This window comes from Lagenorhynchus albirostris, chromosome 3, assembly GCF_949774975.1.
Source record: "Lagenorhynchus albirostris chromosome 3, mLagAlb1.1, whole genome shotgun sequence".
Lineage (NCBI taxonomy): Eukaryota > Metazoa > Chordata > Mammalia > Artiodactyla > Delphinidae > Lagenorhynchus > Lagenorhynchus albirostris.
In genome coordinates, this window is record NC_083097.1 from 34,104,079 (window position 1) to 34,392,436 (window position 288,358).

At 38.5% G+C, this 288,358-nt stretch overlaps 2 protein-coding genes across 2 annotated transcripts; one reads left to right on the forward strand and one right to left on the reverse strand.

The window, feature by feature from the left end:
- Nucleotides 1-16,003: 16,003 nt before the first annotated feature.
- Nucleotides 16,004-207,796, reverse strand: PLCXD3 (phosphatidylinositol specific phospholipase C X domain containing 3). The gene is made up of 3 exons (XM_060146043.1): nucleotides 207,694-207,796; nucleotides 67,548-68,256; nucleotides 16,004-16,157 (listed from the first exon to the last, which is right to left on the reverse strand). The coding sequence occupies exons 1-3, from the start codon at nucleotides 207,794-207,796 to the stop codon at nucleotides 16,004-16,006; spliced, it is 966 nt and encodes a 321-aa protein (XP_060002026.1).
- On the forward strand, nucleotides 151,772-152,214 carry LOC132518030 (uncharacterized protein C1orf53-like). The gene has a single exon (XM_060146042.1). The coding sequence runs from the start codon at nucleotides 151,777-151,779 to the stop codon at nucleotides 152,212-152,214; it is 438 nt and encodes a 145-aa protein (XP_060002025.1). The 5' UTR covers nucleotides 151,772-151,776.
- Nucleotides 207,797-288,358: the final 80,562 nt, after the last annotated feature.

Sequence of the window (288,358 nt, forward strand, 5' to 3'; positions counted from 1 at the left end):
TGATATTGGTCTGTAGTTTTTTTGTGTGTGTGTGACATCTTTGTCTGGTTTTGGTGTCAGGGTGGCTTTGTAGAATGAGTTTGAGAGTTTTCCTCTCTCTGTTTTATTTTGGAAGAGTTTGCGAAGGATAGGTGTTAGCTCTTCTCTAAATATTTGATAGAATTAACCTGTGAAGCCATCTGGTCCTGGGCTTTTGTTGGTTGGAAGATTTTTAATCACAGTTTCAATTTCAGTGCTTGTGATTGGTCTGTTTAAAATTTCTATTTCTTCCTGGTTCAGTCTCGGAAGGTTGTACTTTTCAAAGAATTTGTCCATTTCTTCCATGTTGTCCATTTTTTTGCATAGAGTTTCTTGTAATCTCATGATCATTTGTATTTCTGCAGTATCAGTTGTTACTTCTCCTTTTTCATGTCTAATTCTGTTGATTTGAGTCTTCTCCCTTTTTTCTTGATTGGCCTGTCTATTGGTTTATCACTTTTGTTTATCTTCTTGAAGAGCCTGCTTTTGGTTTTATTGATCTTTGCTATTGTTTCCTTCATTTCTTTTTCATTTATTTCTGATCTGATTTTTATGATTTCTTTCGTTCGGCTAACTTTGGGGTTTTTTTTTTGTTCTTCTTTCTGTAGTTGCTTTAGGTGTAAGGTTAGGTTGTTTATTTGAGATTTTTCTTGTTTCTTGAGGTAGGATTGTATTGCTATAAAATTCCGTCTTAGAACTGCTTTTTCTGCATCCCATAGGTTTTGGGTTATCGTGTTTTCATTGTCATTTGTTTCTAGGTATTTTTTGATTTCCTCTTTGATTTCTTCAGTGATCTGTTGGTTATTTAGTAGTGTATTGTTTAGCCTCCATGTGTTTGTATTTTTTACAGTTTTTTTTTCGTGTAATTGATACCTAGTCTCATAGCGTTGTGGTCAGAAAAGATGCTTGAGAAGAAATTGTATTCTGTTTTTTTTGAATGGAATGTCCTATAAATATCAATTAAGTCCATCTTGTTTAATGTGTCATTTAAAGGTTGTGTTTCCTTAATAATTTTCTGTCTGGATGATTTGTCCATTGGTAAAAGTGGGGTGTTAGGCCCCTAGTATAGTTGTGTTACTGTTGATTTCCGCTTTTATGGCCGTTAGCATTTGCTTTATGTATTGTGGTGCTCCTATGTTGCATGCATAAATATTTACAATTGTTATATCTTCTCCTTGGATTGATCCCTTGATCATTATGTAGTGTCCTTTTTTGTCTCTTGTTATAGTCTTTATTTTAAAGTCTATTTTGTCTGATATGAGAATTCCTACTCCAACTGTCTTTTGATTTCCATTTGCATGGAATATCTTTTTCTATCCCTTCACTTTCAGTCTGTATGTTTCCCTAGATCTGAAGTGGGTCTCTTGTAGAGAGCATATATACAGGTCTTGTTTTGTATCCATTCAACCAATCTATGTATTTGGTTGGAACATTTAATCCATTTACATCTTAGGTAATCATCAATATGTGTGTTCCTATTACCATTTTCTTAATTGTTTTGGGTTTGTTACTTCTCTTGTGTTTCCTGCCTCAGAAGTTCCTTTAGCATTTGTTGTAAAGCTGGTTTGGTGGTGCTGAATTCCCTTAGCTTTTGCTTGTCTGTAAAGGTTTTAATTTCTCCATCATATCTGAATGAGATCCTTGCTGGGTAGAGTAATCTTTGTTGTAGTTTTTTCCCTTTCATCACTTTAAATATATTCTGCCACTCCCTTCTGGCTTGCAGAGTTTCTGCTGAAAGGTCAGCTGTTAACGTTATGGGGATTCCCTTGTATGTTGCTTTTCCCTTGCTGCTTTAATATTTTTTCTTTGTATTTAATTTTTGATAGTTTGATTAATATGTGTCTTGGTGGGTTTCTCCTTGGATTTATCCTGTATGGGACTCTACTTCCTGGGCTTCATTAACTAGTTCCTTTCCCATTTTAGGGAAGGTTTCATCTATAATCTCTTCAAATATTTTCTCAGTCCATTTCTTTTTCTCTTCTTCTTCTGGGACCCCTATAATTCAAATGTGGGTGTACTTAATGTTGTCCCAGAAGTCTCTAAGACTGTCCTCAATTCTTTTCATTCTTTTTTCTTTATATTGCTCTGTAGTAGTTATTTCCACTATTTTGTCTTCCAGGTCACTCATCCGTTCTTCTGCCACAGTTTTTCTGCTATTGATTCCTTCTAGAGAATTTTTAATTTAATTTATTGTGTTGTTCATCATTTTTTGTTTGCTCTTTAGTTCTTCTGGGACCTTGTTAAACACTTCTTGTATTTTCTCCATTCTATTTCCAAGATTTTGGAATATCTCTACTATCATTACTCTGAATTCTTTTTTAGGTAGACTGCCTATTTTTTTCTTCATCTGTTTGGTGTGGTGGATTTTTACCTTGCTCCTTCACCTGCTGCGTTTTCTCTGTGTTGTCATTTTGCTTAACTTACTGTGTTTGGGGTCTCCTTTTAGCAGGCTCCAGTTTTGTAGTTCCTGTTGTTTTTGGTGTCTGCCCCAGTGGCTAAGGTTGGTTCAGTGGCTTGTGTAGGTGTCCTAGTGGAGGGGACTGGTGCCTGTGTTTTAGTGGATGAGGCTGGATCTTTTCAGTGGGGTGTCCAGCACTGGAGCTTGCTGGTTCTTGCATGGAGCTGGGTCTTAGCATTAGCTGGAGATCTCTGGGAGAGCTCTTGCCCATTGATATTACATGGGGCCAGGAGGTTCTGGTGGTCCAGTGTCCTGAACTCGGCTCTCTAACCTCAAAGGCTCAGGCCTGACAGCTGGCTGGAGCCCCAACACCCTGTCAGCCACACGGCTCAGAAGAACTGGGAGAATAAAAAGAAATAAAAAATAAAATAAAGTTATTAAAATAAAAAAAATTAAGAAAATATTATTAAAACAAAAAATAAAGTAATAAAAATAAAAGAAGTGAGCAACCAAACCAATAAACAAATCCATGAATAATAAGTGCTAAAAACTATTCTAAGATACACATAAAAATCAGAAACTAGTCAGTCACATACAGCAAACCCCAAGTCTACTGTTGTTCCCAAAGTCCACCACCTCAGTTTGGGATGATTTGTTGTCTATGCAGGTATTCCACAGATGCAGGGTACATCAAGTTGACTGTGGAGACTTAATCCGCTGCTCTTGAGGCTCTGGGAGAGATTTCCCTTTTTCTTCTTTGTTCGCACTGGTCCCAGGGTTCGCTTTAGATTTGGCCCCACCTCTTCATGTAGGTCACCCTCTGACGTCTTTTCTTCCCCCCGACAGGACAGGGTTAAAGAAGTCACTGATTAGGGGGCTCTGGTTCGCTTAGGCTGGGGGGCGGGAGGGGTATGGATTGCGGGGTGAGCCTGCGGAGGCAGAGGCTGGCATGACGTTGCAACAGCCTGAGGTGTGCTGTGTGTTCTCCCGGGGAAGTTGTCCCTTGATCATGGGACGCTGGCAGTGGCGCGCTGCATAGGCTCCAGGAGGGGAGGTGTGGATAGTGACCTGTGCTTGCACACAGGCTTATTGGAGGCTGCAACAGCAGCCTTAGCGTTTCATGCCCATCTCTGGTGTCCGTGCTGATAGCCACGGCTTGTGCCCATATCTGAAGCTCATTTAGGCCGTGTTCTGAATCCCCTCTCCTTGTGTACCCCCAAAACAATGGTCTCTTGCCTCTTACACAGGTCCAGACTTTTTCCTGGACTCCCTCCTGGCTAGCTGTGGTGCACTAGCCCCCTTCAGGCTGTGTTTACGCAGCCAAGCCCAGTCCTCTCCCTGGGATCCGACCTCCGAAGCCCGAGCATTAGATCCCAGCCCCCGCCTGTCCCGGCGGGTGAGCAGACGAGCCTCTCGGGCTGGTGAGTGCCGGTCGGCACCAATCCTCTGTGCGGGAATCTCTCTGCTTTGCCCTCCGCACCCCTGTGGCTGCGCTCTCCTCCATGGCTCCGAAGCTTCCCCACTCCGCCACCCGAAGTCTCTGCCCGCAAAAGGGCTTCCTATTGTGTGGAAACTTTTCCTCCTTCACAGCTCCCTCCCACTGGTGCAGGTCCCCTCCCTATTCTTTTGCCTCTGTTTATTCTTTTTTCTTTTGCCCTACCCAGGTAAGTGGAGAGTTTCTTGCCTTATGGGAGGTCTGAGGTCTTCTGCCAGCGTTCAGTAGGTGTTCTGTAGGAGTTGTTGCACATGTAGGTGTATTTTTGATGTATTTATGGGGAGGAAGGTGATCTCCATGTCTTACTTCTCCGCCATCTTGAAGGTCCTCCCAAGGATATAGATTTTTAAAGTTTTCAGTTATGACATCTTAATTGCTTCTGGAATGTGAATAATACTTTAAAACACACTAGTTTTAGAACATTGAAAAAATATTAATCGACAAATGACTCTGAGGAAAGTGTACATGGAAGTTTTCTCCATTATTTTGGCAACTTTTCTGTAAGTTTGAAATTATTTACGATAAAAAAGATTTTTAAAAAGATCCCAAAACATAAAAGTTAAAAATATACTTAGTATTAATTGTTACTCTCTCATCTCTGGAATTCAGACTGAAAGCAATAAAGGCCAACATTTTGAATAAAGGAAAGCAGTGCCCCCTACAGGACATGATTTCAGGGTATTGGGAAAGTCTGTAAAGAATATCTGTGTTTGTACTTGGCTAGAGCAACTTCTCACATCTTCTAGTCCAGAACTTCAATTTTCCTTGTAAGCCGCCATTTCCCCATTCTCCATCCATTCTCACAATTGGGAACTTGATGTGAAGCCCAACTCAGACCAATGAGACTCAAAATTTTCTTTCAGTTCAAATTATTGAGAAAAAGAAATTCTCTTTGATCATCTTGCCTTAGTGTGAAAAAACCCAACTTAAATATAGTCAATGCAGAGGCAAGTAAAACTGAGAGATGGAGAAAAATCAAGCCCTAATGATATTTTATGAGAGCACAGATACAGTTATCCCCAAAGCTACTTCTTTTTCAGTTTCAATTAGCCTGAAAAGTTCCCGCTTTTTTTTTTTCTTTTGGCTTAAATTAATTTGGGTTGTATTTCTGTCACTTACGAACTGAGAAATTAAAAAAATAGCTTGGACTAAGAAAGTAAAATCGGCCATTCATTAGGCTGGAATAACAGGCATAGATAAAGTCGGCTCTTCAAAGTTAACAGAAAATACTTCTCTCAAGGACACACTGCAGCTCTAAAGTGTCATAATAACCCCCTTCTTGAGTAATGAAGGCTATTGGAAATTCTATCAGTAAGAATGAAACATCTCATTCACGCATGCAGGATCTAAGTCACTTTGATACAGGAAATCAGCTTCAATTCACAACCTGGGGGCAGAAGTTCACATCCAGGGTTTCTGCACACAGCCTTCCTCAGCTATATTAACTTTGAAGGGCCAAGACATTAGGCCTGTTTTGCAGCCCAGACCCTTTACACAGCCTTACTTTGCTTTGAGCCTATCATAATAGACTTAAATTTCATCTAAAGCCCACCCCTGCACAGAACTCTGTAACAACTCTGTTTTCCTTAGTTATTGAGATAATCCATGTTTCATCTTCCTGGTCTCTCTTACTGCGATGGGTAAATAAACCTGACTTCATAAGACCACAAGTAGTTACTGGTGGCTTTCGGTTGACGAGGCTTGGTTTTCTTCTTTCCTATAATAATTCCTCCACTCAAACTGTTTGTTTTATAGTTAAAGATTTGGTCATTTACCCTCCCCACCCCCCCACCAAGTAAATCTCATGGAAAAGTCAAGACTTAGCAGTTGTTCTAATGTTGGGCTCCATAGCCTGGCTACTCAAAGTGGGATGCCTGCCATAACAGGATCAGCATCATTTAGGAGCTTGTTTGAAAGTCAGAATCTGGGGCTCCATCCTCATTTTCCTGAATCAGAATCTGCATTTTATTAAGATTCTGGTAATTGTAGGCATAATAAAGTTTGAGAAGTGCAGCTCAGGGGAGTCCTAGGAATTTCTGTAGGAATACCCAGGAGAACTCATAGAAGGGGGACACAGAGCCATTGGCCTTTCCCATATGTAATATGCTGTTTTGTGAGTTTAACCTTTCTGTAAATGTGTCTTTAAAGTAAAAAATGTTTGAAAACCACTATTTTAAGCCCTGGTAATATCAATACTTCATTGTGAATAAGTTCATCAGATTGTTTGTGAGGGAATAAGTTTTCTTTGTGGTGGACAGGGGAAGGAGGAATCCCAGTAAGGAGAAGCTAGGTACCCGTACACCAAGTCCCTTACCCAGTTTGCTCATTTGCCCATCTTGTGGAGATGGCTACGGGCAGGAGCTGCTGGTCCTTTTAGGCCACATGCATCTGTGGAATGTAGAATGAAACTAAATAACAGAATTGGGAGGGTGGGTCTATCAGAGGCCTATTGTATAAGAACTAAGGAAATCCCTAAGATAATTTCTTGAGAGAAGGAAAAACCAGGAAGATAAGTTTGACCAGCAAAAAAGCCTTGGTCCTCAGAGGGGAGCAGTGATTTTTCAGAATGACATGGTGGCTGTCACCGGAATTGATATCTGTCCCAAGCCCATAACGGGGAGAGAAAGAGAGGTGGCGGGGGGGGGGAGTTGAATAAGCTCTTTGCCTCTGATCTTGGTTAATTAATTATTTTGGGACACAAGGATATAACATAAAGAGAGAAGTATTTCCTCACTTCTATTCACTTCGCACTAGACCACTCATCCCTTTGGCACCTGAGGACTTTACTTCTGGAGTGATGCTCAGCTGGGGGTAAGCAGTGCCAATTGGGCAGGTTGCTGGTTCTGGTGGAGAAAGGGCAATGACTGGAGACCACAGGGGGCATTGAGATGAGACTGCAGCAGCAGCCAGTAGCCAGAGGTCATGGAGTTTTACTCGGCACAGAAAACATCTTCTGGGGATGCAGGAAAGTGTGGTGAAGGGGACAGTCTTTCCAAAGGGTGTGTGAGCAGAACTCTTGTGTGGAAACAGGAGCCTGTGGAATTTTAGTTAATGTATTCACGCAACCCCACTTGTATCTGCAAAAGGATGAGGGATGGGAAAACTTAACAAGAGATTTGTTGAAGCTCAAAATGGAATCCCCTCTCGTACCCTTTCTCAGCTCCTTTTAAATCGATGCCTCTTAACGCAAGTTCCCCTGGGTGCATAATCTTCACAAAGATTTACAGTTGACTTTACAGCCAAGAGAAGAGGCCTTAGTGTTTGAGAGAACACCACGCAGTGTATTTTCCCCTAAATTCTCCCAATATTGTCAATATTTCTCCAAGGAATGCAAGAAGTGGAGGATACTGCTGGTACTTTTCGGAACACTCATCAACATCCGACTGTGCTCCGCATGTGCACAGCCCTGATCAAGCACTTGTCTACCACTCGATTGGGTCATAACCTGTCACAATTTCATTTCATTGTTTCCAAACTCTTTTAATAACTGCTATGCCCTGGGAATACAAAAACAGCAAAGATGTGCCTCTAACTTTAAAGCTTAAATCAAAGATTCATAACCTTTTAGTCCAATGAGAAAAGAATTATTGGTTCGAAATTAATATTGTCTGCCTTTTCCCCATGCCCAAATAGAAACCAGTCTGTAGGCACATTTTTCTTTTTCCATAATGAAAGAGTACAATTTAATAATAGCTGAGCAGTTGTGTTGATGCAAGAGATTTTTTTCCTTCATTGTTTCTCAGTAAAACCCCAAGGGGTCAAGCTTACATGTTCCTCTGAGGGAAAAAGTGTGAGTAGAGGATAAACGTTCTGCCAAGGAAAGCTTGGAGCTGCCAGCACCGGAGTTCTCCACCGCCCTCCTCTGCTTCTCACTCAGGGTACTACATCCCACTTTCTAGAATTTAATGTGGTTCACTGTTGCCTAAAGCTCCAGTTGCTCCCAGGAATATTTCTATCCACAGGACTGAAAGATGAATATGGTAGAAGATGCCCAGTTACATTTAGGTTCATGTCTTGCCACTTAATTCAGGGCGGTCATTATGACGGACAAATATTAAACCACCCGTTGACATCCAATGTTGAAATGCTCCATCGTACCACAATATTACTTTCCACTAAGAAAGAAATATTTCCTCCAAAGTCAGCTGATATGTGGACTCCTTTGGTCTAGGAGGTATCACCGTCTTTACCCCATGGGAGGGAGACACTTCTTTATGGGGTCTGCTTTACTTTAGGAGATCAGCCTCTGCTGGCGAGAAAAAGAAGTTTCATCTGAAGCTCTGGAAGTGGGGAGCAAAGAAAAGGGATGGAGCCTCTGTTTTGTTTTGTTTTGTGGTACGCGGGGCTCTCACTGCTGTGGCCTTTCCCGTTGCGGAGCACAGGCTCCGGACGCGCAGGCTCAGCGGCCATGGCTCACGGGTCCAGCCGCTCCGCGGCATGTGGAATCCTCCCAGACCGGGGCACGAACCCGCGTCCCCTGCATCGGCAGGCGGACTCTCAACCACTGCGCCACCAGGGAAGCCCGGAGCCTCTGTTTTTGCTGTTTTGGAGCTATGGATAGAATATGGCACCCAAGTTCATACACAGCATCCTATGCATGGTGACAGGGATCGTGGTGGGGGAGGGGGGGATCCACTCTTCATGGTAAGACCAACCTATTTCCCATTATATTTACTGTAGAAATTGTCCCTTTCTTCTCAGGTTTTCAGGAACAACTGTGTTCAAACAGTTTTACTATCTGGGGATATTTCTTTGAAAAGATCATTGGGAACGAATTTATATTTGTTTGTTTAGAGGACAAAATAACGCCACCTGTTATTTCTAATGGTAAACTACCTGAGATGTACTTACCCACTGTCCTAAAGAACATCTTAGAAATGCTTTGTAGTGCTTAGCAGGGGACCTGCTGTATAGTAGGCATTTGGCAAATAATTGCTGAATTACTGAATAAATAAATAATGGCTGTGATAAAACTATAGCAGTGTTATGTTAAGGTCAAAGATATACTTATGTGGAATATTATTTGAAGATATATATGATTTCATAAATGTAGAAATCATTACAGCTTTATAAATAGAAATCCTCTAATGTCATGAACCTACAAGTGTATAAAGCAAGCAGAGCGTTTTGGGGGATTTATGTCCAAATTCAACCTCAAAAATAATCTTGGACCACATTTTTTTGCTGGGTTTTTATAATACTATTACAATGCTTAAGTTTTGTTTTAAGACTGATTTGAACCCAACAAGTAGGGTTTATTTGGTGAAATACAATTTCACTTCTGACATAATGTTTCACGCATTGGACATAGTGGAGGTTCAGCAAAAGTAGATTTCGCATTAAGCTTTTAACTCAAGACGCTGTTTTATAATATTAATATACTATATTAACATAGTATTGCTATACTGATATTGGCCTTTGTGGCAATATCAGAAGCTAAAAGCATCAGACTTCGGAGATACCTAACTTTGATGTAATGGAAGCACTCATGGCATTGCATTTATTGGTGGAGAATACTATATTCTTTCACAGAGGAAATCCTAATATGGTGATTTATATTTTTAAAAAAGAATGATATTTCCTGTTGCTCTGAGTCGTGTCCTATTTAAGAGATCCACTTTGGGGCTATCATGCAGCACTGATGAATATGAAATAAAAATATTAAGACAACTGGTATCAGGACTTTATTAAGCTTTTCACTGGATACAAAGAAACATTTTTAAACATTAAGAACACGATCTTATCAAAAAAAAATTCACATTTGCTAAACAGAACTGTAGGCATGTATTTTCTTTACACCACATTTATTAAAGTATCAATGACCAGATCCTAAAAAGAGAAGGCACAGATCTGTCTCCCTCTGGTGAATTTCTAGTGTCCAATGAAGGAAATGTCACCAGCTCTGCAAATTCCCATCCTATAGACATGAAGCAAATCAACACAAATGTGTGACAGCAGGGGCCATGAGATGGAAATGTTACATTAAGGGATTTGGATTTTCTTATCACTTACACAAATTTCAAGAGAGAAGGTAGCTATCCAAATGTTCTCAAACTCCATCCACATTCGGACTCTGTCAAGGATTCACCATTGGATACAACAGTATTTGAAAACTCTATTTTAGGAATGCCGACATGGTTCTACTCTCTGAAAAGTGTTCTAGAAACTGGCCTTAGATCCCACTGTTCTTACTCTGGGACGTGTTGGGTTTCCTCAGAAAAAGTGCTGGTTGTGATAATCTGCTTTGGCGAGCACCTCTGTCAGGTGCTGGCTTCATTGTCAGGCGCTACATTCTATCTCCCACCTGCTGCCCGAGTAGATACCGACAGAGCTGTGTTCAGACCTCAGACTCCTCCCTTCCTCAGGCAGTCAAGAGAGTTCCTATGTCAAATTTTCTACAGTTCTGTAGGAGACCAGTTCTAATCTGATAAAAATAATCTGTGGGAAGATGTTAATGAGAAAAGTAAGGGATTAGTTTGTTACCTCTCTGAAAGAAAAAATAATAAATTTTAAAAGAGGTCCTGGTATGGGTTGGAAGGTGCTACTATATATACTCCAGGGTCATTTTAAATGTCTGGGTGTGTTACTGGTTGTCCCAATTATTGAGAAATGTTACTTAAGGGATTAAGGGGGGCAGGTGGAGCGAGACTTGGATCTCACAACAGGCCAGTGAATGTGGCATTAATCTTATAAAAGTTCTTATCTGATTATTCCTCCTAGATTTGAGTGGGTCCTTCATAATGCATTTGTAGGACTTGGCATGGGCCAATATTTTCCTTCATGAAGGGTATTAGGACTATGGATTTTCGTAAAGTATTTTAACACAGGAGTGTAGAAAGAGGTAGGATTTTACCCCCTATAGGTAGGTAGCCCTGATGAAAAAAGTAGAAAGTCAGGATGGATAGGGATGCCAGATTAGAAAAAAATACAAACACAACCAGTTAAATGTGAATTTCAGATTAACAATGAGTCATTTTTTTATATAAGTACATCTCATGAAATATTGGGAAAATACTTATACTAAAAATATTCATATGTATCTGAAATTCGAATTTCACTGGGTGTCCTGTATTCTACCTAGCAACCTTAAATATGGGACAAAAATAATTGAAGATGGAGAAAGAGAGGAAAGAAGATTGATTAATATTCCATACCAAGATCCCAGGCCCAAAGATTACAGAGTTTTGCTTTGAACATGGCCACCTGTGCAGATCCTCAAATTAGTACTTAGTTTTTTATTGCTAAACTGCATATAGGCAGATAGCAAAAATTTAAGAGTGTTGCACCCTGTTTTTTTTCAAAGGGTACCACCTAATGTTGATGGGTCCTTACTGACTCTCACAGGGCCAAGGCAGTTCATCTCACTTGAGAAGATCCAATTTTTTAAAAAGTAATGGTTTGGAGAAACAGTTTTTTATGGAAAACTTATCCTTTAAGCAAAATGGGTTCCATATTTGGAAGAACAGCTTTAGGAATGCACTGGTTCTGTTGTTGATGGAAATGAATCTGAATTTAGTTTCTTTGCATGTTATTGATGTTAATAAATTAATTGATGTTTGAAACTTAAAGAGCATTGGGTGTTCCACAGGCTGGACTATTTGCTTGTGGGAACTCAAATGAGTGCTAAAGCACATTTCTCATGTGATTTAAAAAAAAGGCCATTTTTAACAAAAATATAATTTCTTTTAAAATTTTAATCCCAAATTGAAACAATAACAAAAATGTCAATGAATTAAGGCTGGTCATAATGTGCCTTTTTCTTTAGGATAAGTTTGATTTTGTATAAGATACAGTATACTTAATACACACATACCACATACAAGCACATACTTCTGACTCATACAAATACACATTTAGGACTAATACCTACAAAAGAGTATCACAAATGAAATAAAAATTGCACAATTTTCAACTGACTTAATCAACACGTTTTACAAATTCTACAGAACATTTTATCACTGTCATTGGGAAAAATAATTTAGAGCATTATTTAAAACTGTATGTAACACAGGAGCCACCAATAAGTTATGGCAAATACAGCATTTACACCATTGTGTCACTGAAATCTAGTTGAAAAAACTAACGTGCTATAAAATAAAATACTTTTAAAAACCTTGTTTAGCATATCCTGAGGGACACTACGCATTATTTTCTATTAGCAATTCAAAAAGCGAGCACTCTACCTGTGGAGCTCTCATTTGGACAAGCAACCAAAGGTCAGAAGATTGTGTCATTGGATCATTAAAATTGTAGAACTGAAAAAGTCATGAAAACATACATTTCCTGAGACTTCCAAACTTCCAGTCTGGAATCCTAACAGGGGAGATCCTGAATGGGTAACCTTGGCTAAAACATGTTAGAACTCAAAGAACTTAAAACAACATTAAGCGAAGATGCATGTCTGTCTGTGATTTATATTTAAGTCCGTCCTTGATTCTCTAGCTTGAAGTGTAATTGACAGTGTAGTTAGACTATTACTGCTAGGCATTTCTTATTTATGAAGATCTCATTTTTCATTGGTTTTCTAGTGATTTTTCTCCTCTTAAATATTTGAATTATGTTTGTTCCTACTTACGTAGGAGATACTAATTTTAAGAGTTAAAATGACAATAGAATCAGGTTGAGTGATTAGAGTGCAGTTTCAGCTTGAATAGTGTGTGAGATGTGCATGTTGTGTGTGTCTGTGTGTGTGTGTGTATGTGTGTGTGTGTGTGTGAGGACGTGTGTACACACACAGGTGCATACATACCAAATACTTTATGCTCTAATACATTCATTGTTAGGTGGCACTCCATGAAACGTGAGTTTTCCCAGTATGGCTGAAAGTGAATATTGAGGTCATCATATAGAATATCCTAAGGCTTTTAAAAGATGCCTCCTCATTCTCTGCATTCATATGATTGTGTAGTAATAAGGGAGACATAAGAATAATGGCAGGAGTATCTAAATATTCGTCCTTCGAAATTACAGACAGGAAAGCAAACCCCAAAATGATACCCTTTGTATATTTTCCCTCATCTCAGCCACTCACTCCTTTGATTTCCTGCTGTAGATTGGGTAAAAGTTGGATTTTGTTTCTGTTTTCTTTGCCTTGCAGGACTTGTGATGGAAAAGTCTTAAGAAATAAGCAAAACAAAAAATGCACCAAGATGTATCTCCTACCATTTGGGGGTCTATTTGTAGCCCTTGTGCTCTAACTCTCTGGAAACTCAATGCCCAGCTAAGACAAAGGAGCTTAGGCTGATGGTAAGCTCTGATTGCATACCACTAGTCCTCACCCCCTACCTCTTTATTTAAGGCCCACAGCCTGCTCCCTAAGTGTGTCCCAGAGCAGGGCTAATGGGCAGAAGACAGCCAAAGGCATTTTCTCTCCATTCCCCTTGCAAAGGAATCCCTCCTAGTGAACTCTTCCTCTAGTGGAGGATGCATGGTTCACTTCTACCTGTTCCCTCCTTTAGAAATTAAGGCAAGTCCATTTACTCCCAGTGCCTGTTACTTAGATACTGTACATCCACGTGGACACCAAACATTGGCTTGGAAGTATCTTTTGTCAAACAAGGATTCTATGTGCATATCATTAATAGCAATTAAAAGCTTTCTCTAACTCAGAAACTGGAAAATTAATCTAATGCTTCAGCATGTTTGTTTTTTTCCAGCACCCAAATGACAGGTATGACAAAGCTAATTCTAAGCAAACATAAGAAAGCATCTAAGTTCAAGAAAACACAACATATGTACCTCTATATTTTATTCATTTTTCATTTGTATTGAATATGTTGAAAGATCTGTTTTCTCATATATTTATAAGTTAAATCCTTGTGTCATTGCAAGTGTGCTTCGCTAAAGATCCTCCTGAGGGATGAATAATGAATAGTCAGAGAAAACCTCCCCAAAAAACAACTTCACAGGACATAAATTTCAATAAGCTATAGTCCTTTAGAAAGGATTCATATTCAATTGCATATAAAGAGCAGGTGAGAGAGATAGAAAGACAATAAAACTGCAAGGGGGAGGGAAAGCAGAAAGAAAATTATATTTGTAGATAATTAATATCGATTTTTACAAAAATATTTGAACATGATCAGCTACTCTACTTTCAAAAATCTCATCAACTCTTTTTCATACATTGTTAAGGGTTTTGGTCCTAAAATTAAATTACTTAATATTACCTAAGTTTTCACTTGAAAAGAAGAATTTCACTGTGTCTGTACATGACTGTGTGTGTTTGTGTGTATTTGTGTCTGTCTGCCTGCACAAGAGTGGGTATATATTGATATATTTTGTCTGTTGAGACATATACACACAATTGGAATGGAGATCATATCTGTTGTGTGTATATGCATGCTACTTGGTCAACCACACACACCTGCACACTTTTCATAAATGTTCTCTTCAGTATAAACAATTTCTCTTCCTTCCCCACAGCTGCTAATAAGCACTATTTTCTCATAGTGAGTATTTATAATCTTTTAATCAACTCTTGATTATTTATAATTTTGATGTATGTAACCTTGGAATTAAATCCCTTACCTAGGACTCAGAGATTAAACCACATGTCATACATCTAAATTAACTGAAAGCTGAGAGCATGCTTTTATTTCTCTATGGCCCCATTTTACATGGACTGTGTTTTCCCAGGAAACTATTGAGGTGAGATTATTTCTAAACATGAAGATAAAATAATTCAGAATTGTACAAATTCAGCAAATTTTATAGATTTTTATAAATGCCTCACAATATTCCTGTGAGGCATATTGGTAAGGGCTATCATGCTCTTTTAAGATTGTTTAGAGCTGTCAAGCATCACAAAGACACCAAGGCAGAAGCAGTGCTCAAAGTTGCATTACCATTTTTCTTCCTCATACACCTGGACTATCAAATGGTGGATGGCAGAAACTTTCTGTGAAACTTTGGCCTCTGCCTCAAACTTGACCCTGGGGTGGGACACAGAAGTGATTTTCAATAAGTCTGCCCAAATCACATGTATTTAAGAATCTCCTAAAAATGTTTCACCGATCCTTGAGAGTTCACGGTCATAGTTTCAAAAACATTGCTCTAATTCACTCTGCCACCCTTCCATTTTCCTCAACTTCAAGTAAAAAAACTCACATTGAACCTTCTCAGAATATATTCCTCAAAATCTGGGATTTAGAATGACATATTTGGAAATCTCAATTTGTTAGGAAAGCTTGCTCAATCTTTCATTTCTTTCTTTTCTTCTTTTTATTTTTTCAGTCAAGATAATTATTAGAAGAACTTTTGTAAGAGTTCTTTTCAGAGTTTTCTGATTTTAACAACTCTTGTCATAATTTTTCATTTACTGAGCATTTGTAGGACAATATTAGTTAAGAGATTTCTGAATTAAAATGATATCCATCTCTTCCCCCACCCCCATTTTTCACTATGGAGTTGGCACTAATAGTTCTTCCACAAGAGTTTTTACTCTATATTTATAGCTGCCTTAAATAGAAATACTGTGAAACACTATTGTTTTTATATAACACAAAAATTACTGATTATGGCCACCAATATTACTTATGCAGGGAAACAGATTTGATGCATATTGTTTATGACCCAAAGTTAGTGAGATTGCAGACTACAGAATATTATACCAGGTCCCACAAAACAAGTACATTTCAGCACAACAATGTATTGGTAATACACGTTATGTTGGGCATTTAATTATTTTTAAGTCCCATACAACAGCTGATTAAAAAGAGCGAGCTAGAGAGGGAGCAGAAAGGTTCATTTAGAGGATACACAGTGTAGGAGCCCTAGGTTGAAATCAGAAACACAATCAAGTAAACACTCATAAGTTACAAAAACTAATTCTGAGAAACGAAATGTACTAGTCTTTTTTTATTCCTAACACTAGAAGTAGGTTTTGCTCATCAAATGGGAAATGAAATATTTATAGTAATGTAGAGTATGATAATAATCACTGAAGAAATGGTTTCCCCCTTTTCCCACCCACTTTCAGCCCTTATTCCCTCAGAGACTCAGTGGAATAGGAAGATCAGAGTGTTTATAGATAATATGCCTAATACAGTGAGTTTTCTCTATCTTATTCACTGGCACTCCAAATGGTACTATCAAGTGTTGGCTTCCCCTTCATCAAAGACATAGTTGAGCTTTATGACAGTGCTGATGAAATCACCAAGTTCTACGAAATCGGCAGTGACAATATTGATGCCACTCTCTCCTGGCTTCTGCGTGCGGACCCACTGCATCATGGCAGGAAGAGCTCTGAGAAAAGAAGAAAAAAGAGAAGTCACAGAAGGAAAGATATTATTTTTTGAGCTCATGATTCCCAGGACTTCCTTTAGTTTTTTAACTTATTAAAATAAATGCCCCTATTACAGACACAGAATGGAGAAAAAAGCTAAATGGACAATGGCAAATTCTTAACCTCTGAAGTGACTCTGCAGGAGAAATACAGCCATCGCTGGAATCCACGAGGGATTGGTTCCAGGAATCCCCACAGATACCAAAGTCTGTGGATGTTCAAGTGTCTTATATAAAATGAAGTAGTAAAGTCATCCTTTCTCATCTGCGGTTTCTGCATCCGTGAATTCAACCAACCCGGGACCAATTTTATGCATACGGAACCCTAGGATATGGAAGGATGGCTTGGCTATATTCACTACCTTGGTCCACATTGGACTCCATCTTTGGAGATCTCAGATGCCATGAGAATTTATAGAGAAGCTTCTCCACTAAGGAAACAACATTCTTGCACTCATATTCTAGTTTGGTATAGTGTGATTGCAAATCCTGCAAAGCTATGGGGTAGTGAGGTCAGAGATGCATATATGCACTTAGCAAACATTTATTATGAACCCACTATTTTCAGCAAATATGCTGGATATTGTAAATAGATTTAAGGGCAAAACTCCCTGCATTTGACAAGTGCATGGTTTGGTGGTGGGCAGATGCACAAGGAAGAAAATTTTAATACTGTATAGCACAATCAATGCTCATCCTTTAACCACATTTACTGATCACCTCTTCTGTTCCAGACACCCTTGAAGGCACTTGGAAAACTTGAGTGAACAAAGCAGATACAAATATCCACCTGTGTGGAGCTTACAGTCTAATAAGGAAAGACAAACGATGACTAATAATCATAAATTAATTACATCATTTGATAGGAAGGAATAAGTGCTATTAAAACGCAGCAAAAAAGGAGGATTTGGAGTGCATAGACAGAGAGGTGTGGAGCAGATCGCAACTTAAAATAGGTGCTTACGCAGGTCCATTGACAAGAGGACATTTGTGCGAGGGTTTGAAGGAGACAAGGGAGTTGTCATGTAGAAAGCTAGGGAAAGCGTTTCAGTTCCTGCCATGGCCCTGAAATGGTAGCATGCCTAAATGTGGCAAAAGAAAGAAGAAAGTATTAAAAGATGAAGTTAGAGAAATAATAAGGAAAGGGAGGCAGATGCTGTAGAGCACTGTAGGCTATTATAAGGGTTTTGAGGTTTACTCTGAGCGAAATGGGGAGTCTTTGGAGGATCTTGAGCAGAAGAGTGTTATGATCTGACTTAATTATAAAAGATGATTCATTACCATGACAGCATAGTGGAGAGTCACCTAGCCTAGCTTGCAAAGTTGGGAAAAACTTTTCAGAAGAGTGCTCCCTGAATGTTGAGGGATTAGGAAGATTTAGCTGGGTAAAGGTGGGAACAGGGTGATGCAGTGCATTTTCAGACAGAAGAAATAGCATTCCTTCATTCATTGACAGGAATAGGGCGTGCTTAGGAGTAGGGCGTGCAGACAGATCCAGGAGATGTTAGGAAAGATGCAATATCCTATGACAGCATATTGAAGAGAAACCACTATGACCTAAGGGAGCAGGAAGGGAGGTTGACATGAAAAAGGGATAAATGAACTGAGGTCTGAGAGATGGTAGTGCAATAACAATGAAAGAGTGAGGAAATACATGTGGACATTAATTTCCTGGATGAGATGGAGGGAGAGAGAGAAGTGAGTGGGTAGAGACAATGATGAAATTAAGAATCTCAGAGAAGTTACAAAATTTAAGGAAGTCTTAAAAATGTTGGAGAAATAAGAAGGAACCGGATGATAGAGGGCTTTCAGAAATGTAGACCAACTGAAAGCTGTTAACCAGGGAAATAATATGCTTAGACTTTTGATTCAGAGAGAGTGGTCTGCCTTCATTGTGAACAAATGAATGGAAGAAAGCAAGACTGGGATCAGGGCTAACAATTAGGGAGCTGTGGAAGGAAGCCAGACCAGAGATAATGGTAGCTTACATCTCAGTGGCCACAATAGATATATTTGAAAGGAACTGAGGAGATAAAATGACAACATTTGACTGGTGTGGGATTGGATGTAGATGGAGAGGGAGAAAGAAGCCATGATGATGCCTAGATTTCTAGCGGTATTCTGGCAGGTGAGCATCATTCGCTAATCTTGGAAAGACAGCACTGAAGGCTTTCCAGTGGATGTGCTAAGTTCAATTTGAGACATGTTGACTTTGAGGTGACTTTGGGACATATGAGTTGAGATCTTAATTCACAGTTAAGTACAGTTCTGATATTCAGGACATAGAGCTGGTCAAGAGTCATCACATAGAAAGAATAGTTAGAGCTATGAGCGTGGATAAAATGACCTGGGAAGATAGTATAAAGAAGGACGAGAAGAGAGAATTTGAAAATCAACAACATGGGCAGAAAAGTTGATTCAATTAAAAAAAGAGAGAAGTAGGCATAGAAGTAAGATGAAAATTAGGAGCAGGTAGTGTCATGAAAATAAAGGAGAAAAGAAATCCATGCTTCTTTTGGTTTGTGAGGTTGAAGCATAGAATGTAATATGTGTGTCTTTCTCCAGACCTCAGAAAGTGTATCTAGTCAAACTTGACCCATCCAGGCAAAACTGAATCAACTGCCTTGGACTACATTCATCCTGTGGGTAATACCTTAAAAATTCAGATCCACATTTTTCAGCATACAGATAGAGGAGGATACAAGTGCTTCTAAAAGAGCATAACATTGATTTAAAAGGTCCATTACCAAAAATAAATAAATAAATAAATAAATAAAAGGTCCATTGCCTTCAGAAAATAGACTGGCAGGTGGAGAAATTTGGTCTTCACAACAACAGCTTCAGAAGAGAATTCTATCCTGAAATGAAAAATCTGGATCCCTAGAGCACAGACTCAAGTGTATTCAAGTTCGTTAGAAAGACAGATGCCGTGGCAATGTGTGTGCAGCCACTTGGGTTTGAATTCCATTACTTTCTCTTCTGCACTTGCTAGGGCAGATGGTTATATCTCTGTTGTGAATATAGTATCACCTTGGCATTTTAGAAAAAGCAGACACTCTTTGGAAAAAGTATCAGAACGAGTGCATTTCCTGGGAAGAATAGTTCTCTAGCAGATATACTCACTTTGAGACGTGAGAGGTGGGATAGAGAAGCGTGATGCTGATGTATTAAGTTTAACCAAGTAGCTGGCTTACCAGATCCCTAGGGTACTAGGTTTTGGGAGGCTCCTGAGCAACAGAACCCCCATTTTAGAACCATGACCATCACAGAAAGAGATACTCAGATGCCCACTACTGCTCTAAGACTGAAATTCCTGGGCCTGTATTTAGAACAACTAATCGTTATCCCCATGGAGCTATGTTAGGAGAATATGAGTGCCCTTCTCTGTTTCTCTATAAAATAGATTGCTTTGAGAATTGATGAAATATCATCTTGGAATAGCTTTTAGGCCTCAGGTGAAATAGGAGTTTTACATTTAAATGCTGTTTCTCTGAGTCATGGGAATATTTTTCTTTTTCTGTTCACATATAGTTTTGTAAAGTCAGTATGATACCAAAGACAAAACAAGCAATAACACCAAGTTGAATATGAAATACTCAGACAGACTTAAGTAGAATTATGTTAAACAAAAGACTCAGTATACTGGATTAAAACTAGCAAATGCTACTGAAGTTATGATGATTATTTAGAGTGGCATTTCTTAAACTTTTAAAATTATTCCCCCCTTATGGAGCCTTTTAAAATATTTTTCCCTCCTCACCCTCCTTCTCAATAAAATTTTAATACCACAGATAGACTCTAAATATGCTTATAAGTTGTTTGTATATACCTGTGCTTTTTACGTAAAAAGAGTAAATTTTTTATTTGCCCTCCTGAGAATCAATTTTTATATTAGGTAATTAGAGTAAATTGAAAAGCCTACTCTGGTGGTAATAAAATATTGTCTCAGTGTAATAATTTTCATGGTATAAGACAAACTGGTTAACAAAGACCTACTGTATAGCGCAGGGAGCTCTACTCAATATTCTGTAATGACCTATATGGGAAAAGAATCTAAAATTGAGTGGATATATGTACACGTATAACTGAATCACTTTTCTGTACACCTGAAACTAGCACAACATTGTTAATCAACCATACTCCAATATAAATTTTTTTTTAATTTTTAAAAAATTAAAAAGAAAAACTGGTTTAACTTTAATTAAAAAAAATCACTCATTTCAACAAAGATATACTGTATCTGTGGAAGACAGCGTTCTAGGTGTAGCTCCCTAGAGCCATTTTGGGGTTCAGACCTTCCTCACCTCTCTCCAAGAAACGTTGCCACAGCCCTGCCACCAAATTGCTTTTTCGTGCCTTTTCTACACTACAGTCACAACACTCTTTCTCTCAACCAAATGCATTATTCTTCTACATGAACACTGCAAAGTCTTCTGTCACCTACAAGATCCATAGGCTCTTGATCAGTATATATGAGTCCCTCCATCCTCCCTCACGCATCCACCACACACACCTCTCTTCAGCTGCATTTGTTGCTACTTCCTACATGCTCATTTTTCCTCTAGTAATACTGAAATGCTTATGTTTTCTCCCAAACATCATACCCTGTGGTTTCATGCCTCTTTTTTTTTTTTTTCAGGGCTTCTCTCTATATGAAATACCATTCTTTCTTTCAGTACCCTTCTTGGTCTAATTTCTGCTTGCCCTTCAAGACTTGGTCCAGGCAGCATCTCCATCCCTCAAGTCCAAATCTGGGTGAAGAACTCTTTTCTTGATGCTTTATCCCCATAAGCACAGTTCTGTAACTACACACTGCACATGGCGTTCAGATTTTCCACTTCCATGCCTATTTCTATCAGCACCTGCACACTTTTCAAAAAACAAAAATCATATCATAGTCATCAAAATATCCCCTGTACTTGCCACAATCCCTGGGACCCAAAAGGAAAATAGCACATTTATTGAACTCAAATGTTACCTAGAAATCCTGGTCTCAGCGGTCTCAAAGTCTAACAAGAAAAATGGATGTGAACCAACCATGACAATACAATATGGCACAACAGACATGGGCATAGGATCCTGTGGGAGCATGTAGGTAAAATAATTTATTTCACTTGGGAGAAATTATGGAGAAATTTAAGGAGCATGTCACAAAATAGGTGACATATGAGCTTGGTCAAGACTTTTTAGATAAAGAAGAAGAAAGCATTTCAAGAAAAGGGAACAGCACATCCAATAGAATATGGGCTGTATGGTAGATCTCCAGAACTTATCTCTCATAACAGAAACTTTGTACACGTTAATCATCACCTCCCCATTTCTCCCTCTCTCCAGCACCTGTGAACACCATTCTATTCTCTGCTTCTACGAGTTTGACAGTTTTTGATTACACATATAACTGAGATCACATAGTATTTATATTTCTCTGTCTGGCTTATTTCACTTAGCATAATGCCCTCCTAACAAAACTGTACTGTATGCTAAGATTTGCTAAGAGGGTAGATCCTATGTTAAGTGCTCTTACCACACACACGCATAAAAAAATAATAAAGGGGTCAGGAGGAAACTTTGGGAGGTGATGGATATATTTATAGCCTTGATGGTGATGGTTTCATGGGTATATACCTATCTCCAAACTCATCGAGTTGTATACATTAAAAATGTACAGCATTTTATGTCAGACCTCAATGAAGTATTTTTTTAAGAAAAGCATATGGGCATGAAAGAGAGGACATGATTAGGAAAGACAAGGTGACCAGAGAGTAGGCGCCATGGAGGTGTGGGGACACTAGGGGGACTGACTGGAATAGGGGAGGAACAGGAATGTGTTGGGCCAGATGGTTAACGCCTCCTTTGACAACCTGTGAAGTCAGAGCTTCCCTTTATATGCAGTTAGGTTTGCTGTTGATTTCGTCTAAAGAAGAGTTCTTTGATTTTCCTATGCAATGAAGAATCTAATATTAATTCCATACAAAGTCTATCATCTAATGGCACTGAAACTTGTATTCTCTTCACTTATAAATAAAGAACTTAGGAAGTTCCCTTTGGAAGTTCTCAGATTGCTACGAGATCCTAAAAAGCCCTCATTTGCTCATTCATTCATTCATTTTTTCATATTAGTTCCACCTTTATAACCAAAAAGTTGCTAGCAGAAATTTGAAGAGCATTCACTAATATTATGAAGGAAAATATTTCTTAGTGAAATTATGTAGTCTGAAGAGATTACTAAATTCTCTTTGAATTTGTATATTAATATTTTAGTATCTATTTATGGAATAGTCTCCTTTGGTCTCCTATAATCACATAGAAAGATGTGACTAAATAGATACTGCAATGTTGTCTTTTAAATGCCCCTCTTTTTCTTAATCTCTCATTTTCATTAGATGATGGATTTACAGTGTGGATTTAGACTGTTTATTCGCAAGACCTCACTGACTACCAGGAGAATCATTTCAAGATAAAGAAAAATTTAAATAAAATCCTAGCACTAGTGTCAAATCTGGAGCCAGACTGTTTCTGCTCAAGTCTCAGCACTGGCATTAATTTTGAGCAAGTTAGTTAACACTCTAAGCCTCAGTTTTATCATCTATTACATTAGCATATTAATGAGGATTAAAGTGCTTAGATGAGTGCCTGGCTCTCTGTGAGTGGTAATGTATTGAATATCCACTGAGTGACAGCCCAGGCAATGCCCTGCTCCAGAGTCTCAAAGAAGGAAGGCAGCAGGGAATTCTGAGGGCAACACCCAGCCATAATACAGTTGTGATATAAAAATGAGCCTGCGGGATTTCTTTCCAACCTTCACAATTTCCTATCAATGATAGAAAGTGGGTGGGGGGGATGTCCTCGTGTATAAGGGCAAGACTGGCAATGAAGCTTTAGGGAAGTATCCTTGGAAGGGTTTTTTTGGGGGGGCACATAATTGGGGCAAACGTCCAAATATGCTTTTCCCATCATAGATTCTAACTTAAGTTAGCAAAAGACCAGGTCCAGAACCAAAATTTGGTACATGAAACCTAAAAGCCCTTCTCCAGAATATGGAGCTCTCCTGAGGAAAGGCATCTTCAAACAGTTTGCAGGCTTCTTGGAGAAGAAACAGGCAAGTCTACAGGAATCAGAAAACCTTCCTCCAAGGAAGCAACAGAAGAGCAGCGATGTGGGAGCCAGGTCTTCTGATGTTCTAGCTTTGAGAAACAATTTTGAAAAGATTTAAAGGAAAAGATTTAGGAATTGGAAGTGCTGAGTTCAGTAACCCTCAGTGTGTTGACCCTGACTTATTAATTCATGTCAGTCTCCTACTTAGGATGCTTCAATCACCCCTCACTGCTTTTAGCATGAAGATAAAAATTCTTAACTGGTCTATAGGCTCTGAACAGCAGCTACTAGCTGCTCCTCCAGTTTCATCTCTGGTCCCTCTCTCCCTCACTGAATTCTAGCCACATCCACAGTCTTACTCATCTTGACCAACCTAATTTTCCTCAGGGAACATTGTAAGGGCTGTTGTTTGTTCACTTTTTTTTTTTCCCTTCACCAAGAATACCTCATCTTCCCTGCCCCTTCACTTGACCAACTCACTCACTTTTCTTTCAGGTGATAGTTTAAATGTCACTTCTTCAAAACACTAGTCAGAATTGTAATTATATTTACATGTTTGATCAACACCTGCCCCCTATCTAGACAGCAGTGGCTTTGAGGACAAAGACTGTCTGTTTTCTCATTGTTGGAGCCCAAAGGCTCAGCATAGCACTTGGCATAGACTGAGTACTCAATAAATTTGTATTGAATGAATAGATTTTATTTTTAGAAACAAAAGGTTGAGTTTTAGAATAAAAGTGCATGCAGTAACATAATTCATGGAAAGACTGCTCAGTTTTCCTCACCGTGGCTATTGCCAGATTTTAGTTTGTGAATTCACTGCTATTTTGCTAAACAAAAGTCTTTTAAAAATTAACTTGAAGGATTTTAACTTTTCTGTACTTGGCAGGTCTTACTGGCAAATTTCCAAATTGAACAGTCAATTTGCAAAACGCCTTTCCTGCATTATACGTAAAGTGTCCTGAGAGTCTGTGTTAATAACGACAATAGTAGTCATCATCTCTCTAAGAATAAAGTTTATTAGCATTAAACTTAATTAAACAGATTTCTTTATTTACTATCAATTTATTGTTAATTATAATTACCTATCATTTAATTAGAATTAAATTTATTAGGAACCCATGTCAAATTCATATTCAAGTGTGTGTGTATACCTAATACTTTTACAAAAAATGCATTTTATACATGCTACTTCTCTAAATTCTCTAAACTGTTGTATTTTGTGGTTATGAAGGAACAATGTGGATAATAAAACACTTGAATCTTTCAGTGAATTTTATTTGAATATATTTAATTTTCAATGAAATGTTTCTTTTGTTGAACGAAATAGAATCTTTAAATTGAATTAATTTTTACAGAACTCTCTGATGCCCTTGGAAATAAAGATTACAATGAAATGTCAGAGCCTTGTTACTGCCTTTCTTAAACCCAGCCTCTCCTGAGAAATGGAGGCTTCATTGGTCTGCAAAATTTAAAATAACGATCACAGGTCTTTCTTCCCTTGGGCAACTGAGTCACTCAGGACCAACTAATTCAACTCAAGTCTGACATATTTAAAATGTGATTTCCTGTCAATCTAGCCATTTCTGAAGGCTTAGAAATTTCACTTGAAAATGTAAAGGAGAGAAAGATGAAACAAAAAGAAACTCCCAAAAGGTTGGCATTTCATGCACTGAATCATACAGTGATTGATAAAAGGCAGGGCCTTTGCACCTGTAGTTTTAAACCCCAGAAAGGGCTTCAGGATAACTTCAGGTAGACAGATGGATGTATCTCAGAGATTGTAACTTGCATGAAGACAAGGCTTAGCATTTTTTGCTAAACCTGTTTCTGTTTAGAAAGGAGCATATCTGATTTATGCCTGATAAAAATAACTCATTTTTGGAAAAAAAACCTTTTTCCCCTGATATTGCATTCAGAGAAAGAATGAAGTCATGTGAATGATCTGCAAAAAAAATGCCCTAAAATCAACTCTAGAGATTTTAGAGGACTTAGGCTTTCTTGAATAAGAGACTAAAGTCCTCCCAAGTCTTCCTATGACAAGTACTATGTACTTTCAGAACTAAATCCCCACAACTATTTAGGTGTAAAACAGAAAATAATGGAAGTTACAACTAAACATATAGCTGGTTTGAATTTATCCCTCTGTGGCCACGAAAGGAAGAAATCCCTCTCTCCTTAACCTTCCCAGATTCTCTGCTCAAATCAAGTTCAAACTCCATCTGCAGCTTGATAAAGACATCTGTTCAATGCATATTTATAAAGCACCTCTTATGTGCTACATATTATTCTGTGTGCTGAGGATGCCAGGGTGCTCAGAAAGAGACCCAACCCTTGCCCTCTTGGTGTATACCTTCTAGTTGGGGAGAGAGAGATTTATTAAAAACAAACAACAAGCACCATTTATTGAAGAGGCTGTCTTTTCTCCATTGTATATTCTTGCCTCCTTTATCAAAGATAAGGTGACCATAGGTGCATGGGTTTATTTCTGGGCTTTCTATCCTGTTCCATTGATCTATATTTCTGTTTTTGTACCAGTACCATACTGTCTTGATTACCGTAGCTTTGTAGTATAGTCTGAATTCAGGGAGTCTGATTCCTCCAGCTCCGTTTTTCTTTCTCAAGATTGCTTTGGCTATTCAGGGTCTTTTGTGTTTCCATACAAATACCCTGAGAAAACCATAATTCAAAAAGAGTCATGTACCACAATGTTCATTGCAGTACTATTTACAATAGCCAGAACATGGAAGCACCCTAAGTGTCCATTGACAGATGTATGGATAAAGAAGACATGGCACAGTATACAATGGAATATTACTCAGCCATAAAAGAAACAAAATTGAGTTATTTGTAGTGAGGTGGATGGACTTAGAGTCTGTCATACAGAGTGAAGTAAGTCAGAAAGAGAAAAACAAATATCGTATGCTAACACATATAAATGGGATCTAAAAAAAAAAATCGTTCTGAAGAACGTAGGGGCAGGACAGGAATAAAGATGCAGACATAGAGAATGGACTTGAGGACACGGGGAGGGGGAAGGGTAAGCTGGGACAAAGTGAGAGAGTGGGATTGACATATATACACTACCAAATATAAAATAGATAGCTAGTGGGAAGCAGCCACATAGCACAGGGAGATCAGCTCAGTGCTTTGTGACCACCTAGCGAGGTGGGATAGGGAGGGTCGGGGGGAGACGCAAGAGGGAGAGGATATGGGGACATATGTATACATATAGTTGATTCACTTTGTTATAAAGCAGAAACTAACACACCATTGTAAAGCAATTATACTCCAATAAAGATGTTAGAAAAAAAATAAAGACTATGTAAAGTAAAAACAAAAACAAAAAAATGAACAAACAAAAACTGTCAAGTCAACTGGATTGGTGTTGAGAGAAATTTCAGTTCTGTCCTGACTATAGTAATGTCTTTTATTGTGTTTTAAAATCTTGCATAAATTATATTAACCCCGTGAGTCCCAATTTTTCCTATTTGGAAAATTAGGTGTGACAACACTTGGGGTAGACACCTCCGCACAAGGTGATGACCTCTATGTGGGTACTATTCAGATGTAAGGTCGGGGTTGCTCATAACACCTCGGCCACAGCCATGAGGGCTGACATGCTCCGGGGGCCACGAGATAAGGACACAAGAGCCACTGTCACACCAGGAATATCGGGGGACTGACCCTCGCCTTCACCCTAACTATCCTAGCCGCCTTCAGTTTTCAAAGGGACAGATTCCAAGTTCTCAAGAAGACATGGGAACAATCCCACCTCCCTCTCATGCCTGGAAGTTTGTTAGTTTAGTTTAGCTTTGTGTTTGTTTGACAAAAAGTAATGCAGTCACATCAAAGCAAAAGACGCCATCTGTTTCCTTTGATGATGGCAAAAGTAGCCCTTTTTATTGTGGCAAGGAAGAAAACCGTCAAAAATCCATTTTCAATTAAAATAAGATCATATAAACTGCAAGAAGAATGGTGTTTAGAGTTCATAAGATGTGCTGTGTCCTCAGGCCCATCACTCCCTTCAGCCCCTGTTTCAGAATAAGCCATAAACCCTGCCAGGAGACAGAATATGAGCACAGCCAGCCCTCGATGGGGCCTCTGCACTATTCTGTCTGCTGATTTTCTAAGGGAGAGAAGGAAGAAAGAAAGCTTCGTACATTCTAAACAAAGAGACCCTTCAGTGTATTAATAAGATTTAGACTGCCAATGAGGCAGACAGTGGGCTTTCTTTCAAGGGTAGAGTCTCAATATGATGAACACATCTGTGTGGGATCAAGTGTTCTCACCTCACAGTCTCTTCCTCAGTACCAAATAGCGGCTCACTCAGAACAAATGCTCCGGGAATCTGGGGACTCAAAGCTCAGAAGCAATTTACTTTACTCAAAGCATACAGTTTCTATCTGCTGGCACCTGCCTGTCCTTTCTCCTCTTTGGAAAGATTTCCATTTGCAGAGAAAGAGCTGCTGCTCACCTGTGCAGAAAAGAAGTTTTAACATTTCTGGTTTTACCTGGAACAAACATGTCAAGGACTATCTAGGTTTATCCCTTCACTCTCAATTGTTCCTGACTTGGGGATCCTGGATCTCGGGATAGCAGAGGTAATAATGTTGAAAGTCACAAAAGAAATCAGTCACCCATGAACTGTGGTCACACAGCTTAATTGAAATGCTGCTCTTCTTAACAATGGGCAGAATCATTTTATCAGTTCAGGTTTAGTATTGACCATCTGCTGCTTATTTGAAATTCTAGTGGAAATCTGCATGCTTTTAATTTTAACGATGGAGAGATAAATTATTACCTATAAAATATACATGTATTAAGAGAAGATGGTCTCTGTGAGGAAAAATGGTGTAAGAGATTCTTTGTTTAAACTGAATTATAGTTTCTGTACAATATTATATAAGTTACAGGTGTACAATAAAGTGATTCACAGTTTTTAAAGCTTATACTATACTTATAGTTATTATAAAGTATTGGTTACATTCCCTGTGTTGTACTATATATCCTTGTACTTATTTTATACACAGTAGTTTGTACCTCTTACTCCCCTACCCCTATATTTCCCCTCTCCCCTTACCTCTCCCCACTGGTAACCACTAGTTTGTTCTCTATATCTGTGAATCTGCTTCTTTTTTGTTTTATTCACTAGTTTGTCAAATTTTTTAGGTTCCACGTGTAAGTGAAATCACACAGTATTTGTCTTTCTCTGTCTGACTTATCTCACTTAGCACAATACTCTCCAAGTCCATCCATGTTGTTGCAAATGGCAAAAATTTCATTCTTTTTTATGGCTTAGTAGTATTCCATTGTGTATATACCACATCTTCTTTATCCATCCATCTGTAGAGATTCTTGATGGTGAAATCCTGGGAACTATTTGTCCCCATCATGTTCATATATTCTCTCTCACTTTCAATAGATTTTATTGAGTACTAATCATGTAGCAATTGTTGGGGTAGGTACAGGGATGAGTCAGACATGGCCCTTGCCTTAATTATAGGACTAATTCTGGAAATACTTGAATTGTTACAAATAGAAATTGTTTAATTGCTCTGAATAGAGTTGCATGAAAACATTTGACAGTGATGTCCATGAAGCCTCTTTTGGCCTCATGAACTAACTGCTGGCCTCTTTCTTGGCACACATTCCAATTCCAAATGGAAATATTCCATGGAATGTTATATATTTATGAGGCTAAATAAAGACTACTCTCTAAGTACTCATAAGTTAAGTGAGTATTTATTGAGTTTTAATGGACTGCCTACAATTGATACAGGGGCACTAGAAAGAATAAGAGCTTTAGAATTAGACAGAGCCTTATTTGAGTTATTAGTAATGTGTGACTTTGGGGAAGGTTGTTTTTCTCTGTAAAATGGGGATAATAATGATATGTAAATCCTAGGGTTTCTGCAAGACTAAAAACAATGCAAGATGGATAGGTGGTGTAACATAGAGGTTAAGAAAGAGGACTTTGCAGCAGACTGAGTTCAAATCCTGGCAGCACTCTCACTAATACTCATGTAACTTTAGGCAAGTCACTTAAACTTTTCGAGCTTCAGTTTCCTCACTTGTGAAAGAGAATAAAAAGAGTGAATTAATGTGGAGATTAAATGAAATAGCATGCATAAAATTTTAACATAATACTTGAGTGGTGATAACTCAATAAATGATAGCTGTTACTCCATTCTTAGTGTTCATGCTTGAAGTTCCTAGTACATAGTAGACAGTAAATAAATGTTAGCTACCTTCATTTTTCCTACTTTCAGATTACTTGAAGGCAAGTAACTCTATGAAAAAGTTACTCTCTATATTGATGTGTAGTGCCTGCTGTGAAGAGCTGACCAGATTTTCCCTTCCAGATTGAGAGCACTCATCTCAATGAGTGCTAGGAATGTTGTTGGCTGTCAGCTGTCAGCTGAGTTTCTGTCTGAGAATTGCCCTCAGCTAAAGAGTTAGTCACACCACTCAAGGTCACACACCCTCTCTGGGGACAACCTGCATTCAATGACTGATCTTTGGGAAGGAGTGTATACAGGCACTTGCCTCAAGGTGGGACAACTTGGAAGGTTCATCCCAGCTCCAGAGCTTCCTGTAGGCTTGGCTAAGACCTTTGTTGTGACTGCATCACAGCCGACTCCTCCCTCTACTCAATCCTGTTCCTGTCACTCTCCCATAGGCATGGATCCCAAGGGAACTCTGGAATAAAACTGCACACAAATCTCAGAGCCTCAGAGTCTATTTCCTGGGAAACCCAACCTACAAGTGTTCAATTTAGATGGCAAGAAATTCTGTGATCAGTGGCCTTTCACCCAAGTAGGAATCAAGGGTAGCCTTTGGTAACCTTAATGAGATAGAGAAATTAAAACTACATTTCCATTTCTTAAATGCAAACAGGGTAGGTCCTATGGTGGTTTGAGGGTTGTTTTTCAAGAGGGAGAGTGGGAGAAGATCACCTGAGAAAAACTTCCTTTATGCTTAGTGCCGTGCACTATGCAGAATCATGTGGGTACCTCCACTTACTCTGGCAAAGTAGAAAGGCTACCAAGTCTAGACTACTTAGAAATAGTGACCACATAGTTTTACATTGGTCATCTGTTAGGATTTCCCTCTGGACACCATTATGCTATGAATAATGTATCAGAAGCTCAGAACATCTAAACCTACTTCTAAAGGAAACAATTGTCATGGTCACTCTGATGGGAGACTTTTCCAGTCCAAATTGCCCAGCAGAAGCTGGGGGTGGGGGGTGGCGAGGTGGTATTTATTCCATCATCACAACCTTTTCTGTATAGTACTTTGTGCAACTCCATGTCCCTGACATGCTCTTTCAAAGCTAAATGTTGTTATAGCATCCATTTCAGATGTTCAATTGTTTTAAAAAGTCAAATTCAGAGATTTCCCATTCCTTAGAGAAAATGTTAACATGCAGAATGAATACAAACAGAATTTAATTTGATCATAATTTCCCAGGTGCTAATGTGTCTGTGTGTCTCTGGGCCCCTGCAATCATGCATAATTATCAGGGGGTGATTTCTTTGGCCTTTTCCCCTTTAATCGGTGACAACTGCAGGTGCAAAGGGCAGAGGAACATGTCATTTGTTCTGCAAGAGAATAAGATTCATTATGCTGTTAATTCTATAATTTCCTCCTGACAATGGTCTTACAAAGTCAGGGTGTTTTAATAGTACCGAAAGAGTGCAAAATTTTAAGTCGGTTAGTATGAGAAGAGTGCTTTCCGTTGTGTTCTCTGTTGGTTATATTTTTGGGAAATCGTGTTACCTGACACTTCAAAAATATTCCACTTTAGCATTCTTTGACAACATGGAAAATTCCTAGGAACTTAAAAACGTACAATAAATATTACCAAACCATATTGGTGCCATATATGTGTCTTATTTGCTAATGCATCCTCCCTCTTCCTTGTATATTTCCTCCTTGCCCTATTTAGAAAAGCACCAGAGGCTATCAGGTTTGAAAATGTCTCTAAGATGTTTATAATCTGAGACCATATTCTCTAAAAAATGTTACCTAAACAGAGTTCCATGTTACAATGTTTCATGAGCTATTGAAAGATATTCCTAAAACAAATAAATATTCCTTTGAATATTGGTTGAATAAATTTAGGTAATAGTGAAGCCTCTTTGATGTTCACAATACACATAATAGCATATTAAGCATATTGTCATATTAAGGACATTGAGATAAGTCAAGAACTTATTCCCCTGTCTCAAACTGGTGTTTTCCAAACTTATTTGACCCAAGAATAGTCCCCAAACTATTAACACATGGGCATGCACACACAAATACATCTTTTAAATTTCTTCCTGCAAACAACCAACAGACATCTAGTGGACCTAATGTTCTACAGAACACTGTTCTGGAATTATTGTTAGAAAGCATCTTTTGCAGACTCAACTCTATCATATGTTTCAAGGACTGAAAATTCTCACAGCCTCCTGAGTCAGACCCTCCCATCTTAAGACTGCTTCCACTGTTAGAAGTTTCTTAGGTTCCCCCAGAACAAGTTTGCTCCTCTTCAACATGATATTCCTTTAAATATTTGAAAATGATTGGGATTCTCCTACCCCACCATCTGTACCTGCCCTTCTCCATCTTAAACATCCCATTTGGAACATTTTTATTGTCCTTGCCACTCCCTTCTGAACACTCCACTTTGTGTATATTCCCTACAAAAGAGTTACCTTTGGAAAATCATGCAATTTTCTAACTTAGGTATAGAGTATGATAGAGTATCTCCACCCTCATTCTGGGTACTATGCTTCTCTTATTATGGCCAAAGATTCTGACTATTTCTCTATTCATGTTTCCCAGCCATTCCATTGCCATCTTTTCCTTGGAATTCTTTAACAGCCTCTTCTGAAGGAAGGAGGAAGGTATTAAGTGGTATCAATGGAGGGGAAGCAGCTCTCCTTCTAGAAGCGTCAACACTAGCTTGTTACCTTACACATTCTTCTTCCTCTTGAGTTCAGGGAATCTCCTCTCTGTCACCAAAAAAGGTACCAAGCATGCAGGAGGCGAGGTCCCACCAGAAATTTAAGAAGAGCCTTCAAGAGTGATCTGAGGCTGGATAGTTGCTGGAGACTAAGAACCAGCAGCAGATGAGAAATATGGAAGTTTGGTTCCTCTAGGAAGTAGCCCCAGCTGGCAGCAGCAACGGTATTGTCAGGGGATGTTAAACATCCAGGTGAGTCTCCACTGGGTTGTTTTAGAGTAAAGATAGCAATGAATACAGAGAAATCTAATTTTTTTCAAAACTTGGAATCATATATGCATGTGAATAGTTGGCCATGTAAATTATCTGCCTGCCTGATTGAGTCTGCACTTAGCGACTACAGAAGCAGGGTTTGGCAAAGTGACATGATGACAATAATGCTGCCCTTCCTCAGGGCTGGTGCTCACTGTAGTTTTAATTAAGTCATTAATTAACTAGCTATTGATTCTAAGAGTCATTGAGCATATAATGTGCCCTATGAAGGAGAAGCATTATTTGCAACTGTGTCTGGTTATGTTTTAGGGCAGTGTTTGAAAATGTGGTCCTGAAAAGACACTTGCTACCCTTCTTTTTCTTAATTAAAATCTCCCTCACATTCATCTAGAATGCAATAAAAATGACTCTTAGAAAGGTGAAATAAAATGCTCCCTCAGGGCAGACCCTATCCAGTCCTGGATTATCTCAGGGGAGGTTTGCAGGGATAGGTCTTTAAAAGTTGTTACAGGATTTATTCTGGTTGGAATAAGAGAAAAATCACTGGCCATAAAGAAGGTCAGAGGAGCCTTCAGGTGGGCACATGAAGACCTGTTCAACATTCAGAAAAGAGGCTCTGGGGTGTGTGTGTGTGTGTGTGTGTGTGTGTGTGTGTGTGCGTTTTCTGGGATCTCAATTAACTTCCAAAATTCTATAGAGTCACACCTACAATTGCATTAACTGCATGTTTTTATATAGATGCTGCTCTCTTGACATCTGTTAGCAGCACCTCTGTGAGATACTAAGAAGCAGTCTCATTCAGGGAACACGATGGCCAGCAGACACCACAGTCAGCCTTACGTCAGGGTATTTGCCTACAACTGAATTTTGAAATTGACTGCACACAGTGTCCTGAAAACAAATAACATGATCTTATAAAACAATTTAATTAAATAACTAATATACTAAAATATCAAAATTACCCTAGAGGCAACAAAACATATGATATATAATTGATATTATATATCAATTACCTGAAAGTCATAAAATAATGTGAATGCCAAGTGTTCTCAGTTTCTCTGTTCTAGACAAGAAGTACAATGATAAAAGAAATGCCATGTATTCTTTTTCACTCTAGACTGGAAGCTTTTCTTTCAAACAACTCGAGTCCAAATTTGAAAAGGAACCCACAAAGGGAAGTCGGTGGAGAACTAGATGGCAGCCCCTGTGATGGGCACTGCCTCTGACGGCTGTATGGGCCAGTTTCTCAACAGCTTTACGAGGGAGAGGCAAGGACACAGTAGAATCTTCTCCCAAGGTGTAAAGTTCTCTCTGATAGGGAACTGTTTCAGAGGGTCGGTGCTATTTTCAAGAGAAAAAAATTAATGAATACTTTTCAACTAAAAGCTGAAATCAGCAGGAAAGAACCTAAAGAATGTTGCTTCTAATTTTATTAGGAACTCATGTCCCACTGGAAGTCATTAAGTAGAAATCAGTTGAAAATATCTTCAAATGTGTGGCTTTTGAAGCTACTAATAATAGAATATATTTTATAACAGGTTTTATTCCTGGTATTCAGTTCTATTTTAGGGGATGAAAAGGGTCTGATATTTAAAAAACAAATAGAAACCTTTGATAATATCCTACTGAAGTACGACATTTCACATAAATGTAAAAGATGCTGCTCCTAAAATACTTTCCATTTTTGAATGACACTCATTACTATTTCCATAATGGTCCATGATGATGATTTACTTTTCTCAGCTACATTATGTTATTATATCTAGTAGAACTGAGTGGAAAAGAAAATCAGTAAGATTGACTTGAGAATTGTGAATCTTTGATTCTAAACCTGGTTCTACTACTAAGGGCTACCCATGGAAGACAACAGCATCAATTTCACATCTCTAGACTGCTACATCAGTGTCCACATGGACATCATTCTTCCTGACTGTGAAAAAGTCATTCTTGAAACCAAGACTGCAACCCTACTTAAACCATGTGTGCAAGTCACTGACCCTCTCTGTGCAAGATACAGAATGGAAATATATCACTCCAACTCAGGGGTATTGGGAAGCTCAGATAAAATTATGACTGTGAACACCCTTGAAAATTGCAACGTGCCTTACAAGTTTAAGTTGTTCCAATTAAACAAATTATGTGGAATTGTGTAAACTGGAAATCCTCGTGCCCTCATCTGAACTTTTCACTTGTAAAAAGGTTGGATTACCATTGGGTTTTCCATGTTTATTCATCCAACCTGCCTTGGCTATACATCATCCTTTTTACCTTATTAGAGGTCATAAAGAGTGGTGGAAAATAGTCAAGGTCATGGCAGAAAGTGAGTTTCTATCACTCTGTATTTTTACATTTCTTGGAGTCTTCCCCATGTTGCTAATCTCAAATGACTTGAATCTAAAACAAAGTTGGAGTCATCTAGTTCTATGTACCTATAGGTTATAAACTGAAATTCCAGCTTGCTGCTTTGGGACCAAACAACTCAACTGGGTGGCAAAGGAGCACATTTTTAGTCATGTTTTCTTGCTCAAGATAGTCCACAGCTCCTCTCAATTGGAGTTTCTACCATCCACAAGAAGGTTTTCTTCCAATTGTAATAAATGAGGCTTGACTATGGGGCTGAGGTCTCCTGTCTTCTCATCTATCTACTCAAGACAAAATCTAGGTAGCCTGGAAGAGATCTGTCCATTTTGTAAATGAGCACAGCAGCAAGCAGATGTGATTTTGAGGTCACCATCCCTTACAGGGTAACCCATATATCCTCCAGTTGATCAAGCCATGGTAACATCAGCTTGAGCAGAGTATTTCACTGTAGGATCATTCTGGCTAATGATGCCATAGTTTTCTATTTGCTCCTGTTAAACCAAATACTACTGCCCTCCAGGCCCTGTCCTAGGCAATGCAGGCACTGCTCCAGGTGTTGAAGAGTGAGCTCAGAAGAGTATGTGAAGATGAGACCTTAAAGTTTCTAGTTTAAACCAAACACTAGAACATCAACTCAGGAAATGGCCCTAGTTTCACCATCTGTGCAGTAGTTAGATGTTACTAACTCTGTCCACCAAACTCCTTAATGATGGTACAGAAAGTTTGGTAAAAGATTTGGTAAAACTCCAAGAGTTTGAGCCAAAAGGCAGCTTGATGATTTAAGACGAAGGTTCACAAACTATATTTTATTGAACATACAAAATAAAATGTCCAGAATGCTTTGCAAATTTAATGTCAATATTCTATTATCAACTTCAGCATCTCATTCTTGTCTCTGTTTAATATATCAACAGTCACCAGCAACTGTGATAGGAAAAATTTCAAAACAGAAGCAAAACACCCTAGTGCAGCAAAACTGTAAAACAACAGGAAAGAAGGAGCTGATTCAGTCCAAAATTCACATATATAAGATTTTGTAATCTACTTAGTTATTTCAATAAGCTGATATCCTTGCTTCAAATACAGAAAATATGAGCAATGGTGTTCCCCCCTTTTGGCGTTTTCTGCATTTTACCAAAGAAGGATAACATCTGGACAAAGCTAAGAATAGTGGTGAATGACTGGGTGGGTCCTAGAAGTCGTCATGTCCTTAGAACTGAACATTTGACAGCTTCAAAGACCTATACTTATCTGAATGTGAGTATAGAGTGAAAACGGATATTCTTTTCATTAGAAGCACATAAAAGTTTAATGGTAACTCATTACCATCAACACGCTGTGCTATCAAAGCTGCTTCAACTTCACACACGCTGTAGGATCCTTAGAGTTAAACCAGGTGGCTCTATCTTTTTCTGCCCTGGGTCCTTCATATACTGAGCTTCTAAGGGTATGGTACATGGAGACTACTCAATACACCGCAATGATACAGGGAAATTGTTCTTTCCTTCGAACAGAGGGACTATCTTTTATTATGCAATCTGAAGACTATGTTTATTTGAAATCTATTGCTTTGCTTCAAAAATCTTTTATATAAACAGAAAAAAAATCCAAAGCCAAAACAAAATATCTCCAAGTATCCAAATGAATATTTTGAAAATGAATTACCATTAGGCAAAGGAAAATTAACTTTGTTTGTATACAAAGTGCCTTCCTTTTGGCTAAAATAAATGGTCAATTCAGTTCCAAAGTCAAAATATCTAACCCCAGTAGGTGGTTCTATGTTGGACTACCGCAAAAATCACTAAACTCAGTGTGTAGCTACAGCCTGACCATTGGATTGGCATAATTTAAGACCATAACACATGTCTAGACTGAGTATATTTTTATTCACAATGAAAATCCAATATGCTTAAACCTGGAGAAAATAATGACTTCAGCTAATAGTGTATTCTGACATTTTTCTGATCTTAATGAAAATGTTTTTCAAGGTCAAGTCACAGTCATATTAAAGCATTTTTCCCTAAAGCCCAAGCTTATGTATGTTATACACAAGGCAAACATTTTAATTGTGTTATTTACTTGCTTGAGCTGAACTGCATGATTCTTTTGTTTGAAAAATTCTTTTTTACACCTCAGGCATCTATTTCAATTTCAGATGAGTAACAAAAAACTGTATTGCTTTTTTACTATCTTGTATTTGTTCTAAGTTTTAAATGGCATCTGTGGTTCTCCATTTGCCATAGAACATTATCTTGGAGTGAAGAAATAATCTTTCTAAATTGATATTTTGAATTAATGGGTATGTTGAAAAGGAATGATTTCAGATGGACTTCTAAAACATGAATAATAAATTGGTCATAAAGGGCAAGAATTCAGCTGGCATTTAGAATCATCTCCATGAACACAGGATAGAAGAAGGCAAAAGGTAGTCTGTCCAATAGCTTATTGACATATTTGACCGAAAGAATAAGTGCCAAGTCAACCATCCAGAAGTGCAACTTATTTTTAGAAAGGGTAGAATTAAATCTGAAATTAAGATTTCAGATTGCTTCAGCTCTTATTCAAGAAAAAGTAGGACTTTTTATATTTGTCAGTTACTTTTTCCACAGCAAAATGAAAATATAAACTCCAAATGACCAAATCATCAATTGAAGAAATACTTGAATCTAAAATGAAAAATCTATTTCCACTTTGTCACTTAAAATATTTTTGTTTTAAGTTTTATACTCAGCATACCTCTCATTAATTTTCTCTTATGACTTAATTTTAACTCATCAGTTTGCCTAGAAATTATTTTAGATGAAAAATATATAAATGTAACTGATGCCCATGACTCACATCAATTAACAGTAAATCATTAATGTAAAGGAAATTACTATTGATTCCTAAAAATTAAAATTCCTAAGTTCCTGTTGGAAAATTTTCAGCTTAAGATTGCAACCTATGTTAGATACCATTTAGGAAAAGCTTCCTAATTCATTCAGAGTAAAGCATGTGTTAAAAATCATAATTTTAGGGCTTCCCTGGTGGCGCAGTGGTTGAGAGTCTGCCTGCTGATGCAGGGGACACGGGTTCGTGCCCCGGTCCGGGAAGATCCCACATGCCGCGGAGTGGCTGGGCCCGTGAGCCATGGCCGCTGAGCCTGCACGTCCGGAACCTGTGCTACACAGCGGGAGAGGCCACAACAGTGAGAGACCCTCGTACTGCAAAAAAAAAAAACCTCATAATTTTATTTTACTTCACATAATTGAAAATTATATTTGTATTGCATTAAACTAATATATTTATCCATTCATTCATTTACTTACATATGTATTGCCTACCTACTCTGGGCTCCAGGGACTGGGTAATTAATGGTGAAAAAAATAAATTCATTCTCTACTCTCACATAACTCACAATTTAGTGGTGTGTGTGTGTGTGTGTGTGTGTGTGTGTGCAGGCATTAACAATGTAATCATAAAAATAAGGATGTAATTACAAACTGTGGTAAGAGATATGTAAGGAGGCTAAATGGCTCTATAACTGCATATAACAGGGTGACTTTGACCCAGTCAGGGTAGTCAGGATACTGACTTGGATATTTTTTTTTTCAAAGTCCAAATAGTAATTGATGAAGTAAGTCAACATTTGATTTGCCTCAAAATGAAATTGTCTCTGCAGACATGGCTTTTCTTTGAGATTCTCCAAATTATGTCTTGGCTAAATTTAACCAGACAAGACAAAAGAACTTGAGAGCAAAAGTGTAGTTCAGAGAGCATGTAGTCCAACCCTCTTATTGGATAGATGTGGAAATTATGCGTGAGGAAGAGTGAGTAGCTTGCTTTGCATTGTTTCCACTCAGTGGTAGAGATGAAATTAGAACCCCATTATGCTAAAATCCTGTCCAGAGTGAATCCCTTTCATCTGTACCACTCTATGTCTGGTTCATCTAATGTTATCTAATACACTAAGGCAATAACTGGAATAGCAATGTGGTAAGAAAGCCAAGAAAATGAGAATATTCATGAAGGAACAATTGTTTTCTGAACACAACCTATCACTCAGCTCAAGCCACTGCTGAAAGAAAAATATAGCTATGCATACAACCAGATATCTTGTAAGTTTCCAATTACTTATCATGTTTAATCCTTTTCCCTAAATTGTGTGTGTGTGTGTGCATGTATATTTTCAGGTTTAGAGCCACTAACTTTTATAGATTTTTACTCTTTTGCTCAAATCAAAACTGAAATTAATTCATGCTCAATTTTATATTTCATTTTTCCTGTATACTTGACTTTATCCAAATGGATATTTTTAATAGACTCTAGTTTTTAGAGAAGTTTTAAATTTACAGAAAATACACAGAAAGTATGGAGAGTTTCCACATGTACTCTCTATCCTGCTTTCCCACATGGTTTCTCATATTATTAATATATTACATAAGTATGGCACATTTGTTACAATCAATGAACCAATATTGATACATTATTATTAACTGAAGTCCATAGTTTACTTCAGAATTCATTCTTTGTGCTGTCAGTTCTATAGGTTTTAACAAATGAAACATGTCCCGAATCCACCATTACTGTGTCATACAGTTTCACTGCCCTAAAAATCCTCTGTGCTCCACCTATTCAACGTGTCCTCCCTTCCCCTAAACCCTTGGCAACCACTGATCTTTTACTGTCTATATAGTTCTGTGTATGTGTACATAACATAAAATATACAATTTTAACCATTGTTAAGTGTACAGTTCAGTGGGCACTAAGTACATTCACATTGTGCAACCATCAACCACTATCCAACTGTCTCTATAGTTTTTCCTTTCCCAAAATGTATGTTGTTGGAATTGGACAACATGTAGCCTTTTAAACCGGCTTCTTTCACTTATCAAAATCATTGAAGTTTCCTCCATGCCTCTTTGTGGCTCATTTCTTTTCATATTGATATTATTCTGTTGTATGGATGTATCACAGTTTGTTTACCCATTCGCCTATTGTAGGACATCTTGGTTGCTACCAAGTTGTGGCAATTATGAATAAAGCTGCTGTAAACATCCATGTGCAGGTTTTTGTGTAGACATATTTTCAACTCATTTTGATCGATACCTAGGTATGAGATTTCTGGATCATATGGTAAGACTACGTTTAGCTTTTTAAGAGACTGCCGAACGGTCTTTCAAATAGCTGCTCCATTTTGTATTCCCCCCAGGAAAGAATGAGAGTTCCTGTTGCTCCACATTTGGTGGAGCATTTGGTATTGTCAGCATTTTGGATCTCAGCCATTCTAATAGATGTGTAGTGGTATCTCATTGCTTTAATAAATGGACATTTTAGAACTTTCCAAATTACAATATTGAAGAGAGTCCTCAGCACAGTAAAAGAAAATGCTTCACTTATTTAAACGATCTCTGGTCCGTTATTGACAAAGCTGGACACTCTGTAGAGTTGGTCCACTCTGGATATTTACTAGATCAGTTTCTAGGTCTTTAGCAACCTTTCACTCCAAGATGAAATGATTGATCTTTTTTCTGAGCTCTCATAGCACATTGTTCATACTTATATTACTTGCTTATCACACTGCACTGTAACCATCTACTGCAATGCCAGACTTTCTCACTGAACTCTGAGGTTCTAAAGGCAGAAAGCTTGATGTATGTGAGACTGTGGCCCTGTGCTGAGCACAATGTCTATATGTGATGGTCATCATCTTAGAGTTGTTCCTGATTATGACAGACATTAGTAGAGGACGTGTGAGCCCAGCTCACATTCATCCTGGCCTCAGTCTCCCTATCTTCTCTCTAACACTTTTGCCCTAAGTTGCAGTTTTGGCCTTTCCCTGTTCTAAAACTAGATCAAGTAGAGGCACTGTTACTCAAAAAATCAACAAGTAGGGACAAGAAAGAAAAGACTGAGAGAGAAAAAACAAAATAGTCCCTAAGGGATAACTAGTCCATTAACAATGAAAGTTGATGGCTTTATCAGTCTTTCCCTTTGCTTCCCCACCTCTCCAGGTACAATGTCAATATCTACTACTCTAGCTTAACTAGTTAATTAACAAGACAAAGTGTCTTTTGCAAATATAATAACAAAACGTCTTCCAACTCTGAAACAGATTTTTTTTCCAGAAATGTCATAACCATCATATAAAACGATGACTTGCAAATAGAGCAAATTACCAGGGGGTTTTTCTTTGATTTGGTTAGATCCCAAAGCCATTGGGCCAGAGATGATGTTGAATACAGTAGGTGATTGGCAGTCTCTACAATGCAGGCTCACTAACTAGAAAGGCATGGGGAACGAGACCTGCAGTTTCCCCATGAGTAATAGGTAAGGAAAATAGAGACTTTTTTTTTAGTGTTCTTGTGAAAATCTTTACTCAAAATTACACTTGTAAAATGACAAATTGCAAGATTCTTTTGTAATTTTGTATGATACTTTTGTGATTATAAATTATGTAACAAATTATTAATTTGCTGTTTGACCACGTGATGCCCAAGCACTTTTGGACTCTTTTTTCCAAGGATCTGATTGGTTCTTTTTTTTTTTTAACTTTTATTGGAGCATAATTGATTTACAATGTTGTGTTAGTTGCAGGTGTACAGCAAAGTGAATCAGGTATACATATACATATATTCACTCTTTTTTAAGATTCTTTTCCAATATAGGTCATTACAGAGTATTGAGTAGAGTTCCCTGTGCTATACAGTAGGTCCTTACTAGTTATTTATTTTATATATAGTAGTGTGTCTATGTCAATCCCAGTCTCCCACTTTATCCCTCCCTCTCTTTCCCCCTGGTAACCATAAGATTGTTTCTTACATCTGTAACTCTATTTCTGTTTTGTAAATAAGTTCATTTGTACCATTTTTTAGGGTTACAAAAATGGTACAGAAGAGAGACTTTAAACTGCCTGAGAATGAGAACAAGCCTTCACTTTCAGAGAAAACGTAGAAACACTGAGCTTTGAAAAGTCTGCCAAGGGTAGTGAAAAGTGGTAGGGTTTAACAAGGTCAACTAGTAACCACACATCCAAGTACTTGCTCCACTTATCCAGTAACTGGATCTAAAACATATAATTCAAAATCCTTAGATGACTGTAATGTGATTTGCTAATCTTTCCTATGATTTATTGACAATATGCATCAACAGATAGTGACTATCAATGCAAAAGTATAGAGAGAGTCTAGATACTTATATTTTACCAGTTCTGCATCTGCAAGAAGACTCCTAATGTTATCCAATGGTTGTTTAATTGGCCAGTGTTTCCAAAGCAAGCTTTATTTTTTAAAAGGATAGCGGGGCTCATTCGAGGCTGTTAGAACACTAAACATGACTTTAGGAAAAAAGGAGCAATCAGAAGGTCAAAGTGTTATGTCTGGGTGAAAAAATGTTTTGAGAATCAAACAGCTCCTAAGGAGGGCTGTCATTCTCAGGGAAATAACTTTTCCCACATTCAGAAATGTCAAGTCCTCTTGTTAGGAAAAGTGTATGGAATTCTTTAACATTTTGTTGTACTAAATTCCGTCACACAGTGTGATAAAAGGACATTATCCTGGAGAAATCAATATTCTTTTAAGCAGCAGCAACCAGGGCATATCCCACTCCATGGTGGGTGTGGAGTTGGAGGTGAGGGGTTGTCAAAAACATCTCATACTTTTCCCACATGAAATGGTCCAAGGGTTTAAAGCAGTGGTTCTTGTCCTTTGGAGATTTAAATGACACTTTAAAATGCTAGAATTTTTTTGCTGCATACTTGAGGAGAGTAAAAGACAAAAAAGCAATATGCAGGTGAGTAATTATTACCGCACAATCACATGTAACACAGTGCCTATATATCACCTAGGGTTACATAGCACTAGTCCCTTGGTGGTCCTTTAGTACTGTGCTTATTCTTTTTACAGCCCTGACTGTACCCGTGAACTCCCAAAGCAAAGTTGGAACGTCCTCGTAAAACACAGGTTTTATTATTTTTTTTTACTGCTCTGCACCATCTTGTTGCAGAGAACTGTATCCAGCTCTACCCTGTGCTGCCTAAGCTGTGCAGTTGAGCTAATATCTGTTTTCAGATGACTCCATGATGGCCTGAGGTTGATGAAGACCCCACTCACTTCCCATGCCAGAAGTTTCCACTGTCCCTTGTGTCACAAGGTACCATAATCCTCACACATCTCCCATTTGCTCAAGTTTTTAAGTAGTTCTGCATAGAACATTTTTAACTTCAAGGTACCGAGGAGCTTGGAAAGCCAAATCATTCTCCTCTGTGCTGAGTATCTGCTAAGTCTCTTCTTCATGTACTAAACATCGGGAGCAGTTTGCAGTCTGCTTTATTTTCACAACAAAGTCTAAATAAATTCTACACATTGATCAAAATTTGACAGCTCAGCATGCAGTTTTGCAACATGCTGCTTGAGTACCCTTGCTTTAAAATACTCAAGGATGGGCTTCCCTGGTGGCGCAGTGGTTGAGAGTCCACCTGCCTATGCAGCGGACACGGGTTCGTGCCCCGGTCCGGGAAGATCCCACATGCCGCGGAGCGGCTGGGCCCGTGAGCCATGGCCGCTGAGCCTGCGCGTCCGGAGCCTGTGCTACGCAACGGGAGAAGCCACAACAGTGAGAGGCCTGCGTACCACGAAAAAAAATAAAATAAAATACTCAAGGTCATTTCCGCAGTGAGAATCCTAGAAATGACCGAGCTTGAAACACCTTACTACTGGCTTCGTCTCTTCTCCGCTTCCCTCCCTTTAAGAGCCCAGTTCTCTTACTCTTTTAGTTTCTCCTCTCTGTTTATTCATTGAAGATGCATGAGGCATATTTGATTTTAGGCAATTCTACAGCAGACCCCATAAGAGAGGTCCTGGGAGAGGTCTTTTTGCTACAGTTCTCACCCTGACCCCACGTCTGCTGCACACCCCAGCTCTTTTTAAAACTCTCTCCACTTGCTCTTTTCCTCCATTTTTTCCTTTCTCTCCACCTGAAGCTTAAGTAAGGGAATTAATCTTAGGATATTAGGTCCTATCTCCATTATGCAGAGGATACTATGAATTTTCACAGGATTCTTTCTTCTTAGGGTTTAGATACATTCCATTAGAAAAACTATTAAGGCAATGGAGAACTGGGTAACTAAATAGAAAGTTCATCTTTCCTGAATCACACTTAAAGGAATACAATAAGAGCTACCTGAGCATATTGTATCAGAAAAATCAGGTGCAATCCTGTCCAAAGAGGAGGTCAATAAAATTTCTCTGGGTAGCCATTCTAAAATACTCAATATGGAAAAGTCCCAGAAATCCATGAAGTAGGGCAATTATAAACAATAGAATTTTCCCCAGAAAATTACCTCTTAAAGTATGATGAAAAACAAAAAAAAATTGCATAAAATAATAAAAATCTCAATAGTTGAATTCCTTTTTAGATCTTATCTTTTTTAAAATTGTGGAATATGGGACTAGTATCTATTTTTGGCAACTTTATTTATGCCTTTACCACCATCTTGAAATGAAAAGCTCTACAAAGAACTGATTCCTACTCTTACAGTGGGCAAAATTCACCAAACCATACTTTATACTATCGTTTGTGGCAAGGATTGGAAAAACTTTAAATTAGATGATGATATGTTTCATGAACTATCAAAGAAATCCCAAGAAATCAGAGCAGATACTTTTTTTGAAGCAAACTTGCTCTAATCTTCAGATGGCTTGGACTTCTAAGAAAACAACAACAACAACAACAAAATCAGGGTAAATAATCTGACTCACTAGGTCCCTCTGACAAGTGTTTCCATTGGGCCATACATCTTTCCACGTAGCACGCCTTGCAGCTTGCCGTTTCACATCAATGTGACTTCATTAGTACCACGCTAATATCTATTCCTATTGAAGGTTAGTAGGGATGCTGTTTCCTTTTTCCATCATTGTATCCCCAGAACCTGGCAGGAGGTCTGAGCACACAGTAGGCTTCAATGAATACAAGGGAAATGAGGATCTCCCTCCAACTTCCTATTTGGGCTCCTTGCAGAACAGAGGCCGTTCAAACATTATCTCAGTGATGACAGGAGACATAGAGTGGAAAGAAGCCACTGGAACAGGAGTCCAAAGGCCTGAATTTTAGGACCAACTCTGCTAAATTTCTCTTTGATTTGTGGTCATCAGTTTTCATATATTTAAAATGAAGTTGCGATAAGGAGAATGGTTGAGATGTCTTCCTGTTTTCAAATTCCAGGGCTCTTTCTGCTGCCAGTGTAGTAAATTGTTTCTTCATTCATTCAGTGAATAAGCGATGTTAATGATATTACTACTGCCCATTACACTTTAAGGACCAATCAGATCTTGGTCTCAAGATGTTGAGTCTAAATTATTTTTCAATTAATTCATATCACTCAACTTCCATGCATCACTTTACTGCTTTGAAACATGTCAGAAATATGCCTTTTTTTTTTTTGAGGAGACATTTGGGAAAAAAAAGAAAAATGATTGCAGTATTCTGGCATGGTGAATATTAAATTTCATGGTGACTATTAGATTTCAGAACTAAGGCATTTTTACCTAATTTATCTACTGCAACATTAAGTTATGTGGGCTTAATGAGGCCAGAAATGGCCTCTTCCAAAAATGTCCAGATTCTGAGAATTTTAAGCAATGAACTTGACTGATGATAAAACTGGTCACAGTATGGACTGTGGCCACAGATACATTCTCCCTATGCATATATGTATTTAAAATTATAAAATACAGAACCGTGTCTTCTTGTCAGTTAAAAGGCTCGGCACACAAGGGAAACACCCCATTGTCTGACCTCTTTTAAACTTCTTGTTACTTCATCTGGTCCCTCCCACATGAACTTAGGTTCAAGACCCATTAAATACCTGTGTGTCTTGAATATGAACATTCTTGCCTATTTCACACCTCCTACAATTTATATATAGTAGTCCTTCTGCCTCAAAAATTCTTTTTCCTCAGATTCATCTGGGAAACTCTCAGATCAAAAATCACTTTCTCTGTGAAGTTTTCCTGAAAACCTCTGTGTTCATGAAGGCAGAGACAGTGTCTTATTTAACTTTAAATGGACAACATCTAGCAAATTCTGGAAAAGCAGGTGCTTGAGATATGAATGAATGATAATTAACCCAGTATTAAATATCTGCCTATTTTTCTTAATTTTCTAATGTACTTGATTAGAATAAAGGTGTAATCCATTATACAAGCCACCTTTTCTATTCAGAATTCTGTACTAGTAAGTCTGAAATGTTGAAGACCCAGCTGTCTGATTTATTCAAGCAAATAACAAACATACCTCTGAACAATTCTTGACAGCTGAAAAATGCTTTGTTTAGAGAGCTTAAAATGAAACAAATGTTTTTTAACAAGTCATTCTTTTGGAGTTGTGGACTTTTTTTTTTAAGTTTCAGGTAATCTTCTAGGAGAGCTCTACACGAGTGGAATTAACTTGAAAAAAGACCCATAGTGTCGTCACTGGCTACGGAATTCTTCCCAGAGTTGAACCTATCTGAAGGAGAATCCTCTTAATGAACACTTTAAAGAGCAAGATAATATGAAGATTTTCCCATATGATTTAAAGACGGTGCCCATCATGCTAAGAAGTTTTACTAGAGGCACTGAATAATCCTCATGACACAGTGAACTCTTGCTTAACTAAAGTCAGCACACTGGAAACTTCAGTCAAAACCAATATTTTGAGCATTCAGCTTTCAAGAGAAGAAGCCAAACACAAGAAAATGAATTCATATTAGTAGTTTTATACAAGCAGGATTTCCTAGATATGGTTTGAGGTTAGTGCACAACCAGTCCAGATGTATGATTGACATTTTATTCACACATCAAATGTTTTTTGAGCATCTGCTATATGCCAGGCACCATGCTAGGCACTGGGGACACAAATGTGATCAAAAGAGACAAAACTCTATGCCTTTTGGAGTTTCAATTTTATCAAAGGGAGACAGATAGTAAACAAACTATCAGGTAAAATACAAAGTTACGCTGTGCTATGAAACGACTCTTTAAGTAAGCAATTGCTCAGGATTCTTCTACTTCTTTAGTTGGAAACTTAGGCGTAGAGGGACAGGTAGAAGCACTTTTCCTCTGGGCTCCAGCAATACTTCATTTCTCTACTCTGAGTGTTGGTGGCTCTGTATTATCCACTTGTCTCCCATCTCAGCAGACTTTGAACTTCTCCATGGATGAACAATGTTTCTTTTATCTTTATATCTTCAGTGTATAAAATATGGGTCCCTTCTTGAGATCTTCTCCCTTGGCTTCTAGGAAGCCATACTCCTTGAGGTACTTTCTTCCAACCTTTGGCCTCTTCTCAGTTTTTCTGCAACCACTTTTCTTCTGCCCCAAACTAAAATGTTGGTGATTGTCAGAGTTCTGTCTACTTCTTTTGGGATTTTCATTCCCTCTCTCAACAATCTCATGATTCCCATAGTTTAATTCCCATCTGTGTGATGTAACCCCTCCAAATACTTTTGCAGCCCAGACCTCTCTCCAGAACTCTAGACCTTTCTATCCAGGTTGCCTAATGCTCCACAGGATATGGATGTCCTACATACCACTCAAAATCCACATAGCTGAAACAAAGTATCATCTTCCCTCCCTCAGCCTGCTCTACATCCAATGTTTCCGACCTCAGCGAATGGCATCATGAGTGATCCAAGCCAGAAAACTCTGTTTTTATTTTGATTCCACCAAATCCTCCCCTCTCCCTATAACAAGTCAGGTGTTCAACTCCTATAGATTCTACCTCATAACATCTTTAAAATCTCTGTCCACCTCTCCTCTTTCAATCCCTACTGTCATTGCATTAGCTTAGTCCATCATCATATGATATCTAAATTACTATCACAGCCTCATTCAACAACAAACATTTATTGACTATCCGTTATGTACCTAGATCCTGAGGAGCAAAAATAGACAAAGTCCCTGCTTCATTGGGGATTTTGGTCTGGTAATTTCTCTCTGGTCTCCAGGGCTGTAGTATTTTCCCACTCAAATTCATTCCCTCCACTAAATCCAAATCTGATACTATTACTTCCTTGAATAAAACACTTCAATTAGTTCTCAAGAAAATCCTCAAATTTCTTAGCATGAAATAAAAGGAAAGCCCTTCATAATGTGCACTGCTTTTTCCTCTAAACGTATCTCTTGCTTTAATCTCAAATGCTGTATTACAATACACAGAACCCCTCTCTATTTCCCTAATGCACTGTGTGCTTTCTCTTACCTCCAGATACATTGTAGGTTTATATATCTAAAGAAAAAAAACTCCTAGCAGAGTAAAGACAGATATACACCAAGCTTCTGAGACCCCAACTCTGTCCATGCTTACTCCAAGACAGACCTGACTGTACCCCCATCTCTTCCTTCCCCTAACACTGGCCTGATTCCAGGTATCAGTCTACTAAGAGTACAGAAGTAGGCAGTCTCTTAGACTTATGACAGACAGAAAATACCCTTAGAGTGCTAGATATCGCAACTCCTAACCCAACATTTGATTGTGTGATGTAAATGATTCTTCTGTCTTTGGAGATTGTATTTTAAAATACACAGAGTTACAAAGAGCCACACAGCACCTGGAGAAACACCTTTCCAGCCAGAACAGGGATGATGTACTCTAGAACACTCTTCAGCTTGCATAAGGATCTCTCTAGGCAATAACGCACTTATCTAAAATAATAACATCACAATCCACATCTACTGCAACCTCCATGCTCCTGCTTAAGCCTGAAGCTCCAGCTTTTTTTGAACTCTTAACAGAGTCATGCCATGGACTTTCAGTGTTCATTGACACTCTGTCCAAACTCTCCCTGCAATGCCTGGAGAGGATGTCAATGTCAGCTAAGGGAGCTGGAAGACTGCCTAGGGATTTTTCTTGAATCCCTTTGACACATTGAAAGGAAATGTGTATCTTTGCATTGTTTTTATTCACTAAATGATGTCTTCCTCCCCATCTACACTGCCCTACTCACAAGAGTGGGCTGCATATAAGACATGGAGAGTCAGCAGGGGGGAGTGTTGGTCAGGCTTGAGCTTGGATTGGGACAGGTGATGATATCAGGAGAAGAAAATAACTTTTGCTCACTCTACCTCAGGGCTTATTTATTTTCCAACTACTGTATCTTTTTTCTTTGGACATAAAATGGTTTCCTTTGGCTTCAATTTTTAACTTATATGAAATGATTCTTTGCAAAACTGGGTTGTTTATCTTTACTACCCAATCACTTCTTCTCCAAAAAACTGAGCATCTTGATGTCCTTGACAGATTTACTACAATAATGGGCATTATTACCAAAAGATGCTCTTGTGGTAGTGGGGAGAAAACTAGGCATGATTATAGAAGATGTTGATCTAGGCAAAAATTAGTAAATGACTTTGGGTAAGTCTTTTCATGTGTGTGGATCTAAAAGCATAGGCATCAGCAATTACTGAGATACTACTACTATTGACTGACTTTGGGGTCACTCCTTTTAACTGTCCCTTCATTAACATAAGGTTAAGTTTCTTATTATTGGGCATATCAATAATTGCCAAATTATGTGGATCCCTGTTTTTAAGAATGAAAATGGCATCTCACTTTAACCCAGTTTACATGTAACCTAGTTTACAGATTATCATATCTGGACAAAGCTTTCTGCTATTAATGTATTTTGAAACACATGCTATGAAGCTTTATCAAAACCTCTTGGGGACACGCCTCCAGTGATAGAAGGAATCATCCTCCCTTCTCATCTTTCTGCTGATGGGGACAAAATGGGAAAGGCTCAGTAGGCCATGCCATCTGGAGGGTCATATGGTGTTACTGTAAGGTACATGGCAAACAGGGAGAGCTGCATGGGAGTGTGGAAAATTCATACATCCCAGGGCTCCACATGAGCTCCCAGAATTAGCTGCACAATTACCCCAGTCACACCAAGTTGTCACCAAGGGTGACAGAGATCCTAGAATCAACTTAATGAACCATTTTCAGTTTTACTATCACAACACTATGTATGCAGACACGCTTGGCCTCACCCCGAGATGGACATATGCTTACTTGCAACAGAATCTGCTGGGTTGTTTTATGTATTTAAATAATGGCAATGTGATTAATGACAAAAACATGTCTTTCTCAGAACAGTGCTTTGTCAACATTATCCAGCCAGCCCAACCTGTCAACAGATCCCTGAAGAACAAGTATTTAAACTATTCATTCATTGTGGCTAGTCTTTGCTCCTTGGTATAAATTGATATATCAATAGATGTCAGAAAAATACTAGAGACTGAGATTTTAGAAAACAATGTTGTCAATTAAAAAATTGTTATTGTCATAATTTAAGGTAGCATTGGCCAATTATGAATTTGTCAGATATTAATTCATTTCTTAAAACATGAAAACCTTGTTTTTGTTCGGAATACATAACTCAAGTTCTCTTTTATTATCTTCTATGGTATCTGACTTCCAAAACTACTCACAAAATACATAATATATATTTTAAGCCATTTTAGGGGTACAAAACTGAAGAGGTGGTGGTCCATTTCTTCAAAGACACGTGTAGGTTGTAAAGTCCCACTGGTAATTCTGATGCACAAAATCACTGTAACACACTTCAGCTTAGTTCTGAAAATGATTATAGCAAAATAAAAATAATGATAAATATAATAGAAATCTATAATATTAGTATTAGAAACAAAACCCCAAGATATCTGTCACAAGACGGCCACAAAACATCTGACAATTAGTGTATGGAATTGTTATGTGTGCCCACATGTATTGAAAAATCCAAATCATCATGATAAGCTCTACTTCAATGCAGTTCTATTTAAAGTACACTTAATTAGTCTTATAACGAAATCTCTTCCTAGGAAATCAGGTTCTCAAAGAGGAGTATTTACTCTTTTAATTTAGCAGAGCATCATTGAGTGTCCTTACAAAACTCTTATTGTTAATAATAATAATGAAAGTCAACATTTATTGATCACTCACGGTGTGCCAGGCACTGAGGTAAACACCTTGGGTGATTGTCTCCTGTATGCTTCACAATAACCCTATGAGACTGGTGTATTTTTTTTCCATTTTATGGAGAAGGAACTGGGCTCAGAGAGTTTAAGGAACTTGCCAAAGGTCACACAATGGCCAAGTGGCAGAGTCAGGACAAGCCCAGCACTGTGTCCAGAGTGAATGCTCTGAGCTACTTCATCTCTACTGGAAACATGAATGAGATTCCCTAATGGAATGAACATGAGACTCTGCCTCACTCATTCCCAGGAGGGAGAACAAATAAAGGAATGAAGAAATGAATGGACAGATGTTTGCTCTTTGTTGGCAGCCACATCTCAAGGCTGTCAGTTAATTTCTTGCCTTATAATTCTCTACAATTTTACATACCACAATATGACCCAAACGTAATATGGTTAAAATGGATATTTCACTTAATTGACTATTTTAATCTTGAACTAATTATCATGATTTTAATATAAATAAGTCTCTCACAGACAGAAGTTAAAAGCTAGAGATAGAGGTGGCTGCTCTTTGGGCAAGTCACCAAACAGAACAGCGCACTTATTTTCATGTTAGCATGTCTGGTAGTACACCGACTGAAGGGATAACCTGCAGATTGGATTGCCTTTTCCCCTCTCCCTGAAGCATTGGGATTTTAAAATATTCTGGATAAGAACTAATGACACTCCTTGGAAGTCATTTTCACATGTTGGGGAAAGCTACTCTCCCGACAGGACTTTCAAGTTGTTGGTCATTTAAAATCCCTGAATTTGGAAGTAGATATAAACATTTTCTTCTCTTTTATTTTGCAGTTGTTAGTAAATATGTGATACTTTCACACTATCACTATGGGTTACTTGTGAAAAGAATCATATAATTTCAGAACTTAATCACAGACAACTCCAAAGGTGGAGGGATATATGGGGGTAAAGAAAAGAAACACAGACCCTGAAATCAGACAGACATAGGTTTGACTCCCAGCTCTGCCACAGACACTGTATGAGGTTAGGTGAGTTGGTTTACTTTGCTGAGCCTCATTTTTTCCTCCACATATAAAATAGAAGTGAAAATATCTGCATCATTCATTTGTTAGGAGGTCTAAAATGAGAACATATATTATGTGTCTATAGTAGTCACTTAGAATATATTGTTTCTCATTCCAAGCCGTTCATTTTACAGTTGAGAATGGAGAATTCTGTTGAGGTCAGAAACTGATGGCCTGAAAGTCATACAAACTTGAACCTAGGTTGATGGATGTAACTCACTTTGTTTTCCAATAATACATTAATTTAACAAAGAATTTGTGAATTATTTTAAATATAGACATTTTATTGTTTATATACTTCACTTCCCACTGCTTGCCATTTTCCTTGGATACAGCAACTTGTGGTCCACCAAAGCTACATATAGCTCATTATAACCCTGCCTAGTCCAGGAAGAAGAAAGTCAGGATAATTCACTTGGTTTATGGTCATTCTTTAATAATGAACTATCAGTAACAGGTCACATCTCTCAACAGTTGCTCATGAACATCTAATGGGGCATTTCGTCCTGTTTTGGTAATGATTCAAATGGAACTAATGGTTAATATTTAGATACGATATGATTAGATTTCCCTTACAAAACACTGTAATACATATGCACTTGGGAATTGTCACTGTTGCCATAGGCTCAGAATATTGATGCTAGAAGAGAGGACAAAGGTTAGCAATGCCTTCTCTGTACAGGATCAGGAAACTGAAGGCAAGTAAAATTAACTGACTTCCTCCAGTTTACTCAGTTAGTTAGGAAGAGGCAGTCTGGGTTGAGAAACCAGGTAAACACCTGCTTCTGATTTATCTTAGCACTTACTACATACACTGTTGGAATAAACTGTTCATGAATATGTCTCCCTACTAGAAAGTAACCTCCTTGAGAACCAGGGTGTGCGTCACAGTCAATCTGAAGTGCAGGAACTTAGCACAGACTCAGTAAAAGTTTTGTAAATATCTATCATTTTATCTAAGTAATACAAATAATAATAAATATATTTAAGGAAAGACTTTTTTTTTCCAAAAATCAAGAACATTTTCTCTTAATCTTATTCTATGAAGTATGACTCCAACGTAGTGAGATTTTCTTTTTATAACAAACACCCCCAAACTTACAAGCTGAAAGTGAGCTGTCATTCAGAATTGTTACCTGTGGAGATGATTGTTCACTCAACCCGTCAATGGTAGGAGACTCAAAATCTTTTTATGACCCTTCTATTGAACTTGCCTTCAGAATATGTTCACAAGGCACATAAGAAAAATCAACCTCATTGTTGTTCCAGTTGGATTTGTCTCCAAACAGTATTCCTCATCAGCTTTGCTCACCCACCTTATTTACTTGGCTCTGAATGAGTCAGCCTGTTTCAAAAACCAATTCACCTTGAAAGGATCAAGATTTACCCCTCGCTAAAATTATTCTTAAATTTCTTCAGTATCACTTGGATGGATGAATAAATTCCCAGGGTGACTAATCTGAAGGCAGCAGACACTGAAAACGGATACGTTTTGGCATAAATCCATTTACACAAAAAGCAAGCTATATAACTAAATATTTTATGTTTCCTTAATCCCTGGGAAGTTGGTACCATCTATCTAACAAGTAAAGAAACTGAGCTTCAGAAGTGATTATCACAAGACCTTTCGTGTTGGTGGCTGCCCTAGGCCAGTGGTTTTCAACCAGGGGGAGGGGGGGATTATTTTTTTCTCACATACACCCCTGAAGCGTGAATATTTGGCAATGTCTGGAGACATTTTCGACTGCCATGACTAGGGGGAGGGGAGGAAGTGCTACTGGCATCTGGCAGATGAGGCCAGTGATATGCTGAGCACCCTACAGTGCACAGAACAGCCCCCACCACAAAGAATTATCCTCTCCAAAATGTCAGTTCTGCTGAGGCTGAGAAAAACCCTGCTCTAGGCTGAGAATTCTGACTCCCAGGCTCTTTGGTGGCCTTCACTAGTATCACTGTTAATATCCCCATGTCCCCCTGTTTCCATAAGTGAAAGGATGCACATGAATTCTTCTTTGGTGATGAAAGAGTAAATTTGTTCCATGCTATTTTGCCACTTGAACATTTCCCTCGGCCTTAGGCTCCTTTACCAAAGAGTACTAAATTGTCACAGAGGTTGCTGGAGATGTATTTGGCATCTTAAAACTCTAATTGGCAGGAAAATTAAAGCAACTTAAAATGTGTGTGCTCTTTAGAGAGATGTGCTATTCCCACCCTATATTATTAGCTCTCAGAGGCAGCTGGAGCGAGAACAGCTGGGACTTCCTGCTCTGCTGTTTTGTCAAGTTGCTATAAAATTGTCCCCCTCACTGAAAAACTGAGAAGAGAGGAAAAAAACAGGGCAGAGGCCAACCACACGTGTCAAAAGGTTGCTTCTCAACTGTCTTTCAGGTGTCCCAAAGGTGGTTCCCCTGTTGTCAATTCAATAAGTGAAGGAATGTACTTGGCTTGGTATGTAACTTTGAAAATAAAGCATGCATTTTGGCCTATACATTGTATAGGACAGAATGTCAAGCCTAAAAGCATTCTTTTCCACCTCAGGTTTGTAAATTAAAACATATAACATGTAGTTACCAAATTTTCTCAGAGAATTTGCTGAATTTTGTGGTCAAAAGTAATTACATCATGCTTTTGCTTTCCCCCTCTCTCTCATAAACAATTGTCACTGACACCAGTGAGGACACAAAGTGTTGAATGTCTGTGGCTGGGTCTTTCAAACTCCATGAAACTCTCACTTGTTGGCCTAATCTGAACCTTATTGTCTGGAAATAGTCCCCAAACCAAGCATAATTTTCTACCTTAGAAAGGACGCTTTTTACTATTTTCAATGGTCAATGATTGGACAACCACAAAGGTAGATCACATTTAAGTAGAGAAAATAGATGTGCTCTTGATATTTGAGCAAAATATTACAATCGTTTGAGGAAAGGTAAATGGCAGGAAAGGTCAGGGTATTATTGTCCTGAGATATTAGAGAAGTCACTTTTGTCATCTTTCCTTTCTTTGAGCCCCTCCGGCATATGAAAGCTACAGGTCGAAATGTTAGTATGCAGCTGCACTCTGTCTTATACCATTCTGGAATTGTGTCTCATGTAAATCTCACACGCCAAGGAGATTGCCCTGCAAACCAAGGGCAAAGATCATGAGGCAAAATTTTATGACTCTACACCATGCCTCTCTTGTCTGCATGCCCAGCGCACTGCAGGGTCTTATTATGTTGTTGTCGAAGAACTGGCTGACTCAATAAATGGATGGATTCTTATGCTGGGACCCTGGGAAAAAATGCTTTGGTTCATTTTGAAAAAGAGAAATTAAAATTCTTTAATGACATAGAATAAATAACATCCTAGTCACCAACTGGTGATATTACTTTCTTTCCCCTCTCCACCTCACCATATCTAAGTTCTGTCTGAATTTTTAGCAAGGATTAGAGAAGAAAAAGCCCCCCAAATATCACAGAGATAAGTAATGCACTGTTGGGGAAGAAAAAAGTTTTCCCGAGTACAACCACCAAAGAAACCCCTCAAGAAAAACACTAAAGAAGAAATGAGGTCTAGAGCAAGCTTAAAGAATGTAAATGCTCGTTCCAGGACAATTATGAAACTAGGTGAGAAAGTTCTATGTTAGGTATTCGAGCATTTTTTCCTCTACCCTCAATTGGAAGATAAGGAAACACTGGATGTAAAACTCTTCCTTCCTAGACGTTGTACATATATACAATGGAATACTACTCAGCCATAAAAAAAACGAAATAATGCCATTCACAGCAACATGGATAGAACTAGAGATTATCATACTAAGTGAAGTAAGTCAGAAAGAAAAAGACAAATGCCATAAGATATCACTTATATGTGGAATCCAAAATATGACACAAATGAACATATCTATAAAACAGAAACAGACTCACAGACAGAGAGAACAGACTTGTGGTTGCCAAGGGGGAAGGGGCTGGAGGACGTGTGGACAGGGAGTTTGGGATTAGCAGGTGCAAACTATTATATGTAGGATGGATAAACAACAAGGTCCTACTGAATAGCACAGGGAACTTTATTCAATATCCTCTGATAAACCATAATGGAAAAGAATATTTAAAAAAGAATGTATATATACGTATAACTGAATCACTTTGCTGTACAGCAGAAATTAACACAATGTTGTAAATCAACTATACTTCAATAAAAAAAAAACCCTTCCTGCATGAGCAGGAGTAAAGCAATGTACTCTCACAGGTGTTGAGAGAAGACTAGATTTCTACTTATTTTAATTACTTCTCTCACCCTTTTCAACACACACACACACACACACACTTAAAGCCTAAAGCTGCCTACCTCGTGCTAGTTGGAGCAGAAAATGGTGGCTCACTGAAACAGCCTTTGTATGCGCAGCCCATGGCATGGAAACATCAAAATGTCCCTGCCCATGATTCACTGCTTTAAGGAGCCTTTCTTTATGATACAAGTCATTGGCCATATCTGGTTTGGAGGCTGCCTGGACACATGGGAGAAGTGCAAACACACAGTGGCAATGAGTTGTGTGTGCCTGAAAGGTGTGAAATTCTCCTATGTCTCGTAGAAGCATGTAGGTATGCACATGGCAGCCTGCTCTGCTTGTGAATGGCAGTAAGATTCAAGTTCATTGCATAACCCCCTTAACTGCTAACCAATAAATTGAAAACTGAGGTGGGAATAAAACTAATTTTCCTGGCTATTTTCTAGCAACAGATCCATCATGACTTTCCTGAATCCACATATGGTCTCTGTTAACAGATTGAACTTAGACTGAACCTTGCACTCAACCAAGTTTCCCTACAATCTATTCATGACAAGCTACTTATTACAAGTATTTTTTTTTGAGAAACAGGCAATGTAAATTAACCCTTTCAAAATGAATCTAATAAAATCTGAAAGATGTATTTTCATGAATAACTTTTTATAACATTATGGTGTTATTTATTTTCATGACTGGGTCATTTTTGAACCTGAGCTAAATCGTATAGGCTTTTCTGTTTAGTATTCTAGATAAGCAGCAGCTACATGGTGAATTCACTCAGTTTTACATTGGCCAAATCTCACATATATTTCCAAAGGGCAGTCTGTGCTTTTAGCATTCACTAATGAAATCACACGTTACAATCTCACTGCCACATACCGCTCCTTCAAGACAGGATGTCACAGCTCCAGAAACAACTTGTAAGCTTCTTCTCTTTTAATAGCTGAGGCCACAGGGAAATAAGTGATCAGGGGGTAGGAGGAAGGAATATTTTAAAGGCAAAAGTCAAACTATACTTGTGATTTCTGAAAAAAAATGTCAATTATGACAAACAAGTCTCTAGCTATTCTTGTTGAATTACTTTTAGTACTTTGAAATAAGTTAATTAGCAATAGGCTACAATCCCAGACATACAGAGCAAGAGCTAGAAGATTTGTACTCCATATAATAAAGCCAAATATTAGTGTCTTCAGTTGATACATGCAGAATTTTCTTCTGAAGTCCTCCAAGGCCAGATATTCTGAGAAATTTTCATATACGCAGCATTTTTTTATTGTTGTTCTTACATTGAAAAGATTATGAAAGAAAACATGTTATCAACTGAACGTGATACATTAGAAGCTGAAATGTCATTGCATAGAGTGGTGTTAGAAAGTTATTTGAGATTTATGCAACAATTTTGTTAGGTGGGGCACACTTTTTTTTTTTTTTTTTTTTGGTACGTGGGCCTCTCACTGTTGTGGCCTCTCCCGTTGCGGAGCACAGGCTCCGGAAGCGCATGCTCAGTGGCCATGGCTCACGAGCCCAGCCACTCCGCGGCATGTGGGATCTTCCCAGACCAGGGCATGAACCCGTGTCCCCTGCATCAGCAGGCGGTCTCTCAACCACTGCGCCACCAAGGAAGCCCAGGTGGGGCACACTTTTTACAGAGAAATGTTGGCTTATATTACTTCACTTAAATAAGCACTTATACTTATTGGAATCACCCTTGATAATTAATAGATCAGTCACCCAAAGCTGTGTCTTGCAAGTACACCCAGCACAAACAAGTTTTCAGGGACACTCATTCAAACAAGGCCAAGAAAAATACGTCTCCTGCTGCCAAAAAGGGCAAGAAAAAGAATTGGTTGAAAATATGATATCTGGCCATCTCACTTCCTGCTCCTTTCTGCCTGGAATGAGTTGTAAAACCTTGGGGAAGGAAGTTGGAATGTTTACCAATATTAAAGAATCAGCAATTCCCTTTACACAATGCTTTGTTTACACATCCCCCCTCCCCCCCCCGCCCCGTCTCAACTCCTTTGGTCTCCACCACCCAGGATTCTTGATACTTGTCAGTCAATTCCAACCTTGCCCAATGAGATGGGCAGAAACTTAAGACCACAGAGAAAGTTGATTGTCTATATGACTCAATCTGAAGAGTTTGCATTTTAGTAGATAAGTCCTGGGCTAGGTTTTCACCAACTCTTTGATTTGCCTCATTGTCAACATGATCTGGGCTTCTGCATAGATACAGCCTCAATTGTTTTAATGAGAAAAAGAACAACAAAGAAAAAGAACATGTAAAGCCTAATTCACATCAGAAATTTTCAAACCAAATGGAAATAAGTGCACTGAAAAGGGGTGAATGAAAAGAAACTTGAAAGCAAGTCCTGACATCTGGAAGCTGGCCGGACTCTCACAACTAGGCCAAGTTCTCCTCCTGTTGGGCATAATCTCCCAGAATACCACCTCAGACAAGATTACTTGAGATCATGAGAAAGTGAGATAAAAAAGGATACTTTGTAATTTTGTCTGAGCACAGAAACCGTATCACCTACAAAATACAAAACACTGACCTCTCTAGACTAAAATGAACAACTTTGATTTCTTTGCCAATTAGTTTATCATCGCTCTAGTCCTATAGATAAGACATATTGAGATACCCAATTATAGACTTGCCCTGACAGCATCCAATCTAAAGAGGACCTCTGCTTCCTTTAAACCTTCCCCCAAGTCACCAACCTAAACCTTGATTCTATAAGAAGTCCTTTCTACCCTCTCTCACTGGGATATCTCATGGTTCCCATTGTGTGTGTCCTCCCAAAGGCCTCCTCTCACAGCCTCAGAACGTGGTCTGGGCTGTCCACAACTAGTCCATTTTACTTCTTGAATCAGAAAACTCTTACTTGTTCATCTACTTGACAGTTTATGGCACAGTTCTTTTCAACCCAAACAAACCCCCCATTCCCTAAGTTGTTGGCTGAAGTCCCCACACTATTGTGCCATGACCTGGTTGACTAAATAACCCTGCTGCCTAGACACTTCATCTTTATTCCCTCTACCCCCATCGCCAGCTACATACTAGGTCAGTTCCTCTTCAGATATTAAGCTCCAGCAATTCCATATAAGAAAATTGAGATCCAGAGAGATTTACTAAAGTGAGTAAACCTTTATCCTAAACCATACTTCCATGATTTTTAGAAAAGTATATGTATCCTCTCTCTCTCTCTCTCTCTCTCTCTCTCTCTCTCACACACACACACACACACACACACACACACACACGCACACTCACCAGGCACTGAATGGGTATCTGACCTCTCAATAGCTTGGCAATTCTCTCCAGTCTTTGACTCTCTTGCTACAGATAATGAAAGGCTCCTATCCACATTTGCCTGTACTTTAGTCTTACAACATTAGCAGAATGAAGGAGAGCAAGAGCTTTTATGCGCATGCCTGCTTCAAACATTCTTAGGTCAAAAGTTGTTAAGAGAGAGTTACAAGACAACCCTCCCTCCTTCCATACCCCAGCATGACCCAGGCTAAAATCACTCTTCTGTCACACAGCCTCAGGGTTGCAAGCTATTACAGAATCTTTTTTTTTTTTTTTACTGCTTAAAATCAGGTCTGGGAGGCCATTGGGTTGCAAAGAGCTGTGATGTTAATTGGTGCTGAAATGTTTATTGGTTTTGGTGGAAGACACTGAGTCTGGAAGTTACTAAGGCTTCTTCCATGGGGTGTGCTTTAGAGCCCAGGGGAACAAAGAATCCCTCCCAGGAGCATTTCCCTGTGCTTCTGAAGCACAGTAATCCAAGGATCGAGCTATGTGACATGGGAGAGAAGATACATGGGAGAGAATAGCAGAGGACCATTATTTGGAAATCGATAATGGGCAGCTCTACCTTAGTGATAGGACAAGCAAATTTGAACTTAAATCTGGCAGGTCCTGTGGGTAGAGGAGTCATGGTTTAGATTTAAGGAAGAACTATCTGAACCTGGGGTGGGGAGGGGACTGATAAATCTTGGGGTTGACTCTCTTTCCAGATTTTTTAAAACCAACTTTATCTGTTGGTGGGGGCGATTCAGGCACAGCTTGTTGGCAGACAAGAGCAGTGCTGCTCAAAGTGAGCCTCACCTGGGGTATGTTAGAAGTGAAACTCTTTGAGCATCGATTCATGAATCATAACCTCTGAGGGTGACATAAGCACTGCCCAGTTCGCCAAGCCCTGGGCTAGGGAAAAGAATGCTTTCTGGAGTTTCCTTCTGATTTACAAGCGACACTCCTTGTTCTAGCGGCTCAAAAGACCTAGACTCTTTTTTTTTAATTGAAGTATAGTTGACTTACAATATTGTGTTAGCTTCAGGTGTACAGGAAAGGGATTCAGTTATATATATACATTTTTTTCAGGTTATTTTCCATTATAGGTTATTATAAGATATTGAATATAGTTCCCTGTGCTATACAGTAAATCCTTGTTGCTTATCTGTTTTATATATAGTAGTTTGTATGTATTAATCCCATACTCCCAATTTATCCCTCCTTCCCTCCATTTCTCTTTTGGTAACCATAAGTTTGTTTTCCGTGAGTCTGTTTTGTATATAGATTCATTTGTATTACTTTTTAGATTCCACATATAAGTAATGTCATACAATATTTGTCTTTCTCTGTTGGACTTTCTTCAGTTAGTATGTTAATCTCTAGGTCCATCCATGTTACTGCAAATGGCAGTATCAATATTTCATTCTTTTTTATGGTTGAGTAATATTCCAGTGTGTGTGTGTGTGTGTGTGTGTGTGTGTGTGTGTGTGTATCATATCTTCTTGAACCATTCGTCTGTTGATGAGCACTTGGGTGTTTCCATGTCTTGGCTATTGTAAATAGTGCTACTATGAACAAGTATGTATGTTTTCCAATTAGAGTTTTCGTGAAAGATCTAGATTCCGATTTGATAGCAGCACTGGCTCACACCACCACCTGAACAAATTATTTAGCCTTATTGTCCTTTGATTTTCTAAATTGCAAATTGGGAATAACATCTGTTGAACAAATGAAGCCTCTAATAGATATATGTTGAAAAAAAGAATCTTACAATGAAAGCATCTTGTAAACAATGATTATTCTAATGCTGGTTTTCCATAATGTCCTTGATATTCTTTCTCCTTAGGCATATGTAGCCCAAAGAAGCAGCTTTCCCTTTTACTAAATAGAATGATAGCAGACCAGCTAATGCGCTGACCTATTTGGGGGTGTAGTCTAGGGGGCGGAGCCAGAAAGCTGTCCATCATGAAGATTGATGTCACCTGTAGCTGTCTTTGAACGATTCTGAGTCTCACTCCCTCAGTGTGGTGTTTCTTGGCTCCTCAAAGCTGCTAGGATGACTGGTGCTGCAGGGGAACAACTTCCCAGAGCCCAGCCCCCCATCAGCTGGGTCAGTGCACTGACAGGGTAAATCGGCAGCACAAGTGTTGTTTGGGGAGTTGCTGTGAGCTAGGATGTGTCCCCACTGAAAGGAAAAAATAGTCTATTGTGCTTGTGAAGCACAAAGAGATAGGACCCAGGGAAGTCTGCCCTGAACAAAATCTGTGGTCCATCCCCAGGCCCAACTTCTGACCACTCTAGTCAAGGTTACAGGGCACCATGTTATGTTGTGCACAGTGCAGTCTGACAGCTGGTTCGCCCTTCCACGTTGTTCCCTGCAGCCTGATGTTCCCTGGCTCCACTGATCTTCCTGTCCATTTTCGGTCCTCATCTCTCCCTGACGTATGGAGGGCAGAATCTGCCTGCAAGCCGGGAGACCTGATTATGATTCCACCTTTGCTGCCAGTTAGCTCTGTGACCTTGGGTAACATTTTAGCAGTCCTCTGGCCTCAGTTTCCTTACTAAATGGAAAACAGTGACATGGGAAACAGGAACAAGGCAAGGAGGACTGAGTCAGGTCACCTCTAAGTTCCCTTCCTTTTTATTATCCAACAGCAGTGCTTCCTTAGGGGACCCCTGCCAGCGTTCTATCTTGAGGCAAAGCCATACACTTCAGATCTGCTCTTTCAGATCTGCTCTTTCATAGCCTTTCCCACCCCACCTCCAGTATACTTTATCTTCCCAATGCCTAGACCTGACTTTGCCCTCCAAGATGATAAATAATGCATTACATGCACCCACTGCTAAGAAAGGTGAATTTCACCTAATTTGCAGGAGTAAGCATGGGACTCGGAGTCAGACCCAAATAACAATCCTGCCTTTGCTAAACTAATCTGGGACTTTTGAGCAAGGTACTAGACATTTCTCAGGCTCTATTTTCCATCTCTAATGGATGTAATGCCTACTTTGCAAGGCTGTAGGGAGGATTAAATGGATACAATTCATGTAAAGCACTTAGCACAGTGCCTGGCACAGAAAGTGGGCTCAACAAATGTAGTTGCCTCCCTTTCCCCAGTTGGATAAAATTGGTGCTTATTAAAAACCAACCACATCCTTCTTCCTTACCCTCAAGGCAATGACTGTGATCATAAGAATAAATGGGCAGGGCAGTTAGCATAGTATTAAAAAGAGAGCACTTAATAAATCATCATTACTATTACCATTATCATCATCATCATGATATAAATTGTTGACTTGTATAAACATTTTCTAAATTAATTCGGCATCAATTTACTTACAGAGATGCACTCTGCTCCTTAAATATTCTGACAGGTGGTCTAGCTGAATTTTTTTTAAGTAAAAAACACTATAATTTAATAAACTTCCACAAATTAGGAAAGGACTTGACTCAAGTTACACACCTTCTTTTTAAGAACGTGTGAATTCCGTGGGGGTGAGGTGCAAAAGCTGGTGTTTGAAAAATAAATTAAAAATAGGTCTTTAAGAAACTAAAATCTGTGTCTTTTGGCATTGCTAAAATGTAGAGAACGCATCTGCAGTATTTAGAACCGGTGGCCAGATTGAAAGTTACGGTACCTAAATCCAGGCTGGATTTAGTTCCCTGAAAGCCACCCACATCTTCAAACACTGTTTTCTAAATTCGTGTGCTTAGAGTTTTGTTAACCCAAATATAGACATAATGAAAAATTATAGTGAAACTAGTCAAATCCAGGATTGTAGGATTTTAGAACTGGAAAGGATCTTGGAGATAATTGAATTCAAACTCCAAATTTTGCAAATGAACATATACTAAAGGTCCAGAGAAGTCTTAACATTGCCTAGTGACTTCTCCTTTGGTGGCAAAGGACTTTCTCAGTGAGCAGCTTTGGCACAACAGCAAAAGGAAAGTGACAGTAAATGTCTTTTTTGTGGGCTTTATCACTTGGTGAGAAGAGAAAAATATATTTTGGGGGAGTCAAGTGTTTTTTCACTACCTGTATCAGGAGTAATAAGTTACCTTTGCAAGGCATTATCCAAGGATTGACAATGACCTTTCCCTATAGGCCTCACCCAGAAAGCTGAAATATGTCCAAACCAAACCAAAGCAAACCTCTGGATTTCGCATTAACACCATACACAGAATACAGTTTTGTAATTGGTTTAAAAAGGGGCTTTCTAGTACTGAGACAAACTCCATTGAGAATGTTTATAGCACAAGTATCATGGCCAGGTTCAGATATATTTGCAAGTCATTTGCATAATCCTGGAGAGAAAATAGTTGACTCTACCTATAGGGTCTTCATTTCTACTTTTTAAATTCTTTTCCCACTCTCTCTTTTCACTGGTAAAACTCTACTTTTCCAGATATATAAGCCAGAGGCAAGTGAAACATTCTGAATTAGAGCAGCTGGCTGAGGACATTTTGTCAAAATTAATGCCATGGGCTGTTAATAAGTATTATCTTAAAAAAAAAATCAAGTGCTTGGAAAACATTGTATTAGTTATAATTAAATAGGATTCTTCACTTAAATACTTGTTAGTGCCTTTTATATGTTAATGTGCATTGTGAATCTTTTGGGAGAGTTGTGTAGATATATATTATCATTTTCAACACTCTCCTAACTTATCTGATCGTTATTCTACAAATCCTACTTTGGTAATGCTGTACTAAAGCATAAGTAACCAAAAAGCAGTTCAACGTATAACTTGCAAAGTCCTATTGCATGAAATTGCATGAGAGAAAAATGAAAGTCATTTATTCCTTGAGTAGATTTTCCTTCTTGACTTCCCAAAGGCTATTCCCTACACAGGTATGGAGTCAGGATATGGTTCTTGGCCAAATGCAAAGTAGGCAAATTGTACAGAAAAGTGTTTTCCTAAGCATAGAACTATACAACAGAAGGTAAAGCTGGAAGGGAAGACTCCTTTCATGCCCAATATGTAAATGTTCGAAGTAAAGCTTTTTAAATTAAAGGTGTAGCAAGAATGAACAGAATTAGAGTCAGCCATTCCCCAGGCCCCTCCTGTCCCCTTCCCACCTCTACTGGGGATTCCTCAAAATCTGGAGGATCTATGGGGTAGGTTTGAAAACAACACATTCTTATGTGTATATAACTCCCTCATTTTTAAGTATGTAAGGTAAGTTGTTATTTATGAGAACAATTAATTTTTATAGAAAGTGGTTCTATTAAAGAAAAAGTCTTCTTGTTCTGATGAATACGTTGATGGGACTAACTGAATGTAAGCTTAGGGCCAGGGAGAGAGGTGAATAGTTTGGTGCAATAATCTAGAGGAGAGTGTAGCGTCTCCACCGCAACATGGGGTTGGGGGAAGAAAACAGATGAGAAAATGACAGGAAGGGGGTGGAGGAGAGGAGTCAGTCAGAGGACTAGAGTCTAGGGTGAAAAGTGGTACAGATGTCTCAGAAGATATTCCAGGTCAGGAGATTCGTAATTCCAGATGAGTCTAAAATTCAACTTTAAGGCATCTACATTATTATGATTATAAAACCTCCCTTTTATGCTCAGATCTTCAGTAAAGTCCAAATAAACCACTATATAGAAATTGAGCAAGAAGCAAGTTTCATGTCTCAGGTTATAGAGGGTGGGACATGGATAGGCCACATGGAACAATCAACCCATAAAATTACGTAATCCAGAAGCAACAAGGGCTCGTTCCATAAGAATGTAAGAAATCTAGACCTCAGCAGAAATCTTAGGGAAGGCTTTACACTTGCATAGAGCGTACAGTGAGGATCCCCAGTAAGGGCTGGGGATCTTACTTCAGTTGAAAGAACAGGGAGATCCCAGCAAATACCTGAATAACAGAAGGAAGTTATACTTTTGCATGGAGGAATACTTCCTCTCCAAGGACCTGTGGCTTTCATTGCCAAAAAATGCAGTATCCCCCAAACGAGCTAACCTATATTCCTAATGATCAACTGGATCTGCTTGGATGCCTTTCTAGCACTTTAAATTTAGCATAATCCTGATTGTGTCTCCCCGCTGTCCTCCCCAAGTTCCTGTATCTTTGTTTCTTGCTTCTTTGAATGCATCCATCACCCACTCTACTTCTCAAGAAGAAACTTTATTCTCCCCTCTTTTCTTTCATTCACACCACATAGCTAAATAGTCATCCAACTTTTGCTGTCGCATACTGTCCCCTTCTACATTTTCTCACTTCTTCAGTTTAGCTTGCATATCCTTGCTAAAATGGTTCCAAGCACCTCTTAACTGCTTACTTTCTCCACTCCATCTACCCTCCATGCTTCACCAATTATCTACCCAAAATGCACATCTGGTCAAGTCACTCCACCACTAAATATCATTTTCTAGCTCCCCATTGCTCATAGGATGATGTTCCCTGTAGCCTGGCTTTTAGTCATCCTCAGTGCCAGTTCCTAAGCTCCGACCAGTGCCGGCTACAACCCCAGAGCCCTCCTCCACCTCACCTGTGATGGCAACATTTTTTTCTCTTTTATATGCTATGATTTATTATATTTAATATGGTAAAATTTAGATTCATTATAATTTAATCTCTCATCACTTTAAGTTGTACAATTCATTAACTATATCCTCTAGACTGTGCAAGAAGGCTTTTAGCCTTCTTGCAAATGCGTTCCTGCCCCACTACAAATTTCATCTGCCATTCTCCACCATATAGCATTTTCATCTCTAAAGGCCACCCACAGCATTTTCACCTCTGAATCTTTTCTTCTCCTTTTCTTGTCTTTCCCTACAAGACCTTGTGCAAAACATTCATTCTCTGCCTCTTTACCATAATTCAAAATATCAGTTAAAGTTAAAAATAAAAGGTGTGATAGGAATTGTGTTTGTTCTTCAATGTTTGCCTTGTTTAATACTTTAACTCAAAAGAATAAATAATATGTACAATGCTACATGTTGTATCAGGGGAATGAGTTACAAAGATCTTTGGTGATTGCTAATTACACCTCACAGGTGACCACTACCCTACATGTATGTCTGGGCTTGACCAATGGAATGCCTACTCTCTGGAGACTGATTCTTGCTAACGATTGATTCTTGCTAAAAATGTAGTGTAAAGGCATAGAATACAGCTTGAGAAAAATGGTGCTTGAGTCTTTGTTTCATTATTCATTGTCCAAGTGGCTTTAGGCAAAACATTTCACTTCTCTGAACTTTAATTTTTATCTGTTATACAGTATCTACTTCCCAGGATTGTTATGCAGATCAAATGGAATCAAGTATGTGAAAATACTCTGAAAAAAGTAGAGAAAGGGCTTTGTAATCTATAAAATGCTATGCAAATGTGAAAAGGAGTGCTATGAAAAGATAACTGGACATGGGGTCAAAATGCATGTTGCAGGGATTCCCTGGCAGTCCAGTGGTTAGGACTCCATCTGTGCTTCCACTGCAGGGGGCCCAGGTTCGACCCCTGGTTGGGGAACTAAGATCCTGCAAGCTGCATGGTGTGGTAAAAACAAAACAAAAACAAACACAAACAAACAAAAACCATGGTGCTGTGGGTTGACCTGTGTCCTACAAAATGACATATTCAAGTCCTAATCCCCAGTACCTGTAAGTGTGACCTTATTTAGAAATAGGGCATTTGCAGATGTAATTAAATTAAGATGAGATCACTAGGGTGGGCCCTAATCCAATATGACTAGTGTCATTATAAGAAGAGAAGACAGAGAAGCAGGGAAGAATGCCATGTAAAGGTGGGTGCAGAGACTGGAGTGATGCATCTGTAAGCTAAGAACCACAATGGATGCCAACCATCGCCAGAAGTTAATGCAGAGGCATGGAAAAGATTCTCCCTCAAAGCTCTCAGAAGGAGCCAGTCCTGCTGACACCTTGATTTCAGACTTCTAGCCTCTGGAACTGAAGGATGGTAAATTTCTTTTGTTTTTAAGCTACCCAGCAGCCTGTGATACTTTGTTGTGGCAGCCCTAGGAAACTAACTCACATGGGTGTGAATTAACTCCGTCACTAATTAACTATTTGAATTTGGGTTTAATTATTTAAAAATTTCCCCTGATAACTTAAGGACACTTACCTTTCTGTGATTGTTTCTCTGAGACCACTGGCCACCCCTTTGACCACGGTGCTAGCTTTGGGGGTCAGCACCACCTGAGATATAAAAAATGATCCCTTCTTCCTTCTCTCAGTGATGGATGCCTGAAGAAACTGGATCAGTTTTTCCGGGTCTGTGGTGTTGGCCCAAGGTGCTGGCATCATCTGCCCAGGCCAGAGAAAGGGTACTTCCAGAGCCACTGGACTGTGGTAGAAGACCAGCACTTGGTAGTCCTTCTCCCACAGGTACTTTAGACTCACTTCCTGGGCAAAAATCGCTGGGCACATTTTATTTCCATAGATGTCTTTCAGCATTTGGACGAGTTTTTCATGGTGATACTTCTGCATCCCATAAAAGTGGTTGAAGTCCAAGAATACTACCTCCTTATGGTGATCTGTGAGGAATGCATTGATCTCCTCAAGGCCTTCATTGACTTTGGCACTGAACAAACCATGAGCAAAGTAGAGTTCATTGTCGGGGTCTCTAGGCTTGGTGGAAATTCGAAGATCAAAATAACGGATCCCAGCTCCTAGCTGACCAGTAAAGTTCATGGTTTGAGTGGCTAGCCATTTCCGCATCAGCTTTTTCGCCACAGTTCCAAACACAGAGACAAAATTCTGGACAGTTTCTGGCTGTTCAGGCCCCACTGGAGAGGCTTCATCAATGTAGAAGCTGAAGGAATCATGAGATCCTAGAAGAATAACAAGGCACAATGTGGTTACATTTCAGTCCTTTGTCCTTCCCAACTTCTTTCCCTCTTGCCATGTCCATATCTCTCCCTCAAATGAGCCAAAGGAAATACTAAGGAATATTTACCTAGTACATTCGAATGTCTTAGAAGGGTCTTTTTTTATAACCTAGTATAGTACATGGAGGACTTCAACTGACCAAATGGTTTGTAAAATGATAAGAAAAAAATCCCAACCAATCAATTTTTTAAAATTCAAAAGATCATCTTCTACTTCTGTAAACCAAGAATTTAATATATTCATTAGGGTTGGTTTTCCATATAGGTGGCGTAAGTGACCATTCATAAAGTAGAATTTATAGGAACTCACCAGTTCTCAAATACTTTGTCTACAATCTTGCCCTTTCCCTCTATTTTGGGTTGATTGTAAGCCTAGAGGGCTTGTTTCAATGAATAAAGAAGACCTTTTCACAGGTAGATGATCAGTGTTACTTCCTGCACTTTGGAAAGCACAAGAGATCACGGGAATAAAGGAGGGGAGAAATAAGGCAAGAGGACGGTACAATTTCTGATATTTTAACATCATTCTTGACCTGCATTTGGGCAATTGTGAATGTAGATGAAGTCAGGTACTTTTTACATATTGAATAAACAATTATTTTTTTCTTGCAAATTAACACAACTGATGGTATTTAAAAAGTAACTAGTAGACTATTTTCTTCACAGATATTTCCTCTCTACAGTGAATGCTCTCTTTGGAGTTGCTTCCAAATTTAGAAGAATTTCTTCCTAGGGAGAACCTATTTAATTATTTATTTTTGGCAGTTACAAATATCAAACCTCCAGAAATGTAGCAATGAACATGTGTATGATTTGCCTGTAAGTACAGAGTGCCATTTAAAATATCATTGGACACAATAAAGGAAAATTATTTCATTTTAATTTTAGAGACACAGATGTAGAGAACAAATGTATGGACACCAAGGGGGGAAAGTGGTGGGGTGTGGTGGTGGTGGGATGAATTGGGAGATTGGGATTGACATATATACACTAATATGTATAAAATGGATAACTAATAAGAACCTCTGCATAAAAAAATAAATTAAATTACATTAAAAATTAAAAAAATTCAGAAACATTACAGAGAATCTTCACTTAAAATTCTTTTAAATAATTTTTAAAGGTAAATGTAAGATTACCAGATCAAAATAAAGTTCTTTTGACTTTGGAAAAAAAAAAAAGCCTCCTTTACTTCTTGGTAAAATTAAATTAATATATTCTGAATTTTTCACACATTAGAAAAGGCAGATGTCATTATTCCCCATCTGTTACTCAGGCTTCCTTACACCTTGTTGCTCACTCCTGATTTACATCCATTGAAGTACAGCTTTTTCTAGATTTTTCACTCTTCCAACCCAAGATGTGTACTTGTGCACGTGCATGCACACACACACACACACACACACACACACATACACACCTGTAAGTTTATTATCACCTCAGGGCCTTTAACTGTTAAGCTATTTGAAGCAAAATTTTTTAGTGATGCAATATTTATCTTTGTCTATATTCCATATCTATGTCAATCTATATCTCTATGCCTATAGAGATATATCTATTTATCTATGTCTAGCCGTAAACAGACTACAGTAATTACAAGAGTATGGATATTAGACACCATGGTGGGTTGTTAGAAAAAATAGTTTGAAACATACTTTGACACCTTGTAAATCATAACCTTTCAAGACTTGGAACAGATAATTCCTCAGAATTATTGGAATTTTTCAAACAATGAAAGGTAACCCCAAAATATAGAAATACCACATTTACTTTCATCTGGAACTATCTGATCTATTTATCTTTAGTAGATGGTATGGGAAGAAAATGTCAGCACTTTCTGGATAAGGAAAACTGTCAGTTTGGATCTGGCAGTGGCAAATTTTAATAGGGATTTAAATTGCTGCATGCTGATTTATTAGTTGCTGTTCAGTGAATGGCTAATATAAATGAAGAAACTAAACTGTACTATGGTTTAATATACAGCAAGATTATGTTTAAAGAAAGAAATAAAGAAGTGAGCTTAAGAAGAGTTATAATGGGCTTCCCTGGTGGCGCAGGGGTTGAGAGTCCGCCTGCCGATGCAGGGGACACGGGTTTGTGCCCCGGTCCAGGAGGATCCCACATGCCACGGAGCGGCTGGGCCCGTGAGCCATGGCCGCTGAGCCTGCGCGTCTGGAACCTGTGCTCCGCAACGGGAGAGGCCACAACAGTGAGAGGCCCGCGTACCAAAAAAAAAAAAAAAAGTGAGTTATAATGAAATGATCTAGGATTGGATTAAAATAAGTATAAATAAGTAAATAAACCCTTAAAATAAGGGTTAATTTATAAAATTTTAAATTAATTTACAGGCATGTGAAGAAAAGGTGGATGAAAGTAATTAGTTACTTCTGTAATCTAATAGAAGACATAATTGGAAGCACACAGAAAGGGAATTAAATATGACTAGACTTCTTTCAGAAATGAGTTGCTCCTTGTTTTTGACACGTTACTAGAAATATTAATTTGTTATTAAGGCCAAAATAAGGTAATATTAAAAATAAAAATTAAAAACAGATAACAGGCAGAAGGAGAAACCACTGATACCCCCACCAGTATTTGTTCTAAGCTTGATGAGCAGAATTATTCACCAGATGCAAATATTATTTGAAGAGAATTAAATTATCAATCAACATAAAACACTATCTATGCATTTTGGGAGAAAATACATAATCTAACATTGGCCAAGAAAGAATATTTTCAAGACTTTTAATTTCATTTGGAATAGTAGTTCCTCCCAAATTTCAAAATTTCCTCTAAACCATGAAGCTTTCTATTTGTTTGAACTTAAAACAAAAATACAGCACTACTACTTTATGACTTTCAATAACAGAGAAAGCCTCTGGCCCAGCCCTGTGTCTTTAAAATCAGGGAGCCTGCCCATGAGCAAAACAGTGCTAAACACTATTTCTTTGTTCTAAATCCACAACCTGTGTGCCTTATCTGGTCTAATATTTTGCTTCTACACTGGTTCAGTGTTCCTGTCTTCTTGTCCTCTTATTCTTATTTTATCTACCGCCCAAACTTGTACCTTGGACATGATACTTAAAGTTGCTCCTTTGATTCTGAACTTAGCTTTTCAATTTTGGCTTTGATTTGTCCTCTCTACTTAGACAAGAGCTGGCCACTCCCATTATGAACCCAGGCCAGTCAAGTTCCTTTGCTCTGGCTCTGAATAAGTGAATGGAATGGAAGAGGTTATTTTCTTTCATTTCTTAGAAACAGCCACTTTTATTAGTTTCTCCTCAGTCGGCTACATCATTCCCTCATTCAGACCGTAGGCATACTTCTAAGACAGACCTTAACATTCCCTGCCATCCTGACATTTACATCTCTCTGTTGAGTGTAGGCCCAATCTAGTGACTTTTTTCTAATAAATTAAATAACACAAACATGATGGGATACCACTTCTGAGATTATGCTGCAAAAGACTGTGACTTCCATCATGCTACTCTTTCTCTTGCTGGTTTTGATGAAACAAACTGCTGTGCTGCAGAGGTCCATGTAACAAAGACCTGGGAATGGCCTCCAGCCAGCAGCAAGTTAGGAACAGAGCCCCTCAGTCTAACAGCCCTCGAAGATCCGAATCCTTCAATAGCCACTGAGTAACCTTGGAAGTACATCCTGCCCCAGTGGGATCTTGACTGCAGCCTTGTGAGAGATCTTGAAGCAGAGGATTCAGTTAATATTTGCCTAGACTCCTGACCCACAGAAACTGTGTGTTGTTTTAAGTGACTAAGTTTGGGGATAATTTGTTACATAGCAATAGTTAACTAATGAAAGCTATAACAACCCTTTGGGGTTAATGAGGGCATTTGAGGTCTACAAACCCAAGCACCTAATATAAGAACTTGAAATGTTAATGAAGAGAGATTAAATTTAAAATGTTCATACGCACCTCTTTATGCTTGTAAACTATGTATCAGCTAAAAGAACGAGTGAAAGAAATCAAGTTGGTTTAAGAAGTTTTCTTGAATGGAGGAGTTACTCCATTCTGCATTCTGGTATGGCTGATCTTAGATGTCATATAGTCTAATCAGCTAAAATGCAGCATCCATTTTATTAACTCAACAGTGTAAGGGATCTGTGTGATCATCTCATTTTTATGGTCTCTTGTAGTACTGAACTTAACATCTCATCCTATAATTTGCTGTGGTAGGAAGACCTCTAGGATGGCCCCCCCAAACTTCCATCCCCTGTTATAGATGTCCTGTATAATCCCCTCCACTTGAACATGGTAAATAAGAGGGATATCATTCTCATGATTATGTTCCAGTATATGGAAGAGTTTTTTTTTTCAGATGTAATTAAGGTCCCTAATCAGTTGGCTTTGTGTTAACTAAAGAGAGATTATCCTGAGTGGACCTAACCTAAGCAGGTAAGCCCATCAAACAGAGACAACAAGCAGCAGCAGATGTTCTGTTGTCCTTAAGAAACAAAATGCAATGTGGTAGAGAGGACCGTGTGGCAGTTGAAGTGATTAATAGCCTGCCAAAATGATATGAAAATTACTTTGAGCTGAATATATCTGAACAATCAGCAGCCGCATACAGAAACATTATCTAAATTTAAATAGAACCTCTGAAAATATAGTTACCATTGACTTCCCTCCCAGGGAGTTACTTGATTGGGGAAAAACAAAAACAAAAACAAAAACAAAAACAAAAAACGACACTCAGCACCAGAAGTGTGAATTCAGCTGCTTGTTAGAATTAAAAAAAAAAAAAATAGAACCTTCCATACTCTCCCATTGAAGCTCTATCTACCCCTCTTTTGTTAAGTTTAGTATATAAGCCTTTTCTTTCTGGTTATTCCAGTAAGTTACTAGTCTCTGAGTGCTTCTGCATGTACACTGTGCATGCATAAATAAACATTGTCTTTTCTCCTGTTAATCTATCTATTGTTGATTAATTTGTAGACCACCAATCACTGGACCCAAGTTGGAAGAGGAAAAGATTTCCTTCTTATGAAGTGAAGAGTTGGCAGCTTCTAGGAGCTGAGGGCCACAGTGCTACAACTCAAAGAACTACATTCTGCCAACAATCAGCAAGCTTTCAAAAGGATCCTTAGCCGCAAATGAAATTACAGCCTTGGCCAATACTTTGATTTCAGACTGATGCAGCCTGCTCTTCATATTAAATTAGGCAATACAGTACTTTGAAAACAGCATTGAATGTGTTGGAAGACTAGGCTCGAATTCGAGCTCAGTTACTAACTCAAAGTTTAACACTGGAGGGTCATCGGATTGTTAACTCTTCTGGTTTCGGATTTTCCAATTTGTTCAATTAAGATACTCTCCACACCTACTTCATATGATTCTTACAAGGAAGAAATGAACTCATGTTCATGAAGGTTCCATAAAAGAACTATAAAACTTAAATTACAATTATTTTCATTTGGTGATATACCTAGTCACAAAACATCTATTCACTTGTGGCTAAGAAAAACATTACCTAGACAAACACACATTGGGACATCTGTGCAAGCAGGAACGGAAATGATTTAAGTTGCAGGATTTAGATTTTTGTAAATAGTTTTTGAAAATCAGATTCTTATCCATCACTTGTGTAAGATTTAGCAAATGTAGGACAATCAACATTACCACATTTCTTGTTGCTTTGAACAGCAGCTAAATATTTACATTCTGCCATGTTAAGAAAATTGATCTGTTATGTATATTAAGCACTACCTCTCTTCCATTCAATATCTTTCCAGCATTATTTATAAAAGCTCTTTGAGATGGAGTTCTGGTTGGTCTCTCAGTTTGGTCACAGTTCCATTTCAAATTCTGCAAAATTATGGGTTTAATAAACATCAAAGAAAATGCATCAAGTTCATTTCATCTGTGAACCTTCAGAACAAGAAGGCCCAGGAGGCTAAGGTTTGACATGCTCATGAGTGTGCAATTCTGATATCTATATCCTGATCTTAGAATTCAGGCTCTGACTCCATCAATATAAGAACTGCTCCTCTCCTGGTCTCTGCAGGGCACTAAGCTTGCTTGCAAAAGTTTATGCATGGCACTCTGTATTTCCCTTTCCTTGCCTGTTTTATTCCTATTTTATTTAGCACAGTGCCAAGGTTTTTAAGATTCCTGCTTTCTGGGAACAGGTTTCCTGTGTATTTGATATCTTGGTACCTTTTGTGATTATAAGGCCAACACCACAGGAGTAGGGAAGCATACGTACCTGCAATCTGTGAACCAAAAGAAGACTGCTGGATGAAGGGGTGAAAGAGTATATTTAGCTTTTGACGCCCTTTTCTAGGGTAGAAGATAAGCAGGTGGTAGTATCTCCACTTTCCATGGGAAGAGACAGAGTTCTGGAGTGAAGTTTACCCACTGGTCTTCCCTTCATGAAAGTCTCAGTCCTAGTCTTCTGCAACTTACATGTATTCCCTTCTCTGTGGCAAAGCCTTTGTTCACTCATGGTGGTCTTCCTTTCCCCTGAATTCACAGTTCGTCTAGTCTGCAGCTTCTTCTCATCAACCAGTACCAGTTATTAGATGTTGTAACTAATGCTCATTATGTTCATTGAATTTTTATTCAGTCTTTATATCTTGCTCTCCACCTGCAATCCCCCAACATACATATTGATTTTAATCTAGATTGTAAGCTTCCCCAAAAGAAAAAACTATGCCTTATAATCTCCTGTGCCCACTACTGTATCCAGCTTTATAAATATAAAAACATTTGGTTCAAGTCAATGGGTCAAAATTGTTCACATGGGATATGCTATAAAAGCAAAATCACTACTTCTACTAATAACCATTTTTACAGATTAGGCCATTATTGACCCCCTTTTTCTTTACTGTTTCCTTTTAGATTTCTCAGAAAATTAGTCTACACAGCCTGGCTCTCTCTCCCTAACTTTGGTTCCATCTTTAACTGCTGTAATCACACTATCATGATTGTAACTCATATAAAACCTCTGTGAAATATCCTCAGTGACTACTAAAGAAACTCACCAGCCTTCTGTGATCTCATTCCTAAATCCTAGCACAGAGCTTAGCAGGCATTTAAGTTAACATTGTTGAGTAAAGGAATGAGTGAATCCTGCTCAGCCTTGCTGGAACATTTGATACTTCCTTCTTGAAATATTTTCCTCCTTTGGCTTTTTAGCCATGACTCCTTCCTAGTTTTTCTACTTTCTTGTAACTGTCCTTTCTCAGTCTCCTTTTGCCGCCTCTTGCTGCTCTTCCAATTCCTAAATGAGAGTGTTATCCAAAGTTCTATTCAAGACTTCAACTTGCTCCATGCTTCTTCCTAGGGTGATCTCATTCATTTCTTTGGCCTCATGCCTTATAATAGATGCATAATAAATTGATCCCATCTAATCTGACCTCCATTACAGATTCCCTGTCTGCCTATCAGGCAACTAAATTTCATTGCTCCATGGGAAACTTAAACTTAAAATGTTTTAGACGAAGCATAGTATCTTCCCCTTCAAACCTGCTCCTTTATATGTGTCCCTATGATACTTATCTCATATTCCTTCCATCTCATCCTTGGATTCATCTTGAATTCTTACCTGCCCCTCAAACCTCACATTCAGTCAGCCTTAAAGTCCCGTTGTACTGACCTCCAAATCCTCTCTCAGATATGGCCTCTTCTTTTCCATTCCATTGCCAATGGCCTGGTTTCCGGTTGGGACCACTGACACAGCTTTTAGGTAATGTTCCCTTTATCCTAGCTACTACCATTTAACCTTCCTCTTCAGGCATTATCCTGCCTCAGCCTCTAGAATGGACTTAATCTTAGAAAAAAAGCTATAGAATTGATTTCAGACAATAGAGTGGCACGTCTTATCAAATTCCTCTTGCTCTCTGTCTCACTTTCATTAACAGGAATCTGGCCTTGGTAACTTATCCAGTATTCAAGTCTTCTAAGGAAATTATTTTCTCTTATGACTCCATCCCACCCTTAGGATACTGAAATTTCACCACTAAATGTTAGGCTGGTAAGTAGAACTTAGTTATGTGTTGAGTCTCTCTGCCTGTTGGTGTTCCTTCAATATTGTCAACTCCAGAGTACTAATTAGTCAGCTCCATTCCCTGTTACCTTGTACTAAAATCCCTAAACACAACTCTGTGTGGACTCTGGCCTTGAGAGGGTACAAACCTGATTGATGGCATATAGGACTCTGACCTCAGCACATGATCACCTCTGCAGGTAGATCTGTACTGCCCCATTCCCGGTAGTACTTAATAAACAAAACCTCCTGTTGGTTTCTGACTGTAATAGAGTAGGGAACATACACAGATTATGAAAAAATATTAATTCTCAAATCACTTTTACTTGATTTGGAAGTCAGTCAATTCTCTCCAATTGTAACTATACAATGCTCAACCTGACAGAAAAAAATGTCAAAATCAATTATTTGGTAATTATTTGACAACCTACAATTAATCTCATTAATTTTTTCCCCCGTTGATTAAAGTGATCGGTTATTTGGATTTTTCAGAGACAAAGGCCAAACCTTGAGGAATAAGGATCACTCCTTATTCCTGTCATGTAATCTTGCTTCAGTCCTCTAGCACACGATCAGGGCTTTGTGGACAATACAAGCGATTTTGTGTCATCAGAGATAATGCACAATATGTAATACAAACTAAGACACTTCTAAAACTGAACAGATAATTAAAAACGACATGCTTGTAATTTAATATTTGTACTTCACTTGACATAAATGTATAGGAAATACAATTTTTAATATTAAATTAAACCCGACACATCTTGTAGAACACTGAGATTAATCCTTTTGTAAAGGAAAAATCAAAATGACCATGCTGTGTTTTCTCCTTGGATAAATCTGTATCTTTCATATTGTGTAAAGCCACACTCAGCACGTCTCAGAGACAGTAAGCTGAAGTAAAGGAGGTTGGTTTCTTTACTTTTAAGTCTTTTGATCCAGGATCCCAGATGCTAAATTTGAGAAGCCTTATTACATTAATGCCTCCCAGTAGAGAAGCTCAATATTCATCACAATTTCTTTAAACTTGCTGGGTCGTTTCTTTAAACCAGTAGAGGAGCTGACAGTGAATAGTTTAGAGCAGCAGCGTTTCAGTCAAGGGGCAGAAAAGAAAGCCTGCTCCAACTGCCACCCTTGGTGAAACTTATTAAACTTCTTTTTCATATAGATGTCCTTTTAAGGACTATCAATAGGGTTGTCTGAAAAATAATTAAAAGACACCCCAAGAAATAAAGAATCCCTAAATTACCGCTAACTTCCCATAAACCAGCTCAGCTATACATCCTCCCTCTCCATTGCAGCATCTGCCTGGACCATTCTCAGCCGAGAGTCAAATGGGATCATTTCCTGAGGTTTTGCTGTGTACAGGAGCTTCTAAGCCAGGGATAACAGTATCCCAAACTTCTAAATCTGCCAGCATAGCATTGGTGAGGGCAGCTTCCTAAATGGGAAGGTCCTGAGACCAGGAAGAATCTATATATGAAATATAAAGATTTAAGAGGAAAATCAATAGAGCAGCAATACTGTTAGGTAATCAGAAAGACCAATAGACCCATCTGTTTCCCTAGAGAAGTGGTATTTAACCAGGGTTGATTTTGATCCAGGAATATTTGACAACACCTGGAGATGTTTTGTCTTGTTATAAGTGAAGGGGGCAGTGCTACTGGCATTGAGTGGGTAGAGGGCCAGAGATGCAGGTGACCAGCCTGCAATGCACTGGACAGCTTCCACAACAAAGAATGAACCAGCCCAAAATGTCTGTCCAGTAGTCCCCCTCATCTGCAGGGGATATGTTCCAAGACACCCAGTGGATGCCTGAAACCATGAATAGTACCAAATCCTATATATACTATGTTTTTTCCTATATGGACATACATATGATAAAGTTTAACTTATAAATTAGGCACAGTAAGAAACTATCTGAATTGCCAGCATCACTACTCTTGCACTTTCGGGCCATTATTAAGTAAAATAAGTGTTACTTGGAACACAAGCACTGAGATACCATGGCAGTCTATGTGATAACCAAGATGGCTAAGTGACCAATGGGCGGGATACCCCGCTCAAAGGGATGATTCACTGCCAACGTGGGACAGAGTGGTCAGCATGAGGTTTCAACACACTACTTAAACAGTGAGCAACTTAAAACTTATGAATTGTTCATTTCTGGAATTTTCCATGTAATATTTTTGGGCCAGAGATGACCCGGATAACTGAAACCTCAAAAAGCAGAACATCGAATAAGGGGGGACGACTGTACTAACAAGGTTGAGAAAGCTTGCTCTAGTTGAAACTGTACAGGCAGATAAAGTAATTTCCAGAAGTATAAACCAAACATGGAATTGTCTCCCTCCATCCACACACACATTTTCCCACTGTAAAACTCATCTCTCACATGCTTCTCATGGTGTCATTTTACTTTGAAGATATTCTGAATACTTACAGCAACTAAAACTATCACATATGAAACACTGCATTTTTTTTTTTTTCGGTATGTGGGCCTCTCACAGTTGTGGCCTCTCCCATTGTGGAGCACAGACTCCGGACGCGCAGGCTCAGAGGCCATGGCTCACGGGCCCAGCCGCTCCGTGGGATCCTCCCGGACCAGGGAACGAACCCGTGTCCCCTGCATTGACAGGTGGACTCTCAACCACTGCGCCACCAGGGAAGCCCTGCTTTTTTTTTTTTAACATCTTTATTGGAGTATAAGTACAATCTTGTGTTAGTTTCTGCTGTATGATAGAGTGAATCAGCTATATGCATACGTATATCCCTATATGCCCTCCTGTTTGTGTCTCCCTATCACCCCTCTAGGTGGTCACAAAGCACGGAGCTGATCTCCCTGTGCTATGCAGCTGCTTCCCACTAGCTACCTATTTTACATTTGGTAGTGTACATGCCACTCTCTCACTTCTTCCCAGCTTGCCCTTCCCCCTCCCCATGTCCTCAAGTTCACTCTCTACATTTGGTCTTTATTCCTGTCCTGTCACAAGGTTCTTCAGAACCATTTTTTTTTTTAGATTCCATATATATGTGTCAGCATACGGTATATGTTTTTCTCTTTCTGACTCACTTTACTCTGTATGACAGACTCTAGGTCCATCCACCTCACTACAAATAACTCATTTTCATTTGTTTTTATGGCTGAGTAATATTCCATTGTATATATGTGCCACAACTCCTTTATCCATTCATCTGTCGATGTACACTTAGGTTGCTTCCATGTCCTGGCTATTATAAATAGAGCTGCAATGAACATTGTGGTATATGACACTTTTTGAATTATGGTTTTCTCAGGGTATATGCCCAGTAGTGGGATTGCCGGGTTGTACGGAAGTTCTATTTTTAGTTTTTTAAGGAACTTCCATACTGTTCTCCATAGTGGCTGTATCAATTTACATTCCCACCAACAGTGCAAGAGGGTTCCATCCTCTCCAGCATTTATTGTTTGTGGATTCTTTGATGATGGCCATTCTGACTGGTGTGAGGTGATACCTCATTGGAGTTTTGATTTGCATTTCTCTAATGATTAGTGATGTTGAGCATCCTTTCATGTTTTTGTTGGCAATCTGTATATCTTCTTTAGAGAAATGTCTCCTTAGGTCTTCTACCCATTTTGGGATTGGCTTGTCTGTTTTTTTTGATATTGGGCTGCATGAGCTGCTTGTATATTTTGGACATTAACCCTTTGTCGGTTGCTTCGTTGGCAAATATTTTCTCCCATTCTGATGGTTGTCTTTTCATCTTGTTTATGGTTTCCGTTGCTATGCAAAAGCTTTTAAGTTTCATTAAGTCCCATTTGTTTATTTTTGTTTTTATTTCCATTTCTCTAGGAGGTGGCTCAAAAAGAATCTTGCAGTGATTTAATTCAAAGAGTGTTCTGCCCATGTTTTCCTCTAAGAGTTTTATAGTGTCTGTCCTCACATTTAGGTATCTAATCCATTTTAAGTTTATTTTTGTGTATGGTATTAGGGAGGGCTCTAATTTCATTCTTTAACATGTAGCTATCCAGTTTTCCCAGCACCACTTATTGAAGAGGCTGTCTATTATCCATTGTATATTCTTGCCTCCTTTATCAAAGATAAGGTGACCATATGTGCGTGGGTTTATCTCTGGGCTTTCTATCCTGTTACATTGATCTATATTTCTGTTTTTGTGCCAGTACCATACTGTCTTGATTACTGTAGCTTTGTAGTATAGTCTGAAGTCAGAGAGCCTGATTCCTCCACCTCCATTTTTCTTCTCAACATTGCTTTGGCTATTTGGGGTCTTTTGTGTTTCCATACAAATTGTTAAGTTTTTTGTTCTAGTTCTGTGGAAAATGCCATTGGTAGTTTGACAGGGATTGCATTGAACCTGTAGATTGCTTTGGGTAGTAGAGTCATTTTCACAATGTTGATTCTTCCAATCCAAGATAATGGTAGATCTCTCCATCTATTTGTATCATCTTTAATTTCTTTCATCAATGTCTTATAGTTTTCTGCATACAGGTCTTTTATCTCCTTAGGTAGGTTTATTCTTAGGTATTTTATTCTTTTTGTTGCAATGGTAATTGGGAGTGTTTCCTTAATTTCTCTCTCAGATTTTTCATCATTAGTGTACAGGATGCAAGACATTGCTGTGCATTAATTTTGTATCCTGCTACTTTACCAAATTCATTGATTAGCTCTAGTAGATTTCTGGTAGCATATTTAGGATTCTCTATGTATAGTATCATGTCAGCTGCAAACAGTGACAGCTTTACTTCTTCTTTTCCGATTTGGATTACTTTTCTTTCTTTTTCTTCTCTGATTGCTGTGGCTAAAACTTCCAAACTATGTTGAATAATAGTGGTGAGAGTGGGCAACCTGTCTTGTTCCTGATCTTAGCGGAAATGGTTTCAGTTTTTCACCATTGATGATGATGTTGACTGTGGGTTTGTCATATATGGCCTTTATTTTGTTGATGTAGGTTCCCTCAATGCCTACTTTCTGGAGGGTTTTTATCATAAATGGGTGTTGAATTTTGTCAAAAGCTTTTCTGCATCAATGGAAATGATCATATGGTTTTTCTCCTTCAATTTGTTAATATGGTGTATCACACTGTTTGATTTGCATACATCAAAGAATCCTTGCATTCCTGGGATAAACCCCACTTGATCATGGTGTATGATCCTTTTAATGTGCTGTTGGTTTCTGTTTGATAGTATTTTGTTGAGGATTTTTGCATCTAGGTTCATCAGTGATATTGGCCTATAGTTTTCTTTCTTTGTGACATCTTTGTCTGGTTTTGGTATCAGGGTGATGGTGGCCTCCTAGAATGAATTTGGGAGTGTTCCTCTCTCTGCTATATTTTGGAAGAGTTTGAGAAGGATAGGTGTTAGTTTTTCTCTAAATGTTTGATAGAATTCACCTGTGAAGCCATCTTCTGGGCTTTTGTTTGTTGGAAGATTTTTAATCAGTCTCAATTTCAGTGCTTGTGATTGGTCTGTCCATATTTTTTTTCTTCCTGATTCAGTCTCGGAAGGTTGTGCATTTCTAAGAATTTGTCCATTTCTTCCAGGTTGTCCATTTTATTGGCATAGTGTTGCTTGTAGTAATCTCTCATGATCCTTTGTATTTCTGCAGTATCTGTTGTTACTTCTCCTTTTTCATTTCTAATTCTGTTGATTACAGTCTTTTCCCTTTTTTTCTTGATGAGTCTGGCTAATGGTTTATCAATTTTTTTTATCTTCTTGAAGAACCTGTTTTTGGTTTTATTGATCTTTGGTATTGTTTCCTTCATATCTTTTTCATTTATTTCCAATCTGATTTTCATGATTTCCTTCCTTCTGGTAACTTTGGGTTTTTTATGTTCTTCTTTCTGTAATTGCTTTAGCTGTAAGGTTAGGTTGTTTATTTGAAATGTTTATTGTTTCTTGAGGTAGGATTGTATTGCTATAAACTTCCCTCTTAGAACTGTTTTTGCTCTATCCCATAGGGTTTGGGTCGTTGTGTTTTCATTGTCATTTGTTTCCAGGTATTTTTTAATTTCTTTTTTGATTCTTCAGTGATCTCTTGGTTATTTAGTAGTGTATTGTTTAGCCTCCATGTGTTTGTATATTTTACATTTTTTTCCCTGTAATTGATATATAGTAATTGATATCTAGTCTTATAGTGTTGTGGTCAGAAAAGATACTTGATATGATTTCAAGTTTCTTAAGTTTACCAAGGCTTGATTTGTGACCCAAGATAAGATCTATCCTGGAGAATGTTCCATGAGCACTAGAGAAGAAAGTGTATTCTGTTGTTGTTAGATGGAATGTCCTATAAATATCAATTAAGTCCATCTTGTTTAATGTGTCATTTAAAGCTTGTGTTTCCTTATTTATTTTCATTTTGGATGATCTGTCCATTGGTGAAAGTGGGGTGTTAAAGTCCCCTATTCTTATTGTGTTACTCTCAGTTTCTCCCTTTATGGCTGTTAGCATTTGCCTTATGTATTGAGGTGCATAAATATTACATTTGTTATATCCTCTTCTTGGATCGATCCCTTGATCATTATGGAGTGTCCTTTGTCTCTTGTAATAATCTTTATTTTAAAGTCTATTTTGTCTGATATGAGAATTGCTACTCCAGCTCTCTTTTGATTTCCATTTGCATGGAATATCTTTTTCCATCCCCTCACTTTCAGTCTGTATGTGTCCCTAGGTCTGAAGTGGGTCTCTTGTAGACAGCATATATATGGGTCTTGTTTTGTATCCATTCAGTCAGTCTATGTCTTTTGGTTGAAACATTTAATGCATTTACATTTAAGGTAATTATCGATATGTATGTTCCTATTCCCATTTTCTTAATTTTTTTGGGTTTGTAATTGTAGGTCTTTTCCTTCTCTTGTGTTTCCTGCCTAGAGAAATTCCTTTAGCATTTGTTGTAAAGCTGCTGTGGTGGTGCTGCATTCTCTTAGATTTTGCTTGTCTATAAAGTTTTTATTTACTCTGTCGAATCTGACTGCAATCCTTGCTGGGTAGAGTAATGTTGGTTGTAGGTTTTTCCCTTTCATCACTTTAAATACCTCCTGCCACTTCCTTCTGGCTTGCAGTGTTTCTGCTGAAAGGTCAGCTGTTAACCTTATGGGGATTCCCTTGTATGTTGCTTTTCCCTTGCTGCTTTAATATTTTTTCATTGTATTTAATTTTTGATAGTTTGATTAATATGTGTCTTGGCTGGTTTCTGCTTGGATTTACCCTCTATGGGACTCTCTGTGCTTCCTGGACTTGATTGACTATTGATTGACTTGTTATTGGCTTGATTGACTCTGTTTGTGGTCTCCTTTTTGCAGGCTCCAGTTTCATAGTTCCTGTTGGTTTTGGTGTCTGCCCTCTGTGGGTAAAGCTGGTTCAGTGGCTTGTGTAGCCTTCCTGGTGGAGAGGACTGGTGCCTGTGTTCTAGTGTATGAGGTTGGATTTTGTCTTTCTGGTGGGCAGGACCATGTCTGGTGGTGTGTTTGGGAGCGTCTATGAACTTATTAAGATTTTAGGCAGCCTCTCTGCTAATGGGTGGGGTTGCTATTTGTTTGGTGTGGGTTTCCGCCCTGGACCTTGCTTGTCGTTGAGTGGAGTTGGGTCTTAACGTTGAGATGGAGATCTCTCGGAGAGCTCTTGCTGAGTGATATTACGTGGGGCCAGGAGGTCTGTGGTGGTCCAGTGTCCTGAATTTGGCTCTCCCACCTCAGAGGCTCAGGCCTGACACCTGGCTGGAGTTCCAAGACCCTGTCAGCCACACAGCTCAGAAGAGAAGGGAGAAAAGAAAGAAAGAAAAAAATAATAAAATAAAATAAAATGTTATTAAAATAAAAAATGTTTAAAAATTATTAAAATAAAAAAAATTAAGTAATAAAAAATAAGGAAGAAGCAGCCAAACCAGTAAATAAATCCACCAATGATAACAAGTGCTAAAAGCTATACTAATATACACATAAAAATCAGTAACTAGTCTGTTGCATACAGCAAACCCCAAGTCTACAGTTGCTCCCAAAGTCCACTGCCTCAATTTTGGGATGATTCTTTGTCTATTCAGGTATTCCACAGATGAAGGATACATCAAGTTGACTGTGGAGATTTAATCTGCTGCTCCTGAAGCTGCACAGAGAAATTTCCCTTTCTCTTCGTTTGCACAGCTCCTGGGGTTCAGCTTTGGATTTGGTCCCGTCTCTGCACGTAGGTCACCCTCTGGCATCTGTTCTTCACCCAGACAGGAGGGGATTAAAGGAACGGCTGATTAGGAGTTTCTGGCTCACTCAGGCCAGGGGGAGGGAGGGGTACGGATGCGGGCTGAGCCTGCGGTTGCAGAGGCTGGCATGACGTTGCAACTGCCTGTGGCGCCGTGCATTCTCCCAGGGAAGTTGTCCCTGGATCCCGGGACCCTGGCAGTGGCGGGCTGCACAGGCTCCTGGGAGGGGAGGTGTGGATAATGACCTGTGCTTGCACACAGGATTCTTGGTGGCTGCAGGAGCAGCCTTAGCATTTCATGCCCGTCTCTGGGGTCTGTGCTGATAGCCGCAGCTTGCGCCTGTCTCTGGAGCTTGTTTAGGTGGTGCTCTGCCTTCTGTGGGCAGACTGGGAAGGAATCCCCTCTGCTTGTGCACCCCGAAACAATGGTCTCTTGTCTCTTTGGCAGCTCCAGACTTTTCCCGGACTCCCTCCCGGCTAGCTTGGTGCACTAGCCCCCTTCAGGCTGTGTTCACGCCACCAACCCCAGTCCTCTCCCTGCGCTCCGACCTCTGAAGCCGGAGCCTCAGCTCTCAGCCCCCGCCCGCCCTGGCAGGTGAGCAGACAAGCCTCTCGGGCTGGTGAGTGCTGGTCGGCACTGATCCTCTGTGCGGGAATCTCTCCACTTTGCCCTCCGCACCCCTGTTGCTGTGCTGTCCTCCGCAGCTCCAAAGCTTCCCCCCTCCACCACCTGCAGTCTCCGCCTGTGAAGGGACTTCCTAGTGTGTGGAAACCTTTCCTCCTTCATGGCTCCCTCCCACTGGTGTGGGTCCCGTCCCTATTCTTTTTTCTCTGTTTTTTCTTTTGAGTTACCCAGGTATGTGGGGAGTTTCTTGACTTTTTGGAAGTCTGAAGTCTTCTGCCAGCGTTCAGCAGGTGTTCTGTAGGAGTTGTTCCACTTGTAGATGTATTTTTGATTTATCTGTGGGGAGGAAGGCGATCTCTGTGTCTTACTTCTCTGCCATCTTGAAGGTCCAGCCAAAGCATTGTTTTTGAGTTTGTTTGAAACCCAACAGAATATGTGGCTTAGGCACTTATTTCTACCAATCTCTTGATTTTTACCTCAAAATTTCTTTCAATTGTTCTGACAATTCTCAAGATAATCAGTAAATTTTTCAGGCTAAAATTAAACCATGCAGATAAGTACCTTTTATTCATTGATCTCCATCTCCACTCCAGGAACTTCTGTGTGGCACGAGTTTTGCAGGGACTAGATTTGTCTAGTTCTTATTTAACTTATTTAATAAATAAAGTGCCTGTTGTGTGCAAGACACTGTGATAAGAGTTCTGTGTGTGGCTGAGAAGAGGTGGGCAGTTGGGAGATTAAAATAACAGCACTTATCAAGTAAAGGAAGGGAAGGTGGTTCCTTCTATTAAGCATCCCTTATGCCTCATGTCCTGCTCTGGACTATCGAGCATTTGGTAGACATTTATTGAGTATCTATTACATGCCATGCGTTGGGTCAGGGATATGGAAATCAAAGAGTACACAGTTGATCCTTGAACAATGCACATGGTCTAGGGGTGCCCACCCTCTGTGCAGCCAAAAATCTGCATATAATTTATAGGTGGCTCCCTGTATACTTGGTTCCTCTATACTCGCGGTTCTGCATCTGCCTACTCAATCAACCATCAATCACGCTATGCTGTAGTATTTACTATTGAAAAAATTTACATATAAGTGGACCCAAGTAGTTCAAACCCATGTTGTTCATCCTTGTGGAATTCATATCATAGTGGGGTGAATTAGGCAAGAAAAAAATCACCATTATTATAAAGTATGATAAATGCTGTAATAAACTATATGTGATACTCTTTGATAAAATAGTTGTTCAGTCCTGAGCTGAACATGATCTTCTAGAGATCCTTGATGACCAAAGATAAAGTGTGAGAATAATACCCAAGCATATGCAATCACTAAGGCTATACTTTTTCAATGTTAATGTGCATATGGATCACTTGAGGACCTTGTTAAAATCTGGGATGGGGCATGAGATTCTGCATTTCCAGTAAGCTCCCAGGTATTATCAATGTTGTTGTTTGAAGGACCACACTTTGAATAGCAAGGAATTAAGGTAATATTGGCATCTCTTGCTCATAAACTACATACCCATTACACCATCTTCTCTCTTCAGTTTCCTATGCTTCTCCACTCCCAGTTCCCCTTTTCACACACACACACACACACATGAATACATGCATACACATTGATTCACATATTTCTGCTTGTGTGATTTCCAAGTTTGGAGAGATGTCATAAACACTGTGTTGTGGGTTATGAAAGAAATGTGGCAAAGATCAGGGAGAAAACGGCATATTTTGTTGACAATGTTGGCCTTGGCTACTTTAGCAGAGCCTAGAGAAGAACTCCAAAGGGATCTTTGTTCCTAAACAATGTGGGAAAGAACCAGAAGAAAACCACACTTTCTCTGGTATTCTGCTCTGCTTCAACGCCCAAAGGTCCTGGACAGCCCAAGAAGGACAAGACAGTCTGTACCTAAGAGAGAGATATACTTTACCTAAGAGGAAACAAGAAAATCTGTTTTGCACAGCACTGTCTGGTTCTTCCTCCATTCACTGCCCCCAAAGATGCTCCATGAAGTCGAAAGAAATCAGACTCCCAGGAGCCTTTAGTAACATGTAGCTCAGGGTCCTAAGGCCCCTCAAGATGGGACTCCCTTTGCTTGCTGCACCCCAGCTACACCAGCCTTCTTTCTGCTAACCAAATACCTAAGCTCATTCAAAGTTAGCCCTTGTGTGCATCCTTCTGCTCTGCCCCTAGTTGTTTGCATGGCTGACACCCTTTTCATTCAAGTCTTAGCTTAAATGTCATCTTCTTAAGTTGACCTTCCTGTATCTAAAGTATCTAACTCAACCCACCCTCCCTGTTAGTCTTCAGTGCATGATCAAGTTTGATTTTCTTCATAGTATTATATTTATCACCAACTTCAAGCTTCATACTATTTAATTGCTTATTTGCTTATTGTCTGCCTCCCACCCACTAGAATCTAAATTCCATGAGAGTAAGTATCTAATCTGTCTTGCTCACTATTGTATCTCTAGCAAAAGGCACAGCAATTGACACATAAAAGACACTCAAATATTTGTTGTATGAAATAATATCTTTCCATCTCTGTAAACCTCAATATCTTAATCTATAAATGGACAGATGATGCGATCTACATATAAAAGTATAAAGTAAAATAAATGATAAGCACTAGACATGGATCACATAAAATACTCCACAAATATTAGCTTTTATCATCACTATTAATTATTATTTCTGCATTATTAACTCTGAGCACTAAGTGCCTGGCACATAGTAGGTTCTCACCAAATACTGGCTCAGCAAACGAATGAGAACTGCACCAAAAAGTTATAAATACTATGGCTGCCAAAAATTCTTAGTACTACTCAATGGAAATATTGTCACAGCATCCAGGAGTGCCTAAGATAGATAAATGTGTTTTAAAGTCCTCTCCCTTATTGATTCCCTGGACCATGAGTTCCCTTTCCTGTACCAGATGCAGCAATGCCAAGAGCCACCATCTCTGGAAGGCTCTGTTCCTTACTGACATGCCATTCCAGATTCTTACCACAAGTATAGGTTCTCCTGAAATCCAGAGCCAGAACCCACCTGTAGGGGGCTCAACTGTAGGGTAACTTACTCCATGACCATCTCTTCTCCCCGTAGTTTTATTCTTGGGACAGGTACCTAAATCTAACTGTGCACGGCAGGCATTGAAAGAGACGCAAAGAATATTCAGTCATATTCAGGGAGTATGCATCATAAGGGAAAGGAAAAAAGTTGGGAAGGCAGATGTGGTTGTCACACAGTCAGCCCTGTCTTCCCACTCCTCTTTAGGAACTGATTGTTTAAGACGCTGATGTCTTTTTAATGCCACTTCCTTCCCTGGATTCTACCTCTTTCCCTGGATTCTCCACTAAAACCTCCCTGTAGTGTCAGACTCCAGAATTTGGGGCAGCTTTGAATATTTGTAAGCACAGGAGCAGCTCTGGTTACCTGGACAGACAGAAGAAATGTACTGGGGAAAGGGAGGGGCCAGAGTAGATAAAACCAAATCCCCATCACTAAAAGCAACTATTCTGAATGAAGAATATCTACTGTGTTTTTCCCTCTAAGAAATCAAATATGAAACATGGCAAATAAACAGTCCAATTATTATATTCTCTTAGATTTGAGAGCCAGAAGGTCTCTGAAGCCTATTTAGCTTTGTTCTTGCACGTCTGACACTATTGGTTTTCCTTTTATGAATAACGAAAATCTGAAATAACACATTACCCTTAATCATGTTTGTGCCACAGAAATAACATCTCCTTGAAATACAAGCCTTTGATTCTATGATGCCCTCACAAAACACCACTTGCCAACAGCTGGATCTTTTTTTCTTTTATCAAAGAAGTGTTTGAGGCATGGGGATTATTTATTCCTCCTGTCTTCCTTCCAATCTCCCTTCCTCTTCATCCAGACTTGAGATCTGAGATCTGTATGTGTAGAGAAAAGCATACCTCATCTTACTTTCCAAACTCATGGCAAAACTAAAATAATAAGCAATGTCTGTAGATCTGGTGCACACATACACACTGGTTTATAAAAACTAGAACATAGGTACCATTATTAGACCTAAGAAGATTCTGAATAGCATCACCTTAATGTTACATGATATTTTGTTCCATAAATCCAAGAACACACATACGTATTACATGCTATATAAACATTCCCAAACCACTTAACTCAAAGTACATATTTGTTATAAAGCATTATTTCTTGCAATAGTATTGGTTATATAGAGTATTGATCAGGGATATACAGTATTGTCTTACTTTCAAATGAAAAACCCATGACTCTACATTGTATCTAAAATGGGTAATGGATGTTGCTGTTTGTGAAATGAAAATATTGCAATGACACTCAAAATGTATTAACTGAAAACTAACTTAGTATTTCACAAACACCTAGTATGTACCCTGTACCAGGCTAGCAGTCAATAGAAAAATAGACAACCATTCTCTGCCATCAAGATCTTTCTTAATCTCTCATGGTAAAAAAATAAGACAACAATGGAAACTTGGGAAAAATGACACCAACAGTCTCATCTAGGGCCTGGTGATCCACCAGCTTCACCCTCCTGCCTCTTCCACATCCCAACACACATATGTTGATTTTATTGGCTGCAAAGCAAATGTGGTAACATTAAGGGATAGATTAAAGAAGATATGCAATTTTCCTACCTTTAAGAGAGCTTCCCTAGAGAAAACTATCCATTTACCCATATATCATTTTAGTCTGTGTTCATATGCATTCATATTTTACATAGTTTGATTGGTGTGTACCAAGCACATTGGATTGTATCATCAATGTTTTTCGATAGTATTACATAGTCTTCAAATATTGTTTAAATGATTGCATCATATTGCACATGCTAATACATACTTTAACAATTCCTCTATTAGTATGCATTTTTGAGTTTCCTCTCATATAGATTATATAAAGAAAAGTTCTTCCTTTCTTTTTTTTTACAAAAAATTGTCAGAAATTCAGTAGGCACATTTTGGGGATGATTTAACAATCTTTCTTCCTCTATCACTTCTTCCTGAATCCTCTCAGAGTTGTGTAACTACCTTAAGAGAAGTAAAGGACACTAAAAGCTGGCTGTGGAAGTCATGGCAGTTATGAGTGGGGAAAATTACAGTGACAATGAACTCCTTTTCCAATCACTTCTGATAATGACCCTCTTCTAATCCCATACTTTTCTCAGTCAGCTCCCCACAAGACACAGGCATTTCTTGTTTCAGTTTTGATGCCTCACACCTCACACCTCTATTTCCTCATGTATATTCTTTTTTGCCAGCCCTTAAACTGTCTAGCCACTGAATACCGTACCTCAAAGACTTCCCCATGCCCAAAAGCCTAGATATTATCTGGACCTGGAGGCACACTATTTAGAGCACACACAGAAACAAATACATCCCAAACAGCTGTTTTACTTCTTAAGGAAATTCTTTTATTTGAAAAATCTTTTTTATTGAGCCAGACTATTTGTATTGTCTTCTGATAGGAACTGTTCGGATTGGATTTAAACTGTGGTCAAGTATGTACTCCATGTTCTTATTCACTTTTGGTGAATGAAAGTTAGAATGATCTCCCGTGGTAACCAGTCATTTTCTAGTGATCCCAGGTTGATATAAAAACAAAACAAAACAAAACAAAAAGTAACAACAATAAACCCTGTTTTTTACTGTATTACACTTGTTAGAGTTTAAATTTACTTAGGGAGTTAACACTCAATCACACAAGATTGCAAATAATTAAAAAAACAACTCCCTAATTAGAAGTTACTTATTTTATACAAGCCAAGCAAATACTTTGTAAGTGAATAAGCCCAAGATTAGATCATGAAAGTCACAAACTCTGTGCAAACATAAGGAAGGGATTGCTGTGAGCTGGCTCTATTTCTGTGTCAGAACAGGCAGAACAAGAGGAACTATTATGGCAACTTTGTTTTGCATTGGACTTGGAAGAGTTAATTCAAATCAGCAAATATATTTTGAACACCTGCAATGTAAAAGGAAACATGCTAAACACCATGAGGGATATGGACAAGTTCTAGCTCCAATAAACTCAAATGAATGTCTTTAAAAGAATGGTCCTGGGCTTCCCTGGTGGCGCAGTGGTTGAGAGTCTGCCTGCTGATGCAGGGGACGCGGGTTTGTGCCCCGGTCCGGGAAGATCCCACACGCCGCGGAGCAGCTGGGCCCGTGAGCCATGGCCGCTGAGCCTGCGCATCCGGAGCCTGTGCTCCGCAACGGGAGAGGCCACAACAGTTAGAGGCCTGCATACCGCAAAAAAAAAAAAAAAAAAAAAATGGTCCTTACCTTTAAGGAATTTTAAATTAAAAATTCTATAGAATACTGCCAAGAAGGCTATTATTTTACTTTCCACTATTCATTTCTCACTGCCAATGTACTTGAATTGCAGCATATTTGAATTTGCTGAATTAGCTTCTTGGTCATCAAAATTTTTCTCAATACATTTGAGGTTACTAGTCCTATGGAGTGACTTGCCCCAAATCACACAGTGTATCTGTCAGAGTATCAACAGAAAACATATGGAAAAATCCAATTAGGATAATTCAAGGAGAGTTTATTTACAAAGGGAACATGTGGACGGGGTAATGTATAGTCTCAAGGCTAGTAACAGCTGAAGAACTGTTGCCACTTCTAGGCTGCAAAGAATAAGGATAAGGAGTGTTACCAGAAACTGGTAGAAGAGGGCTGTAATGAAGGCTGCCTTGAGAGGGACAAGGAACTTCAGTGAAGGGACTCACCTGTCTCAAAGCAAGCTCAGAGAGGGATGCAGAGCAATAAATGCCCCAACATCACTTTCCTATAGCCACTTGAGGTACCTCCACTGGTTAAACTGAATTGTAAACCTGAGAACACAGAAACCCATTAATTAATTCCATAGTAGTGAGCCTTCTGAAACCAAGGGCAAGGTGAAGAACAGTGGAGAGATCTGGAGGGGAAAAGAAACAGTATCTGGGCATATAGCTTTGGTTGTAGTAGAGTTCTCCTAACTCTAAGTCCACTGTCAACTAGAACATAATTCTCATATTACTCAAGATGCTTAATGAATTGAGTTGAGTTACTGAATTGAACGATAACTTCCCAACAGGAAGGAAGCACTGGGCATGTAATGTTGAGTCAGGGCCCAATGAGGGTGGGTCTCAGACCATCTCCTACTTTTAGAATTGGAATCAGATCAAAGAGCTGTACTTGGGAGCAGATGGGAAGCCAGTGTAGTGCCCAGGGCCAAGTGAGTAGAATGTTCCAAACGACCAGATCCATTCAGTATCCTCTTTTGCTAAACAGTGACACAACCCAGCATATGACAGGCCAGACACTGTGTGAAGTGTGGGACCATTGCCAAAGACAGATCTGGTTTGGCTTAAAAGAGACATGGTAGTTTTCAGAATTTGAGAGTTAACTCTGTGAAGTGTCTTTCCATGTGAGAAGAGATCTGGCAGGATGAAAAAGTTGAAGAACCATTGATCCTTTGCACACACCTAAGACCCCTGCTCTAGTCAGAGGTGGAAGTGAACTCCAGAAGACAGGAGTAGATGCACATCTCTTTGTGGGTTTAAAGGCAGCTCTCTTAGAAAAAAGAACCCTCCTACACTGTTGGTGGGAATGTAAATTGGTGCAGCCACTGTGGAAAACAGTATGGAGGTTCTTCAGAGAAACTAAAAATAGAATTATCATATGACCCAGCAATTCCACTCCTAGGAATATATCCAGACAAAACTATAATTCAAAAAGATGCATGCACTTCTATGTTCATAGCAGCACTATTCACAATGGCCAAGACATGGAAAGAACCTAAATGACCATTGACAGGTAAATGGTTAAAGAAGATGTGGTACATATATACAATGGAATACTACTCAACCATAAAAAAGAATGAAATAATGTCATTTGCAGTAACATGGATGCAATTAGAGATTATCATACTAAGTTAAGTAAGTCAGAAAGAGAAAAACAAATACCATATGATATCACTTATATGTGGAATCTAAACTATGACACAAATGAACCCATCTATGAAACAGAAACAGAGTCAGGGACATAGAGAATAGACTGCTGGTTGCCAAGGGGGAAGGATGTGGAAGAGGGCTGGATTTGGAGTTTGGAATTAGTAGATGCAAACTGGTATATATAGAATAGATAAAGGACAAGGTCTTACTGTACAGTACAGGGAACTATATTCAACATCCTGTGATAAACCATAATGAAAAAGAATATATCAAAGTGACTGAGTCACTGTACAGCAGTAATTAACACAACATTGTAATTCAACTATACTTCAATTTAAAAAAAAATAATAAAAGCAGCTCTCCTAAACCTCCACTACAGCAGAATCCCAGAAATAACAATTAATCTTATATGAATAAAAGACACTTCCCAGGACCAGTCATCAGACTGGGAGCACTGACATGTGTGGGCATGACAAGAACAATGGTGGTGCCATTTTAGGATGATATACTAGATATCTTACTAGACCTCTCTCTTTCCTTCTTGAATCTGTATTTAATAATAATGGTGTCCGTTATTCCTTTGTACACATATCTCATTGGGGTATTATGATAATCAAGGGAAAGATTGAAATAGCACTTTGTAAATTATAGAACTTTATACATATCACAATTGTTATTATTACCCATTGTGGGCTGTCTAAGCATCCCGGGAAGGAATACCTATTTCTACTCCTTATGATGGCTATTATCCTGAAAGATGGTTCCATTGCTGATACCTGCATTACAAAGAGAGTTTTCCCATTGTAGCTGGGTGGATAAGGTGCTGAAATCTGCCTTCTCAGGGGCCCCAGCTGAATTCCTGGGTCAGCTTCCTCCTTCCCACCCCAGGAACTAGTAGCTAGAAGCAGATGATAACTCTTAGCTCAATACCAAGAGAGGGGCTCAGGGTGCTGTTTGATGAGACCATGAAAAAGTATTCCCTTGCTTCTTGTTCTAACTAGCAAGGCAAAAAGACAGCTGGTGACTGAAGACTCAACAGAGGAGGGGCAATCAGGCCTCTGAGAAAGCCTTGGAGAAATCCCAAGGGAAGAAAAAAATATCCTGGAATGGAATAACACATTCATATTAACTACTCCCTGATTAGTAGTTAATTGTTGCAAATGAGTTTACCAATCTTTTCCCTGACTATTAGGAAAGTGTGACCACCACAAAGCTGTCAAGCTATGGCACAGATCTGTATTGTACAAAGCTTTGATGACTGGACTTCTGTGAGGAAGTCACAGATATTTGGGCAAGGTGACTCTGGTTACTAGGGGAGGGTGGCCAAGGAAATTTGCCTACAGTGGAGGCTGATCTGGTGCACCTCAGACTGGCTGAACAGACTGGGCAGGTTTTCGGAGATTAGGATATATGGGATAGAGAAAAGAAAATAGCCTTATATGTTGTTTCATCTCACTACTTACTAACAGTTTGGAATTACCTATGTATTGTTTTTCAGAATTCAAATGAGTATAGGCACATAGCAGCATAGTGTTCTAGAAGCCAATGCATAAGCATGGTATCTATTTCTAAAACATCATTTTTTCCTGATATTTGAAGAAGGAATAGATTATTTTCATCAAACACATACACACATACATACACATGAAGGAGAAGAGGACTTTCTTCTTTGTGGCAAGCTACTCTGAACAACGCACAGCCCCACACACCCCTGTCTGGGGGCTGCTGTTCATATACAGCCATTAGAAGTATTTGGATGGAAAATTCCAAGGAATTCTACTGACGTAAAGCCCTACATGGTAGCAGAGGGACAGGCAGTAGAAAAAGCCCTTAAAGTCTTTTATAAACCTAGAAGTTGAAGACAAAAAATGAGTTATATTAAATTTTTGGTAAACAATATTTAACATGTGCCTGGTGATATCCTAGGCAATATAGTGAAGTCCTCCAGGTTATGACTTAAACTAGATCAGGGGCTCCTAAAGTGGACGTAATATCTTCTTGTTCCCTCTCTTCTTCCTGCCACACCCCCTCTGCACATCTTCCACCCCAGTTTCCAGCTGAAAACACATTCACTCATAAACTATCTGAATCATTTGTTATTCCAACAGTGACACTGAATCACTCATCATTTTTTGGAAGACTATGACCCTCAAATATTTTTTCATTTCTTATGATTCACAATGAAATGATGAACCATTACACCCCAAAAGGTTACATTGTTCACCATAAAGTCACCTTGTGAGTGGAAAGCAGTAGAGTCAGAGAGGGGCCAAGACTGAGCTGCAGGCAACAGAGTTCTGGGCTCTGCCATCTTGGAGGAGTGACTGAGGCCACAGCCCTTGACTTGATGGAAGTGGGTCTTGCTTTACATCAATATTAGTTCCCTCTTCTCCTTCTTTGTAATTAGAAACATGAAAGTTGGAAGTTTGGAAGGATAGGCATTGGGGAGTAAGCATTTTGAAAGAAAATGCCCTCTAATGGGGTTTCCAGTGAGAAGGAAATTGGAAAATGCAACTAGTAGCAAGAGTCCCTCCCTTCCCAGTTCAATATTGTGGCTCAAGATTTTACAGCCACAAGTCTCCCCCAAATCAGATAATACTCCCTACCCTCAGGTTTCATGATAATAAAGATAACATCACAAAAAAAAGAGGGCCTATGTCCTATACAATGCATTCATTATCTAGAATAATTTCCCAGAATATTAGAATCAGAGCTAGAGGAAGATTTACTAGATTTCTTAGGATACGATATTTTCTTTCCAATAGACAACATATATGGCAAGTCAGACAAATTTCCATGATGCCAAGACATAGTTGGAGTTTCGGGAAAATAGTAGGTAGCATTTTGCTCTACGTTCACCATGAAGTAACTCTTCTTCTTAGCTACTTGGCTACAGGTTAGATGAGGTAATCTCATTGTGCTTCAGTTTCCTTAGCTGTGAAATGGGGAAAATACCAGACTAACCTCACTCAATGGGCTGTTATGAGAATTAAGTGAGGTAATGCATATAAAGCACTTAGCACAGTACTTAAATGGCAAAGAATTAACTGTTATAATTATGATTACTGTCAGAAAATTATTTCTCTGAGCTTCCTTCACAAGCTCCTTTAGTAGCCAGATAATTCCATGTTAGAGGTACATGGTACTTCCTTTTTTCTCTTTATCTAAATTGCTAACTCCCTTTATTTTTATTTTAATTCCTCTGTGTCAGATGTGTTATTGCCATAATACACTCGAATATTTTCAAAAAGTATGTGGGGTATAAATTATAAATAAAAAATTAAGACCATGCCAGACAAAGATACCACAAAAAAAAGAAAATTATAGGCTAATATCACTGACGAACATAGACGCAAAAATCCTCAACAAATTACTAGCAAACCAAATCCAACAACACTTTAAAAGGATCATACACCACGGTCAAGTGGAATTTATGCTAGGGATGTAAGGATTTTTCAATATCTACAAATCAATGTGATACACCACATTACAAAACTGAAGAATAAAAATCATATGATCATCTCAATAGATGCAGAAAAAGCTTTTGATAAAATCCAACATCATTTATGGTAAAAAAAAAACAACAGAGCAGAGGTTGAGGCTCTCCGGAGAGTCAGGACCTCGATACCCTCCAGACTAACCAAGGAGTTTCGTGAGAGATCTAGAGATTTGAGACCTCTTAAGCTCACCAAAGAATTTCCTAGTTGCTAAATATCCAGATTTCCACACACATCAATTTAAGAAATGTTTTATTGCTTGAAAAGAGAATTTATTGCTTGAAAGAGTCAAGGCTGGAGGACTTCCGGGAAGATGGCGGAAGAGTAAGACGCGGAGATCACCTTCCTCTCCACAGATACACCAGAAGTACATCTACGCGTGGAACAACTCCTACGGAGCACCTACTGAACGCTGGCAGAAGACCTCAGACCTCCCAAAAGGCAAGGAACCCCCCACGTACCTGGTTAGGGCAAAAGAAAAAACTAAACAGAACAAAAGGATAGGGACGGGTCCTGCACCAGCGGGAGAGAGCTGTGAAGGAGGAAAAGTGTCCACACACTAGGAAGCCCCTTCGCGGGTGGAGACTTCGGGAGGCGGAGTGGGGGAGCTTGGGAGCCGCGGAGGAGAACACAGCAACAGGGGTGCGGAGGGCAAAGCGGACAGATTCCAGCGCAGAGGATCGGGCCGACCGGCACTCACCAGCCGAGAGGCTTGTCTGCTCGCCCGCCGGGGCGGGCGGGACTGGGAGCTGAGGCTCTGGCTTTTGTCGGAGCGCCGGGAGAGGACTGAGGTTGGCGGCGTGAACACAGCCTGCAGGGCGTTGGTGCGCCACGCGGCTGGCCGGGAGAGAGTCCGGGGAGGGGTCTGGACCTGCCGAAGAGGCAAGAGACTTTTACGTCCCTCTTTGTTTCCTGGTGCACGAGGAGAGGGGATTAAGAGCGCTGCTTGAGAGGGCTCCAGGGATGGGCGCGAGCCGCGGCTAAGATTGCAGAGCCCAGAGACGGACATGGGACGCTGAGGCCGCTGCTGCCGCCGTCAGGAGGCCTGTGTGCGAGCACAGGTCACTAGCCACACGCCCTTCCGGGGAGCCTGTGCAGCCCGCCACTGCCAGGGTCCCGGGATCCAGGGACGGCTCCCCCGGGAGAGCGCACGGCGCCCTCAGGCTGCAGCGTCACGCCGGCCTCTGCCGCTGCAGGCCCGCCCCGCACTCCGTGACCCTCCCTACCCCCCGGCCTGGGTGAGCCAGAGCCTCCGAATCAGCGGCTCCTTTAACCCCGTCCTGTCTGAGCAAAGAACAGACGCCCTCCGGCGACCTACACGCACAGGTGGGGCCAAATCCAAAGCTGAGCCCCTGGGAACTGTCAGAACAAAGAAGAGAAAGGGAAATCTCTCCCAGCAGCCTCAGAAGCAGCGGATTAAAGCTCCACAATCAACTTGATATACCCTGCATCTGTGGAATACCTGAATAGACAACGAATCATCCCAAATTAAGGAGCCCTGTGGATGAAAGGCTCTTGGTGCTGCAGCCAGGAGTCAGTGCTGTGCCTCTGAGGTGGGAGAGCCAACTTCAGGACACTGGTCCACAAGAGGCCTCCCAGCTGCACATACTATCAAACAGCAAAAATCTCCGAGAGATCTCCATCTCAACGCCAGCACCCAGCTTCACTCAACGACCAGCAAGCTACAGTGCTAGGCATCCTATGCCAAACAACTAGCAAGACAGGAACACAACCCCACCCATTAGCAGAGAGGCTGCCCAAAATCATAATACGTCTACAGACACCCCAAAACACACCACCAGACGTGGACCTGCCCACCAGAAAGACAAGATCCAGCCTCATCCACCAGAACACAGGCACTAGTACCCTCCACCAGGAAGCCTACACAACCCACTGAACCAACCTTAGCCACTGGGGACAGACACAAAAAACAACAGGAACTACGAACCTTCAGCCTGCAAAAAAGGAGACCCCAAACACAGTAAGATAAGCAAAATGAAAAGACAGAAAAACACACAGCAGATGAAGGAGCAAGATAAAAACCCACCAGACCTAACAAAGGAAGAGGAAATAGGCAGTCTACCTGAAAAAGAATTCAGAATAATGATAGTAAGGTTGATCCGAAATCTTGGAGATAGAATGGACAATAGAATGGACAAATTGCAAGAATCAGTTAACAAGGACCTAGAAGAACTAAAGATGAAAGAAGCAACGATGAACAACACAATAAATGAAATTAAAAATACTCTAGATGGGATCAATAGCAGAATAACTGAGGCAGAAGAACGGATAAGTGACCTGGAAGATAAAATAGTGGCAATAACTACTGCAGAGCAGAAAAAAGAAAAAAGAATGAAAAGAACTGAGGACAGTCTCAGAGACCTCTGGGACAACATTAAACGCACCAACATTCGAATTATAGGGGTTCCAGAAGAAGAAGAGAAAAAGAAAGGGACTGAGAAAATATTTGAAGAGATTATAGTTGAAAACTTCCCTAATATGGGAAAAGAAATAGTTAATCAAGTCCAGGAAGCACAGAGAGTCCCATACAGGATAAATCCAAGGAGAAATACGCCAAGACACATATTAATCAAACTGTCAAAAATTAAATACAAAGAAAACATATTAAAAGCAGCAAGGGAAAAACAACAAATAACACACAAGGGAATCCCCATAAGGTTAACAGCTGATCTTTCAGCAGAAACTCTGCAAGCCAGAAGGGAGTGGCAGGACATATTGAAAGTGTTGAAGGAGAAAAACCTGCAACCAAGATTACTTTACCCAGCAAGGATCTCATTCAGATTTGATGGAGAAATTAAAACCTTTACAGACAAGCAAAAGCTGAGAGATTTCAGCACCACCAAACCAGCTCTACAACAACTGCTAAAGGAACTTCTCTAGGCAAGAAACACAAAAGAAGAAAAGGACCTACAATAATGAACCCAAAACAATTAAGAAAATGGGAATAGGAACACACATATCGATAATTACCTTAAATGTAAATGGACTAAATGCTCCCACCAAAAGACACAGATTGGCTGAATGGATACAAAAACAAGACCCATATATTTGCTGTCTACAAGAGACCCACTTCAGACCTAGAGACACATACAGACTGAAAGTAAGGGGATGGAAAAAGGTATTTCATGCAAATGGAAACCAAAAGAAAGCTGGAGTAGCAATTCTCATATCAGACAAAATAGACTTTAAAACAAAGACTATTAGAAGAGACAAAGAAGGACACTACATAATGATCAAGGGATCGATCCAAGAGGAAGATATAACAATTGTAAATATTTATGCACCCAACTTAGGTGCACCTCAATACATAAGGCAAATACTGACAACCATAAAAGGGGAAATCGACAGTAACACATTCATAGTAGGGGACTTTAACACCCCACTTTCACCAATGGACAGATCATCCAAAATGAAAATAAATAAGGAAACACAAGCTTTAAATAATACATTAAATGAGATGGAGTTAATTGATATTTATAGGACATTCCATCCAAAAACAACAGAATACACATTTTTCTCAAGTGCTCATGGAACATTCTCCAGGATAGATCATATCTTGGGTCACAAATCAAGCCTTGGTAAATTTAAGAAAATTGAAATTGTATTAAGTATCTTTTCTGACCACAACGCCATGAGACTAGATATCAATTACAGGAAAAGATCTGTAAAAAATACAAACACATGGAGGCTAAACAATACACTACTTAATAATGAAGTGACCACTGAAGAAATCAAAGAGGAAATCAAAAAATACCTAGAAACAAACGACAATGGAAACACAACGACCCAAAACCTGTGGGATGCAGCAAAAGCAGTTCTAAGGGGGAAGTTTATAGCAATACAAGCCCACCTTAAGAAGCAGGAAACATCTCGAATAAACAACCTAACCTTGCACCTCAAGCAATTAGAGAAAGAAGAACAAAAAAACCCCAAAGCTAGCAGAAGGAAAGAAATCATAAAAATCAGATCAGAAATAAATGAAAAAGAAATGAAGGAAACAATAGCAAAGATCAATAAAACTAAAAGCTGGTTCTTTGAGAAGATAAACAAAATAGATAAACCACTAGCCAGACTCATCAAGAAAAAAAGGGAGAAGACTCAAATCAATAGAATTAGAAATGAAAAAGGAGAGGTAACAACTGACACTGCAGAAATAAAAGAGATCATGAGAGATTACTACAAGCAATTCTATGCCAATAAAATGGACAATCTGGAAGAAGTGGACAAATTCTTGGAAATGCACAACCTGCCAAGACTGAATCAGGAAGAAATAGAAAATATGAACAGACCAATCACAAGCACTGAAATTGAAACTGTGATTAAAAATCTTCCAACAAAGAAAAACCCAGGACCAGATGGCTTCACAGGCGAATTCTATCAAACATTTAGAGAAGAGCTAACACCTATCCTTCTCAAACTCTTCCAAAATATAGCAGAGGGAGGAACACTCCCAAACTCCTTCTACGAGGCCACCATCACCTTGATACCAAAACCAGACAAGGATGTCACAAAGAAAGAAAACTACAGGCCAATATCACTGATGAACATAGATGCAAAAATCCTCAACAAAATACTAGCAAACAGAATCCAACAGCACATTAAAAGGATCATACACCATGATCAAGTGGGGTTTATTCCAGGAATGCAAGGATTCTTCAATATACGCAAATCTATCAATGTGATAAACCATATTAACAAACTGAAGGAGAAAAACCATATGATCATCTCAATAGATGCAGAGAAAGCTTTTGACAAAATTCAACACCCATTTATGATAAAAACCCTGCAGAAAGTAGGCATAGAGGGAACTTTCCTCAACATAATAAAGGCCATATATGACAAGCCCACAGCAAACATCATCCTCAATGGTGAAAAACTGAAAGCATTTCCACTAAGATCAGGAAAAAGACAAGGTTGCCCACTCTCACCACTATTATTCAACATAGTTTTGGAAGTTTTAGCCACAGCAATCAGAGAAGAAAAGGAAATAAAAGGAATCCAAATCGGAAAAGAAGAAGTAAAGCTGTCACTGTTTGCAGATGACATGATCCTATACATAGAGAACCCTAAAGATGCCACCAGGTAACTACTAGAGCTAATCAATGAATTTGGTAAAGTGGCAGGATACAAAATTAATGCACAGAAATCTCTGGCATTCCTATATACTAATGATGAAAAATCTGAAAGTGAAATCAAGAAAACACTCCCATTTACCATTGCAACAAAAAGAATAAAATATCTAGGAATAAACCTACCTAAGGAGACAAAAGATCTGTATGCAGAAAATTATAAGACACTGATGAAAGAAATTAAAGATGATACAAATAGATGGAGAGATATATCATGTTCTTGGATTGGAAGAATCAACATTGTGAAAATGACTCTACTACCGAAAGCAATCTATAGATTCAATGCAATCCCTATCAAACTACCACTGGCATTTTTCACAGAACTAGAACAAAAAATTTTGCAATTTGTATGGAAACACAAAAGACCCCGAATAGCCAAAGCAATTTTGAGAACGAAAGAAGGAACTGGAGGAATCAGGCTCCCAGACTTCAGACTATACTACAAAGCTACAGTTATCAAGACGGTATGGTACTGGCACAAAAACAGAAAGATAGATCAATGGAACAGGATAGAAAGCCCAGAGATAAACCCACGCACATATGGTCACCTTATCTTTGACAAAGGAGACAGAAATGTACAGTGGAGAAAGGACAGCCTATTCAATAAGTGGTGCTGGGAAAACTGGACAGCTACATGTAAAGGTATGAAATTAGATCACTCCCTAACACCATACACAAAAATAAGCTCAAAATGGATTAAAGACCTAAATGTAAGGCCAGAAACTATCAAACTCTTAGAGGAAAACATAGGCAGAACACTCTATGACATAAATCACAGCAAGGTCCTTTTTGACCCACCTCCTAGAGAAATGGAAATAAAAACAAGAGTAAACAAATGGGACCTAACGAAACTTAAAAGCTTTTGCGCAGCAAAGGAAACCATAAAGAAGACCAAAAGACAACCCTCAGAATGGGAGAAAATATTTGCAAATGAAGCAACTGACAAAGGATTGATCTCCAAAATTTATAAGCAGCTCATGCAGCTTAATAACAAAAAAAAAACAAACAACCCAATCCAAAAATGGGCAGAAGACCTAAATAGACATTTCTCCAAAGAAGATATACAGAGTGCCAACAAACACATGAAAGAATGCTCAACATCACTAATCATGAGAGAAATGCAAATCAAAACTACAATGAGATATCATCTCACACCAGTCAGAATGGCCATCATCAAAAAATCTAGAAACAATAAATGCTGGAGAGGGTGTGGAGAAAAGGGAACCCTCTTACACTGTTGGTGGGAATGTAAATTGATACAGCCACTGTGGAGAACAGTATGGAGGTTCCTTAAAAAGCTACAAATAGAACTACCATATGACCCAGCAATCCCACTACTGGGCATATACCCTGAGAAAACCATAATTCAAAAAGAGTCATGTACCAAAATGTTCATTGCAGCTCTATTTACAATAGCCCGGAGATGGAAACAACCTAAGTGTCCATCATCGGATGAATGGATAAAGAAGATGTGGCACATATATACAATGGAATATTACTCAGCCATAAAAAGAGACGAAATTGAGCTATTTGTAATGAGGTGGATAGACCTAGAGTCTGTCATACAGAGTGAAGTAAGTCAGAAAGAGAAAGACAAATACCGTATGCTAACACATATATATGGAATTTAAAAAAAAATGTCATGAAAAACCTAGGGGTGAAACAGGAATAAAGACACAGACTTACTAGAGAATGGACTTGAGGTTATGGGGAGGGGGAAGGGTAAACGGTGACAAAGCGATAAAGAGGCATGGACATATGTACACTACCAAACGTAAGGTAAATAGCTAGTGGGAAGCAGCCGCATAGCACAGGGAGATCAGCTCGGTGCTTTGTGACCGCCTGGAGGGGTGGGATAGGGAGGGTGGGAGGGAGGGAGACGCAAGCGGGAAGAGATATGGGAATATATGTATGTATATAACTGATTCATTTTGTTGTGAAGCTGAAGCTAACATACCATTGTAAAGCAATTATACTCCAATAAAGATGTTAAATAAAAAAAAAAAAACAAAAACAAAAAAACAACAAAACACAACTCTCCAGAAAGTGGGCATAGGGGGAACCCACCTCGACATAATAAAGTCTATATATGACAAACCCACAGCTAACATCATACTCAATGGTGAAAAGCTGAAAGTATTACTTCAGGAACAAGACACGGATATCCACTCTCGCCAGGTTTTTTTTTTTTTTTTTTTTTTTTTTTTTTTTTTTTTGCGGTATGCGGGCCTCTCACTGTTGTGGCCTCTCCCGTTGCAGAGCACAGGCTCTGGATGTGCAGGCTCAGTGGCCATGGATCACGGGCCTAGCCGCTCCATGGCATGTGGGAAATTCCCAGACCGGGGCATGAACTTGTGTCCCCTGCATCGGCAGACAGACTCTCAACGAGTGAGTCACCAGGGAAGCCCCACTCTTGCCAGTTTTATTCAACATAGTTTTGGAAGTCCTAGCCACAGCAATGAGAGAAGAAAAAAAAATAAAAGGAATCCAAATTGGAAAAGAAGAAGTAAACTGTCACTGTTTGCAGATGACATGATACTATATGTAGAAAATCCTAAAGATGCTACCAGAAAACTACTAGAGCTCAGCAATGGATTCAGTAAAGTTGCAGGATACAAACTTAATACACAGAAGTTTGTGGAATTTCTTTGCACTAACAATGAAATATCAGAAAGAGAAATTAAGGAAATAATCCCATTTACCATCACATCAAAAAGAATAAAATACTTAGGAGTAATTCTGTCTAAGGAGGCAAAAGACTTATACTCTGGAAACTATAAGACCCTGATGAAAGAAATTGAAGATGCCACAAACAAATGGAAAGATATACCATGTTCTTGGATTGGAAGAATCAATATTGTCAGAATGACTATACTACCCAAGGCAATCTACAGATTCAATGCAATCCCCATCAAATTACCAATGGCATTTTTCACAGAACAAGAACAAAAAAATTTTAAATGTTTATGGAAACACAAAAGACCCTGAATAGCCAAAGCAATCTTGAGAAACAAAAGCGGAGCTGGAGGAATCAGGTTCCTGACTGCAGACTATACTTCACAGCTACAGTAACCAAAACAGTATGGTATTGGCACAAAGACAGAAATATAGATCAATAGAACAGGATAGAAAGCCCAGAAATAAACCCACACACCTATAGTTAATTAATCTATGACAAACTAGGCAAGAATATACAATGGAGAAAAGACAGTCTCTTCAATAAGTGGTGCTGGAAAACTGGACAGCTACATGTAAAAGATTGAAATAAGAACATTCTCTAACACCATACACAAAAATAAACTCAAAATGGATTAAAACCTTTTCAGATTGACCTCTTTCATTAATATGCATCTTAACTTCTTTCATGTCTCTTTATGGCTTGATAGCTCATTTCTTTCTAGTACTGAATAATATTCCACTGTCTGGATACATCACAGTATATTTATCTATTAACCTGAAAGTAACATTTTGGTTGCCTCCAAGTTTGGGAAATTATAAATGAAGCTGCTATAAATATCCATGTGCAGTTTTTTTTGTATGGACATAAGTTTTAAATTCCTCTGGGTAAATACCAAGGAGCACAATTACTGGGTCACATGGTAAGAGTATATTTAGTTTTATAAGAAACTGCCAAACTCTTTTCCAAAGTGGATGTGCCATTTTGCATTCCCACTACCAATGAATGAGAGTTCCTGTTGCTCCACATCCTCACCAACATTCAGGATTTTGGCCATCCTAATAGATATCTCATTGTTGTTTTAATTGCATTTCCCTAGTGACATATGATGTGGAGCATCTTTTCATATGCTTATTTGTTATGTGTATATCTTCTTTGGTAAGGTATCTGTTAGGGTCTTTGATGTACTTTCTAATAAAGTTGTTTCTTAATTATCTTTTGTTTCTATCTGTTGTTTCAATGGATCTGGATTTGTTCTTGCCATCTTATTTGTGCCTTCTATTTGCTAAACTTTTTCTTTCTGTCTTATTTTATTGTTTTCTGTCTTCTTTTGTATTAATCAAATTTGCTTTATTTCCCTCTTTTTCCTCTACTGGTTTGGAAGTTATGCATTTGATTTCTATTTTATTCTTCATCCTTAAAATTTTAACAAACATACTTACTCTACAGCCTAGCATTGATGTTTCTATCCTTCTCTTGAAAAACATAATATTAGAAAACTGAGTATTCCTTCCCACGTTATGTGTCATTATTGTGAAAAATCTTATTTCTACCTTGATTTTAATCCTCTGCCCAAATTAATAATCATTGTTATTATTGTTTTGCATTTAATGTTCATTTAGATTTACTTCTGGCATCCTTGTCCTTAAAGTTTCTTTCTTTTTAAGGTAGTTCACTGATGAGGGTCTTTGAGTAATCAGGTGTGGGTGGGAGGGAGCGAGTGAGCTGCAGGGGTACAATGAGCTGGGCAGCTTGGTGCTGCAGCCACTTTTAGGTGGGCACCTCTGCAACTCCAGCTGCAAGGAGAAGGCAGGATGCCAGAGCCAGGTGTCCCGGTGCTCTAGGGCCCCTCACAGTCAGAAGTCCCCAAACTGGTTCTCGTCTTGACAGCAGGCTACCTGTAGATTTTGGTGGGATGTGTTTTGTGAGAGAACTGAGAGAACTCTCAGTTTTTGCTTTTCTGAGAATGTCTTTAATTTTGTTCTCATTTAAATAATTTATCTTAAAAGAGAATTCTAGAATGACTATTTTGGTACCAGTATTTTGAAGGTATTACTTCACTCTTTTCTGATCACTAATGATATTATTGAGAATTCTCCTTATAGATTTTATTCTTTGTAACATATTAATCTTTCCTGTCTTGTTGCTATTAAGAACTTTGTCTTTGTTCTTTTGCAACTATACTACATATGCTTGCATGTAGATTTCTTTTTTTGTTTGTTTTCCTATTCAGGAGGCATGGGTTTTTTTAAATATGGGGATTCATGTTGCTAATCAAATCTGGAAAATTTTTAGCCCTGATTTCTTTGAATATTGCCAATTCTCTACTCTCTTTACTTCTTTCAGAAATTCTATTAGTTTTACTTTTTACTCTTTAAACAGCTTTAGTGAGATACACTTAATACCATACAATTCACCCAGTTTAAAGTGTATGATTCAATGGTGTTTAGTATATCCCCCAAATTGTGCAGCCATCACAATATTAAAGCAATTGCATACCTCATAAACGAAACACCATAGCCGTTAGCTGTCATCCGCCATTTTCTCCCACAATTCTTATTCCCCTATCTTCAGCTCTAAGCATCTACTGATCTCTTTTCTGTCTCTACGGATTTTCCTCTTCTGGATATTTCATATAAATGCAGTCTTGCAATATGTTGTCTTTTGTAACTGGCTTATTTCAGCTAGCATAATGTTTTCAAGGTTTATCCTTGTTGTAGCTTGTATCAGTACTTCATTACTGTTAGATAATATTTTATTACATGGATAGATATACCAATTTTGTTTACTCACTCACCAGTTGATGAACATTTGGGCTATTTCCACATTTTGGCTGTTATGAATAATGCTGCTGTGAAAAATCACATACAAATTCTTGTGTGGACATATGTTTCATTTCTTTTGAATATACCTAGGAGTGAAATTTTGGTTTATATGGAACTTTATGTTTAGCTTTTTGAGGAACTACCAAACTATTTTCCAAGGCAGCTGCACCTTTCTCCTTACCAACCCTTGTTGTTTTCCATCTTTGGATTTTCTTGTTCTATCCTCCATGACTCTTACCCTATCATTCATATTTCCATTTATTTCCTGTGGTGTTGCAATCTTGTTAATTTTCTCAGCTCTGTTTTCTAGTTCATCAAATTTCTTCAGCTGTTCATAATCTGCTATTACCCAATATCCTGTGCTTTAAATTAAGTGAAGAATCTTATATACACAGAAGTTTTGTTATATTTTTCGTATTTCTTTTATTCTTATAAATGACACCTTCCACTTTCCTTTTGGCTTCCAAATCTTATTTTAATAATCCAAATAATTATTCCAAATCTTATCTTTAATAATTTTAGCTATACTTACATGAATTTCTCTTTCAGATGATTTGTCTATTATCTCAAGTTTTCTGGATGTCAGTCCTCCAGCCAGCCTTACAAATTAATTATTTGCTGTCTCATGTTTATGGTAGATAATTTACAGGTGTGTTTAGGAACTTTTTTGGGAGGTCATTTTAAGCAAGTATTGTTTTTCCTAAGGGGATCTTGACTCTCTTTCTTCGAGGAGTCTTGCTTGTTGAAGTGTTGCTCTCAAACAGTTTGGCGTTTTCTTCCTCCATTCACCCCACGAGTATAATTCACATGGGAACAACTTTTATGCCAATTTCCTCAGCCTAGGGTTTGAAGTAGCCCTTAGGTAGGATAAATTTGGGCTCCAATCCCATTAAGGGAATATGGGAAACATTTTCTGATCCACTCAAAACCAGAAAAGAAACAAACATCTTGCACTTTTCCCAAATCAAGTAGTGAGTCCACTTAGTCGGGTTTCCTTGGGGTAGTAGTCCTTCGATATTTTCATCTCTCATCAGAAGCCTCAGTATCTATTTTCCCCTTCTATGGGATCTCTTTGGATCTTATATTTAGTCTTCTATCTCTGGGAAGATGTTCAAACTAAAGATTTATCCCTCCCCCCCACATCTTTTACCCCAATCTGTCATGGCTTAAATGGAAGATAGTTCCTCTAGCCTTTATCTCCCTCTCCATCTCTGGCTCACAGGAATTTCTATATCTTTCTTCTAAGCTTAGACATATATTTAAAAAATTATATTTCAACCAGCATTCCTAGATGTTTGTTATGGACTGAATTTTGTCCCCCACAGAATCCATGTGTTGAAGCTTGAACCCCCTAAACTCTAACCTTAGAATGTGACTGTTTGGACATAGAGCCTTTAAAGAGGTGATTAAGTTAAAATGAGGCTATTAGGGCCATTAATTCAATCTGATTGGTGTCCTTATAAGAAGAGGAAATTTGGATTAACAAAAAGAGACACCAGGGGTGTGAACACACAGAGAAAAGGTCAAGTGAGGACACAGCGAGAAGGTGGCCATCTGTAAGCCAAGGAGAGAGACCTCTGAAGGAACCAAATTTGATGAAACCTCGATCTTACACTCCCAGCCTTCAGAACTGGGAGAAAATAAATTTCTGTTCTTTAAGCTCTCAGTCTGATTTAGTTTGTTATGGCAGCTAACAAACTAATATAGTGTCTTAGCACAAGAGTCTTCATCCTTGTCTACTCTGATATTTTTTTCAGAAATAGTTTAATTTTTAAAATTATTACCACCACCTTCCCTACTTCCACCTCATAAAAGTTAGTGCACTTTTCTACACAAGGAAAATGCTTTATAGAGGTTTCTTATATTATTTAAAAACAAACAGTTGATGAGGAAAGGTAGTTTTTAAAAATTGGTGTCACAGTAAGATAAATAAGATGGGGTAAAACAAATGCTGGTTTTATTGATACAATATTTCAAAGACTCCCTGAGTTCAGGCTATTTCCAGAAACTTGGAATAGACAGACTATGGACAGACTTGGGAGAGCTGGAAGACAGTGTTTCTCCTCTGGGGAAGTACAGAATTATTCCAGCTTCCTAGAAAGTCTCTCTATATCCATATTACTCAGGCTACCCAAGCAGCCCAAACTTTGGGATTTCATTCAAAAGGAAAATGACTCATTCTATCTATCATGCTAGGCATACTGTCAAACACCAAAACACATATGCAATATTACCTAATGAAAACTTTCACCACTCAAAGAAGCCATTGGAATCATGATCAGTTTTCTACTAGGGCTTGCTTAGGAAAGACCAAGTGATCCTTGAGTGAAGTTAGGAATGGATAAGACTGAAAACTAAATAAATGAAACAGGACAAAGAAGACACCACTACTGTGGGTGGGGGGAATGGACACATTGAATATCTGGAGATAATCCACTGCAGGGGTTTGCGGGGAAGCATGGAGGGATGGAGGGAGGAAAGGAGGAAGGGAGAAAGAGAGAGAACACTAATGATGTTATCTCTTGTTACCTTAGCAACTACCTGGTCAAACTGAATTGCAAGGATTGATTAAACAAGAGTATATACCAGATGATTTAAGGAAAATTCTGTGGATTTGTGTCTTATAGGACTGGGATTTCTAATATCACTGAATTTGGACTCCCAATCATCTTGAACATGAATATGTTCATATGATTTCAAATAATAAAAAAGTCACAGTCAAGTTTATTGGGAATGGATGCTGTGAATATGTGGGTGCTTTGGGAAATAAATGCCCATGAAAAAAAGAAACAAGGAAATATGATAAGGAAGGAAGATGAGAAAAAAAGAGAAAAAGGAATGAGAAGGAAGTCAGATCTGAGACTTTTCTGTAAGAGTTAACATCTATTCACATCCAAATTGATCCAAAATTCATTTGAGGAGTCAGATAAGTTAAAGTTGTAACTTATGTTTAATGTTCTTATTTAGCACCAATTAATTACAAGTGTCATAAAGGTAGAAAAATATGCAGTGTCTCATCCACCTTGATGCCAATATCAGAGGAAAGCAAATGTCAAAGATGGGGCCCAATGCCAAGTTGGTAAGTCATCTCCCAGTGTTCTAAATCAAGAGAGAAGACTCTAGAGCAAGACTGTCAGAGTTTGAATCCTAGTTTGCCACTGTGCAGCCTTGAGCAAGTTACTTAACTTCTCTGTGCCTTAGTTGCCTCACTTATATCATATGACTAATAACAGTATTTACCTCATGAGGTTGTTATAAATTAAATCAATTAATCTTTGTAAAGCACCTTTAACAGTTCCTGGAATATAATGAATGCTATAGAAATGTTTGTCAATAAAGTAAATACACACATTTAATTAATTTGTTTTCCATGAGAGAGCAATGAACCCAAAAAAGGTTTGCTGAATTGAAATGAATAGTTGCTTAGAACTCTGATAGTTTTAGATTACAGAACCAAAATAGTGAACTCATAAAGAATTGGCCTGTCTATAGTTTTCCAAAGTTAAATATGGAAAAAGCATGAATTCAGTTTGTTGAAAATGCTGTATCTTGAAGCAGCAAAAATTTCTACATCTTCCGTCAGTAATGGGGCTTCATGAGGCAAGAAAATATAGGAAAGACATAAAATGCTCCACAAGCATGGTTGGGTTTTCACTTGCCTTCTCTTCTCAGCCTTTACCTGTCCAAAATTAACTCAGCAAGCCTGCAAGAGAATTCTCTGACCTGGATGGTGTGTGCCGTATGCTGAGGGACAGTACTCACTTATCTGTTCAGTGACCTTCGCTGGTTTCTCTCCAGGACACCTTCAAGGGGGCCAGAGTGGTCCCTGGGGCTAACATAATTTGAAGATATTAATTACCCAAAGTCTTTGTGAGGGAGAATGAAATACTTAAATTATAAAATCATCCTTTAAAATATACTATCAAGTGTAAAGAAAATAGAAATATTTCCATGAAAGAGAGGGGAAAATTTTGGCACATCAGATATCTGTCCCCTCAGCCTATCACAATGCTTCCATCTTCTGCTTATCCAAGCTGGCTCTAAGAACAACTATTTTCCCCCAGCTTTGGCTGACCAATTGGTTGTCCTCTAATGGATATTTGACCAAATTGCCTTCACTTGGAAATATGTCAGAAAGGAATTCTCTACTGAGGAGCTAATTGTACCACGGGCAAGAGTCACGGAACAGATGCACGAAACATCAGAATTAGAGGAGATTCATGCCAATACCCTGGACTGGAAATCATCTATTTCCATGTAGGGATTTAATCTCTCATTGATAATGTCCTGAATTCCAAGCACGAGATTTGGGATTACTACCTAAAATTTTATTTAATTAAAGAAGAGTCATAGATAGAACTCCTGGTCTATTCTCTGGTCTGAATAGGAATGAGAAAAATACTTATTTAAGTATATTCTTCTCAGTATATGAGAGACTGTGCTAAGAGTTTGTAAAGGTAAAAAGCACACCAAGTATATAAAATATACTTCTTTTATATGATCTTTCTTTTTTAAACCACTCTATTGAGGTATGATTGACATACAAAAAGCTATACATATTTAACGTCTACATGTTGATGAGTTTAGAGATTAGTATACATCTGTGAAACCATCACCACAATCTATGTCATAAATGTATCCATAAAATTCTTGATATTTAGACTTATAAATTTTTGCACATTACTTGGTGGTGACATTTGTATTAGGTTATAGATTTATTCATGTAATATAATCACTATAGTAATAAATGTATCCAAATTTTCTTGCCAAGGTAGATAATTTCGTAGAGATGTTCTAGAAATTATACAACATGAATTGGGAGGGAAATACTCACTAGATTTTACATTAAAGGGCTGGTTGCCTGTCTGTGTATTTCACTTTTCTGTTCTTCACTTAAAAATAAAACTAGCAGAATAAAATCCAATCATCCTTTTTGTTTGTTTTCTGACTAAATGGGAGTATTTTACATTAATGCCCACAGAGGGAGGTCTCATTGACCTGGCTGTCTTGCTGACCCATTATTAACAGATCTCCAGTAGAAACAAGATTTTTGAAGGTAAGAAGCAGATAATTTCAGATTTCAGATGACACTTTGCTTTTAGAAATTTAGGAGGGGAATAGTAATGTGATTACCTCCAATTTCAAGTCACTCTCTTACAAATGGTCCATGATGGGTGCCAGGCCCATGAGGCTTGTTTTATGCCAAGAGCCCAGGGCAGCCACATGGGACCTCAAACAAGATGAGCAAGAGAGAAGCCAGAAAGATGGAGCAAGTAAGATGAAGCAGAGGTGAGAGATCCCTCTGTCTGCAACATGAGAGGGACTTCCAACTACCCAGTGTCCACCCAAAAAAGACACAGCTTTCCCTGGTTTCCTGCCCTCAGATGCTGTGAAATTGTTTAAATTGACTTTAGAATCCAGAGAGGATATGAATACCTGTTGAATATAATCCAGACTGAATATTACAAGGCCCCCTTCCCTTACTTTGTAATTTAAAATAAAAACAATTTTAACAATTGAATGCAGAAAGTGCAATTCTCATACTGGTAATAAAAGTAGAGGAGTTTCTTTCTAAGTGTTCCAATTGTGAAATTTGGGTAAGTTTATCAAAGCTGAAAAACTCTAATTTCTTTTGGCTACCACTGCTTTTCTCGTGGCCAGTATCAGTTAATTCAAAAGGTGAAGGAAAGTAAGAAGGGAAGAGAAGGAAAGGGGAAGGAATGAAGGAAAGAAGAGGGAGAAGTTGTACTGAAATAAGGTCATTAATTCCTTATTATAATAATTAATTCCTTATTTATCTTATAAGGTCTTAAAATTTTCAGGGGTAAATGGCATGCCATTTTTTCAATGTCTACTCCCCCAGTAATTACTTTAAAACTGTCCTTTCCAAAGCACACCTTGCCAGAGAAAAGCAAGTGAGAGAACCAAGTTCCAAGAGGAAAGAGATGCTGTCAGTGGTGTCTGAGCACCCAGTGCAATCTGCCACAGTCAGTGCATGAAGGGCATTGGTTGAGCAAATAAATGGGAGCAAGAAGATGCTGCTTATTTTCATATAATAACTCAATTCACCGATGAAAAGAAAAACATGTAATCAATCAGTTGTTGTGTCTTAAATAAATAGCCGTGCTCCAGTGGCTCTCTCGACATTTTTGTTGAAGTGACCTGCTTATAGGTTGAATTGACTGCTGTATCTTTTCCCGTAAAGGGACCAAAAGGGCTGTCTACTCTGTCCACATCTCACTCTGTAGTTTTCTTTTGGGCCAGAACCATTTTCTTATGTCACAAGGAACTTGACCTTATTTTCAAGGTCCTGGAGCAGCAAGCTAGTGCTGACGTTGAGGTCAGAATATTGCACTCCTGAAGCTCTGTGCAATCATCCTTGCAGAGCGCAGCCTGCTCTATTCAATCAGCCTGAGAGCAGTGCTCTCACTATTTTATGAAAGAGGAACTCGGAGGTAACCTGCACAACACCAGCCTGCTCTCTGCCTTTGTGGCCGCTCTCCTCTGCTGGAGTCAGATTGGGATGAGAATTTGGACTCTGCTACTTACCAACCAAGTAACCTTGGGTAAATCTTTGCTTCTCTGAGCCTCAGAATCCACACCCTAAGTGAAAATAATCAAACCAATCTCATTGCCCTGTTTGAAGATTATATGATAGTAAATCCCTAATGCTCATAACCTGGAATATGCCCAGTTTTTGTTAAGTGATACTTATCTCTTTCCCTTTTGCCCCCTTTCCCACCTATTATGTACCTAAAAGATGCTAAAGAGAAAGTCAGAAAAATGGCCCGAGGTTGGCTCCCCCAAACCTCCCTATTGTAAAAAATCCCAGTCAATCATTGCCAAAACACCTTTCCTCAGTCTCAAGATCGAGGTGGCTAGATTAATTGCTCAGTGACCTCTGAGAGCAGTTTTATAGATTTTTCCATGTTTGCTCGGGCACAGAAGAAACAAGACCTGAGCTCTTGGTGCCAAAGTGGTTTTTCTATTACTGACACGAAAAGATGACAGTAAAAATTAGCAAATAAAATGCTCATCCTAGGAATGATTAAAGTGGTGTGAACACAGCCCTGCATTCTAATCAGCACCGTCACAGTAGGCAGAGAAAATTGTTGCAATATTAAGTTAAAACTTCATGAATCAATTCTTAATGCACAGAAACAAAAATATAAAATGACTCCTCTCCATTGAGGTGATATGATTTTTCCCTCTCCTTTAATCTCCTTCCATCAAAAGCCTGGAGGTGGAAAGGGGAAATGAATGGATCACTTGAGTAACTGCGATGTGATATGATCTGATTGGAGCCAATGGGATGCAGCGTTTCAGCACGGGTGATGTACGCATGCATGGCAAACACATTCAGCAGCAGCGCCTGAGCCATTCATTCCTCTCCTACTGCACAGGAAAACAGCAGGAGATGCTCTCACAGCCACTGCAGAAAAATCCCAGGGCTGCTTGCCCAAAACAGTGAACCCTATGGTTCTTCCACATGACTTTGCTTACCTCCATTTGCCCTGGTGGCTGCTACCCACATTGCTATAGTACAAAGCACCCCCGGTTTGATTTCTGTGTGTGATTTTGGCCAAGTCACTTGACCTTTCATTCATTTATTAATTCATCCGATGAATATTTATTGAGTACCTTCTGTGTGCCAGACACTGTATAGGGGCTGGGGATACAATGGTAAGCAAACCTCATTGGGTTATGAAGAGATGGGTATGGATAATGTATGATTATCCAGTGGTACATTATCCATATGCAACTGGGACAATGACTAATAACAGAAGGACGTGACCTAGTTAAGGAGGTCAGGGAGCAGTCTTGTAAAAGCAGAATAGGAACACAACCGGTAGGATGATTTCAAAGACATCAAGAGTCTGAGTTATCCAGGATGAATCTTGGAATGGGCCTTGAAAGATGGATAGAATTTTGGTGGATGGAAGTAATATGGTGAAAATAGAAGAGGTAGCATCGTGTTCAAAAGTAGGAAAGTGATTATCAAGGACCTGGGTGAAAATGAGGCTGGTAAGAGTGTGGGCAAGAGGGGCTGTCCCTAGAGAGCCCTTAGGGTTGTGCCTATAGCTGGTGTTACAGGTATTTTGGAGGACTTGGAGAAAGTAGGTAGGATTAGAATTGGTAAACCGGGGAAAAAGGGGTCTAATGTTTTGTTTTTCTAAATGAAAACAGCTTCACAGCTTTTTCCTCTTATTTTAACTGTAGTACACACACCTTGCAAAACATTTTCAGCAGTATAAAAAGTACTGTATATGAAGACAACAGAATTTATATATAATGCCTCTATTCAAAGAATTGTCTATTAGTATTTTGGCATATAGGATTTTAGATATTTTTCTTTACATACAGACATGCATCCACACGCACAAGGGCACATATGGTTTTAAATGATGCTGTACTGAGAATATTACTTTGTAAGCTGCCTTTATCACTTTTTGATATTCCCTGGGCATTTCTCCAATTCAACGAGTGTACGACTTTTTCATCATTTTTATAAAAATGGTAGATGCCACTATACGGCTGCACCACAACCTATATAATTAGCCCCATGGTGATGGATATTATTTTCCAAGTTTGGACTATTGTAAGTCACCTTCTGATAAACATCCTTCGAGAAGCCAGATTATGCAAAAAAATGCCAGCCTTCCTTTGAAACCCAAGATTACCGTCTAGCTTTATCATCTGACAGAGAGGAATGTTGTGGAAAGTGCACTGAGCTAGATGGTAAAGATGTTGAAAACCTAACATCTCAGCTCTTGCCTAAGAAATCTTAGAACAGTCACCTGGCCTCTCTGAATCTGAATTTCCTCATATGTAAACGAGAGAGGGGGGTTGGTTGGGGTGGGGGTGAGGGGTTGGGGGAGATGAGGGCATGAGATCATAAAACACTTCCCAAAACTCTAATTCTGAGCAAAATTAATAGCTGTTCTTTGGTAAACATAATGGTTCTGCTGCAGAATACATTTCAAAACACTGGATAATGTGTTGTTTCAGAGAATGGGACCTGTTATATTACTAAATTGGTCTCAAATCCTGGCTTTGTCTCTTACCAGCTGTATACCATTTGTAAGTTATTTAATGTCTCTAAGCCTTGGTTGACTCAGCTCCAACCAGAGGCTTGGTTAAATAGTTAAATTACACCCACAAGTACAGAGTTTTCTACTTAACATCTTCAATAAATGTTAACTATTACTCTTGCTGAATTATTTGAAAAGTTATTGGCATCTCCTTGTAATAGCATCAGCAAGCATTCTACTAAGAAATCCCAAAAGTAGAAGGTTGTGACCGTCCAATACTACCTAGCATAACACGCAGCCATGAAATCTTTCAATTCAATACTACAGCCCCTTACTAGGCACTTACTTAGCAGGTGCACAATAAGAGGGTACGGGTACAAAGGGCCAAATCAGAGCTTGCAGAAAACAGACAGCTACTTCACATTTCTGTGGGCTGTGTTGGACAAAAGATAGAAACCTACCTGAGAATAGATTTTTTAAAACCAAACTTAGTGTATTAAAATCCAAAATAATTTATTTATAGAATTCAACTAAAGTTCTGCTATTTGATTTCATTGATTCTGTACTTTGGGGTATTTAGTATAGTCAAGGAAAAAGTATGAGCTTCAAGTGTCACCTTAATTCTTCCTGGAAGCTCTTTTACTTAAGCAGCATATGGACAAGTCTTGTCATAGAATCTCATGAGGTTAGAAAGGGGAGTGGTGTAAAAATCTGACCTTCTATTTTGTCCTTAGAAACCTTCTGTATTTTTTCCCTTTTATCTTTCATTTAATAGACTCACCCTAGTGGGAATGTAAAGATACAATTAAATTAGAAGACATCACCCCTGTCTTTGTGGAGCTTATAATCTAAACGCGGTGAAAACTTACATAAAATTAATGGAAATATGAAATATTGAGACATTGGGCCCACTGGAAAGAATTATGAGCCAGTCTGATAGAGGTTCTGGCCACAATAAACCTTCTTTCTATTAAGTGGTGATAAACACTTAGCGAATAAACAACCACTGTAAATAAGTAAATGCATAAAGTAAGGATATTCCAGAAACTACTTATTAAAGAAGACCATAATGACAGCCTTGTGATAGTAACTGGTGGCAATGGGAAGTGTTTGGGGAAAGCCTGCTTTCAGAGGTGACGTTTGAGGAGAAAGTGGGCTGATGAAAAGGAAGCAGAAATGTGAACATCTCAGGGTGCTCCTTCCAGACCCAGGACACAGCACATTCACACACTTGACAGTAGCAACGAGCTTGGTGAGGTCAATAAATAGAAAGAAGCCACTGTGGCTGAACCCAACTGATGCAAGAATGGAAGGGGTGGTGTCAACAAGAGTCATTGGCCAGATAATGTCATGTCTGGTAGATACTGGCAAAAACTTGGGACTTATTCAAGTGTTAGGGGCAGCCACTGGGGAGATTGGATCAGAAGAGTAGTATGATATAATTTACTTTTTAGAAAGACCTCTTTGGCATTGGTGGAGACTAGATTATGAGGTACAGAGCGTGATAGAAGGGAGACTAACTATTGTCCATTAATGAGTGATAAATGTTGCTAGCTGGTCATCCAAATCCAATTTTTCCTTCTTCCTGGACACAAGGCTATTCCCCAGTTTCTCTTGTAGCCATGTGTAAGGCTTATCACTGGAATGTGAGGAAAATAATGTGTGAAATTTCATTCTCATTTGTTTGGAAAGAAACCCCTAACCCTGGGCCTCTTATTTCAGCGACTTAATCATTTTACCTTAATTAATGCACAAGGCAATAAGAGCAGCATGCTAACACATGTGAAAGTCTCTCCATTAGAAACGTCCAAGGTTTCAATCTGGGCAGTGTCCTTCGGAACTTATTTAGTATTGAGACTATGGTTAGAAAAGCAACTTTACAAATTATTTTTATCAACTAAAATCAGAGCATAAAAAAAATCTAAGTGATCAGTCAAATGTTTTTCTCCTTGAAAAAGAGCCAAGGAAAGCAAAGCTTTATATATGTTTATTTCTTTAACCATAAAATTACATTTATCAAGGTAAATTTCAAGGCTTTTTGTTTGTTTTGATGCAGGAGAGCCCCCATTTTTAACAATCTAAGCAAAGGATAACAGCATCATTGGTGATTTACAATGGTGCTCAAGGATGTGTCCTGATATACTATTTTCATAAAAAGGAGACCAGGCTGTTCTCCAGGTGTCCTGAACCTCCCAGGAGCCACCCAGAGCACATTTTAATTTCTTGCATGGATAATGAATGGAAAATTTGTCCATGAAAAATTAAAGGTAGTGAGAAGAAACTAATAGATTATTTCCATTCTTTATGTGGCAAAACTTACTAGCTGCTTATCTAACATGTCATCTTCCCTTCCAACTTACTACTAGAACCTTGATTTTTAGGTGGGTACATTGATGTGCTAAATAAAGGACTACATTTCCCAGCCACCCTTGCAGCTAGGAGTAGTTGTATGAAAAGTTCCATCCAATGAAATGTAAGCTAATGTATTATTTGAGAACTCCAGGAATTCTCCTTAAAAGAAGGTTTCCCATTGAGGAGTGCACTTCCTCTTCTCTGCTGACTGTAATGCAGATATAGTATCTGACTGAGATGACCTTAAGGGTGGATGCTGAGAACTAAGGATGTCAGAGCACAAAGATAAGCGCCTTCATCTTTATGATGAAGATATCATAAAACTACCATTTCAACCCTGGACTAACATCTTCCAAACTTCCTTCAGGTGAGAGGAAAAAAAAATCATCTTATTTAAGCTACTATTATTTGTATTCTGTTATATACAATGAAGCTCACTTTTTTTTTTAACATTTTTTTAACATCTTTATTGGAGTATAATTGCTTTACAATGGTGTGTTAGTTTCTGCTTTAGAACAAACTGAATCAGTTATACATACTCATATGTTCCCATATCTCTTCCCTCTTGCATCTCCCTCCCTCCCACCCTCCCTATCCCACCCCTCTAGGTGGTCACAAAGCACCGAGCTGATCTCCCTGTGCTATGCGGCTGCTTCCCACTAGCTATCTATTTTACGCTTGGTAGTGTATATATGTCTATGCCACTCTCTCACTTTGTCTCAGCTTACCCTTCCCCCTCCCCATGTCCTCAAGTCCATTCTCTAGTAGGTCTGCATCTTTATTCCCATCTTGCCCCTAAGTTCTTCTGACCATTTTTTTTCTTTCTTTTCTTTTTTTTTTTTTAGATTCCACATATATGTGATAGCATACAGTATTTGTTTTTCTCTTTCTGACTTACTTCACTCTGTATGACAGACTCTAGGTCCATCCACCTCACTACAAATAACTCAATTCATTTCTTTTTATGGCTGAGTAATATTCCATTGTATATATGTGCCACATCTTCTTTATCCATTCATCTGTCAATGGACACTTAGTTTGTTTCCATGTCCTGGCTATTGTAAATAGTATTGCAATGAACATTTTGGTACATGACTCTTTTTGAATTATGGTTTTCTCAGGGTATATGCCCAGTAGTGGGATTGCTGGGTCGTATGGTAGTTCTATTTTTAGTTTTTTAAGGAACCTCCATGCTGTTCTCCATAGTGGCTGTATCAATTTACATTCCCACCAACAGTGCAAGAGAGTTTCCTTTTCTCCATACCCTCTCCAGCATTTACTGTTTGTAGATTTTTTGATGATGGCCATTCTGACCAGTGTGAGGTGATACCACACTGTAGAAACTCATTTCTAAATTGACAGTATCTCATATATTTAAACCTAATATCTAAAACCGTCAATATCTCAAGTTTCCATTGACTTGTATATTGGTCCCTTATCAAGTACTAGATTCTCCAGAGACACAAAAGAACCATAAAACATTGTCTCTCTTTAAACATTTCCTTACGCTAGTTGGGCAGGCAGAATAAAAAGTGAAAACAATAGCAACTGTGCTAAATTGGATAGAAGTGACTGTGAACTTTAAAAAGTGGAAAGAAGTCTACAGCATGTGTAGAAGGGGGAGGATTCATAGACAGGTGGGATGTGGGCTTGGTTTATATGATGGCCATTTATAGAGTAGTAGAGGATAGTGATTAAGTCTATGGTTTCAGGACCAGACCATCTGGGTTCAGATCCTCTTTCCACTGCTGTTAACTCTGTGTCCTTGAGCATATTATATAATCTCTCATGCCTCAGTTTTATAATCCATAAAGTATAGGAAATAATATCTACTTTATAGAGTTATTGCAACGAGTCTATTTGTTGATATATATGTAAGTACACAGAGGAGTGTGTGGCATATAATAAGTGCTCTCTAGAATTTAACTGTTATGATTATGATTCCGATTCAGACTCTTTCTGGTAACACACTCTCTTCACTTTGGGAACTCTTGCTCATACTTCATTATAATCATGGCACTCCTCTCCCCCACCATCTCACAGGTGAATAAAAGGGCCCAAATTAGGCCAAAGAGTAACTCACCCACAGGCCACTTTGATTATTCCAGGAAGTTGACATGTGCCCTAATATAAGGCAGGCAGAATGTTCCCTAGAATCTTTAGAACCGAAGCTGAGGAAGAGGGATTCTCCCCTTTTAGGGAGACTGGAAAGAGATGGACCTACAAACTATGGGTCCAAACTCACAGAAGAAACTGGTTTAAGAAGAAATCACTAGTCCTGAGTGAGCAGAGCCCTACACTTTGAAGGGCCTTCCTTGAATATGTTAAAGCCCCCTCTGGTGTCTGGGACAAGCTGGGTTTGGCAGTGACATCTGTGTGGCCTCTGAGCCTAGATGAGGACCTCTGTGTCCCTAGTCCCTGTTTCTTCCCTTTGGCGTGCTCTCAGGCCCACTATTCCTGCACATAGAGTTGACCAGATGCTCTGAGGCACTCTGGGGTTTTTGCCTATATGGTCATCGTAAGACCCCATGCCCAAACCCTGATTTTATATTCCTTCTGCCCAGTGTGGTATTTCTTTCACAGGATATTGGCTGAGGAGATTGGGGGATTGGACTGTCAGAACAGGATGCCTAGGGGTGACCCTGAAAGCCAGTGTATAGGGAGATGCAGAAAAAAAAAACGGAGACAGTTCTGATGGTATTCCAGGTCCAGAGAATCAGAGCTGTCTGATTACTGCAGCCCTTCCTTTAATTTTGTGAACTACCCAAATATCATGCCACTAATTTCTGTCCATTTGTCTACTCATTCATTCATTTATTTATTTAATTTTTGCTTAAAATAGTTCAAGCTGGGATTTGGGTACCTGAAAAGATGACAGACCCCAAAAATACAGTCTTAAAGAGAAGTACAGTGAAAGGGGAGTGGATACCTGGCAAAAAGGAACAGCACTAGCCAAGACACAGAAGAGAACTGGATTAGAAAACTCACTTATGCCATGTCAGTGTCATTACTCACTAAATGTGCTGCAACTCTAGCAGAGACAAGGCATCCCTTCTGCCACCATTTGCAAGATCATTACTTCTCACAGGGAAGAGTACAAATGCATCCGAACCCATAAGTATTGCTCTGATTTTCACCCTTCTCCTCAATCTCATGAGAAGTCAGTTTCTCTTTTTATGGTCAATAGAAGTTCCTCACCTGCGATAGCTCCTCTAAGCATCCTCATGGAGAAACCTCTCTCCAGGGAGGAGTTCAAGGTGGACCCAAGAGATTTCTCCAGAGCCTCTCATTTGTCCACATGCACCACCACTTCTTTAGGTAGATTTACATATTCTGGACCTCATCATGCACTTTTAAGGTAGTTTCTTGATTCTTTTGTTTCCCTGGGTGTCTTTCATATCACCTGCAGGAGAAGTCCAGGCCAAGTCTTAGGGATAATCTCAATTTGTCAAATGAACATGAAGGGATCATCTCACCTCCTTATATTTCAAGTTCCCTGCCTGTAGATGAAAATAATAACATGATCCATGCTATAAATGCAAATATCTAGAGTGTCTCCACACATAGGTCACAGATGCTTGCTTTGATCACCTCTAAACACTCAGAAAAAAAGTTTAAATCTATATGAGGGCTAATTTTTGTGGAAGTCTTTGTGTCTGGATTTAAATCATTCTTTTTAAAAGTATTACTATGTTTGGAAAGCAAAATTTAGATTTTGAGTAACAGACAATTTTAGATTCTCCCCTAAGTCGACTCAAGTGTTGCTGTCCATTAAAGAACAGTATGTAGATCAGCAAAGGATTCCAGAGTCTTATTATATGATTATATTTAAATTTTAATCATCCCATGGAAAGAAATCATTCCATCCTATGGAAAGAAAATAATTACTATTAAAAAGAGCAAACTTTTCATATTCCAGGATAATAATGAATTTCTTTTCTAAATCCATATGTAATAATGAATAAAAAACTCAAGACAGGTGTTAACTGACAGGTGAGTGCACAAAGTAGGCATGCTGTATGACTTAGCTGACAATATTCTACACTCTTCCAAGTTCACTGGAAAGTTTCCAGTGCCAAAGAGCTTCTTTAATATGTTCTGGTATGTTGGTGCATCCCAACCCTTTACATGTCATGGCACACCTTAAAATAATGCTAAATATATATGAGGACTAGGCTACTGCCATCTTGCCCAAATCACCTTGTTTCTAAACCACCGTTTTCTTATTTATGAGTGGAAGAAAAATAAAAGTCACCACTGTGAGGATTAAATGAGATCACGAATGTGTTAAACCACACATAATATATCATGGAGGTATTTTATGGTTTGCCTGAGCAGAGTCACACTGAGCAGTGACACTTTTCCAACATCCAAAAATAATTAAACTAAGCAAGCTCAAATAAAGTGTGTTGCAGTGGCAAAACAATGCCAAAGGAGAGTGCCACTCACTACACAGGAGAAATTTCACAGTCTGCTTTCCCCACCTCATGAGCTGCTCCTAATCCACCTTCCCTTACACAAACACCTCAAATCAAATCTGATTGGACGACACTTGTCTTCCTTGTCCTTCCTCTCACCTTCTCTGTCTGTATCTTCTAATGTGACTCAGTCAACTTGTCATGGTTTGTTTTAGTCCTTCCCTTCACCCTTCACTCCAACCCACACAAGTCATAAAAAATGAAGACAGCAAATTCAGAATTCTCCTTATTGTGAGGAGGAAGAGAAGGAGTAGATCCAGGGATCCCCACACATTAATATTTGCCCAGTAGAGAGATGATACATAAGTAAGTAGATAGATAAAATCAGTCATTACAGGACCTAGGATTTAGTAAACATTCAGTATATTGTCATTACGATGATGATGATGATGATGATGAGAGGCACAGCCTAGAGCATGGAAGAAATGGGCCAATTGTTGGCAAGAATGCCGAGAAGGGTAGCAGTCTAAGGGAAGAAATCTGAACTGAGTCTCCCCTTTAGGAAACTTGGGATGCGTTGTTAAAACAAAATGATTACTATTTTTGAGAAGCATTTCAGGGCAAGCTGGGTGAAGTACAGACAGACCAGACTTAGCTATAAGTATAAGGACAACCTGTGAGTTGCTAAAAAATAAGAAATTCATCTGAGAATCCATGTATACCATTCCTCAGCTATTGGGTTTTTTTTTAACCCTGTTCTGTCTTGATACAGAGTTATTTTTTGGTAAGAAGCTGGAGTCTGCTTTTTTTCTAGTTAAATTATTGTGGTCACTCTTTTTTTATATACTGCAGGTTCTTATTAGTCATAAATTTTATACACATCAGTGTATACATGTCAATCCCAATCTCCCAATTCATCTCACCATCACCACCCCCCGCCACTTACCCCCTTGGTGTCCATACGTTTGTTCTCTATCTGTGTCTCTATTTCTGCCTTGTAAACCAGTTCATCTGTACGATTTTTCTAGGTTCCACATATATGCGTTAATATATGTTTTCTCGTTCTGACTTACTTCACTCTGTATGACAGTCTCTAGATCCATCCATGTCTCTACAAATGACCCAATTTCAGTCATTTTTTTTGGCTGAGTAATTTTCCATTGTATATATGTACCACATCTTCTCTATCCATTCATCTGTCGATGGACATTTAGGTTGCTTCCATGACCTGGCTATTGTAAATACTGCTGCAATGAACATTGGGGTGCATGTGTCTTCTTGAATTATGGTTATCACTGGGTCATATGGTAATTCTGCTTTTAGATTTTTAAGGAACCTCCATGCTGTTCTCCATAGTGGCTTTATCAATTTGTATTCCCACCAACAGTGCAAGAGGGTTCCCTTTGCTCCACACCCTCTCCAGCATTTGTTGTTTGTAGATTTTCTAATGATGCCCATTCTAACTGGTATGGGGTGATACCTCATTGTAGTTATAATTTGCATTTCTCTAATAATTAGCGATGTTGAGCAGCTTTTCATGTGCTTCTTGGCCATCTGTATGTCTTCTTTGGAGAAATGTCTATTTAGGTCTTCTTCCCATTTTTTGATTGGGTTGTTTGTTTTTTAAATATTGAGCTGCATGAGCTGTTTATATATTTTGGAGATTAATCCTTTGTCCGTTGATTCATTTGCAAATATTTTCTCCCATTCTGAGGGTTGTCTTTTTGTTTTGTTTGTAGTTTACTTTGCTGTGCAAAAACTTTTAACTTTCATTAGGTCCCATTTGTATATTTTTGTTTTTATTTCCATTACTCTAGGAGGTGGATCAAAAAAGATCTTGCTGTGATTTATGTCAAAGAGTGTTCTTCCTATGTTTTCCTCAAAGAGTTTTATTGTGTCCGGTCTTACATTTAGGTCTTTAATCCATTTTGAGTTTATTTCTGTGTATGGTGTTAGGGAGTGTTCTAATTTCATTCTTTTACATGTAGCTGTCCAGTTTTCCCAGCACCACTTATTGAAGAGGCTGTCTTTTCTCCATTGTATATCCTCACCTCCTTGTCATAGATTAGTTGACCAGAGGTGTGTGGGTTTATCTCTGGTTTTTCTATCCTGTTCCATTGATCTATGTTTCTGTTTTTGTGCCAGTACCATATTGTCTTGATACTGTAGCTTTGTAGTATAGTCTGAAGTCACGGATGCTGATTCCTCCAGGTCCGTTTTCTTCCCTCAAGTTTGCTTTGGCTATTCAGGGTCTTTTATGTCTCCATACAAATTTTAAGATTTTTTTTCTAGTTCTGTAAAAAATGCCATTGGTAATTTGATGGGGATTGCATTGAATCTGTAGATTGCTTTGGGTAGTATAGTCATTTTCACAATATTGATTCTTCCAATCCAAGAATACGCTATATCTCTCCATCTGTTTGTATCATCTTTAATTTCTTTCATCAGTGACTTATAGTTTTCTGAATACAGGTTTTTTGTCTCCCTAGGTAGATTTATTCCTAGGTATTTTATTCTTTTTGTTGCAATGGTAAATGGGAATGTTTCTTTAATTTCTCTTTCTGATTTTTCATTAGTGCATAGGAATGCCAGAGATTTCTGTGCATTAATTTTGTATCCTGAAACTTTACCAAATTCATTGATTAGCTCTAGTAGTTACCTGGTGGCATCTTTAGGATTCTCTATGTATAGTATCATGTCATCTGCAAACAGTAACAGTTTTACTTCTTCTTTTCCAATTTGTATTCCTTTTATTTCTTTTTCTTTTCTGATTGCTGAGCCTAGGGCTTCCAAAACTATGTTGAATAATAGTGACAACAGTGGACATCCTTGTCTTCTTCCTGATCTTAGAGGAAATGCTTTCAGTTTTTCACCATTGAGAATGATGTTTGCTGTGGGTTTGTCATAAATGGCCTTTATTATGTTGAGGTAGGTTCCCTTTATGCCCACTTTCTGGAGAGTTTTTATCATAAATTGGTGTTGAATTTTGTCAAAAGTTTTTCTGCATCTATTGAGATGATCATATGGTTTTTCTTCTTTAATTTGTTAATGTGGTGTATCACTTTGATTGATTTGCATATATTGAAAAATCTTTGCATCCCTGGGATAAATCCCACTTGATCATGGTGTATGATCCTTTTAATGTGTTGTTGGATTCTGTTTGCTAGTATTTTGTTGAGGGTTTTTGCATCTATATTCATCAGTGATATTGGTCTGTAATATTCTTTTCTTGTAGTATCTTTTTCTGGTTTTGGTATCAGGGTGATGGTGGCCTCATAGAAGGAGTTTGGGAGTGTTCCTTCCTCTGCAATTTTTTGGAAGAATTTGAGAAGGATGGGTGTTAGCTCGTCTCTAAATGTTTGATAGAATTCACCTGTGAAGCCATCCGGTCCTGGTCTTTGGTTTGTTGGAAGATTTTTAATCACAGTCTCAATTTCAGTGTTTGTGACTGGTCCGTTCATATTTTCTGTTTCTTCCAGTTCAAGTCTTGGAAGGTTATACCTTTCTAAGAATTTGTCCATTTCTTCCAGGTTGTCCACTTTATTAGCATAGAGTTGCTTGTGGTAGTCTCTTAGGATGTTTTGTATTTCTGCGGTGTCTGTTGAAACTTCTCCTTTTCATTTCTAATTTTATTGACTGAGTCCTCTCCCTCTTTTTCTTGATGAGCCTGGCTAATTGTTTCTCAATTTTGTTTATCTTCTCAAAGAACCAGCTTTTAGTTTTATTGATCTTTGCTATTTTTTCTTTGTTTCTATTTCATTTATTTCTGCTCTGATCTTTATGATTTCTTTCCTTCTACTAACTTTGGGTTTTGTTTGTTCTTCTTTCTCTAGTTCCTTTAGGTGTAAGGCTAGATTGTTTATTTGAGATTTTTCTTGTTTCTTGAGGTAGGCTTGTATTGCTGTAAAGTTCTGTCTTAGAACTGCTTTTGCTGCATCCCATAGGTTTTGGATTGTCGTGTTTTCATTGTAATTTGTTTCTAGGTATTTTTCGATTTCCTCTTTGATTTCTTCAGTGATCTCTTTGTTATTTAGTAATGTATTGTTTAGCCTCCATGTATTTGTGTTTTTTACTTATTTTTCCCTGTAATTGGTTTTTAATCTCATAGCATTGTGCTCAGAAAAGATGCCTGATATGATTTCAATTTTCTTAAATTTACTGAGGCTTGATTTGTGACCCACAAAGTGATCTATCCTGGAAAATGTTCTGTGTGCACTTGAGAAGAAAGTGTAATCTGCTGTTTTTGGATGGAATGTCCTATAAATATCAGTTAAATCTAGCTGGTCTACTGTGTCATTTAAAGCTTGTCTTTCCTTATTAATTTTCTGTTTGGATGATCTGTCCATTGGTGTCAGTGAGCTGTTAAAATCCCCCACTACCACTGTGTTACTGTCGATTTCCTCTTTTATATCTGTTAGCTGTTTCCTTATGTATTGAGGTGCTCCTATGTTGGGTGCATATATATTCATAATTGTTATATATTCTTCTTGGATTGGTCCCTTGATCATTATGTAGTGTCCTTCCTTGTCTCTTGTAACATTCTTTATTTTAAAGTCTATTTTATCTGATATGAGTATTGCTACTCCAGATTTCAGCATATATATGGGTCTTGTTTTTGTATCCATTTAGCCAGCCTGTGTCTTTTTGTTGGAGCATTTAATCCATTCACGTTTAAGGTAATTATTGATATGTATGTACCTATTACCATTTTCTTAATTGTTATGGGTTTGTTTTTGTAGGTCCTTTTCTTCTCTTGTGTTTCCCACTTAGAGAAGTTCCTTTAGCATTTGTTCTCAAGCTGGTTTTGCGGTGCTGAGTTCTGTTAGCTTTTGTTTGTCTGTAAAGCTTTTGATTTCTCTGTCGAATCTGAATGAGATCCTTGCTGGCTGGAGTAATCTTGATTGTAGGTTTTTCCCTTTCATCACTTTAAATATCTCATGTCACTCCCTTCTGGCATGTAGAGTTTCTGCTGAGAAATCAGCTGTTAACCTTATGGAAGTTCCCTTCTATGTTATTTGTCATTTTTCCCTTTTTGCTTTCAATAATTTTTCTTTGTCTTTAAGTTTTGCCAATTTGATTACTATGTGTCTTAGCGTGTTTCTCCTTGGGTTTATCCTGCCTGGGACTCTCTGCGCTTCCTGGACTTGGGTGGCTATTTCCTTTCCCATGTTAGGGAAGTTTTTGATCTAATCTCTTCAAAATTTTCTCGGGTCCTATCTCTCTCTCTTCTCCTCTGGGACCTCTATAATGTGAATGTTGTTGCATTTAATGTTGTCCCAGATGTCCCCTAGGCTGTCTTCATTTCTTTTCATTCTTTTATCTTTATTTTGTTCTGTGGCAGTGAATTCCACCATTCTGTCTTCCAGCTCACTTATCCGTTCTTCTGACTCAGTTATTCTGATATTGATTCCTTCTAGTGTGTTTTTCATTTCAGTTATTGTATTGTTCATCTCTGTCTGTTCTTTAATTCTTCTAGGTCTTTGTTAAACATTTCTTGCATCTTCTCCATCTTTGCCTCCATTCCTTTTTTTTTTTTTTTTTTTTTTACGGTACACAGGCCTCTCACTGTTGTGGCCTCTCCCGTTGTGGAGCACAGGCCCCAGACATGCAGGCTCAGCGGCCATGGCTCATGGGCCTAGCTGCTCTGCGGCATGTGGGATCTTCCCAGACCGGGGCACGAACCCGTGTCCCCTGCATTGGCAGGTGGACTCTCAACCACTGCACCACCAGGGAAGCCCTGTCTCCATTCTTTTTCCGAGTTCCTGGATCACCTTCACTATCATTATTCTGAATTCTTTTTCTGGAAGGTTTCCTATCTTCACTTCATTTAGCTGTTTTTCTGGGGTTTTATCTTGTTCCTTCATCTGGTACATAGCCCTCTGCCTTCTCATCTTGTCTATCTTTCTGTGAATGTGATTTGTGTTCCACAGGCTGCAGGATTGTAGTTCTTTCTTCTGCTGTCTGCCCTCTGGTGGATGAGGCTATCTAAGAGGCTTGTGCCTGTGGTCATTCTTTTAGATGAGAAGATTAATGAAGTACAAATCAGTCTGTAGATATATTTTCTTCTCAGGTTTTGTTACTCATCTCTAGGCCAGTATCTTTAATTAAGTTTTGCCCTATAATCAGTGGCTTTAATTTGAAGTGAACAGTGATGATGACCGAATTTCTCACATAACAGTTATTTGGTGATTTGGTATTTTAATGTTATATCCTCAAGTCTACCCATGGGTATCATCCTCAGGTTAGAGTTTCTTCCTACAAATCCCCAAGATTCCTCAAGGTTTTTTAGGAATATCAATATTGTACCCATTCTCTCTGAGGATAGCAAAGTTAGAGTCAAAGAGAAGAAATCCTAAGGATAGCACTTCAGGTGTCAGGAGTAACAGATAGAGTCACAATTTTGGTTGGGTTAGAGGAGCTCATTCAATGCTTCTCAGAGAGCATCAGCCAATATCTTCCACCTGAGCAGTAGTGTCAACTTTGCCAAGAATAGCCTGTTTGTCTATAATTGAACTAATTTCCTGCTGCTGAAGTGTAAACCCAATTCTTGTTCTGTCCTAATTACTTAAACAAATAACTCAGGTCCTATAATATCAGTTAAGCTGCAATACATGCTGATAGGTTAACAATACATGAATTAATAAAAGAGGACACATTTTAAGCAGTGATTTCATAGCTGCAGATAATGATATTAATAAAAATGAATAATCAAATGTCCAGTTCCATTTTAAGTAGGTATCATAGGCTGAAGACCACTAAGTATGCATCAAAGCAAACAGACAGAAGCAAATTACTCATAGCAAAGGTGTGCCAAAGTTATTTTATTAACACCTGGTAGACGTTTTGATTATGGTAGCATATATAAGGGTTTGCTATTAATATGGATATTAATTTTGGCATTAATTAATGAATAAAATTAGTAGAGTACTTTGGGATATTATATTTTTAAAAAAAGGGAGAGAGGGAAGTAAAAATTGGTTCATATTCTTGAAGTGAATAGAAGAGAAAGAGCTTGTTCAATAAGCTTTTGTCACATAGACAGCTTGTAACAACGTGTAAATATGTAATATGCTCTCCCTGGATGTAGCTCCAGAAATAATTCTCCACTGAGGAGACTCCCATGTCCCTGAAGAGAAACCTGTTTCTTTAATGTGCTGAGCATAGTGGACAAGGGGGAAGGTCAATTTCGATTTGTGACTTTGAGGCTCCTGCCAACTGAATTCATAACAAGCCTGGTTTATTGCATCGTGGGGAGTAATTCCTGGTGACAGACTATTTTCAAGTACCAATTCATTTATATCCAGCGTTCAGGGTCTCTCATTAAGGAAGGGCATATCGTGGCTCCCAACCTAGGAATTATGCTGATTGGGACATCCTTATTATGCCACCTTTTACCCAGTGAGTCAAAGGAAAACTAATATCACACCTCAAATGCATGGCAGAATTTCAACAAGCAAGTCATTCAGATGGGAAGAATTATTAAAGTCTTCAAGTCTCTTTCTATGGGAATATGGCAATGATGTCATGAATTCTCACTAGGAAATGAGGCTTCAGTTCAATGAGGTAAGACTTCCTTGAATCCCTCTCTGAAACTGATTAGCAGAGTCTTCTCTGGGGAAAAGATCAATGAAATAATTTCTCCAAAAAGTTAAATGCAAGACAAAGTATATTTTGGGGGAGAGGGAGGAAGGTGAACTATTTTTCAGAACAGTCAGAGAATAGTGTATGGCAGGGAGGACAGTACTATTGTTTGGTTTCTTCCTACCAGTGAATTAGCACCTACAAGCTATTTTAAGGTCTCCTTGGCTTTAGAGGCTGGATTAGCCAATCACATTCATACCAAAGCAATTAACCAGTAATGGAAAGTATGGCTTCTATCCAGCTGGCTGTTCATTCTAAAATTTATTGGACTGTGATCTGACTCAACTAGTCAATTCTGAAAAAGAACTTCACATGGGTGTTTCATACTGGCAAATGGAGCCTGTGTAAAAATCCCCATGGGATGAATAAATGCTAGTTTCAACTGAACAAGCTTTTTAATTTGAAAGCCAGTCTTCCAAATAAATGCTAAATTAACTGTAAAATTACTTTATTCTGAACCTAGCTGGAGCTACATGTAGGGGTGCTCTAATAATTGCTCAATAGTTGAAAAAGCTATTAATGTTCATAAATAACTTCCACCTACATGCCACCCATGCCAAAAGCTCTTATACAATGGTTGTATGTGTGGGGTGGAGGTCAGAAAACCTCATGAAGTTTGGTTTGGAAAATGGGCTGGAGAATGATTCTATTAACCTTTAGTGCTTGTAAAACTCTTACCCAGTTCCTGGTTCATGACTAATTATGAATCAATTTGATTGTGTTAATAGACCTGTTGCCCTTTTCTTCTCATTGCTAAGCATTAGTAAGTTACCAGAAAGGAAGACTGGGAAAGAGGTGGTTGTTAGCCAGGGTTAAAGATTCAGTGGTAATTGAAGTGAATGGAGAAAAAGAATTTGAGAGAAAAAGGACAAGCCCAAAGTATTTGAAAAGCTAAAGCATCGTGTTAATTTCTCTTTCTTTGGGAGGTTTAGGTTTTCATGTCATATTATTTCCAGGATCCTAAATCCTGCTGCATTAAAAGAGAGAGGAAAGGAGGGAACAAAGAGGACAAGGAGGAAAGAGAGAGACAGAGCCAAGTACACTTGCAGACCCTGTTTGATAACAACATATCAGAATGAAGCTGTAACTCCATGGATCATGTGACTTGAGTAGCCTCTTCATCTAACACATGGGTGAGCATCAGGGAATGTTGTATTTAATTGCCAAGAATAGAGAAGGAGAAAAGTCTAAATGGCCCAACGAACATAGCGCAGGAGGAGGTCATAACATCTGTCTTTCTCTGCAAATGGACCTGACAATACGTCAGCATAAAGCTACTTAGGTAAGACTGACAAATAAAACTAGCATAAACCTTCAAAACTGGGTGGCAAACAGTTATCTAATTAAGGCAAAGCCCATTAACTTGCTATCATCATCTGGCTGAACACTGTGCTGTGAATAAATTAAACATGGATTCAGAAACATTCTGGCTGTTGCTGGTTGACATGCAATATAATAGCACGGACACAACCGATCATTCACATACAGAAATGATGGTGCAGAAAGGAGGAGGAAAGAGAAAAACTGGCCTCAGACACTCAGACACTGGTACAGCTGTAACCGAAAGCCTCATAAACAGTTCTTAAAATGCCATAAAGAGTTGGAACATCAACTCTATAGATCATATTTCTCTGGATCTCCAGGACCAAAACAGACATAAAAGTCTTCATGAAATCAATGCATCTGACAAGGTGCTCTTGGCTGGCACCTGGAGCCCATTTCTCCCATCACTCCTGGAGCCTGCAGAGCTGGTCCAAGCCAGGAACACTTTTGACTTCTATGAGCCAAGAAGGATGAAAAGACCACCTGCCCTTGAATAGAGGAGGTCTGGGGCCAAGCTTGGGGCACATTTACCAACTGGGCTGGAGTCTTCTTACTTCCCACATCCCAAACTGGCCACTAGTCAGTACAGTAATCCTTTGAAAAATGCCTTGAGAATTGGTATCAATTAGGTTTTCCAAAAGTAACTGAGAAAATGGTTAGAATCAGAGAGCAAGATAAAATCTGTAACGTCTCACATTGTAAAACTATTCAGGGCTGGTATATGGGTTCTGTGTGTGGCCTGCCTTAAATCTTTCTAGAGAAGTTAGTGAATAACTAAATACATAATTTGTCTAAAACCAAACTCATTCTCCCTTAATTTTCCTAACCTTTCAATCATCCAAGTTCTGAGTCATCCTCTTCTCCTTTTCTTTGTCTTCTTTTCACCAGGTAACAAAACCCAGTGTATACCTTTAAATAGAGCAGAATCTCAGTATGTGTTTAATGAAACAGATGAATGAAAGAATGAATGAATGCTAGTACTTTGTTCAAAAACAGAAAAAGAAAAATTATATTTACCTTCCAAACTCCTTAGCCTGACATTCAGATTCTTTTTAACCTCATATTTTTAACTTTAATGCTTCCCTAAAAGAATCTTCCATTTCAGCCAGATCCAGAATGCCACACATACACACTTTATCCTCTCTGTTCCTGTAAAACTCCTCTAGCACATCAGGGATCCTATTTCATGAGATTTTTCAGGACACTTTCCATACACATGTCTTCCTCTCTGAACGCCTCCAATATGTATCGTCTCAATTTTCATGTTATATTTTGACATCGACTCCTTGGCATCCTGCATATTATTTTATCTATTATCTTTTAACTTTTTATGTTTTCCCCTATTCTCCTCAAATGTGCTAATATTCTTATAAATAGAAAAAGATATTACATTTACTGATATCCTCATAGCAATTTGCATTAATGCCTTACATATCAGAGCTCAGAAAAATTTTTTTAAATGAGTGACTAAACAAGATTGTTCTGAGATTATAAAGCAGAAATCTTAGAGCATAGGCCCTGGTCTAATTTCAAGATAACTTTCTAAACTACATGCAGATTTTTCTATTATTATCAGTGACACCATAGATTTTCACGTTCAAAGAATAAAATATATTATTTCTGTTTGTGGCTTAGTTTGGCTTGTCCAAAAGCAGATGCTGAGCCTAAGATTTTAATGCAAGTAGTTTATTTGAGAGGTGATCCCTGAAGCACCAGTAGGATATTGGGCAAGTGACACAGGGAAGGGAAAGAAGCCTATGCAAGGCTTAATGAGCAGAATATCATTGTGAGACTTGGGGCTCTATCCCACTGAGAACATCTGGGATATAATATTGAATATGTCTCAGAGTTGTTTCACCAGAGGTTTAGGAGGCTGGGATATTTATTTACCAACTTCTTTTTGTTACTGGTTAAGCCTCTGCCTGCACTTCACCCCTCAATCAACCTTTTATTAAAAAGCCTTGCATTTAGAAGCCATTGGTAAGCACAGGAATGGGGAGTGCCAAGGACACCAACGGTGTCTGCTATACCATATATCTCAAAGCATAATTATAAGCCTAACCAGAGTAATGGTATTGACACCAAATACTTTTATAATTTTAATCCTAAAAGAGATGTCATTGGCATTCTTTGGAGAACTACACAAGAGAGCAACAATGTAGTAAGTATGTCTACATACGGAAATGGTACCCTGAAAACAAACTGAAAGAAAAGAAAATGATTCTGCTCTATGGCACCCCATCCTTTCTTCCAACTTCAAATCTGCCCTTGGTCTTAGCTTGATTGCCCCAGGATCAAGATGTTTTGGAGCCTGGTGAAAACAGGGACAAAGGATAGCCTGGAAAGACTCCGTATAAAAAAACTGATGCAAGGAGAGCAGAAAACCTGCTGATTTTCTTTGCAAGTTGCAATTGATAGGAAATTAACATTTATAGCATCTTAGGCACAAAAGCTTCAAGCCAGCTGGTAGTTATGTTATCTCTAGACAAGCTTCTACACTCCATTTTTCAAAGGTCTCTAAGATAGAAGAATGTGGAATTTTAATTAGCAAGTTTCAATTGACAGAGAATTAAAATTTAACCTATTCATCAATAATTTAAAGATGAAGTTCCTTTGGGCAGTGCTTAGGAAAGGTGGCTGTCAGGAGAGGGGCTGGTAGTTTACACATACCTCACCGACAACACTGTCGAAGCAGGATGCAAGTTTCTTGCAAAGAAAGAAACTTCGGGTCTCTCCAGCAGTAAAGAGAGAGGCTAATTTACCGTTTTCCCATTTAACTCTCGTCTTCCTAAGAATGCTTTACTTGCTAAGATTTTCTATAGAAGTTCCTTATCAGTGACACATTTTCTATATGCAGGTCTCTTGAAACTTTGGGCTGCCTCTAACGCCTACACACAGATCCTCCTCTATGAGAAAAGTAGAGGGGGGTGGCCACAATTGATTCCCTCCTCTTTGTTCATGGGATTCACCAGATGGAGAAGGACAGAGAGAAGAGGGGCAGTAGGAAGAGAGGAAAGGAGATAGGTTGCAGCACAGACTGTGGGGAGGATGCAAGCAGAAAAATGGAGGAAGAGGAATAAGGTCAACTAGCAAAGCTGGAGCTGGAGTCTCCTGCTGCCTCTATGCCAAATTAATGAGACCCTGCAGTCAACTCTGTGTCCTCATCTCTGGTCTAGAGGAGGCCTCCACATCAGGAGAAGATTCTCTGTGTGCACACTTCTGATGAGATAAATGGAATCTGGAAAAACACCATTCTTTTGGTACATTTTGAACAAAGAGTCTTCCTCTGGGGGGACTTCATAAGATACTGAAGGCTCAAGGATTCCAAACACTTTAAGGTATCCTGAGACATCTCAGTTAAAAGCAGAAATGTAAATCTAAATTTGTTTTATTATTTTTTGGCTCCTGAGATACCCATGTAGAATATTTTGAAAGCTAGTGAATTGCTTGATAGAAGAAAGGTATGTATAGAATATTTGCCCTATGATGATCTTTGGAGAATGTTATAAAGATCTCTGCTTGAGGGGGAAAATGGTGGGATTGTATTTACAACTCAATTTGATAGATCTCCATGTACGTATTATTGCAAATGTGAGCACAAAACCATCACTGATGCCAGCAAGATCAGAGTCTAGCAGAAAAGATGAGTATAGACCGCTGAGATAATAAAGGTGGCATGCCCCAAATACTTATGCAGGGAGGAAAAAGCACTGCTTTGCCAAAGACATTTGAGAGAAACACCTCAGAAGAGGAATAGAGTGAGTATTTTGTCAGGTAGACCTGGGCTCTGCTTACTTTCCACAGGGTGTCAACCCCAAATCCTTGTTTTCAACAAAGGACCAGATGAACTCACCTAACAAAAGACATTGGAGAGAGTCTGTGCCCTAGGAACTGGCTCTCCATGGGAATTCTTCCTTTATTCACATTTGTCACTTTATTCTAGAGCCTTCAGATAGCAAATTTCTTTAAACAATGTAATCAACTGATTCACTGAACAGTGAGATAAAATATCATCTTGTTGGTTTGGAGGCTTCCCAACACCTGCCTGACACTTGGACACTTGGAGTATAATATTTACCCAGTTTTCCAATGAAGACAATTTTGTGGCTATGCTGAGCAACAGTGATATCTTGATTGCCACACTGTCAGCCAAATCTTGCTTACCTCTCACGGAGATTATGTTCCTTATTGAAATATAACCAATACACCAGGTACTGGCGCCTGAAGGAGGATTTTGATGGGAAGATCAAACTGAGCTGCCAAGTTTACCTCCCAAGTTTGTCCTTCCCTTGGTGTTCTCTTCTTTCTAATTTTGCAGCTGTTGTCTCCTGCTAAATCGTTTGTCTGAGTTTGGACACGAACACCTTCCTTTGGTTCTCTTTAGCACTATACCACCAAGATTTCAAAAGTGCAGAATTTTACTAAATACTAAGGAAGAGAAAATGGGAAATGATGTAAGAAAAAAGTCTATCTACATAAAATGTAGCTGATTAGATTTTCACCATATTTAGAAGGCATGCTTGCAATGTTCTAAACTTTATAAATGGAGGCTATAAGGTTTTCATCCAGGGCAGCACCTAAAATAAGTAGGCAATGATCTCCCAGACCAGGTGAAACCAAGTCCAAGAGTCCTGTGTAACTGCTGATAAGGAGACATGCCATAGATTACAGAGCAAACAGAACAAACGACAACAAAAATAGTGTCAAATATGACCTCCAAATGAAAACTCTCAAGAGCAGACATACAAGGCAGTGATACACACTCAAGCTGCGCCCCACACAGAGCATCTCTGTGTGGTCTACTTCAAGGTCAGTGTGGGCAGAGACATATTTATTTAAACAATGGTTAATGATTTTCTTGAACAATGCTGGCAAGCCCAGCTAGTAACAGAAATTTAAAAGCATTTGCAGTTAAAGGAACACACTTCTCAGGCTCCCATAGCTAACTCCAGTCTCAAAAACGCTGGGCCATTCCATTCTTTTTTGCCAGAGAGTCTATCAATATTCTTATGCCAAAGAACCGATACAAGTGTCACAGATTCTTGGCTGGATACTTTGCTACTATGCTCACTATTTTCTATTTTCTTTTCTCTGCCACATGGGAACTAGTCTACTAGATATCCTTATTCTTTCATAAGCATGTCCCCTCATCCAGCCACTCACCTGGGGTGTGTCCATTTGGTTTTGCTTCTGTTGTATGACATAAGCATAGACAATTCAAATTCTGGCTCAATGACTCATTAGAACTATGTATCTTGGGCAGATTTTTTTTTAACATCTTTATTGGAGTATAATTGCTTTACAATTGTATGTTAGTTTCAGCTTCACAACAAAATGAATCAGTTATGTATATACATATATTCCCATATCTCTTCCAGCTTGCGTCTCCCTCCCTCCCACCCTCCCTATCCCACCCCTCCGGGCAGATTTTTTAACTTTCTTAATATCTTTGCCTCGTGTGTAAAATGGGGCTAATAAGTATCTTACACTGCAGTGTTGAGAAATAAATGAGTTACTTATGTTTAACAGAGAATCCATCATAGCACCCAGCATGTGGTAGGTGCTAAATATATTTCTTCAATGGAACACAGATGCTTTTCTGCACAGAATTGTATAACCCCAGGTTCTAAGGACAGGAAACTATGTTCACGTGTAGGAAATTTTTGTCTCAGTCACTTTTCCTCAGAGAGGCACATCCACTGAATTGCCCAGAGTCATTCAGCTGGTCTCTGGTTTCTAGAGGCTAGCATCACATTTCCTGACTCACTCTATGTGCTGATGTTGGCAATGGGAAAATTCAGTTATAACACGCAGGGCTTGATTTGATTATGTGGCCTTTTAGATTTTATCCAAAACAATGATCAATGACTTTTAGGCTTCTATGTTCCATATTCCAAATAACTAACTCTGCACAAGTTATTTCCATTGACAAGAGAAAAATATCTTTATTGGAATGGGTTTAGACTTTCCAGGCATCTGCTCAATCACATACAAGAACACCTCATAATACCAGCACTCCTTTGAAAACTAGAAACAGATCACAAGGTATACTGGGTTAGGTAATGTACTCTCCCAAATTCATGTTTACTCTGAACCTCAGAATGTGACCTTATTTGAAAATAGGGTGTTTGCAGATGTAAATCATTAAATTAAGGTGACATCACACTGGATTAGAGTGAACTTAAATCCATGACTGGTGTCCTTATATGAAGACACAGAGACACACACAAAGGGAAGAAGTTTATGCGATGATGGACTCAGAGATTCGAGTGATATGTCTACAAGTCAAGGAACACCAAGGATCTTCAACAACCACCAGAATATAGGAGAAAGATATGGAAAAGATTCTCCCTCAGAACCTCCAGAAGGAACCAAACCTACCCACACCTTGGTTTCAGGTTTCTAGCCTCCATAACTGGGAAAGAACAAATTTCTGTTGTTTTAAGCCACTCAGTTTGTGGTAATTTTTTACAGCAGCCCTAGGAATCTAATACATGAAGTCTTTCACCTTTCTTCATTTTTCCATTGACTTGACTCTCTCTTTCCCAATATCCACAGCCTAAACCATCAATTTCTCAGTTTGAATATGACTGAAAACTGCAAGGGACATCAAATAAGGATGCCCAGTTGGGCTCTTCCAGAAGGACAATGAGATCAGATGTCAGGCAGGAGTAAAGGGACAAGCCTTAACCACAAACGCAATGACTGAACAGCACTGGAGAAGCTGAAAACAGAAGAGAAAAGAAATAGAACTCTGATGGAAAGAGGAAATGGGAAGGAGAAAAGTTAGATGTAGAGCCATGTGGATTGAAGTACAGGAACACAGACTCCAGAAAATCAAACAAAGTACAAAAGGACATAATCCTGCCATATGAGAGTTCATGCATTCTAAAAAGATACAATGCCTATCTTAAACTATCTGCTAATATTTTTAGAATATTTGTTTTTAGCAGATTCTCAAAAACCTTTTGAATCATTATCAATCCTGTAATAAGCTCACAAGGGGAATTTCAGGAACTATATTGTCTCTACCACATTTTCAAGTATGGCAATGCAGGTCCTGAGAGAAAGAGAAACACATACGGTTACTGTTCCATATCATCATTTTAAAAATAATACATGTGAAAATTTGTTGCAAACTATAAAAACATTTAAAATATAAGATATTACTACTGCTACTGCCCAGTCCTTTATTCCTAGGTAACTAGGCATCATGGTACATGGAGTCTAGAGTCAGGGAAATAGAGATTCAAATCCTACTGTACACTTATTAAGTTATGTAGAGTGGCATAAATGGAATTGGTAAGTACTGAGGGAGAGTGGTTCAATTTTATATGGGATGGTCAGGGAAAGTCTCATAAGGAAAGTAATATTTGAGCAGAGATCTGAAGGAACTATGGGATTTATCCCTGTAGCTAGATAACAGCCAGTTGTTTATTATTCTCAATAATTCTAGAATTCTCCTGGCATCCTAGGTTCTGTCTAGTTTTGTGGAAGCTGTCTGAATTCTGTGTATGATCTTTGTACATAGCTACATAGCAAACAAAAACATAGCTATCCATTAAAACCCATTGTTCCAAAACATTCTATGTGCTTCTAAGTATGAAATACAGTATGCAATTGCTGATTGTTTTCTAAAAGAGATAAGTTCAGGATGGAAAGACCCTCATAAGGAAAATTGAAAAATAAAATGGCCATTCATGTTGCAAAAAGAAGTTCTCAAACTCTGCAGTTAACCACTTTATTAAGGAAGATCACTTTTTTGTTGTCTTCTTACACTTTTTAGACTGGATGGTGTATTATGAGAGCACATCAGCACTAATGAGAAAATGCACATACCCAGCACATACAAATCAATAGGACACAAGAACTTTCTGCAAAAATACATTTGGGGAATGCTTTTGCCATTTCAGAAGCATGAAAGTAAGTCAAGCCAATATAAATACTTGAAATATATAATTCAATTTCATTGGATTACCAACTTAAGGGCCTACTGACACTTGTATATCCTGGTAACCACCCTTGTCTGCCCCATCAGACAGCCATTAGAAAGTGAATGGCATGAAACTCTGTCTGAGAACACTAGGCTTTTTTTTAAATGATAAGGAAATTAAATGTAACTATAACAATAGCCTACTAATAATAGAGGGAGATATTTATATATTTAAGTGACTATGGTGGATGTAGTCAGCTATCTATGTGAAGCTCATGCTCCTGGGAGTTGGCAAGTCACTCAGAGAAACAGACATGAGGGTTTAGTCTTGGTCAAGGGAGTGCCCAGTCTCCTCTCAGATGACTGGAAACCAGGAGGGTGCCTTCTCTGGTACAGCCTATTCCTGGGGAACTTGTATTTGTTCCTGGGTATAGTACAGGCAGGACACTGATGCCCAAGCTGACTGTGTTCAAGTAACCTTTGATCCCAGAAAAGTATGACTATATTCAAAATGGTGCCCTTTCAAGTAAGTCACATAAATTCCTTTTGCTTATTTTTGTTTCAGAACACTCTCATGGGACAAGGTCTCTTAGAGGCACATGAAAGCTCATAATATAACAGGTTACACCTTGGGACAGGGCAATGGAGGGAAAGGAAATGCAAGAAGACTGGGTCACCCCCATCCTCTGTGGACCATTGTGTTTCAGCTCCCTCTCCCCGCCTGCCATGATGTTCTGTAGTTCTAAGAAAGAAAACAGTTCAAAAACCACAGAAATATAAGGCTCCTTGTATATGGATGCTAAGAAAAACTGTGTATCTATATGAGTGGAAAGAACCTACAGAAGCAGCAAATTTAACTTAGGAAAGAATCAACCATCATTATATACAATGTGTTTGAGACACAACAATGATTTTAAAAGGGAGAGAACAAATGTGAATTGTCACTGGAATGATGTTTAACCAGCATGCATAAATTGTTTTTCCTCCTGCCTCTCCCCATTCTACATAACAGCCATGGTGGTAAAGATAAGCTTTGTCAGAGGTGACAGGGTAGAGGGTGGTCAGTGTCATATTTTAGAAAACAGATTCAGATACGACCCAAGTAAATGAAGCTTTAGGGATTTAGTCTTTAAAGAACTGAATATAGAAGGATAAAAAACATAGTGAACAGCCTGAGAATCTCCAGTGGAAATTACAGGTTAGAAACTGAAACTAAAGTTGAAAATAAAACCGAAGTAATGAAAATGTAATTCTGGGTAGTAAGAGAGAAGAAGCAATGTGACCAGGATGAATAAGAAATATAAACAGTTATTTACCTGGAAGAGTAAAAGTTTTTCAGTGACAAGGAAAGTTGGAGCAAATATTATGAGGTCTAATAATTTTCACTTAGTAAATATTAACTGAATGCCAATCCTGTGCCAGGCACTGAGCTAATTTCTGGAAATAAGTGGTGGACAAAACAGTGGATTTAAAGCAAATAGTCAGGGCCGAGGGTCAGGTCATTTCAGAGTAATGCTGAACTCCCCCCAAAATCGGAATGCTTTTCTTTGTACTGTGAGGCCAGAAAAAGCTAAAGTTGGAAGAATGGGCTCAAGCGAAAAACCAAGGTTCCGAGGAAGAACATCCAAAGGCATCTACATAAATTACATTTATTTCAGGAGCTACACAAACATTTCACAGGGAAAGTACCCTATCAGACCCTGTAAGATAATTTACACAGAAACATTGGGTGGTATTATGCACACATATGCAACATACACCACATTTTAGCTGTTCACAAAAAAAAGGTATATTTATATTTTTTCAGTGTCTGTCCTACAACTTATTTCCTTATGAAAAGCATCTTTTGCTTAGACGTTTCCATAGAGTATTGCTTGATTTTTTTCTTTCTTTTATATTATTTTTTCCTAAGAAAAATATTTCCCTTAAATGCCAAGTACTTTTTCAAATGGTTAAATAGAAGAACAGTAAAGTTATTGATTAAATGTTCTCTTCTCTTTCTGAGTCTCTTCACTTAGGTTCAAGACTATAAAGAAAATATGGCTTAAGAAGACAAATGACAAAAATACATTTGCAGCCACTTTCATGTTTGAACAGGTTAGGAGGATTTTGTGTCTTGATTCTTCCAAATGTAAATGGCATTCAGACTAGACAAAAGGAAGAAAAAAATAGTCTCCAGGATTTCAGAAATGCTGTAAAAAATCACCCACATCAATGTGGCAGAGTAGCTTGCTTAAAAGCCCTTCAATTAGATTCCATTGCTATAAATGGAGGTGAGAAATCAATCACCACAACCTGGGACCAGAAATAATGTCACAATGAATAAATACTATAAGTCTAGCTTGATATCAATAATTTTGAAAGAATGGTAAATTCATTTAAATGAATGGAGCATGTCCAATTAGCATTACAACTCAAGCCCTTTTAGCACACCAATGTCAAGTTAATATTCCTAAAATACCACATTTGTAAGGTCAATAACAAAATCTCATAGCCCTGTCTTCAAGACTGCCAACTGGTTAGATGGCCTTGTCTCTTACTGCTTCCTAACACATTCCACTGCATTCAATCAGATACTCCCAGGGCTTCCCTGGTGGTGCAGTGGTTGAGAATCAGCCTGCCGATGCAAGGGACACGGGTTCGTGCCCCGGTCCGGGAAGATCCCACATGTCGCGGAGTGGCTGGGCCCGTGAGCCATGGCCGCTGAGCCTGCGCGTCTGAAGCCTGTGTCTCAGGCTGAGCCTGTGCGTCCGGAGCCTGTGCTCCGCAACGGGAGAGGCCACAACAGTGAGAGGCCCACGTACCGCAACAATCCCAGGTCAAGGTCATGTGTAAGAAAGAGCTTAATTGTGCAATTGTGCAAAAAGAAAAGGAACTACAATTTTGAAGACTTAATTAGCTTATATTTTCCAACAAGATATGTCTATATAAAATATAATGGTCCCCAGTCTCCTCTAAACGGTGCTTTTATCTTCCCATTTGTGTTGTAAATTTTTCAGAGATAAAATTTTCATTTTTAGCACTTCAATGCCTACCACAGTGATGACCACATTGTTAGTTCTCAATACTGTTGGCTGAATTTTAATATACTACACATTTACTCCTGCTGAACTGTACTTAAAACATTGAAAATGTGGACAAATGTGTCACATGTGTCTTTCATCTTCTGTTAGTATATATGCTATAGACTGATTGTTTGTGTCCCCACAATATTTGTATGTTGAAAACTAATCCCCAATGTGATTGGAGGTGGAGTTTTAGGGGGTGATTAGATCATGACGACAGAGCCCTCATGAGTGGAATTAGTGCTCTTATAAAGAGGCCCCAGAGAGTTCCACCGTGAGGACACAGTGAAAAAACAACCATCATGTAAGAACCAGGAAGCGGCTTCTCACCAGACATCAGATCAACACCTTGATCTTGGACTTCTCAGCCTCCAGAACTGTGAAAAATAAATTTCTATTGTTCTAAGCCACCCAGCCTACAATATTTTGTTATAGTGCCCCTAATGGACTAAGACACATAGATCATTAGACTTACTTTTTTTTTAACTTAAAGAAACTTTGGAGTGATGGCTATGAAATCCCAGCATGGAAATTCCAGGGTTTATTCCAACTCATCAACATTTAGAACAAAATGCCTCCTGGCACATTGAAAAAAACCAAGCAGTTTATGTATGCTTCTACTTTAATGCCATTGTACTCTGGGTAACCAAGAAATTGAATGTGTTTCCACACAAATAATTCTACCTAGTGAGTCCTCATTACTCTGCAACAATTGAAAGATTCACTGCTATATTTATGACAGACTTATAAGATAAAATTTTATAATGTATTTATAAAATTTTATGTATTTATAAAGTTTCATTTGAAATCTTTGTTAATTAGATTTTATGTATTATCATTAGCAAGTGGCTTACAGTGCTGGCATCCAAAATAAAGCAAATTTTCCTTTCCACCAACTTGCCTCTTTATTGGCTTTTGAGCGGCGAGCAGCCAGACCTCACTTTCAGTTACAGCAGGACCATGCTTGTCATATTCAAGGAGTGGCAAGCAGGCCAGGGTGGTCTAGTGGAGTGAGCAAGGGGGAGAACAATACAGAATGGAAGAATAGGAGATGAGGTCAAAGGGGTGTGGGATGGGAGGACGCAACCCTTCCCGGACCAGGGCTCAAACCCGTGTCCCCTGCATTGGCAGGCGGATTCTCAACCACTGCGTCACCAGGGAAGCCCTGTGTAAAATTATTGAAACTATTCTTTGATTGTTTAGGAATTGTCAAGTTTTTTCCTTGTTGCTATTGTCACTGCCTAAATATTTTGTCTTTGATCAAAGGGATTATAACAAGTTCTGGGTTCCATTTTCAGTATATGATTAATTTTTTAATATTTTATCAGCAAATGCACTTAAAATATTCTCAGTGGTATCAAATCTGTGTCCCCTAACAATTGGTTTGTTATTTTCTGAAAGGACCAAAAGTTGTCTGAACCACACCTACATTATCCATTTGAAATGGAAAGTCAAATTGTATAATACAGTTTGGTATTATATTCGTTTATTGGTAAATAAACTAAGCAAAATATTCCTTCCAGATATTGGAACAGACTTTGCTATATAATCCATAAATTGACTCAACAGACAAAACCAGAAAGGATACCTTAGTGTGTTATGCATTGAGAATGAAGAGATTAGGATTCTGTTAGAGAAGCCTGGAGGAACTGTGTAACACACGACTGAAATAATTTCCTTTTTTTTCTGTATCCTACAAAAGATCAGGAAATTATCACTCCTACCTCAAAAACCTGTAAAAGAGGAGGAGGAATAATGTGATTTTTTAAAAGTAATAACTCTCCATTAAATCACTGCAATCTGTTTCACATACATTTGAGGATTAATTTTCTCTCCTCCATAAAATGTGCAGCAAAACCATGGAAGTTTCTTTCTAAGACACTGGGTTACAGGAGCATTTTTCATCACTGCCTCACTTGTTAAACTACACTGATATTTCTACTTTCATGCTTATTTTTATAGTATTTCAGGGGTGTCTGATCATCTTTCAAATGATTAAGTGATAAGACAATCGAGAGAGAGAGAAAGGGACATTGACACCAGTCACAGCGGTTGCTTGAATGTGGGAGAACGAAGCAGCTTCTGCTCCCAAATCATAGCGACCAATTCAGTGTCATGGTCAGAACCCAACTGGCTTCACACCAACACCCAATTAGGTTCACACCAACACATCAGCATCCCACTCCCATCACAGGGACAACTCTTTAGAAGTTGAGTCGTGATAATTTAGTCTCCCATATTTCTGTTTTCCATTAACAGAATCAATTTTAATTTAGGTATCAAATCCACTGAAGAAGTAGGTACCTCATATTTGATAACTTTGTTCCATCCACAGCCCTGAGAAACTCCCAGGAGCCTAAGAGAGCCTCAGGGTCACATATGGTGACTCCAGGCAGTAGGTGTCACACCCTGCAGGAGACACATCCAGTTACAAGAATCACCATATTCAGGAAAGCCCGAAGACTTGATGTCCACATCAGGTATGTAGAGTTTCCACTAGCAAGATCCAGTTTAGAAATCCAGGGTCATTTTATCATAAGCAATTCTGCTTAAAAACATGGTTGACATTTTACCCTGCTCAGGTTTGCGGGGGAAAAAAGCAGTCAAGTTAACCAAAGGGCAGATCTGACATGGCAAAGGAAATGGGGTATGAGCAGAAGTGCGGTTTTGAACATATTTGCAACACCTGTGAGACAATCTAATGGCATATTGGCAGTTGGATAGTCCTGGAACGCAGATGAAAGATCTTGACTGGAAATATAAATTTGGGAGTTATTTGTATATAGGTAGTGTCTCGTCTAGAGTGAGCATATAGAGTGAAAGGAGAAGAGGGTACAAGACAAAGCCTAAATCTAATATTTAGAAATCAGAGTAGAGGAGGGCCGAGGAAGAATTGCTCAAGAGGTAGGAGAAAAATCCACGACAGTATCATGTAGCAGAAGCCTGCAGAATAAACTGTCTTCTTAAAGAAAGGTGATGTGCTCAACTTTGTGAAATAATGCTGAGATGCTGATTTTAAAATTTATGGTGAACTAGAATGAGCATTTTTAGCAGAACAGTGAGGGCAGCAGCCAACTGATTAGAGTAGGAAAAAGAATGGAAAGTGAGAAACTGGAAACAACATGCATAGAACTCTGAGCAAACTTGGCTTTGAGGAAGGTTTATATATTGTGTATCTTATAACCAATTGTATAAAACAGTTGTGGTCTCATCTAAACACCAGTCCCACCTAAAAAAGAACTTGTCATATTGTACTTGCTTCTGCTGCTATGAGAGTCACATTTCTGATATTTGTCTTAGTGTTACCTTTCTATCTCTAATACGTGTTTGCAACTTTTTAGGAATCTTTCCAGGGCTTGCTTTCTGGATGTCAAGGCTCCATGTTTTCCCCAGAATTTAAATAACCATAACACAAGGCTTATATTCCTGACCATGGCAGGTGTCCCTGTACTGCTGTAGCACTATTAGCTGTAAGCTTCTCTGAATTGTGCATTGGCATTAACCACTATTAGGCTTGGTTTTCCTTGGGGTTCCTTCTTTTCCACCCATCATAGCATTCACTTTCAGAGCTACCTTCCTCTTTGGATACTTGTCCTGTCAAAGAGAATTAAGCTTTCTAAATCCTTGGAAATGCAACAAAATCAGCGACAACACTTTTTAATGTAAAATTTTTATTAGCAATTTTGCTACAGGCCTTGTTCTAGACACATACTAAAAATAGCTGTGAGATGACGAAATAAAATGTTTGGGTAAAAATTATATTTACTTCCAGTCTCCACTTTCAAAAGTTTCTCTTTAGCTTCCACTGGTCATCATTTTTCTAGCTCAGTACCCAGAAGGTGTTCCCAGTCTTAGATTTATGTCTTATGTTTGGGAGAATTCTCAACCATAATCTTTTTAAACTCTATTCCTCTTCCATTCTCTGTATTTCCTCCTTTCTGAATTTGTAGTACATGTATGTTGGACTTTCTGAATCTTCTATGTCTCCTAGTTCTTTTTTCACATTTTTCTTTTCTATATCTTTGGGCTATGTTCTTCTAGTTCATTAGTCTCCCCTCAACTATTTCCAGTCTTCTACTCAATGCATGTAATTGTGTTTCTCTTTATTTCAATAACTACTAAGTTCTAAGAATTCTAACTGTAATTTTCAATACATCTGCTTTTTTGTTTCATTATCTCTTATTCTTGTTTTATTATCCCCTGTAATTTTCTGGTGTTCCCATTCAATTCTTTATGTTTTAAAAGATATTAAAAGTATTTATTTTATTTTTTTTTCAGATTCTTCAATGTTTCCTAAGTTGGGGGATGTAAATAGATTCCTAAGCCTGCTAAACTTATTGCATGTTTTTCATCATATTGACATTCTCAGGACCCAGGGAGGTCATCTTTTATGCAAATCCAAAGTAGTTTCATGGAGGTCCCAGCATTGGTGGTGTAGTGCTCAGCATTCAGGCCCTGTTAGGGAAACTCAGACGATGTAATGTTCCTAAACTTCAGTTCCTACTTATGTCCATGGGTTTCTCTCTTTTTTCAAAAAAGTATTTCTACTTGTGGTCTCCAGAGACTTCCCTTTCCCAGAGTTTGAAATATTTATGTGTTTTCTAAATTTTTATAAGTCTTTATCCAGTATTTTTTTTATGAGTTTGGACCAGATAGGAGAGGATTTGACATGTGCTCAATTCTCAGTTCACCCTTTGAATCAGAAACCTTGTGCTTGGTCTTTGCCTCAGCTTTGCTTTCAACCCAATAATCAACCAGGGAAATAAAAAAGAAAATTGAGGTTGAGTAGGGAAGTGACTCACAGTCTCTTTAGAGATATTCAACCACTGCATATTCTAAAATGATGCTCTAAGCAGGCGTGGGGACAAGGGAGCATTTGTCTGTGGTCTGAAAACTGGACTGGCCATTACAAACTTCTATTCTTAGCTCTGCTCTTGACGTTTGGAATAGTTTGGGGTAAAAGCTGCTGTCTCAGCTCCCTTATTGATGTTTCTTACTAACCTCAAAAGAACATTCCCCTCAATTCAATTTGAAAATATATCTCTGCTATGAAATTGGCTAAGAGTTATTAAGCCCCAAATTTTCCTATCCCACAAAAACAAGATCTTGAATTAAAAAAAAACAAACTACCCAATTAAGTTTTTCCTTCCTTTTCTCCCCTTATCCTTCTATAGACACAAAAGGAAACCCATTATTTTCATGTTTCTCCTTCGATCTCATTAACTGACACTTAAAACAAGTATTGCTCTCTTTCATGCCCTCTTTTTCTAATCTTCTCAAGTGTTGTAGTCTCCAAATAGAATGAAAATTTTAAAAAGAATATGATCTTAAAATACTATGTATAGAATTTAAGGGTCAGAAAATTGTTTTTAAAAATTTCACAGAAAAGTGTTTTCAAATGTGTAAGAAAGTTGAGCACTGGACAGAAAAAGCACATCTAAAAAATGCTTATAAAGTTCATAATTAAATCTAGCAATGTGGGAAAAAAATTACACGTACTAGAAAAAAATTATTATAGTTTCATTTTTATAAAACTGCAATAATAATTTTTTTTAAAAAACTTACTATCGATTAAATAACAAGTGAGAAGAAATTAGGGTATATTTTCATCTGTGCCATATTAATATATCATTTTGGTAGGAAAATGTTCTTTCTGTATCATATGTTGTTTTCATTACTTTTCTTGGTGATGTGAGTCATAAATTCACTTACCATATTCTTTTACTCAATTGAAAGGTCTTAGGTGCCAACAGTTTATCCAGAGTTTCTATTTTTTAAAATGCCTTGCTTCTCTTGGGTGAGATGAAGAATGAGAATGGTAGGACAAAAAGTGATAATGGGCTGATAAGAGCTAGTTTGGAAAGATCTCAACAATGGCCTCTTTGGTGTGATCAAGACAGGCAGCTCTGTCCAATGATATCACTAGCCAAGGCACTTAAAGATACATGATGAGGAATGAATTTAGATTAAATATGTGTGTTTATCTCTATTCCCAATCCAAACTAAAAAAAAAAAAGATATGTAAAAATTATAAGAATAATGAGAATATGAAAGGAAACGGAGATATCAACAAATATCTGGAAAATGAAAAGTAGATGAATTAATTATAAATAATTTAGAAGAGCAGAGGGAGCTGAAACCCAAGGGCCTGAAGAGAGTATACTGATAGAAAGAAAGATGACAGAGGGGGAAGATGGCAAAAGAGTAAGACGCAGAGATCACCTTCCTCCCCACAGATACACCAGAAATACATCTACACGTGGAACAACTCTTACAGAACACCTACTGAACGCTGGCAGAAGACCTCAGACCTCCCAAAAGGCAAGAAACTCTCCACGTACCTGGGTAGGGCAAAAGAAAAAAGAAAAAACAGAGACAAAAGAATAGGGACGGGACCTGCACCAGTGGGAGGGAGCTGTGAAGGAGGAAAGGTTTCCACACACTAGGAAGCCCCTTCGCGGGCTGAGACTGCGGGTGGCGGAGGGGGAAAGCTTCGGAGCCGCGGAGGAGAGCGCAGCCACAGGGGTGCGGAGGGCAAAGCAGGGAGATTTCCTCACAGAGGATCCGTGCCTGAGGGGCTTGTCTGCTCACCTGCCAGGGCGGGCGGGGCTGGGAACTGAGGCTCGGGCTTCGGTCGGAGCGCAGGGAGAGGACTGGGGTTGGCGGCGTGAACACAGCCTGCAGGGGGTTAGTGCACCATGGCTAGCCGGGAGGGAGTCTGGGGAAAGGTCTGGACCTGCCAAAGAGGCAAGAGACTTTTTCTTCCCTCTTTGTTTCCTGGTGCGTGAGGAGAGGGGATTAAGAGCGCTGCTTAAAGGAGCTCCAGAGATGGGTGTGAGCCGTGGCTAACAGCACGGACCCCAGAGACGGGCATGAGATGCTAAGGCTGCTGCTGCCGCCACCAAGAAGCCTGTGTGAGAGCACAGGTCACTATCCACACCTCCTTTCCGGGGAGACTGTGCAGCCTGCCACTGCCAGGGTCTCGTGGTCCAGGGACAACTTCCCAGTAAGAACGCATGGCACCACTCAGGCTGGTGCAACGTTACAGCGGCCTCTGCCACTGCAGGCTCGCCCGGCACTTCGCATCCCTCCCTCCCCCCCAGGCCTGAGTGAGCCAGAGTCCCAGAGTCAGCTGCTCCTTTAACCCCGTCCTGTCTAAGCGGAAAAACAGACGCCCTCAGGCGACCTAAACGCAGAGGCAGGGCCAAATCCAAAGCTGAGCCCCTTGAGCTGTGCGAACAAAGAAGAGAAAGGGAAATCTCTCCCAGAAGCCTCAGAAGCAGTGGATTAAAGCTCCGCAGTCAACTTGATGTACCCTGCATCTGTGGAATACCTGAATAGACAACGAATCATCCCAAATTAAGGAGGTGGACTTTGAGAGCAAAATTTGTGATTTTTTTCCCCTTTTCCTCTTTTTGTGAGTGTGTATGTGTATGCTTCTGTGTGAGATTTGTCTGTATAGCTTGCTTTCACCATTTGTCCTAGGGTTCTATCAGTCCGTGTTTTTTTTTTCTTTAAAAAAATGTTTTTTTCTTAATAATTATTTTAATAACTTTATTTTTTCTTTATTTTATTTCATTTTATCCTCTTTCTTTCTTTCTTTCTCCCTTTCTTTCTAATTTTTCTCCCTTTTATTCTGAGCTGTGTGGATGAAAGGTTCTTGGTGCTACAGCCAGGAGTCAGTGCTGTGCCTCTGAGGTGGGAGAGCCAACTTCAGGACATTGGTCCACAAGAGACCTCCCAGCTCCACATAATATCAAAATGGCGAAAGTCTCCCAGAGATCTCCATCTCAACACCAGCACTGAACTTCACTCAACGATCAGCAAGCTATAGTGCTGGACACCCTATGCCAAACAACTAGCAAGACAGGAACACAGCCACACCCATTAGCAGAGAGGCTGCCTAAAATCATAATAAGGCCACAGACAACACAAAACACACCACCAGATGTGGACCTGCCCACCAGAAAGACAAGATCCAGCCTCATCCACAAGAACACAGGCACTAGTCCCCCCCACCAGGAAGCCTACACAACCCACTGAACAAACTTAAGCCACTGGGGACAGACACCAAAAACAATGGGAACTACGAACCTGCACCTGCAAAACGGAAACCCCAAACACAGTAAGATAAGCAAAATGAGAAGACGAAAACACACAGCAGATGAAAGAGCAAGACAAAAACCCACCAGACTTAACAAATGAAGAGGAAATAGGCAGTCTACCTGAAAAAGAATTCAGAATAATGATAGTAAGGATGATCCAAAATCTTGGAAATAGAATATAGAAAATACAAGAAACATTTAACAAGGACCTAGAAGAACTAAAGATGAAACAAGCAATGATGAACAACACAATAAATGAAATTAAAAATACTCTAGATGAGATCAATAGCAGAGTAACTGAGGCAGAAGAACGGATAAGTGAACTGGGAGATAAAATAGTGGAAATAACTACTGCAGAGCAGAATAAAGAAAAAATAATGAAAAGAACTGAGGGCAGTCTGAGAGACCTCTGGGACAACATTAAACACACCAACATTCGAATTATAGGGGTTCCAGAAGAAGAAGAGAAAAAGAAAGGAACTGAGAAAATATTTGAAGAGATTATAGTTGAAAACTTCCTTAATATGGGAAAGGAAATAGTTAATCAAGTCCAGGAAGCACAGAGAGTCCCATACAGGATAAATCCTAGGAGAAACATGCCAAGACACATATTAATCAAACTGTCAAAACTGGCCCCGCCTCCCACAGGCGGCAACCATGGCGGCCTGGCAGGTGTCGGGGTCCGCGGGCGCTATGCTCGGGAGGCAGCCGTCCCCTGCCCCACCGCCAGAACTGCCCCGGGTCAGAGAAGTGTTCCGACAGCGCCTCAGCTTCACCTTCTGCTCCTCTTCGCAGGGAGACTGCGGCGGCTCTGGGCCCGACTCACAGGGCGGACCAGAGGGAGCAGCAAGGCATCCGGCGAGCAAAGAGTTAACAGTGGCAGAGCGGAGGGTCTCGGAGCTTCACGCAGCCGCCTCCGCGGCTGGCCGGCTGAACTTCGTGGACCCAGCTACCGGCTACATGGTGCTCACCTGGCTGGCCCACTTGCAGAGAGGCAGATGCTGCGGGTCTACCTGCAGACACTGTCCATATGGTCAAGTCAATGTTAAAGATCCATCCAAAAAGAAGCAACTCAATTCACATTTTTATGTTTGAGAAGAATTTCACTTCTGTTCTCCATCTAATTGAGACTTATTAAAAAAATAAATAAAACCTTAATCCAAAAAAAAAAAAACCCTCAAAACGCAAATACAAAGAAACCATATTAAAAGCAGCAAGGAAAAACAACAAATAACACACAAGGGAATCTGCATAAGGTTAACAGCTGATCTTTCAGCAGAAACTCTGCAAGCCAGAAGGGACTGGCAGGACATATTTAAAGTGATGAAGGAGAAAAACCTACAACCAAGATTACTCTACCCAGAAAGGATCTCATTCAGATTTTTTTTTTTTTTTCCGTACGCCGGCCTCTCACTGCTGTGGCCTCTCCTGCTGCAGGGCATAGGCTCCGGATGCACAGGCTCAGTGGCCATGGCTCACGGGCCCAGCTGCGCCACGGCATGTGGGATCTTCCCGGACCAGGGCACGAACCCGTATCCCCTGCATCGGCAGGCGGACTCTCAACCACTGCGCCACCAGGGAAGCCCTCATTCAGATTTCATGGAGAAATTAAAATCTTTACAGACAAGCAAAAGCTGAGAGAGTTCAGCACCACCAAACCAGCTTTACAACAAATGCTAAAGGACCTTCTCTAGTCAAGAAACACAAGAGGAGGAAAAGACCTACAATAACAAACCCAAAACAATTAAGAAAATGGGAATAGGAACATACATATTGATAAATACCTTAAATGTAAATGGATTAAATGCTCTCACCAAAAGACACAGACTGGCTGAATGGATACAAAAACAAGACCCATATATATGCTGTCTACAAGAGACGAACTTCAGACCTAGAGACACATACAGACTGAAAGTAAGGGGACGGAAAATGATATTCCATGCAAATGGAAACCAAAAGAAAGCTGGAGTAGCAATTCTTATATCAGACAAAATAGACTTTAAAATAAAGACTATTAGAAGAGACAAAGAAGAACACTACATAATGATCAAGGGATCAATCCAAGAAGAAGATAAAACAATTGTAAATATTTTTGCACCCAACATAGGAGCACTTCAAAACATAAGGCAAATACTAACAGCCATAAAAGGGAAAATCGACAGTAACACATTCATAGTAGGGGACTTTAACATCCCACTTTCACCAATGGACAGATCATCCAAAATGAAACTAAATAAGGACACACAAGCTTTAAATGATACATTAAACAAGATGGACTTAATTGATATTTATAGGACATTCCACCCCAAAACAACAGAATACACACTTTTCTCAAGTGCACATGGAACATTCTCTAGGATAGATCATATCTTGGGTCACAAATGAAGCCTTGGTAAGTTTAAGAAAATTGAAATTGTATCAAGTATCTTTTCCAACCACAACGCTATGAGACTAGATATCAATTACAGGAGAATATCTTTAAAAAATACAAACACATGGAAGCTAAACAATACACTACTTAATAACCAAGTGATGGCTGAAGAAATCAAAGAGGAAATCAAAAATTACCTAGAAACAAATGACAATGGAGACACGATGACCCAAAACCTATGGGATGCAGCAAAAGCAGTTCTAAGAGGGAAGTTTATAACAATACAATCCTACCTTAAGAGAAAGGAAACATCTCGAATAAACAACCAAACCTTGCACCTAAAGGAATTAGAGAAACAAGAACAAAAAAACCCCAAAGTCAGCAGAACGAAAGAAATCATAAAGATCAGATCAGAAATAAATGAAAAAGAAATGAAGGAAATGATAGCAAAGATCAATAAAACTAAAATCTGGTTCTTTGAGAAGATAAACAAAATTGATAAAATATTAGCCAGACTCATCACGAAGTATAGGGAGAAGACTCAAATCAATATAATTAGAAATGAAAAAGGAGAAGTAACAACTGACAATGCAGAAATACAAAAGATCATGAGAGATTACTACAAGTAACTCTATGCCAATAAAATGGACAACCTGGAAGAAATGGACAAATTCTTAGAAATGCATAACCTTCCGAGACTGAACCAGGAAGAAATAGAAAATGTGAACAGACCAATCACAAGCACTGAAATTGAAACTGTGATTAAAATTCTTCCAACAAACAAAAGCCCAGGACCAGATGGCTTCACAGGCGAATTCTATCAAACATTTAGAGAAGAGCTAACACCTATCCTTCTCAAATTCTTCGAAAATATAGCAGAGAGAGGAACACTCCCAAACTTATTCTATGAGGCCACCATCACCCTGATACCAAAACCAGACAAGGATGCCACAAAGAAAGAAAGCTACAGGCCAACATCACTGATGAACATAGATGCAAAACTCCTCAACAAAATGCTAGCAAACAGAATCCAACAGCACATTAAAAGGATCATACACCATGATCAAGTGGGGTTTTTCCAGGAATGCAAGGATTCTTCAATATATGCAATCAAACAACGTGATACATCATATTAACAAACTGAAGGACAGAAACCACATGATCATCTCAATAGATGCAGAGAAAGCTTTTGACAAAATTCAACACCCATTTATGATTAAAACTGTGCAGAAAGTAGGCACAGAGGGAACTTTCTTCAACATAATAAAGGCCATATATGACAAGCCCACAGCAAACATCATCCTCAATGGTGAAAAACTGAAAGCATTTCCACTAAGATCAGGAAAAAGACAAGGTTGCCCACTCTCACCACTATTATTCAACATAGTTTTGGAAGTTTTAGCCACAGCAATCAGAGAAGAAAAGGAAATAAAAGGAATCCAAATCAGAAAAGAAGAAGTAAAGATGTCACTGTTTGCAGATGATATGATACTATACACAGAGAATCCTAAAGATGCTACCAGAAAACTACTAGAGCTAATCAATGAATTTGGTAAAGTAGCAGGACACAAAATTAATGCACAGAAATCTCTGGCATTCCTATACACTAATGATGAAAAATCTGAAAGTGAAATGAAGAAAACACTCCCATTTACCATTGCAACAAAAAGAATAAAATATCTAGGAATAAACCTACCTAAGGAGACAAAAGACCTGTATGCAGAAAATTATAAGACACTGATGAAAGAAATTAAAGATGATACAAATAGATGGAGAGATATACCATGTTCTTGGATTGGAAGAATCAACATTGTGAAAATGACTCTATTACCCAAAGCAATCTACAGAGTCAATGCAATCCCTATCAAATTACCACTGGCATTTTTCACAGAACTAGAACAAAAAATTTCACAATTTGTATGGAAACACAAAAGATCCCATATAGCCAAATCAATCTTGAGAATGAAAAACGGAGCTGGAGGAATCAGTCTCCCTGACTTCAGACTATACTACAAAGCTACAGTAATCAAGACAGTATGGTACTGGCACAGAAACAGAAAGATAAATCAATGGAACAGGATATAAAGCCCAGAGATAATCCCATGCACATATGGTCACCTTATCTTTGTAAAGGAGGCAGGAATGTACAGTGGAGGAAGGACAGCTTCTTCCATAAATGGTCCTGGGAAAACTGGACAGGTACATGTAAAAGTATGAGATTAGATCACTCCCTAACACCATACACAAAAATAAGATCAAAATGGATTAAAGACCTAAATGTAAGGCCAGAAACTATCAAACTGTTAGAGGAAAACATAGGCAGAACACTCTGTGACATAAATCACAGCAAGATCCTTTTTGACACACTTCCCAGAGAAATAGAAATAAAAACAAAAATAAATAAATGGGACCTAATGAAACTTCAAAGCTTTTGCACAGCAAAGGAAACCATAAACAAGACCAAAAGACAACTCTCAGAATGGGAGAAAATATTTGCAAATGAAGCAACTGACAAAAGATTAATCTCCCAAATTTATAAGCAGCTCATGAAGCTCAATAACAAAAAAACAAACAACCCAATCCAAAAATGGGCAGAAGACCGACATAGACATTTCTCCAGAGAAGATATACAGATTGCCAACAAACACATGAAAGAATGCTCAACATCAATAATCATTAGAGAAATGCAAATCAAAACTACAATGAGATATCATCTCACACCAGTCAGAATGGTCATCATTAAAAAATCTAGAAACAATAAATGCTGGAGAGGGTGTGGAGAAAAGGGAACACTCTTGCACTGCTGGTGGGAATGTGAATTGGTACAGCCACTATGGAGAACAGTATGGAGGTTCCTTTAAAAACTACAAATAGAACTACCATATGACCCAGCAATCCCACTACTGGGCATATACCCTGAGAAAACCATAATTCAAAAAGAGTCATGTACCAAAATGTTCATTGCAGCTCTATTTACCATAGCCAGGAGATGGAAACAACCTAAGTGTCCATCATTGGATGAATGGATAAAGAAGATGTGGCACATATATACAATGGAATATTACTCAGCCATAAAAAGAAACGAAATCGAGTTATTTATAGTGAGGTGGATGGACCTAGAGTCTGTCATACAGAGTGAAGTAAGTCAGAAAGAGAAAGACAAATACCGTATGCTAACACATATATATGAAATCTAAGAAAAGAAAAATGTCATGAAGTACCTAGGGGTAAGATGGGAATAAAGCCACAGACCTACTAGAGAATGGACTTGAGGATATGGGGAGGGGGAAGGGTAAGCTGTGACAAAGTGAGAGAGTGGCAGGGACATATATACACTACGTAAAATAGATAGCTAGTGGGAAGCAGCCGCACAGCACAGGGAGATCAGCTTGGTGCTTTGTGACCACCTGGATGGGTGGGATAGGGAGGGTGGGAGGGAGGGAGACGCAAGAGGGAGGAGATATGGGAACGTATGTATTAGTATAACTGATTCACTTTTTTATAAAGCAGAAACTAACACACCATTGTAAAGCAATTATACTCCAGTAAAGATGTAAAAAACAAACAAACAAAAAAAGAAAGACAGTCATTCCACAGAACCCTGAAAAAGCATAAGGTTCAGAAGCACAAGTATCATGGAAGATGCAATGAGGAGACAAGCTGGAAATGAAGGTAACATTAGTCAAAACTCTATGAATCAGAGTAGTTAGGTCTCTTCCTTCCTCCGATACAGCTGGGCAAGGTTTCCACCCCACAGTGGAGGAAGAACAAAGACTGCTCAGGAGGAATGGATCTAGGAGGGGCATGCGTATGGTGGAAACTGAAGGTGGGAAAATGTCACTCAACAGTGGGAATCCCAGCTCCCTTACTAGTCTAGTTCCCCTAATGTTAGAAGCCTAAACAGACAAAAGACTAGAATATTCTTTTCTGGATAACCTGCAGAGCTTCTGAGAAAAAAAACAAATTCTTCCACAAAATGAGCAGGGAAGATGTCTACCTCGGTGAACAGACGTGCTACCATCTGATCACCTTGGAGTGAATCCTAAGAGTTGATAAATGAACTTCATCCCTAAGCCTCCAACATATATCATCATCATTATCATCATCGAACTTATAATAAATCTCTTTGCTCTTTCATTTGTAAATATGAGTGGACATCTAAGATCACCAGATATTTGAATGAAGCCTCCAGCATGAAAGAGAGGGACTCAAAACAAATGAGAAAAGGAATCTCTAAGGACACAGACTAATAAGACTTTATATTGTAAAGAAACAGATAAACAAACAAACAAAAAAACAGGAAGGAAACTAGTAAAAAAGCAAAAAGGAAAATTTTGGAGTCCTAAAAACATAAAGTTTATAGATTGAAAGGGCCACCAATTACCCAACAAAATGAATGAATAAAAGGAAATCATCATCAGAGCTCAAAACTCTAGAGATAAAGAGGAGTTCCTAAGAGGTTACAGAGGTTATTTACAAACAGGTCATACACAGGAAGTCAAATGACATTTTATTTCTTAAAAGTAACATTGATGCTAAAAGATAATGCTTCCAAAATTCTGAGTTAAAACAAAATTCCATACCTAGCTAATACATCAATCAATCATGAACATAATATAACGACATTTTCTGACATGCAAGGATTCAAAGCTTTATCCTTTAAATAACTCTTTAATATGTAATGAAGACATATCTTGAGAAAAAGAGGCAGTATATTAAAATGATTAAGGCACAGATCCTGGAATCAGAATCCTGGGTTTGAATATTAACTCTTCCACTTTCTAGCTGTGTGCCATTAAGAAAACTAACTGCTACTTACCTCAATTTCCTCATCTGTAAAATGGAGATAATAATAATACCTAACTCATGAGCATTCAGTGAGTCCTTGCATGTAAACAGTGCCTGGCAAAAAATAAATGCTACATAGTAACATTATTATCTTTATAATATCATGGAAGATATGGACTTAGTACACAGAATATAGGAAGTTTATCTATCTATATATCTATCATCTATATATATAATATATATTTATATATATATTATATATATTTTTATATATATATATTTTTTACACAGGTTCAGAAATGGTAAGTCCAGATAACAGCTGCACATCAAATCTACAGAGTAATCCATACTAGGGCATGAGGTTGGAAGGCTCAGGAATGAGGTGTCCAGGTAAAACTGGACCTGATGCACTGTTTGGAACTGTGAGCATTTAGAAAAAATATTATAAGCAAGTGACAAATCTTTGTATTTGGAACACAATAGCCATAAGCATAAAGAAAACAAAAACTTTAAAAAATGCAACCTTTAACTTTAGTAAAACAAAAAAAACTTTATGAAATATAATCATATCATTACTTGGCTTAGTAGTAAAAAATAGTTACCTAGTCATAGGAATGTAAATAGCAGCTAATCGATTTAACCAAAAATGGTAATATAATTATAATGAGAGAAAAAGGGGTGGAGATGGGAGTCAGTAGGAGTCAGTGAGTAAGTAGTCCTCAAGTATACTATACCAAAAAAGTCAAAAGATGGTGACTAAAACTGACAAATCAGTAAGTATCAATATAAGGTTATTATTTAGAGGTAAGAAGGTAAATATCATAAAGTGTAGCTTAAAAGAAGTTGAGTGGTTTTTCTCTACAAAAAGGGACAGGGTGGGGACAGGAGACTTCCACTTTTCAGTATAAGCTTCTGTACTATATAATTTTTAGCTATTACTTTACAAAAATCATAAAATGATAAAGTAAAAATTGAAAACAATAAATGAAGAGAATAATGGCATATAAAAATGCATACATTCATTCAAACATTATTGAACCCCTACCACAGGCCAGACATTTTAGATCCCGAGTGTGTTAAAATGCATAAAATGATCCTAGGCTTAAGAAGCTCACACACTAGCAAGGAGATTCAACAGAAGATCCTTAACAGGAGACCATTTGATAAATGTGATGATAGGAAATGAATAAAGTATTCCAGAGAATAGGTGACAAGTCCATTTGCTCTTCCCAGGCAGGTGAATTTTTTAAAACAATGTTTTGAATAGATAATACACACACCTTAAAAAAGTTGAAATATCTAAAATGACATAAATGGTAAAATTTAAATCTCCCTCTCATCCCTGGTCTCCAACAAATTTTCACCTCCCAAGGGCAATCAATTGGTAACAATCAATTGGTAACAATTGATTGTTACCAATTACTGTGTATTTTTCCAAAGATAACTATGCATTCTGAGCATATATATAAATATATATTCATACATAAGCATTAAAAATATTCTTGAACACAAATGGCTGCACATAATATAGATTTCGTCATGGTAGTTTTCATTTAAAATACTGTGAAGATCATTCCACATTGGACATAGAGAGCTGTCTTAGTATTTTTTTAATGCTTGCAGAGTATTTCATTGTAACATAAACTATTTAAACAGACCCCTCCTGATAGATATTTAAGTCATTTCCAATGTTTTACTACTGCAAACAATGCTGAAACATCTTAGTATCAATACATATATCACTTTGCAAATGTACAAGCATATCAGTAGGATACGTTCCTAGAAGTGGACTTCCTAGGTAAAAGCAAGTCTCAAAGCGAGTTCATACTGAGAGTGACAGTTAACCTAATGTCAGATTTTAATTGGATAACTTAAGTGAACACCTGCAACAAACCTACATGGACTTCAATAAAATGAGTTTGATCTTGAATCTAGTTGAATCAATAAGGTAGGAACATTTCGTAAAGCACATCTTTGAAGATAAATGAAACCCATCTCTATTTCACTAACCAAGGTTTTGATATTGAGATTGACCTTCAACTTGCCCACGGGATTTAATCTCTCAGTTATAACCCAGGTTAAATACCAATATGATTATGTGTCAGACCTAAACATGGTCTTTCCTATTACTACATATAGAAATATTTGTCAGCAAAACCAAAATGAGGTAGGGCACTTCCCTTTCACATTGCTTTACTTCTTGTTGCCCTCTCTATATAGCTGTGTTTGAATGATTATCCCATCTCCTTCACTATTCATGTGACAACCAAGACTCCAAGCCCCCGGGCTAATCTCAAAACAATGTCACAAAATTAAAACCTGGATCTACTTCTCACTTAAAATGTAAGTTGCTACATATAATGAGCTCACAACTGAAAGTTTCAAATCAAATGATATACTTGAGCAGGCCCCTGCATAAAGGATGCCTTATCTGGTTACAAAAGATTTACTGTTGAAGCAGTTTGTTTCTTACTTTTTCAAACTCAATGCTTCTGCCATTCTGTACAGTTTAGGAACAGGCAGTTAATTCTGTAAGCACAACTGACTGCATCCAAGCTGCCCTGACTGGTTTCTGAACCATTTGGTAAGTAGAGTGCGGTCTAAGAATTGAATAAAGCATTTATTCTCTTCATTGTCTAATTAAATACCATTTTTCTTATGACCTAAGATTTCCTTGCCTACAAAACTGAGTAAGAGATTTAAGATCATGAAGAAGCATATAAACTATGTTAAATTGTACATGATAAAATGGAAATGGCTATATTGAGTTTTCACCCAAGTGGATTTCTTTAAAGTCCTCAAATAATTAAAGCAGATTCTTAAAAAGAAAATAATTAAACAATCTAGACCATAATTGCTATATAGTAAAATAACATGAATCTCATTCCAAGATAGGCAGGCCGTGTCATTCTCTTTCTGAGAGATGACATTGCAATGGCCTAAAGCTCTGCCTTTTAAGAAGCAGTGAAGGTTTGGAGGTTATAGTTTTGTCAGAAAAGCACCGCATTATTAGAGAGTTGATGATCTTTAGCTTGGTACCAATTTCTCAATACTCAGGAGGTTCATTAGCTGACCAAAGAAGGAAAAACTGTTCATTGCAGATACTAATGTATTCATAAGTTACATCTCTATTATTAAGAGATAATTGGTTTATTAAGTGTAAAGAACAGAATAATTTTTTTGTTTTCCTTTAAGAACACATGTGTTTAGAAAAAAACTCATGATTGATCCAAATATCAGCATCAAGATTGTGGATAATCCAAAAAAATAAATGAAACTATAAGCCTCTTCTATCTCCTTAACGATTTGTATGATATTTTATGCCAAAAATTTATTTTTAAATGTTTTACTTTCTAAAGGATTTTCTATTGTCTAAAAAAATCTGCACATGAAGGAAAATATTCCGGATGGCTGGAGAAAATCTGCCTGGTATTAAAAATTAGCATCTAAAGTAGCCATAAAGTGGAAAATGCATTGGCGGGTAATTGAAGATTAACAATATTGCAACAGAATAAAAGAGGAACTTTGACATCTTGGGTCTTTAATGAATCAATTTAGAGACACTGGGGTTTCTACAGCACAAAACAAAGTAATGACTTACTCCCTCATACAAAGCACAATAAATGTGTGATAGTAAATTTATCATCCTTTCTTGGTGCCAGTTGTGAGCAATACAATGACAGAACTGGTAGTAGATCCATTCCATATTCAGCTTTCCTTAGTAGGGAGAAAGGCACATAAGGAAAGAGTCCACAGAAGTAGACTTGTCAACTACTACTGTACAATAATTTGGATGTCACCTTCAGTGGAAACTTGGAGCAAAAGGTCCCTTCTTCTTTGTTAATTTCAAACAAATCTGCAAAGTTTTATAAGTACATGAGTATGAGTATCCTCCACTATCATGGGAATTCTGTACATCAGGATGACATTGTCTCTTGTGTGTGGACCTCTCTAAGTATCTCTTTGGCCAATAAGGCATAACACTCAAGAGATTTCTGGGAAGATCATATTCTTAATTGCTACAGCTTGACAGATGGAATTAATGACATTTTCCCATGTGGTTATATGGGTGTGTAATGATTCATAACACACAAATATATCCACAAAAGATCATGCCATTTCTGCAACCCTCTGAAACTTTCTCTTTATCCCTCTTTGCCTCCTGGTTAATCTGCTGAGAGTAAAATATACTGTTTTGTGGGCTCATTCTCTGCCAAGAATTATGTAAGCCTAATACATTATCTCATTTTAATCCTCCCCACTTTGGGAGAGCATGCAGAAAAGAGTTAACCAGGCATCTTGAGTTTTATTCTTTGAAAGGCCTACCCACAAATTTCACACTTGTCTGGTATCTAGGAACTTGGATTTCAGGAGGGTTCCCACCATTTCCAGAATTGATAAGAGTAGCTCCCTGTGCCTAAATTGTTTGTATAAACAATACGGTTTATGTTGAACACCTGCTTTCCTTCTGGGTGTCTAGAGCTTGATACATGCCAGGCAGAGGACACTTACATGATCAGCCTCTAATGAAAACCCTAGGTACTGAGTCTCTTATATACTGCCCCGATTGGCAACATCTCACACGTGTTGTCATGACTTACTGAGAGAATTAAGCGTGTCCTGTGTGACTCCAGTAGGAGAGGACTATTGGAAGCTTGTGCCTGGTTTTCCTAGACTTTGCTCTATGTGTCTTTTCCTGTTATGATTTTTAGTTTGTATCCTTTCACTGTAGTAAATCGTAGCTGTGAGTATCACCATATCCTGTGTCCTGTGATTCTTCCTAGTGAGGCATTGAACCTGGGGTTAGTCTCAGGGAACCTGACACAGAGAATAAGTATTATTATTATCCACATTATACAGAGGAGAAAACTAAAGTACAGAAAGATTAAGGAAATCTCAAAGTTCTCATCAAGGCTTTTAGTAAAGGTCAAAAATTATTCTGCAGGACGTAACAATGCATAATACCTCAATCTTCCACTGATTCTGACATGGATACAAAATATAGTTTCTATAGATTTTCCTATTTAACCAGTATTCAGTGACAATGTTCTTTTCATTTCCTGCTACAAAAATTTAATTAATTCATTAAACATATGCATATGTATACAAATGTACTACTAGACACTAGACCAGGAATCAGCAAACTACAAACCACAAGACAAATTTATCCTGCCACCTGTTTTTGTGCATCCTGCATCCTAAGAATGGTTTTGTATTTTTAAATAGTTTAAAAAGACAAAATAATAATATTTTATGATATTAAAATTTTGAGAAATTCAAATTTGGGTGTCCATATATGATGTTTTAATACAACACATCCATGCCCATTTGATTACATATTTTTTGTGGCTGCTTTTGTGCTACATGGCAGAGTTGAGTAGTTGCATCGGAGATCATATGGCCCTCAAAGCCCTTTACAGAAGAAGTTTGAGATCCCTCCTCTAGACCCATCATGTTCAAGGCTTCCCTCTCCTAGCCAAACTTATGCCGCTTGTACTGTTCTCATCTCCCACATATCACTTTTCTATACCTGTCATCCTGAGAAAACTCCCTTTTCTAAAAGCCAGAGCCCATGTTTTATATTTCTGGTCCCGTGAACTTGGAGAAAAATCACTTTTTTTCTCTGGGATTCAATTTCCTCATCTGGAAAATGGGAATAATGTTATTATCCTTACAGTAAAATTATGAAAATTAAATGAAATAGTATAGATTAAAAAATCATTTAGTTCAAAGTAAGAACTCAAGAAATGGTACTTGTTACTGGTATTAGTTGGAGTTTCTATAATAGGCAATAATCCTTTTATCTCTTAGTACAGTACAGTGCTTATTATAGCTGATTAATAAAAAATCAACAACATACTTCATTAGCATGACATTATAGAAAGTAACAAGGATATACTGGGTAGTAGAGAGAATTTGGGCCAGTTATCTACTCTGAGTTTCGGCATCCTTGTTGCTAAATACACCCGTGACATTACCCGATTCTTTCTGAAGCACACTTCAAAGAATCAGGTACATCTTTTCTCAGATCTTTGGCCTGAAATAGTACTCAGGATCAAGATGTCTCTTCCATGATCCCTAAGATCCAGCCTCCTTGTACCACAGCAACTTCCAAATTCTGGATTTCTCAGCATTGCCGCTTGCTCAAAAAAAACTCATGTAGGTATTAGAAGTCATTTTGAAGAGGCTGTCCTATATCTCAGTGCAGTTTCCTAATTATCCACTACAGACTATCCCTTGCTTTTATCAGATTGTAACTGACCTAATTTATAAAGACTCCAGTGAAAAGAGTCTCATTAAAAGCCTTCATCTCTTTAGCAGTCTCTCTTTTCTCCCCCAAATGATCTAGGACAAAATGGCCCAATACAACCAGCTGGGAAAATTACAAAGTCACTTGAGAACCTTCTGAAGGGAGCTTGCAAGGAGTGGGGTCTCTAAGGACTGGTGACAGACATGCACTGGCTAGAAGTGGGGTTGGCTGTAGTTGCAGGATTAACAGCACTTTAAGAAATGTCTGGCAAAATATAGCACTGGGTCACTACTACTCCACTTTCCCTTACAGAAAAGTTTTAAGAATCCCTGGCCACTGCACTTTGGATTGATGATAGCTGTGATTCAAAGACATTTTATTTTGACCCTTGTGCTTCATGCAAAACAGGTACAATAAAACAATTCTCAATAACAGCATCATTCAATCAATATTTATCAAGTCTGCTATGTGCAAAACATTGCAACCATGGAGGCTGAATCAGTTAGGTATTCCCATAATAATACTGCGTAACAAATGACTTCAAAATCTCAGTGGCACACAACAATAAGCCTTTACTTCTTCACAAATTTCAAGTGGCTGAGAAGGCTTGACTTCAGACAGCAATGGCTTGTGTTGTTCTACTCCACATATCTCTTGGCTTCCTCTTGGGGCTGGCAGGCTACCCAGAGAAAGCTACTACCACAACAATGGCAGAAATGAAAGAGGGAGACCTCTTTAAGACTCAGAACTGTAACTTCTGCCCCTATTCTCGGCAAGTCATATGGCCAATTCTGAAATCAAGAGGTAGAGAAATATCCTCTGCTCATAATGAGGCTATGCCAAGTAGATACAGGAGGGATGAAAGTATTTCAACATTTCAAGCTGCTACAGAGTCATAAGATAAAACAGTCTCCAGGATCCTGGGAAGCATCTAGTCCAACCCTGAAATTTCAAAGACAAGAACTCTGAACATAAGAAAAGTTCAATTACAGCTAGCCCAAGGAAACAATTTTTTTGTACCATGGTGAATCATACATACCACGATCTGCCCTCTAAAGGAATAAGAGCTTAGAAAGATTGATTGAAATCACCCATCATAAACAATACTTGGCTCTTAGGCCTTGTTGGCAGGTTGGGTAGCTGAGACAAACCCAGAAGGCAACTGGGGGAAGTTTAAATAGAAAACAAGGAAAGAAAGCTGAGACAGAGGCAGTATCCTGGTGTCCAACTGGATAGCAGGATGGATCATAGGAACTATGATTCAAGGCATAACTTAAGTCCTTTGGAGGATTATGGGGAAAGATAAAAGCTCAAGTCCTATAGACACTTGAGCAGAGAGTATTTGAGGGGAGAGAACTTCCTCCCTCACTTCTGATGTTTCTGGCCTATCTCCACATACTTCTGCAGTTCTCCCCATGAAGGGTGCAGGAAGAACTATCACATTTAGCTTGCCCGTCTCTCAGTAGACACCCTGCCCTACCAGAGAATGTGTTATGTTTCCCTCTCTGCCAGGTGGTGGCAGTTAGAGTCCCTGAGGTTAAGCCAGTTTAATTCTGGGATTTTGTATTAAGAAGCTCATTTGTACCTCATATAAAAAGTTGGAGTAAGACCACCAATTGGATTGAGAAGCTAATCCAAAGCCACTCTTACATTAAAAATTTAGTACACAAGAAAATGAAGCTAAATTAATACTAAGTAACTAAGCCATTGCTCAGAGTCAGCCTTTTATGAAGTGCCTGGAGCTGGGGACCCTATAAAGGGAAAACTGAGAGGTCCCAGTTCTGAAGATCAAGGAATGCAGTGATATGGGATTCCCCAGACTTATTGCTACTCCAGTATGAAGTCTTACTTGGCAGTTCTTCTCACCACGTGATATTTTACATTCACCTTATCATTGTTCACTAGGCATAGGTGAAAAGATGGCTCCAGCTGAAACTCTCATTCTCCTAGAGCTCTTATTCACTGCTCTATCTCATCTCCAAATATGTTGCTTTGTGTCAAACAACTAATGATTCCTTGATTGTGCCATATTACTTGACAATGTGATGCTTTTTGCATGTATTAACCCTTCTGCCTGGAATTGCCTTGAACTTCCTTTCCTGATAAGAAAACTAATCCTTTGAGACTCAATTTCAGCATTACCTCTATGGTAAATCTTCCCTGTCTACTCCCCTCACTACTTGTACATTCCACAGAAGGTAAGCATATCTCTACTTTGGTTTTGTTCATACTGTATTATTATTGTTTTAAATATTTGTGCTTTCTCCAGGAAACTATGAACTACTTAAGGATAGAGACTATCTTATTTTTTGTGGGCACAGAACCTAGCAGTGTCTAGTAAATTCTATAAGGTAAATAGTCATTGAATGAGTATAAGGAGGGAGGACATACTGATTTCTTATGACTAATCCTCAAAAACAGTAGCTTCTCCATTTCAGGAGAAGGAAGTCTTTTCCATTTTGGTTTTGCTTTCTTTGAAGTTTCTAATGAAGATAATTTTTCCTATATTAGTTTGCAGAGGTCTATTTTTCTCTCTGTCATCCAGTATGAAAAGCAAGTGGAAATGGGAGATAAAGCCAAATGGGTCAAAATCCAAGTAGACTTTGGATAGAAACATGGACCCAGAGCACAAGTGGGAGTGTAGGAAAATAACCAGGAGCCAAGATAAATGTCCTCACCTGAATTGGAATATGAGGGACCTAGTAGTGGCTGGGTGGTTTGGCTGGCCTAGAAAAGGCAAGGATTCAGGGAAGATAATTTGCTGAAATGCTGCAGTAGTTAGAAATGGTAATCCCTCAAAAGTCTGAGGGTAATGTTATATCATAATTCTAGTTATTACTTTAAAATGTATATCTCAGAAATAACTAAATTTCCTTGTCAATTGCATTATTATGAACTTCCATCAAATCTTTAACCGTGGTCATTTTTAAGTCTTTTGTCATTTACAGACAGTTCTGGGTGTACTCTGATGTTTTGCAAAAATGTTCCTATAAGAGGGTTTCATCTTCAAGGAATTCATGGAAAAGACTCTGACAAGTACAGGTTTCTGGTAACTGACTATACTGCTGAACTGAATGAATGAGCATTTTCAGAACTCTAATGGAAAACTGATGAATTCATAAAAGTCCTAACAAAAGATCAAGATGAAAACAAAATTAATTACATGGGACTGAGTGAACTGATGAGGATGATTATAATTTTTGTGACTTTCTGTTTGAATTTTTTAAAAAAAGTAAAAAAACTTCATTCCAATATGCATCAGGTGCAGACAAATACTGGTTGATTCCACTTATACAAGGTACCTAGAATAGTCAAATTTATAGAGTCAAAAAGTACAGTGGTAGATGTCAAGGGGCGGGGAGGCGGTGGGGTAGGGAAGAGGAATGGGGAGTTAGTGTTTAAAAGGGACAGAGTTTCAGTTTGGGAAGGTGAAAAATTCAGGTGATGGATGATGGTGAGAGTTGCACAACAATGTGAATGTACCTAGTGCCACTGAACTGTACAGTTAAATATGGTTAAATAGTATGTTTTATGTTATGTGACTTTTACCACAATTAAAAAATTAAAAAAAAAAGAAGTGGCCAAAGCAGGCAGCTTTTATACTTTTTAGACAAAGAAACAATAAATTTGAGAGGAACTGACAAGACAAAGAAATTGAGGTTTTGGTGCTTAATTAGGTGATTTATTAGTAAAGAATTTAAGCAAAGTTTGGGCTGGGTAATAAATTAGTGAAGAATCAACAAGGTTTGCTTGTAACAAGGATGTCTTTCTACCTCCTAGTACAGGGAGGGCAGCTTTCACATGGGAGAAATATATGCCACTGAGGCATATTTTGGGGGCACCTGCCCTGGGCCCTAACAGTAAAGTCTATCAACTACTTAGCACAGCGTCTAGTACATAATAGGGGCTCAATACATGTTAGTTTTTATTACTAAAAAAAAAAAAAAACAAAAACAAAAGACCACACCATTGAGAAATTATCTTAGGATGACTTGCATATATCATGGCTAAAGACAATATTTAATAATCGTGACAAACTGATTATTATTATATCCCCTTTCCATGTGGCCATGTCATTTATTGGTAGTTATTTATTTTGAGTGAGATCACTGGCTATTATTAAGGCCATTTGTACCACCAGTCAATGATGTTTTGTTCTGGTTTTTGGCAGGTGCACAAAGCCTTATATTTGCATTTTATACTCAACATCTGGACTAAGTATTTCCTCATGCTAATCCAGACTTGTGCTTAGGGACTGACACAGATAGATAATAAGCATCCATAACTAATAATAATTCATGAATTTCCAAAAAATAGTTCTGCTCTGAATATCAACCAATGTTTGGTCCATTACCAGAACATAATCACACACAGTTAATATCTAGATTAAGAAATCTGAGTTCAAATAACTATAATATTTTACTTATCTAGAAGTCACTACTCCTATGAACTTAATTATCTAAAATACCATCAATAACACTTTCAATTATATACCCTTAAAGTACATAAAATAAAAGAACATTTCAGTGATAAAATAAATATAAAATTTATATACTAAAGCTGATGAACTTTATTTAATTAAATGTCCCTCAGAGTCTATCTACTTCTATTCTAAACACAACTGTAATCAAATTAGCTAAATCCCTCTTCAGCTAAGAGAAAATAAACAGCAAAGTAGAAAGAGGTATAACTAGGTAGGGAAAGTTTCTTGAAAATAGGCATAATGAAAAGGCAGCAAGAGAGATCAAACTACAAGAATAAGATTCCTCAAAAAATTAAACATAGAACTAACCATATAAATTAGCAATTCCACTTCTGTGAATAGACTCAAAAGAAGTAAAAGCAGGGACATGAACAGATATTTGTGGAACAATATTCATAGCAAATTATTTACAATAGCCAAAGGTGGAAGCAACACAGGTATCCATCAACAAATGAATGGATAAAAAAATGTGATATATACATCCAAAGCAATACGATTCAGCCTTTAAAAGGAAAGAAATTCTGACATGTACTACAACACGGATGAACCTTAAAAACGTCATGCTAACTGAAATAAGCTATTCAAAAGAGGAAAAATATTATATGAGTCCACCTATATGAAATACCTAGAGTGGTCAAATTCATAGAGACAGTAAGATGAATGGTGGTTTCCAGGGAATGGGAGGAGGGAGGAAGGGAGAGTTAGTGTTTAATGGGTTTCACTAGAGGAAGATAGAAAAGTTCTGGAGATGAATGGTGGTGATAGTTTTCAAAACAATGTGAATATACTTAATGCAACAGACTATATACTTAAAAATGGTTAAAATGGTAAATTTTATGTTGTGTGTATTTTACCACATTAAAAACAACTAACAATAAAACACAAGAACTTAGAAACATAGATATCTGGTCCAGCAAGTATACGTACAAACAGCTGTGAACATATCAATGCTTTTCCAAATATCTCTTCATGATATATAGTTTAATAATTCATGATACTAATAATTATAATCCTGTATAATAAAATGGTTAAATTATATTGGTCCTTAGTACTCTGAAAAAGGAGAGAGAGAGAGAGAGAGAGGGAGGGAGCGAGAGAGAAAATATGGTCCTTAAAAAATTATGCAAAATACTTGAAATTAATCATGGTATTATCCTTATTTTTTATTTTTTGTAACATCTTTATTGGAGTATAATTGCTTTACAATTGTGTGTTAGTTTCTGCTTTATAACAAAGTGAATCATCTATACATATACACATATCTCCTCCCTCTTGCATCTCCCTCCCCCCCTCTGTATCCCACCCCTCTAGGTGGTCACAAAGCACAGACGTGATCTCCCTGTGCTATATGGCTGCTTCCCACGAGCTCTCTATTTTACATTTGGTGGTATATATAAGTCTGTGCCACTCTCTCACTTCGTCCCACCTTACCCTTCCCCCTTCCCGTGTCCTTAAGTCCATACTCTACGTCGTGCCTTTATTCCTGTTCTGCCCCTAGGTTCTTCATAACCATTTTTTGTTTTTTATAGATTCCATATGTATGTGTTAGCATACAGTATTTGTTTTCCTCTTTCTGACTTACTTCACTCTGTATGACAAACTCTAGGTCCATCCACCTCACTACAAATAACTCAATTTTGTTTCTTTTGTTTGTTTGTTTGTTTTTTGTTTTTTTTTTAACATCTTTATTGGAGTATAATTGCTTTACAATGGTATGTTAGTTTCAGCTTCACAACAAAATGAATCAGTTATATATATACATATATTCCCATATCTCTTCCCGCTTGCGTCTCCCTCCCTCCCACCCTGCCTATCCCACCCCTCCAGGCGGTCACAAAGCACCGAGCTGATCTCCCTGTGCTATGCGGCTGCTTCCCACTAGCTAACTACCTTACTTTTGGTAGTGTATATATGTCCATGCCTCTTTATCGCTTTGTCACCGTTTACCCTTCCCCCTCCCCATAGCCTCAAGTCCATTCTCTAGTAAGTCTGTGTCTTTATTCCTGTTTCACCCCTAGGTTTTTCATGACATTTTTTTTTTAATTCCATATATATGTGTTAGCATACGGTATTTGTCTCTCTCTTTCTGACTTACTTCACTCTGTATGACAGACTCTAGGTCTATCCACCTCATTACAAATAGCTCAATTTCGTCTCTTTTTATGGCTGAGTAATATTCCATTGTATATATGTGCCACATCTTCTTTATCCATTCATCCGATGATGGACACTTAGGTTGTTTCCATCTCCGGGCTATTGTAAATAGAGCTGCAATGAACATTTTGGTACATGACTCTTTTTGAATTATGGTTTTCTCAGGGTATATGCCCAGTAGTGGGATTGCTGGGTCATATGGTAGTTCTATTTGTAGCTTTTTAAGGAACCTCCATACTGTTCTCCACAGTGGCTGTATCAATTTACATTCCCACCAACAGTGTAAGAGGGTTCCCTTTTCTCCACACCCTCTCCAGCATTTATTGTTTCTAGATTTTTTGATGATGGCCATTCTGACTGGTGTGAGATGATATCTCATTGTAGTTTTGATTTGCATTTCTCTAATGATTAGTGATGTTGAGCATTCTTTCATGTGTTTGTTGGCACTCTGTATATCTTCTTTGGAGAAATGTCTATTTAGGTCTTCTGCCCATTTTTGGATTGGGTTGTTTGTTTTTTTTTTGTTATTAAGCTGCATGAGCTGCTTATAAATTTTGGAGATTAATCCTTTGTCAGTTGCTTCATTTGCAAATATTTTCTCCCATTCTGAGGGTTGTCTTTTGGTCTTCTTTATGGTTTCCTTTGCTGTGCAAAAGCTTTTAAGTTTCATTAGGTCCCATTTGTTTACTTTTGTTTTTATTTCCATTTCTCTAGGAGGTGGGTCAAAAAGGACCTTGCTGTGATTTATGTCATAGAGTGTTCTGCCTATGTTTTCCTCTAAGAGTTTGATAGTTTCTGGCCTTACATTTAGGTCTTTAACTAATGATTAATGATGTTGAGCATTCTTTCATGTGTTTGTTGGCAATCTGTATACCTTCTTTGGAGAAATGTCTATTTAGGTTTTCTGCTCATTTTTGGATTGGGTTGTCTGTTTTTTTTATACTGAGCTACATGAGCTGCTTGTGTATTTTGGAGATTAATCCTTTGTCAGTTGCTTCATTTGCAAATATTTTCTCCCATTCTGAGAGTTGTCTTTTGCTCTTGTTTATGGTTTCCTTTGCTGTAAAAAAGCTTTGAAGTTTCATTAGGTCCCATTTGTTTATTTTTGTTTTTGTTTCCATTTCGGTAGGAGATGGGTCAAAAAGGATCTTGCTGTAATTTATGTCATAAAGTATTCTCCCTATAATTTCCTCTAAGAGTTTTATAGTTTCTGGCCTTGCATTTAGGCCTTTAATCGACTTAGAGTTTATTTTTGTGTATGCTGTTAGGGAGTGTTCTAATTTCATTCTTTTACATGCAGCTGTGCAGTTTTCCCAGAACCAATTATTGAAGAGGCAGTCTTTTCTCCATTGTATATTCTTGCCTCATTTATCAAAAATAAGGTGACCATATGTGCGTGGGTTTATCTCTGGGCTTTCTATACTGTTAAATTGATTTATATTTCTGTTTTTGTGCCAGTACCATACTGTCTTGATTACTATAGCTTTGTAGTATAGTCTGAAGTCAGGGAGCTTGATTCTTGCAGCTCTGTTTTACTTTCTCAAGATTGCTTTGGCTATTCAGAGTCTTTTGTGTTTCCATACAAATTGTGAAATTTTTTGTTCTAGTTGTGTGAAAAATTCCAATGGTAGTTTGATAGGGATTGCATTGAACCTGTAGATTGCTTTGGGTAGTATAGCCATTTTCACAATGTTGATTCTTCCAATCTAAGAACATGGTATATCTCTCCATCTGTTTGTATCGTCTTTAATTTCTTTCATTGATGTCTTATAGTTTTCTGCATACAGGCCTTTTGTCTCCTTAGGTAGGTTGATTCCTAGGTATTTTATTCTTTTCCTTACAATGGTAATTGGGAGTGTTTCTTTAATTTGTCCTTCAGATTTTTCATCATTAGTGTATAGGAATGCCAGAGATTTCTGTGCATTATTTTTTTATCGTGCTACTTTACCAAATTCATTGATTAGCTGTAGTAGTTTTCTGGTAGCATCTCTAGGTTTCTCTATGTATAGTATCATGTCATCAGCAAACAGTGACAGCTTTACTTCTTCTTTTCTGATTTGGATTCCCTTTGTTTCTTTTTGTTCTCTGATTGCTGTGGCTAAAACTTCCAAAACTATGTTGAATAAGAGTGGTGAGAGTGGGCAACTTGTCTTGTTCCTGATCTTACTGGAAATGCTTTCAATTTTTCACCATTGAGGACGATGTTGGCTGTGGGTTTGTCATATCTGGCCTTTATTTTGTTGAGGTAAGTTACCTCTATGCATACTTTCTGCAGGGTTTTTGTCACAAATCCGTGTAGAATTTTGTCAAAAGCTTTCTCTGCATCTATTGAGATGACCATATGGTTTTTATCCTTCAATTTGTTAATATGGTGTATCACATTGATTAACTTGCATATATTGAAGAATCCTTGCATTCCTGGAATAAACCCCACTTGATCATGGTGTATGATCCTTTTAATGTGCTGTTGGATTCTGTTTGCTAGCATTTTGTTGAGGATTTTTGCACCTATGTTCATCAGTGTCATTGGCCTGTAGTTTCCTTTCTTTGTGACATCTTTGCTTTTGGTATCAGGGTGATGATGGTCTCGTAGAATGAGTTTGGGAGTGTTCCTCCCTCTGCTATATTTTGCAAGAGTTTGAAAAGGATACATGTTAGCTCTGCTCTAAATGTCTGATAGAATTCGCCTGTGAAGGCATCTTGTTCTGAGCTTTTGTTTCTTGGAAGATTTTTACTCACAGTTTCAATTTCAGTGCTTGTGATTGGTCTGTTTATGTTTTCTGTTTCCTCCTGGTTCTGTCTTGGAAGGTTGTGCTTTTCTAAGAATTTGACTATTTCTTTCAGGTTGTCCATTTTATTGGAATAGAGTTGCTTGTAGTAATCTCTCATGATCCTTTGTATTTCTGTAGTGTCAGTTGTTACTTCTCCTTTTTTATTTCTAATTTTATTGATTTGAGTTTTCTCCCTTTTTTTCTTGATGAGTCTGGCTAATGGTTTATCAATTTTGTTTATCTTCTCAAAGAACCAGCATTTAGTTTAATTGATCTTTGCTATCATTTCCTTCATTTCTTTTTCATTTATTTCTGATCTGATCTTTATGATTTCTTTCCTTCTGCCAACTGTTTTTTGTTCTTCTCTCTCTAATTGCTTTAGGTGTAAGGTTAGGTTGTTTATTTGATATGTTTCTTGTTTCTTGAGGTAGGATTGCATTGCTCTAAACTTCCCTCTTAGAACTGCTTTTGCTGCACCCTATGGGGTTTGGGCCATCGTGTTCTCATTGTCATTTGTTTCTTGGTATTTTTTGATTTCCTCTTTTATTTCATCAGTCATCTCTTGGTTATTAAGTAGTGTATTGTTTAGCCTCCATGTGTTTGTATTTTTTATAGATATTTTCCCTGTAATTGATATCTAGTCTCATAGCGTTGTGGTTGGAAAAGCTACTTGATACGGTATCAATTTTCTTAAGTTTACCAAGGCTTGATTTGTGACCCAAGATAAGATCTATCCTGGAGAATGTTTCATGAGCACTTGAGAAGAAAGTGTATTCCATTGTTTTTGGATGGAATGTGCTATAAATATCAATTAAATCCATCTTTTTTAATGTGTCATTTAAAGCTTGTGTTTCCTTATTTATTTTCATTTTGGATGATCTGTCCATCGGTGAAAGTGGGGTGTTAAAGTCCCCTACTCTGATTGTGTTACTGTTGATTTCCAATTTTATGGCTGTTAGCATTTGCCTTATGTACTGAGGTGCTTCTAGGTTGGCTGCATATATATTTACAATTGTTTTATCTTCTTCTGGGATTGATCTCTTGATCATTATGTAGTGTCCTTCATTGTCTCTTGTAATAGTCTTTATTTTAAAGTCTCTTTTGTCTGATATGAGAATTGCTAGTCCAGCTTTCTTTTGGTTTCCATTTGCATGGAATATCTTTTTCCATTCCCTCAATTTCAGTCTGTATGTGTCCCTAGGTCTGAAGTATGTCTCTTGTAGGCAGCATATATATGGGTCTTGTTTTTGTATCCATTCAGCCAGTCTATGTCTTTTGCTGGGAGCATTTAATCCATTTACATTTAAGGTAATTATCGATATGCATGTTCCTATTACCATTTTCTTAATTGCTTTGGGTTTGTTATTGTAGGTCTTTTCCTTCTCTTGTGTTTCCTGCCTAGAAAAGTTCCTTTCACATTTGTTGTAAAGCTGGTCTGGTGATGCTGAAATCTCTTAGCTTTTGCTTGTCTGTAAAGTTTTTAATTTCTCCATCGAATCTGAGTGAGATCCTTGCTGGGTAGAGTAATCTTGCTTGTAGGTTTTTCCCTTTCATCACTTTAAATATGTCCTGCCACTCCCTTCTGGCTTGCAGAGTTTCTGCTGAAACATCAGTTGTTAACCTTATGGGGATACCCTTGTATGTTATTTGTTGTTTTTCCCTTGCTTTTTAAAAATATTTTTTCTTTGTATTAAATTTTTGATAGTTTGATTAATACATGTCTTGGTGTGTTTCTCCTTGGATTTATCCTGTATGGGACTCTCTGTACTTCCTGGACTTGATTAACTATTTCCTTTCCCATATTAGGGAAGTTTTCAACTATAATCTCTTCAAATATTTTCTCAGTCCCTTTGTTTTTCTCTTCTTGTTCTGGGACCCCTATAATTAGAATATTGGTGCATTTAGTTTTGTCCCAAAGGTCTCTGAGACTGTCCTAAATTCTTTTCATTATTTTTTCTTTATTCTGCTCTGTGGTAGTTATTTCCACTATTTTATCTTCCAGGTCACTTATCCGTTCTTCTGCCTCAGTTATTCTGCCATTGATTCCTTCTAGAAAATTTTAAATTTCATTTATTGTGTTATTCATCATTGTTTGTTTGCTCTTTAGTTCTTTTAGGTCCTTGCTACACATTTCTTGTATTTTCTCCATTCTATTTCCAAGATTTTGGATATCTTTACTATCATTACTCTGAATTCTTTTTCAGGTAGACTGCCTCTTTCCTCTTCATTTGTTTGGGCTTGTGGGTTTTTACCTTGCTCCTTCATCTGTTGTGTCTTTCTCTGTCTTCTCCTTTTGCTTAACTGACCGTGTTTGGGGTCTCCTTTTCACAGGCTGCGCAGTCCATAGTTCCCGCTGTTTTTGGTGTGTGCCCACAGTGGCGAAGGTTGGTTCAGTGGTTTGTGTAGGCTTCCTCATGGAGCAGACTGGTGCCTGTGTTCTGGGGTATGAGCCTGCATCTTGTCTTTCTGGTGGGAAGGACCACATCCAGTGGTGTGTTTTGGGGTGTCTGTGACCTTCTTATGATTTTAGGCAGCCTCTCTGCTAATGCATGGGGAGGCGTTCCTCTCTTGCTAGTTTTTTAGCATAGTGTGTCCAGCACTATAGCTTGCTGGTCATTGAGTGGAGCTGGGTCTTAGAGTTGAGATGGAGATATCTCAGAGAGCTTTCACCATTTGATAATACGTGGATCCGGGAGGTCTCTGGGGGACCAACGTCCTAAACTTGGCTCTCCTACCTCAGAAGAACAGGCCTGACACCTGGCCGGAGCACCAAGACCCTGTCAGCCACACGGCTTTTCCTCCTGGCGTATCCTGGGTCATCAGGACCCCAGCTCCTGTCAGCATGGACACAGCCCCGTGTTGTCCTGAAGCCCAAACCCCAGTGAGTCCAAAGAAAACTCCGCTCCTGTCAGCAGAGACAGTGACCCTGGCATCCCAGCCCAAGCTCTGGCAGTGCCTGAGACAGAACTTCTTCAGTGGCGTGCAGAGCCAAGCATGGTATTATCTTGAAAAGGGCAAATTCTATAACTTAAAAAAGTGACCCTATGAATGCATTACATATAAATGCTAGCTAATATTTACCAAAATATCTAACAAACTCCCTAGAATTATAGAAAGCAATTGTTAAAGTTGTTTCCACATGCTACTTCTTTTTAGTGAAGAAAAAAAAATCTAGTAAAATGTATTTGTTTCATTTAATTTCCTATTAAAATATTGTCAAAGTTTAGGAAAGTGCATGTGTTATGACTGTCAGCAAATGTCACAGTGCAATCAAATCATTTTAGAGAGACTGGAGCCAAAGCTTTGTCATATTCTATTCTGAACTTTGGTAGAAAAGAGGTTTTCAGCAGGAATAAAAATGGTTTTTGCCAAGACATTAGCCAAGAAAAATCCCTTGAAAACAATATTCTGGGAATGGCTCTAAATTCTCAATAGAAAAGCAATCAAAATCAAAATGCCATCTCCTAGGGTCAAAGACCAATGTGTCAACCATTGGGAGACTCTCAGTAGTGTCCTTCTGAATATAACATTGGGATTCAAAGTTCCATTAGGCCTTTGTGAGGCTAATGTAGCTGCTCTCATCATTTTTTTCATTTATAACATTTGCTTTTTTCTCATCGTAGAAGATGGTATGATGGCATTTTGCAGGGGGTAGTGTGTGAAGGGAAAACACAACTTGGGGTTTAAGGCATAAAGCAAACTTTTAATCTCACTCTTGCTGAATTTAATTCCATTAGCTTTGGTGTTTTACTAGTTTAAGTATTTAAGAAAATATCTGAGTACATTTTTAAAGTGACAGCATAATGGAAAAGTAGGTTAAAACATTAAAATACATAAATACTGATTGTTTTTGAAAGGGCTTAAATAAATATGCACTTAAAACAACACAGAAAAAGATCATTTATAATTGTCAATGAAGAGAATCCTGGAAAAATGGTGAAGACTGCTACTCAAGACCTAGGAGCTTTATTCTGGATATAAGACCTAATTTAAAAAAAAATAAACAACTTAGACTTTGAAACCTGACAGCTCTCTGTCTTCATCACCTGATACCTCTTTGAGTACAAGTATTCAATCTCTCTGTTTGCACATCTGTGAAACGGGAATAGTATTGACTGCACAGGGTTATTACAAGGGTTAGAGTTAATATGTGTAAGTGATTGTCAGAAGGCAGGCCCTTGATAAATGGCAGTTATTACTATGATCTTTTCCTATGATATTGCTGCAATAGTACTTTTAGCTGGATCTCCTGAAACTGTACTTCTGCCTGTGGGAGAGCTTTCCAGCCTACTGAAAATGAATCAGTTTATACTTTTGGAATCACATATAAGAAGAAAAACCAACAACTGTCTTTAACCTCTAAAACAACTTCCTTCAGACTCTTGGGATGCAGGGTGCCCCTAAAACTCAGCAAATGCTCTCCAACTAGAACAACAGCTTCCAAAAGGGCCAGGCAAAAGGAGAGATAGTACTTTATTACTACCCTGGTCAGTGCCTGAAATTGAGGATGCAGGCAAATAGTGTAATATGATGATTGCAAGCAAATGTGGCTGGAAGGAGGCTATAAAAGAAACTGAGATTGTGCATGTGGGACAAGGTTAAAGAAAGAGAGAACAGCTTCTAGGATGAGCGCCTCAGTCACAGCCTGCCCTTCTCCTGAGTTTTGGCATCAAGAGAAAGGAATGAGCTCACAAAAACATCCCTGTGAAAGATGGAAAGGTCAAGCCTTCATCTAGATATTGGAACTATCTAAAATAAAGCCTGAAATTTTCACTATTTAATTGGCTATGCAGGGCCAAGCCATGTGAACAATAATCTAAGAGTACTCATGGGAGCATGTGACGGGTCCCAACCATTGTGCTCATTTTCTTCATTTTAAAGTGAAAACAAAAAGTGAAGTCCTCCAGAAGAAATTGTTAGGACCTGGAGCTTAGATATTCTAACAAAAATCAACGTGATTCCTCTGGTTTAGGTGAATTCTTCCAAAGAGTCTTTTTCTCTGTAGTTGTTTATGGTCTCCTTGCTACTACTAAAATGGAATTACCTAATCTAGCTTGTCTACCTCCATTTCCAGCCCCTAGAACAGCCTGGAACATGTTTAGTATGTAATTTCTGAATGAATGAATACTGATCTTGTCCAAGTTATAATATGGTGTCACCAACTTCACCCAAGAAGAGAAATTGTCCTTGGGAGGTAACTCTGGGTGATGTGAATCCTAAATGTTCACAAACCCAGGAATATGTTTCCAATACAAGGAATTTGAAAGCATCCCTATATTATTTCATTAACCCTTACCAGCACGGTACTTAAGAGGACAAACTACATTAGTCTGATAGCACACTAAAGAAACAGAGACCTAAGAAGGTAATGTAATTTGGCCATCTACAATCAGTGAAATAATGAATGAAATAAGAAGAGGGAAAAGCAAGATTATTAGCCTCATAGCCAGAAGCAATGCTGAAGAAGATGCCTTTTCTTGGTGTTAGAGCCTCAAAGAATTACAAACACTGCAGAAAACTGTATAGCAAGCCTCCAGGAGCTTATTTCAAAACCCATAAAACTTGATCTGACTGGGCAAATTTTTTCTTCCCACTTGTGGTTAAAAAAAAAAACTATAGTTCCCTCCGCCGTCACGGAACTGCCCCGGAGCCCGAGGGGAGGTCGGACTCACTGAGGCTCCCGGCTCTGGAGGGGCCACGGCAGCCGAAGCCGTGACAGTCATGGGGACGGCGGGCCGGTTGTTTCCACAAGCAACTTAAAGACAAAATGGAAAAACAAGGAGGTTTGTGCCTGAGATCATATTGATGTAAAACCAGGGATGGCCACCTTGTACCTGGTGTTAAGATTCTGGGAGGACGAGGGGAAGATGGCGGAAGAGTAAGACGCGGAGATCATCTTCCTCCCCACAGATACACCAGAAATACATCTACACGTGGAACAGCTCCTACAGAACACCCACTGAACGCTGGCAGAAGACCTCAGACCTCCCAAAAGGCAAGAAACTCCCCACGTACCTGGTTAGGGCAAAAGAAAAAGAATAAACAGAGACAAAAGGATAGGGATGGGACCTGCACCAGTGGGAGGGAGCTGTGAAGGAGGAAAGGTTTCCACACACTAGAAGCCCCTTCGCCGGCGGAGACTGCGGGTGGTGGAGGGGGGAGCTTCGATACGCGGAGGAGAACACAGCAACAGGGATGCGGAGAGCAAAGCGGTGAGATTCCCGCACAGAGGATCAGTGCCAACTGGCACTCACCAGCCTGAGAGGCTTGTCTGCTCACCCGCCGAGGTGGGCGGGGCTGGGAGCTGAGGCTCGGGCTTCGGTCGGAGCGGAGCACAGGGAGAGGACTGGGGTTGGTGGCGTGAACACAGCCTGCAGGGCATTAGTTCACCATGGCTAGCCGGGAGGGAGTCCGGGGAAAGGTCAGGAACTGCCGAAGAGGCAAGAGACTTTTTCTTCCCTCTTTGTTTCCTGGTGCGCGAGGAGAGGGGATTAAGAGCGCTGCTTAAAGACGGGCACGAGCCGCGGCTATCAGCGCGGACCCCCAGAGACGGGCATGAGTTGCTAAGGCTGCTGCTGCCGCCACCAAGAAGCCTGTGTGCGAGCACAGATCACTATCCACACCCCACTTCCGGGGAGCCTGTGCAGCCCGCCACTTCCAGCGTCCCGAGATCCAGGGACAACTTCCCTGGGAGAACGCACGGCGCGCCTCAGGCTGCTGCAACGTCATGTTGGCCTCTGCTGCCGCAGGCCCGCCCCGCACAGCGTGCCCCGGCCTCCCACCGGCCTGAGTGAGCCAGAGCCCGCGAATCAGCGGCTCCTTTAACCCCGTCCTCCCTGAGCGAAGAACAGACGCCCTCCGGCGACCTACACGCAGAGACGGGTCCAAATCCAAAGCTGAGCCCCGGGAGGTGAGAGAACAAAGAAGAGAAAGGGAAATCTCTCCCAGCAGCCTCAGAAGCAGCGGATTAAAGCTCCACAATCCACTTGATGTACCCTGCATCTGTGGAATACATGAATAGACAATGAATCATCCCAAATTGAGGAGGTGGACTTGGAAAGCAAGATTTATGATTTTTTCCCCCTTTTCCTCTTTTTGTGAGTGTGTATGTCTATGCTTCTGTGTGAGATTTTGTCTGTATAGCTTTGCTTCCACCATTTGTCCTAGGGTTCTATCTGTCCGTTTTTTTGTTTGTTTGTTTTTTTTTAAATTTTTTTCTTAATAATTATTTTTTATTGTAATAAGTTTATTTTACTTCTTTCTTTCTTTCTTTCTTTGTTTCTTTCTTTCTTTCTTTCTTTCTTTCTTTCTTTCTTTCTTTCTTTCTTTCTTTCCTTCCTTCCTTCCTCCCTTCCTTCCTTCCCTCCTTTAGACAACTAATCATCCCAAGTTGAGGAGGGGGACTTTGAGAGCAAGATTTATGATTTTTTTCCCCTTTTCCTCTTTTTGAGAGTGTGTGTGTTGCTTCTGTGTGAGATTTTGTCTGTATAGCTTTGCTTCCGCCATTTGTCCTAAGGTTCTATCTGGCCATTTAAAAAAATTTTTTTATTCTTAATAATTATTTTTATTTTAATAACTATTTTATTTTATCTTATTTTATTTTACTTTATCTTCTTTCTTTCTTTCTTTCTTTCCTTCCTTCCTTCCCTCCTTCCTTCTTTCCTCCCTCCCTCGCCCCTTTCTTTCTTTCTTTAGTTCTTTCTTTCTACTTCTACTAATTCTTTCTTTCTACTTTTTCTCCCTTTTATTCTGAGCCGTGTGGATGAAAGGCTCTTGGTGCTACAGCCAGGAGTCAGTGCTGTGCCTCTGAGATGGGAGAGCCAACTTCAGGACATTGGTCCACAAGAGACCTCCCAGCTCCACATAATATCAATCGGCGAAAACCTCCCAGAGATCTCCATCTCAACACAAGCACTCAGCTTCACTCAATGACCAGCAAGCAACAGTGCTGGACACCCTATGCCAAACAACTAGCAAGACAGGAACACAACCACACCCATTAGCAGAGAGGCTGCCTAAAATCATAATAAGGCCACAGACAACACAAAACACACCACCAGACGTGGACCTGCCCACCAGAAAGACAAGATCCAGCCTCATCCACCAGAACACAGGCACTAGTCCCCCCCACCAGGAAGCCTACAAAACCCACTGAACCAACTTTAGCCACTGGGGACAGACACCAAAAACAATGAGAACTACGAACCTGCAGCCTGCAAAAAGGAGACCCCAAACACAGTAAGATAAGCAAAATGAGAAGACAGAAAAACATACAACAGTTGAAGGAGCAAGATAAAAACCCACCAGACCTAACAAATGAAGAAGAAATAGGCAGTCTACCTGAAAAAGAATTCAGAATAATGATAGTAAAGATGATCCAAAATCTTGGAAATAGAATAGACAAAATGCAAGAAACATTTAACAAGGACCTAGAAGAACTAAAAATGAAACAAGCAATGATGAACAACACAATAAATGAAATTAAAAATACTCTAGATGGGATGAACAGCAGAATAACTGAGGCAGAAGAACGGATAAGTGACCTGGAAGATAAAATAGTGGCAATAACTACTGCAGAACAGAATAAAGAAAAAAGAATGAAAAGAACTGAGGACAGTCTCAGAGACCTCTGGGACAACATTAAATGCACCAACATTCGAATTATAAGGGCTCCAGAAGAAGAAGAGAAAAAGAAAGGGACTGAGAAAATATTTGAAGAGATTATAGTTGAAAACATCCCTAATATGGGACAAGAAATAGTTAATCAAGTCCAGGAAGCACAGAGAGTCCCATACAGGATAAATCCAAGGAGAAATATGCCAAGACACATATTAATCAAACTGTCAAAAATTAAATACAAAGAAAACATATTAAAAGCAGCAAGGGAAAAACAACAAATAACACACAAAGGAATCCCCATAAGGTTAACAGCTGATCTTTCAGCAGAAACACTGCAAGCCAAAAGGGACTCGCAGGACATATTTAAAGTGATGAAGGAGAAAAACCTACAACCAAGATTACTCTGCCAGCAAGGATCGCATTCAGATTTGATGGGGAAATTAAAACCTTTACAGACAAGCAAAAGCTGAGAGAGTTCAGCACCACCAAACCAGCCTTACAACAAATGCTAATGGAACTTCTCTAGGCAAGAAACACAAGAGAAGGAAAAGACCTACAATAACAAACCCAAAACAATTAAGAAAATGGGAATAGGAGCATACATATCGACAATTACCTTAAATGTAAATGGACTAAATGCTCCCACCAAAAGACACAGATTGGCTGAATGGATAGAAAACAAAACCCATATATATGCTGTCTACAGGAGACCCACTTCAGACCCAGAGACACACACAGACTGAAAGTAAGGGGATAGAAAAAGATATTCCATGCAAATGGAAACCAAAAGAAAGCTGGAGTAGCAATTCTCATATCTGACAAAAATAGACTTTAAAATAAAGACTATTAGAAGAGACAAAGAAGGACACTACATAATGATCAAGGGATCGATCCAAGAAGAAGATAAAACAATTGTAAATATTTATGCACCCAACATAGGAGCACCTCAATACATAAGGCAAATACTGACAACCATAAAAGGGGAAATCGACAGTAACACATTCATAGTAGGGGACTTTAACACCCCACTTTCACCGATGGACAGATCATCCAAAATGAAAATCAATAAGGAAACACAAGCTTTAAATGATACATTAAACAAGATAGATTTAATTGATATTTATAGGACATTCCATCCAAAAACAACAGAATACACATTTTTCTCAAGTGCTCATGGAACATTCTCCAGGATAGATCATATCTTGTGTCACATATCAAGCCTTGGTAAATTTAAGAAAATTGAAATTGTATCAAGTATTTTTCCGACTACAATGCTAGGAGACTAGATATCAATTACAGGAAAAGATGTGTAAAAAATACAAACACATGGAGGCTAAACAATACACTACTTAATAACAAAGTGATCACTGAAGAAATCAAAGAGGAAATCAAAAAATACCTAGAAACAAATGACAATGGAGACACGACGACCCAATACCTATCAGATACAGCAAAAGCAGTTCTAAGAGGGAAGTTTATAGCGATACAATCCTACCTTAAGAAACAGGAAACATCATGAATAAACAACCTAACATTGCACCTAAAGCAATTAAAGAAAGAAGAACAAAAAAACCCCAAAGTTAGCCGAAGGAAAGAAATCATAAAAATCAGATCAGAAATAAGTGAAAAAGAAATGAAGGAAACGATAGCAAAGATCAATAAAACTAAAAGGTGGTTCTTTGAGAAGATAAACAAAATTGATAAACCATTAGCCAGACTCATCAAGAAAAAAAAGGAGAAGACTCAAATGAATAGAATTAGAAATGAAAAAGGAGAAGTAACAGCTGACACTGCAGAAATACAAAAGGTCATGAGAGATTACTACAAGCAACTCTATGCCAATACAATGGATAACTTGGAAGAAATGGACAAATTCTTAGTAATCTACAACCTGCCAAGACTGAATCACGAAGAAATAGAAAATATGAACAGACCAATCACAAGCACTGAAATTGAAACTGTGATTAAAAATCTTCCATCAAACAAAAGCCCAGGACCAGATGGCTTCACAGGTGAATTCTATCAAACATTTAGAGAAAAGCTAACACCTATCCTTCTCAAACTCTTCCAAAATATAGCAGAGTGAGGAACACTCCCAAACTCATTCTACAAGGCCACCATCACACTGATACCAAAACCAGACAAAGATGTCACAAAGAAAGAAAACTACAGGCCAATATCAGTGACGAACATAGATGCAAAAATCCTCAAGAAAATAGTAGCAAACAGAATCCAACAGCACATTAAAAGGATCATACACCATGATCAACTGGGGTTTATTCCAAGACTGCAAGGATTCTTCAGTATATGCAAATCAATCAACGTGATACACCATATTAAAAAATTGAAGGAGAAAAATCATATGATCATCTCAATGGATGCAGAGAAAGCTTTCAACAAAATTCAACACCCACTTATGATAAAAACCCTGCAGAAAGCACGCATAGAGGGAACTTTCCTCAACATAATAAAGGCCATGTATGACAAATCCATAGCCAACATCATCTTCAATGGTGAAAAACTGAAAACATTTCCACTAAGATCAGGAATAAGACAAGGTTGCCCACTGTCACCACTATTATTCAACATAGTTTTGGAAGTTTTAGCAACAGCAATGAGAGAAGAAAAGGAAATAAAAGGAATCCATATCGGAAAAGAAGAAGGAAAGCTGTCACTCTTTGCAGATGACATGATACTATACGTAGAGGATCCTAAAGATGCTACCAGAAAACTACTAGAGCTAATCAATGAATTTGGTAAAGTTGCAGGATACAAAATTAATGCACAGAAATCTCTGGCATTCCTATACACTAATGATGAAAAATCTGAAAGTGAAATGAAGAATACACTCCCATTTACCATTGCAACAAAAAGAATAAAATATCTAGGAATAAACCTACCTAAGGAGACAAAAGACCTGTATGCAGAAAATAAGAAGATACTGCTGAAAGAAATTAAAGATGATACAAATAGATGGAGAGATATACCATGTTCTTGGATTGGAAGAATCAACATTGTGAAAAAGACTCTACTACCCAAAGCAAACTACAGATTCAATGCAATCCCTATCAAACTACCACTGGCAATTTTCACAGAACTAGCACAAAAAAATTCACAATTTGTATGGAAACACAAAAGACCCCATATAGCCAAAGAAATCTTGAGAAAGAGAAACGGAGCTGGAGGTATCAGGCTCCCTGACTTCAGACTATACTACAAATCTACAGTAAACAAGACGGTATGGTACTGGCACAAAAACAGAAATATATATCAATCGAACAGGATAGAAAGCCCAGAGATAAACCCATGCACATATAGTCACCTTATCTTTGACAAAGGAGGCAGGAATGTACAGTGGAGAAAGGACAGCCTCTTCGATAGATGTTGCTGGGAAAACTGGACAGGTACATGTAAAAGTATGAGATTACATAACTCCCTAACACCATACACAAAAATAAGATCAAAATGGATTAAAGACCTAAATGTAAGGCCAGAAACTATCAAACTCTTAGAGGAAAACACTCTATGACATAAATCACAGCAAGATCCTTTTTGACCCACTTCCTAGAGAAATGGAAATAAAAATAAACAAATGGGACCTAATGAAACTTAAAAGCTTTTGCACAGCAAAGGAAACCATAAACAAGAGCAAAAGACAACTCTCAGAATGGGAGAAAATATTTGCAAATGAAGCAACCGACAAAGGATTAATCTCCAAAGTTTATAAGCAGCTCATGCAGCTCAATAACAGAAAAACAAACAACCCAATCCAAAAATGGGCAGAAGAGCTAAATAGACATTTCTCCAAAGAAGATATACAGACTGCCAAAAAACACATGAAAGTATGCTCAACATCAATAATCATTAGAGAAATGCAAATCAAAACTACAATGAGATATCATCATCTCACACCAGTCAGAATGGCCATCATCAAAAAATCTAGAAACAATAAACGCTGGAGAGGGTGTGGTGAAAAGGGAACACTCTTGCATTGCTGGTGGGAATGTGAATTGGTACAGCCACTATGGAGAACAATATGGAGGTTCCTTTAAAAACTACAAATAGACCTACCATATGACCTAGCAATCCCACTACTGGGCATATACCCTGAGAAAACCATAATTCAAGAAGAGTCATGTACCAAAATGTTCATTGCAGCTCTATTTACCATAGCCAGGAGATGGAAGCAACCTAAGTGTCCATCATCGGATGAATGGATAAAGAAGATGTAGCACATATACACAATGGAATATTACTCAGCCATAAAAAGAAACGAAATTGAGCTATTTGTAATGAGGTGGATAGACCTAGAGTCTGTCATACAGAGTGAAGTAAGTCAGAAAGAGCAAGGCAAATACCGTATGCTAACACATATATATGGAATTTAAGAAAAAAAAATGTCATGAAGAACCTGGGGGTAAGACAGGAATAAAGATACACACCTAATAGAGAATGGACTTGAGGATATGGGGAGCGGGAAGTGTAAGATGTGACAAAGCGAGAGAGAGGCATGGACATATATACACTACGAAACGTAAGGTAGATAGCTAGTGGGAAGCAGCCGCATAGCACAGGGATATCAGCTCGGTGCTTTGTGACTGCCTGGAGGGTTGGGATAGGGAGGGTGGGAGGGAGGGAGATGTAAGAGGGAAGAGATTTGGGAACATATGTATATGTATAACTGATTCACTTTGTTATAAAGCAGAAACTAACACACATTTGTAAAGCAATTATACTCCAATAAAGATGTAAAAAAAAAAACTATAACATAAAACTTACCATCTTAACCACTTTTAAGTGTACATTTCAATAGTGTTAAGCATATTCACATTGTTGTACAAGAGATCTCCAGTAAAACCGAGGCGATCTTCAGCAAAACTGAAATTCTAATCACACTAAACAATTCTCCAGTTCCCCCTCCTCTCCACCACCTCCTGGTAACCATCATTCTACTCTTTGATATTTATTGTTGCCAAATTCTATAGTGTACCCCCATTAAATTGTTGAAATGATCCTTGGATGAACTGCACATTAACATAATGAGATGTCTGGAGAGTAAGCTGGCTTTAAGGAGAAAAACATTTTGAACTCATAGTTGTTGTTTTCTCTTTCAAGAACTTTGCTTGAAGTCAGGTCCTTAGGGTCATTCTGGCATCTTGACTTCAGGAAAGGCCCAGGGAATCCCAATTTGTGTGTGGGTAATGGAATGATTGCAGCTGGGAAGTTGCATATCTTCTATCACAGGTGGTCAGTTTCAATAATTACATTGACAGAGAAAAATAAATTCTGCCTACTGATACACCAAAATATTATTCTTAATCTAATAGCCCTGGAAATAATATTCAGGACTTAAATTAAAATGGGCTTTGTTCCTGGGGTACTCAATTTTCTGTTCATATCCTTCCTGCTAGAAGAGATTGCTAAATTCTTCCAGGCAATTAAACAATAAGTAAAACTATAAAAACGAAGGGAAAAGAACAAAACCATGCTACAGATGGAGGACAGGTTAAGGCAGAAAGAGTGATCAGTGAGTTGATTTATACAACAATCATATGAAGATGGGTCCTATTTCTACCCCCATTTTAATATAAGAAACTGATGTTATGAGACAATAAGTAATATATCCAAAATCACAGTGTCTTAGAAGCAGAAAAGACCTTAGAGGTCATCTGGATCAAATTCTGTGTAAATGCAGATGTTTTGAAGATAACCATTCAGCTCTCTTTACACATTTCTACTAGAGAGGGTAAAAATCACATTGATAAAACGTTCTTCCTTGTTTTCAGCTTGCCAAAATCTTCATCCTTTTAAATTCTTTTTTTTTTATTGCTTTAATTTAGAACTTCATAGACTTCTCCTTCATGTGTCTGAAGAGAGGTGGCTATATTCCCATGAAAGTTGGCTTCCAGAAACTTCAGAGTCAATGATTCGGTAAAGCCCTCCCCACAATCCACAATCCCTTGTTCCCCCTACACCCTGCAGCTTTCCAAAATCTCCGTGAAAGTTTGAAGCCCAGAACAGAGCACCATGTTGCAGATGGCTCTGCCCAGCACAGGGTCAGCCAGGCTATTATACCTGTTGCTCTGCTAACTATATCTGGTGCTGCAGCCCACGTGTGCATACACATTATTGCTGCCATGTCACCCTACTGACTTACAGCCAGCTCCCAGTTGGCTATGTGCCCTAGATCCTTTTCTCACAAACCACAGTTAAATCAAGTTTCTGTCGACCTGATTTTACATATTTTATATTTTGATTTATTTGTTTGACTATTGTTAAAGCTTGTCAAAATAGCTCCAATTAATCTTCAAGTTTATAAATCATTTTAAAATTTAGCCTCTGTTACCTAATGTATCAACATGTAACAATCAGGAGTTTTCTCATAAATCACAGTGAAAGAGACCTCCGGCAGGCACAAGGTATTCTGGGACTGGGTGGGACTGGGAAGAATCATACAGAACTTTTCTCATCCTAGGATATGGGTACAGCCTGGGGCTGAAGAACTTAAAGAGAAAAGTTTAACCATCTAAGGTGGTGTCCAAAGCTCAGACTTGGACAAGTAAACTTCATGTGAGCAAGTTCAACCTGGCTGAAGTTTCCCTGTGTTTCTGGGAAATCTGCTTGTAGGTTTCTTATTATCTCTGTCCATGTATTGGACTCTGTTCTCTGTGCTGGACCAGAACTATTGCTGGACCCTGTCCTCTCTGGATATGGATATTCTTCTAATCACTTGCAACTGGGTCTACCTGGCCAATATCTTTATCACCAATGGGAAGCTCCGTTCCCCTCTCTGAGCTACTTATGTGTGCCCCTCCTACAACAGTTCATTGTTCTCTATGCAGCTGCATTAGAAGCTGAGTACTAGATGCAGTAAGGAAACTGGTGAAATGGCCCTCTTTACATTCCCTTGTTTATGGTGGGACGGGTTCTGGAGCCTATGGCAGGGCTGAGCCTGCAAAGGGAAAAGAGAAAAGTCAACAGGCTTTGACTGAGGGGAGACAAGGGAAAAGGAGCTACAAAAGCAAAGAGCCAGGTAGGTCCCACAAGGGACCCTGTTAGCAAAGTAAATGAGCTTAATTAGACATGATGGAATGAGAAAAACAGTTACATTTATTGACCATTTATTCTGTGACAGGTATGCTAGATACTTTATTTTATTGAATCCTCACCATAAAGGATGTGAGTTTGGTACTGTCATTATCTCCATTTGGGAGCTGAGGAAATTGTAACTCAGAGGGTTTTTAGTGACTCCCCTGAGTCAGCTGGTAAATAGCAGAGTCATGGTTTGAACCAAGTTTGTCCACAACATTAACTGCCAAGCAGTTTTACAGATGTAACACCACAGACCTAGTAGAGTTAAGTGATTTGCCCAACACTTGGCTGCAGATCCAGGACCGCCATCAGGGACCCATGTCAACCAACTGATTCACTTTTCACAGTACAAAGTGATCCTTTACCATCACTTCCTTTTTTAATCACTTACAAATCATTCAGGTATTACCATATGAAGTCACTGGGATTTATTTTTCCTCTTTTGGACATTGTGACATTTGCATACCTTTATACCTCAGTTTTCACAATCTCTAGAAATGATTTCTTGATTCTATAGTATTTTATCATTTTTCCCCCTTAGTACCCAGAGATATACATTGCCTTGGCACAAAAGCTTGAACCCATTTGAAAACATTTTTTCTTACAATCCTCTCACTTTTCTTCTGAAGATTATTCATCCTGATTGAAAATCACAAGTGAAACATGAGTAGGTAATATCATGTACACCAGGCCTTCTTAGACACTTTACACGCATCCTCATTTAATCCTTACAACAACCTAAGAAGTATTATACCTATGAAGTACTCATAACAGTCTATGAAGTATTATTATTATCCCCACATTTTAGTTGAGAAAACTGAAGCACAGAGCTAATAAATGGCAAAGCCACGCTACAAACCCCAGGTGTTTGAAACCAGAGCCGGCATTTTAAAACTATATCTCCTCTGCCTGAATTACATAGTCCTTATTTCTTTTTATCATTTGTTCATTTCACACCATCTGCCCTAAACAATGTTCTAACCTTTCCTTATACTACTTCTAGTTCCAAGTATAGCAAAGAGAGATCTTGGTATTGTCTTCATTGTTTTAATCTCAACACTTTCTTGACTTCATCCATGTTAACACATTTCTGCAATTTAGTGCCAGCTCTTACATCTTTTGTATGTGACATTTTAAATCCATTATATTGGTTTTGTAGATGGATCCTCTTTTTTGCCTTGTGGCTATCATGTATACTTTTGTTGTATTTTAATAGAATTCCTCATATTCCTTTACAGAGGCTAATAAAAGCATTATTCAAAATAATTGTGGAGTTGAATATTATTACTATATTTTGGTTCAATAAGTCACTATACAGATCATACTTGAATTACCAACTTATAGATAACTGAAATACAAAACTTTAAAATCAAAGCAGTATTAAAGATAGCAAAGTTTTTTTTCCTTGAAAGCATAGGCCAATCTAATATTTCTTCAAAGTCTTTATTATAACAATTATTAAGTATATAAACATATAAATTATAAGAAATTGGTTGAACACTCAGTGCCATAATGGCTAAAAACTGCTGTATAAAACAAATTTCTATTTCATTTTGTTCAATTATCATGTCTCATTCAAAAAACATTGAGCCCATTTAATAAATAGTCTATTTAATATATAGTCTTTATTAAAGTTCTTTATTAAAGTTCTATAAAGTCTTTATAATATATAGACTATTTAATAAATAGTCTTTATTAAAGTTCACTGAGATCATCCCTTTACTGAAATTAACCCATTTTTGATCCAGACTTGTTAAAAATTTTGAATAATGGAGCTGACTTGAATAATTTCTTTAGGTTGGCTTGTTCTCAGATCAACAGAACAGAATCTTTTGTGCAAGATCAGAGTCCCTCTATACTGGCTTTTTCATTTGTCAACATATATATACCACACAACTATAGGCCAGGCATACTTTGGGCACTAGAAAAGATTCAAATAAGGTCTTGCCTTCAAGGTGCTTATATTCTACCCAGTTGACAGACAATAAGATATAAATAAATTAATTATTGTTACCCAAGCACTATGAAGAAGATAAGCCAATCAATTGTTAGAAAAAATGATGAGGGTGGAGGTGAACTGCATTGGCTAACACAGTCAGGGAATATCTCCTGAGCAGAAGGCATCATACTTGAGGCCATAAGGAGAAGAAGGCAGGCTGTTGATAATCTGAAGGAAGATTCCAAGCAAAGCTCTAAGACAGGGAGGAATCTGGAGGGTATGAGGGCCAGAAAGAATAGCTGGGATTAGTGAGTAAGCAAAGGGTAGAAAGAGTCGAGGTCAGAGAGATAGGGACCAGTAATTTTAGTATAAATGCAGAGGGTTTTAAACAAGTTAATGATGTACCTGATTTATACTTTTAAAAGATACTCTGTGTAGAAAGGCAAAAAGAGGTCAGGGAACCTGGTTAGGAGGCCTTTGGAGTAATTCATGTGGGAGATGACAGTAACTAGATGACTAGTAACTAATAATGATTAGTGATTTTGTGCATCTTTTAATGTACCTGTTGGTCATTTGTATGTCTTCTTTGGAAAATGTCTATTCAGGTCCTCTGCCAGTTTTTATCAGATTATTTGTTTTTTGCTATTGAGTTGTAGGAATTCCTTACATATTTTGAAAATTAACCCATTATTAAATATATGGTTTCCAAATATTTCCTACCATTCTTTAGGATGCCTCTTCATTTTGTTGATTGTTTCTTCTGCCGTGCAGAAGCTTTGTAGTTTGTTGTAGTCCTACCTATTCATTCTCAGTTTTGCTGCTTGTGTTTTTTTGTGTCATATCCAAAAAATCATTGCCAAGACCAAAGTCAAGGAGTTTTTCCCTATATTTTCTTTGAGAAGTTTTATAGTTTCAGTCCTTATGTTTAAGTTTTTAATCCATTTTGTGATAATTTTTGTGTATGGTATAAGAAAGGGGTCCAATTTCATTCTCTTGCCAGTTTTCCCAACACCATTTATTGAAAAGATTATCTTTTTCCCATTGAGTATTATTGACTCCCTTGTCAAATAATAGTTGACCACATATTCATGGGTTTATTTCTGGACTCTTGATTCTATTCCATTGGTCAACATGTCTGTTTTTATGCCAGTAGAAAACTGTTTTGATTACTATAGCTTTGTAGTATAGTTTGAAATCAGGAAGTGTGATGCTTCAGCTTTGTCCTTCTTTCTCAAGATTGCTCTGGATATTCAAGTCTTTTGTAGTTCCATATGACTTTTAGGATTTTTTTTTCTATTTCTGTGAAAAATGCCATTGGAATTTTTATAGGGATTGCATTGAATTTATAGATGGCTTTGGGTAGTATGGGCATTTTAACAATATTAATTATTCTGATCCCACAACATGGAATATCTTTCATTAATTTTTGTCTTCTTCAATTTCTTTCATCAACATCTCATAATTTTCAGTGTACAGATATTTCACCTCCTTGGTTAAGTTTACAGGTTTCCCTCACTCTCTGAAAGTAGAGTGTTCCTATGAAACCTTTTGTAAACAGAAATGGCATAAATCAAAGAAGCAATTAGGACAGATGTTGTTAATTGATGTATAAAACAAATCAAGATAATGCAAAGATGCTCGCAGACACGGTTCAATGTATGATGGCTTGATGCTGAGACACTGAGCATAGCTCCCAGGGATGGAGCTTAGAAGTGCCATTCTGGCAGCTCAGGGTGAGTGCTGCCTTTGTAATGACTCACTGCAAAACAAATTTGAACACTTTTTGCCTTTTGCTTTTTTTCGTAAAAGTGAAAATATTCTTCAGATTTTTTTTTGGTTAGAAAAATAAGTACTAATGTAGGTCTTTCATAAAAGCAAAATGGCATAAAGTGAACTTTCAAAAAGTGAAGGGTACCTATAGTCCTAAGTATTTTATTGTTTTAATTTACTATTGTAAATTGGATTGTTTTCCTTTTTTCTCTTTCAGATATTTTGTTTTTAGTGTATAGAAAGGCAACTAATTTTTGTATATTGATTTTGTACCTAGCAACTTTACTGAATTTGTTTATTAGTTCTAGCAGGTTTTTTGGTGGAGCCTTTAGGGTTTTCTATATATAAGATCACGTCTTCTGTAAACTGAGAAAATTTACTTCTTCCTTTCTTATTTGGATGACTTTTATTTCTTTCCTTATCGAATTGTTATGGCTAGGTCTTCCAGTACTAGATTGAATAGGAGCCGTGAGAGTGGGCACCCTTGTCTTGTTCCTGTTTTTAGAGGAAACTCTTTTCAGCTTTTTACATATGAGTATGATGTTAGCTGTGAATGTGTCCTATATGGCCTTTATTACATTGAGATATATTCCCTCTACACCTAATTTGTTGAAAGATTTAATTATGGAATGGCATTGAATTTTGTCAAATGTTTTCTCTGCATCTATTGAGAAATCATGTGATTTTTATTTTTTACTATATTAATGTTATGTATAACATTTATTAATTTGTGTATGTTGAACAATCTTTGCATCATAAGGATAAAACCCACTTGATCATTGTTCATGATCTTTTTAATGTGTTGTTGAAATAGGATACTCACTTTAGATTTAAGGACACACATAGACTGAAAATGAAAGGATAGAAAAATATATTCCATGCAAATGGAAACTAAAAGCGAGTCGGAGCAGTTATATTTATATCAGACACAATAGACTTTAAGTCAAAAAACTGTCCAAGAGTCAAAAACTGTCACAAAACTGTCACATAAAAATGGAGATATATAAATTATAAATAAATATAGACACCCAACATCAGAGTATATAAATATATAAAGCATACATTGACAAAACTGAAGGGATAAATAGACAGTAACTCTATAATAATAGGAGATTTCAATACTCCACCTTTCATAATGGATAGAATGTTCAAACAAGATCAAGGAAACAGAGAACTTGAACACAACATTATAGACCAAATTACATAGAACATTCCATCCAACAGCAGCAGAATACACATTCTTATCCAGCACACACAGAACATTATCCTGGATAAATCACATGTTAGGTCACAAAACAAAAGGATTAAATAAATTTAAAAGATTGAAATCATACCAAGTGTCTTCTCTTTATCTTTTTTCTTTTTTTCTTTTTTTTTTTTTTTTTGTGTTACGTGGGCCTCTCACTCTTGTGGCCTCTCCCGTTGTGGAGAACAGGCTCCGAACATGCAGGCTCAGCGGCCATCGCTCACAGGCCCAGCCGCTCTGCAGCATATGGGATCTTCCCGGACCGGGGCACGAACCCGTGTCCCCTGCATCGGCAGGTGGACTCTCAACCACTGCGCCACCAGGGAAGCCCCAAGTGTCTTTTCTGACCACAATAAAATTGAACTAGAAATCAATAGAAGAATAAAGCTGAAAATTTCTTTAATATATGGATATTAAACAATATACTCTTTAATAACAAATAGGTCAAGTAAGACATCAAAATGGAAATTAGATAATATCTTGAGACAAAGGAAATGAAAACATGCCATACCAAAACTTATGAGATGCATCAAATGCATTAGTAAGAACAAAGTGTATAGCAATAAACACCTTCATTAAAAAAAGAAGAAAGATCTCTTTTAAGGCAAAAAATTTCAAACAAGTACAGTATGTCTTTTCTGATTTAAAACATTAAAAAAAATCTTAAATGAACAACCTGATTCTATACCTCAAGAAGTTAGAAAATAAAAGAACAAATTAAGCCCAATGTTAATAGAAGAAAGGAAATAATAAAGATTCGAGAGGAAATACATAAAACTGAGAATAGAAAAATAGCTTTAACAAATCATCAAAACTAAGAGTTGGTATTTTGAAAAGATAGACACAGCTGACAAACCTATAGTAAGACTAAGAAAAAAAGAGAAGACTCAAATAAATGAAATCAGAAATGAAAAAGAGACATTACAACTGAGGCCACATAAACAAAAAGGATTAATAGAGACTACTATGAACAATTTTATGCCAATGAACTGTATAGCATGGAATATATGGATAAATTTCTTGAAACATACACTCTACCAAGACTGAATCATGAAGAAATAGAAAATCTGAACAGACCCATAACTAATAAGGCGATTGAATCGGTAATTAAAAATCTCTAAGCAAAGCAAAGCCCAGGACCAGGCAGCTTTAGTGCTAAATTCTAACAAATATTTAAAGGGTTAATGACAATCTTTCTTAAACTCTTCTAAAATGTTAAAGAGGAGGGAACACTTCCAAACTCATTTTTGAGGCCAGCATTACGCTGATACTAAAGCTAGCCAAAGACACTACAAGAAAACTATAGTCCAATATCCCTGATGAATATAAAGGCAAAATTCCTCAACAAAATACTAGCAAACCAAATTCAATAGCACATTAAAAGAATCATACACTATGACGAAGTGGGATTTAATCCAAGAGTGCAAGGAACATTCAACATATGAAAATCAATCAATGTGATACATCATTAACAGAATAAAGGGTAAAAATCACATGATCATCTTTACAGATGCAGAAAAAGCATTTGACAAAATTCAACACCCTTTTATGATAAAAATACTCAACAAACTGGGACCAGAAGGATATTTACCTTAACATAAAAAATGAAATGCCCACAGCTAACATCATAGTTAAAGCTGAAAATGATTCTGCTAAGATCAGGACAAAGCAAGTATACCCACTGTTACCACTTCTATTCAGCATAGTACTGGAAATCTAGCCAGAGCAATTAAGCAAGAAAAAGATATGAAGGACATCCAAATAGGAAAGAAAAAACTAATATTATCTCCGTTTATAGATGACATGATTCTATATGTAGAAAACCCTAAAGATTACACACATACACACAACAACAACAACAACAAAATCAACAAAAACCTGTTAGAATAAATGCTTTTAGTAAAGTTGCAGGATCAAAATCAACATACAAAAATCAGTTTTATTTCTATATACTAAAAATCAACAATCCAAAAGGGAATTTAAGAAAACAATCTTATATATAAGAGCATCAAAAGGAAAAAAATATTTAAGAATAAACTTGACCAAGGGGGACTTCCTTGGTGGTCCAATGGTTAAGATTCCACACTTCCACAGCAGGGGACACGGATTTGATCCCTGGTTGGGAAACTAAGATCCCACATGCCGCATGGCATGGTCAAAAACAAACAAACAAACAAACAAAACTTAACCAAGGATGTAAAAGACTTGTACTCAGAAAACTGAAAAACATTTGTGAAAAATTAAAGAAGACTCAAATAAAAGGGAACACATCCCCTGTTTGTGGATGGAAGACTTAGTGTTGTTAAAACACCCAAACTACCTAAAGTAATCAGATTCAAAGCAATCCCTGTCAAAATCTCAATGGCATTTTTTTTACAGAAATAGAAAAAACAATGCTAAAATTCATATGGAACCACAAAGGACTCCAAATAAACAAAACAATCTTAAGACAGAAGAACAAAGCTGGAGGCATAAACCTTTGTGTTTCAAAACATATTACAAAGCTAAAGCAATCAAAGCAGTATGGTACTAGCACAAAGACAAACGTATAGACCAACAGAACAAAATGTAGAACACAGAAATAAACCCACACATATACAGTCACCTGATCTTCGACAAGGGTGTCAAGAATACACAACGATGAATGTTTAGTCTCTTCAACAAATGTGTTGGGAAAATGGATATCTACATGCAGAAGGATGAAACTGGACCATACATCATACACAAATAAGCTCAGAATGAACTAAAGATCTAAATGTAAGACCTAAAATTGTAAAAGTTCTAGAAGAAAACATGAGGGGAAAGCTTCTGGACATTGACCTTGGCAATGATTTCTTGGTTACGACATGAAAAGCACAGACAACAAAAGAAAAAATAGACAAGTGGAGCTATATGAAACTAAAGAACTTCTGGATAGCAAAGGAAGCAATCAACAGAGTGAAAATGCAACCTATGAAATGGGAGAAAACATTTACAAATCATATATCTGTAAGGAATTAATTTCCAAAATATATCAACTCCTACAACCAAATACCAAATAACCTAACTAAAAAATGTCAAAAGACTTAAATAGGCATTTCTCCTAAAAAGACATACAAATGGCCAACAGGTACATGAATGGAAGTTCAGCATCACTAATCATCAGGGAAATTAAAATCAAAACCACAATGAGATATCAACCCACACCTGTTAGGATAGTAATTATCAAAAAAAAAAAAACCAGAAATAACAAATGTTGGTGAAGATATGGAGAAATTGGAACCCTTGTTCACTGTTGGTAGGAATGTAAAATGATGCAGCTGCTACAGAAAACAATACGGCATTTCCTCAAAAAGTTAAAAATATAACTACTATATGACCCAGCAATCCCACTTCTAGGTATTTAATCAAAATAATTGAAAAAGGCTATTAAAGAGATATTAGCCCTCCCATGTTCATTGCACCATTATTCCCAATAGTCAAGATACAGAAACAACCTAAATGTCCACTGACAGATGAATATATAAACGAAATTGGTATATACATGCAATGGAATATTACTCAGCTGTGAAGAAGGAAGGAAATCCTGACATATGCTACAACATGAATGAACCTTGAGTACGTTATGCTAAGTGAAATAATCCAGTCACAAAAGAACAAATACTACATTATTCTACTTACATGAAGTAGGTATCTACTTCATCAAAGTAGAAAGTAGAATGGTGGTTGCAGGGCCTAGTGGGAAGGGAAAATGATGAGTTGCTATTTAATGGGTATAAAGTTTTAGTCATGCAAGATGAAAAAGTTATAGGGATCTTCTATACACCTTTGTGCTTATAATTAAGAATACTGAACACTTAAAAAACAATTAACAGGGTAAATCTTATGTCATGTGTTTTTTAACCACACACACACACACACACAAAGTGTCTTAAGAAACCAAAGGAAGATCATGTTTCAAGAAGAGGAGTGTGGTCAGTCACATCAAACGATGCTGAAAAGTCAAATACGATGATAGAGAATTATCCATTAACTTTAGCAAAAAAAAAAAATCATTGGCAACCTAGATAAGAACAATTTTAGTGCAGTGGTGGGGAAATAATGAGATTAGTATGCCATAGGCAGAGGAAAGGAAATAACCTGAAGACAGAGGGGATATTTTTACAAATATCAGAGAAATAGTGCAGTGGATAGAGACACAGGTGTGGAGTCAAGGGGGATTTTTATTTCTTTAAGAGAGGTAATATTTATAGTAATATATGTTTGTGTAGCGACTGAAATGATCTGGTAGTGGCAGGAAAGAGAGGGGATAAATTTGAGATCAAACGTAGGAGATTTGAGTGAATGAGATCCAGACCATGAGTAGAGAAGCTAGACTTATGTAGGATCAGGTCATGACTTCTTCTTACCTAAAGAAAATACAGAATATGCAGAAATAGATGCAGGGGGGTGATGGGTTAATTGTGGGAAACTGAGAAAGTTCTTATCTGTTTGCATCTATTTTTTTCCTGTAAAATAAGAGGTGAGGTCATAAGTTTAGAGTGAGGTGGGAGGGATATATTGATTTGAGAAGCAAGAAGAGTATGAAGTTATTATCTCAGAGAATAGGAAAATGAATTTACTAGGGATATGCAGTCAGATTACTAGGGATATGCAGTCAGATTACTAAGGATGTGCAGTAAGATTCATGGTCAAAAATGTCTAGTTAGTGGAGCCATCCAGGCTGTGTACTCTTTCTTCAAAAATATCTAGCCACTGAAGTTTTCTGGGATTGGAAAATGTAGAAAAATGAGTTTAACTGAGTTGGAGTTTCTTCCAAGTAAGCAGAACAAGAAAGAGTAAGATGAGAATTAAGGACATTTTCAAGAGTGAAACTCTAATGCTAGACCCAAGGAATTTGAACTGATGCAAAGAGAAATGAGGAATGAGAAATGAGGGGTGACAGTTCTGCAGCCTTCCTTTCTAGCAACTTTCAAGGTGATACCTTTATATTCCTTGACCATTTTTTTTTTCCTGAGAAAAGCCCAGAGCAGGTCATGGCAGGAGTGTGTTTAGGGCTAATTCTGTGCTGAGACAGCCCTGTTCCTCCTTCTTCTCATCTTCCTCCTCCTCCACATGGCAACAGAGGAGTATAGTCAGAGTTGTGTATTGAAATAGGTTCCCATTTGCCCATGAAGACCCCTTCAAGTACATCTTCCTCTTCACCAGCCAACAAGACAGAGGGGACCTCCAGGGAAGCCTACAAGGCAACTAAGATTGTCATTCATTCATCAGAGTCCACTTACCTTCATGAAGAAAAATTCTCCAAGTGAATCAAGGAACACAACCATCATTTATAATGTTGACCAAGGATAAACATGGCTGCTTCATAAAAATTAATTCACAAGAAGAATTCTTCTATGTGAAACGTAATATTAGCTGACATTTAAGATAGAGTGGTGTAAGAGTTGTCCACTCCCAGGATCTATAATGAAATATAGGAACATAACAAGAGCACATCTAACAAATCAATGGACCATCCATTTCAGTACCTGATCTCCGGAGGTTACTAATCCTGGCAGCTTCTCAAGCATGTTTAACCGTCTCCTTCTGACCCATCTTCCTCTCTTAATAGAGCATAATAAAAGCATATGGTGCTGTAGAAAGCTTCTGGTTGCCGAATTTCATTTGAACCATGGTAATTTTCTCTCTCACTTTCCCCTGCCTTCTAGAATATATGATTTTTATAATTTTCTGGTCCCCAATCTTCTGAGACTGATTCTAACCCTACACAGAGAAAGAGAACTAAGAGAATCTATAAGCTTCTTGAGGATAACAAACTCCATGATTGTACCTAGAAGTTCCTTGAGTGCCCATGGGTAATGGTTATGGATAAACCTCATTGGTGGTAATAGGTAAAATTTCCAGATTAACAGAGCTGACCCCTTTAACCAACGATAGTTAAAATGTGTGCATATGTGTGTATGAGATTTAACCTTCTCTTGAAGGCTCAAAACACATCAATTGCTCTATTAATGTGCTTTAAAGCAATGAAGGTGTTAATAACTACCTTAGGTCTATCAGATTATTTGGCTCTATTTACATTGTCCCAGGCTGTTCACTGGGAACAGTATGGACCCCAGTTTCTGTTCCTACTCTGGACCTGTCTGGAGGAATGATTAATTAGGTAGCACCAGAGGTCTACTTATAGGAAATATCAAGAAGCTTCTTGGAAAAGAAGTTATCTTAAGAGAAAGTTGATACACCTATGGGCATGCACACATGCACATGCACATGCACATGTGCATGCAGAGAGTGAATGAACATTGAGAATGATGCAGAGTACAGAATAAAACCTATTGTCCTCTGCCCGGCCCTCATAAACTCATACCTGAGTCCTAGGGCAAGGTGGCAACACCAAAAGAATCAACATAAATTCAAAGAGCTCTTTTGTTGGCATCCATACAAAAAGCAAAAGGATTGAAAGGATCTGGCAGTGTTGGCACTCATGGCTTCAGCAGTGACAGCATAAGCAGTAGAATTGGCATCAGCACCTTCCACAATGGGGGAAACCCAGTTCTGAGAGCCTTTGACCATAGTGGAATCCGAGGTCCTTGTTACTCATTAACATCCTCAGTGTTGGGCCTCTGCAGACTTAGCACAAGCCCTGGTGGGTCTGCCAGCAGCAGTGGTGTTTTGGGTATAAAACTATGGAAGTACAGTTCCTCTACATGTCAAAGCAGCAAACATGACAACTCCCCATAGGTTTCCCCAAAACAGGAAAGAAGGAAAATTGCTGATACTACGTGTGTTAGCCCACAAAATCGGTTTATAAAACATATTTAAGAATTTTTCCAGAGATTTCTAGAACTATTTGGGGTTTTTTAATTATTTTATTTATATATTTATTTATGGCCGCGTTGCGTCTTCATTGCTGCTCACTGGCTTTCTCTAGTTGCGGTGAGCGGGTCTACTCTTTATTGCGGTGCGTGGGTTTCTCATTGCAGTGGCTTTTCTTGCTGTGGAGCACAGGCTCTAGGCACAAGGGCTTCAGTCGTTGTGGTGTGCGGGCTTATTAGTTGTTCTAAAGAGCAGGCTCAGTATTTGTGGCCCACGGGCTTAGTTGCTCCGCGGCATGTGGGATCTTCCCGGACCAGGGTTCAAACCCGTATCCCCTGCATTGGCAGGCTGATTCTTAACCACTGCGCCATCAGGGAAGCCCTCTAGAACTATTTGGAAGTCCATGAAGGAGGTACTTGAGAGCGGTCAAAACTGACAATGAACATGACTCCGATTTTACTTTGGGGCTGATAGAGTTTAGGGAACATTACATTTTGTGTCCCTGTATCATCATTTATTAGTCTTTCCTCATAAATATTTCCTATTTTTATTGCTGATGTATGTCACTCAACAGTTTTACTCCTCTTCTTTGTAACTTATTCTTTCTATTTTCATTAGGTAGGGTTGGAATTAAATAGGATACAAGAAACTAAGTAATGATATGAGAAATCTTCATATGAGTAAAGTGTGTGAGCCTTAACATATAAACGTATCTATTTTAACAACTTGAAGGTTCTTTTTAAAATTTTAACTCTTTTAGCGCACTGATTATGCTAAAATAACTAAAATTCAAACAAGTGAGTTATAACCACATTTATGCATGTTTCTATTCCATATAAACCATGATTTAAATAAATGAGGTATGGTTTGCAAATACGAAGATTGATCTTCTTTCCATCAAAACTCAAGTTACTGTTGACCTTTGTGTTTGAGATTTTTCTGATGCTGATTATTACTACAGTTTGCATTTATGATGCCACTATTACTTCAGAGCAATATTGAAAAGTTTTAGTTTATAGATAAGGTGAACAAATCTGTGACCTATAAATATAACAAAAGTCGCTGGTCCTGTAACACGTACAAAAAAGTGGGATTAAATGGACAAGAACCAATATGGAGTGTCTCCTAAATTGTCATTAGTGACCAGTAGCATTACCAGATGGTCTGATTTTAAGTGCTATTGACGGCTGGTATCAATGAGCATCAGGACTTTAAGGAAATGAGGGGGAAGATTTTACATTTATCACAGTGACCTAATTTGCACACTTAGGTAGCAATTAAATCACTTTTATTGTGATTTTATTGAACTGTAATGTCAGTTATCAGAAATGTTCCCAACCTGGGCCATTAGCCTTGAGTCAGATATGGGAGCTCTGGCTCTAAGCCTGATTGTAAATTTTAACACTCACAGATAGACTGCATGGTCCATTAGAAAGAACTTATTCAAAGATGTATATTTAAATTTGGTTCTGCCACTTACATAAAGGTTCCTCTTAGAGATACCCTAAGCAGTGTTTCTCAAACTAAATGGGTATATAAATCACCTGGGGACCTTGTTAAAATGCAGATTGTGATTAAATCGGCCTGAGGGCTGGGGTCCAAGACGCTGCATTTCTATCAAGCACCCATGTATGCTGATGCCGCTGGTCCCTGGATCAACGTTGAGTAGCAAGGCCTTAGGAGACTATTGATAGAACATGTGAAAAGCATGTGTGTTCATGAGAAAACACTTTGTAAATTGTAAAATGACGGAAGTATCATTTCATATTGATTAGTAATAGTTGGTGATTCAGTTCAATTCATCAAGAGCGAGCCCCAGTACGATAAATTATGTTCCAGATATTCAATTTTTTTCTTTTTAGCAAAACCAAAACCAAAACTGGGAATTGGAAAGGCAACACAAGAAAGATAGTCATTCTAAACAATTTTGTTGTTTTTTGATTGCTTTGAAAAATTAACTTCCATATCACTATCAGAACTAAAATGATGAAAAAAAATGCCCTGTGTTTTAAAAGAAACTTGTACAATTAGACCCAGTCCCAGATTTGCTCTGTAGATTGTCTCATCCCAATCAAAATAGAAATAGTAAATTATAAGGAAAAGGAAGATAGTTGGCTCCAGGAACAACAAGAAGAGATCACTGTGAGGGAAGAAATTTAAAACTAATAAAAGCCAACACAAGAACACAGAAACTGGAGCTATATAAACATCTAGTTTCCCTAAGTAAGACGGTTCTTTTTCATTGGTGTTAGCATTTTCTGGAAGAGTGTACAAAATCTACAAGAACAGTGATCGATTTCTAAAGCATTTCTGTGTTCCTTATCTAAAGTACAATTAACAATTCCTGTTCAAGTTTTGATTTGAAAACTGGCAAGGGAGAGACCAAAGAAAGGCATATCACTTCCAGATTGATAGGTGGCAAGTTTAATAAGCAGGGAACTTACCTAAGAAGCTTGTTTTAAGGCAGCTGCAAGATGACTGGATCTCTGCACCTACCCGCCAGAATCTTAAAAGTTTATATAGAGGCCTTAAAGAGGTTCAGCCACTTACACTGTCCAGATGGTCTCAGTAACACATTGCTCTCTCAAGGCTGCATCCTTGAAAATGGTTCCCACTGTGTGAACAGTGGGCAGAAAGTACATTCCAAAGACAGGGGATGGGGGAAGCAAACTCTGCCCGGGTCCAGCTCGAAGGCCAACTGGTGGTCAACTCAGTAATCAACTCTGACACCAAGGAAACATACACTCTTTCTGAGATTCTAGTCCCACAACATTTTAGCCAATCTTTCATTATTACATGGTCAATTTACTGTATTATGTGAAGAAGACTTTCATCACATATCAGAAAATGCATAACGGACCCCTCTTATGGAGTAAAAACCCTTCCTGATCTTTTAGATTTTGGACAGAATGACTCCCTGTCATAGATCCAGATCACCAACAAATTACAAGCAATAGCTTGCTTGCTCCCATGACGGATCTTTTTACAATGGTTCTGGCAGCACTACGATTATAGAGTTAGAACTCGGCTTCAAAGATGCCAGAAATTCATCAGACCTCACCTGAATTTGATACTTTGTCTCCCTGCTTCCATCCCTGTTTATCCTCTCTCAACTGTTTGTGGTGACAGGACACATTATTCATAAACCAAAATGCCAGGATATTGTTAAGCAAACATGTATGAATGAAAACTTAGCTTGGTGTCATCAGAGATAGGAAGAAAAGACAAATGAGACCGAAATCCGAGTAACTGTCAGTGTGTTACGACACTACCATTCCTTTGAAAAATAAAGTGAAAGTAAAACTACTAATACCGATTACTAATTTAATTCCTTAGGCCAGTCAATACCGAATCATGAGGCCATTTCAATGCAAAACAGCCGCTGAGAAATTTGGTTATGAAAGCAATCAAGATGCAGACACTTGAGAAACATTTAAAGATGCCAGAACTGCACACCTGGTGGGGAATATCACACACCTGCAGATTGTTCTTTGCACTAGCTCTGGGTGATCCAGATCAGCTGCCCCAGGTGGATGGCTTCATAATTAGACAGCTCTTCACTCTCCAGTTGCTCCACCTAGGAAAACCTGAAGCTTTGAGTATGACCGAGCAGCCGTTCCCTTCTACAGAAAAACACTTGTGTGGTACATCAGGAGTGGTTTTAAATGGTGGAGATAATTACTTAATTCAAGCTGTAGCAACTGGCCAAGTAAACAAGCAGCAGCCAGGAAGCTATTAGCATGATTTTAAGGCAATTATTCCATTAGTGTTTAATAGTGTCCAATTAGTCTTCCCTGACTATCGAAGTTTGAACGTCTTTTTTCCTCCAAAAATTCTCACAAGTTGAGTAATGTGGAAAGGTATCAAGCCCATTTTTAAACCTGGATTTATATGTGTGGATCTGCCAAATGTACATTACAGAATCATGGAGAAATTCAGGCGTGTAGATTGGTGAAATAGGGGTTTATTTTTTCTCAGAAGTATTGAGGGTGAGAATGGAAGGCTTTGCAGGGGATCCACTTTGAGTATACAACTACGAGGGAAAGTAGTGGAAATTCCCACTGCATCCAATGCCATCATCAGTATGTCTCTGCTGTAGGACTATCAGAATATCAAAGCCTCTGACCTCAGGTTTTCACTTTGCCCTGTGGAAAGAAAATTCATCCTGTTCCTGCTAATGCCTATTCCCTTGTCCTCTCACCCTGATTAGTACTTGTTGTTGCTGAATCATCCAGATACAAACCCCAAAGCATTTCCCTCCAAAATTCCTAGGAGATTTTTTCCTAAGGACCATTTTAAGGGTTATATCACTGAACTGATTGTAGGTCATTTCCCTTCACTGAGGTGCAATTTTCACATCTGTGAAATGGAGTTAATACTTATCAGCATCGACTGCTTCACAAGGTTTGGGGAAGGATTATGTGATCTGGGCTACATGCTAGGGCTTTGAAAAGTGAAGTATTATAAAAAAGTAAGTTAGATTCAGACATGGTATCATACCATCCCTCAGAACTTGCAATGTGAACTTGCGCTTTTAACCTCCCTGTGTCTCTGGAGAGTCACCTATCAGGAGGCTGGCAACAGGGTCCTTGCCCTTCTTACCTTTTATGTGAACACAAATTCTCAGGTGAGACCATGTAAAAGTAACCTTCTAAAAACCAAAAAATAAAAAGGAAGGAAGAAAAGAGGATAGGAATGCCTGTGGAAGTGAGAGTGGAATTTTGCCAACAAAGTTCTGTGCTTTCTATGGTCTCCTTCAAAAGAGCGATCCCAGGCTCACCCAGGGAGCAGGGTAAGTGCAGAGTGGAGAAGCTGTCTTGTTCTTTTCCTTGGAGACACCTGGGCTCTTGGGAAGCTACCTCTTGAAGAAGGACAAAAGTAGAAGAAACCTTCCCTTCCAGGGTTGGCTCTCAGAGTGTAGCCTGTGCCTGTCATAACTGCCAAACATCCACTTGATGAACGACCATTGATTTGAGTTACTGATCAATTCCAGGGCTACTGGTTAGAGACTCTTGGGATTTTAAAGAAAACCCATCTTTTCCTCTTTTTTTTTTTTTTTTAAAGTATGATTTCCCCCAGTGGCTGAGAGGGGGCGCCGGATAGGGCAGATCTAGAGAAGGCAGATCAGAAGGTTGAACTTGATAACACGGCACAGCTTGGGGCAGGGTATTTTGCCCTCTAAGCTGAGTCCTGGAAGGGTCAGGCATCTGCACCCTCAGCCCAAGCGAAAAGTCAACGAAGTATGGCTGTGTCCCCAGCTGTCACCGTGGTACACCGTCCTGAAACGACCCTCCCTCCTGCACATCTGAACTAGGGTCTGCTGCGCTCCCGTCCCAAAAACCTGCCTCGTCCTCTGGTCCCAGTCGTGCGCGCTATGCTGAAGCCTCTGGATGCCTCCAGTCTCTTCCTCGCTTTGCCCACGCTTCCGTCCTGCTAGCCTGTCCGGACACCACCGCAATTATCTTTTCCCTAAGATTTGCCTATTAATCCCACCCCTCCACCGCAGCTCACGCAGGTTCCCCTGCCCAGCTTCTGTCCCGAACAACAAATGCACGGTCCACGAGGGTTTGCTTTCCTGACCCGCGCGCTGTAGGCTGCTAACAGCCCTTGGACCAAAATCCAGACGGCGGCCACCCGGCCAGGCCCTCTAGGTCCACGCAGATCAAGAAACTGCTGCCTCCTCTCCTCTCCCCCTTCAGCTCCCGGTCAAGGGCAGCGATCACGCCGCCGCCGCGGGTCCCTGAACTTTCATCACTCTTCGGGAAGCGCTTTGTGTCTTTAAAGGAGACTAGGGACGAATATTAATGACTCGGGTAAGGTTCTAACAGAGAAATCCACCAGATCCGCTTGATTCCGTGACAGGGATGGAGTGGGAGGTCCACGGGCCGGAGCCGAGCCCTTAGGACAGCAGCTCGCTCTCGCCGGTCACTATCACCCCACAGCCCCAGAAATCGCCCCCAGCCCCAAGTCTTCGGGGAAAACGTGGCAGGGGGCCACGAGGGGCCGTCCTGGAGCCAAGCCTTTCCCCTGCCCCAGCCTTCTCACACAACCTGCTTCAAAAACCCATGGGAAATCAGTCACCTTGACTCCCCGCGCCGCGGTCCCCAGACGTTTGGAAAACGCCAGGAGCCCGGAGGCTCCCAGGCACGCACTCTCCTGGCCGAGACCCACCCCTGGAGACTAGTTTCCCTCCCGCGGGCATCGTGGCAAGTTACCACTTCGTGGCAGATAAAGCAGGGCGGGGCAGGTGGAGCGGACGCCGAGCGCCCCGTCGGCAGCCTCAGCGCGCCTACCTGGGATGGCTAAATTGGTGAGGGGGATGCTGTGGATGCTCTCGGGCAGAGTGGCCATCCAGTCGGCGAATTTCAGCTCGTTCTTCCCTTGAGACGAGGCCATCGTGCGGTCGCTGTGCCGCGCGCTGGTCCTCACGCTCCTCGGGCAGGCTGGCAGGCTGCTGCCGCTAATCGAATGTTTGCTCCAGCCCCGCTAGAGTTTACACTCCGCTGCGCGCCACACCCACAGGATGGCGCAGACACATGCTAATTTTAATAATTATTCAAAACACCCCATGCTCCCTTAGTGCCTCCGCCAGACTCCGCTGGAGCTTTTGTTCCTGACGTCCGCGCTCAGCTTTCTCCTCTCTCCCCGCCCTCCCCGACTCCCTCCTCCTGTCTTATCCCTCCTATGCGTCTCTGTCTTTTCTCGCCATTTCTGCAGCGTTCCTTGGCCTCTTACTATTTTTTTTTTCCTTTTTCTTTTTTTAACTTGGGTCACACAGCTGCTTTGCCCATGACCTTGCTCGGTCCTCTGATGAGACTTCCTAGCCCTGCTTGTATAAAAGACAATCTTGTGGCTGACCCTAAAATCCTAGTAGACTTTGGGATGCTATCACCTCCTGGGGAGCTGACTCTCATACTGGCTTTCAGGACTTTCCATTCTTACAGAAGAGCTTTTCTTTTTGTAAGCTACAACAGGTTATTTTCTTTCCTCAGTCGGGGCCCAGAGCCCTGCTTATAACAAAATGGTGGTCTTTCTTCACCACTTTGCTAATTTTTGGAGTAGTTGACAAGTGTGCTGTCAGCAAAGAACAGTAAGTTCCAGGTGGTTCCTACTTAATCCCTGGCACCCTGTTCTAGACATTTCAAGGTAAAGAAGCACATCAACCCCTTCATTTCCCTGATTATGAGAAATGTATGCTATATCTATGGAGAAAGCTGTTTATGTCCTCTCTGTGTCATTTTCGTGGCACTCAGGACAAGGCTGAAGCCTGATGCTAGAAGAAAATCACCACATTTCCCAGTGACATGTTGTAATTATTGCCAGTAGCATTTGGTGGAATTTATTTGGCAGCATTCAAAATGATCTATGTGATTGTCTGAATTTTCATTCCTTGGCAGACTAGAGAGGTGTGCCTCTCTCAAGAGAAATCACTTGTCGAGCCTCCAAAGAACTGTCTTGGTCCACCTGCTCTCAGATGAGAAAGAGGAGAAAAATCAAATCTCACAAATGTGATGAGTCCAGGGATGGCCTGAATAGGAATGATAAGCAACGGACTGAAAATGCGCGGGGTCTTTGCAGCCCAGTGAATGTAGATGCAATAAAGGTGCCTCTGTTCTTTGCGTCAGTGATGTAAAATCCTTTTCCTAAAGTAAATGCTGTTAAGTTGGGAAAATGAAAACCAAGGTAGGAGAGAGAGCTGTAAAATGTGGGGATATTTTTTTTCAATTCAGTAAACCATATAGCATTTTTTAAAAACAACCTCAGCTAAAGCCTGCTTATTGTACAAGGATGCAGAACTCAAAGAATATTCACTCCAAATAGGGAGCACTGTGGGAAAGGTGGAGAGAGGAGAGAGAATACCTTATCCATGTGATCAAATTTTCTGTTCTCCCATAGAATCAATTCATAATTGCAAAAGAACATGGTAGGGTTATCTTTAAGAATGAGAAAGGATGTACTGGGATTTTTTCCCCAAGGTAAATCTTAATATTTCTGTTAGCACAGTAGAACTCACATATCCTTTTTTTTTTTTTTTTTTTTTTTTTTTTTTTGTAGTACGCGGGCCTCTAACTGCCGTGGCCTCTCCCATTGCGGAGCACAGGCTCCGGACGCACAGGCTCAGCGGCCATGGCTCACGGGCCCAGCCGCTCCGCGGCATGCGGGATCCTCCCGGACCGGGGCACGAACCCGTATCCACTACATCGGCAGGCGCACTCCGGACCACCGCGCCACCAGGGAAGCCCCACATATCCTTTTGATTAGGGTGAGAATTCAGCTCACTATAGGATTGCTGGTCAAGAGACCTACAAACACCACCCTCTGGCTAATGCTGGTGCTCTGTGGGCATCATTGCAGGGCAATGAGGAGAGCTCAGATCTGGGAATTGGCTGCTCTGTCTCTGAGTCATTTAGGCAAGTCTTCTAGTCTCTGTCAGCCCTGGTTGTCTCCATCATAAAATGGTGAGAGTAACTCAGAGATTTGTGGTGAAGCTTCCAGAAAAGAGTGTAATGAAAGAGCTTTGTTATCAGCAAAGCATCAGACAAAATGTGAGACCTATGTTTATTAAGATAAAAATGTCTATTTCCCTCTCTTTGTCACTTCTATCTTTATAAAATATTCATTTTCAAGAGAATGAAATAATTATTGAATCTTGGGATTTTGTTTTTTAGTAAGATGCACTTTAAAAACATGCCCTATTCAATTGTGTTGAACCTATGTGTCCCTGAAAGTTTACAAAGCATTTTTAAAAAATGAAACCACCTTAAATGTTGAGGAAATATGCCTCTCTAAAGAATAGTACCCTTTATCTTTTGGTAAAGCAAACAAACAATCCCTCCCCTGTTTTATCTGCTTTGAACTTCAGATTTTTACTGTATTGGTTTTTCATGAAACTTTACATTTCTCTGCATGCGAGCCACTAAAAAGGACGGTGCTGAAAGTGGATAGTTTATGAATTTCTTTCCCAGAATTATAATCAATATTTTAAGGCAATTTATGACCCAGTTTCCCCGTCTTTCTATTATAGCTTGGTCACTATTTACTAAATGATATTAGAAAAATCATATAATTTCTATGGGCTTTAGTTTGCCCACTGTATTAGTCAGGGTTTCCCAGAGACAGTAATATGGATATAAATATAGACATATAGAGAGATTTATTTTAAGGAATTGGCTCATATAATCATGAGAGCAGGCAAATCTGAAAGGCAGACCAGCAGGCTGGGAACCCAGGTAGGATTTCTGTGTTGCAGCCTTGAAACAAAATTCTTCTTTGGGAAACCTCAGCCTCTGCTCTTAAGACCTTCAACTGATTGGATGAGACCCACCCACATTATAGAAAGTAATATCTGCTTTATTCAAAGTCACATAATTACATATGCTAATCACATCCACAAATACCCTCACAGCAACATCTAGACTAGTGTTTGACAAAACTACTGGGTATCATAGCCTAGCCAAGTTGACACATAAAATTAACCATCACACTATTATTCTATCTTTCTGTTTCCTTTATGATTATTTCTTAACATATAGCTGCTGGCAATAGCAGGAGGAGGAATGAAAATATTTAGTTGTTTTACTCTATTCAGAGAATTCAAGGTATGGATCAACATTTTTATCATTACAACAGAGATGAAAAAATACTAATGATTTTTAATTGTGCTGTTGAGAAAAACTTAAAAAAACTTATCCTTAAAAAATTTTTAAGCATAAATGGAAAGAGGAGAATGACTTACTGCAGTGGTTTCCTGCTCCTATTAAAACTTACTCATGTAATCCTCAGCTGTCGATCAAAACGACACTATACACAGTTTATAAACATGCTACTTATTTGGAACATTTCCTTACTTCATATCCTCCTCCACTCAGAAATACATGGCTCTTTACTACATGTTTTCTTTCATTAGTTCATAATATTTCTCAATTGTTGGAGATATATACTTTTATTTTTTATATATTTTTTATTTTTTATATTAAATTGATGTTGAATTACGTTCCAAAAAACAAGAATTCTTACAGCTCAGAAAACTTTAGAACACATTTCAGCTGAATAATATTTTTAAAGAGGAGCTCTGTTTAAAACAACTCGGCCAAATCATTAAAAAACATGGTGTTCATAAATATGTATTTATAGAGTCAAACTTAAAGAAAACACATACAAAAGGGGAATAAAGAATCTTTGTAAAAACTAACTACTAATAATCAATGCTTTCTGATCATTCTCTGCAACCTCTACCCAGATATTCCATCATAAGATGGAATTATTGTATTTTAAGCATATAAAAATGCTTTTTACACTTAAATTCGAAGTAGAAAAAAGTGACAGCTTCCACTTGCCTCCACCATTTTAACCCTGCAGAGATTTTGGTTGTACCCCTCTCTCTTCCTCTACATCTACATCTTATATACAAGTCCAAAATAAGCTAATTAATACTCACTAAATACAATCTAGTGGTCGGAATCATAAGCTATGGAATCTGAAGGACTGGATTCAAATTCAGGTTTCCCCAGTTAACTACTATGTGTTTTTTGATTTCCTTAACTGAAGCATGAAGAATGATTATTCCCTCCTGAGGGGTAGGAAAACGGAAGGTGCTATGAAGCTTAAGTCAAGTGAGAATTTAAAGTTTATTGAACAGAATGGAAGCTTTATAAACTATAAACTATAGTTCATCCTTATGCTTCTTGCAACCACCACGCCTTTGCTCATGCTATTAACTCCACATGGAATACACTTTCATGCTTTCACCTGTAAAAACACTTTCCATTCTAATTCATCTTTGCAACTTCTGTCATTATTCATAAGCAGAAGTAATTTTTCCTTTTTCTGAACACTCATTACAGTTTGTTTATAGCTGTCTTGTAGTGTGTTTCTAATTCCCTAGTTAGCCTTAAAGCATTATGTGGACAGTGATGGTGATATTTGATACCCAGTCATGCCTCTCACAGTGCCTAAGACATAATAAGGACTCATTATAATCATTCATTTACTTATTTCATAAGTATTTATTGAGTGTCTATTATGTGCTCTGTCCTAGAGAGGGAAGATAGAGCACAAGTCCCTGAACTCACTGAGTTTATGTTTCAGGCAGAACGTGGCAAATGATAGCTTAATGTCTGAATAAATAAATGACTTGGCTGTATCTCTTACCTCAATGTCAAAAGCCCTCCTTTAGCATGCTTGATTTTTAGTACTTCACTATGTAGCAAACAACTTATAACTTAATTTTGAAAATATATTTTGAAAGAAAAATTGTTTCAGAATTGTTTTGCCTGTCTATACTGGCTTTTCTAATTCTTTCCATCCTATTGCTATCTTGGTAAAGTCAGTGATCACACTTGGAAATAACATGGTGTACTCTTCCAGATTTCCAGAGGTCATCACTAGCAAACTATTTGATTTCTCAGAGCATGGGGATTCCTGTGGGTGGAGGTTAGCCAGGGAAGGAAGAAGGAGAATGTTTTAGGTTTACTTGTAGAATCAGAAAAATCCTGGAACTATTCTACTTCTCATTGCTAAAAAAATTATGACCAGGGCTTCCCTGGTGGCGCAGTGGTTGAGAGTCCACCTGCCAATGCAGGGGACACGGGTTCATGTCCCGGTCTGGGAGGATCCCACGTGCCGCTGAGAGGCTGGGCCCGTGGGCCATGGCCGCTGGGGCTGCGCATCCGGAGCCTATGCTCTGCAGCGGGAGAGGCCACAACAGTTAGAGGCCCCCGTACAGCAAAAAAAAAAAAAAAAAAAAACTATGACCATAATTATACCAGTGCTCATAGGAGCATTATTCACAATGGCAAAAAGGTGGAAACAACCCAAATATCCATTGACAGAAAAATGGATAAATATAATGTGGTATAATCATACAATGGAATATTATTCAGCCTTAAAAAGGAAGGAAATTCCGATACCTGCTACAACATGGATAAACTCTGAAAACATTGTGCTAAATGAAATAAGCCAGACATAAAAGGACAAATATTCTATGATTCCACTTATGTAAAGTACCTAAAATAATCAAATTCATAAGGACAGAAAATAGAACAGTATTATGAAGGGTTGGGAGAGTGAAGAATGACATTTTAATTGATGCAGAGTTTCAGTTTAGGATCATAAAAATTCTGGAGATGGATAGATAGTGGTAGTAGTTGTACAATAATGTAAACATTATTCAGTGTCACTGAACTGTACACTTAAAAATAAGATGGTAAATTTTATGTTATGTGTATTTTGTCACAATTTTAAAAACTAATGACTCGATTGGACAGAAGAATCATACTTGTTTTATCAATTATAAGGCTCCCATTGTAACCCTTTAGTACTAGCTTATCCTCCAGCCAGTGATTGCCAGGAACACACCTGAAATTATACAAATTGGATTTATCACTTTTTGTAGCAAGAGAGAATACAAATCATGGGAACCCTGGGCCATATCAGTAAGAAGATGTTAGCAAGAAATTATTATAGGATTTTCCCTTATGTTTTGTGATTTGGGGAGGGTTTAAGGAAGTGGGGCTTTGCTCTGATTTGGATGCTGTTAGGAAGTGGTGTAGGGGGTAATTCAATGAGTATCTTCATAAATCTTATCTAGAAGGAGGAGAGACTATACTAATGCTAGAGCTATAAGAAGTAAAGAAGCAGGAGTCACTCACTAGAGTGGGGTATATAAGATCATTTTTGTGGCATGGACAATACTGATGTTTTGTCCATTTCCAGCCATGATTACAGAGGGCTCATGTTCTTTTTTGTTGTTGTTGCTCAACGTCTTGGGGTGGACTTGTATAATGTTGATGTTCCATGAATGTGTTTATGGTCAACAGATGAACACCAAGGCCTGGCTGATAATACCAGAAATCCTAGATGTCAGGGGCTATTTTTCACTTTCCCACCAATAAGTAGAAGGACACAGCCCAACCTAAGTTTTCTGGAGCTCCAAGAGTCCTAGCCTTGTAGACCTTTGCAAATGATAAATGTCATTGGCAACTTTGATTATGCACTCCCCATCAATAAGATTTTCACTTACATTTTATGGCATGAACAGATTGATGCAATAAAGCAAATGATACACCTGCATGTGCCACCTCATGAGTGTTCATGCACAGTTATGCCCTGAAAAACCATTTGTGTCCTCCTGCCATTCTCGAATAGTTCCCAATGTACACAGAAACAATGATAATCCTTGTTGCAGAATAACTCACTCAATTTGCATTTCTTTTCAGTCTCTTCTTGCAAACCCCAAAGGCAATCATCTGTAACTAGGGCTGTCTGACAGGCAAAGATAATGCTGTGGTACACCACTAACACCTTAGAGAAAGAGATTCTGAGAAGAAAAGTCAAATAATGAGCTCTCAGTCTAGCTCTAGCCCTAGAACTGCAGATCAGCTGTGGAAGATAGTGTCAGAAATCTGGACACAGTGTGTGAGGCAGGACAAGTATCTGACTGTTCAGGGAGCTTTGAGCAATGCTCAGCACAGAAAAACAAAGAATTAGATACAATGACTATTTGTGCTTATTCATCTTTCTGACTACCATTCTAGCATCATTTAAGACTACACCTTTGTCCAAATCCTGCATTTGTCTTAGTCAATGAATAATAAACTTAGGGGATCCTGCATCTAAGCCGTAAACTATGTTCGCTCAGAGTAGCTGTCCATAACTTTAGTGCTGAACATGAACAGATTCATCATTTGCTCTGAGTGTATGTTTATGATGGCTAGCTCTTGTAAACCTGTGACTATACTGTTCTGGTGGTAAATAACAAACATTTTTTGGTAGTTTACAGCCACAGCTATCTTCTCACTTGGTTTCTTTTAAAACATTTCATCATAAAAAATTTCACACACTTGCAAAATTGGACAGAACAATTAATAAACCTTCACATACTCATTCCTCAGACTCAATAATTATCTGCTAATGGGGAACTTTTATGTTTTACACACTGCTCCTTCAAATTGAATGATTTTAAGTAAATTCCATATGTGATAATATTTAATCCATAATATTTTGATATGTTATTATCTAATATAGTCAATCAACCACTCAATTCGGATTTTAAAAGTCACCAATTAATGAACGAATTAACTGAGATTTTTCTCAACTCACTGATTAGTAGCCTAGATACAATATAAATTGGATGCTTTAAATTGTGTTATTTAACTCAAGTTGTATGTAGGGATGTTTATACAACTTGTAGGGAAATTGTAAAAAGTAAAATTAAAACTTTACAAACATAGACTACCTTAAGTTAAAGGTAACCACACCCTCTGGTTGTATAATTACTATGTGAATATACTGTTGAAGAGAGAATTAATTTCCTTGAAACTATATGTGCTGTAATCACTGCATTTATTCTTTATAGTCTAAAGACTTTATCTTTTTTAATGATTGAAGTTTGTGTATTTTTTTATCAAAATGTTACTCTTTTATTTTGAAAAAGCTAAAGAAAATGCATACATCTCTAATAAAAAAGTCAAGCCTAAGACCTAGGCCTCATTTTGTCCACTACACACAAAGTAACCCAAATGACTACTAAATTATTTTATTATGTACCACATTTATATAAGACATATTTTTTTACCTTCCCATAGAGGCAATACAATAATATAATTTCATTTAATTATTACATATAGTTTGAAAATACCATTTGACAAAAATACTAAGAACACTTTCAGATGTCCCTGCAAATACATATAAAGACTTTTACAGCTACTATGAGAAATAACATAATTCTAAGATATAAGAATTCATTCTATTTAATAATTATCTAATATTTGCACTGAGTGCTAAATAGCTATGCATGGAGTCAGAGTATCTTTGAAAGCTTGTATAGAGAGCTTGTAAATAAACTTGCCTTTACAAGCACTGGAGAAAGTGTTACAAAATTTACGCTACATAAAATAAGGACAAATTATCATTAATACAAAATGGCTAAGGAGCAGCTTTCCTGGCCCAGCAAAGACAATTGTGGACTTGGAAGAGATGAATGCCAAAATCTATAATAAGTCACATAACAACTGATAAAAATTTCTGGAAGGAGACTGCAAATGCCTAAATGCCTTATTTCCCAGGCTGAGTGATTCTAATTTGTAAAACACATGGAAGAGAATAAGAGCTAAGGAAATATAATCCAAGAGGACACCCACACGTAAATATCACTGGGGAATGAGAAATTATAGTGCTACCTTCCTAAAATAGAAAAATTAGTAAGCATGCAATCTCCAAATTAATGGACTTGGCAGAAAACCTATGTGGTCAGGACACTGAAAAATGGTCCAGTTCTCAAAGTAAATAATATTGGTTTGCAGACACAAAGAGTCACAAGACTAATTTTGATTTTGTGTGGAAATTCAAAAATGCAATATTAAAAGTTATGGCTCCATTGTATATTCTTTTTTTTTTTTAAGATGTTGGGGGTAGGAGTTTAGTAATTTATTTATTTATTTTTGCTCTGTTGGGTCTTCATTTCTGTGCAAGGGCTTTCTCTAGTTGTGGCAAGTGGGGGCCACTCTTCATCGTGGTGCGCGGGCCTCTCACTATCGCGGCCTCTCTTGTTGCGGAGCACAGGCTCCAGACGTGCAGGCTCAGTAGTTGTGGCTCACGGGCCTAGTTGCTCTGCGGCATGTGGGATCCTCCCAGACCAGGGCTCAAACCCGTGTCCCCTGCATTAGCAGGTAGATTCTCAACCACTGCGCCACCAGGGAAGTCCTCCATTGTATACTCTTGCCTCCTTTGTCAAAGATTAATTGACCGGTGCTGTGTGGGTTCTCTATTCTGTTCCACCGATAAATTTAAAACCTCTCTCCTTTGAGCCAGAATCAAACCAGCGACCCAAGGATGGCCACAGACAGGCATCTACAGTCCTTCGCTTTACCAGCTGAGCTACCAGAGGGAACACACATTTGATTGAATATATAATGAATATACTATAGAGAAAAGACAGTCTCTTCAGCAAGTTGTACTGGGAAAACAGGACAGCCATACGTAAATCAATGAAGTTAGAACACTCCCTCACACCATATACAAAAAATAAACTCAAAATGGCTTAAAGACTTAAATATAAGACATGGCACCATAAAACTCCTAGAAGAGAATATAGGTGAAACATTCTCTGAAATCATAGCAATGTTTTCTTAGGTCAGTCTCCGAAGACAATTGAAATAAAAACAAAAATAAACAAATGGGACCTAATCAAGCTTATAAGCTTTTGCACAGCAAAGGAAATCATAAATGAAACGAACAGACAACCTAGGGACTGGAAGAAAATATTTGCAAACAATGTGACCGACAAGGAATTAATTTTCAAAATATAAAAACAGCTATAGGGCTTCCCTGGTGGTGCAGTGGTTGAGAGTCCGTCTGCCGATGCAGGGGACGTGGGTTCGTGCCCCGGTCCGGGAAGATCCCACATGCCGCGGAGCGGCTGGGCCCGTGAGCCATGGCCGCTGAGCCTGCGCGTCCGTAGCCTGTGCTCTGCAATGGGAGAGGCCACAACAGTGAGAGGCCCGCATACCGCAAAAAAAAAAAAAAAAAAAAAAAACAGCTATACAACTCAATAACAAAACAACTAACTAACTAAATAAATAAATAACCCAATAAAAAATGTGCAGAAGACCTAAATAGACATTTCTACAAAGAAGACATACAGATGGCCAGAAGGCACATGAAAATATGCTCAACATCGTTAATTATTAGAGAAATATAAATAAAGACTACAATGAGGTATCACCTCACACCAGTCAGAATGGCCATCATCAAAAAGTCTACAAATAATAAATGTTGAAGAGGGTGTAGAGAAAAGGGAACCCTCCTGTACTGTTGGTGGGAATGTAAATTGGCACAGCTACCATGGAAAACAGTATGGATGTTTCTTAAAAAACTAAAAACAGAGTTACCACACTCCTGGGCATATATCTGGAAAAAACTCTAATTCAAAAAGCTACATGCACCTCAGTGTTCATAGCAGCACTATTTACAATAGCCAAGACATGGAAGCAACCTAAATGTCCATCAACAGATGAATGGATAAAGAAGATGTTGTATTCATATACAATGGAATATCACTCATTCATAAAAAAGAAAGAATGCCATTTGCAGCGACGTGGGTGGACCTAGAGATTATCATACAAGTGAAGTAAGTCAGACAGAGAAACACAAATATCATATGATATCACTTATATGTGGAATCTAAAAAATGATACAAATGAACTTATTTACAAAACAGAAACAGACTCATAGACATAGAAGACAAATGTATGGTTACCTAAGAGGAAAGAAAAATGGGGGAAGGATAAATTAGGAGTTTGGGATTATCAGATGTAAACTACTATATATAAAATAAACAACAAGGTTTTACTGTATAGCACAGGGAAGTATATTCAGTATCTTGTAATAAACTATAATAGAAAAAAGTATGAAAAAGAGTATATATACAACTGAATCACTTTGCTGTATACCAGAAACTAACACAACATTGTAAATCAACTATACTTCAATAAAAATAAATAAATAAAGTTATGGCTAAGTAATGTGGCCACCTGCAGGCTGTTAAGGAAGAATGTCCCAGTATGTGCTGGCTAATAACAGGGAAGTAAGTTACTTTCTATTTAAAATTATTTATAGCACGGAAATTATTACCCAGCATAATCTTATACTCTTTGTAGTTATAAAACTTAAATTCTTCATACATGACAATTGTTTGTATAATTTTCCATAAGATATTATTCATTATTCCTCATTATTAAATTTGATTAGTGAGATTAAAAAGAATACATCCATTACGATTATTCATGCCTTTCTTATTTTGTTTCACCAATATTTTAAAAAGCTGAGATGTGGCTCCTGGCTTATGCCTAAGAAACCCAGGATTTGGAAAATTCAGCATTTGAAAAGAATGGATTTGAATTGACTGAAGTTTATTACAATGGCTATAAAGGAGATTAGGAGGCCTTCACCTAGTTAAAAATGATTTTAAAATAAACTATACAAAATAGCTGTTGGAAACGATAGTAAGGTAATATGAAATAAACACATTTTCACCTGTAATGTATTTAGTGGTTTGATTTGATGGTAGGACATTTGCTGAAGTTAATAGTTATAGGAGTAATTGAAATATAAACAATTTAAAAATTATGCAGACATGTGAGGCAAATATTGGCAGGTCAGCTAATTGGTCACATGGAAAAATGGTTTCAGACTAACAAAGGATAATGTTAAGTATCCGTCACTGATAAGTATTAACCATTTGAAGATTAGGCTATAGACAAGTCTGTATAATCTATTCTGCAAGCAATGAACAAAGAAGGAGAAGAAAAGCAGAACCCATCATGGGCTGAAAGTAGGGAAAGCTAAGAAGAGAAACAAAAACAAAAGTTAGATGAAATTTGGAAATTATCCAGTTAATACAATTACTGTAGAAAATTTGACTGATTAATTTGGATGAAGATACCAAAATTGGCACATCTAGACTCTTGTTTATTTGACAATACTCATTAGCTTGTTCCTCTTCACTTCACTTTCTATTGCATAGTTGTGCCTAAAGCTACCCGCTAATACAACACCAGATGAATACGAGGTGATTCATTCAATTATTCAGATGTTTTGTCTATATTAGTAAGGTTTGATTTTTTTTCTTTTTTCATTTAACTATTTTTGCAGTGTATATCATTTCAATAGAAATTACACCCAAGTGGTAAATTTTTGTTTAATCCCCAGGGACATAAGCCAGGCCAAAAGATAATGAAAAATAACATTTAAAAAATAATTTAAAAATTTTTTAAAATAGTGTTGGAAAATACATCTTCATCTGACAATAATTAAAAGAGAAATTCGGGCTTCCCTGGTGGTGCAGTAGTTGAGAGTCCGCCTGCTGATGCAGGGGACACGGGTTCATGCCCCGGTACGGGAGGATCCCACATGCTGCGGAGCGGCTGGGCCCATGAGCCATGGCCACTGAGCCTGCGCGTCCGTAGCCTGTGTTCCGCAACGAGGCCCGCGTACCAAAAAAAAAAAAAAAAAGAGAGAGAGAAATTAATAAGCCACATTTCTCTCAGTGACTCAGACTCCCTACCATCTATTCCCTGAAAATCACTCCCAAAGAAGAGAGCAGGCACAGTAATAATATTAGGTACAGTTGCTGAGTCGTAAGTACATACTGTAGGCACTGGGGTAAGCAACACATTATGTATATGATTCTATTAGATCCTCACATGAGGATTAAGATGTATTAACCCATTAATGCCCAAGGACCCCTCTTTAGGTTTGAACTTTCAGTTGAGTCATCAGAGAAATGCAAAGGTTCCAATGAACAAATATATATCCATTCAAATTGATTTGTCATTTGGCTCACTGCAGCCATATTCTATGTCTTTCTTCTGCTGATGTACTAAGTATCCTCAGATCTTCTCTCCACAACCATAGCCTTTTTATATCCCTTAATATATGTTATTCCAATAAGTCCACTTTTCCCATGCTCACTGTCCTGTGACATTACGGTGAAGGACTTATTGGAGTCTGGGCCCAGCACAAAGGTTGCCAGTTAGACCTTTGTCCATAAATTTGAATGTGAATCTGGTTTATAAACTTAAAATTAATTTCTAATGGGTTTTGCTCTTCCGTCATTTGAGTCCTCCTTTTAATCCAGATATCTTTAAGTTTGATATTATTCCTCCAGAATTTAAACTCCAAGGACAATTCTTGTTCTTACTTCTATATTTTCAAGTTAAAATTACTATTTTTTCATAGAATTTCTCTTTTCTAACTAGCATATATTTGAATCTCTTATATTGCACGATAATTCAGACTGTTAAAATAATTTCTATGGTGGGTCAATGTATTGGACAATGGCATAACTAATTTTATCATAAGAGCCCATTAAGTTCTCAGTAAACAAGCCTTTCTCAGGGTAAGGAGAGCTCTCTGTTAACCCTGAGGCTCTGTGCTTTAAGAAGGAGGGTACAGCAGAAGGATGGGCAATGACTCACTCAGCAGCCAGTGGGAAAGAATCTATACATCTGAACCTCTATTACAGTCCCTGGGCTTCTTACTACTAGCACTAGACATCAGATTGGAATGCAAGAATATTATCCACCTTCTACACCACATACACACACACACACACACACACACACACACACACACACACACACACACATCACTTCAGTTTTTCCTTCCGGGAAATATTTTTCCCTTTAAACTCCATTGTTCATGTAACCCATCTTTAGATATATGGTAACTTTCAGTGTGACTTGCTCTAGGTTGCAAACTCCTTCTACCCCACCCCCAAGGTGTTGTTTTTTTATTGCATGTACACTTGATTGTTTTGACTTCTGGTAGACTGATATCATATCACCTCCTCCCAGTGTCTTGATGACCTTAAAGAGCTCTACAGGCCATTGAGGGTAAGCAGGGGTGTGGGGAAGAAGGGGGTTGTGGTCAGGATCTGGACATTTGTAAAATAATTATATTAAGTCCATTAAGAGAAGTGCACTCCTAAACAAACATCATTCCTATCTGATGAAAAACCTCTTCAAAGACTGGGTGTGGAGGTTTAGAAGGGGCTCTGGGTTGCTAATTAATGTCAGAATATAAAAAGCAGACTTAAACAGGATTAAGATCACATTTCCATGATTGAAACATTACTATTTTAGGTCGAGTGCATTTACACTCTGGCAAGAGTGTAATCGAGAGGATATTCAAACATGTAACAAATGAGGTCACAAATTGTGAGTGTGGTTTTACTACAGCACACACATCTAGAAATTCAGATGGATTGCTTCTCTGGGCGGCTTATTTGAAGACTGTAAGGTTTTATGACATAAATCTTCCCCTCTCTCTCTCATACACGTGTGCACGCGCACACATGTGCCTATGAAATTTTATTAAGATCTTCACTGAGATGGGCTATTAAACTACTGGTATTAAAAATTACATAGTTGAGAGTCCGCCTGCCGATGCAGGGGACGCGGGTTCATGCCCCGGTCTGGGAAGATCCCACATGCCGTGGAGCGGCTGGGCCCGTGAGCCGTGGCCGCTGAGCCTGTGCATCCGGTCCCTGTGCTCCGCAACAGGAGAGGCCACAGTGGTGAGAGGCCCGTGTACTGAAAAAAAAAAAAATTACATAAATATTGAATTAAATCTGGCAAAACTAAACCATTTTTTGCATATTTTTAACTTTAAGATGGATTAAGATTTTCCAGTAATCCAGTATCTTATTCCTTTAAATGATTTTTCTGTTTCAAAAAAAAAAAATCAAAACCAGTGTGAATGTCTTTTGGGTTTTGGTTGCTTCACATTAAGAAGAAAAATTTAACCTTATAATCCTGTGAAATGATTTTGTTGGGAAAATAGATTTTTCTTTCCATACCATAATGTTTCCTACAAAACAGCCAGCATCAGACAGGCTTGATATCATTTGTCTTCCCTCACAGCTATTCCTATTCATTTCTTCAAAGGCTATTATCACTCTTTAATTTCACACCCATTTGTTAGGAGATTTGAAAAACTGATCACAGTGCAAATATGTCAGGGAACCAAAAGTGTACTGGGTATTCCAACCAAGAGATTTTAATGTAGGGAAATGGTTAAACAGATGTTGGAGAACTAAAAAGTCTAAAAATGAACACTGTAGTAATTATTGCAAGAAGTACTGTCGTCTCTAGGGTTGGAGAAACAAAGAAAATAATTTGAGGTTATCAGGGAGCCCAGATGCTTGGAGCAGTGGCTCTGATGAGTTGAGATTTGAATCTATGAAGAGGTCCATTGCCCAGCTTCTGTGGGTAGTCTGAGGGTAATGAGACTGATTCTGAAAGTGTGGCCATTCTGGGAATGTGGAAAAAGGCTGTGATCCTCACCATCTGCTGCTCCCTGTAAGGACCATTGCTGGAGCAATGCCAGTAAGAGCATCAAGCTATACAGAAAGAATTCAGTCCCTTCTTCTTCTTGCCTTCCGATATCTTTTAATGCCCCCTATTGGCATAACCTAACAGAGAACCAGCTACTAAAGCAGAAATATCGTGTGTAAAGTCCATTAGCTCAAATCGGCGAAATAGCAAAGTGGGTTTGTCACCAAGGAAAAAGCTTAGCACCTGGCATATCGGGTAGACAGACTAATGGCTCCCGCGAGGTTATCCACATCCTAATCCCTGAAACCTGTGTGTGTACTACCTTATATGGCAAAAGGGACTTTGCAGATGTAAATATGTTAAGGACCTTGAGATGAGGAGATTACTTTGATTTATCTGAGTGGGCTCAATGGAATTATGAGGGTCCTTACAAGAGGGAGGCAGGAGTACAGGAGCATCAGAGTCAGGGAAGGAGATAGGAAGACAGAAGCAGAGGACAGAGAGAGCTACTTAAATATGATGTACAGTAATAGATATAGTGTTGGATTTTTTTTAAGTTTTTTTTTTCTGATGTGGACCATTTTTAAGGTCTTTATTGCATTTGTTACAATATTACTTCTGTTTTATGTTTTGGTTTTTTGGCCGCAAGGCATATGGGATCCTACCTCCCCAACCAGGGATCGAACCCGCACCTCCTGCATTGGAAGGCGAAGTCTTAACCACTGGACCACCAAGGAAGTCCCTAGTGTTGGATTTTAAGTATACACTTATGAGTAGTGAATAAAGTTTTCATTCTTTTAAAAGCATATTTGCTCTACTAACAATTTCTCTAATATTTTGTAATCAATCAGAGTTTTAACCCAAGACAATTTAGAAAATAATACTTTCCATTCTCCTCTTCAAAGACAGGCAGTATGAAGCTTAGAGAAAATTGTACAGACACTGTGCATCAAGTGCTCAGTAAATATTGTCAACTAAATAATACCACTTTTTACATTGCCATTACTTCCTCTAAGAAGGTTGAGTTTAATGGATTTTTTTTTTTTCAGGAGAGTTCTGCTCACTAAACTCAGTAACATTGTTCCCTGCTGCTGGGAGAACAGAAACATATCCATCATAATCCTTCAGTTCTGTCGCTTGTGTGGACTGATCCTTGAACCAACTCTAGAGTCAGTTCTTAAAGAGAAAGGAGTAAACAGTCATGTGATGGCTTTTAACTTTGAAAAAATGTGCCTGCATAGGAAGTAGGAGAAATGCAAGAGAAGTAAAAAAAAAAAAAAAAAGTTACATTGAATTAATTCTAATTGAGGAGTTGACTGGTTTGTCAGCAGTCTATGTCTTTTACAGGAGATGTTATTTCATGTTGTTGGCACTATGTTACTTTCAGCCAAGATGGCAAAAAGAAAACAGGATACTCTAGATTCCTCCACCCAAAGAAAACAAAAGGAAGGAATATTGCTCTATATTCCTTTTCTCTCTTTTCGTCCTGTTCCCCTACCACTGAAGTCCCAAGTAAAGCTCCCAATGAATATTGGGTCAATTTTCACAATCTGACATGGACCATCTGGAGTCTGAGAGAGATTGGGCTTTACTGCACTCACGTAGGTGGTCTCCTTTAATATTTTAAATTAGTTTTATAATTATCAATATAAATATTACATTCACAAAGCAACAACAGGGGACTCTACCCTGTGGAGTTAATTAAATACCTATAAATTAGCTCAGCTCATCAGCTAAGTCTGCATAACCTCATACTTAAGTGTGTGCTTTAATTGCAAATGGAATTGAATTCCTTTGAGTTTTACTTTCACTATAAATTTCTATCTCCTTTTTCTTCTGATATCCAATGGATAACTATAATTTTCATTTCATCATTGTTATCATGTAACTCTATCTTGGATCTAATGGAAATATTTATGTAATCTATGGTTCCAAGGAGGAAAAAATGACATTAAATCTAACTTTCAGAAAAATTTACTGTATTTTTAATGGACAAGGGACGGTGCCTCTTGGCTACTTTATTAGCACTTTATTAAGTATTGTGCAGTATGCTTTTCTTTGAATTCTCAGCGTGTCACTGCAGATTCAGGAAACAAGAGCGGACCCCACAGCATCATCCCTTTAAAGGGGAATTTTTATTGACTAACGTTCAATCAAGACGAGTGTTCCCAGCATGTTAAAATATAATGATGCTTGCTCTACACACAGTTGGAGGATGCCAGAAGCAGCAGGTTCTTACTTGCCCGATTAATTAATTAATTAATCCCTTCTTCTTCTGTGGGGTTTCAGTCCAGGATAGCTTGCTTATTGATAAAATTCACATCCCTTACTTTATGGCCAAGTTGCAGCTAGAATCATAGAATTGTGGAATTAAGCATTTCTACAAGTACAGCACAGTTCTGTAAATTCTGTTCTCTAATAGATTTCTCCTGTAAAATCAGAGCAGTATTCATACAGGGGAGAAAAATCTCACACTGGGCTAAGTCAAAAATTATTGATGAAGGGTTTGTGTTGTTGTCAAAGAAAAGAAGAGAAATATATTATTTCTTTACAGCCAGGGAGCTGGAGTCCACCTCCAGCAGGTTCCACTTTCCTGACAAAGGGTCTTTCTTAGTTCTCTCTATATAGGTTAGGGTATTCCTTAGCTTTATAGCTCCAGACCTCAACCGTGTGTACCCTGGGATAATGGTAAGAGTTACAGAGTCTGAGAGACATAGCTCCACACCACTTAGGGAAATTATTTACATATTTAGCATATGCACACAGAGCTTAACTTCTGTTACTGGATTTCATGGTTTGTCAACACATTTTAGGTAATTGTAGGTAATTGTAGGTTTGTCAACACATTTTAGGTAATTTTAGGTAATTGTAGAAAGTCATAAAACATACATGATATAGGACTTTAGGGGGTGATAGCATTATTCTATATCTTGATCGGGTGGTTGTTATAAATTGCATGCGTTAGCCAAAATTTGCAGAACTGAACACTAAAAAAAGGAGGAATTTTGCTAAATATAAAATTATACCTCACTAAAACAATGGAGAAAAGTAACGTGGATAGTGTAGGAAATAGTGACAGTTCATGAATTGTATTTTTAGTCATTTCACATGCTGAATGAACTTACAGAGAGCTTAATTTTTCTAATTAGCCTTCTTCTTAGAGTTAAGTCCTATATGTTACACTTTGTAAAAGAAATTAGGGACACTTAGGTGTTTGAGATGGCAGCTCTGCATTTGTCTCCCTGCTCTAATGATTTAATAAAAGTTTGTCTGACACTCTCTAAACCTAAAGCAAAATGTGAAGCTTTGTTCATCTTTTTTTTACAAGCTCCCTACTTTCATCACAGGTGTCTATTTGTTTGGGAAAATATAACAAGATCTCCGTGTGGTCCATGCCCCTTGCATGACCTACTTCAGAGAATGGTGTGTTGAACATCTCCTGCATAAATGTCAAGAATTGAAAAGTTTTGTGCTAATATGAGAAAAAAAAAAGGGAAAAGAACACTTGCTAGATCAACCTCTCAAGTTTGAGAGCTCAAGAGCAAAAGACCTCACTTGTGAAAGTCCAGCCTTACCAATCACAGAAATTGCAGTAGAGCAACTAAAATATATGCATTCTAATTTCATCTCCTCCACTCACTTGGTGACCTTGAGTGGATCCCCAGTGGATATGGTACCTACTTTATAGAAATTTATGAGGATCAAATGAGACAATCTGTACAGAAGCATGTTGAAATTTTAATGTCTTACATAAATAAAGATAATATTAGTAAGTATGAATGTATGCTGGGCAAAAGAGCTACCTATTACAATGCTATATTACTCTTTCCAGTACCTCATCTCTAAAAATCATTTTTTACTTACTTTTGAAAACAATCTATGAGATTTCAGTTGGTCAACATATGACCACAAATACTAACTGTGCCTCCCTTTACAGCTTGTGATCAATAAAAGGCTGAGATGGTCACTATCAAACAGAGCTCTTACTTTAGTCATTATACTTTATGAAACCAAAGACTAGAAGTTTTTGGTTCAGCTCAGCATCTGGGCCAGCATCTACACAGAGCAAGCTTAGGGCAACAGAAAACAATGACATAGACAGAGCTCTTTGTTAATCTCAACTATTTTACACAGAAAAGTTTGAGAATGTGATAAGAATTCCAAACATCAGGATTGAAATAGTCTTTCAGTTATTGAACACATTTTTCCATCAGAATGGATTACAAGTCGTTTTCCAATGTCCTAAAATAGATTACCTAGTGGTAGTCTACTGACAGTGCCTAAAAGCCCATCATGAGAAACAAGGATGGAACTACTTTTTTTGTGGATAATGGACAAAAGGCAAAGGATGGTGGCTGTACTCCAGGGGTCTGCTGGTGAGAAAAAGAAGGTCTAAATGCCAACAATTCTCTTCTGGTTGCCACAGGCTACTGGACTGCAGACAGTTCAGCTGGCTGCCTGAGGCTGCTTAGAGCCCTGCTCTCTTTGAGGTGTTAATGCCTGTTTGGTACCAGTTGACCCATCCACAGGAGCCAAAGGGCCGGTATCTCTGAAGCCTGATGCTCAGAGAATTAGCTGACCTCTAGTGAACCTAAATTTTGCACAGACCTCAGTATACACTGCCTGCTGTTTCACTGCAGGGAGCTGTAACCTGGTGGTCTGCTCCAGAGATGTGAGAATTTGGGACCTGTGTTCTTCTAGGGGTTGCCTTATCTCTTATTATTTTATCCTATTTGATTATGTTCTTTTAACTGATGCCTTTTACTTTCACCAAAATCTAATTTTTAATTTTGCTTACTTTTGAATTTGTACTATAACATACATAGAGTGCATCCATCTTAACAATACAGCCGGATGTGTTTTTACGTATGTATCCACCTGGGTAACCACTACTGAATCAAGGCATAGAACAGTACCAGCATTGGAGGAATTTCTCTCATGGTCTCCCAATAATGGCACTCCCCCAAGATAAACACTATTCTGACCTCTGTCACAAATACATTGGTTTTACCTGTTTTGAACCAAATGTAAATAAAATCAAAACTATGTACTTTTTTTGTCTGGTTTCTTAGAGCATAATTATTTTGATTTTCAGCCCTGTTATTCAACAGTAGTTGATTGCTTTTTATTGTCTGTATTAATTCCATTGTATGAATGCACAATGGTTTTCTATCCATTCTCCTGACATTTTGTGGTTTCTTGTTTTTAGCTATTATGAATAGTAATTCTGTTAACATTCTTGTAGAGGTTTTGGTGAACATATGTATACATTTCTATTTCTTATGTAACTAAGAGAAAAATTCCTGAATTATAAGAATGTAGATTTCATAGAAACTGTAAGTTTTCCAAAATGTTTACCCTCCCACCAGCAGTATTTGACAATAAGACTTCATACTGTAAATCCTTTAACGTTTTGCCATTTTAGTGGATGTAAAGTGGTATTTTATTGTGGTTTGAATTCACATTTTTCTGGTGAATAATAATATAGATTAGATTTTGATATGCTTATTGGTTATTTGGATATACTATTTCATGAAATGCCTGAAATTTTAAAAAATTTGTATAGTTTGTTTGTGTCATATTAATTTACATGAACTCTCAATATATTCAGGATACCAGTCCTTTGTCAGATATATAAATTACAAATATCTTCTTCCAGTACGTGACTTGTCATTTTATTCTTATAACGACTGATATCTTTCAATGAATCTGCTGTTGTGATTTTATTAAAGTCCAGAGTAGGAGGGTTTGAGGGATTTTTATTGAAGTATAGTTGCTGTACAATACTATATAAGTTACAGGTGTACAATATAATGATTCACAATTTTGAAAGGTTATAGTCCATTTATAGTTATTATAAAACATTGGCTATATTCCCCATGTTGTACAATATATCCTTGTAGTTTTTTTTTTTTTTTTTTTTTTTTTTTTTTGCGATACGCAAAAAAAAGAGGCTCTCACTGCTGTGGCCTCTCCCATTGTGGAGCACGCTCCGGACGTGCAGGCTCAGCGGCCATGCCTCACAAGCCCAGTCGCTCCACGGCATGTGGGATCCTCCTGGACCGGGGCACGAACCCGTGTCCCCTACATTGGCAGGTGGACTCTCAACCACTGCTCCACCAGGGAAGCCCCTTGTAGCTTATTTTATACCTAATAGTTTGTACCCTTTACTCTCCTACCCCCATATTGCCCCTCCCTGCTCCCCTCTCCCCACTGGTAGCCACTAGCTTGTTCTCTATCTCTGTGAGTCTGCTTCTTTTTTGTAATATTCATTAGTTTGTTGTATTTTTTAGATTCCACATATAAGTGATATCATACAGTATTTGTCTTTCTCTGTCTGACCTATTTCACTTAGCATAATGCCCTCCAAGTCCATCCATGTTGCAGCAAATGGCAAAATTTCATTCTTGCTTATGACTAAGTAGTATTCCATTGTGTGTGTGCATGTGTGTGTGTGTGTATATATATATATACATATATATATATACACGCACACATACATCTTCCTTTTTAAATTTTAATAATACATTTTATTTAATGTACATATAAAACATGGTATTTCAACATAAAAAATTATTAACAGTATATTTTATGTTCCTTTTTCTCATTTGAAGTCTTCAAAATCTGGTGTGTATCTTACACTTTCAGCATCTCTCAGTTAATTCTGGCCACAGTTCAAGTGATCAATAGCCACATGTGGCTAGTACCACATCTTCTTTATCCATTCATCTCTTGATGGACACTTAGGTTGCTTCTATATGTTGGCAATTGTAAATAATGTTGCTATGAACATTGGGGTGCAGGTATCTTTTCGAATTAGTGTTTTTGGTTTTTTCAGATATATACTCAAGAGTGGAACTGCTGGGTCATGTGGCAATTCTATTTTTGTTTTTTTGAAAAAACTCCATACTGTTTTCCATAGTCACTGCACCAATTTATGTTCCCACCAGCAGTGTACAAGGGTTCCCTTTTCTCCACATCCTTGCCAACATTTGTTGTGTTCTTTTTGATGATAGCCATTCTAACAGGTGTGAGGTGAGATCTGATTGTAGTTTTGATTTGCATTTCCCTGATGATTAGTGATATTGAGCCTCTTTTCATGTACCTGTTGGTCATCTGCCCTTCTTCTTAGGAAAAATGTCTATTCAGTTCCTCTGCCCATTTTTAAATCAGGTTGTTTGTTTTGGGGTACAATTTGGTTTGATTTTGGTTTGGGGTTTTTGGTGAGTGTTTTATGTATCTTGTTTAAGAAGTCTATGCCTACCCTAAGGTCAAAAACATATCTTCTATTTTCTTCATGAAGCTTCATTTTTCTATCTTTCACATATAGACCTATACTCCATCTTAAGTTACTTTTATTGTATGCTGTAATATAGGAGGCAAGGTTCATTTTCCATATGGATATTTAAAACTATAGCACCATTTAACGCAAAGACAACCCTTCTCCCACTGACCTGCAGTGGCACCTTTGTGATAAATCGAGAGACTGTATACATGTAAGTCTATTTCTGGACTCTTAATTCTGTCCAATTAGTCTATTGGTCTCTCCTTGCATAATCCCATACTGTCTTAATTACTGGAGCTTTATAGTAAGTCTTGAAATCTGAGAGTGTCAGCCCTCCAGCTTTGTTCATCTTCAATATTATCTAAGTTTTTTAAGGTCCTTTCATTTCCATATAAATTTTAGAATCAGCTTGTCAATTTCTACACAAAAACGTGCTAGAATTTTGATTGGGGTCACATTGAATTTATAGATCAATTTAGGACAAATGATACCTTAAAATTACTAACTCTTCCAGTCCACAAAATTGATGTGTCTCTTTATTTCCTTGTCTTCTTTAATTTTTTTTAGCAACACTTTGTAGTTTTAATTATAGATGTCTTATACATCTTTCATTAAATTTAACCCATAAATACAGTTTTAAGGTGCAATTTTAAAGGGCATTGTTTTTCTAAATTTTTTTCTTTTCTTTTTCAGCTGATGTATAGAAAAAAGTACTTTTTCTCTACTGATTTCCCATCCAGCAAATTTGCTAAATTACTCACTAATTCTATAGTTCATAACTTCTTTTGGAATTCTCAAGTGGCTAATTATGTCATTTGTATATACAGGCAATTTTATTTCTTTTATTCTTAAATATGTTTATAATTTTCACTCCTTTCTTCCCTATTGACTGAACCTTCAAAACTACATTGAGTAGACATGGTAGCAATGGACATTCCCAGACTTAGGGGGAAAGAGTTCAATATTACACCACTAAATATGTCAGCTCTAGATTTTTGTAGATGCCTTTTATCACATTAAGTTCTCTATTTTCCCAATTTATTCATATTTTTAAAAATCATGAATGGTGCTGAATTTTGTCCAAGACCATTTTTGTATCCATTGAGATATGATTTTCTCTGTTTTACAGTTATTTTTGAAATTGTATCGACTAATTGATTTTTTTTTTTTTTCGGTACGCGGGCCTCTCACCGTTGCGGCCCCTCCCGCTGCGGAGCACAGGCTCCGGACACGCAGGCTCAGCGGCCATGGCTCACAGGCCCAGCCGCTCCGCGGCATGTGGGATCCTCCCGAACCGGGGCACGAACCCGCGTCTCCTGCATCGGCAGGCGGACTCCCAACCACTGCGCAACCAGGGAAGCCCCGACTAATTGATTTTTAAAGATTAAAACGTCATTGTATTCATTAAATAAACCTTACTTGGTCATGACGTATTATGCTATTTCTGTATTGTTGTATTCTATTTATTAATATTATGTTTCGGAATTGTGAGCCTATGTTCATAGAAGATAAAGGAATATAATTTTTACCTATAATGTCCTTATCATGTTTCAGTGTCAGGGTTATACTGACCTCACGACGTGAATTGGAAGTGTTCCCTTTCTTTATTCTCTGAAAGACTGTGTGTAAACACAGCATTATTTCCTCCTTAAATTTTGGAGAGATTAGCCAGTGAAGCCATTTTGGCTTGAAGTTTTCTTCATAGGATTTTCATCATGGATGCAATTTCTTTGGCAGATATAGACCTATTCAGACCTTCTATTTTGTGTCAGCTTTGATAAGTTGTGCTTTTAAAGAATTTTTCTATTTCATCTAAATTGTCAGCTTCTTCACATAAATTTATTTACAATATTCATATTATCATTTTACTGTCTGTAGGGAAAACCTTTAGGGCTTATTAGGGATGTGGATTTCCTCATCTTGGAAGCAGATATCAGAGTTGAGTCCCCTAAGACCAGAGCTACCATGTACAGCAAGTGCAACATCTTAGACTGGAAGAATGGGGAGAAAGAGAAGGAGGAAAGAAGAGAGGAAAAGATAAAGGGAAAGAAAACTAACAAAAAACATAGCACAAAACCATAGAAACAAGTTTATGGGGGGGCTATACCTAAGGCTATAAATATGTTTATAATTTTCACTCCTTTTTTCCCTATTGACTGAACCTCCAAAACTACATTGAGTAGACATGTAGCAATGGACATTCCCAGACTTAGGGGGAAAGAGTTCAATATTACACCACTAAATATGTCAGCTCTAGATTTTTGTAGATGCCTTTTATCACATTAAGTTCTCTATTTTTGCAATTTATTCATATTTTTAAAAATCATGAATGATGCTGAATTTTTAGGCTAAATATACCTGAGGCTATATTTAAATGAAACAAACTTTGACTTAGCAGGCATAACTTACCTAATACATACACATTTTTTAATTTTATTGCCAGCTTTACAAACGTTTTCACACTATACTGATATATATATATATTTATTTTTTAACATCTTTATTGGAGTATAATTGCTTTACAATGGTGTGTTAGTTTCTGCTTTATAACAAACTGAATCAGTTATACATATACATATGTTCCCATATCTCTTCCCTCTTGCATCTCCCTCCCTCCCACCTTCTCTATCCCACCCATCTAGGTGGTCACAAAGCAAAAACTGATCTCCCTGTGCTATGCAACTGCTTCCCACTAGCTATCTATTTTACGTTCGGTAGTGTATATATGCCAATGCCACTCTCTCACTTTGTCACAGCTTACCCTTCCCCCTCCCCGTATCCTCAAGTCCATTCTCTAGTAGGTCTGTGTCTTTATTCAGGTCTTCCCCTAGGTTCTTCTGAACACCTTCTCTTCTTTATTTTTTTAGATTCCATATATATGTGTTAGCATACAGTATTTGTTTTTCTCATGCTTACTTCATTCTGTATGACAGACTCTAGGTCCATCCACCTCACTACAAATAACTCAATCTCGTTTCTTTTTATGGCTGAGTAAAATTCCATTGTATATATGGGCCACATCTTCTTTACCCATTTATCTGTTGATGGACACATAGCTTGAATCCATGTCTTGGCTATTGTAAATAGAGCTGCAATGAACATTTTGGTACATGAATCTATTTGAATTATGGTTTTCTCAGGGTATATGCCCAGTAGTGGGATTGCTGGGTCATATGGTAGTTCTATTTGTAGTTTTCTAAGGAACGTCCATACTGTTCTCCATAGTGGCTGTATCAATTTACATTCCCAACAACAGTGCAGGAGGGTTCCGTTTTCGCCACACCCTTTCCAGCATTTATTGTTTGTAGATTTTTAGATGATGACCATTCTGACTGCTGTGAGATGATACCTCATTGTAGTTTTGATTTGCATTTCTCTAATGATTAATGATGTTGAGCATTCTTTCATGTGTTTGTCTGCAATCTGTATATCTTCTTTGGAGAAATGTCTACTTAGGTCGTCTGCCCATTTTTGGATTCGGTTGTTTGTTTTGTAATATTGAGAGCATAAGCTGCTTGTAAATATTGGATATTAATCCTTTGTCAGTTGCTTCATTTGCAAATATTTTCTCCCATTCTGAGGGTTGTCTTTTCGTCTTGTTGATGGTTTCCTTTGCTGCACAAAAGCTTTTAAGTTTCATTAGGTGCCATTTGTTTATTTTTGGTTTTATTTCCTTTCCTCTAGGAGGTGGGTCAAAAAGGATCTTGCTGTGATTTATGTCATAGAGTGTTCTGCCTATGTTTTCCTCTAACAGTTTGATGGTGTCTGGCCTTACATTTAGGTCTTTAATCCATTTTGAGCTTATTTTTGTGTATGGTGTCAGGGAGTGTTCTAATTTCATTCTTTTACATATAGCTGACCAGTTATCTCAGTACCACTCATTGAAGAGGCTGTCATTTCTCCATTGTACATTCTTGCCTCCTTTATCAAAGATAAGGTGACCATATGTGCATGGGTTTATCTCTGGGCTTTCTATCCTGTTCCATTGATCTATATTTCTGTTTTTGTGCCAGTACCATACTGTCTTGACTACTGTAGCTTTGTAGTATAGTCTGAAGTCTGGGAGTCTGATTCCTCCAGCTCCATTTTTCTTTCTCAAGATAGCTTTGGGTATTCAGGGTCTTCTGTGTTTCCATACAAAGTGTGAAATTTTTTGTCCTAGTTCTCTGAAAAATGCCAGTGGTAGTTTGATAGGGATTGCATTAAATCTGTAGGTTGCTTTGGGTAGTAGAGTCATTTTCACAATGTTGATTCTTGCAATTCAAAAAAAAAGTATACCTCTCCATCTATTTGTATCATTTTTAATTTCTTTCATCAGTGTCTTATAATTTTCTGCATACAGTTCTTTTGTCTCCTTCAGTGGGTTTATTCCTAGATATTTTATTCTTTTTGTTGCAATGGTAACTGGGAGTGTTTTCTTGACTTCACTTCCAGATTTTTCATCATTAGTGTATAGGAATGCAGAGATTTCTGTGCATTAATTTTGTATCCTGCAACTTTACCAAATTCATTGATTAGCTCTAGTAGTTTTCTGGTAGCATCTTTAGGATTCTCTATGTATAGGATCATGTCATCTGCAAACAGTGACAGCTTTACTTCTTCTTTTCAGATTTGGATTCCTTTTATTTCCTTTTCTTCTCTGATTGCTGTGGCTAAAACTTCCAAAACTATGTTGCATCAGAGTGGTGAGAGTGGGCAACCTTGTCTTGTTCCTGATCTTAGTGGAAATGCTTTCAGTTTTTCACCATTGAGGACTATGTTGGCTGTGGGTTTGTCATATATGGCTTTTATTATGTTGAGGAAAGTTCCCTCTATGCCTACTTTCTGCAGGGATTTTATCATAAATGGGTGTTGAATTTTGTTGAAAGCTTTCTCTGCATCTATTGAGATGACCATATGGTTTTTCTCCTTCAATTTGTTTATATGGTGTATCACATTGATTGATTTACGTATATTGAAGAATCCTTGCATTCCTGGAATAAACCCCACTTGATCATAGTGGATGATCCTTTTAATGTGCTGTTGGATTCTGTTTGCTAGTATTTTGTTGAGGATTTTTGCACCTATGTTCATCAGTGATATTGGCCTGTAGTTTTGTTTCTTTGTGACATACTTGTCTGGTTTTGGTATCAGGGTGATGGTGGCCTCGTAGAATGAGTTTGGGAGTGTTCCTCCCTCTGCTATATTTTGGAAGAGTTTAAGAAGGATAAGTGTTAACTCTTCTCTAAATGTTTGATAGAATTCGTCTGTGAAGCCATCTGGTCCTGGGCTTTTGTTTCTTGGAAGATTTTTAATCACAGTCTCAATTTCAGTGCTTCTGATTGGTCTGTTTATACTTTCTATTTCTTCCTGGTTCAGTCTTGGAAGGTTGTGCATTTCTAAGAATTTGTCCATTTCTTTCAGGTTGTCCATTTTATTGGCATAGAGTTGCTTGTAGCAATCGCTCATGATCCTTTGTATTTCTGCAGTGTCAGTTGTTACTCTCCATTTTTATTTCTAATTCTATTGATTTGAGTCCTCTCCCTTTTTTTTCCTGATAGGTCTGCCTATGGTTTATCAATTTTGTTTATCTTCTCAAAGAACGAGCATTTTTTAAATTGATCTTTGCTATCATTTCCTTCATTTCTTTTTCATTTATTTCTGATCTGATCTTTATGATTTCTTTCCTTCTGCTAACTTTGGAGTTTTTTTGTTCTTCTTTCTCTAATTGCTTTAGGTGTAAGGTTAGGTTGTTTATTTGAGATATTTCTAGTTTCTTAAGGTAGTATTGTATTGCTATAAACTTCCCTCTTAGAACTGCTTTTGATGCATCCCATAGGTTTTGGATCGTCGTGTTTTCATTGTCATTTGTTTCTAGGTATTTTTTGATTTCCTATTCTGTGATCTCTTGGTTATTAAGTAGTGTGTTGTATAACCTCCATGTGTTTGTATTTCTTACAGATTTTCTCCTGTAACTGATATCTATTCTCATAGCATTGTGGTCAGAAAAGATTTTTGATACAATTTCAATTTCCTTAAACTTACCAAGGCTTGTTTTGTGACCCAAGATATGATCTATCCTGGAGAATGTTCCATGAGCACTGGAGAAAAAAATGTGTTCTGCTGTTTTTGGATGGAATGTCCTATAAATATCAAGTCCATCTTGTTTAATGTATCATTTAAAGCTTGTGTTTCCTTATTGATTTTCATTTTGGATGATCTGTCCATTGGTGAAAGTGGGATGTTAAAGTCCCCTACTATGATTGTGTCCCTGTCGATTTCCCCTTTTATGGCTGTTAGTATTTGCCTTATTTATTGAGGTGCTCCTATGTTGGGTGCATAAATATTTATTATTTTTATAGTTTCTTCTTGGAATGATCCCTTGATCCTTATGTAGTGTCCTTCCTTGTCTCCTGTAATAGTCTTTGTTTTAAAGTCTGTTTGTCTGAAATGAGAGTTGCTACTCCAGCTTTCTTTTGATTTCCATTTGCATGGAATATTTTTTTCCATCCCCTCACTTTTACTCTGTATGTGTCCCTAGGTCTGAAGTAGGTCTCTTGCAGACAACATATATATGGGTCTTGTTTTTGTTTTCATTCAGCCAGTCTATGTCTTTTGGTTGGAGCATTTAATCCATTTACATTTAAGGTAATTATTGATATGTATGTTCCTATTCCCATTTTCTTAATTGTTTGGTGTTTGTTATTGTAGGTCTTTTCTTTCTCTTGTGTTTCCTGCCTAGGGAAGTTCCTTTAGCATTTGTTGTAAAGCTGGATTGGTGTTGTTGAATTCTCTTAGCTTTTGCTTGTCTATAAAGGTTTTAATTTCTCCATCAAATCTGAATGAGATCCTTGCTGGATAGCGTAATCTTGGTTGTAGATTTTTCTCCTTCATCACTTTAAATATGTCGTGCCACTCCCTTCGCGCTTGCAGAGTTTCTGCTGAAAGATCAGCTGTTAGCCTTATGGGGATTCCCTGATGTGTTATTTGTTGTTTTTCTCTTGCTGCTTTTAATATCTGTTTTTTTGTATTTAATTTTTGATAGTTTGATTAACATGTGTCTTGGCATGTTTCTCCTTGGATTTAGCCTGTATGGGACTCTCTGTGCTTCCTGGACTTGATTAAATATTTCCTGTCCCATATTAGGGAAGTTTTCAACTCTAATATCTTCAAATATTTTCTCTGTCCCTTTCTTTTTCTCATCTTCTTCTGGGACCCCTGTAATTCGAATATTGGTGCATTTAATGTTGTCCCAGAGGTCTCTGAGAGTGTCCTCAATTCTTTCCATTCTTTTTTCTTTATTCTGCTCTGCAGTAGTTATTTCCACTATTTTATCTTCCAGGTCACTTATCCGTTTTTCTGCCTCAGTTATTCTGCTATTGATCCCTCCTAGAGAATTTTTAAGTTCATTTAATGTGCTGTTCATCACTGTTTGTTTTCTCTTTAGTTCTTCTAGGTCCTTGTTACACGTTTCTTGTATTTTCTCCATTCTATTTCCAAGATTTTGGATCATCTTTACTATTATTATTCTGAATTCTTTTTCAGGTAGATTGCCTATTTCTTCTTCATTTGTTATGCTTGGTGGGTTACTGCCTTGCTCCTTCATCTGCTGTGTTTCTCTGTCTTCTCATTTTGCTTAACTTAGTGTGTTTGGGATCTCTTTTTCACAGGCTGCAGGTTCATAGTTTCTGTTGATGTTGGTGTCTGCCCCTAGTGGCTAAGGTTGGTTCAGTGGGTTGTGTAGGCTTACTGGTGGAGGGAACTAGTGTCTGTGTTCTGGTGGATGAGGCCATATCTTGACTTTCTGGTGGGCACGTCCACGTCTGGTGGTGTGTTTTGGGGTGTCTGTGGCCTTATTATGATTTTAGGCAGCCTCTCTGCTAATGAGTGGGGTTGTGTTCCTGTCTTGCTAGTTGTTTGGCATAGGGTGTGCTGCACTGTAGCTTGCTGGTTGTTGAGTGGAGCTTGGTTTTGGCGTTGAGATGGAGATCTCTGGGAGATTTTTGCCATTTAATATTACGTGGAGCTGGGAGGTCTCTTGTGGACCAGTGTGCTGAACTTAGCTCTCCCACCTCAGTGGCACAGCCCTGATGCCTGGCTTGAGCACCAAGAGCCTTTTCTCCACACGGCTCAGAATAAAAGGGAGGAAAAAAGAAATAAAAAAGAAGAAGATAAAATGAAATACAATAAAATAAAGTAAAGTAAAATAAAGTTATTAAAATATAAAATAAAAAATAAATATTAAGAAAAAAATTTTAAGTGAGAAAAGAAAAAAAAAAAGGACAGACAGAACCCTAGGACAAATGGTAAAAGCAAAGTTATACAGACAAAACCACACAGAGGAGCATACACTTACAAACTCTCAAAAAGAGAAAAAGGGAAAAATAAATGTATATATCGTTGCTCCCAAAGTCCACCTCCTCAATTTGTGATGATTCGTTGTCTATTCAGGCATTCCACAGATGCAGGGTACATCAAGTCGACTGTGGAGATTTAATCCGCTACTCCTGAGGCTGCTGGGAGACATTTCCCTTTCTCTTCTTTGTTTGCACAGCTCCCGGGGTTCATCTTTGGATTTGGACCCGCCTCTGTGTGTAGGTTGCCTGAGGACGTCTGTTCTTCGCTCAGAGAGGACGGGGTTAAAGGAGCCGCTGATTCGGGGGCTCTGGCTCACTCAGGCCGGGGGAAGGGAGGGGCATGGAGTGCGGGGCGGGCCTGTGGCAGCAGAGGCTGGCATGACATTGCACCAGCCCGAGGCCACCATGAGTTCTCCCTGGGAAGTTGTCCCTGGACCACGGGACCCTGGCAGTGGCAGGCTGCACAGGCTCCTGGGAGAGGAGGTGTGGATAGTGACCTGTGCTTGCACACAGGCTTCTTGGTGGCGGCAGCAGCAGCCTTAGCGTCTCATGCCCGTCTCTGGGGTCCGCGCTAATAACCGCGGCTCGCGCCCGTCTCTGGAGCTCCTTTAAGCAGTGCTCTTAATCCCCTCTCCTCGCGCACCAGGAAAATAACAGGGAAGAAAAAGTCTCTTGCCTCTTAGGCAGTTCCAGGCTTTTTCCCGGACTCCCTCCCGGCTAGCTGTGGTGCACTAACCCCCCTTCAGGCTGTGTTCACGCAGCCAACCCCAGTCCTCTCCCTGGGATCCGCCAGAAGCCCAAGCCTCTGCTCCCAGCCCCGCCCACCCCGGCGGGTGAGCAGACAAGCCTCTCGGACTGGTGAGTGCCGGTTGGCACCGATCCTCTGTGCAGGAATCTCTCTGCTTTGCCTTCCGCAGCCCTGTTGCTGCGCTCTCCTCCGCGGCTGCGAAGCTTCCCCCCTCCGCCACCCGCATTCTCCGCCCGCGAAGGGGCTTCCTAGTGTGTGGAAACCTTTCCTCCTTCACAGCTCCCTCCCACTGGTGCAGGTCTCGTTCCTATTCTTTTGTCTCTGTTTATTCTTTTTTCTTTTGCCCTACCCAGGTACGTGGGGAGTTTCTTGCCTTTTGGGAGGTCTGAGGTCTTCTGCCAGCATTCAGTAGGTGTTCTGTAGGAATTGTTCCACATGTAGATGTATTTATGATGTATTTGTGGGGAGGAAGGTGATCTCCGCATCTTACTCTTCCACCATCTTGAAGCTCTATTTTACCTAATATTTAGTACTCAGTTATTTTCCTGAGTCTTAGCACTGTCTAGAATGGGTATAAATAAAGATTTTCAATCTTCTTACCCCATGAAAATACCAGATGGTACAGCTTCCTGTCCTGGAGGGACTATACCCATGACTGCGACCTAGTCTGGTGGGACCTCAATCTCCAGTCTCCTCTCTGACACCCACTTAACAGACAAGCAAACCAATTTCAGTGACGTTAATGAATAGTCCAAAGTCGTACAGTTAACAAAGTGTTGCTAACCTCAAAATATCTATGTTCCCTTCCAAGAATCTGATTGCATGATAATGATGACATGCTTTATTGAGACCTTTGCTTGTTTTAAATTATATGCCATTCCAAAATATGGCTCCATCCCCTGGATCTCTACAGTTACAGAATAAGACAAGGTATGCTCAGAACTTTGGCATCAGGGAACTTTTCCTAGACCTGTGTTTGATAAATTTGCTTTCTTCATGTTCATTACAGCATTTGAAATTTCTTCCATCCTTAATACTGCCTGGAAAAAAATCAAACTGGAAAAAAATTTGTAACCAAACTCTCAACCACAGATAATGGGCAGCTCATCCAGTAAATAAAAGAACAAACTATATTTTAATGTCCCTGTCCCTTAGCTCCAAATCTTATATTTCACTTCTACCAGAGGGAGTCATCTGCTATCCCACTAAGAAAGGCAGACGGAAAGAGAGATACTAATATGGAAGAAAAGCAACAAAGGAAGGCTTGAATGAGGTTTAGGAGTGAGAAAGGAAAGTAGGAGTCATGGAGAACAGGGGAGCAAGTCAGTTGCCAATGCATCAGGCTATTGTCACCAGCCACCTGAGAGAAAGCCTCGACACTGCCACTCACACCTAGCCTTTGCCAGCCCCAACACAGCCTTCCCTCACTCTCTGATGCTCACCTAGCTCAACTCTTCTCTCTTCTGCCTGGGGTCAGGGAAAATGATGCTCGAAGCTCTTACAAGTAGAATTAGGTTTTTATAAAAATTCTTTGCAATTAGGACCAATAGCTCCCAGCTGGGAGTTGTGCTCATTTCACCATTTTACACCACGAGTCTTTAACTCCATTTTCCCACCATGTGTTTCAACTCATTCAACTTTCATTCAGCCATTATTGACTAGAGGTGAAGCAGTGATCATCTCAAGTACCTGCTCTTGTAGAATTCATGTTCCAGTTGAGGAAACAGACTATAAATAACCCTACCCAAATATAAAATGCAATGAGAAGTTTGGAATATGTGCTATAAAGAAAGATAAAGGAGGGGGCATTTGAAGAGAGACCTAAGCAAAGTGAGGATAATACCACACATTGACGTGTGAATTCCCTGCTGAGGGCACAGCAATGATCTCACACTCCATTTCTAAAATATTTCTGAAGAGGGGTAAGTTTTCTATAATTTCAAAGAATCTGGTTATTTTCTTAACCACTGTACAAGCCAAGGAAGATAGCACATTTTCTTTCTCATCATCTTCCAGAATGGCAAAAGTCAAATTCTGATGAAAGTCTCATAGCAGGAGAGCCTCCTTAAGCGTCGAAAATAAAATCTACAGAACCACAATGTCTTTACTCTCTGTGATGATGTAACAAAAACTCTTAATTAAAACATGCCTCATTTGTTGACAGCCAAGTTCCCTGCTCAGATTGCCAGCCAAAGCTCAGCTCCAATCAATTCCTGGTTCATTTTCAAATTGATGTTTTCCTTTAGCCTGGTAGTTTTAAATTCACAGTTATCCAATAACCAGTTCCCCCTAGTTAAGAGGAAAATGAAACACTCAGCTAGATCATTATTTTCATGGTATGAAATAAGAAAAGTGAAGGTAATGCTGGGGAACCAGAATCCCCATGATACCAGGCCTTAAAGAGGAAGATAATTGAAATACGGAGGTAAAGTTTCCAAGAGGGTCGAATTGTCATGCTATGTACTGTGGTCAATTCATGCATTTGAGAAAAGCTTTTCATGGGAACTTGCAAAGAAACATTAGTAAGGCAATAGTAATAAAGTTAAATCATTGTGGAAGAATTTTTCTCCTCCTCTATTGTGATGTTTTGAAATTTGTGAGGCTGTCTCTCTGTCTTCTCTCGAAAAATCAGGGGGAATTTCCTATACCCCAAAGTTCTTCAAGTGTCTCAGTGATAGGCTCTACAAAAATGGGTGGATTTGTCTAATTAATGAGAGCCTAAAAAGTACTTTGAAAATCCCATCATCAAAGGAGTGATTTAAGTGAAAGGATCATTAGATTATATATTTACAGTCAAGTAAGATGAAAACGATAATGATGGGAAGTGATACAGTAATTAATCAGGAAGACTGTGAATGATTCCTTTTCCAGAGTAACAGTTACTGTCAACAAGCACATTCAGATTATTTCCTGAAAGGAGATTCTGAGCAGCTCTACAGCAGTGAGCTGAGTCTCTTTCTCAATAGATGTTTTTTAATAATGTGTTAAAATAAATCTCACCTACAGGTAGTAATTGCATTGGGAGACATAACAACAATGGGTACCATTTTCTGAGGACTGAACTAAATATTTTCCATGTGTATTTCATTTATATCCCACAACAACACTCTAAGGCAGGTATTATCCTGGGAAATTTAGGACTAGTAGTGACCATCCACAGCTATTGAGTCTTGGAAACAGAATATAAATCCAGCTCTAACTCCACAGTCTATTCCCCCAAACACTGTACTATATTGCCCTAAGAGTCCTCCTTTTCTTTTTCAATTCCTTACTTTTTGTCCCCATAAAATTTTCTATCAGACCAGGGACAAAATATAGGGCATATCCTGGGTGATGGACAACATTTCTCTTTGGTGTCATTCTAAATGCTCTAAAACATTCTAGAGAATGCTTTGTACATTGCTTTTCTAACATGCTAGTTTCAGAATTCAATAATGCATATAATATGATGTTACAAAGATAATACATTTTCCTTTAGGGCATAGTGTTATTGAGACACTTTTTTGTGAAAAAAATTAAAAGCTATTAAAACTAACAAAATGAGGAGAAAATAGAGGCAAGTAAATTTTTGGCAAGATATTTTCATAACTGTCAGGAATTCTCTGTGATATGTGCCCTTCTATGTTCAACAAACTGATCAGCATTTTCTTCATCTAGTATGCAAGCACTTACATAACCCCGTTCACCACTCAGTCTGGGCACGTGATCAGTATTAGATGCGAGTCCAAATGGATGATTTCCTATGTGGCAGCACCACAGTTCATAGAGTCTCCAAGTTCTATCTAGTGCCAAATTACTCTTTTACTATCTTTAGCTGGAACTAGAGTGTCACTTTTTGTTTTTAGTTCTTATTTTCATGAAATTCCTTTGCAGGTTCACACATGAAGGAACAATCAATCTTTAGACAAAAGTCAGATTGGGTAGAACCCAGCAGAGATCAGAGCAGTGTGGAACAGAGTCAGAACTGCTATATCCTCCCTGGAGCTTGCATTACAGCATTGGGGAGACAAACAATAAACACAAAAACTATGTAGAATATGTAGTATATCAGATGGCATGAAATATTCTGTATTCACTTTCTGGGGCTGCCATAATAACATACCAGAAACTGCGTGGCTTTTAAGAACCACCAGAAATGTGTTCTCTTATAGTCTAGAGGTTGCAAGTCTAAAATCAAGGTGTTCCTTGGCTTGCAGCTGCATCACTCCAATCTCTGCTTCTGTCATCACAAAACATTCTTCCTGTGTGTCTCTGTCTTCCTATGGTGCCTTCCACTTCTCACAAAGACACAAGTCATATTGGGTTAGGGCCCATTCTAATGACCTCATCTTAATTTGATGAAATCTACAAAGACACTATTTCCAAATAAAATCACATTCATAGGTACAGTGGACTTTCAATATATCCTTTTAGGGACACAATTCAATGCATAACAGATGCTAGGAGAAAAATTAAGCAGAGAAACTCATTATGACATGTGTGTAGGTGGGGAATAGGGAAGAGGGAATAGATGCATTATTAAATAGAGTAGCCAAATGAAGTCTCACTGAAAAGGAGATTTTTCCATAAAGATCCGAAGATGAGGGAACCAGCTAATGGATGATTGAACAAGAACACATGCAAAGGCTCTGTGGAATGTAGCAGACATGTTCAAAGAGCAGCAAGGAGGCCAGAGTGGCTGAAGCAGAGTGAACAAGGGGTAAAGTAATGAGAGGAGTTTTGAAAAGTAACAGGGGAGCCAGATTGTAAAGACTTTGGCTTTATTCCAAGTGAGATGGAAGCTCTTGAAAAATTTTGATCAAAAGATAACATAATTTCATTTGTATCTTAACAGGACTTTTCTGACCACGGTTAAAAGTAGACTCTAGGGGAGCAGGCGGAAGCAGGGATCCAGTTTAAAATGCTATTGAGAGATGATGGTGGTTTGACAGTGGAGATGGTCAGTTTCTGAATATTTTTTGAAGGTGAAGCTAACAAAATTTGCTGACAGATTTGTTGTGGGGTGTGAAAGAAAGAGAAGGGTCAAGGATAACACAAGATTTTTGGCTAGAGTAACTGAAAGAAGACAGTTGCAAATAACTTAGATGTCCAAAATTAAAAAAAAGAGCTGTACGAGAGGGAAAATCAAGAAATCATTGAACATACCAAGTTTCAAATTTGGGTGGGGGGGTTGGTACCCAAATGGAAATGTCCAGTGGAGAGTTGACTATGAGTCTGTATGTGTGAGAAAAAACCTCCCTGTTCCACATCTCACCTTGGCAGGTGCTGTGGCAAAACTGGCCAATGCTATAGTGTGAGCAGGAGCCTGAACAGAAAGCTCCGTGGTTTGTTTGGAAAAATATCCCAGAGGAAAAGTGGAGGAATTATAGTGTTTTCTCATGATACAACTTCAGAGTTTATTCATTTATGTAATAAAAATATATTCATTATATAGCTTGGCAGTTTTTAGAACTATATATTACAAGGACTTCCAAAAGGTGAGAGACCAAATTTGCAGATCTAACATAAAATAGGTTGCTCTCTTATTAGTAAAAGACCCCACAGATAAGAGAAATGATCTAGCCAGAAGACAGAAACAGACAAGCCCAAACATTCATGGAGGAGGGAGGATGTATGCTCCTTCATTATGTGGTGTCAGGAGGCTCATCTTTAACCCTTCCAAAGAAGAGGGCTACCATAGGCTCTGGGAGGGAAGGATCCACAAAGCACACAACCCAGGCCCCATGTGGGACCCATCCTCAGTTTGGGACAGAGTGAAAGTGTTCTCTCCAACTTTGCCTGGGGAGCAGCTCTTTTGACAAGAGGAGATGCACCTACCAATTCATGCTCTCCAGGAAGTGCATTCCAGGAACTCCAGGAAGTTCTCCAGGCAGGACTGATGATCACATGACTCATTCTGCCAGGAAATGAGGCAAAAAAGTGTGTTTTTGTAGGTTTGTAAGGTGGAGCTGAAATTCAAGTACTTAGCCCAGGAAAAAGCTTCAATTTGCAGATTTCTTCCCATATTTTCATTTTTTCTCTTCCAGGCTAAGATGCCACTATAGAAATGTATCGTGACCTTGAGGTCCAAAGCTGGGATCCAGAGGTATTTTCAACCATGGCTATGTTCCTTTTCTCTCTATTCAACCTCTGGTTCTACATCACAGACACAGCGAAGTCATATGGTGTGGACACACAGCTCCTCCAGAACACATTCTGAGTTGTTAAGAGATGCTGTGAAGCTCTAAGTGATGCAGGAAAATGTAAATTGTTACACAAATCTTAGTTAACTTCTTAATTAATGCTGCAGATTAATGGAAGGCTTTTACTTCTTTAGAAGAAGTCATGTAATCTGTCTATAAAAATTTACTAATTTTACAGAGGAGGAATAGGAGGACAAACTGGCTCGTGGCTTGCTCAAAGCCTTACACTTTGTTACCCATGGAAATAAGGGTAGCATACTAGTCTCTCTTGATTTCTTGACCACTTTTTCATACACTACTCAGTATTTAACCATAAATAGTATGGCTGCCAGGATCTGTAATATTTGGCAGACATACAGCATCAACTTACCTCTCTGCAAGGATCTCCAATGGTCCTCTCACTCCAAGCAAATTACAGTCAAATCTTCTTAAGATCTTAAAAATCGTTCCAGACACTCTGAGGGAAAAGGTTGCCTGATATAATGGAATGGCCGCCAATTTTGAAATCAGGCAGCTGTCTATGAACCCAGGCTGTCATTCACTAACTCTGTGACTTAGAGCTTCTAGGAGCTTCAGTTTCTTCACTACACAATGAAGACAATAACATTTATGCCAAAGACTTTTCTTAATGATTAATTGTAATACAGTATTTAAAGGTTGTAACAAGGCACAGAATAGTAATAACTGCTGAATAATAATAATTACTGTTATTAAAGGAAAGCTGCAAAGTAAAGTGCACTCAAGTTGACAAACAGGTAGGATGGAGTTATGAACTGCTAGGTAAAAACAAAAAACAAATGAGCAGACAATATACACAAATAGGTAAGTAAATATGATAGTGAATAAATAACTAGAGGCTTCTGTGATTAAAACAGTAGGCAGAACCAGTGATATTACAAGCCTGGAACCTTTTCATATCTTATTTTCATGAGTATCTTTAGCACATAGTACCAAGAATTTTGAAAATCTATCATTAACAAGAATAAGTTAGAAGAAGAAGCTGAGGAGGAGGAAGAGAAAGGAGGGATAGGAGGTGATAGAAGATACGCAGTATATAGAGACATATGTGCCCCTCAGAACTACTTGTACAGTACATAAGGGAGTCTTTTGTAATTGAAAAGGAAATACAGACACACTACCTTGTTGGTGTCTGTAAAATCGCCCATTGGTCTTCTCATCCCTGCAGAAAAAAAATATCTGAACATCAGTGCTTTTGCATAGAGGAGGATCTTAGGGGAATGGTAAGAAGAGCCTGGAGAACACTCAGGCCAGACACATCCCCTCCGCATGTCCCACACACCCAGCCCCATGCCACCTGTGGAGAAACTGAAGCAAAGTATGACTTCCCACCACCATTATGGTCAGTGCTAGGAGCAGCCAAGTAGCAAACTTTTTGATCCTTTGTAGTCAGAAAGCTCACCAATATTATTTCCAAATACATGAAGACACTTATGGTAAAGGGGCCACTCAGGCAGTGGTTTTCTTCTAGACTCTTGTTGAAGCTTTCTTTCCTTCCAATTAATGCTCCTTCCAGCCAAAGAAAATCTAGGGTTCTCTCTGAAAGGTTTCCATTTCCCTCAAGTTTTCCTCCGTGGTGGCACAGTTGGCCCTGCTAATGAGGCCCTTGTGGGAGAGTTCACGGTTGCCAGTGCCTCCCTCACCCTGGCTGCTGATTACAACCTGGCATCAAAGCTTCCGAGAGTTTATTACCATATGTTCCATTTCCCTTTTTAGCAGTTTGGGCTCTGTGTTCAAAGACGAGGTACTTCCTACAGTCGGGTTACAGCAGTTTTTAGAAGATGATTTGAGCTATAACAAAACGCTGTGCTTTGTTGAAGACTCATCTGGAAGAGACCATTCTCCCTTTCCTGAGTAGCTGTATTTCAGCACACGATTACATATACATATTAAAGGCTCTATCAGCTAGTCTGGGCAGGCAGGATTTTTCCTGCTATTCTAAACTTACCTTTCACACTGTCAGGCTCAATAATATTAAGGATGCCTGTCAGGGTTGGAATGGAAGGAAATCTCAGACAGGCATAAAGTTTTCTCGTAGCTAGAGGATCAAAATAGATTCCTCAAATTAACTTCTTGTTTGTTTTTCTTGGAGGTAATTTTCCAGGAGGGTTGACATAAACAAAGACTTGCTCCTGCAAATCCTGTGCTCTGATTGTGAAAGAGCATTTGTAGAACTAAAATCCTGTCAGTGTTGTTCTTTAAAGCACCAAAGATTTTATTTTTAGGTTGTTCTATGGAATGTTTTACAAGTGTGGTTTGTGTTTTTATTTAAATACCCTGGCCACCCCCACATTCCATATAATGTGATCAAACTTACTGAAAAAGACTTATGTAGCAATATTTATACCAGAGGCAGAAAAAGGCTATGGAAACTTATACATATTACTTGTCAGTGTAGAAATACAATTAAACCATGTCTTACATATTTTCCTTCTTCTAAAACTCTTAATAGCTTTCTTTCCAGTTTGTGGTCATGATTCCCAAAGGAAAATTCCAAAGTTGCTCTGGTTACCCTAGTAATACAATCAGGTATAAATTGTGCTCCTATATTTCCAAACACCTGTATCCAAGCAACATATGAAAGTGTGCTGCCAGATGATGTATGTATAGTCAGTAGGTAAGCTTGACTTTACAGAAAAAAGTTGAGAGAAAAGAAACGAATAAAAAACAAAAGCAAAATAAAATCACAAGGAAAAGTAATACTGGTTTTCTTTTTTTTTTATAATTTCTCTGTTATATCTGAAAAAAAAGATGGGCTATTATTGTTTAATAAGTTACTAATTTCTGGGGGAATTCATAGTTTTGGATTAAATGATGTACCTTACTGGATTCTTCTATAGCTAGACATTCTAGCCTGAAAAATAATTCAAGAAAGTTTCCCGGTGGTCATCAAAAGGCCTTCTTACGTGGCAAGTAGAAGAGACTCATAAAGGCCCAAAGCATTTATCGTGACTAAAAGAGACTATGGAGTAGGAAACTCATCAGCCAGGACTCTAAGAGTAATATGTTAACATTTTACTGGTCTCTTGTATTCCAGAACTCAGACTTACTTATATTCCTAGCACAATCCTTCTTACCTCAATGAATCCAGAAACTTAAGGCACGGACTGGCATTTCTGCCTGGAAATCCATATTCACTCCAGATTAAACTCTTCTAGACACATAAATGCCAGACTCTAAACTTAAAGACACGTACCAACTCTATGCACTTGGGAAATATTTATCACCTTCTTTAAGCCTATGTTGACTCATCTCCAAAGCATGAATAAAAAGGGGAGGGGAATAGGGAGTTATTCTTTATTGGGTACAGTTTCAGTTTGGGAAAATGAAAAATATCTAGAGATGGTTGGGGTGACGGTTCTACAACAATGTTAATGCACCTAATAAAACTTAAAATGCTTAAAATGGACCAGGAAGATAAAAGAATGGAAATAACTACTGCAGAGCAGAATAAAGAAAAAAGAATGGAAAGAATTGAGGACACTCTCAGAGACATCTGGGACAACATTAAACACACCAACATTCGAATTATAGGGGTCCCAGAACAAGAAGAGAAAAAGAAAGGAACTGAGAAAATATTTGAAGAGATTATAGTTAAAAACTTCCCTAATATGGGAAAGGAAATATTTAATCAAGTCCAGGAAGCACAGAGAGTCCCAGACATGATAAATCCAAGGAGAAACACTCCAAGACACATATTAATCAAACTATCAAAAATTAAATACAAAGAACAAATATTAAAAGCAGCAAGGGAAAAATAACAAATAAAACATAAGGGAACCCCCATAGGGTTAACAGCAGAACTTTCAGCAGAAACTCTGCAAGCCAGAAAGGAGTGGCACGACATTTTAAAGTGATGAAGGAGAAAAATCTACAACCAAGGTTACTCTACCCAGCAAGGATCTCATGCAGATTTGACAGAGAAATTAAAAGCTTAACAGACAAGCAAAAGCTAAGAGAATTCAGCAACACCAATCAGGCTTTACAAGAAATGTTAAAGGAACTTCTCTAGGGAAAATACAACAGAAGGAAAAGATCTACAATAATAAACCCAAAACAATTAAGAAAATGGTAATAGGAACATACATATCGATAATTACCTTAACTGTAAAGGGATTAAATGCTCCAACCAAAAGACATAGACTGGCTGAATGGATACAAAAACAAGACCCGTATATATGCTGTCTACAAGAGACTCACTTCAGACCTAGGGACACATACAGAATGAAAGTGAGGGGATAGAAAAAGATATTCCATGCAAATGGAAATCAAAAGAAAGCTGGAGTAGCAATTCTCATATCACACAAAATAGACTTTAAAACAAAGACTATTACAAGAGACAAAGAAGGACACTACATAATGATGAAGGGATCGATCCAAGAAGAAGATATATCATTGTAAATATTTATGCACCCAACATAGGAGCACCTCAATACATAAGGAAAATACTAACAGCCATAAAAGGGGAAACTGACAGGAACACAATCATAGTAGACGACTTTAACACCCCACTTTCACCAATGGACAGATCATCCAAAATGAAAATCAATAAGGAAACACAAGCTTTAAATGATACATTAAACAAGATGGACTTAATAGATACTTATAGGACATTCCATCCAAAAACAACAGAATACACATTCCTCTCAAGTGTTCATGGAACATTCTCCAGGATAGATCATATCCTGGGTCACAAATCAAGCCTTGGTAAATTTAAGAAAATTGAAATCATATCAAGTATCTTTTCCGACCACAACACTATGAGACTAGATATCAATTACAGGAAAATATCTGTAAGAAATAAAAACACATGGAGGCTAAACAACACACTACTTAATAACCAAGAGATCACTGAATAATTCAAAGAGAAAATCAAAAAATACCTAGAAACAAATGACAATGAAAACACAATGACCCTAAACCTATGGGATGCAACAAAAGCAGTTCTAAGAGGGAAGTTTACAGCTACACAAGCCTACCTTAAGAAACAAGAAATATCTCAAGTAAACAATCTAACCTTACACCTAAAGGAATTAGAGAAATAAGAACAAAAAACACCAGAGTCAGCAGAAGGAAAGAAGTCATAAACATCAGATCAGAAACAAATGAAAAAGAAATGAAGGAAATGATACCAAAGATCAATAAAACTAAAAGCTGGATCTTTAAGAAGATAAACAGACCTGATAAACCATTAGCCAGACTCATCAAGAAAAAAATGGACAAGACTCAAATCAATAGAATTAGAAATGAAAAAGGAGAAGTAACAACTGACACTGCAGAAATACAAAGGATCATGAGAGATTACTACAGGCAACTCTATGCCAATAAAATGGACAACATGGAAGAAATGGACAAATTCTTAGAAATGCACAACATTCTGAGACTGAACCAGAAAGAAATAGAAAATATGAACAGACCAATCAGAAGCACTGAAATTGAAACTGTGATTTAAAATCTTCCAATAAACCAAAGCCCAGGACCAGATGGCTTCACAGGCGAATTCTATCAAACACTTAGAGAAGAGCTAACACCTATCCTTCTCAAACTCTTCCAATATATAACAAAGGGAGGAACACTCCCCAACTCATTCTACGAAGCCACCATCACTCTGATACCAAAACCAGACAAAGATGTCACAAAGAAAGAAAACTACAGGCCAATATCACTGTTGAGCATAGATGCAAAAATCCTCAAGAAAATACTAGCAAACAGAATCCAACAGCACATTAAAAGGATCATCCACTGTGAACAAGTGGGGTGTATCCCAGGAATGCAAGGATTCTTCAATATACACAAATCAATCAACGTGATACACCATATTAACAAATTGAAGGAGCAAAACTATATGATCATCTAAATAGATGTAGAGAAAACTTTCAACAAAATTCAACACCCATTTATGATAAAAACGCTCCAGAAAGTAGGCATAGAAGGAACTTTCCTCAACATAATAAAGGCCATATATGACAAACCCACAGCCAGCATCGTCATCAATGGTGAAAAACTGAAAGCATTTCCACTAAGATCAGGAACAAGACAAGGTTGCCCACTCTCACCACTATTATTCAACATAGTTTTGGAATTTTTAGCCACAGCAATCAGGGAAGAAAAAGAAATAAAAGGAATCCAAATTGGAAGAGAAGAAACAAAGCTGTCACTGTTTGCAGATGACATGATACTATACATAGAGAATCCTAAAGATGCTACCAGAAAACTACTAGAACTAAGCAATGAATTTGGTAAAGTAGCAGGATACAAAATTAATGCATAGAAATCTCTTGCATTCCTATACACTAATGATGAAAAATCTGAAAGTCAAATTAAGAAAACACTCCCATTTACCACTACAACAAAAAGAATAAAATATCTAGGAATAAACCTATGTAAGGAGACAAAAGACCTGTATGCAGAAAATTATAAGACACTGATAGGGCTTTCCTGGTGGCACAGTGGTTGAGAGTCTGCCTGCCGATGCAGGGGACACGGGTTCGTGTCCCGGTCTGGGAGGACCCCACTCGCCGTGGAGCGGCTGGGCCCATGAGCCATGGCCACTGGGCCTATGCATCCGAAACCTTTGATCCACAACAGGAGGGGCCGCAGCAGTGAGAGGCCTGTGTACTGGGAAAAAAAAAAAAAAGACACTGATGAAAGAAATTGAAGATGATACAAATAAATGCAGAGATATACCATGTTCTTGGATAGGAAGAATCAATATTGTGAAAATGACTATACAACCCAAAGCAATCTACAGATTCAATGCAATCCATATCAAATTACCAGTGGCATTTTTTAACAGAACTAGAACAAAAAGTCTTAGAATTTGTATGGAGACACAAAAGACCCTTAGTAGCCAAAGCAGTCTTGATGGGAAAAAATGTAGCTGGAGGCATCAGACTCCCTGAATTCAGACTATACTACAAAGCTACAGTAATCAAGACAGTATAGTACTCACAGAAACAGAAATATAGATCAATGGAACAGGATAGAAAGCCCAGAAATAAACCCACGCATCTATGGTCAACTAATCTATGAGAAAGGAGGCAAGGATATACAATGGAGAGAAGACAGTCTCTTCAATAAGTGGTGCTGGGAAAACTGGACAGCCACATGTAGAAGAATGAAATTAGAACACTCCCTAACACCATACACAAAAATAAGCTCAAAATTGATTAAAGACCTAAATGTAAGGCCAGACACAATCAAATTCTTAGAGGAAAACCTAGGCAGAACACTGTATGACATAAATCACAGCAAGATCCTTTTTGATCCACCTCCTAGAGATATGGAAATAAAAACAAAAATAAACAAATGGGACCTAATGAAACTTAAAAGCTTTTGCAGAGCAAAGGAAACCTTAAACAAGATGAAAAGACAACCCTCAGAATGGGAGAAAATATTTGCAAATGAAGAAACTGACAAACGATTAATCTCCAAAACATACAAGCAACTCATGCAGCTCAATATCAAAAAAACAAACAATCCAATCCAAAAATGTGCAGAAGACCTAAATGGACATTTCACCAAAGAAGATATACAGATTGCCAAAAAACACATGAAAGAATGCTCAACATCATTAATCATTAGAGAAATGCAAATCAAAACTACAATAAGATATCATCTCACACCGGTCACAATGGTCATCATTAAAAAATCTACAAACAATAAATGTTGGAGAGGGTGTGGAGAAAAGGGAACCCTCTTTCACTGTTGGTAGGAATGCAAATTGATACAGCCACTATGGAGAACAGTTTGGATGTTCTTTAAAAAACTACAAATAGAACTATCATATGACCCAGCAATCCCACTACTGGGCATATACCCTGAGAAAACCATAATTCAAAAAGAGTCATGTACCAAAATGTTCATTGCAGCTCAATTTACAATAGCCAGGACATGGGAGCAACCTAAGTGTCCATCAACAAATGAATGGATAAAGAATATGTGGCAAATATATACAATGGAATATTACTCAGCCATAAAAAGAAATGAAATTGAGCTATTTGCAGTGAGGTGGATGGACCTAGAGACTGTCCTACAGAATGAAGTAAGTCAGAAAGAGAGAAACAAATACTGTATGCTAACACATATCTATGGAATCTTAAGAAAATAAGAAAAAAAATGGTCAGAAGAACGTAGGGGCAAGACGGGAATAAAGATGCAGATCTACTAGAGAATGGACTTGAGGATACAGGGAGGGGGAAGGGTAAGCTGGGATAAAGTTAGAGAGTGGCATGGACATATATACACTACCAAACATAAAATAGATAGCCAGTGGGAAGCAGCCGCATAGCACAGGGAGATCAGCTTGGTGCTTTGTGACCACCTAGAGGGGTGGGATAGGGAGGGTGGGAGGGAGAGAGATGCAAGAGGGAAGAGATATGGGGACATATGTATATGTATAACTGATTCACTTTGTTCTAAAGCAGAAACTAACACACCATTGTAAAGCTATTATACTCCAATAAAGATGTTAAAAAAATTTTTTAAATGCTTAAAATGGTAAATAGTAAATTTTATGTGATGTATATTTTACCACAATAAAAAACAATAACAGGAATAATGAGTACCCCATAGGCTTGTTTTGAGAATTCCATTAGATAATAAACAGTCTACATGGTGCCTGGCACACAGTAGGTGCTCAATAAATGTTCCTTATTAGTGTTGTGATTCACAGTAACATTAATAAAAATTGACTCGAACTCCTGTAGGAGTCACAACCAGTATCTGTGGTTATCATTCCCTGTCTCATCACCTTTCTCCTCCCCACTGCACTGGCCCACCTTCACACTTTGGTGTCCAGTCCCACTCTTCACTATTTCCCTTTTCCAGATCTGCATTCTCTCCAACATCCTTATATCATCAGAGCTAGTCATCACAAAAGCCCAAAAAATGTTTGGGAGGGTCAAGCTCTTTTGCTAAAGTTGCATATAAAAACAATTTTAAAAAGAAACTATTTTAAATTCAGCTTCCAGTTGATCAAAAGATCTTTAAAGTGACTCTAAAGCTTTGACATTTGAAAGACTAACCCTGGGTAAAATTACACAATAAATTTTGATTTCCATTTCCTCCTATTCTTTCTTAGATGGGAATAGAACCAATGGTCAGCACTTCAAGATTCAGAGTAATTTTCACAGGTTTCCATTCATTCATTTCATCCCCCTACAGGTGACATCCCAGGAACACAGTTACCCCAAAACTATCATTCTTGACCCTACAGTTTGACGGTGTCCTGCAGCCTTTATACACCCATGATGCCTAATAGGATCTATCCTCCAAACCCTGTCCCTTCCTCCAGACACCCCAAAACATAAATGGTTAGAGTTAGAAAGAACCTTGGGAATCTTCAGTCAATGCCCTTCATCTTACCAATAAAAACTTGAAGCTCAACATGGTCAGATAATGAGAACTACCTTACATATCTGCTCTGGATCCCACCATCTTCAGTCTTCTTACAGACCTTGCACTATCAAGGATTCCCTCTCTTCTGTAACTGCCATTTTGCTTCACAATTTGTTCTTTCCAATTGGCATTTATATATGCACAGATGTTTCCCACCTTTTAAAAAAATCCCTTTCTCCATCTCTACCTCCCTCCAATTGCTAGTCTATGTCTCTTCTCTCACAGTCCAGGGTCTCAAAGGCACAAGCTGCACTCACTCTTCTCACTTCCTCACCTCTCACTCGACTTCTGGTGGTCTGGTGTCTATCCTTACCACACTTCCAAAAGTGCTCTCTCAGGCCAACAACTGAAGTCTTCTAGGTCTTTATATTCACCTTTCAAACATCTTGTCTGATCTTTCAATAGTATTTGATACTGTTCAAATACTTCCCTCTTAAAATACTCTTCCATGACTTCCTTGCTGTCACTCTGTCTTGGTTTTGCTGCAAATTCTCTGGTCACTCCATCTCAGTATTTTTGGCTAGCTGCCCATCTCTGCCCATACATTCAATGTTAGAGTGCCTCGGGGCTTTATCCTGGACCTTTTTCTTTAGCTTTTTCTCTATAAACTCTTCCTGGGCAATGTTTTCTGCTTCGGTAACTTTAGTGTCCAATAGTTCTGAAATCATTTGCTTCTGAGCTCCATATGAGTACCAACCCGATGGCTTCATTTTTATGATCTTTAAGAAACCTCAAATTCAACCTGCTCATATCATTTTCCTTCCAAAATGTGCTCTTTCACGTATTTTTTATTTTAATTAATGGTCTTATTATGCACCCAGTGGCTAAGGAAAAAAAATCTAGAAGGCACCCTTGTTCCTCCCTCTTCTTTAATCCCACTTTATACATTCATTCTTTTATTCATTGAGACAGTTGAGTTCCTACTAGTTACCAGGCTCGATTTCAGCCACCTCTAATCTATTCTGTTTAATTCATTCTGTTATCTAAATAGTGATCTAGTTTGCCAAATTATCTTCTCCACCACACGCTTAGTTTATGCTCCATGTCTTCCCTGAACTACTGCAATAACCTCTTAACTGCCCCACATTCACTCTTTCTTTCTTCATTTATCCTTATGTTATAATATTTAATCCTCTTTATTACCACTTTTAATCATCAAAACCTTCAAAGAAGTTTTACAATGAACAACAAGCATGCATATATGTGCTCTCCACTTATATTCCACAATTGTTAACACTGTACTATATTTGCTTTATTTTACTCTTTCTATATCATGCTTTTGTGAACATAAAAATATTCATATTTTTATCTGTATTATTTGAAAGTAAGTTGTAAATAACATGACACTTCACCCCATGACTTCAGTGTACATATCTTAAGAATATGGAGAATGTCCTATATAACCACAATACCATATCTAAGAGAATTAACAATGATATCCCATAATATCCAGTCCGTATTCCCAATTTCCCAATTGCCCGAAGAATCTCTTCTCTTGTTCCTCCCTCCACCCTCAATCAGGATTCATTCCATTGTTATATATCTCTTTTACATTTTAGTTTAGAATTACCCCCAATCATTTTTTTTAATGACATGAACTTTTTGTTAAGTTCAAGATAGTTGCATTGTAGAGTGTCCCATATTCCGAGTATGCTGGTCTATTTCCTCCTTATATAGAGATGTTACGTCTGAACATTTTGTGAAGGTGCTAACAGCTCTCTGCTCTCTTCATCACAACCATATATTTTTCCCTTTTCAATTAGAAAGTGATTTATCAGGTGACCCTCTGGCACCATGCTAATATCTTGTTCCCTAACAAGGTTTCACTCAATGTTTTAGCACCCATTGATGATCATTGGCTGCATCAATTACTAAGTTGGGGTAATCTTTTCAAACTGTAAATCTGATCATCATTTCTCATCAGTCATTTTCTATTACTACAGAATAAAGTCCAAAACACTTAGAATGCCTTCCAAGTCCCTTCAAGGTCTGTTTACCCCTGTTATCTAGTTTCTCTCATCTTCACTCTACACATTCTATCCAAATTGGTTTTCTATTGGAAATATTCAAGTTAGATTGAAAGTTCACATATTCTGCCTTTAGCGATGCATTTGACCTTCTAAAAATCTGCTTTTCTGCCTTTTGTGTTTATTTTTTTCGGGGGAAAAAAACATATGACTTGAAGCAAAGCTGAAAGTCTCTGTGAAGCCAGATAATAATGTTTTCTTTTAAGCTAATCTCTTTTGCAAAGCTATGGATTCCAAAGGCTCTTAGCAGGCAGTAGAGGGTCTGCTTCTTGGAAGGGATAAAATGTCTCAAACAGTTTCACCCTGATTTTCGCTTAAGGGAAAGGAAAAGTCATCTGATGCACTTTCTGTGTAACTACTGTTGACAAAAAGTTCGGCCTGAAATTTCTGCCCCTCTGTTTCCTCCAGAGAAGGATTAAAGGGGAGACAAATGATAACGTGCTTAATTTTTCTTCCAGCAGTTTTAACTTCCACTAAATTTCATTTTTCAAGTTCTTTAGCTTTCTGAAGTTATTGCTGTTAACAGAAACAATAATTGCTATTATTATTATGACAGTAATATAGCATCTGTACTTTTATTCTGCCATGTGGAGGACATCAAAACTTGAATAACCCATTATCATCTTTTTAGGTAAGAGAACACATCTGTAGACTAACTGTTCTGGCCAACAGTCAGGGTGTGTCCCTCGGAGGTCAGTACTTTGGACCACTCAATCCTGCATGCCAATGGGTAGCCCTCATCCATGTTAATAACAGAGTGGCATGCAACCTAGGAAGTGTTTGTTAAAGAAGAGAGCACAGTCTGAAGCAAACTTACAACTTTTCTAATAGGAGACCACGTCTATACTGTGTACATTAACAACAAATGACAATTTTGGTCAGGAATAATCAGGACGTTCTTCTACAGAGTTCTCACTTTTCCCAGGTTCCTATGAGTCTTGAGGATGGTGTTCCAGTTTCAAAGTTTGCTTATCCTCCCACTTCATCAGGTTCACAAAGAAGACTTTCTCAGTTCCTGTCACTCCTACTTCAGTATTGTCTTTCTCTGCCTCATGGTCTTCTAGGGCAAAAATCTCAGCCAATTTTAATCATGTACTTCATACAAAGCCAGCCTGTGGGGTAAAAAAGAACTTTGGAAGGCCAACCAAAATAAGCTCTTGGTCCAAAACAACTGGTCTCAGTCTAGATGAGCATGATCCTTGAGAAGCAAAAGGTGGAGGCCTGAGGGTAAAGGGGCCAGAGGTTGTTGGCTTTTTCTAGCGGCCACATTTCGGGTTTATTGTCATGGCCTCTTATTGAGCTCATGCTCTCTGCAGTCTCCTCATGTCCTCTGAGCTCCTCTTTTCTCCTAGGAGAAGTCACTTATTCACAGCTGGCAGGTACTAGGGTATCCCTACTAAAATAATAAAGCTCCAGTCATTTGGACCATGATATTAAACAGTCACACAAAGGATACTTCCTCCATCATACTATTTAATCAAAAGTCACATGTCAAAACCCACTGAAGACAAAATCTATAATCAGTGAGTTAAGATATTACCCTTATGGGAATCAGGTAGGCCCAGTTGCCTTCGTTATCAAAGGTTGAAAGTATATGGGGAAGTATAGATGAACTGAGTATAGAAATACTCTAACTATATTCATTATTTAGAGAATACCTACTAGGTGTGTGCTTGACTCTAAGGATAACGATCCTCATTCATAAAGGACCAACAGTCTTGTGGGGACTCAGATACATCAACAATTTACCAAGTATTAACACAGAAATAACTGTGTAATAACTGATACAGGGTCAAAATGATAAGGTAGTTATCTCTCTGGGAGCCAGAAAATAGTCCAAGCAGAAGTACAATATCAAACGTGACCTTAAAGAATCACTATGAGGTGATTACATATAGCAAGAACAATGGTATTTCAGGGCAGAGGGAAATGTAGCAACACATCCAATTTTCTCTTGGTGATACTTCTCTGGGAAAATTTTTCATTTCATTCAATCTTGTTTCCCTAACCACAGCATATGTCACCTCCCACACACCATCAGGTAATTTTGGCTACTAGATTGAGAATGAAGTTTTCATACTCATTTAAATGACATGAAACGGAGACAGAAGGGTGTTACTTAGGAAAGTAAAATACAGATAGTTTTACTAGATGGCATATAACTGAACAAAATAATTCATTGTTATGAGCTTCTCAGTCGTTTCCTGACTTCTTTTGCCTGATTATTTACTTCCTCTTTTCCTCTTCTTCAAGGAGAGAAAGGATGAAATTTTGCCCATGGATCGTTCCTTGAGAACCCAGTGCAGAAGGAAGATTCCTATACTCCCAGTATACATTCTATACTGGGAGATTTCTACAGTCCCAGAAATCTGACTACATCTGGGGGAACTGAAGTATCAGGAACATGTCCTGGGGTCACAAATGGCATCCACAAAAGAGTTGGTCTTAGAACTAAGATGATAGGGATTGGATAACGTGGATGGCAATGTTCTTTTAGGTCAAAGAATAAGAGATTCCTAGTTTTAAGGTAGAGGGGCATAGAAGCAGATAGGACAATTTAAAGTAGCTGTTTGGGCTTGACTTGTTTACATATGACCCTCCTTTGACCTTGAGTCAGATGGGGCATAGCTCCAAAATTATTTCATTTATAACATATATAATTCTTCAGGGTTGATCTATGCTTAGCAATATGAGAGGGGGACCGGGATGAGAATTTATGTTTATTAAATACGTATCACATTTATCTTGTTTCAGGCATTTTATTGGATATTTTACATGTGTTTCTCAATACTCATATTGGGTTTCTTCACCTTTCTTTCGAAACTGCCCACTCTTGGGAGCCTCCAGCTGCAATTAGCTGTACGTGCTGCACCAGGCGTGTAGAGGGAGACTCCCAATGCCAGCTCTACCCTCCACGCAACACTCAGGCCATCAGATTTATTGCACATTCTTTTAATCTCCATCAAAATTTACCTGTGTGCCAGATCCCAGCTACAGAATGGATACGCAGTTCATGTATTAATGTTTTCCCATATACCACTCCTCACACACATGCAATTTTTCTTAACGTGGCTGCATATAATGAGATATTCACTTGGCTAGGTTTGCCCTGCCCATGCTGTAGTTGTCTGCTCTTGATCCCTCTCTACTAACAAACACAGTGTTTTCAATGACTGAGAAAGTCCGTCTGTATGTAGTCAGATGCAGTGGCCTCATGGGGATTTGCCTCTGTCTCAGACAGTTTTACACAGTTGTTTGCTCTTTGTATTTGTTTCCTATAGCTGCCATACAAATTAGTACAAACTTGGTGGCTTAAAACAACAAAAATTTATTTTTCTCCCAGTTCTGGAAGACAGAAGTCTGATATCAAGGTGTCAGGAGGGTCACACTTGCTGAAAGCTCTTGGGGAAGATCCTTCCTTGCCGCTTCTGACTTTGGTGCTCCCACACATCCCTTGGTGTGTGGCAGCATGACTCCAATCTCTGTCCTTGTCTTCACATGGCTTTCTTCCCTGTATCTATGTGTATCCGCTCTTCCTCTTATAAGGACACTAGTCATTGAATCCCCAAATCCAGGATGATTTTATCTCGACACCCTTAACTAATTACATCAACAAAGACCATATTTCTAAATAAGTTCACATTCTGAGGTTCTGGTTGGACATGAATTGGGAGTGAAGTGGGGACATTATTCAACCCACTACATTCTTTTACATGGTCAAAGCAAGGGAGAAGGAAGTGCAAAGGAAAGCAAATTCTTCCCTGACCCTCCAGGGAAATGCTTCTTATTTTTTCATCTACCTATCTCAGGAGGTGGCTTTGCATCACAGCAGTTACCTCTCCCCTGGTTGTTATCCCTTGACAGCTTGAGAAGAGGCTGCCTCCTTACATGCAGCCCAAACAGTTTGCCATCTTATTGCCTTTCATCACCTGTTTCCATGAGTCTATTTTTGAGATGGCCAGCATACTCATGGATAATTTAAATTATCTTTCAACTTGTGCCCCTTTCAGGATGACTGATGTGTGAGTTTCTCACCCATTGAGAATTGCTGTTTACAATTATTTCTCCCTAGTCCAATCTGCATTTTAATCAGTTGAATTCTAGATGTGGCTCCAGTACTAGCTGTTGTATCCATTTTAAACATGTTCCAGGTGTTCTTTAAGTCATTTTTCACTGTGTGACAGTTTTCCCATTCCAGCCAATTTGAACTAAGCTTTCCAAGTGAAAATTGGAAAATTGGTAAAATCTACACTGCTCTTGCTGTCTGCATGTAATGTCCATGTTTTCTGAACACTAAGCCCAGACATGTGGTCTAACCTGGATGAGTGCACTAACTGGAACTACAGATTTGAAATCCAAACTTCTCTGGAAAGTCAGCTTGTCATAAATAGAGAAGACCTCAATGAATACTAAGCCAGGTTTTGTGAAAAACATACAACAATAATGCCCTTGCCTTCTGTGAAGACAAAAATACTTCCACGAAAGAATATTTTCTCATGTCAAATCTCAAACTTTGTTTACATGATTTAGAATCAAAATTAAGATAGGAAATAGAAAAGGCACTTAAGTTTTAGAATAATCTGTCAACAAAGCAAGATTTGTCTGAATATGTGCAAACTAAGTATTTGTCTTAATACGTGCAAACATAGCACTATTCCAAGACTCTATAGATGAGTTCCAAACTTAATCATCTTACCAATGAAGGCCTATATGATTCTTAAGCTTCAGTGGTAAGGATAATCTAGACAATCAGTTTAGTAATGCATTATGCAAATTCTCCAACAAAGCAGATAGAAGTATTCTAATTCATTGCAAAATTAAGTATTTTGGGGTTTTTTTGGTTTTTTTAAACCATTTTGCAACTTCTCAACTCCTAATTCATTTAAACATGTTCATTTTATTGTCTTAGTAAAAATGATATTTTTGAATAAGGTAATTAGGCTATCAATTCACAATATTTAATCTATTTCTTGTAAAAAGAAATTTTTTAAATGTTTGCCTTATATCACAGTTATTTTATTCTTTTTTATTTTTTTAATCAATTTTTTTTATTGAAGTATAGCTGATTTACAATGTTGTGTTAATTTCTGCTGTACAGCAAGATGATACAGTTATAAATATATACACATTTAAAAAAATCTTTATTGGAGTATAATTGCTTTACAATGGTGTGTTAATTTCTGCTTTATAACAAAGTGAATCAGCTATACATATACATATATCCCCATAATTCCTCCCTCTTGGGTCTCCCTCCCACCTTCCCTACCCCACCCCTCTGGGTGGTCACAAAGCACCAAGCTAATCTCCTTCTGCTATGCAGCTGCCTCCCCACTAGCTATCTATTTTACATTTGGTGATATGTATAAGTCCATGTCACTTTCTCACTTCATCCCAGCTTACCCTTCCCCATCCCCGTATCCTCAAGTCCATTCTCTACATCTGCGTCTTTATTCCTGTCCTGCCCCTAGGTTCTTCAGACCTTTTTTTTTTTAGATTCCATATATATGTGTTAGCATACGGTATTTGTTTTTCTCTTTCAGATTTACTTCACTCTGTATGACAGACTCTAAGTCCATCCACCTCACTACAAATAACTCAATTTCATCTCCTTTTATGGCTGAGTAATATTCCATTGTATATATGTGCCACATCTTCTTTATCCATTAATCTATCGATGGATACTTAGGTTGCTTCCATGTCCTGGCTATTGTAAATAGAGCTGCAATGAACATTGTGGTACATGATTCTTTTTGAATTATGGTTTTCTCAAGGTATATGCCCAGTAGTGGGATTGCTGGGTCATATGGTAGTTCTATTTGTAGTTTTTTAAGGAACCTCCATACTGTTTTCCATAGTGGCTGTATCAATTTACATTCCCACCAACAGTGCAAGAGCATTCCCTTTTCTCCACACCCTCTCCAGCATTTATTGTTTGTAGATATTTTGATGATGGCCATTCTGACTGGTGTGAGGTGATACCTCATTGTAGTTTTGATTTGCATTTCTCTAATGATTAGTGATGTTGAGCATCCTTTCATGTGTTTGTGGGCAATCTGTATATCTTCTTTGGAGAAATGTCTATTTAGGTCTTCTGCCCATTTTTGAATTGGGTTGTTTGTTTTTTTGATATTGAGCTGCATGAGCTGCTTGTATATTTTGGAGATTAATCCTTTGTCCGTTGTTTCATTTGCAAATATTTTCTCCCATTCTGAGGGTTGTCTTTTGGTCTTGTTTATGGTTTCCTTTGCTGTGCAAAAGATTTGAAGTTTCATTAGGTCCCATTTGTTTATTTTTGTTTTTATTTCCATTTTTCTAAGAGGTGGATCATAAAGGATCTTGCTGTGATTTATGTCATAGAGTGTTCTGCCTATATTTTCCTCTAAGAGGTTTATAGTGTCTGGCCTTTCATTTAGGTCTTTAATCCATTTTGAGTTATTTTTGTGGATGCTGTTAAGGAGTGTTCTAATTTCATTCTTTTACATGTAGCTGTCCAGTTTTCCCAGCACCACTTATTGAAGAGGCTGTCTTTTCTCCATTGTATATTCTTGCCTCCTTTATCAAAAATAAGGTGACCATATGTGTGTGGGTTTATCTCTGGGCTTTCTATCCTGTTCCATTGACCTATATTTCAGTTTTTATGCCAGTACCATACTCTCTTGATTACTGTAGCTTTGTAGTATAGTCTGAAATCCAGGAGCCTGAATCCTCCAGCTCCGTTTTTCATTCTCAGATTGCTTTGGCTATTGAGGATCTTTTGTGTTTCCATACAAATTGTGAAATTTTTTGTTCTAGTTCTGTGAAAAATGCCAGTGGTAGTTTGATAGGGATTGCATTGAATTTGTAGATTGCTTTGGGTAGTAGAGTCATTTTCACAATGTTGATTCTTTCAAGCCAAGAACATGGTATATCTCTCCATCTATTTGTATCATCTTTAATTTCTTTCAGCAGCGTCTTATAGTTTTCTTCACAGTTATTTTAAAACCACTTCTCATCTCTTTAACTACTTTTGGTGTAAAAAACAGAAAACATATTCGCCTTCATTTATACTCTATTTCCAGTCAGAGCTCTCCTTCCTGAGTCTGCTAACAACTTGAATCAAATCCCGCTACTATCCTTGGGGTACAGTATAAGTAAACAAACACAATACAAATAAAACAGAATTACCTGCAGGAAATAACTGTTCTAATACCAGCAACAAACAACTCAATTTCAAGTTGGTGCAGTCTTCAAATGCTTATTTTTAAATATTTTTTTCTTAACAGATCTCTATAAATGGCCATATGGTCAAGATATGGGCCTGTCTGAGAAGAGTCCATATTGCTCTTCCCATTTGCCCCATTTTCTCTGAACTTGGGCATGTGTCCAGATGGGCAAACTCCTGCCTTGCTCTATTCCCGATCTTCCATGTGCATTCCTTAGCACTTCACAATCTCTCTCACCTGTACCTCCTCAAGGTCACTTGTAAACGGGCAATCTCAGTTGACTCAGAGAATCAGGCAAGAGTTGCAGATGCAACTTGGGGTGTCTCCTTAGTTCAAACCCATTGCCTCGGAGACGTTGCACATGTCTAGACTATGCTTGGTAACAGGCCCCTCTCTCATCACAGGGCTGGGCAGTGAGCCCAAGCTGAGGCAGCCATAGCCCTTTACCCTGCAATGATTGCTTCAACTGGGCACATGCAACAATACTAGCAAGGAAACTCTTTTTCCTTCTCTGGTTTCCTGCTAAAAGAATATAAGCCCTGAACTCTGTAGCTTTGTTTCCTGACACACATTTATAGCAAAAGGAAATGAGAAAAGCTGAGTCAGGATCAGAAGATAATCTTGTGGATCACTCCCATGATCCAGTTCCCCTAGAGGATGGTCCCCTTCCTTCTGTTGAGTAAAATACTAATAATAAATTCCCCCTTTTAGACTAAATGGGATTTAGTTGTATGTTTATCTCTTACAACTGAAATAATCTTGACTAATATAAAAAGGGTGAGATTCTGGGAACAAAGTTGAGCATAAGCCTTAGGCACACCGTCAAGTGGGACCAACCAGAGATTTACCCTTTTGGAGGGTTGGTGAGGCAGTGGTAATAACTGCAGAGGGACAGAGAGTGCAAGGATGAGAGGGGGCCAGTCCAAAACTCGGGATGTTGTTGTTGTAAGTAAAAGTAGGTCAAGCAATCTCCAAATCAGAGGAACTGCAGAGGCCCCAGGCAGGTAAGAGACATGTGGCAGCAGTTATCTCAGATTTGATCACTGGGAACTGGGCTACCAGGTTATGATTTGGCACAGGAAAATGAGCCATGAGTAATTAGGGGTTGGTACACAAGAATCCTAGTAGGCTCAAGCAAAAGAACAACTGATACAGATTCCTTTAGTCATTATATCCACCCTACCTAGGGGTTTGATTGCCCCCAGAATCTGGGCTGGAACGAAACAAGTTGCAAGGACAGGTATCATATAGCCTCCACCACTCTCCTCCACAGAACCACTTCAATTGTCAATATCTTTTTGCAGGCTTAATTTTAAGTCATACCCCCTGAGTGTAATTTTTGCCACTTCTTCACAGATATGAGACTCTTTCTCTCCAGTCACTTTCCAGATTCCAAATAGGTCAGATTCCAAATATTTGTTTGTGTGAGCTGGAAAAGTAATTCTTCAGAATGTACATGAGCTTTAGTAGGCTTTTGAGGGCTGAAACCCAACCACAAAGGAAATTGATGTTATGGGTAAAAGGACTTTGAGCTGAGACTCTAGACTCCAAGCATACATCTCCCCACCCCAGCTTCAAGCCTAAAGCCACAGCTATTGCAGAGAGAACATGGCAAGATCCAGAATAATCCCTTCCCTACTTGGCATCTAGTAGTATGAAAATAATGAAAAGCATTGAATGTTCTGGTTATCTACTGCTATATAACAAGCCACTCCCAAAATTAGTGACCATAAGTTGAATAGGAATAAAGACCACTCTACTGTACCTCATGATTCTGGAGGTCAGAATGAGGGTAAGGTTCTACTGTGCAATTCTTCTGTTCACTTGAAGTCTACTGGGATGACTTGTGGCTGGTAGTCTGGTTCCTTACATTCTGGAAGATCCCCAAGGGCTTCACTCACATGTCTGAAACCTCAGCAGGAATAGCTGCTAGACTGGACTCAGCTGGGCCCCTCTCCCTCTCCATGGAGTCTCTGAGCCCCTCGTTATAGTCCTTCCAGTAGCGTAGTTGGACTTCTCACATGGCATCTCAGGACTCCAAGAGAATAAAGTAGGAGCTGCCTATCATTTCAAATGCTAAGTCCAAACTGGCAAAGCGTCTCTTCTATCATATTCTATTTGCCAAATTGACGCAGGCCAGCCCAGATTCAAAGGGAGAGGAGACAGACCTTCATCTTTTCATGGGAAGAATGTCAAAGAATTTTCAGCCATTCTTAATCCACCACAGTGTTCTTCTAGGACTCTTAAAAGGGCTACACCCTCAACTTTTGTGGCCTTTTGTTGTTTTCATCTTCAAACTACTTTTAAAATCCACTGCTACAGATTTCTTCATGTGAGTTCAATAAGCCTTTATTTATGCATTACTCACTGGGAGAGAATAATGTGCCAGGAACAGTGCCATGCCCTGGGAATATAATGATAAGCAAGGCAGACAGATCATTTCTGCCCTTATGCATATTACATTCTGATAGATAATATAAGAAAGTAAAAGGCAATCACCATATCCTTTGACAAGTTCTACGATAGGGTATTTGAGCATGGAACCTGTTCTAGAAGAGGTGATATTAAAGGGTGACCTAAAAGATGAGTAAGAGCTAGCCAGACCAAGAAGGGAAGAGTATTCAAGGCAGAGAGAAAAATTTGCAAAGGACTGAAGTTTTTGGGTTTTTGTAGGGTTTTTTTTCAGTACGCAGGCCTCTCACTTCTGTGGCCTCTCCCGTTGCGGAGCACAGGCTCCGGATGCACAGGGCCAGCCGCTCCGCGGCATGTGGGATCCTCCCGGACCGGAGCACGAACCCATGTCCCCTGTATCAGCAGACGGACTCCCAACCACTGTGCCACCAGGGAAGCCCAGGACTGAAGTTTTTATAGACAGCCTGGTGTCAGTCTGCTTCTCCAATAAAGTTGAAAAGGGGTAAAGGGAGAGAAAGTATATAAAGAAAGAAGTAGCGGAAAGAGAAGTCTGGAGAACCAATCAGGAGCCAAATCAAGGAGAACCTTATAATCACTTCAAGAAATCAGGACTTTATTCTTAATGTGGGAACCCAAGTCTGATGGAGAACTGAAGGATTTAAGCAGAGAAAAGGCATAACTAGATTTCTGTTTCCAGTAGACTGCCTGGCTGCAGTAAGAGGAAGTCACTGGATGATAGCAAAGCTGGAGGCAAGGAGATTATTTAGCAGATTGTGCAATAATATTGGTAAATATTGGTAAATAGTTGGTAAATATTGGTAAATATTGGTAAAAGTTCATGTGGCCTGAATAGAGAAATAGCAGTCATATAGAAAAAAGTGGACAGTAATTTTAAAAGCTATTCAGAAAGTCATATCAACTGGACTTTGTGATTGGTTGTAGACGATGAAGGAGATGAAAGAGGAAAGGCTGCCATCCAACTAGTGATTAAGGGGTAGACTGATGGTGCCAATTCACCAAGGCACCAATTCACACAGGAGAAGGCTCAGGTTTAGAAATGGGAGTGAGTATATTTTGGATGCATTGATTTGAGGTACCAATGAGACATCCACATAGAGATGTCCCGTACGTGGTGAGAAGAAACACTTCAAAGGAGACTAAAAGGGCATGGCCAGAGTTAAAGAAAAGGGTAATGACACAGAAACCAACAAGAGTCAATGTTCAAGAAAGAGTGAGTGGAGTGACCAGTAGTTTCAAATGCAATCCCCATGCACCAGGCACTGAGCTAGAAAAAGGAACCCAAAAGACATTCTTCCTGCCCTTGGAAACATTATTGTGTTATTTCACTGTGTCTAATCCCTAACTCGACTCTCTTGGTACTGAGATTTTTATCTTCCTCTCCACAGTTTTCCTGGAATCTGGAGTTCTGGCCCAAATGCCAGTTTATACTGCATGGTACCTAGTCATGCTAACTCATTACTTCTTACAAAATATCATTGATGTGGTACTTGACTTCCCACTGCTAAAAATTGTCTATATTCCTTTCTCTACTTGATTGGGGTCTGTTGTGTCTATGCCCCTGTTATGATCTGGTTCATTTTGTTTCTAATTGAGTGCCAAGACCAATTCTCCTTCCCATTGTCCCTACCCAACATGAGCTACCTGTTCTAATACATACATGGAATGACACTAAACTGGATGTTCATAAGACAGAGATGATCTGTATTCTTAAAGACAAGAGTCCAAGAGGCATTTCAAGACTTGTTTTCAGCAGAGTTTTCACTTCCCTATAACGCTAGCAGTTCTTTTGTGTGTTCCCTTAAGAGAGGTACTGTGAAATTTTTTACTTCTTTCAGAGGACATTTATCAGCAGGGTATTGACCCTGCGGTATCTTTGTGAACATGCAGGTTTTATTCAGTACAGGAGTCCTCATCATTTCCTCCTGTTATATCCTATATGTTAGACTCCCTGTGGGGTGGGGAAATCAGGGCAGACCATGGAATCATCTGTTCCTTGGTACTGCAATATCACCTGGCAGATGGAACTTTATGGCTGAGCTTTGGAGGAAGGCATTCTTTCCTGCTATTTGCAGGAATTTAGGGCAGCTTCTTTCTGGCTCATAAAGTTGTCCTTTGTAAACACTATCATTTTGGCTGTCTAGTCCTTTCTCAATTTTCCATGCTAAAAGGAGCTGAGCCTTGGCATAGATAATGCACAATATACTACTTGGATAATAATTGGCAAGCATATTATAATGGATGACTTTTTTGTAATAGATGTAATTTTTTCTATCTATGCTTTGCCTAGACTGGTATTAAATGGGCACACAGCCACTGCCAGCAGTTTTATGGGGAGAGGAAAGGACGTTGAGTAAAAGTCAGGCTATGATTTTTCAAATTTGTGGTGAAAAATTCACATATAGTTTATAAAGTGCTTTTAAACCAACAATACACAAGGGAATTAAAGTGTGATTCAGCGTACATCAAATGTTTCAGAAGAGTAGTCACATCATACAGGAAAGTTACCTTCAAAAGAACATCCTATAAACCCAAATTTGCATATAGTCAGAACTATTCTTAAAATTTCTTAAATCTTGGCAACGTTTCACACTTTTGATTTGAATGTACTTTTAGTAAGTTCAGAACAGGCACTTTTTTTTGCAGACTTAATATAGGTTACTACTCTTCTGGTAATCTAAACTATATTCCAACACTTGAATTCTCAGAGTTGGCTTGAATTTCCAGGTGTTGAACAAAAACAGAAACTTTTCTTAAGATTTAAATCTTAGAATAAATCTTAGAATAAAATTAGCCAGCAACAAATTGTACAACTTCAGATACACATAAGCTAGCAATCAGTGGGAGAGCATGAGGACCCCAAATATGCCTCCTTTCCAGGAGACATACACAGGAGTTTCTTCTACCCTGAGAATACAGCTCAAGGATGTCACCAAGTCCTGGCTTAGAGTTTCTCACTGGATGGAGGAATAATCATAGTTATGCCTATGCTGCTTCCATTTGACTTGCTGGTCAAGGAATGGCCTGTATCAAGGAGTTAGCACAGAAGTCCTAGTTCAAAGTGCAGGTAGTACATAGCTGGAAACAATTGGCAGTTAAGTGAACCTCATTTGAACTGAAACATTGTCTACATAATACACATAATTTTGTGAAATAATGGAATGGCGTACATAGTTGCACTACATATGTCACATTCCAATAAGATGCAACATGACCATAGAAGGAGTCAATCTGGATCTCATTCACATCTTGAGTGCATTTTAGTTTATCAACTTACAAAGTAAAAGGAGCTTGCTTCAAATTGATCCTAGCAAGAACCACAGAAAGTATCTCTAGTATATCTCTTTTGTGCTAGGTCGTTGAAAAGAAAAATATGCTACATTTCAGAAAAGCTCCTTCTTATTCCAAATTCATCATAGATCCCCGTGACTACAGCAGTATCATATGACTGCTTCTCCTTAACACGTAGTTCTTAAGTTTCAGTGCAAAACCATTCAATTCTAAGATATTTCATTTTCCAATTGAACCTCAGTAGTATTTTAGATATTTTCACAGATGGTGCCAATTAGATAATGCACTAGAAGAATTTAATCCATATTCTTGTTTTGCTATTGATGCTTGAGGCAGAAGAGCATAGTGTGGAAGTGTGGGCTTTAACGCAGACAAGTGGAGGTGTGAAACTTCATACTTTCATTTATGATCTATGTGCCTTTGGGCAATTCTCTTTGCCTCTCTAAGCTCCAGTATCTCTATCTGTAAAATGGAATTAATAATATCTATTTCAAAGGTTGTTGTGAAGAAAACATAATGTATTTTAAGTTGCTGATGTCAGCTAAGCCAGTAGTTCTCAAACTAAATTTGCATAAGAATCACTTTAGGATCTTGATAAAAATAGCAATCCATTCAGATGTCCTGGTTCAAAAGGTCTGGGGAGGAGTCTGAGAATCCACATCTATTAACAAACAACTCAGGTAATTCTGTTTCAAATTTCCAAAGAGCATTCCTTGAGAAACACTACACTGGACTCTTTTTTTTTTTAATTGAAGTATAGTTGATTTACAATGTTATGTTAGTTTCATGTGTACAGAATACAGTTGCAAAAATCCTCAGCAACATATTAGCAAACCAAATCCAACAGCACATAAAAAGGATCATACACCATGATCAAGTTGGATTCATCCCAAGGTCACAAGGATGGTCCAACGTATGTGAATCAATTAATGTGATACACCACATCAGCAAAAGAAAAGACAAAACCCATGTGATCATCTCAATAGTTGCAGAAAAAGCATTTGATAAAATTCAACATCCATTCACTGTAAAAGCTCTCACCAAAGTGGGTGAGAGTGGAATATACTTGGCCTTCAAAATTCTAATCATTGTTTGCCGCTGTCTATTAAGGACTCCAAGCTCGCTGAAGACAGAGGCCATGTATGCTTAGCTGATCATTGTCTGACCAGCACCCAGTAGAGTACCTCACACATAGTAGGTATTTCACAAATATTTGTGGAGTGAGTGGATGAATATTTTAGAAAGATCATTGACAGCAAAGTAGAAAATGTTTAGGGGTAGGTTTGGGGGTGGCAAGGCATGAAACACAGAGCCAAGCTGGGAGAGTGTTGTAATAGGCCCGGTGAATGATGATTTTGATCTGAACAGGGGCAGTGGAAGAGAGTATGGAGAGACGGGGACACATCTAAGAAACAGTAAAAAGATAGAATCAGCAAAAACTGCAGAATTTGCACTAGCTGTATTCATCTATCTTTTGAATCCTGTACTTCCTTCACTCCATCCCTCCTAGATGCCTATAGTCCCTTCTCTTCGATCTTTATGCTTTGATTACTCCTATTCCTAACAGCCTGTTTTCAGCCTCTCCTATTTTTTTTTAATGGATGCATTTTCTCAGATGCTCAGGGCCACTCACCATAGGGATCTTCAGTGAAATTTCCTCACTGGCTCTTTCTTAATCTATAAGCTACAGTTTGGTTTTTCTGCCAAGAAGAAGAAGAATGAAACTCAACAGGAAGCTCATTTGTCCAAAAGCAGAGCATCTGACAAACTCTGGCCTTGCTTTTTCTGGAAATGTCAGATCTCTGAAGATAGAGAACACTTTAAAAGGTTGTTCCAAATACTTATCTCCTTTTCACTTACTCCTAATTCCACTACAACACAACAGCCTGAAATGAGGTAATGTCATTTATAACTGTATGTTTTTATAATGTCTTTTATATTATATGCTTTCTCTTTATTTTACCCTGCTTTATTACTCAGGATCTGCATAATCAACCAACCACATCAATCACTCCTCTCTCTACAATTCGATGGTCACCATAGATGAACCATACAATCTCACATTTTGCTAAACTACCCTCTATTACCCTTGCACTACTCCCTGTGTGCTTCTGTCTGAACTTACCATCTAATCAAGTGCTAGAAGTACCTGCCTCTGCTGTCTCCCTGCCCTCACTCCAAGTGCTTACGTAAGCAAGCAGGCTCAGTAGGTCAGTCCCTGACATTAACACATTGACTTGCTTTGTTTTCTTCAGAACACTTGCTAATTACCTAAGCTCCCTGCATAGATAGGATAGCTATTCCCTGAAATAGCTATCCTATGAGCCCACTTAGATTTACTCTTTAACTTGAATATCCAGCCTCTTCACCATCTGCAAAAACCCTTCACATTTTGCTCATTTTGATACCCACAAACATACTTCATTCACTCCTCCTTATTCACCCACCTTGTACTCTTACTTTAAGATGGAGCTTCTTGGGGTTTCCATTCAAGATGGCAACGTAGGAGGATCCTGGGCTCACCTCTTCACATGGACACACAGAATCTATGGCTAAATATGCAACAACTTCCACCGAAAAAACCTAAAAAACTGTCTCATCTACATATCAGGCAAATGACAGAAAGTCCATATCGAAGTGGGTAGGAGAAGCTGGGACACAATATCACCATAAACCCCATCCCAGTACTGCGACCCACAATCGGGAGGGAACTCAAAACCCAGAGCTTCTCCCTGAGGAGCAAAGGGTTTGAACCCCACATCAAGCATTGCAACTTTTAAGACCTGCACCTAAGAGATGAGCCCCCCAAACATCTAGCTTTGAGAATCAATGAGGCTCATGTTCGTGAGACCCAAGACTGTAGTGATCTGAGAAACAGCTCTTAGAGGCCTACACACTTGCATTCACACCCCCCAGGGCCCAGTGCAGAGGCACCCAGACTTTGAGTGAAAGGGGCTCATTTGCAATCTTAAAGTGTCAGTCTGAGGGGTAGGCATCTAACTCAGCACACATCTAGAGTCCTGCTGGCTGGCAGGTAGATGCTTCCTCTGCCTTGTTCTAGCTAGCAGGTGTCATATTTTTTTTTAACACTGCTTTTTTTTTTTTTTTCATTTTTTCTGCAGGTGGCATCTACATGCTCTCCTTCTGCCTCATTCCAGCTGGTGGATGCCAACTTTGCACCCTCTCTCTGTCCATTCCAAAGTACCATTGTCTCCTAGAGGGGAGCTTTTATGCATGTCTTGTGCCCAGGGGTCACCTCTTGATCTCCTGGCTCTGGAAGCCAGGGGAGCTTGTGATCCTGGGTCCCATGGGACTGTAAACATTGGCGAGTCAGTTCTTGGCAGGTCACCACTCCACGGCGCTGCACAGATAGCAGACAAACATACCTCTGGTCTGTCTGTGAAAGAGGCCTATTTGCTTGCCTTGGAGCTTCAGCCCAAGGGGTAGACTTCTGGTTTGACACACAACTGCAGGTCTACCGAGGTGCTCTCAGGAACAGAGGGTCTGCCTTTGGTACCTCATTGTCAGTCATTGGCCACTGGCTCTGGTGGAGGAGAAGTGGTTAGGGAGAGTACAACCTCCACTGAGGTAGTTTCTTTTGACATAGAGCAATCCTCTAGAGAATTCTCCTATGGCAATCCTCGCAGCAGCTGGGGGGTAGGTACACCACCAGTGAAGGAGATCTGGTGGCGGACCAACAGTCTCCACTATAACTTGAATTCTCAATGGGGCAATGTTCCCTCAAGGGGGTGATATTAGTTCTTACAGGGTGTGGGAAGGGGAACTCTCAGACATTACAATGGTTTATGTCTCTCAAAAGGACCACAGTATATAAACAAATGTACACTGTTAACTAGTCTTTCAAAGCTGAAAACTGGTTCTGCAAACTTGCATTTCCCGGTTATTAAGCTACTTCTCCCAGCTCCAAACCCACCTTTCTGCACTCCACTTTGAGTTGCTGCCACTGGGACTCTGAACACATCTCACCTTTGCTAGATGGCTCCCAGTTTGGTTCTGGCAAAAGGGGCTCCCCTAACTAAAGGGATGCTGATGACAGGCGGAGGGATAAGGGACATGCTCCTTCCTGAGTACTTGCTGTCCTGTCACTCTCCTCTTAGCAACAGCCCGTCACCTGGGCAGTGGCAGGTGATTCTGGTTTCCTGTATTTTTTCACACTCACATAACTGGCCTCTTTGTGCCCTTCAGAGATACCAGAAGACTGCCCAGCACCATCTCCACAGCAGTGTGGGTCCCAGCTCTGTGACATTCCTTTGCCAGGGACAAGTTCCAACCTCTTCCCTGTGTCCCTCCTGTAGTTACTAGATCTGTGTCATCTTAGTGCTTCTTTCTTGCCCTTTCAGTTCTCCAATTCCTTATATTAAATCCTCTCCATTCAAAAAGCTGGAGTGATTTCTGTTTTCCTGACCAAATTCTGGGTTCCAAATGTTAACATGTTGCCCTTGGCCTATCACTTCTCTGATTTTTAATTTTGGCTTTATTAAAACTGGGGAAAGATGGGAAACCTGCCTTAAGAGTACCTCAGAGAGAAAGCTGCTGAGAAGGGAAATACACAGCAAAGGAATAGAATCATACTTTGAGATCCAGATCACAGAATGATGTGCAAGTTCCACCCCTGCCTCCCGCCAGTACCTGTGAATGTGACATCGCTAGGGAATAGGGTCTTTGCCAACGTAATCAAGTTAATATTGATGTCATACTAGATTAGGGTGGGCCCTAGTATAATGATGTATCCTTACAAGAGGGAAACAGGGACACAGAGACAGACACACGTAGAAATGACCACGAGATAACCAAAGCAGAGACTGGATTGATTTCTCTACAAGCCAAGGAATGCAGAGGACTGCTGGTAACCACCAGAAGCTAGGAAAGAGGTGAGGAAGAATTTTCCCTTAGAAGCTTCAGAGAGAGCACAGCCTTGAGGACATCTTGATTTCAGAATTCTAGCCTTCAGAACTGTGAAAGTATACATTTGTGCTATTTTAAACTGCCAGGTTTGTGGTAATTTGTTACATCAGCTCTAGGAAACTAATACAATTTTTTAAGCATTAAATCATTTATTTCTTATTTATGTGTGTGGTTTTAACATATCTATGCAAATAAGCCCTTTCTTTAATTTAGGAAAAAATTTTCACTTAAACAGAAATGACAGTGAAACTAATATTAACCCCTGCCTGTCTCCTGGTTCTGAATGAATGATTCCTAACCATTATAACACTTAAATATAGGCCTTTTTGGCCCAAGTTTTTTATATCCCGGCATCAGACTCTTAGGCAATTCCTTAAGCGTAAATATTGAAAACGCACTTCACTAGTATTTCTCTATTTTCAGCCCCAAAGGACAATACAATATTTTACTTACACAGGCAAATAGACACAAATAAGCCATTTTTAGACTTTGATGATTGCTCATATTTCTTTTTTAATGACTTATTAAAAAATCATAATTAATATGTCAATGACCTCCTGTTAAGTTGTTACTCTTCCTTATATAATGGACCCTTTTGGCAATAATAAGACAAGAAGAATTTTGACCTTAAATGCCAGAGAGAAACATGTTCCCAAAGTAATTTGCCATTGCTATTTAAAGGCAAAACTTTGGGAATTTTCTTCCATTTCAGTTGAACTTCAAATAGCTAAAAGCCAATGACTTCAGTCAGATCCTCAATTACACCAAGGCAAAAATGTATTCCACTCAGGATTCTGAGTCCATTAGAAGGTCACACACACCCCGCCCCAGACCACTTTTTCCCAGTTGTAATTCCATGGACTCTGGTTTCCAACCCTCGTTATGAGCTGAACTGCTGAAGCATCACTGCCTTTTTTCTTCCGCTAGATCTGTGGACAAGTCTGCCAGAATGGCAGACTAACAGCACCGTACATGAAGACCATGGCAAACCCTCTTTGTCCTGGGAAATATCCTAGGAATGGTTGTCATTTAAAGAACTATTTTTCTTCCCATATTCTCTTTATCACTTTCATTAAGGCCATGGCTAAAATTTGCCAAAACATTCAAGTAGAAGTTAAAAGTGTTTCAACTCTTTGTCACCTCAGCCCTCCCCTGCCCTCACCCTATGTGTTCTCCATGCCTGCTGGAGAGGAAGGCAGTTCATCTTTCTTTATGCTTCTTCATGTCACTCCTTTGTTTTATTCTTTCCCTTTTTGTGATGGAGAAGCACCACAGTATAGTAACTAAGCACACAGACTTTGAAGTAAAATGAAAAGACCTGGGTTCACATTCTGGCTTTGCCACTTATTAGTTGTGTGTCCTCAAGCGTATTATGTAAACTTTTATGAAACCTATTGTCCTCATCTACAAAACAGGAACAGTAGTATTTACTTAGGGTTATTTTTGAGAATTAGTGAAATTATATATATAAAGTGCTCAGCTCTCTTAATATAATAAGTAACCAAATAAATTGGCACTTGTCTTCCTCTGCTTGCTATTTAGCCATAATCACATTTAGATTCGACCCAATTAAACTGTGATACATTCTACATTCCAGTGGGGCTTAGCTACTAAGTCTCAGGGCAAATGAATACTCCAATTTTGTTCTATTGATTATAGCATATCAGTGCAAAGGCACTGTCAGTACATGGCAAATGAATGATCATCAAATGCATGGAACAATGAATTATTATAGTAGGTGGAATACCAGCTTTTAAAATACACTGTATCTGTACAAAAGACAAATGAGAGGGAAATTTTAAATAAATATATATCGCCATTTTCTGCTCATCTGAGTTGACAGCGAGTTTTGCCTTTATTTTATCTTTTTTCCTGTACAACAGTAAAGCTGGTGAATTTGCTCTGGAAATTGAACAAGGAGAGGCAGAATTTGTTCCTTTTCCTCTGAGGAATATTGTGGATTATTGTGTTCTGTGAATAGTATAATTACTTCCACAATAACAGAAGACTGAACAGTCACAGGTGTTGGGTTTTGCATTGCACCTTGTGGGTGAGAGCATCATTAAAAGCTTTGTTCTCAGTGTCACCAAAAACAGGCATCACCATGTGTCTCACAGTTGCAAACACTTGAGTGCGTTCAGAGAGTCATACTCTCCCAAACTTCGTCCTCTCCTGGAGGAAGCTATTCATTTTAGAATATAACTTTCCTTATGCTTTTCTCTCCCTCATCTACAGACCTGATGAGAGCAGCAGGTGTCTGGAACTATAGTACTCTTCTGGAAAGGCACACCCAGTGCTGAATATTCACTGTCAAACATCTCCTCCGAACATGCTTTTGAAGGCTTCTTTGGGCTTGCTGGGATGAGACTGGCTTCTACTTGATCTATGTGTGCGTTCCATCTTCCTCCTACACATCTGTCAGGCATTATGGCCCCTTTGCAATGATCAGAGAGAAGCATGACTCCAATAGTTTGGCCCTAAGCAAATGAAGGAGGCAAGATGTCACTAACTTAGATGGGGAAGAATGCCTAAGAGGCAGGCTTCAGGAGAAAAGGAAATGAGGGCAATCAGGGTAGGAATTCAGTTTTGATCACCTTATGTTTGAAACGTCTATCATTCATCCACGTAGAGATGTCAAGTAAATAGTTCAATGTAAGACTAGAGTTGCCGGGAGTGGTTAGGACTAGAGATATACATGTGGTTAGCACATAGATGGTATTTAAGCCATTAAGACCAGAGGCAATGACCAGGGGAGTTAGTTAGGATAGATGAAAAAGAAAGAAGGACAAAGAACTAAATTTTTGTGGCAATTCCACAAGAATAGGATGTAGGAGAGATGAGGAGGGATAAGTAATTAGTATGTTTTTATTAAGTTCATTTGCTTTTCCAGGTAAAATATTCTCAGGTTATCTAAATCACTTTTGTGGGACATGTTTGCCCAACCCTAGTACCATGTTTCACTTTCCTGGTGAGAAGTAAATGAACTTAGTACACCAAATGGAATAGAGCAAGTCGTGGCATGAACTGTACAGAGGAAAGAGGGACCAGTACATCTTATAATTTGAATCCCAGAATTTTATTATTGCAGACCATGTTTCATGTTTTCTTCATACCTGAATCATCGTAGGTTCAGTTCTCCTAAAAACAATATGTACCAGACTGAATTCTTCAAACCAGATGCAATAATTTACACGTTTTGCCTACAAATTTCATATTGTTGTATTTGCTCCTCATTAGTCAAACCAGATATTTTTGAATGCAGGGCAAAATACTGACTGCATCACATTTGTTTAGCTTTGGTTACTTGAGAACCATGCTTTCTATATCTACCTATTTTCCCTTCTCCAGGCAACATTAAAATTGTCATTAGGAATTTTCAGGATCTCAAAAATTTTACAATATGAATCAACGCTATTACTCTCAACCAAAACTTTCTTATTTAAAGACATTATCCTGGGCTTCCCTGGTGGCGCAGTGGTTGAGAGTCCGCCTGCTCATGCAGGGGGACACGGGTTCGTGCCCCGGTCCGGGAAGATCCCACATGCCACGGAGTGGCTGGGCCCGTGAGCCATGGCCGCTGGGCCTGCGCGTCCGGAGCCTGTGCTCTGCAACGGGAGAGGCCACAGCAGTGAGAGGCCTGCGTACCGCAAAAAAAAAAAAAAAAGACATTATCCTTTGTTCTGTTCACAGCAGAAAAATGAGAATTATTGAGACTGAATAGACTTGCTTGCCAATGAAATGTCTGTAGCAGTCAGAAATGCCAGATGAACAACTTTGATTAAAATATCACAAATTTTAGTTACTCAGTGGTAAGTTTATTATCTTCTTCTTTATTAATTTTTCTCTTATTAAACTTACACATGAATGATGTAAATTTTTTAACATCTTTATTGGAGTATAATTGCTTTACAATGGTGTGTTAGTTTCTGCTTTATAACAAAGTGAATCAGCTATATGCATACATATATCCCTATATGATCTCCCTCTTGCATCTCCATCCCACCCTCCCTATTCCACCCTTCTAGGTGGTCACAAAGCACCGAGCTGATCTCCTTGTGCTATGTGGCTGCTTCCCACTAGCTATCAGTTTTACATTTGGTAGTGTATATATGTCCATGTCACTCTCTCACTTCATCCCAGCTTATCCTTCCCCCTCCCCGTGTCCTCAAGTCCATTCTCGACGTCTGGGTCTTTATTGCTCTCCTGCCCCTACATTCTTGGGAACCATTTTCTTTCTTTTTTTTTTTTTAGATTACATATATATGTGTTAGCATACAGTGTTTGTTTTTCTCTTTCTGACTTACTTCACTCTGTATGACAGACTCTAGGTCCATCCACCTCCCTACAAATAACTTAATTTCGTTTCTTTTAATGGCTGAGTAATATTCCATTGTATACATGTGCCACACCTTCGTTATCTATTCATCTGTTGATGGACACTTAGGTTGCTTCCATGTCCTCCCTATTGTAAATAGAGCTGCAATGAACATTGTGGTACATGACTCTTTTTGAATTATGGTTTTCTCAGAGTAGATTACTGGGTCATATGGTAGTTCTATTTTAGTTTTTTAAGGAACCTCCATACTGTTCTCCATAGTAGCTGTATCAATCTACATTCCCACCAACAGTGAAAGAGGGTTCCCTTTTCTCCACACCCTCCAGCATTTATTGTTTCTAGATTTTTTGACGATGGCCATTCTGACTGGTGTGAGGCAATACATCATTGTAGTTTTGATTTGCATTTCTCTAATGATTAGTGATGTTGAGCATCCTTTCATGTGTTTGTGGGCAATCTGTATATCTTCTTTGGAGAAATGTCTATTTAGGTCCTCTGCCCATTTTTGGATTTGTTTGTTTCTTTTTTTTGATATTGAGCTGCATGAGCTACTTGTAAATTTTGGAGATTTATCCTCTGTCAGTTCCTTCATTTGCAAATATTTTCTCCCATTCTGATGGTTGTCTTTTTGTCTTGTTTAAGGTTTCCTTTGCTGTGCAAAAGCTTTTAAGTTTCATTAGGACCCATTTGTTTATTTTTGTTTTTATTTCCATTTCTCTAGGAGGTGGGTCAAAAAGGATTTTGCTCTGATTTATGTCATAGGGCATTCTGCCTATGTTTTCCTCTAACAGTTTGATAGTGTCTGTCCTTACATTTAGGTCTTTAATCCATTTTGAGTTTATTTTTGTGTATGGTGTTAGGGAGTGTTCTAATTTCATTCTTTTACATGTAGCTGTCCAGTTTTCCCAGCACCACTTATTGAGGAGGCTCTCTTTTCTCCATTGTATATTCTTGCCTCCTTTATCAAAAATAAGGTGACCAGGGCTTCCCTGGTGGCTCAGTGGTTGAGAGTCTGCCTGCTGATGCAGGGGACACAGGTTCGTGTCCTGGTCCAGGAGGATCCCACATGCCATGGAGCGGCTGGGTCCGTGGGCCATGGCCGCTGAGCCTGTGTTTCTGGAGCCTGTGCTCCGCAACAGGAGAGGCCAAAACAGTGAGAAGCCTGAATACCACAAATAAATAAATAAATAAGGTGACCATATGTGTGTGGGTTTATCTCTGTGTTTCCAATTCTGTTTCATTGATGTATATTTCAGTTTTTGTGCCAGTACCATACTGTCTTGATTACTGTAGCTTTGTAGTACAGTCTGAAGTCCAGGAGCCTGATACCTCCAGCTCCGTTTTTCTTTCTCAAGATTGCTTTGGCTATTTGGGGTCTTTTGTGCTTCCATACAAAGTGTGAAATTTTTTGTTCTAGTTCTGTAAAAAATGCCATTTGTAGTTTGATAGGGATTGCATTGAACCTGTAGATTGCTTTGCATAGTAGAGTCATTTTCACAATGTGGATTCCTCCCATCCAAGAACATGGTATATCTCTCCATCTGTTGGTATTATCTTTAATTTCTTTCATCAGTGTCTTATAGTTTACTGCATACAGGTGTTTTTTCTCCTTACGTAGGTTTAAGCTAGGTATTTTATTCTTTTTGTTGCAATGGTAAATGGGAGTGTTTCCTTAATTTCTCTTTCAGAGTTATCATCATTAATGTATAGCAATGCAAGAGATTTCTGTGCATTAATTTTGTATCCTTCTACTTTACCAAATTCATTGATTAGCTCTAGTAGTGTTCTGGTAGCATCTTTAGTATTCTCTATGTATAGTATCATGTCATCTGCAAACAGTGACAACTTTGCTTCTTCTTTTCTGATATGGATTCTTTTATTTATTTTTCTTCTCTGATTGCTGTGGCTAAAACTTCCAAAACTATGTTGAATAATAGTGGTGAGAGTGGGCAACCTTGTCTTGTTCCTGATCTTAGTGAAAATACTTTCAGTTTTTCACCATTGAAGACGATGTTGGCTGTGGGTTTGTCATATATGGCCTTTATTATGTTGAGGAAATTTCCCTCTATGCCTAATTTCTGCAGGACTTTTATTATAAATGGGTGTTGAATTGTGTCGAAAGCTTTCTCTACATCTATTGAGATGATCATATGGTTTCTCTCCTTCAATTTGTTAATATGGTGTATCACATTGATTGATTTGTGTATATTGAAGAATGCTTGCATTCCTGGAATAAACCCCACTTGATCATGGTGTATGATCCTTTTAATGTGCTGTTGGAATCTGTTTGCTGGTATTTTGTTGAGGAGTTTTGCATCTATATTGATCAGTGATATTGGCCTGTAGTTTTCTTTATTTGTGACATCTTTGTCTGGATTGGTATCAGGGTGATATCAGCCACGTAGAATGAGTTTGGGAGTGTTCCTCTCTCTGCTATATTTTGGAAGACTTTGAGAAGAATAGGTGTTAGCTCTTCTCTAAATGTTTGATAGAATTCACCTTGAATCCATCTGGTCCTGGTCTTTTCTTTGTTGGAAGATTTTTAATCACAGTCTCAATTTCAGTGCTTGTGATTGCTCTGTTCATATTTTCTATTTCTTCCTAGTTCAGTCTCAGAACGTTGTGTTTTTCTAAGAATTTGTCCATTTCTTCCAGATTGTCCATTTTATTGGCATATAGTTGCTTGTAGTAATCTCTCATAATCCTTTGTATTTCTGCAGTGTCAGTTGTTACTTCTCCTTTTTCATTTCTAATTCTATTGATTTGAATCTTCTTTTTTTTTCATGATAAGTCTGGCTAATGGTTTATCAGTTCTGTTTATCTTCTTAAAGAACCAACTTTTAGTTTTACTGATCTTTGGTATCATTTCCTTCATTTCATTTTCATTTATTTCTGATCTGATTTTTATGATTTCTTTCCTTCTGCTAACTTTGGGCTTTTTTTGTTCTACTTTTTCTACCTGCTTTAGGTGTAAGGTTAGGTTGTTTCTTTGAGATGTTTCTTGCTTCTGAAGGTAGGATTGTATTGCTATAAACGTCCCTCTTAGAACTGCTTTTGCTGCATCCCATAGATTTTGGATCATCGTTTTTTCATTGTCATTTTTCTTTAGGTATTTTTTGGTTTCCCCTTTGATTTCTTCAGTGATCTCTTGCTTATTTAGTAGTATATTGTTTAGCCTCCATGTGCTTGTATTTTTTTACAGGTTTTTCCCTGTAATTGATATCTAGTCTCATAGCATTGTGGTCGGAAAAAATATTTGATACGATTTCAATATTCTTAAATTTACCAAGGCTTGATTTGTGACCCAAGATATGTCTATCCTGGAGAATGTTCCATAAGCACTTGAGAAGAAAGTGTATTCTGTTGTTTTTGGATGGAATGACCTATAAATATCAATAAACTCCATCTTGTTTAATGTATCATTTAAAGCTTGTGTTTCGTTATTTATTTTCATTTTAGCTGATCTGTCTATTGGTGAAAGTGGGGTGTTAAAATTCCCTAATATAATTGTGTTACTGTCGATTTCCCCTTCTATGGTTGTTAGTATTTGCCTTATGTATTGAGGTGCTCCTATGTTGGGTGCATAAATATTTATAATTGTTCTATCTTCTTCTTGGATCAATCCCTTGATCATTATGTAGTGTCCTTCTTTGTCTCTTGTAATAGTCTTTGTTTTAAAGTCTATTTTGTCTGATATGAGAATTACTACTCCAGCTTTCTTTTGATTTCCATTTGCATGCTATATCCTTTTCCATCCCCTCACTTTCAGTCTGTATGTGTCCCTAGGTCTGAAGTGGGTCTCTTGTAGACAGCCTATATACAGGTCTTGTTTTTGTAGCCATTCATTGAGTCTATTTCTTTTTCTTGGAGCATTTAATCTGTTTACATTTATGGTAATTATCAATATGTATGTTCCTATTACCATTTTCTTAATTGTTTTGGGTTTTTTATTGTAGGTCTTTTCCCTCTCTTCTGTTTCCTGCCTAGAGAAGTTCCTTTAGCATTTGTTGTAAAAGTGGTTTGATGGTGGTGAATTCTCTTAGTTTTTGCTTGCCTGTTAAGATTTTAATTTCTCCATCAAATCTGAATGAGATCCTTGCTGGGTAGAGTAATCTTGGTTGTAGGTTTCTCCCTTTCAGCACTTTAAATATGTCCTGCCACTCCCTTCTGGCTTGCAGAGTTTCTGCTAAAAGATCAGATGTTAACCTTATGGGGATTTCTTTGTATGTTATTTGTTATTTTTCCCTTGCTGCTTTTAATGTTTTTTATTAAATTTTTCAGTTTGATTAATACGAGTCCTGTTAGAAAATTGAAATTGTATCAAGTATCTTTTCCGACCACAACGCTATAAGACTAGATATAAATGACAGGAAAAGATCTGTAAAAAATACAAACACATGGAGGCTAAACAATACACTACTTAATAACGACATGATCACTAAAGAAATCAAAGAGGAAATTTAAAAATAACTAGAAACGAATGACAATGGAGACATGACGACCCAAAACCTACTGGATGCAATAAAAGCAGTTCTAAGAGGGAAGTTTATAGCAATAAAATCCTACCTTAAGAAACAGGAAACATCTCTAATAAATAACCTAAACTTGCACTTAAAGCAATTAGAGAAATAAAAACAAAAAAACCCCAAAGGTAGCAGAAGGAAAGAAATCATAAAGATCATATCAGAAATAAATGAAAAAGAAATGAAGGAAATGATAGCAAAGATCAATAAAACTAAAAGCTGGTTCTTTGGAAAGATAAACAAAATTTCTAAACTATTAGACAGACTCATCAAGAAAAAAAGGGAGAAGACTCAAATCAATAGAATTAGAAATGAAAAAGGAGAAGTAACAACTGACACTGCAGAAATACAAAAGATCATGAGAGATTACTATAAGCAACTCTATGCCAATAAAATGGACAACTTGGAAGAAATGGACAAATTCTTAGAAATGCACAACCTGCCAAGACTCAATCAGGAAGAAATAGAAAATATGAACAGACCAATCATAAGCACTGAAATTAAAACTGGGATTAATAATCTTCCAAAAAACAAAAGCCCAGGACCAGATGGCTTACAGGCAAATTCTATCAAACATTTAGAGAAGAGCTAACACCTATCCTTCTCAAACTCTCCCAAAATATAGCAGAGAGAGGAACACTCCCAAACTCATTCTACGAGGCCACCATCACCCTGATACCAAAACCAGACAAGGATGTCATAAAGAAAGAAAACTACAGGCCAATATCACTGATGAACATAGATGCAAAAATCCTCAACAAAATACTAGCAAACAGAATCCAACAGCACATTAAAAGGATCATACACCACGATCAAGTGGGGTTTACTCCAGGAATGCAAGGATTCTTCAATATACACAAATCAATCAGTATGATACACCATACTAACAAATTGAAGGAGAAAAACCATATGATCATCTCAATAGATGCAGAGAAAGCTTTCAACAAAATTCAACACATATTTATGATAAAAACCCTGCAGAAAGTAGGCATAGAGGGAACTTTCCTCAACATAATAAAGGCCATATATGACAAACCCACAGCCAACATCGTCTTCAATGGTGAAAAACTGAAAGCATTTCCACTAAGATCAGGAACAAGACAAGGTTGCCCACTCTCACCACTATTATTCAACATAGTTTTGGAAGTTTTAGCCACAGCAATCAGAGAAGAAAAGGAAATAAAAAGAATCCAAATTGGAAAAGAAGAAGTAAAGCTGTCAGTGTTTGCAGGTGACATGATACTATACATAGAGAATCCTAAAGATGCTACCAGAAAACTACAAGAGCTAATCATGGAATTTGGTAAAGTAGCAGAATACAAAATTAATGCACAGAAATCTCTTGCCTCGCTGTACACTAATGATGAAAAATCTGAAAGTGAAATCAAGAGAACACTCCCATTTACCATTGCAACAAAAAGAATAAAATATCTAGGAATAAACCTACCTAAGGAGACAAAAGCCCTGTATGCAGAAAATTATAAGACACTGATGAAAGAAATTAAAGATGATACCAACAGATGGAGGGATATACCATGTTCTTGGATGGGAAGAATCCACATTGTGAAAATGACTCTACTATGCAAAGCAATCTACAGATTCTATGCAATCCCTATCAAACTACAAATGGCATTTTTTACAGAACTAGAACAAAAAATTTCACACTTTGTATGGAAGCACAAAAGACCCCAAATAGCCAAAGCAATCTTGAGAATGAAAAACGGAGCTGGAGGAATCAGGCTCCCTGAATTCAGACTATACTACAAAGCTACAGTAGTCAAGACAGTATGGTACTGGCACAAATACAGAAATATAGATCAATGGAACAGGATAGAAAGCCCAGAGATAATCCCACGCACATATGGTCATGTTATCTTAGATAAAGGAGGCAAGAATGTACAGTGGAGAAAGGACAGACTCTTCAATAAGTGGTGCTGGGAAAACTGGACAGATACATGTAAAAGTATGAGATTAGATCACTCCCTAACACCATACACAAAAATAAGCTCAAAATGGATTAAAGACCTAAATGAAAGGCCAGAAACTATCAAACTCTTAGAGGAAAACAGGTAGAACACTCTATGACATAAATCACAGCAAGATCCTTTTTGACCCACCTCCTAGAGTAATGGAAATAAAAACAAAAATAAAGAAATGGGACCTAATGAAACTTCAAAGCTTTTGCATAGCAAAGGAAACCATAAACAAGACCAAAAGACAACCCTCAGAATGGGAGAAAATATTTGCAAATGATGCAACTGACAAAGGATTAATTTCCAAAATCTAAAAGCAGCTCCTGCAGCTCAATAACAAAAAAACAAACAACCCAATCCAAAAATGGGCAGGAGACCTAAGTAGACATTTCTCCAAAGAAGATATACAGATTGCCAACAAACACATGAAAGAATGCTCAACATCATTAATCATTAGAGAAATGCATATCAAAACTACAATGAGGTATCACCTCACACCAGTCAGAATGGCCATCGTCAAAAAATCTAGAAACAATAAATGCTGGAGAGGGTGTGGAGAAAAGGGAACCCTCTTGCATTGCTGGTGGGAATGTGAATTGGTACAGCCACTATGGAGAACAGTATGGAGGTTCCTTAAAAAACTACAAATAGAACTAACATATGACCCAGCAATCCCACTACTGGGTATATAACCTGAGAAAACCATAATTCAAAAAGAGTCATGTACCAAAATGTTCATTGCAGCTCTATTTACAATAGCCAGGAGATGGAAACAACCTAAGTGTCCATCATCGGATGAATGGATAAAGAAGTTGTGGCACATGTATACAATGGAATATTACTCAGCCATAAAAAGAAACGACATTGAGCTGTTTGTAATGAGGTGGATAGACCTAGAGTCTGTCATACAGAGCAAAGTAAGTCAGAAAGAGAAAGACAAATACTGTATGCTAACACATATATATGGAATTTAAGAAAAAAAAATGTCATGAAGACCCTAGGGGTAAGACAGGAATAAAGACACAGACCTACTAGAGAATGGACTTGAAGATATGGGGAGGGGGAAGGGTAAGCTGTGATAAAGCGAGAGAGAAGCATGGACATATATACACTACCAAACGTAAAGTAGATAGCTAGTAGGAAGCAGCCACGTAGCACAGGGAGATCAGCTCGCTGCTTTATGACTGCCTGGAGGGGTGGGATAGGGAGGGTGGGAGGGAGGGAGATGCAAGAGGGAAGAGATATGGGAATATATGTATATGTATAACTGATTCACTTTGTTATAAAGCAGAAATTAACACACCATTGTAAAGCAATTATAGTCTAATAAAGAAGTAAAAAAATGTTATCAAATTATATCAAATAGAAATTGGAAAGAAATACTTTAAGAAATGTCTAATATCTCATCTTAGCACAATTATAAAGATTGAGAAGTTATTTTTATACACTATTTTTATTGAATTATCCTCAAAAAGCTCTTCCTTTAGCATTTTATTTCTTCTGATATAAATTACATAATAATGTTCCATTAACGCTCTGGTGTGCAGGAGGTACTACGCATATATTCTTAGAGTATGAAGAGAAGGAGCATGTGTGTGTGCATCTTTGTTTCTAGAAAACCTTACTTTTGACTCAACTTAGTAATCTTCAAGTAAAAGCCCCTTATTTCCAATCCATTTTCCCATGGATGTTTACAATGGCAATCAAAAGCTTAGAAAATCTTCACTCTTCCTACATGAGATATTCTGTGGAAAATGTCTCTAATTGAAATATTTTGGTAAAGACAATCATATTATTATCCAAAGAACACTGAGATGAATCTTTTATTAAAGTGAAGAGTTCTTTTAGAATGAAAGAGTAGAAATATTTCCCAGGCCACTTCAACCTTGGAGGGAAAGCAGGTGCCTAAGTGCACTCACAGGATGGTCATTCTTCCTCCTACAGTTGTGTCAATGTAATACCCCACCTATTTATGAACACTCTGGGTGTTTTCTGTGCTTTCGATGATTGGATTCAAACATACACATTTTGAACCTAACCATTTTCCTCCTCTCATCTCCCATCCAGACTCCAGATGTTTGTGGTGAGACCTTTCAACTAACTGGCAAAATGCCATCTTTGCTTGCTGAAGGTTCAAAAGTGAATACATGCCAATGCACTGCCTCAACACATGGAAGCCTCCAATGCAACTGAGACACCACTGATAGCTTCTGAGAGGGGAGCCCTTGTCTATCTCCTTTGCTCCAGATGGAAGCTGGTTCACTCAATAATTCAACCTATTATGTCTATTGTATATTTGAATGTTCAATAGCAGTAATCCCTGTCAAAGTCTCCTTCTCCCATTTGAGCTAAATTCTTAACATAAGCTACAAAGCAACACTGCCTTGGGTTCATGAACTCTTGATAATTCACTGAGATCATTATAACATAGCTTTAAAAAAATTCA

Bases quoted from the DNA above. Each gene is read 5' to 3' on its own strand.
- PLCXD3 (XM_060146043.1), bottom strand. From the start codon at position 207,796: ATGGCCTCGTCTCAAGGGAAGAACGAGCTGAAATTCGCCGACTGGATG. The intron at 68,257-207,693 runs GTAGGCGCGCTG...TTATTCTTCTAG, and splicing joins CACCAATTTAGCCATCCCAG to GATCTCATGATTCCTTCAGC. The intron at 16,158-67,547 runs GTAAGTGTCCTT...TTCTTTTCTCAG, and splicing joins AGAGAAACAATCACAGAAAG to AGCTCTTCCTGCCATGATGC.
- LOC132518030 (XM_060146042.1), top strand. From the start codon at position 151,777: ATGGCGGCCTGGCAGGTGTCGGGGTCCGCGGGCGCTATGCTCGGGAGG.